Here is a 288,358-nt window from a genome sequence, read left to right on the forward strand (position 1 = left end):
TTATTACGTGAGCACACTAAAAATTGGACTCTAAGAAAGCAATATTTTTGAAGACTCCGTATCGAGGTTAGCGTAGAAATGGCTTCGGCATTTTGGAATGTGAAGCTTAGTAATAAGATTTTTGTTTGACAGATAAAAATCTGGAGCTTGTATTTGTGGTGTTTAGGCCGATGAGTTACGGCTTGTAATATGGTGCGGAATGTGGTCTCAAGCTTGATGTGGCCTGAGCACGAAATGGTTGGTAAACAATGTGGGATCAGAATCCCATGTCTGGACCTTAAAGGTTAAGGTGTGATATTACGAGCTCGAGGGGAATCCACGAAAGCCTAGATAGGTCTCCTTGTAACAGTCACTTGAAGGACTTAAGGGTGAAGCAGTGTTGGTTAAGGTTTTGGTGTTTGGTGTTTTGGACTAGTCGGTCCGGGATTTGATGTGTTGGACTCGTTGGTTTTGGGCTTTGTTGGTCCTGGACTTTGTTATTTTGGACTTATTGGTCCTGGGCTTTGGACTTGTTGGTCCTGGACTTGGTATTTTTGACTTATTGGTCCTTGGCTTTGGACTTGTTGGTCCTGGACTGGGTGTTTTGGATTTATTGTTTGGTGTTTTGGACTTGTCAGTCCGGGATTTGGTGTGTTGGACTCGTTGGTTCTGGGCTTTGGACTTGTTGGTCCTGGACTTTGTTATTTTTGAGTTATTGGTCATGGGCTTTGGACTTGTTGGTCCTGGACTTGGTATTTTTGACTTATTGGTCCTGGGCTTTGGACTTGTTGGTCCTTGACTTGGTGTTTTGGATTTATTGTTTGGTGTTTTGGACTTGTCGGTCCGGGATTTGGTGTGTTGGACTCGTTGGTCATGGGCTTTGGATTTGTTGGTCGTGGACTTGGTGTTTTGGATTCACTTGTCCAGGATTTTGTGTGTTGGCTGCTTTCTTTATATTTTGGCCTTGTTGAGAAAATGGTTTCAATCTTGTTTTGTTTTGATTTTGGCTCGGGTCTTGGCCTTCGCCTGTTAGCTCCTAGCTATGGGTTTTGCTTTGGTTTTGCTTTGACTTTAGACGAATGGCTTTTGGCCTTTTGGTTTTGATTTCGCTTTGGCTTTGGGCGAATCACTTTTAGCTTGGGCCTTTTGTTTTGGCCTTGGGTGAATGACTTTTGGCTTAGGCCTTTTGTTTTGGCCTTGGGTGAATGACTTTTCTTCTGGGCCTTTGATTTTGGCCTTTCGCTTTTGTTTTGGCTTGGATCTATTGGTTCTTTGTCGTCCTTCTTTCGAAGAAGGTAAAGGTCCAGACGTGGATGCTGGTGGGAGGTTGATACTTGGTGATGGGATGTTTTTGTGGGGAATAGACCTGCCTTCCGTCATTGATCATGAACAGGGAGATGTTTTGGTTTGTTATATGGGTTCGTTGTAGAATCCCTTTGATAAAAGCTCGTTCTAAATTGGGTGCTAATGAAAGGTTTCTATTGCCAGACATGGAATAGGTAAAGAAATTGGACACGGAGTTTCGAGTCCTCAGCTTACTCGGTACGGAACGTCACTCGAGTGTACTCACATCGAATTGGAACATGTTGTTTGTTTTAAATCAATTCTCAAATCAATTGTCGTTGTCAAACGGGAAATGGTAAAGGGGAGAATATATGATGGTTGGAAATTATGCTTTTATTTAGATAAATAAGATGTTAGCACATACTCGATGAATACATGTGACTCATAGGGACAGTCCCCAGTTTATCACTTAGGAATAAAAAGACAGACACTAGGATAGATATGAAAAAGCCTAAAACTCGGACTCGGACTCGGTCTCAATCGTAGATACGAACTCCTAATCATCACTTTCCTCCTCGAAAGTCTGCTTCGCAGCATCCAGCGGCTTGAATGTCTGGTTTTGAGCATTGACCCACTTGAGCACTTCACTCTCATTGTTTGGGACGCCGGAAGGATAAGATCCTAGAAGGTTGTCCTGTTTTTGAGGGGTAAGGCGCCCATGGGGACCATTTTTTTCCATTAAATGATTCAGGGTTGATAAAGACAACCTGCCACAATCGAGCATGTTTTGGATGATATGTTTGAGCTTCCAGCACATCTCTATGTTGTGCCCATTACCCCTATGGAATAGGCAATATTGGGAACCGTCCCAAAACCGGCCTCTTTTCTTCGGTGTAAGATCTGGAGTGGGGCCAATTGGTTGGATTAGTCCTTTAGAGACAAGCACTCTAAAAGCAATGGCATAAGGCATGCCCAAGTCTGAAAATTGTCTTTGCGGGTGTGTGGCTCTTTCTACCGAAGGCTCCACAAATTTTACTTCGGTAATGCGGAAGACTTGCTTTTCGGGAGGGGTCGCAGATGTTGAACCTCCTTTAATGATTTCATCGATGCGAGAAATTTCGGTTGATAGGTCCTCGGCGCTTTTGATGTTATAACCCTTCAAACGGGATGCATAATTTGGCTGAAGGCAGTCAATGACATATTTAACTAAAGCCTGATCTCCTTGCCGATAGGATGGTGTTGAGTCTACCTTTCTCCTTTTTACCAAATAATTGGCAGAATACTCATCTTCTCGATCACCCAAATCGATGAACTTCCTATTAGGTCGCCCAGGTTCTTTGTCTTGAGTGGTTAAGAGTAAGGTGGAATACCTGCCATCCTCAATTCCATCTTGTATGGCGTGCTTGAGCTCGTAGCACGCTTCAGTTTTATGCCCTTGCCTCTGTGATATCGACAATATGCGTAGCCATTCCAAACACTAGTAGAAAAAGCCCCTACGGTGGCGGTTATAAATGACCTTTTGTGGCGGTTTTTGGAGATTTAGGGTGCGTCGTTTATCACGGCGTCGTATAAACTTTACGGCGGTTGTAGACGGTTGTTGAACCGCCGCAATAGCTCTCCTATAGTGGCGGTTGTTATATAAAACCGCCATTATAAACCTATATAATACGACGGTTGTTAGACAAGAACCGCCACATTAACTCATTTATAGTGGCGGTTATTTTTTGAAAACCGCCACCATAGGTATTTCGATAATAACTTTCCACCACAACCCACCACTACATGTTCTCTATAACGTCGGTTGTTGTTAAAGAACCGCCACTAAGATAATCATGACGTCGGTTGTTAGTAAAGAACCGCCACAATAGATGAACTAATAGTGGCATTTCATACTTAAGAACCGCCATCATAAATAGATATTTTTTTTAAAAAAAAATTATTTGCTACCAAAATTTTGGTAGCAATGTCGACATTGATTTGATAAGCTAAATAGCGAAACAAACAAACAATACATACAAAAGAATGCCAACCAACGAATTTGCATATCATCCGACAGAACAATAATGTCGATGTTCAAAATTATACATCCAAGTGTATAAATAATTACATACACGTCTTAGTGAACAAACTAATCTAACATTTCACGTTGTCTAAACATTTAATAGCCCACACGTCTTTAACATCTTTCATCTCGTCATTAACATAAGACCTTAAAAAAAGACCTTAAAAAAATCTTTTGCATGAGTGAGACAAAACCATCACAAGTAAAAACTAGTAATAAGATCTTAAAAAAGCATGAGCAAATAGTGTATCATAATAAAATTAATTCAAGTAGACAAACTCCCAACAAAAAAGGACAAGGGCACTGGCAGAACAGAAAATGACGATTAAAGTCCTATAAGTTTCAAGGATAATAATTGTAGACACTGAATACCAGCCATGACTACTAACTTACCTGACTACTAACTTACCTCAGTAACATTTATTGCAATGTTTCCGAGAATCACAAATTATCCATTTGACAAATTCAAATTCCAACTTGAGGTTTAGTAACTTTAGATGCACAAATTATCACTTTAGACGGACACTACCCATTTAAAGCTGTAGACGGATAATGTCCCTCTCACAAAATGAGAGTGGATAGTGCAAGTGGGGGGAAATGAATACCCCCACTTGCCCTCCCATTTGCATTTTGTGAGAGGGTCACTATCTGTCTACAGTGTCCATCTACCATGAGACGGATTGTAGATGCACAAACTATAATAAGGGATGGAACCATTCATCTAATAGCCTTAGCCCATTGGCCTAGTAATCCACTACCTTATTGATTAATTACTCCAATTAAGTCTCACATTGTTCAGTCTCCAAATAATCGTTATGAGCCTTCTATTTCGACTAATGTTCAATTCAGGGTCCTTAATGCAAATATTTCAAACTATTTGCATTTACATTTCGTAATAGTCAATAAAATGAAATAAATACACAATGTTTACCATGCAAGAGTCTTTCTCTTTTGTTTCTGATGAGCATCAGCACCATCTCAGTTTTTTGTATACTTGAAAGTAGGAGGAAAATGTATTCTTCAATCTCTCCATCCCTCAAAGATTTGTCCCCGTCTTTGCTCTATTCGGAGCTGTATAAAAAGAAAACACATTAGATTTTATACTCATACAGTCGCACTTTTCACTTTTCAAAGACAGACCAACTAACCAAAGAAATGGGCAAACTGAAAAGAAAAGGCTTTAACAGTTCAATTCAGTCAGTGTAACCTGCCTGGTCATTCTCTAGTAAAGCTTTCAAGTTTTTAATCTCGACGAGTGCCTTCGAGCATCAGTATGAGAGGGCTATCTAGTAATTCAAATCACCAAGCCATATAACCCGGCTGCACCAAGATTTCACATATCAAATATATGGAGAAATGGGACATTGCTAAAAACAAATTACAAAGTTGATAACAAAATTCAAAATTACCAACTGATACTACTCTTTGTAACAAAAGTATCCATGTACTATGGTACTACCAACTCACAGAGGTCATCAACACAATAATTAATGTTCACTTGTTTAATTTATAAAGAAATACCATGGAATAAGAAAATGACACTGCTAGTAGCAGAGGATCATTCCATTTCCTTCAGTGAGAAATTATAAACTGCTACAAAAATGTATTCCATATCTCACCTCATCACAGAAACCCTCTTTGACAATTGTTGAATAACTTCTCTTTTACTCCAGCTACATCAATGGAAAGAGTATATTATAAATCGAACAACTGATAAAATTGATTAGACTAACACAAGATTAACTAGGGTTTCAATTTGGGGTATATAATTAAGAGTTTATATGGGCGAAGTGGAAGCCATGGTCGGAGCGTTGAGGGCAGGAGCATCAATAGACGCAGCTACAACTAACCCATCAACAAATTAGGGTTTCACTTTCCCCTAAAATTCAACCTTGTCATCAAATAACAATCAAATAATTAAGCATAAAATAAAATTAATGATAATAAATCAAATCAGTAACAAAATCAACAAAGAAATTGAAAAAAGGGATGGAGAACAAAATCTCGATTGAGCATTTCACAAACTTAAACACGCATAAAACTATATTCAGCACAACTATATAAGATAAAAAATGAACGCCTAGGATGACAATTAAGAGCAACCATTATGATTCAAATAAAACAAAGACGGAATTAATTAAACCTAATCGATGTGGGAAGAGCAGGTTTCATCGGTGGTTGTCGTGGTAGTGTTAGTGGACGATTGAGCGATAGTGATGGCGTCGTCTGGACTGATGGTGGTTTAGGCATCATCGGCGGTGCTGAAGGCCGGTGACGGTAGCGAGAAAGCGATAGTGGTGCGTGAGCGATGGCGTCGGAGCTTTTGCGTGAGAGGAGATGGGGATTAGAGAATGAGAGATGAGAGTCAACCAGGTTCACAAAAGAAGCGTAATGTTCTACGAATTATAAATGATGTGCCCTAAATTAACGTCGGTTATCATTAAAACCGCCATAAAAATATATAATGGCGGTTTTTTATTAAAAAAACATTATCACTCATCATTATTTTTAGCATCATAATTAACGTCGGTTGTTAACACAACCGCCACAAAAAACTTATTGTGGCGTTTTTAATTTGAAACCGCCATAAATAGCTTCTATTATCACGTCGGTTCTTAATTTAAACCGCCACAATAGACATCTTATAACATAAAAATATTGCTCCCGCCAATTTTTTGGGCTTTTTGCGTCGTTCCTATTAGAACCGCCGCGATAAAGGCGTCGCGATAGGGGTTTTTTCTACTAGTGAAAATTGGGTTATGTTTTCTGGTTTTGGATCCGGAGTGGGGCCAATTGGTTGCAGTAATCCTTCTAAAGAAAGTATCCCCAGAGCGGTGCCATATGTTATTCCCAGATCTGTGAATACCTTTTGATGTTTTCCTCCTGATTCCGACATTGGTGTTTTTTAGGATGTTTTTGTGAGTTTTGTTTTTGTCTATCCTAGGCGGAAGTAGGATTTGGTTGTTGTCAATGGGATGTTTTGGGGACGTTTCTTGATATGTTGAAGGGTATTTTGGCGAGGCAATTTCATGTTCTTTGTTGGTGGGTTCGTGGGTGTGGGAACCATTAGACGGTTCCTCATTTTCAACAGCTGTTGGTTGGTGAACCAAGGGTTGGTTTTCTTCTTGATGGCCAGTTTCATTTTCGGTAGTACCGACCCTTTTCTCCAAATTAGCCATCCGGGTGTTCAAGTCATCGATATCAACTTGCAACTTTGAGAATATGTTGTTGATGGAGACGAAGAGCATCATTATGGCGCTTTGTATGCCATCCTCGTCAATTGCATGAATTTTCTCATCGTCAGGAGAGATGAGATGAGAGCAGTCTAGGGAAGATTCTTGACTGTGTTCGATAGGGTTTTCTGGAGGGTTGTTCTTGTCGTTTGCTGAGGGAGGTAATGGTAATTTTCCCTTTTCGATCATATCAAGGATGGCGCCTTTTAGGGGGAGATACATTTCAGTGTCATGTCCGCGACCTGGGTGATATTGACAAAACAGTTTTCCGTCCCATTTACGTCCTCGCTTGTTTGGTAGAGGGTCTGGAGTTGGACCAATTGGTTTGAGCTTTCCTTGGGAGATTAGCCTTTCCAAGGCTGTGGCATAAGGCATACCCAAATCAGGGAAGGACCTATGAGGTCGTCTGGTTTTGGTCGATGGAGCCCCTAAGGAATTGGCTTCAGTGGTTTTGGTAGCCTTCTATCTGGGTTGGTTTTGTCGTTGGCAAGTAGTCGGCTTTCAAGGAGATTAACCCTTTGCTCAATGTCAGAAGAGGGAAAATTCCCGGTTATCATTTTGTCTTCCACTTGAGAGAGACGAGTGCTCAAGTTTTCCACGGTAGTTAGGAGTCGAAGGACCACATTGTTGGTTTCAGCAGAAGTCATGGCGGATGCAGATTGATCGGCTTCTTGAGTTTCTTGTTGACGATCGATGGCACCCAAGGGGTTCGTGTTTGACATAATGATAGGCGTTATAACTTGTCTTGGCAAGGGATTGCACAAACAAAGGCATGTGCGACACATATGTATAAAAGGCAGTTATATCGTGAAGACGAGATAGTGTGACTAGGTTATGAGTTCGTTAAAGATCGTGAATGACCTATTGTGTTTGAACTCTTAGTGCACGACTTTGAATTTAGACTCGAGTGTCGACTTTGGCATAGTGATGCCTAGACAGACGACTTCTGACTCATTTTGGATGTGTGTTGCTGGCATGACGCTGTTGGACAAGACATGTACAGAACTTGACCTTTGACCCGTAATGTAGAGGAAATATGGGTTTAATACCTGAGAGGTTTTGACTCTCCTAACGCCATTGAATATGTCTCGACAATTAGGCGACACGGCCTAGACCAGAAGGTAGGTACTAACTTCGGCGGAGACTCGACGCTATCTAGACGACTTGACTTAAAATCGACTGGACTCTAATCGACTCGAAGCTGAATCGGAAAGGTGGACTGAAATTTTCGAAAATGAAATTTTCAAAAAGATTCATTTGTCGTTCTATGGACGGCTTCTGAAGAGTATGGATCTTCAAAAGGTCGGCCGGTTGAAAAGGTTGTCTTAGGTTTGTTTTCAAAAGACGGTTTAAGTTGAGATTGCGGCGGCTCTGAAAACAATGTGTTGTTTCCGAAGACGGTTTTGAAATTCCAAATCACGGATTTGAAAATCGAGAATCGAAGAATTTGGAATCGTCATCACAATGGCCATGAAAACGGTTAAATTCATTTTCAAAGAATTTTAAATTGGCTTGAAAATTTGAAAATGGTTAAATTTGTTTTCAGACGATTTGAAATTGGAGAATTTGAAAACGGTTAAATTTGTTTTCAAAGATTTCACTTTGAGTTTGAATTTGAAAACGGTTAAATTTGTTTTCAAAGATTTGATTTTGTATTGAAATTTGAAAACGGTTAAATTTGTTTTCAAAGAATTTAAAATTGGGTTTAAAATTTGAAAACGGTTAAATTCGTTTTCAAAGATTTGATTTTGAATTTGAAATTTGAAAACGGTTAAATTTGTTTTCAAATGATTGGAAATTGGATTGAAATTTGAAAACGGTTAAATTCGTTTTCAATGATTTGAAATTGGAAATTACGAGGATTGAATTCGTCATCACGACGGGTTAAAAAACCGTTTTAACCATTGAAAGACGGTATGCAAATCGAAAAGTATGAGGATTGAAATCGTCATTATGACGGCTTAGAAAAGCCAAATTTGATTTCGAAAACGAGATTTGAAATTTGGAAAGTTGCACGGGTTGAAATCGTCATTACGACGGTTTGAAAAATGTTTTTGTTTAAAAATTGATTTCGAATTTTGAAAATTCGAGGGTAGAATTCGTCATTACGACGGCGTAAAAGGGTGCTTTGAGAATGCAACGGTCGGCGAGAGACCGAGGTTTGAAACGGCCATTATGACGACGTAAGAGGGTATTTTGAAATGGTCTGTGAAAACCAAGGATTGAAATCGTTATTACAACGGCATAAAAAGGTGTATTTGAAATGGTTATAAAAACCGGGTTTGAAAATCGTCATTACAACGGCCAAAAAAGGCGCGTTTTTTGATATGGTTGTAGAAAACCGGGTTTGAAAATCGTCATTACGACGGCTTAAAAAGGCGCGTTTTTTGAAATGGTTGTAGAAAACCGGGTTTTAAAATCGTCATTACGACGGCATAAAAAGGGTTTGCAACGATTGGCGAAAAGACCATGGTTTGAAACGGCCATTATAACGGCATGAAAAGGTGTATTTGAAATGGTTAGAAAAACCGGGTTTTGAAATGGCCATTATAACGGCATAAAAGGTGTTTTTGAAATGGTATTTAGAAAACCGGATTTGGAAATCGTCATTACGACGGCATAAAAAGGGTTTTCAACGGTCGGCAAAAGATCGAGGTTTGAAATGGCCATTATAACGGCGCGAAAAGGTGTTTTTGAAATGACACGGAAGGACTTATGATCACAAAACATATAAGCACTCACAGTTTCATTATATTATGCATAATGCTGACACGGGTTTTGGCTTAAAAGGGTGGGTTACACACCAATCAATCAAACCCCGATTTTCGAGAGGGATACCAATCCAAACAAAATGTTTAAGGAGGGTCCCCTAGCCTCGTGCTCGAAGGTGATGAAAGCTCTTTGATGAAACAAAAATGTGTAACGTCAATGGCATGCTTGACTCAATCGGGATTCAAAACGCGGGGATGAGAAAACTCACGCCGACGAGACGAGCCAATTGGTCGAAAAAGGATAGGTTGTGGGCCCGGACAAGGAACCCGACTTATGACCGTAATATCAATTAATGCACTTAAATCACGACCTCGTTTGATTTTCACCTCTAAGTATCACAAAGACACAAGTGTCCTAGTTTTCCCCAGCGGAGTCGCCAATCTGTGGACATGGGCCACAAGTCGGCCTGCGTGCGCGATGCCGCCTACCGGTCCGTAGTCAGGGCCACCTGCACGCCAAGCCAAATTGTGGACATGCAGCGGTCTGAAAGCCACGCTCGGTGACGTAAAAGTGCTTTCGACCGGATCGCTTTAGATCGGTTGGTTTCGTCTCGGCAAAGGTCTCGAAACGATGTTTGAGATGTTCAGAGTCGCCTCCAAGCATTTGTGGGATGCTTGGAACCCGTTCAAATCCACTTTATACCTAGGTCAATCAAGGCAAAAAGCGGTGTTTGACATAGGTACTAAAGATAAGGACTCGTCCCCCTTTTAGCATTCTATGCCTAAAATTACTCTCGTACGCCCTGGATAAGGCCATCCACTATCCAAAGGTTTTGAGTAAGGGGTGAGGGTACGTATTTGGAAGCCCTTTAATCGGACACCCAATCCCGCCCGCGTTAGTGGCCTCTACTGATCGATCGTGGTTGTTTAAGTGCAAGAGTTGATAAAACGGTTTAAATGCATGAATACGCATCCAAAAGTTTAACCTAACATGTGAGAATTTCCTAAGTCGGTTTGTTTATCCACATAGCATGAAATTGATGTTGAGTTTGACTTAGATTGATTTCCATGTGAAAACGGAAATTAAACATCCATTTACCAAATTCGGATTATGATGCTTAACACGATCCATTTATTGAAAAAGGGTGTCAAATGACAAAGTGTAAAAACGTAAACTTGTCGATCTGAGCCATCGCGTATTCGGGTTAACCGTAATCGGGATCGTCCTAGACAAGTACAAAAACGATACAGAACAATGCCAGGAAGCCTAATGGCGAGGGAAGGGCCTCTGCCCAGGTTTTAAAAGGTGGAAACAGGCAGCCTCTTGGGGCGCGAGCCATAAGGCGAGCCAAGAGGTGCCTCTTGGTTGTTAAAAAGGTTGTTTAAAACCGTATTTTTATGTTTGAATGATTTGCAAGAATGATTTGCATGACTCGGAATAATTACTATTATATTAGTAATATTCGTTGTCGGATTTGCAAGTTTGAAAAGTATAGTTTACAAATAAAAATGTAAAATATGTGTGCTTAACCGTTTTGCCACCGCACTCGAATTAAATCGACGTGACATTTATATTAGCCAAGGATGACATATGATATGGTCAAGACAAAGATGAAATAAAATGAAATAAAAGTGAAATGAAAATGTTTGATTTGAACTAATTATGTTTAGTTCATTTCTTTGTATTTAGTCAAGTTTATCATCGTACTCGGGGGAAAATCCGACATGGTATGTAGAACCAAGGATGATTATGAATTACGACTAATACGTTTGCAAGTGTAAATAAATGAGAAAAATGGTAAATAAAAGAAAAGGGTGTTAAAATACCCATTAAAATGTAATTAACCAATAATGGCATCGACTCACGGAATAAACCGTCATGGTATAAGGAACCAAGGATGATTTTTGTAATGGTAAAAATACTTGTCATAAAAATGAATTAAAATGGTAAAAACCGTAAAAGGAAAGAAGTAAAAATAAAAGAAAGTGTTGAAGGAAAGATGAACTCAAACACGTTTGAGTCTCACCTGGACACCCACAAGAGGCGCAGGCCTCCTTGCATAGCAAGGAGCTTCTGTCTCAGGCCAAAACTCGGTTTTGGCTCGTCTAACCTATATTTGAATCGTGTTATGCATCGTTCATGCTCATAAACTCATAAAAACAGTATAGATATGAAATAAATGAGTTGTTTACACCCTCAAACTTACGTATTATGATGTTTGCGACGTAGACGACTTTAGAGACGGTTTTCTCGTAGCGACTACTCCGGATCAAAGAAGTTTAAAAGAGTGCCTTAGAAAAGGATTTTGTTTTGAAAATGAGTTGAAAATATGTTAATTAAAACATTTTGATTGATGAATTGAGTTGGTCAAATGGGTCGGTCGAATGCACGACGACGGTACCAAACAAAATGTGTAAGGCTTGTGTTTACGATCGGTAGGTCGTAAACACGTGTCGATTTTGTGACTTAGGAAGTCGGGTCTAGAAGTTTAAGGGAGAAGGAGGGGGCGGACTTTCGCGTGAGTTTTATGGTGTGTGATGGTGGTTATTTATAGAGAAATATGGGATGGTAGGTCGGTTTAGTTTTCTTGGAGGCTAAGGAGATACCCCAAAGAGGCGCGAGCCACCTAGTGACTGAAAGGGGTGTACTGCCCTTTCAATTTGGACGTGGCCTTTGCTCTATCCCTTGTTTGGTTGGTTTAATATGTGGTATTCATATAAGATGTCGTGAAATAATATGGGCATCTAATAAGATGATTTTGGTGTTACTTGGGGTAGGTAATTTGTGTGCTTGACTCGGGTTTGACCCGTGTGATTCGGGATTTGAATTTGGAGTCGGTTTTTGGCCCGGTGTCGGTTTTGACTCTAATTAGGGTTATTTTAATGGACATGACGTGATAAAGACATTCATGGCATTATTTTTGACATTCGAGACTCGGGTTGACTCAGGTTGACTCGAGTTGTGGGTTTCTGAGACGGTTTTAGGTCCGAAGACGGTTTTAACTCTAAATAGTGTTATTTTAATGCGAATGAAGTTAGAAAACCATTTATGAAATCATTTTTCATATCCGAGTAATGCATTAAACCGTCTCATGTATAGCCAATCCACGCACGCATATCAAAAATACGTTGTAGTCCGATCATCATCAGGTGGTTTTTGGAAGGTGCAGATACTGGGTATCTACAATAAGTTGAGTGAATATATGTTTACTGATTTGTCACATAATTATTGTATGATCAAATTAATATTTAATTATGTAAGTTAATTAAACATAAGACTTATAAGCATTTTTGGGACAAATATTATAAGACAAAAATGGACCCATATACACACTAGTGTACCGTCCAAAATGGCACAAGCATTCTTGATTTTTGGTTTTGTCATTTTGTTGTTGGAAAGATGCTCCAACATCTTATTACATAGTTTATAAGCTAGCCTACTACCTACATATATTATTATTATTGCATGTGATATTTGGAGAAGGCAAATATGCTCTATATAGAGCATTTTGGACGGTACATAGAGCAAGGAGTAGAAGAATTTGTTCTTCTTATTTTTACTCTATCTTCCTCTCAAAAGAACATACATGCAAAACCTCTCTCTTATACTTATTAGTCTTTCTCTTAAACTTGAGAAGATTTAATCTAAATTGTTCAAAAATACTACTAATATTATTAATGTAATATATGAGTATTAGTAGTCATTTTTAAGGTAAACTACTAAATAAGTATCTAGAAAATATTATTTAGTAGTGATAAGGGCTAATCTTAAGTGCATCTCTTGAGGAGGGTTTCTATATTTGAGACCAAGGTTAGAGGTTCTTCCATTGACATTTAAGCTCAAGAACAAGTGAAGGTAGGAGACCTTACTTGTGCTCATTTCGAACCATTTAACAATGTAAGGAACATTGTTTTCTTCTTTATTTCTTTTATTTAGTTATGCATGCAACTAGATCCACATAAATATAAATTATAAGTAATTTATAAAATGATTAGATGAGTCTAATATGGGTATATGAAACTAACATGCCCTTTTTTTGTTTTGCATTTGCAGGTGATTTGTTTTCCTTGGATTTGTCCATTTTGTGCCGTCGTAATGCCGAAATTTCGGCTGACGTTTTTTATTTTGTCCTGGTTACAGGTGAGTGTTCTGGGCCCACTGGGTCCGTTGCTGAGGCTTTAGAGGCCTTCTTTGGGACTCGACCGGTTATTACGCCGACGAGTGTGACCGAGGTGGTGGTAGAGGACGCTTCCGAGGAGGAGCCCACTGAGGAGGTTGTTAGAGCCGAAAGAGATACGAAGGCCCGTGAGGAGGCCGTTGTTGGGGCCGTTGGTGCTGAGGGAGCCACGGGGGCTTGGGAGGAGCTCGTTGTTGAGGCTGTTGGTGGTGGGAGGGCTCAGACTGGGTCTGAGGTCGATACCTCTGGGAGGAGGGTTAGAAATGAGAGGAGGGGTCCTCGGATTCCTAGGCGGAGACTCTAGGACGTTGCACGGATCATTGAGAGGAACCCTCCTCGTCCCGTGCAGTCTCGCGGGACGAAGAGGCGGAGAGTGGAGACAGGGGCAGATGACGTCTTCGTTGAGAACTGGGAGGCCAGACGGGTTACAGCTCCGCGGTGGACGAACCTGCGGGTGGCGCCTGCTTGGGCCGAGGGCTTTGACGGTAGCCAGTTGTTGTTGCGGTTAAATACTCATATCTTCTACCGTGCACATGAGGGCTTGGTGAGTTTGCTGCTTTGTTGAGCTATTATCTTTTTTTGCCATTTCTTGTTGTTTCAGACCTGAATAGGTGTTCTGATGTTGTTTATTTCCCAATTTCAGTAGATTGCTACCATGAGAACTTTCTCAGGCTTCTCGACTTGCATAGGTTTCTACGACGTTCTCTATGCCGGTGCGAGGGCGTTGATAGAGAGGTCGGCTATGGGGCCGTTGGTGGCTGCCTGGCGCGAGATTCATAGGGCTTCGATTAGGTCGAACCCGTGTTTGATTCGTGCCATACCGGATCATTACTGGGATACGACATCGTCGTTCCACATGGAGTTTGGGGAGGTCGGTGTCACCTTAGAGGACTTCGCCATGATATCGAGCCTTCCCTGTGGCGAGACGCCTGTTGAGTTCCTGGAGACGCCGGAGAGAGTGTCTTCCGTCGTAGTCACGGGTTTGATTGGAAATGTTTTGCCTGCACCGACTGACATCACTCCCTTCCTGGTAGCGAACTCCTATGTGAGGAACCACTTCAGGGGGCGAGTGGTTGGCTTCGTTTCTGCGCCGTTAGCGAGTCCGGAGGCTAAGGCTAGGATTGACGCACAGGAGGCGCGGTTGTGGTTGTGGTACTTCTTTGATACCACGTGCTTTGGTGACAAGGGTGAGCGCTTATCGACCAAGGTACTTCCTCTGCTTGCTGACCTCGAAGCCCTTGGTCAGTACGACTGGGTGACGCCGACTTTAGCGAGTTTTACCCGTTACTTGCACGCTGCAGTTCATCTGGAGGTGATGGGGATGGGAGTTCTCCCGCTTTGGTTGGTCCCGATCTTATCTTGGAGATACGAGTATTTTTGTTGTTTTTTTGATTTTGATTGATTTTTGTGTTTTGGCAATTTTTGAAAAATTGGCTGATTTGTGATTGCTGTGTTTTGTTACAGGCTTGGCTGTTTGCTTAATTTTCCCCCCTTGCGCCCGAAGACGACGGGCGACGTGTCTTTGGTTTACCCTGCTGTGAGGGGCTGGACGGTGGCTTAGAAGAAGTCGACTAAGTCAACTTACGAGGACTATAGGCGTTGAGTGAACGCCCTCAGGGTTAGTGATGTAAGTCACCGCTTCTTATCTCTTTTGTTTTGTAAAAAAGCATAGAGATAGGATGACTAGGTAGCTTAGAATGCCCCTAGTTAGTTGATTAGCTTTGCCTTGAGTGCAGTTTGTCGGATGGCCTTGGGAGCACTACACAGGCGTACCGGCTACTGTTAGGGAGCGTCTGCGACCTCGCAGTTCCCAGCACTTGTACCTCGAGACGGAGATCGAGCCAGTTTGGTACTTGGGTGAGCGTTTAGCTGGTCAGTGCTTCAGTGAGACCTTCGTGGTGCCGGTCGATCCGCCTAGGGTGTTGTTCCAGGAGTCGACACCCGACGAGGTTGAGGAGCACCTTCACGACTGTGGGGGTGAGGAGCTGTTTTTACGGGAGGTCGACTACGACACCTTCAACTTCTCGAGGCTTGCCTGGTACTCGATCGAGGTATGTTTTCCTCTGTTCTTTGTTTTATTACCTCCTTTTGCTTTTTGGTGGAAGGGTTGGTTACCTTCGACACGGTTTCCCGTTGTAGGGTGTTGACGCGCTCATGAGGAATCAACCCCCAACTTTCCCGACACATACCACTTTCTAGGGGCTGGGTGGTGAGGTGGTACAGCTGCGTCTGCCAGAGCCTGCGGCTCCTGAGGTGACCGACACTGGCATGAAGTGGAGGTTGACAGTTTTGAGGGTGAGTTTCTGGTTTGAACCCTTCTTCTTATTTGTATTTTGCCTTGCGTTTTTTTAAGGGCTTTTCTGGTTGTAGGTGTCGACCGTTAGTCATCAGGCTCTGTGGCAGATGGCTAACCGGTGGAGAGCACTTGCTGGTTACCTGGCTGCGAGGGAGTCTCGGCTTGCGTAGGTGCCTCTTGTTGGTTGTTTTGTGTGTTTTGTGTTGCATTTCACGTTTAGATCTTAACGACCTGTTTTGTGTTTTGCAGGGTACTGCGGATCCGGCAGAGCTTGCTCGGGTCCGTGCTGAGTTGGATGCATCGAGGTCAATGATCGAGTTACAGAAGCTTGGGATCATCAGTCGGGACCAGGAGCTGAAGCGTCGCGAGGACGGGTTGCGGAGATTGCCTCTCTTAGCGCTCAGTTGGTTGCGGCGGAGGAGCTTCGCGTCACGATGGAGTACGAGACGTTGGAAAGTTCTCCTGAGAGGGGACCAGAGCAGGAGGTAGTGTCTGCTTTGCCCGCGACTCCTCGTGAGACCGAGACTGGCCCACCGGGAGGCGTTGAGTAGTTGTAGTTGTTTGCCCATGTCTAAGACTTTTGTTTGTATATATGTACATTTTGCGTGAGGCGGTTTGTATATATGTGTTTTTGGGTTGTAGTTTATTTGTGTTTGGCTTTTTTGTGTTGTGTTTCGGAGAAGCACGGTCAGCGGCTGATTCCCCTTTTACTTCGGCATTTGTTCCTGCATCGTTAATGTAGAAAACAGGCAACAGGTAGTACGTATGCACACACGTAAACACGCAAAAGCATTTCATGAAAACAAAAATAACCACGTTGATTCGAAGTTAAAAATGCAATCGAAAAGAAATTTTGAAAATTCCGCGACAAGTCGTCACGTTTGGATTTTTCAACAGAAATTGTTTTGAAATTTCGAGAAATTAATTTGTGTTGAATTAAAATGCATCGAATTTTGCCAAAAAATGATTTAATTCCAAAAACTAAAACTCAAATCATCATGGATGAATTTCAAAAGAGATTTTGCGAGTGTATTTGATTTGATATTTGTGAGATCAAGACTCGGATTTGCAAGAGCTTGAATTTTGAAGAAAATCGACGTCGTATTATCAGTTCTCGATTTTTGTGGAGAATACGAAAAAGCGAAAAATTTTCGGAATTTTTGACTGACATGGAAACGATCTGTCGCGGATCGGGGCGACTAACCCTTCCCCCCCTAAAAAAAGAAGTGAAAAACCCATATGTTTAAAGCTGCGTCATGGAAACCGTGTCGGATTTTGTAAAACGCGAAAACAAGAAAATGTGGGTGTGAGAAAACACAAAAATTCTCTGGTAGGCCAGAAGACGCGCGAGCCTTGAGACGAGAAAATCCAGGTATCAGAAAAAGCACAACTTGATAGGGACAAATCAAGGTGCGGATCCTGAGAACCAGCCCAAAGAGGCGCGAAGCCATAGGCGATGGAAATGAGCTTCCCCTTTTTTCGGAAAAAGGCGCCGATTGTTTTCTATAAATAGGTACGTTTGTGCTTCATTGTTTCATCATCCGAAACACGAAAAACATCCCTACGAAAACCTTTCTTCTTCTTCCACAAAATAATTCATGGATACTTTTGAAAATAGGATGCGACATTGGTGTAGGGATTTATCGCCTTCCGAGAAGTATCAACTCGTTGTAATGGGAGTTGGTCAATTATTGGTGCTTCGTCAAGTAAAGGTGCAATCCTCGGTTTTGGGATTCGAAACATCATGTTTTCATTTTTCCGAAAGGTAAATTTGCCCTCTTGCCGAAGAAGTGGGCACCATTGGAAGATGGCCGGGTTGTGCTCCTGTGCTTCCTCCGATTCGGTTGTGTTACAAAGAAAAGTTTCGTTCAATGTTGGGCTTGTCAACGTGAACTTTCTCCTTGCTCCCCATGGTGTGGATCTGATGGCTCTTATCAACATTTTCTCAAACCGGTTGGATGTTAATATCTCGGAGGTGGCTAGGAGAAGGGCTCTTTGCTTTTGCCTAGTGTATGCATACCTCTTTGTTGATGCCTTGAAGAAGGAGGGGTCAAAGTGGTATGGTAGTATGACCCTTGTGCACATAGTTGAGCAAATGGAACACGGTTGGGATCCATCATGGTCGGTGCTTGGCGAGTTCATCCAAGCTTTGGACAAGAAGGGCTCTTATGGAGAAGCTCATTCGTTCGGATCTCCAAGGATCCTCCAAGTGTGGCTCTTGGAGAGGCTAAGGTATGTAGAGCCTCCGGCCGATTCTTCTTCTTATTCCTTCTGTCACCTTACTATGAGGAAGAAGTTGTACTCGGATAATTTTGCATCCACCGAGGCCTATTGGACCTCGAGATTGGTAGAGGAGGGTGGTCCTCATATCCGTTGGGTGGTGCCGTGGTGGCACTTGAGGTCCTTCACGGGGTTGCCTGCCCCGGCCGCTTGTTCTTGTTCTTTGATGGTGGTGGGTTTAAGGTTGCTTCCTTCATCTATCCCGAAAGGCTTAGGAGGCAAATGGGGCGTCAACAAAAGGTGCCCACTCAAGATACTCTCATCCAAGAGAGCGTTTTTCGAAACTCCGAGCTTGTGGAGGTCTTCGAAAGGTGGTGGGCAACTCTGTCGATTTGGGAGGTACCAAACCCCGTTGCCACGACATGGGTGACTACCGCTTACGTAAAGTGGTCAAGAGCTCAAACCTTGGAAGAGAGGTCTAAGTCTCGTAAAGACGAGGTCGTCAGCTTGAAGTATAGAGAGGTTGGCAAGGCCAACCGTGCCTTTTTTGACGACTTTGCCAATGACGTTAACCCAGATGTAGTGAGGCCACCGAAAAGGAGAAGCTCGGGTCCTAAAGAGGTAGTGGGCCTTGTATGGGCTCGGCTAGGACCGAGTATAGGGTCATGCATGAGACATGAGGCCGTCGCCGTTGTAGATCCATTGAGGATCCGCTCTGAAGAGGAAATCCATGCTAGGCGGGCCAACACAAAGAACAAGGGAAAGATGTACACGTTTTACTATTATGTTGTAATAGTGTTGTGAGTTTTTATTATGTTGTACTAGCAATGTATTGTGTATTTTGTGCTAGTTTTACTATGTGAGATGTCTTAGTCGACATACTAGCTTTGACAAGTTGTAGACTTGCTTAGCTTTATTTGTTGTCAAGTTTGTAATCCTTCTCATTATTAATTAAATAAGAGGATTGCTTGTGGTAAAAGAAGTGGTGAACGCTTGTTTCTTCCATCCATTTTGTAAAGGCAATTCGGTATGAATTATCCTAAACATTGCCCCTGTGAAAGGGGATTTTTGTGGGAAGGGAGAAAGGCTCTTTTTTTTTGTATTTTGTGGAAAAGGGAATGTTTTCCCCTTTTCTTTGTTTTGAATTTGGTATAACTGATTTTTTTTTTTATTTGTGGGGATGGTTGTATCGTTCTTGTGTAAGAAAGGATTGCGTATGTATCCACCTGAAGAGGTGAAATAAAACCATGATCGTAGTTCGAATGTTTTGTTAATTTTATTTGGGTGTTGTGGTTGTATCCTTCTTGTGTAAGAAAGGACTGCCTACGTATCCACCTGAAGAGGTGAAATCAAACCATGCTCGTAGTTCAGGTGTTTAATTTGACTGCAAATGGATGTTGCCTTGGACATATCAAAGGCTCTTTGAAACATGGCAAGGTGCCATAAATTAGACTCGGTAAAACATGCAATTTCAAATCAGAACGCGTTGAGGAACTTGACTTGAAAGGGATATTGTGGTCACTAGTTATGAAACTAGGGTAAGGTTTTCTAGGGTTCAAGGGTAGTATTTCTTGAGTTGGTCTAGATTGGCCGGGTTTGTGAAAGCCTCCCCATCTAGGTCACTCAATCTCACTGCGCCCCCCGAAAGTATTTTCTTGACCAGGTATGGCTCGACCCAATTGGGTTTGAATTTCCCCCTCGGATTGACGGGTAATGTTGCTCGAATCGACTTGAGGACCACGTCGCCTTCTTTGATGTTTCTGGGTTTGACTTTTTTGTTGAATGCCCATTGTATACGTCGTTGGTATAGCTAGACCTTGTGCAAGGCGTTGAGTCGTCGTTCGTCTAGAAGCGTGACTTGTTCGAACCTTCGACGAGTCCATTCCGCTTCAGGAACTTGACTCTCCAGTAGGATGCGTAGAGATGGGACCTCCAACTCTACTGGTTGAACCGCCTCCATACCGTATGCTAGGTAGAAGGGTGTGGCTCCTGTTGGTGTTCGAATGGAAGTTCGGTATCCCAGAGTGCGAATGGGAGTTTGCTCGGCCAATCGCGGTAATTATCTTGCAACATTTTGATGATGGCAACAAGAGTTTTGTTTGATGCCTCTACCGCTCCGTTGGTTTAGGGACGATAGGGGGATGATTGATGTCGCTTTATTTTGTATTTGTCCAGCAAGGCTTGTGTTTCCGCCCGGAAGTTGGAGCCTTGGTCGCTGATGATTTCACGAGGTACCCCATATCTGCAGATGATGTTGTCCTGGATGAACCTGGTCACTTGTTTGGCGGTGAAGACTGCATAGGACTGTGCTGCCACCCATTTGGTGAAGTAGTCGATGGCGACGAGGACGAATCATTGCCCTTTAATACCTATCGGGTTGACTTTCCCGCTGATGTCGATGCCCCAGATCGAGAAAGGCCAGGGTGATGTTATACTGTATAAAAGGAATGGTGGTATGTGCTGTATGTTGGCGAAGATTTGGCACTTGTGGCAATGTTTGACGTAGTTTCTATAATCGGCTTCCATGGTTGTCCAGTAGTAGCCTAACCGCATGATTTTTCGAGCTAGCATCATTGCACTCATGTGAGGGCCGCATTCTCCGTCGTGGAGCTCTTCCTTGACTTTTTTGGCTTTGTGGTGATCAACGCAAAGGAGAAGAATCCCTTGGGGTGTTCTTTTGTATAGTTGTTCTTGGTTTATCACGAATTGTGATGCAAGTAAACAGATGGCTCTTTGTCCTCTTGTATCAGAGTTTGGAGGGAATTCTTTTTTCGTTTTGTAGTTGAGGATGGCTTGGTACCAAGGTTCGACATGGTTTTCCTCGTCGTTGTTGATGGTGCAGATGTAAGCTGGCTCGCTCCGTCTCTCGACGCATAAGGGCATCGATGACATGTCGTCCAATATATTGACGAGTGCGACAAGTTTTTCTAGGGCATCAACAAATTGATTTTACTCTCGTGGTAGGTGGAAGTAGCCGACTAGGTCCGGACACCTGATTGATGATGAGTGAGGAATCGTCGTGGACCCTCAACTTCTTGATGTCAAGAGTTATGGCTGCTTGTAGGGCGATGAGGCATGCTTCATATTCGGTGGCATTATTGGTGACGGCGAAGTCTAGTTTGACTGAGATCGAAAAATGTTCCCCTTCTGGTAATATTAGAAGGATTCCTACCCCGATGGCTCTTAGATTTGATGCACCATCGAAGTATAGGTCCCATGCGTCGGTGTCGACACAAAGGATGTCTTCGTCAGGAAGTGACCATGTGTCGGTCGTCGGATCCTCGTTGACAGGGTTTTCTGCAAGGAAATCGGCGACTGCTCTTCCCTTGATAACCTTGAGGGCTACGAATTTGAGGTCAAATTCGGATAGCATGAGTGTCCATTTAGACAGCCTTTCGTTTAGTACGGGTTTCTCGAAGATGTATTTGACCAGGTCCATCTTGGAGTAGATGTTAACCGTGTAGCTGAGCATGTAATGTCGCAGCTTCTTAGTTGACCAGACCAGGGCAAGGCATGTCTTTTCCAGCTGGGTGTACCTTGTTTCGTACTCGATGAACTTTTTGCTGATATAGTAGATGGCTCGTTCTTCGCCATCGATAGTTTGTGCTAGCATTGCTCCCATGGCTGTGTCGGTGACAGTCAGGTATAGGGATAAGGGAATTCCTTGTTGAGGTGGCATGAAGACAGGAGGTTTGGATAGGATTTCTTTTATCCTGTCAAAGGCCCTTTTGACAGTCGTCGTCCCAATCGGTGTGATCGGAGGCGCGAAGCTTCTTGAAGATTGGTTCACAAATCATAGTGAGCTTGGCTATGAAGTGGTTGATGTATTGGACTTGACCGAGAAATCCTCGAATCTCTTGCTGACGACGTTGAAGAGCCTTAATTTAACTAGGATCAATTTCGATGCCCCTCTTGCTGACGACGTGTCCCAGGTGTTTTCCGGAGGTGACTCCGAATGCACACTTATAAGGATTTAGTCTCATGTTGTATTTACGGAGGCGAGCGAAGAATTTCCGAAGGGCGCTGATGTGGCCGTCCCGCTCTTTTGATTTGGCGATCATGTCATCGACATATACCTCCGACTCCTTGTGCATCATGTCATGTAGGACAGTGGTAGCGGTTCTTAGGTAGGTTGCTCCGGCGTTGATTAGGCCGAAAGGCATGACAGTGTAGCAATATGTACCCCACTGTGTAGTGAATACAGTCTTGTGCATGTCTTCCTCAGCCATTTTTATCTGGTTGTACCTAGCATACCCGTCCATGAATGATAATAGGGCGTGCTCGGCGTTGTTATCCACCTGGATGTCAACATGTGGCAGAGGGAAGTCGTCTTTTGGACTTGCTTTGTTTAGGTCCCTGAAGTCGACGGAAACCCGAATTCTCCCGTCTTTTTTGGGTACGGGGACTATGTTGGCCATCAAGTCTGAGCATTCGGCGCAACTTTTGTTTCACGGGTTTAGCCCCGGGTTTAATGGGTATCATGTGCTCTGCAATCTCCATGTCGATCCCAGGCATGTCTTTTTAGGACCATGCGAATACGTCCTTGTATTCGTGTAGGAGGTTGATGAACTACTGTCTTTCCGAGGGGTCAAGGGTGGTCCCTATCCTAAGTTCTTGAGGTGTATTGCCGGTCCCTACGTTAATAAGTTCGGTCTCCTCAATTAAAGGGGTTCTATATTCTCCTTAGTCAAGTTCTTTGGCTAGGTGAGGTGGGTAGTCACTCAAGTCAAATTCCTCACATTCGTTCAGAATTGCATTGCAGTTAAATTGAGACGAGTCATAAGCAAACTTAGCGTTCATTAAGTCGACTTGAGCGAAAAGCTCCGATAGGACATACATCTCATGGGCAGTCAGAGGCGACACAGCAGAGGAGGTCGCCCCTGGAACAAACTCCAGGTTGTTACCTTCTGCGGGAGTGGGGATGACCCTAGTTGACTCAGCCTCTGAAGCAGCCACAAGTTTGTGATAAAACAGTGGGAAGGGTAACTTGACCGGGACACCAGGAGTGCTAGGAGCTAAGACAGACTCTGAATCAGACTCGGACTCAGACTCCTTCTCATCTTCACTTCCCTCTTTGAACATATGGCCTTCTCCAGTTGTGATCTTAAGAATGCGGCCTTGACGATTAGTCCACTTGACAGTTTTCCTCCAGCCTTTTGTAGTTTTCTCTGGGTTAGTATCAGAGCTTAAGGCGGTGGGATCGAACTTGTTATCCTTTACATTGATGTTGATGATGTCCTCATAGCCGAGGTGCTTGATGTTATCCTCTCCGAAGAGGAGACTGACGGCTTGTCCGTCCAGGCATGGGGTCGACTCAGATTTGGTCGACGCAGCTTTGGTGTTGTCGGGGATGAAGTAGCAGTCTTGAAAGACCTCCACACCCGAGTGTTTGACCTTAGCTACGGAGTCATAGATTGGCTCAAGAAAGCCATTGTAGAGTTCGGATTCTCCCTGGGGACGAAGTATCTATTGAGAGTCAAATGGTAGGGACGGAGGATGACCCCATGCTTTTTCTGCTTCAGTATTAGGAGATTCATTTCCTGGATGTCTTCATCGGTAGGCTCATAGCCCAGTCCGAAGGAGATGTTGAGGACCTTGGCCTGTTTCAAGGGAGGCAAGGTGCTCTTTAGCGGATTGAGAGGTACACCCGGGAAATAACCCTGGCGCATTAGAATGCGATTGACTGCGAGATTAGAGAACGGGTCACAATCAAAGGGTGCTGATTCATCGGTTAAGGTATTCACAGCTTGGAATCCCCACATTTCGCTGTCGTCCTCTTCAATGACTTGACAGGCTATTCCCTTCTTCATGATAGCCTTGATCGGGGAGGCGGTAATGGTGATTGTTTTCCCGTCTAAAGGGACCCTGATTTTCTGAAGAAGGGTTGAGGTGACGGCATTGGTGGCGTGAATCGAGGGGGGTCCCAGAAGCATGTTGAAAGAGGCGTCGATGTCGGCCACCTGAAAACTGGCTTGTCTTTCCAAGGGTCCAGTTGTAATTATCAAGGTGATAAGTCCCGCAACCTTACGACGAGTGCCATCATAGGCGCATACTCCTTGATTAGTTGGGACAAAGTCCGCTTCATTGATACCCAGTTTGTTAGCCGTCTTGAGGGGAATGACATTGACCGCAGATCCGTCATCCACTAGAACCATAGGCACATTCTTCTTGAGGCATTTACAGTGATGTACATGGCCAGGTTATGGTTTGCCCCGAATGGAGGGATGTATTCGTCAGAGAATATGACCAGGTTGCTTAGGTCGGGGACATCCCTTGTCATGTATGCTACCACTTCTTCCGGAGAGGGGGTAGAGGGGACCGTTAACTTTCCCAAGGCTTGTAGCAAAGCCTGCCGGTGTTCGAAGGATGTAGCAATCAGTTGCCAAATTGAAATTTCGGCTTTTGCCTTTTGTAGTTGTTTAAGGATCAATTTTTTGGGAACCTTGGGTTGAGTGTCCACGTCCGGGACAATTTGGTCATTCGTCGTTGGAACGGCCGTTGTATTGTTCCGGTTTTGATAGGGGCATCCGGACCGGGTAAGATGACCGACCTCTTTTGTTTATTTGCCGTTTCCCAGAACAACGTAGACAGCCTTTGCGTCGTCTCTCCAGATACCGTTGATTTCGGGATCTCGAGGGTACCTCAGAGGGGTATTCCTTGGCGGATAGTTTTTGTAGGGGAATTTTTGTGGGGGTAGTTTTTGTGGGGTTGATTATTGTGGGGTTGATTATTATGGGGTGAATGCCAGAATGGTCTCAGGAGCAATCCTTTCTGGTGAAGGGAGTTGTGGGTGCTTGGAGGACCATCCCTTGGACGTGGTGTTGGTGTTGGTGGGTTGAAAATCAACCGGTGGTAGGCCTCCTCAAGTCGGGTAATCCTTTAAAAGAGACTGGCTATGGGTTCTTCAACCTGTTGGAACATGGTGAGCATGGTTGGGGCGCTGAATACGAATATCCCATCCGGGGTATCTTTTTCCAAGGCATTCACCTCGTCATCAATTGGCAGGATGAGGTGTGAGCAATCCAAGGTTCGCTCGTCATCATAGATGGCATGGATTCCCATGGGGTTCGTTTTGTTATTTGGTTTGGTGGGTGGAGGTAAAGGTAGTTCTCCTTTCTCGATCATATCTTGGTTGGAGTGCTTCAGTTTAAAGGAAGCCTCTGTGTCATGACCTTTACACTAGTGGTACTGGCAGTAGGCATTGGGATTCTAGAAACGGGTTTTCTTGGCCTCAGACGGGTCAGGCGTGGGCCAATTGGCTGTAGTTTCCCTTGGTCCATGAGCCTTTTTAGGGCACTGGCATAGCTTGTTCCCAAGTTTGTGAATACCCTTTGAGGACGTTCAGGTTTCTCTGTGGTTGGTTCGAGGAGGTTGACCTCATCGAGTTTGTTTGTCTGACCATAGGGGTGTGATCCCATTGACGTAGATCTCTGATAGCCTCTACCGGTGGTTTTGGGTAGGACACCCTTGCGGAGATCGTCTTCAATGTGGGTTCCAAGGATTTGTAGGTCCTGGAAAGTTTTGATGTTTTGATATCTCAGGAGGTTGGCATAAACTCGGCGGAGGTTGTTGATAAATTTCTCCACCAGAGGTGATTCACTCGGCTTACTGACCAATTGAGTGCTTACCCTCCTCCAACGGGTTATGAATTCTGTGAACCCTTCCTTATCATTCTGAGTCAGGATCTCAAGAGTGCGGGTGTTGGCTTGGATCTCGACGTTGTCGGCGTACTATTTAGCAAATTCGACGGCGACTTCGTCCCAAGTAGTAATGCTCTTGGGGTCAAGGGAATAGTACCATTGGCGGGGAATTGGTTCCAGGGATGATGGAAAGATTCGAGTAAAGAGTTCTTGTTTGACCCCTTTGATAGACATGTAGTCCTTAAAGGCCCGAATGTGGTTGAGTGGGTCCTCCACTCCCTTGAACTTCGGTACATCAGTCAAGGTAAAGTTGTCGGGTAGTTGATCCCCAATGGGTTCGAATCTTCGATTGTTCTCAAGGTGGATATTGTTACCACAGGCTAGGAGTTGTTCTTCCAAGAGCTTGAGGCTTTTCTCGGTTTCAATCAAAGGCAGAGTGTTGTGTTCTCCGGTCTCCTTGTTTTCCAGGGTGTCGATACGGGTCTCGACACGGTCCAGGGTGACCTTAAGAGCGGTGAGCAGGCTGGCTAGCTGAGTAGTCGTGAGGTCTCTGTTATCATCGTTGTTGTTGGACGAAGCTGAATACGGGGCCATGGCTCTGAGGCAGAAAATGGCTCACGTTACATCCCAATCCGACATGGTTTAACGACTAAACGCAGACAACACAAAAGACGGAAAGACAATTCAGACTCAACAAGACGAGGCAACCGAGTGTGGGTCCTCGGTGCTGACTCGATTTTCGATGTGAGTGTTGACCGGATTTTAACTCGCGTTCAACGTAATGGCGTGACGCCGTTGAACGAGTCTCGAGGTGAGACGACTCATAAGTAAAGACCCATAAGTATGCTTGCTTCGACTCGATAGACACGAGGCGGAATCGGAACGGTGGACTGAAGTTTTTGAAAATAAAGATTTTCAAAAGATTCGTTTGTCGCTTTATGGACGGCTTCCGAAGAATAGGGATCTTCAAAAGTTGGTTAGTTGAAAAGGTTGCCTTAAGTTGGTTTCCAAAAGACGGTCTGAGTTTGAGTTGAGGCGACTCTGAAAACAATATGCTGTTTCCAAAGACGACTTTTGAAATTCAAAATTTTATGTTTTGAAAATCGAGTTTTGAAAGGTTTGAAAAGGTCTCGTGGATGGTGTATGGTCCTCGGTATTTGAAAAAGCCTCGAAAAAAGGGGTGTGTGCCATTTTCGGGTTTTGAAAGAGCCATTGTGTCGGCGCGAGACGGGTTAAAAACCGTGTCTTGACGCGGTGATTATAACGGCGTAAAAAGGTTTTTTTGAAATGGTTGTAAAAAACAGGGTTTGAAAAACGTCATTACGACGGCCTAGAAAGGCGAGTTTTTTGAAATGCTTGTAGAAAACCGGGTTTGAAAATTGTCATTACGACGGCCTAGAAAGGCGTGTTTTTTTGAAATGGTTGTAGAAAACCGGGTTTGAAAATCGTTATTACGACGGCCTAGAAAAGCTTGTTTTTTTTGAAATAGTTGTAGAAAACCGGGTTTGAAAATCGCCATTACGACGGCCTCGAAAGGCGTGTTTCTTTTGAAATGGTTGTAGAAAACCAGGTTTGAAAATCGTCATTACGACGGCCTAGAAAGGCGTATTTTTTGAAATGGTTGTAGAAAAACGGGTTTGAAAATCGTCATTACGACAGCCTAGAAAGGCGTGTTTTTTGAGATGCGACGGTCGGCGAAATACCAAGGTTTGAAATGGCCATTATAACAGCGCAAAAGGTGTTTTTTGAAAGCTTGAAATGACACGGAAGGACTTATGATCACATAACACATAACCACTCGCAGTTTCATTATATTATGCATAATGCTGACACAGGTTTTGGCTTAAAAGGGTGGGTTACATACCAAGCGATCAAACCCTGATTTTCGAGAGGGATACCAATCCAAAGAAAATGTGTAAGGAGGGTGCCCTAGCCTTGTGCTCGAAGGAAATGAAAGCTCTTTGACGAAATAGAATTGTGTAACGTCAACGGTACGCTTGACTCAATCGGGATTCAAAACGCGGGTATCAGAAAACTTACACCGACGGGACGAGCCAATTGGTCAAAAAGGGTTAGGTTTTGGGCCCGGACAATGAACCCGACTTATGACCGTAATATCAATTAATGCATTTCAACCAAGACCTCGTTCGAGTCTCACCATCTAGGGATCAAAAAGTCACAAGTTTCCTTGTTTTCCCCAGCGGAGTCGCCAATCTGTGGACGTGGGCCCACCTGCACGACCAGCCGATCTGTGGACATGCAGCGGTCTGTTGAAAGCCACGCTCGGCGGCGTAAAAAATCTTTCGACTAGATCATTTTAGATCGGTCGGTTTCGTCTCGGCAAGGGTCTCGAAACGATGCAAGAGATGTTCGGAGTCGCCAACAAGCATTTGTGGGATGCTTGGAACCCGTTCGAATCCACTTTATACCTAGGTCAACCAAGGGAAAAATCGGTGTTTGACATAGATACTAAAGATAAGGAGTCGTCCCTCTTTAGCATCCTATCTCTAGAATGACTCTCGTTCGCCCTGGATAAGGTCGTCCACTATCCAAAGTTTCTGAGTAAGAGGTGAAGGTATGTATTGGGAAGCCGTTTAATCGGACACCCAATCCCGCCCGCGGTAGCGGCCTCTACTGATCGATCTTGGTTGGTTAAATGCATAAGTTGATAAAATGCGTAAATGCATGAATATAATGCGCATCCACAAGTTTGAACCTAACATGTGAGCTTTCTATGTCGGTTGTTTATCCAATTATCAAGTAATTGATGTCAAGTCGGATTTAATGTTGATTTGCATGCAAGACGGAAATTAAACATCCATTTACCGAGTTAGGTTTATGGTGCATAACGTGATCCATTTGTCTTAGAAAGGCATTTTGCAAATACAATGTAAAAGGGGCAGATTTGTCATCTGATCCGTCCTATATTCGGGTTAACCGAAGTCGGGATTGTCCTAGACAAGTGCTGGAAGGGAAGCAGGGTCTACATCAGGCTGCCTATTAAGGCGCGAGCCGTCAGGCGATGCAAACAGGCCTGTCCAGGTTTGAAAATTGGAAAACAGTTGGCTTGTTCAGGCGCGGGACAGCAGACGATCCAAAGGGATGTCTTCTGCTTGTTTGAAATCGTTTGGAATTTTTTTTGTAAAGGAGTGTTTGGACCCGTCTTTGTTTGAAAAGGTCGTTTAGACCGCGTTTATGCCAATATGAAGAACGGGACTTGAATAATCGTCATTGTATTGACGATATTCGATGTCGGGTTCGGTTTTTCAAGCTTGACATGAATAGTTTTGAAAAATGATTATGAACTAATTGTTTTAAGTTCATTTGCATGTAATTAGTCAATGTTTATCATCATACTCGCGTTAAAAACTGACATGGTATGTGGAACCAAGGATGATTTTTTATTTGTGACTAATATGTTTGTTTTGAAATGTAAAAAATGAAATAAAAGGTTTTAAAATACTCTTTAAAATGTAATTAACCAAATATTATCATCGAGGCACGGACTAAACCGTCATGGTATGAAGAACCAAGGGTGAAAATGTTTCATTGTTAAAAATTTATCATAAAAATGATTTGAAATATTTGAAATGGTAAAAACCGATTACAAATAAAAAATGAAATAAAAAAGGAAACACGCGAGCAAACACGGCTGGATTAAGGCTTGAGAGGGCATTGAGGCGCGAGCCCTCCTGCTACGTAAGACGAGAGCAATCATGTTATGCATGTTTTAGCATGTTATAGTCATAAAAGAGATGAAAAACATGAAAGAAGAGGATTTTACACCCTCATACTTACATGCTAGGCTTGAGACGAGAAATTGACGAAAGTGTATCAACTTGTTTGGTCGGAAAACTCGGTTGAAAACCGTTTTAGCAATGTAAAGAGTGTTTTGTTTAAGTTTAGTGATGGTGTAGTTGGTCGAGATGGTCGGTCAAGTGGTTTAATATGGTGGTGTCGATACAAAGGGTTAGTTTCATACGACGTTTCTGTAACTCGGCAAAAGCATCTCTTTGCTTGGAATCAGTAAAGACGATGGAAGGGTACTCAGGCACTGATGGGACCGTGGGTCCCTGACTCCCCTCACCAACCTCGGGCTCAGAAGCCCTCCCCCTCTTACTCTGACGGGTACCAACTGCAGGTCTCGACATCTGTTTCAACACATGTCTTTAGGCACACAAACAACACTTACTTGAAGATACAAAATAAAATTTTCATGCTTGCTCATGGAAGAGTAAACAACTATATACACACTTTCACCAAACAATCCAAAAGGTTTAAACATGCTACTTCCAAAATTCAATAACAGACAATCTTTATAGCTATCAAGGTATGGAAACTGTAACATCATTTAACAAGCCAACTAACGAATTAAAGTATTAATCTTTTCAAAATATTTTCACAAATAGACAAGCCTCATAAAGAATTGGGGCAAATTTCAGTTTGGGGCACTTTTAAGATGAGGTTTTAGGACAAAATTTTAGGCAAAACCAAACAAAATCAACTCCAAACATGATATTCACAACATACATTACTCAATTTTCCCATTCTATACCCAAAAGACAGACAAAATTTCAATTTGAAACCCAAACCCTCAAAATTTCAGTTCACATAAACCCCCATATTGATTCGATTTTTCCACTTCTAGCATCAATAATCAACAATCTAGAACAATTATATCATTGTACAACAATTATAAGCAAGAACACATGTATATAAATCAAAATATCAGAAAAATCCAACACTTTATATGGTTCTAATTGATTGAAAACAAAGAAGAAGGTGAACATTCTTACCTTGAATGATTAGCAAGTAAGAAGGACGAATAAACAAGAAGAAAACCAAGGAGACAAGCACAAAAATCACCAAGTTTTGAGAGCAAAGAGAGAGCTTGACGGAAATTAGGGTTTATAGATATGAAGAAATAAGAAGAATGAAATTGGGAAAGGTATATGAATCCCATATAAACCCGTGTACTGTAGCACTTACTCGATCGAGTAAGTAAGGTACTCGATCGAGTGGCCTCTCCTTGATCGAGTTAGAGCTACTCGATCGAGTTTTCGCTGGCAGTTCCAACTTTTCCGATCTTATAACTCCTCAACTAGATCGAGTAAAGTCTACTCGGTCGAGTAGGCACTTGTACTCGGTCAAGTAAGGTTAGGTACACGATCAAAAGTTACGAGTTTAGTTATCGATTCCTGCAAAACAACAACCCGCGTCGATTCCAAATTATATTTGGAAATCGTCGCAGATTATTTCATCCAATCACGACACATTATTACTACTCAAATGCAGACAACTACTTCATCCGAACATTACATATATCACGCCATCCTATAACAAACATTATGCAACATAATTCGCTATGATATCAGCTCATACATATAAACAATCAACACACTACTTCTCATTTGCTTACGCATTTGCAAATTCAACTATCCAACTTATGTATACCCTACACTAAGCATCCACCTATCAATAAACCATCATATATTACTCAAGTTCGCTACTAATTTCAAACATGTCACGATAATTCATCAACCAAATATCCAACTTAATTATGCCATATCACAAAAGTACTCAACAAATTCATCCATTGCAATTCCAATTACTACTTAACAAACACTATCAACTAGTACAAGACTTACAACTCATTATTATTACTATCACTTACAAAGACTTACAATTCCTTTTTAAACTAGTACGCATACAAAGACTTATAACTCATTATTATCATCACACTATCCAATACTATCATGCTACTATCAGTACTTTCACCATCTTTACCACATCCGCACGCACTTTCACCAATCCACGAACCTTCACAGTTTGTAGTCACTATTTTTACGTACTAAACATTACCATAGACTCCATCAATCAAAACTATTTCTAACTTATCTATCATACATATCCACGCACATAATTCCCAACTCAATATCCCCATACTCGGTGGCTGGCTTAAGCATAATAGGGTAGTGATTTAGAAATAAGGGCGCCTTCTCACCCAAAATCAAGCATCAGCCAGGGCTCCAAACATACATACACCAGGTTCATTTTATTAGACTCACTACATTCATAAGGCTCATTAGTTACAGGTTCCAAAATCGTCGCTCTTATACCACTTTGTAACACCCCCATCCACCAAGGAGCCTTAACAAGACCTTCCCTAGCAGATAAGGGCGTTACCATCTCGGTTGTCCGAGGACAATAATAATCAAATGTCGATAATAGAACGATTATATTATATTACAAGTGATTTAAACCAAACAAACAACTGATATAAAAGATACAACTCATGACTACTGTCAGCAATGTGAAACTATTTCTGCCATGACTCATGGTAGACTCGTCCCTCCAAGCACCCAGCTAAGATCCATACATAAACCTGCTAAGACTGACTGCTCACCATAGTGAATCACGGCATACACAACCCAAGAAGATAACACAACAACACCATACAAGGTCAGTAGCTGAGGTACAAATACAAAAGAAGACACAAGGAAATACAGTAACACACACACAAACGTCACCTCCTCCAACCACCACACATCACTGACTGCCCGAAGGTCCAGTCCTGCCAGTGGGGGGACCGCAGGCGTTCCCACCTTAGCCCCGCTCATCTTATCCGAGCGATAACCCATGTTCCTTAATGTGCACATCCTTTCTGTGGCGGGTTCCACAGAAGGCAAATCAAGGGCGTGAAGCCACTCCCGCAAGTGACTCCACTCAGCCGAGGACGCACCTCGAGAACCACAGACAACCAATCACAACCAACTGTACAATCAATATTCACCAACCCTTAAACCAATATTACGTTAATCAATCAACCTCAACCAATCATCCACAAAGACACTAAACCAACTATACAACAACAATAGACACTCTAGACAACCAACAGTAATGAGTAGGCGAATCTACCTTTAGCAAACCGCAGCGATTCCGCGTCCGATCACAAGATAACAATCAACCAGCAAAACCACCTATAACAACCATCATAACCATCTATTACTACTACCATAACCATAACTGAAGTCAAAGATGACGATAATGATGATGACAACATACCTATAAAAAGCAATCCGGCGTCAAGACCGCTACCCGACTCAAGCATCCCATCCCTATGGTGTAACCACTCTCAAAGGCCTCAAGGAGAGGAACTATGGTGGAGGAGAAGTGGAATGACGGCATTTAGGTTTAGGAAGAAAGGAGAAATGATTTGGGTTTCCCGATTATACGATTTATAATTCCCCGCTGAAATCCCGTTACTCGATCGAGTAACGCACTTACTGGATCGAGTGGCATCTACTCGATCGAGTTCCCAAGCTACTCGATCGAGTAGCCTCTGCTAGATCGAGTACCACGTAATCCAAGGCTCACATCGTCACAAGTCATCACTCGTAAGGTTTCCGAAGGTCAAAGTAGGTGTCTAAGGTCAGTCAACGTCGGTCAACGGGTTCCTAAAAGGACGGGTATTACACCTGCTGAGGATGCGGATGTTCGTGCTGAGGATGTAGTGCAGGTTGAGGAAGATGTGCCTGATTCTTCAACTAGTCCTGCTTTTGCTGTCCCTGTCCCAGATCAGTTGAATTCCTAACAAACATCCGATGATTATCGGACTACAACATGCTTAGGAATCGCTACGTTTGATCGACAGTTTGTATAACTATGCCTCGGAAAACTCAAAACGATTTCGAAAACAAAACATTTCAAAAGTACCCAGAGTGTTTTATGCACGACGATGGGGTCGCAATGACACTAACTAGAGTCACAATCGACACCGGACCAAAAACCGACTCGAAATTCAAATCCCGACTCCAACAACGGGTCAAACCGAGTCAAATACAAAAAACAAACATCACAAGGCTTCCATGGTAAGTATACACGATATACTTGATATTCAAGTACAATAATCATGACATCCAAAACCTAGGATAGAACAAACCATAAATCCAAATGCGTGATAGTGACAAGACAGCTCGAAGACCCGCGGACATGCTCGTGCCTCTTAGAGTAGCGTATATGGCCACGTCGCTCAAAACGCACATAACCACACAATCCTCGATAAATACCCCTGAATCTACACCATTTAAAGGTACGCGAGCGTCCGCCACCTCTTTTCTCCCTTAAATTTCTAGACCTCGACTTCCGGAGTCAATAAACGACACGCATTTCCGACCCACTAATCGAAAATACGAGGCTGACACATTGTTTGGTACGGTCATCGTGCATTAAATCACTTGACCGACAACTTCGACTAACTCCACCATCACTAAACAATGCAACACTCCTTACTTCACAAAAACGGTTTTTAATCTAGTTTTCCAACTCAGCAAGTTTTACACTTTTGTCGATTTCTCGTCAACAACCTAGAATGTAAGTATGAGGGTGTAATTATGATGTGAGTCATAATTACGCACATTTAGTCCCCTAACTAAGCCTCATTTTGCATACTAATATAGCATTTTATAGCCATTTTATTCGTCATTTGCTTCCTATTTGCTTTCCTAGTGCATTTTACATGTCTTTTAGGAAAGAAGATAATGAGGCGGAATTCCTGTCTCTCGGTCATATTCGGAAGATTGTTGACGATCTTGGATGGACTAGTATGAAGGGGAGGCAAGAATTATGACCAAGGAGGATAGGAATTAAGAGTATATCAAGGCATCATAGGCATAAAAGCAAGAAAAAGGGATTCTGCTGCTCAACCCGCTCGGGACAAGATCAAGTCGCTCGGGTTATCCTTCAACCCGTTCGGGTTGAAGCTCAGGACGCTCGGTTTCAGCCTAGGTCGAGCAGATTGCTATGCAGCGAGATTGTCTTCGCAATGTGGAGTTGTGGGGCTCCTTCTAGGACTTGCAAGGCTCTATTCGACATTTAAGCTTATTATTTCCTAATCTACCTTGGCTTAACCTAATGATGTACCACTATATATACTCCATTTGTTATAATCAAGAGATTAAGATTCCTTAGTTTAGATTAAGCTCTCATTAGGAGTAGATTAGAATAGATTAGTCTTTAATCATTCCACAAATTGCCATTTAATCTTTCCTCAATTATTTCTTAAACAATCATAAATTTAGCTTTGTACTTGAAGAATTCATGGGTTTGTATTGGGGAATTAACAACTCTCCACCATTAATCAAAGGGTTTCTTCTATTGTTCTTCCATTTCCTTTGTTCAATTCAAGTTGTTTATATTTGGACCTCTTGGGTATGTATTTCAAGATTAAGTAACAAGTCTTCATCTTTATTCAAGGATTCTTCTTTATTTATGTTCCATCTTTACTCTCCAAGTTGGTAACACTCTTAATCCCTTCTTTATTTACATGTTAATCTCTTGTTTGTTATCTTGCTTAATCATCATGTTCACTTGTGTTGTCATGTTTGACACCATTGCTAGCATAATAATCATGATGAGTAGTGAGTAGTCTCTTAGCCAGGATTAGTGGGGGATTAGGGAAGCTATTACATGGGGGTAGATTCATACTTAATCTAATATGTTCTCATAAGATTGCTTGCATATTGTAGTGTCAACTTATGCACACAATATGTTTAATAAATTGCTTGATTAACAAACCTTGCATGTGTACATCTCTTATCTATTCAACAAGACTTGTAAAATATAAACTAACTCGAGTCTTGTTAGAACATGCATAAAAGTGACTAGGGAGAAACTAAGTCGACTTGTAGGTGTTGTAAAGTCTTGAACGATTCGGCTCCGAGACCCAAATCCTCCTAGGAATTGTAAGACATAAACTAACTCGATTCTACTACAACAATAATTTGCTTGTAACTATGTAATCATGTTTGTATGATCACCACCATGAATCCCCTATGAATCCATTGCATACTAGTGCTTTTAATCATTTGTTTACATCTTTTCATTTGTTGTTTGCATTGCCTTTTATTGCATTCATTAGTTTAGAATCTTCAACCCATTTCAATTGTGACAGCCCTAAGGACAACTATAATTAGATTGAACAATTTGAGTACACCCGTCCTTTGGGTTCGACACGTCTTTAATGTTCTTTTATCTGTTTTTATGACCATAACATGCTAAAACATGCATAACATGGTCCAAAATACGTATTGAATGTGTAATACTCCGTATTTATAAGTCTTGGGGTACTCTATCGAGTAGCCCTTACTCTGTCGAGTAAGGGTAAGTTGCGAAATAAAATAGTTTCTGACCTGTTGGGTACTCGATCGAGTAACTGGGGTACTCGATCAAGTAAGGGGGTACTCGATCGAGTACCTTGGGTACTCGATCGAGTGTCCGGTTTTACGGGGAGTTTTCTCGGGTTTTGTTAATTATGCGATTAAGGTATTTAAGTTTCGTCGTCATTGTTTTAAATCACTTTTACAAAACCTAAAACCCTGTTTAAGAGAGAAAGCAACAAGTTCATCTTCCTAATCGCATTCTTAGCAATTCCCGGAGTTCAAACGGTCAGTTCTTGTCGTTATTCGTATCGTTGAGTTCCTTGCGTCGAGGGTAAGATCTACGTACCCTTTTTATTGTTTTTCCCTTGATTTGGTTAAACCCTAATTTAGAGATTGTGGGTTTTTATGTGTAGTATGTGATGTGTAGCCTCTATGTGTTATATGATAGGAGGAGGGTTCATAGAAGAGGCTTTTTGACTCAACAGTAGAGGCCGTCTGATTGTGTGCATACCAGGTAGGATTTCCTACTCAGTATTAGTCCCATAATGGGATATTGGTTGATGTGTTGTATTTGGTTGTTTGATATGATGATTGTACTGTGTTTATGGTTGTGATTGTTGTTGATGTTTCGCGAGGCGTGGCCTCGGCTGAGTGGGGTCACTTGCGGGAGTGACTTCACGCCCTAGTTTCGCCCTTCGTGGAACCCGCCACGGAAGGGGATGTGCACATTAATGGACAGGGTTATCGCTCACTATGTGGAGCGGGGATTTGGTGGGTACGCCGGTCCCCAGTGCGGTGGTCGGTGGACGATCAGGATTGAGATGATGGGAATTGGTTGGTGGTGTGTGTGTATGTGTGTGACAGTTCAAATTGTCTGTTTATCTTATTATTGTTATCTATATTGATTGTGTGATTAGTCGACCCGGTGTTGTTTTGTAAACTGCGGTGATCCATTCGGGGATGGTGAGCAGATATTGAGCAGGTATTGAGATGAGTCTTGGGATAGCCGGGATGCCACGACATGATGATAGGAGTCTTAATTTGTAGCCTTTAGTTTATTTACATTTCAGTTAGAACAGTCATTTTGAAATAATGTATCGTACTTTTGGTTTGGTTTTGAGGATTGTAACTGTTCGCTAAACTATTTATAATAAACGTTGTTTCTTTATTGTTGTTTGATTATCATTGCCTCGGGTAACCGAGATGGTAATGTCTTCATACCTGAGTGGTCCTGGTAAGGCACTTGGAGTATGGGGGTGTTACAAATGGTATCAGAGCGACGATCCTGAAACCTGTAACCAATGAACCTAATGAACATAGGGAGTCAATTAAAATGAACCCGGGGTAAAAGTTGTAGGAGCTAGTGCAAAGGCTTGGGAGACGTCCTAAAGTCGCAGGGGTCGCCCTACAACTTTGAACCGGTCACATGGGGGAAGTGTTTGTCGAGTCGTATGTGTGTTTGGTTAACTTGTGTACGGATGTGATGGAATGTGTTAATTGTTGGGTGTTGAAGTAGAAAGTTGAGCATGTGAAAGAAAATGGTGATATGGGGGGGATTTGTTGATGAAATGATAACATGTTGGATGATTTACAATGTGGCATTTAATAATATGATGAAATGATCTCGTAGATAGTAGAAAAGATGCGTAGCATGTTTATTATGATATAATGTGGTTTATAAAGTTTAGCATGTTAGCATATGACGTAACATGCGGGTAGCTTTTATGAATTAGTGTTACTCGATCGAGTGGGACTGACTCGATCGGGTGGGTTTTTGGCGATTTTGAGTCCAGAATCGAGTTTTGGGGCACTCGATCGAGTAACTAGGGGTACTCGATCGAGTAGGGGGTCACTCGATCGAGTAGCCTAGATACTCGATCGAGTAGGTAAGAGATCAGAAAGTCTGTTTGGGAGTCGAAGTTTGGGTACTCGATCGAGTACGTGGGGCACTCGATCGAGTAGCCCGTTACTCGATCGAGTGTGTTTGGGAACTCGATCGAGTGGGTTCTGGGTGGCGTGTTTTCGTGTTTTGAGGTTTTGTACGTACGTTCATATCTACCCTTTCTTAAATTTGTATAGTTTCAAGATGCCGCCCAAGAGAACTGCTTTGTATGCGAGGGCTGAGCTTATAACCGTGGATGACATCGTTAAGATGTTAGAGCACCAGGATGCTCTTACTGAGACCCTAAAGAAAGTGAATGAGGACAAGAATAAGGATAAGGAGAAGGAGGTTGATCATTCAAAAATCAGCCTTTACATTGCGAGGTTTAACCCGAAAGAATATAAGGGAGTTGGGGAACCTAATCTTCTTGATAGTTGGCTGAGGGAGATGGAGAACATATTAGATTTGGTTCACTGTCCTGATGAGATGAGGGTAGAACAGGCTGCGTTCTATCTGAGGGAGGCAGCAGGCAAGTGGTGGAATTCAGTGAAAGTGAGTGCTAAGGAGATATATACAAACCAACGCTTACCTGCTATACCTTGGGAGGAGTTTCGTAGGGCTGTGAGGAAGGAGTTCGTGCTGGAACATGTGAGGAGTAAGATGAGAGAAGAGTTTGATGGTTTTAAGATGACAGCTGAGATGTCTGTGGCTGAGTACTACAGGCTGTTCAATGAGAAGTCGAGGTATGCTGAGGATATGGGTTTGAGTGAGGAGAATCAGGCATTGAGGTTTGAGAGGGGGTTGACCCCTAAGATTATGGATAAGTTACCCGTGGGAATCCTTACAGATGTTAAGGAAGCTTATGAGAGAGCTGGGAGGTTGGTGGAGATGGCTCAGGAGAGGTTAGGTGGTGAGAAGAGGAAGTCTGAGAGTGAGGGTGGTGGCCAATCGAATCATAAGAAAGGCAACCACAATCAGTCTAAGGGATTTTCTTCTGGGTCTGGGTTTAGTGCTGGGGCTTCCTTTGGGCGTGGCCGTGGGAGTGTGAGTAATAGTTGGGGAGTTACCTGCTATAGCTGTGGTGGTGTAGGCCACAAGAGACATGAGTGCACAAGTGCACCGGGATCTTTCCAGAGACCCTGCGCAGAGCTTCGCGAGCAACAGACCGGCTGGATCATGGCCAAACCGGGGGAGTCAGAGTTACCAGAGTGGAGGCAACCGCAACGGCGGTAATTCTTATCAGAAAACACCAGCGAACAACAACAACAACAACAATCAAGGGTCGGGTGCTAAGCCGACCGCATCAGCTAGTACTGTCCAGGGAGGTGGGCAGAAGACCAGTGGCAAGTTATTCATGATGGAGAAGAAAGCAGCTGAGGAAGATGCGCACGTTATCACCGGTACATTCCTTGTTAATGGTATTCCTACCTTTGTTTTGTTTGATTCGGGGGCTTCTCAGTCGTTTGTGTCTTCGAGTCATCTAAAACAGTTGGGTTTGAGAGTATATGAGTCTGTTAGTGAGCAAGTTTTCATACCTTCGGGTGAGTCTGTATCGTGTGGGAGATTGTTCAGGGATGTATCTTTGATAGTGGGGCAAGTTGATTTCCCTGTAGACTTGCTAGAGTTCCCTTTTAACGGTTTTGAGATGATAGTTGGGATGGATTGGTTAGGAAAGTATAAAGCTAAGATAGACTGCCATCAAAAGAAAGTGTCTTTAAGAGGTCCTAAGGGTGTTAGTGTGTCTTATCGTGGGTTTCTAGTCAAACCCAAAGTTAAGTTGATTGCAGTTGTCACCTTGAAGTCTTATCCGAGGAAGGGATGTCCGCCGATCTTGTGCCATGTGAGAGATGATCGGATAGAGAGTCGGCAGATTGATGAGATACCGGTGGTAGGGGAGTTTGCAGATGTTTTTCGAGAGGAGATTCCGGTTGCCACCGAAGAGGGAGATAGATTTCACCGTTGAGTTGAAGCCAGGGACGGGGCCAATCTCTAAGGCACCGTACCGTATGGGTCCTAAGGAGATGGAGGAACTTAGGAAGCAGTTGGATGATCTGATAGAGAAGGGATACATTAGACCAAGTGTATCGCGTGGGGAGCACCCGATTCTTTTCGTGAAGAAGAAAGATGGGAGTTTGAGGTTATGCATAGATTACGGGGGAGCCGAACCGTGTGACGATAAAGAACAAGTATCCTTTGCCAAGGATAGATGACCTGTTTGATCGGTTGAGTGGTGCAACAGTCTTTTCTAAGATTGATTTGAGGTCGGGGTACCATCAGGTGAAAGATTAGAGAGGTGGACATACCAAAGACAGCTTTCACGTCAAGGTATGGCCATTATGAGTATGTGGTGATGCCGTTTGGGTTGTCTAATGCGCCGGCAGTGTTTATGGACTTGATGAATAGAATCTTCAGACAGTTCTTGGACCAGTTTGTAGTGGTGTTTATCGATGATATCTTAGTCTACTCTAAGACTAAGGAGGAGCATGAGGAGCATCTGAGGATCGTGTTGCAGACTTTGAGGGATCATGAGTTGTATGCTAAACTGTCCAAGTGTGAGTTAAGTTAGAGAAAGTTGCTTTTTCGGGGCATGTAATCTCTAAAGATGGGGTAGCTGTGGATCCGGCGAAGATTGAGGCAGTGACAAAGTGGGAGGCACCGAAGAATGTTGCTGAGGTTAGGAGTTTCTTGGGTTTAGCTGGATACTACAGACGGTTTGTGAAAGATTTCTCCAAGATAGCTAGACCGATGACAGCGTTGATGAGGAAAGAGAACAGGTTTCGTTGGGATGAGAGTTGTGAGACGGCGTTCCAAACATTAAAGGAGCATTTGACCACAGCTCCTGTCTTAGCATTGCCTGAAGGGAGCGAGAATTTTGAGGTTTATACAGATGCCTCGAAGAATGGGCTGGGATATGTGTTGATGCAGAATGGTAAAGTGATTGCCTATGCTTCTAGGCAATTGAAGCCTTATGAGGAGAACTACCCTACTCATGATCTGGAGTTGGGTGCAGTGGTGTTTGCTCTCAAGATTTGGAGACATTACCTTTATGGAGCAATCTTTAAGGTATTTTCTGATCACAAGAGTCTTAAGTACATCTTCACGCAGAAGGAGTTGAACATGAGGCAGAGGAGGTGGATGGAGTTGATTGGCGATTACGACATGGAAATTATCTACCATGAAGGGAAGGCCAATGTTGTTGCTGATGCTTTGAGTAGGAAGAGTGTACATTCCTTGTGTACAGCTCTATCTTTGATGAGGTTGAGGGATGAGGTAGCGAGTTTTGGGATACATATGATGCAGAAAGGAGATGCCATGGGTGATATGACAAAGACATCCGGAGTTTTATGATGATATTCGGGATAAAGGGCTTTGGATCCTAAGATAGTGGAGTGGAGAGTGGAGTAGAGAAAGGGACGGTGTCCCGGTTTTCTATTCATACAGACGGTAGTTTGACGTTTGATGGTAGGTGGTGTGTTCCTAATGACGAGGAGTTGAAAAAGACTATCATGACAGAGGCACATTGCACACCATATTCAGTTCATCCAGGTGGAGACAAGCTATACAAGGATTTGAAGAAAACGTTTTGGTGGCACGGGATGAAGAAAGAGACAAATTTGAGTTTGTGTCCCGTTGTTTGACATGCCAGAGAGTTAAAGGTGAACAGCGACGACCACAAGGTAAGATTCAGTCTTTAGTAGTGCCTGAGTGGAAGTGGGAATCCATTTCCATGGATTTCATTGTGGGTTTGCCAAAGAGTCAACAAGGTAACAACATGATTTGGGTGATAGTGGATCGTCTGACCAAGTCAGCTCACTTTGTTCCAATGAAAGATACATGGACTAAGGCACAATTGGCTATGGCCTATCAAAAGAACGTGCTTAAGTTACATGGAGTCCCTAAGGACATAGTGTCTGACAGAGATGCGAGGTTTATATCGAGGTTTTGGAAGGAGTTGCAGGAATCGTTGGGAACAACTTTGAAGATGAGTACAACATTTCATCCTGCGACAGACGGGCAGACTGAGAGAACAATCAAGACACTTGAGGATATGTTGCGAGCTTGTGTGATGGAGTTTGGTGGTAGCTGGGAGCAGAGGTTGGTCTTGATAGAATTCTCTTACAATAACAGCTATCACACCAGTATAGGTATGGCACCGTTTGAGGCTTTGTATGGGAGGAGATGTAGGAGTCCAATCTGTTGGGACGATAGTGCTGAGGCAGTGGTTTTAGGACCAGAGATGGTGCATGAGATGGTGGAACAGATTAAGATGATCAGGGAACGGATGAGAGCAGCCCAGGATCGACAAAAGAGTTATGCAGATCTACATCGTCGGGACATAGAGTTTCAAGTTGGGGACAAGGTTCTTTTGAAAGTGTCTCCTATGCGCGGGGTTATGAGATTTGGGAAGAAAGGCAAGTTAAGTCAGAAGTTTATAGGGCCTTATGAGATCTTAGAGCGAGTTGGGGAAGTTGCTTATCGTCTGGCTTTACCAGCTGCGTTAGAGAGAGTGCATAATGTGTTTCATGTATCGCAGCTGCGGAAGTATGTGAGTGACCCGTCACATGTCTTAGAGGCAGAGAGCTTAGAGCTAGATGAGTCCTTATCATATCTGGAGGTGCCTAAGCAGATTCTAGACCGAAAGGTTAGAAAGACTAGGGGTGGTGAGATAGTTTTGCTCAAAATCCTTTGGTCTAACCACGAGACCGAGGAAGCTACATGGGAGCCAGAGGAAGCTATGAAAGAGCGTTACCCTTTCCTCTTTGATCAGGTATGTATGGTTACGGGGACGTAACCTTGTTTATTTTAGTTGGGTAGGAGATGATCGCGAGCAGTTTTAAGAGTTTTATACACCTTTTATATGTAGTGTCGGTATGTTTGTCGGGATGAGTTGGGTTAGTATCATGTCTTATGTTAAATTTTGTTTGGCTCTTGAGTCGGGAATGTTGTGGGAGTACCTTTGTTTAGTAGTGGTTTGAACTTCGGGGACGAAGTTCCTTTTAAGGAGGGAAGACTGTAATACTCCGTATTTATAAGTCTTGGGGTACTCTATCGAGTAGCCCTTACTCTGTCGAGTAAGGGTAAGTTGCGAAATAAAATAGTTTCTGACCTGTTGGGTACTCGATCGAGTAACTGGGGTACTCGATCGAGTAAGGGGGTACTCGATCGAGTACCTTGGGTACTCGATCGAGTGTCCGGTTTTACGGGGAGTTTTCTCGGGTTTTGTTAATTATGCGATTTAAGGTATTTAAGGTTCGTTGTCATTGTTTTAAATCACTTTTACAAAACCTAAAACCCTGTTTAAGAGAGAAAGCAACAAGTTCATCTTCCTAATCGCATTCTTAGCAATTCCCGGAGTTCAAACGGTCAGTTCTTGTCGTTATTCGTATCGTTGAGTTCCTTGCGTCGAGGGTAAGATCTACGTACCCTTTTTATTGTTTTTCCCTTGATTTGGTTAAACCCTAATTTAGAGATTGTGGGTTTTTATGTGTAGTATGTGATGTGTAGCCTCTATGTGTTATATGATAGGAGGAGGGTTCATAGAAGAGGCTTTTGACTCAAGAGAGAGGCCGTCGATTGTGTGCATACCAGGTAGGATTTCCTACTCAGTATTAGTCCCATAATGGGATATTGGTTGATGTGTTGTATTTGGTTGTTTGATATGATGATTGTACTGTGTTTGTGGTTGTGATTGTTGTTGATGTTTCGCGAGGCGTGGCCTCGGCTGAGTGGGGTCACTTGCGGGAGTGACTTCACGCCCTAGTTTCGCCCTTCGTGGAACCCGCCACGGAAGGGGATGTGCACATTAATGGACAGGATTATCGCTCACTATGTGGAGCGGGGATTTGGTGGGTACGGCCGCGGTCCCCCACTGGCAGGGCTGGTCCAGTGGACAGTCAGGATTGAGATGATGGGAATTGGTTGGTGGTGTGTGTGTATGTGTGTGACAGTTCAGCTGTCTGTTTATCTTATTATTGTTATCTATATTGATTGTGTGATTAGTACTGACCCCGGTGTTGTTTTGTAAACCTGCGGTGATCCATTCGGGGATGGTGAGCAGATATTGAGCAGGTATTGAGATGAGTACTTTGGGATAATGGGATGCCACGACATGATGATAGGAGTCTTCCGCTGTAGCCTTTAGTTTATTTACATTTCAGTTAGAACAGTCATTTTGAAATAATGTATCGTACTTTTGGTTTGGTTTTGAGGATTGTAACTGTTCGCTAAACTATTTATAATAAACGTTGTTTCTTTATTGTTGTTTGATTATCATTGCCTCGGGTAACCGAGATGGTAATGTCTTCATACCTGAGTGGTCCTGGTAAGGCACTTGGAGTATGGGGGTGTTACAGAATGAGCCAAAAATAAGTTTTGACCTGAAGCAGAAGCCCCTAGTCGTCACAACTAGGTGGCTCGCGCCTATTCTGGCTGCCCAGGTCAGAACTCAAATGTGTTTGAGTTCATTCTTTCCATTTTCATTTCTTTTTACAATCGGTTTTTACTATTTCAATTCTTTTTTATGATTAATATTTTTAACCATAAATTGTATTCACCCTTGATTCCGCATACCATGACGGTTTAATCCGTAACTCGGTGACAACATTTGGTTAATTACATTTTAAAGGGTATTTTAAAGCCTTTTATTCATTGGTTTACATTTTTCAAAATAAGCATATTAGTCAGACATGCGTAATCATCCTTGGTTCTACATACCATGTCGGTTTAATCCGAGTACGATGATAAACTTTGACTAATCACAAAGCAATGAACTTAATATAATTAGTTCATACCAAGGATCTTTTTACACTTTAATTACAAATCAATGAACTTAACATAATTAGTTCATATCAAACATTTTTGCATCTTTTCTTACAAAACTATTCATGTCAAGCTTGCAAAATCGAACCCGACATCGAATATGGTCAACATAATGACAATTATTCAAGTCCCGTTCTTCATATTAACACAAAAGCAGTCTCAACGACCTTTTCAACAAAACGGGTTTTGACACCCTTTTACAAATAATTTCATAAACACTTTAAGCAACCAGGAGACACCCTTTAGGTCGTCGCCTGACTCGCGCCTAAATAGGTCTCCTGATGTCGATTTTTCAAATCTGGACAGGCTCTCTTCATCACCCTATGGCTCGCGCCTCAATAGTCTGCTTGAAGATGCTCCTATTTCCTTCCCAGAACTCGTCTAGGACGATCACGACTTCGTGTAACACCCAAACTATCCGGCCAAGATAATTGGAGCGTTACCATCTCGGTTTCCCGAGGTAGTGTTTCAAAACTTCAATAAAGGAACATTTTATAATAAATATAATGTTTAGTGAATTACATAAACGTAAACAAATGAATGAAAGTACAATCATGACAACTATAATCTTCTAATCAACTAGACTCGTCTCGTGACTCATCAAGCTCCTCCCGTCTCCCGCGTGCTAACCAAACAACCTGTACTTAACCTGCTCCCCATATGAGCAAAGGATATCATATGGATCGACACAGGCCACACCAAAAGAGATAGGTGACAATGACACAGACACACAAACGTCAGCTTCAATAAATAAAGTGTGACAGACTCGAGTGTGAATATGCAACATGATTATGATATGGATGACACACTATAAAATTACAACCACCACGGTACCGGGACACGCCCACACATACCGACAACCACAGTGGTACTGGGACACACCCAGACATACCAATAACCACAAACAAGTAGCGGAACATGCCCAGACGTATCGGGTGCGGAAGCCAGCCGGATTCCCTGCCAGACGTCGTGTCTCAACCACACGAGTCCCTCCGTAACTCAAGCCATTAATGTGCACATCCCTCTTGGAGTGGAAAGCTCCAAGAGGCGACTTAAGCGTAAAACGGTCTCCCAACCGTCTTACATCTCCATAACAACAAGTAAGCCACCATGTCCTCCGACATACAAGACAATACAATAAATGGAAGATACCACACAACATAAAAATTACCGACTCATCCAATTACCTTAACCGATATCATGTTATAATGCAATGACCACTAAAATACGACACACATGACCATTCAAACATATATTAAAACTGAGTAGGATTAACCTACCTTTTAGCAAATCTCCGTAAGCTACTCGATACACCAAGATCCGTCTCATAAATCCGCCTTACAAAACCGTCTCATAAAACCGTCTCCTAAACAAGATAATTAAATACGATAAATTACTAACTAATCTAATCTAATTAAATACGAATTATTTTAATTAAATAAAACTCGTCTTAAATACACTCGATCGAATTACACCTCGAGCCTTCGTGTACACCACCACCCACAGCCACCTACTGCCGCCACCATGGTCACCACCACCAGCCCCGGTGGCCCCAACCGTCGGCAGCAACAGTAACAGCCGCCACACCACACACAACTCTAAGACTCACCCAAACCCGACACCCTTCAAACTCCACCACACAAATGCCTCAACCGTGGCCACCACCAGTCAAGGCCGACCTTGCCAACACCCCCACCGTGTCCCCCAACCCTAGTCGACACTAGCCCTTGTCGACAACCACTAGCCACGCCACGACACTTGCAACAACAAGAACAACAACAACAAACTCGACATCCACCGCACACCCTCATTTAGACTCGATTTCCAACCACCACAGCCACCCTACCTACCACCCACGACCACCACTATGACCTCCTCACTACCCTTGACACAACCATCACAAAAATACCCCAGGTCAGCCACGGTTTATGGGTCAAAAATCCGTCTTATGACCGTCGCACAATCACAGCTATTAACATGTATAAGGTCGGTCAAACCCCTAATTTGGTTGGTCAACGGGGTCAAGACGGTAGTCCACGGCAGTCTAAGACGGATCAAGGTCGATGCGGTTTAATAAAATAATATATAAGCTAGTGAGAGGGTCTTACATTACGAACTCGGGGCGGAGGGACGTGATTCTCCTCTTTTCTCTTCCTCTCATCTCCTCTTTTCTCTCTTGAATTATATGGTGGATTTTGTGGGATTACAATTTTATAGGGTTGGGGTGGATAAGGTAGGGTATATATAAGGTGAGTGCGGTATACGTATATAATATACGTATAGAATATCGTATTATTATTATTATTATTATTATTATTATTACAACTTATTATTACTACTATTATTATTTCATTATCCCGTCTAAAATATAACTCGTATAAAGATAATATAATATTATTATATAAAAATATAAATACGGAATATTACAATCTTCCCCCTTTAGAAAGAACTTCGTCCCCGAAGTTCACCTCACTCTCTCATTTCCACAAATCTTATGCATTCTCTCGCACCTCACATGTTTTTTTTTTGGGAAAGTGTAAGTATATATATATCAACAAAATATACATCATCCAAGTTTGAAGACAAAAATCAGAGGACAACTAAGCCATGGCAACAGACTGCCCATGATCACAAAAGAAAACAATGTAACTCAATGAACAACTCCTAATTCAAACTTCTAATCCAAACTTCATCAGCACTGGGAATAGCTGATAAATTACTGGCCCAAAAACGAGACAAAACTCCCTGAACTGCTTGAGAGGCAATCACTTAGGATGAATCACATGCTGCATAAGTCTAGTTTTGTTACGTACTTGCCAAATCAGATAGGTTAGATGAACATGGCAAGCACAAATGATCCTTCTTCTGAGAATGATGTTCCTTCTTCCCCTTCTGTTCCATAGAGCAATATCAGTAGGGTTGAAGTTCACCTGGAGCTTAGCTTGTAATAGAAGCACACATTGGCTACTAAAAGGGCAATCAAAAAACAGATGAGAGTGACTTTCAGTAGCATTCTGACAAAGGTAACACAACATATCAGGACCTCCTCCCATACGAGCCAGTCTATCCCTAGTAAGCAACCTGCCAAGGTTAGCTGCCCAGTAGATGAAGGAAGTTCTAGGAACATTCATACCATTCCAGCAAATCTTCCACCAAGAAATACAAGGGTTACTCTGTCTCAGCCAATTGTATCCACCTCTGATAGTGTAAGCATAATCAGAGGAATATGCATTCTTCATCTTAGCCATGATATGAGCAATTTTTTTCCAGGACCAACTACAATCTTGTGGAGGAGAGTAGTGAGTCCAATGGGTACCCTTCAAGTAGACATGATTAATCCATTTAACCCATAAATGGTCTTTCTTGGATGCAACCCACCAAACATATTTGCCAAGCATGGCCGTGTTCCAAACTTTGGCATTTTTAATACCTAAACCACCTTCTTCTTTAGGGGAACAACATTGATCCCAATTGACGCAGGGGATGCATATAGAGTCAAGACCCCCAAAGATAATTCCTGCAAATGCTATCAATTCTATTCATGATACAATTAGGAATAAGGAAAATAGAGGCCCAATAAGAATGCAAGGTGTGGAGGACAGAAGTGACTAAGGTAAGCCTGCCAGCATAGGAAATGCTTAGCCCCCCAAGACCTAATCCTAGCAGTGATCCTATCAAGTAATTTCCTCACATGTTTATCTACCGTATATGCTCTTTTCAAACCTCACACTCATCCTAAAGTTCTTCACTCAATTCTCACTACTTTCTCACATTCTGTACTTTCTCTTTCCTATATTTCCGAATTATTACATCTACTCCCTCTAAAAGAGAACTTCGTCCCGACGTTCGACTATCAAACCTTAAACTGCAGTCTCATATGCTCGTTACTAAATTCCACAAATGATTATATTTCACGTTCAACCCACTCTCTTACCTATTGCAAATCCATTATCAAATCTTGTATCGTCTTATGCCATTGCTACGGGAACCATAAGTTAGACATCGCGCTTGACCTCTCTAGAAGTCTCTCTACGGGTACCCCTATGAGCCTCCGAAAGGTCAAGCGCGAGGTCTAACCCACGGTTCCCAATCTATAATCCCATAAATAACTCCTAACTCACATTGGCTATATGAATACGTATCTATCACGGGGTATAACCCGATTATAATTATGTATCTATATCACGTCAAATCTCATGCTTTCACATGTAAGCACATCAAAACACCAATTATGCGAATTCTAGGAAACAATCAATTAATTCAAAATTTCTTGTCATTTGACTCAACATGATTAAAATTCCCCATTCCGGACCTCATGCCACGCATATACCGCGTCAAATCCACCACATGATCACACATGTGTTTCCATATCCGTTCTCATCCATCATCAACCCTTCCGCTTATAAAGAAGGCCACAATCACTATCATAGAAAGACCACTATGCGACACATAACTTGCATGTTTCATCTTACTTTTACACAACAAAACAAAATCACGTCGATTAACACATATTCAACAAGATTATCACATCATTTGTCATCCAATTACTCATGTTAAATCACGATTTCCATTTAATTGCAACATGCCACCCAAGATGATCAAACGTAAACAATTCGCAAGGTCTTATCCATATGGGGTCAACATATTCATCCGAAACTAACCAACCAATATAAATCACGAAAATAAGGGTATACACCCCATACTAGGTCGAGTATTGACAAAATAAGGGTCAAAGCAGACCACTCGGTCGAGTATAGGAGGCCACTCGGCCGAGTTGGCGACCACTCGGTCGAGTGTATGGTGCACTTGGCTGAGTGTCACCTGGGCATGAGGCTTTCACTCTCAAACTTGTTTCCAAGCTTCTTATTTCATCACACAATGCTAATAGACGAACTCTTGGCCCTAAGTCCATCTTCTACCTCCTCAAATCGACACTACAACTCAATCACGATGTACACTATGGGCGCTTCACTCGATGATTGGGAGGCAACTTTAGAACCCACATCTACACTATCACCGATAGGCCAAAATCTCACCAACTACTCTCACTTGTTATGCATGCATACCTAAATTAATCGGTTACCCAATATAACATCAATGATCAACTAGCTTAACAACACCATTTAACCCACATGCATTACATATTTCCCTCTCAAACTTTTACCCATTATCCACTTGGTGATGCTACATCTACAACTTTATCTCACGAAATACATTCCCCAAACTCTTAAACTTGATGACTACATAATTCCGCACTTCAGTCCTTCACCTAATTCCTTTAAATGTATCGATACCTCTAGGCAACGAGATATACACTCACATACGACTCATTTATGTTCAATGTTCTTTTACCCACAATACTTACAATACTACTTAACCAATATTCAAGGTTTAAATCAATAGTATTCATTCCATGACTTACCACTCATGACATTATACATATACCTCTCTACTTGACTCAAATCCACATCACTTATTCAATTTTTCTTTAATTCATATAAAACACTTGTTTCCCATTCACAACCCTCAAGGTGCCACACTCACTCATCGCACATTATCAGCATTTTGCCCCTTATCCTAATGATCTCACCGATTCGCTCCCGTCTTACATCCCCTCAATCACAAGTCTATATGTCTTCACTCACCAAAATCATACAATCCGCAAGGTAAGCTAAGCATTGATCCATATATAAGTAAAACCACACATTATTAACAAACATTGCAACATTACGAAACAATGAAACTACGTTTCAAATACAAAATTTAAAACTTAATCTTATACACCAAGGTATATATATATAAAAAACAGGCTGGGCAAAATTTTAAGGTTAGGTTCTCGAATTAAGCCCATATATAGCATCATTAACAAAATTTTAAACTTGCGGAACAATAAAACCAAGTAATTAGCATGAAATCAAGATTTGAGCATCAACACTATAATTTCTACACATATCAACATTGACAAGGTTGGGTCACTATTAGACAATTAAGCCAAGTTTTCACACATGGAGATCCAAAAAGTTGGCCATGATTTTAAGGCGAAATTCCCAACTCAAGATATTAAATAGCGTTATTAACAAAATTGAAATCTTATTACTCAATTAATTCAAGAAAAATTTAAACAACATTTTTAAATCTTGAGACCATGCCTAACATCGTTAAACAACATTTGAATCTTTACGACATAATTAGACAAAAATAAATGGAGTGTAAAATCGAATTCGTCGGTATGCCTAACATAAACGCCAAGTCTTGAACAATTTGTAAGGCAAAATTGCAAGTTTATTAAAACATAACCCAACATCCTTAAGCACCAAATACCATGAAACAATTGGGTCGAGTCTCAAGTGCAAAGATCAGAATCATTCGTTTTAAAGTGAAACTTCAAAAGATTTGGACAACATTTTACGGTGAATTTTGATTCAAAGTGATTCATGCCGTTACTAATATGGATAATGACCTCATTAGTCAATTAGACTAAATTTTTAAACACGAAAGATAAATTAAAACTCAAACATTAACATCAAGGCTTTAAAATTTTGGAAAAGTTCATATGCACAACAACAATTAGCAATAACAACCAAACTTTGGTCCTTGTTAAACAATTAACCAAGCAGTAAATGCAAAAAAAAAAAAAAAAAATCAAATTATCTGCTCAAGAACATACACTTTCGAGTTCATACAAAAATTTGGGTAAAATTCAACATGAAAACTCCATATTTGACATCATAAATGACGAAAAAGGTGATTAATATCATAAATCGAACAAAATGTGTCATTAATTGACAAAATTTGAAGGGATTAGCATAGATTTACACAAAACCAAATTGGAAGAATAAGAGGAAAGAAAGCGTCACTTGCAAGATGAAATTAACCAATTTAAGGGGCTAAAAATTAGAGTAAAAATTTGAATTCGAGCAATAAACAATCAACAATGAAGTCTTATACGAAAAAGGATTTAAAAGGACGAATAAAAAAGATAAAATAAAGCAATAACACAATTTTTGCGAAATTCACAACCCAGAAGGCGGCACTCGGTCGAGTGCTGAGTCCACTCAGTCGAGTGACAGTCCACTCGGTCGAGTGCCTTCTCCACTCGGTTGAGTGACTCACTTCCAGAAATTTTTAAGTTTCTGGAAATTGGTCCACTCGGTCGAGTGGTAGGGTTCACTCGGTCGAGTACTAGCTCGTACTCGGCTGGGTGCCTCTCTATGGTTTGCAATTCCCTACTCACAAACATTATTTTTATACTAACGACTAATCTACTACCAATCATTACTAATCACGTTCCAACATGTAATAACCATTCATCAAAGCACATTATACATATGAATACTTACATCCAGTTTTCACACGATAGATGCACCACATCATAAATGACGATATCATGCAAAAAGTTATCGACTTGTTATAGTAAACACGCAATCACGGCACATTTCACATATCATCATGCGTCGAATGGACCCATATATAAGGCAAAGAATTAAACTATGATCACAACCACAAGTAATCAAGCAACATTTCATTTCAGCAAATAAATCATGCAAGATTCTAAGCAAAATTCATATAACGCATACAATCATGCAACATGTCACTTCGCGTTACCCGACTCATAACCACCCACGTAGTGACCAACCGAAAAAATAGGATCTAGTTTTGAAATGATGGATCCTTCTCAACCAAAACCGACCTCCTATTGTACTCATGTCGGGTTCATTTTATTAGACACTCCAAGATTCATTTTAGTTCATTGGTTTAGGTTCCAAAATCGTCGATCTGATACAACTTTGTAACACTCGAACTATCCGGCCAAGATAATTGGGGCGTTACCATATTGGTTTCCCGAGGTAGTGTTTCAAAACATCAATAAAAGAACATTAAATAAATATAATGTTTAGTGAATTACATAAACGGAAACAAATGAATGAAAGTACAATCATGATAACCATATTCTTCTATTCAACTAGACTCGTCTCGTGACTCATCAAGCTCGTCTCATCTACCGCGTGCTAACCAAACAACCTGTACTTAACCTGCTCCCCATATGACCAAAGGATATCATATGGATTGACACAGGCCATCCCAAAAGAGATAGGTGACAATGACACAGACACACAAACGTCAGCTTCAATAAATAAAGTGTGACAGGCTCGAGTGTGAATATGCAACATGATTATGATATGGATGACACACTATAAAATTACTACCACCACGGTACCAGGACACGCCCAAACATACCGACAACCACACTGGTACCGGGAGACGCCCAGACATACCAACAACCACAAACATGTACCGGGACACGCCCAGACGTACCACACGAGTCCCTCCGTAACTCAAGCCATTTATGTGCACATCCCTCTTCGAGTGGGAAGCTCCAAGAGGCGACTTAAGCGTAAGACGGTCTCCCAACCGCCTTACGTCTCCATAACAATCAGTAAGCCACCATGTCCTCCGACATACAAGACAATACAATAAATGCAAGATACCACACAACATAACAATTACTGACTCATCCAATTACCTTAACCGATATCATGTTATAATGCAATGACCAACAAAATACGACTCACATGACCATTCAAACATATATTAAAACTGAGTAGGATTAACCTACCTTTTAGCAAATCTTCGTAAGCTACTCGATCCACCAAGATCCGTCTCATAAATCCGCCTCACAAAACCATCTCATAAAACCGTCTCCTAAACAAGATAATTAAATACGATAAATTACTAACTAACCTAATCTAATTAAATACGAATTTGTTTAATTAAATAAAACTCGTCTTAAATAAACTCGATCGAATTACACCTCGCGCCACCGTGTGCACCATCACCCATAGCCACCCTAGCCACCTACTGCCACCCCCGTGGTCACCACCAACAGCCACGGTGGCCACCACCGCTGACAGCAACAGTAACAGCCGCCACACCACACACGATTCTAAGACTCACCCAAACCCGACACCCTTCAAACTCCACAACACAAATGCCTCAACCGTGGCCACCACTGGCCACGGACAACCTTGCCAACACCCCCATTGTGTCCCCTAACCCTAGTCGACACCAGCCCTTGTCGGAAACCACCAGCCACCCCACGACACTAGCAACAACAAGAACAACAACAACAAACTCGACATCCACCGCACACCCTCATTTAGACTCGATTTCCGACCACCACAGCCACTCTACCCACCACCCAAGACCACCAATATGACCTCCTCACTCCCCTCGACACAACCATCATAAAAACAACCCAGGTCAGCCATGGTTTATGGGTCAAAAATCCGTCTAAAGATCGTCGCACAATCACAGCTATAAACATGTATAAGGTCGGTCAAACCCCTAATTTTGGTGGTCAACGGGATCAAGAGGGTGGTGCACGGTAGTCTAAGACGGGTCATGATCGAGATGATTTAATAAAATAATATATAAGCTAGTGATACGGTCTTACCTTACGAACTCGGGGCGGAGGGACGAGATTCTCTTTCTCTTTTCTCTTCCTCTCATCTCCTCTTTTCTCTCTTGAATTGTATGGTGGATTTTGTGGGATTACAATAGGATAGGGATGGGGTGGATAAGGTAGGGTATATATAAGGTGAGTGCGGTATACGTATATAATACACGTATAGTATATCATATTATTACTATTACTATTATTACTTTATTATTCCGTCTCAAATATAACTCATATAAATACAATATAATATTATTAAATAAAAATATAAATATGGAGTATTAGACTTCGGTTTACCGAATATAGGACGGATCAGATTGATGAGTCCATATTTTACACTTTGTAGTTACAAAACATTTTTCTAAGACAAATGGATCATGTTATGCACCATAAACCTAACTCGGTAAATGGATGTTTAATTTCCGTCTTGCATGCAAATTAACACTAAATCCAACTTGACATCAGTTACTTTATACTTGGATAAACAACCGACATAGCGAATTTCACATGTTAGGTTTAAACTTGTGGATGCGCATTCATGCATTTACCCGTTTTATCAACTTTTGCATTCAACCAACCAAGATCGTTCAGTAGAGGCCGCTACCGCGGGCGGGATTGGGTGTCTGATTAAAGGGCTTCCCAATAAGTACCTTCACCTCTTACTCAGAAACTTTGGTTAGTGGACGACGTTATCCAGGGCGAACAAAAGTCATACTAGCGATATGATGCTAAAGAGGGGAGATTCCTTATCTTTAGTACCTATGTCAAGCACTGCTTTTTGCCTTGATTGACCTAGGTATAAAGTTAACTCGAACGGTTTCCAGGCATCCCATAATTGCTTGGTGGCGACTCCGAACATCTCTAAAATTGTTTCGAGACCCTTTCCAAGACGAAACGAACCGATCTAAAACGATCCGGACGAAAACATTTAATACGCCGCCGAGCTTGGCTTTCAAGACCGCTGCACGTCCCCCAAATTGGCTTGGCATGTAGGTGGGCCCATGTCCACAGATTGGCGATTCTGCTGGGGACAACTAGGACACTTGTGTCTTTGCGATCCCTAGATGGTGAGACTCGAACGAGGTCTTGGTTGAAATGCATTAATTTATATTACGGTCATAAGTCGGGTTCCTTGTGCCCATAACCTAACCTTTACCGACCAATTGGCTGGTCCCGTCGGCGTGAGTTTTATCATTCTCGCGTTTCGAATACCGATTGCGTCAAGCATACCATTGACGTTACATATTTCTGTTTCCTCAAAGAGCATTCATTTCCTTCATGCACGAGGCTAGGGCACTAACCTTACACAGTTTGTTTGGATATGTATCCCTCTCAAAAATCGGGGATTGATTGCTTGGTGTGTAACTACCCTTATTAACCAAAACCCTTGTCAGCATTATGCATAATATAATGAACTGCGAGTGCTTATGTGTTATGTGGTCATTAGTCCTTCCGTGTCATTTCCAAACTTTTAAAACACCTTTTTGCGTCGTCATAATGGCCATTTCAAAACCTCCGTCTTTCGCCGGCCGTTGCACACCTTCTTATGCAGTCGTAATGACGATTTTCAAACCGTTTTTTTACAACCATTTCAATAGCATCTTTTCATGTCGTCGTAATGACGATTTTCAAACCGGTTTTTTACAACCGTTTCAAAAGCACCTTTTCATGCCGTCGTAATGGCGATTTTCAAACCGGTTTTTATAACCATTTCAAAAAGCACCTTCTCATGCCGTCGTAATGACGATTTTCAAATCGTTTTCCGCAACTGTTTCAAAAAGCACTTTTTACGCCGTCATAATGGCCGTTTTAAAACACAGATTTCAACCGTTTTGCGCCGACATACGTGACTTTTGCGCCGACACAATGGCCCTTTCAAAACCCGAGAATGACATACTTTTTTCGAGGACTTTTCAAATTCCGAGGACGACACAGTTCTTGAGACCACAACAATTTCAAACCTTGCAAATATCGATTTTCAAAATGCACGATTTTGAATTTCAAAAGCCGTCTTTGGAAATTACACATCGTTTTCAAAGCCGCCGCAACTTTAACTCACGCCGTCTTTTGAAAACAAACCTAAGGCAACCCTTTTTCAATTGGCCGACTCTTTGAAGATCCCTACACTTCGGAAGCCGTCCGTAAAGCAACAAATGAATATTTTTGAAAAAAAAAAATTTCGAAAATTTTAGTCCACCACACCAATTCTGCCTCGTGTCTATTGAGTCAAAGCAAACGTAATTATGGGTCTTTACTTATAAGTCGTCTCACCTCGAGACTCTTTCAATGGCGTCATCATTACATTGAACGCGAGTCAAAGTTTAGTCAACACCGTCGCACCATCAATCGAGTTAACATCGAGGCACCGCACACGGTTGCCCTCGTTTCGTCGAGTCTAAAATGTGTTTCCGTCTTTTGTGTTGTCTGCGTTTAGTCGTTAAACCGTGTCGGATTGGGATGTAACGTGAGCCATTTTTCTGCCTTAGAACCATGGCCCCATCGTCAGCTTCGTCAAACAACAATAACGATGACAACAGAGATCTCACAACTGCTCAGCTAGCCAGCGTGCTCATAGCCCTTAAGGCCACTCTGGACCGTGTCGAGACCTTTATCGACACCCCGGAGAACATAATACTCTTGGCCCGTGGTAACAATATTCACCTCGAAAATAATCGGAGGTTCGAGCCCGTCGGGGACCAACTGCCTCACAACTTTACCTTAACTGATGTGGCTAAGTTTAAAGGAGGGGAAGATCCGCTCAATCACATCCGTGCCTTCAAGGATTACATGTCCATCAAAGGGGTCAAACATGAACTCTTCACCCGGATCTTTCCATCGTCCTTGGAACCGATTCCCCGCCAATGGTACTACTCCCTCGACCCAAAGAGCATTACCATTTGGGACGAAGTCGCCGTTAAATTTGCTAAGCAATATGCTGACAACGTCGAAATCCAAGCCAACACCTGCACTCTTGATGTCCTGACTCAAAATGACAAAGAGAGATTTACCGAATTCCTAACCCGTTGGAGGAGGGTGAGCACCCATTTGGTCAGTAAACCGAGTAAATCAACCTTGGTGGAGAAATTTGTCAACAATATCCGCCCAGTTTATGCCAACCTGCTGAGGTATCAGAACATCAAAACCTTAAAGGATCTACAGATCCTCGGGACCCGTATCGAAGATGACCTGCGCAAGGGCGTTCTAGCCAAAACCACGGGTAGAGGCTATCAGGGTTCTACATCAATTGGATCTCGTCCCTACTGTCAGACAAACAAAATTGACGAGGTCAACCTCCTCGAACCAACTACAAAGAAAACTGAACGTCCCCAAAAGACATTCACCAACTTGGGATCAACCTGTCCCAGCGCCCTAAAAAGGCTCATGGACTAAGGGAAACTGCAGCCAATTGGGCCCACTCCGAACCCACCTGAAGCAAGTAAAACCCGGTTTTGGAAACCTAACGCCTATTGCCAGTATCACCAAGTCAAAGGCCATGATACGGAAACTTGCTTCAAGCTGAAGCACGCCATTCAAGATATGATTGAGAAAGGTGAATTACCATTACCTTGGCCAGCAAAACCAAATAACAAGACAAACCCCTTGGGAATCCACGCCATCTCCAATGATGAGCCGACTCTAGATTGTTCACACCTCATCCTGCCTATTGAGGACGAGGTGAATGCCTTGGAAAAGGATACCCCAGACGGGATGTTCGTATTTAGCGCCGCAACCATGCTCACCAGGTTTCAGCAAGTTAAAGAAGCCATAGCCAGTCTCTCGGAAAGGATCACCCGACTTGAGGATTCTTACCTGTGAACCCCCGCAATAACGCGGAAAAAAATAACTTATAAAATGCGGAAATTTAGGAAATTTTTGAGATTTTTAAAATTTAAAGCGCGGGTTCATTAAAATCTAAAACAGAAATAAAGAGTGCGGAAATAAAGATTAAATTATACAAACGTGATAGTCAAGGTGAGAGAAAATATATCCCTCGAATGACAAATGATTAAAAGTGAGTCTAAGCAATCCTAATAAACCGGCTACTAGTCCAAAGTGCTCGCTAGCTCACACGTCTAAACCCCACAAATGCATCTTCATAAAGCTGTCATTCATGTAAACATAAAAGCCACAGTCAGTGGGGAGTAACTCAAGGTTCTCCCAGCCACAAATTGTCAAAATGAACATAACGAAGAACTAAAATAGGTAAGTCATATAAGATGCTTACAAAAGATATGAATATCAAGTTTATATGTAAACATGGCAATTCAATGAGATGCAACAAGATAGATCAACATTAGCATAATAAAGATTCAACTATTCATGTGAGACAATTAAATAATAATAAAGACAAGAAAACGGTAATTTATACCAAAGCACGCATTTCAAGGAAATACAACATTGATGTGAGATAAGAATCAGAATCATGTAAAGCAGTTAAGTAAGGGATTAATCAATGCAAATTACAAAAATAGAAACAGTAGCCATTACTTGGAAAACCACTTAGCAAACATTGCACGGCACGTGGCTACTAATGTCACATTCATTCTTATGGCTTGCATCTCACCATAAGAACGAATGGGAACATCAATCCCGATGATCATATCGCGACTAGAGGGCTTATAGCTCACCGCTAGTACCCGATAGGACCAAGACAAACGACACAAGGCATAACTCTTGCCTTAAATGACATATACCAATATCTATAACCAAGCAAGACCTTTACTACTCATATATATATATATATATATATATATATATATATATATATATATATATATATATATATATATATATATAATTCCGTGGTAGGATAACAATGGTACGCCCAAGACTCAGTCCTATTCTAAATCTGGCCAGACTCTCGGGACAGCACAGTTCCCGGTTCGACATGCGGTAGGACAGTCTGCATTCAAGATTCGAATAAGAAATCGGAAATCGAGAACCCACAATCGGCCGGACAGTCCAAAAGAGGCGGAAGATATTAGCTAAACGCACAATCGGCAGGATAGTCCGAAAGAGGCATAATGATAAGTCAAGCAAAAAGGTATAGTATAAAGGCATTATCATAAGAATACGACTCATTTCAATTAGTCATGTGGAATAAATCACTCGTATTTGAAATACGATAAATAAATGAGAATAAATGAATTAAAGCTCATATTATAGATAAATGAAGACATTTCATATAATTATGACATGAATAAACAATAAGTTCCACATTTATGATTCATGTGAGAAATATATAAATAAACGGCAAATAATGAATTTAAGATACATAAATCATGTGACGTAAATTCAAGTTAATTAAACCCGAACAAAAATATTTCACGGATAAAAAAATTAACCCAACCGAGGCTACGGCCTAGCCATGACCAGCCCATCCCGGCCACGGCCTGGTCGCACCCCGTCTCAGCCAGCCACGGCCTGTGCCAAGACTAGCAGCCCCTGCATAAACACCCAGCAACACAGCAGCATGCAGTACATTCCAAAAAAAGGAAGCAGCCTACAACAGTCAAGTAGACCCACATTATTTCCCCTTTGTTCAGCCGTCTTTGGACGGTTTCCTAGGCCAAACCCAGAGGGATTTCACCGTACAAGAGACCCAATCCAAACATGTACATATACTTGAGACATAAGCACAAAAATTGGTTCTATTTAGCATAAAGAAACCCGTCAAAACAGCCCGCGAAAACTGTTCGACAAGGTCCATTTTCACGATTTATAAAGTTCATTTGTGACCGTCTTAAGATGAAATTTTAAGCATAAAAAGAATGGAATTTCTCACATACAACCAACCCATTACATACATGGATATTCGCATGAGACGGAAATTAAAGAATTGGCTCAAATCATACTTGAAATCGACTCAAAAACAGTCCAAGAAAATCACCCATACACAACCTATATACATGGTTTCTAGACAATTTGTGAAGCCGTCTTAAGACATGTTTTTAAGCATGTTACAAGGCAGAAATTTACCATACAAAGGACCCATATAATACTTGGATATACACTTGAGACAGAAGTAAGAGAGTTGGCTCGAACCACCAACCAAACATTGACCAAAATTCGTGTATAAGACTGACTCACAACCCCTTTTTCACATTTTTGAGCAGCTATATTAAGTCATTTTGGCGAGCAAATCATTGGTCTCTCTCTTTTTAGGAAGTGATCTACCAAATTCATTACTAACATCGGGGATCATTGTCCACTTTTTTTCTGAACAGAGAAAAGGAGTATTTTGGTTTTATCAAAATGCAGAATTCGTTTACTGGCATCATTTAGTCATTTAGGCAAATTTCCATGGTAACATTTAAAAACACGAGTTCACTTCAGTTGTAAATTGCACAACCGGATGGGTATATGACTATATGGTACAAGCTTATTGAACTATATATCAATCAATCAGAAAAAGGAAATAAACTCAGTCATCTGAAAAGGACAAGTTTTAAGACGGAAATTAACACGATAGTTTCAAGCATTCAAGTGTTTCAATCTCGCCCAAACAACCCACCATTCTACTGCGTAAACACGGTCCAAAGCTAGCACAAATTGTGACGGAATTTCACATATAAAAACCTGGCACTAAAACACTTCAAGTAGGTCTACAAGTCAAGTGTTATTCCGACACATTCAAAAATTAATAAGAGAAAAGCACAAAGGGCCCAACTTTATCACACAAGAGTATATAAAACGACCCATAAGACGGAATTTCGACATTTTTGTCGAGTAACCTATCACCATTACCTTATAACTTCTTCAATATTCGAGGGAATGGTCTACTATGAACGAGTTTCCTTCCAGGTCCTCAATGTCTTCACCTAGCAAGCAACATTACACCCAAAATTAGCTTAAAAACGTCACCCTCATAAGACGGGTCGAGACGGAAACTCCACAAGACTACGTCTTTCTTACCTAGAAAGATGAAGGAGGAAGTAATGAGGAGGATGGTGCAAGAATTATAGAATTTGGTCCAGAAATGGAGACGGAATCTGGGTTTGAAAGGTCGAAAAATGGAGTTTGTATGCTCAGATTTGTTGTTGCTGATTAAACGGGAAAGAAGAAAGGGAAATGGGGCTTGGGATTCGTCCATCTATTTTTTTGTGTGAGGGTGAGAGCGTGAATAAAATAATAGAAGTAGGTATTGTGTTGTCGATGCGGATAGGTCGAGAATAGATTAGCCTCACATGTGAAAATGTGACGGTCTTTTGTTAGACGGAGATACGTCTTAAACCTACTATAATTTAAGACGGAACTTTATTATTGACAATATTATCATTATTATTACTACCCGACTAAAATACGTATTTTTTATATAAATTAAGTTTTAAAATGTTACTTTTATAAAAATCATGTTTAAAATAAAATTAATAAAATTAAATAATTCAAAAATATAAAATAAAGTAATTGAACGGTTAAATAAATTATAAATGTCAAAATGAGAAATTCGCGGGTGTTACAATCACCCCACCTTTTAAAACGTTTCGTCCTCGAAACCTGAAAATAGAAAATGAAAGGCCACAAAGCTAAAACTGGACTTTTGAAATCGGTAACCAAAACATTAAAAGGGTTACTCATTGTAAGAAATAAAATTCCTTCAAAAGTTTCAAGTAAAATTTTCCAACAGTACCAGATCCTCGTCAAAGGGACGTAGGTGTTCTCGTTGCGTATTCAAGAACATCACATTCCAAATCAAAGTTAAGGTCAAAATACCAAATCATTTGCAGAAATACGAAATCAAAATACTTTCAAAAATATTTATGAAGAGTTTTCTAAACTATAAGTCTCCTTCATAGAACGAAATTGCTCTTGTCATGCACACAAGAGCGCTAACTTTAGAAGTCAAAGACAAGTTCAAAACAAAATCATTCGCCGATAAGCCTATGTCAAGTTATTAGACGCCTTTAATAACGAGCCTTAACATCCCATCAACGTTAAAACCAATTGAAAATGATAATCCACTCAAATTTTCTTTTGAAAAAGCCAAACTAAAAATAAAAGTTTCACTTTTAAATTCAAAAAGGAGTTAAGTTCTTGAAAATGTAACATTAAATTTTGACAACAATCATAAATAAATCAAAGTTATTTAGAAATCGAGCAAAATTTAAAACCAACCCGGGTATAGCAATCAAAAATCGTGATAAAGGAGTCTATACTTAAAGAACAAATTGGGGACTAAATCAAATTTTCATTTTCAAACCTTTAAATTAGGTTAAGTTTTGTAAAAGTAACATAAATTTTTAACAACGAACGAAAAGGGTAGTTTGAAATGGTTAGAGATTGTACGAAATGAAAAGTAACTTAGATATCATAAATACAAAGTACGCTAAGAGGATCCAAAGTTAATCAACAAAAGAACCATGATGAACTCCCTAGGGGTAAGAGTCAAAGTAAGCTCAACAAGGATGTCAAAGATAGAATTTTTATAAGCCTTTAGACTAGAATCCAAACGGGAAATAGAACAAAAGAATAGGAGATGCATGGACGATAAAGCTTATGGTCAAGGAAGAGGGGAAATTACAACAGGAATTCAAGAGTAGGTCAGAAAGAAGGATGCAAGGGGAACTCCGAAGGTAAAACAAAAAGGAGTTAAGAAGAAGGATGAACATCACGAGATAGAATTAAGATAAGGTTGACCAAGGATAGAAAACACACCCGTAACGGTGCCAGGAAGAACGGCGGCTCCGACTTGATTCTCGACATGAACGGCTCTTCTTGGCTTAGCTTCCGGAGGATGAGGAGGAGGAGGAATCTTCTTCTCGGGGCAATCCTTGATGAGATGTCCGGGCTTCTTACAATGGTAACACTTCAAGGGCATATCGTAGCATCCAATCCCGGGGTGAAAAGCATGCCTACACTTGAAGCACTTGCGCGTCTCCTCAGGGTTGTCTTCCGACGAGGGAGCTTGTCCACCTTGCATTTGTCCAATTGGAACGGGCTTCTTCTTATTATTATTAGCAGATGACGAAGATGAGGGCACAAAGGATCTCTTGCCACGGAGGTTAGGGCGATGATTGACTTGAGCATTGGCACCTTGTTGATTCCGGAGAATTAGAGTAAGGGCTTCCATGATAGTATTCTCCACCTTGGTTGGTCGCACCATCTTCTCAAGACACCAAAAAAATCAATCAAGTTAGCACCTAACAAATAGCATACATAAAGAGACTACCAACTTAGGTCCGTAGTTCTACCCATCTCTCATCCATTATTCAAGGTCAAGTTCAAGTTTAAGTTTGGGGTACACGTGTGTGCGTCGGGAGTAACATAGGCTCTGATACCAACTGTGAACCCCCACAATAACGCGGAAAAATATAACTTATAAAATGCGGGAATTTAGGAAATTTTTGAGATTTTTAAAATTTAATGCGCGGGTTCATTAAAATCTAAAACACAAATAAAGATTGCGGAAATAAAGATTAAATTATACAAACGTGATAGTCAAGGTGAGGGAAAATATATCCCTCGAATGACAAATGATAAAATGTAAGTCTAAGCAATCCTAATAAACCGACTACTAGTCCAAGGTGCTCGCTAGCTCACACGTCTAAACCCCACAAATGCATCTTCACAAACCTGTCATTCATGTAAACATGAAAGCCATAGTCAGCGGAGAGTAACTCAAGGTTCTCCCAGCCACAAATTGTCAAAATGAACATAACAAAGAACTAAAACACGTAAGTCATATAAGATACTTACAAAAGATATGAATATCAAGTTTATATGTAAACACGGCAATTCAATGAGATGGAACAAGATAGATCAACATTAGCATAATAAAGATTCAACTATTCATGTGAGACAATTAAATAATATGAAAGACAAGAATACGATAATTTATACCAAAGCACGCATTGTCGTCCTACAAGAGGAATTATATATATATATATATATATATATATATATATATATATATATATATATATATATAATTCCCCTGGTAGGACGACAATGGTACTTCGAAGACTCAGTCCTTGTCTAAATCTTGACAGACTCTCCGGACAACACACTTCTCGATTCGACATGCAGCAGAACAGTCCGCATCCAAGACTCGAATAATAAATCGAAAATCGAGAACCGACAATCGGCAGGACAGTCCGAAAGAGGCGGAAGATATGAGCTAAACCCAGAATTAGAAGGACAGTCCAAAAGAGGCGTAAAGAAAAGTCAAGCATAAAGGTATTGTATAAAGGCATTATCATAAGAATACGACTCATTTCAATTAATCATGTAGAATAAATCACTCGTATTTGAAATACGATAAATAAATGAGAATAAATGAATAAAAGCTCATATTATAGATAAATGAAGACATTTCATATAATTATGACATGAATAAACAATAAGTTCCACATTTATGATTCATGTGAGAAATATATAAATAAACGGCAAATAATGAACTTAAGATACATAAATCATGTGACGGAAATTCAAGTTAATTAAACCCGAACAAAATATTTCATGGATAAAAAAAAATTAACCCACGGGGCTACCGCCTAGCCATGACCAGCCCAACCCGGCCACGGCCTGGCCGCACCCCCGTCTCAGCCAGCCACGGCCTGTGCCAAGACTGGCAGCCCCTGCATAAACACCTAGCAACACAGCAGCATACAGTACATGCCAAAAAAAGGACGCAACATACAACAGTCCAGTAGACACACATTATTTCCCCTTTGTCCAGCCGTCTTAGGACGGTTTCCTAGGCCAAACCCAGACAGATTTCAGCCGTACAAGAGACCCAATCCAAACATGTACATATACTTGAGACATAAGCATGAAAATTGGTTCAATTTAGCATAAAGAAACCCGTCAAAACAGCCCGTGAAAACTGCTCGACAAGGTCCATTTTCACGATTTATAAAGTTCATTTGTGACCGTCTTAAGACGAAATTTTAAGCATAAAAAGAATGGAATTTCTCACATACAACCAACCCATTATATACAAGGATATTCGCATGAGACGGAAATTAAATAATTGGCTCAAATAATCCGTGAAATCGACTCAAAAACAGTCCAAGAAAATCATCCATACACAACCTATATACATGGTTTCTAGACAATTTGTGAAGTCGTCTTAAGACAAGTTTTTGATGTGACTCATATTTACGCACATTTAGTCCCTTAACTAGCCTAGTTCCTACGCTTTTTAGTGTGTATTAGGGTCGTTTCTTGTCTTTAGCTTCCTATTATGGATATTCTATGAGGTTTGGTGTCCTTTGTAGAAGAGGAGCACTAACCTTACCCAAACGGAGTGAAACGGAGCTAAATTGATAACATCCAACGACCAAGCATCGAAGAGGAGACCAAGGCTAAAGGTCGTAGTTTAATAAATCAAGTTTTTGGGTAATGAAGGACAACCCCCATGACCCAAGAATCAATCCCCACAAGTTCTTGAGCAAGGATGACGAGAAGGAAGCCATTACAAGAGGAAATTGCTTGGAACCAAACCAAGAGTTACTTGTTTGGCTCTGAAACTATGATAGATGAAACAACGTCAAAAAATCAAGTGGTCTAGGCTTTTGAATCACTCCAATAGGAGTCCGGATGAGTAAATGACGCCCGTTTTACAATCCGAGCTCAAATAGACAAGCTGACCTATGATCTGAGCGTCCCAGACTCAGGACGGGCGTCCCAAGCTCAAGACGAGCGTCCCCAAGCTAGGACGAGCGGATTGTTAGGTAGCCAAGAATAAGAGAAGAACCCTGTCCCAGGATCTGAGCGTCCCGAGCTCAAGCCGCGCGTCCCAGACCCAGGATCCGAGCGTCCCGATGCGAGCCCGAGCGGATCGCCTTACAGGACCAAATGTGCTTCAGGCTAGGATGCGCGGAATTCCTTGGGAGTTGCAGCATGATCCGCGCATGTCCCTTGGGACTTGCAAATCTCTATTCAACACTTAAGCATTGTTATTTAATAATCTACCCTTGCTTAACCTAATGATGTACCACTATATATACTCCATTGTATTACCTAGCTAATTACCAAGTCCTCTTAGATTAGAACCAATTCTCTCCTAGATAAAAACCTCTCTTAGATTAGATTAGGAGTAGATTAGAATAGATTATCCTTTAATCATTCCACAAAATTACACATTAATCTTTCCTTAATTATTGTTCAAGTTTATTATTGGGTAATTGAAGATTATTTTGTTATTATTGGAGAATTGACAACTCTTCATCAATCAATCAAGTTTTCTTCTATTATTCTTTCCTTTCCAATTGTTCATCTTAAGTTTGGTATAATCTCTTTACTTTTTCCTCACTCTTTAATCATGTTTATACTTGTTGTGATGATTGACACCATTGATAACATGTCTTCCATGATAATGAGTGAGTAGTTACTTAACTAGGACTAGTGGGGGATTAAGGGAGTTAATCATGGGATAGATTTATGCTTAATGAGTTCATATGAATGGTTGCTTATTGTTCTTCAACTTGTGCATATATCATGTTTGATGAAATGCTTGATTGACAACCTAGCATGTTTCTCTTATCCTTTCAACAAGGCTTGTAAGATATAAACCAACTCAAGCCTTGCATATTGTTGAATAGGGAAAACCCAAGTCAACTTGTAGGTGTTGTAAAGTCTTAACCGACTCGGCTCCGAGACGTAAGTTTCCCTAGGAATTTATTTATCATGCATATAGTTTAATAGGAAGAATTAAGTCGACTTGTAGGTGTTGTAAAGTCACAAATGACTCGGCTCCGGGACCCAAATCTTCTCATGAATTATATGACATGAACTAATTTAATTCCAACAATAATAATTGCTTGCATCTATATAACTCATTTATGCTATCTTACCATGATTCCCCTATGTTCCCAAGACATCCTAGTATGCTTTATAATTTTTTTACATCTTTATTTACCTTATTGCTTGTTTTACTTTATTGCTTTCATTAGTTTAGAATCAATCAATTCCAATCAATTGTGACAAGCCTTAGCGCAACTACAATTAGATTTAACAATTCAAATACCCCCGTCCTTTGGGTTCGACCCCGACTTGCTTGCTATCCTAGTAGTTGGGTATAAATGTGTTTGAGAGCGTACAACGACACGCTTCATCAAATTGGCGCCGTTGTCGGGGACGGTGTTGTGTATTTGAATCGTTCTTTTGTCTAGTTTTAGTTGTGCTTCTTCTTGAGGAGCCTTGGTTCCTTGAGAATATCGTTTATTGTGCTTTAACCTTGAGGAACTTGTTCCTCAAGGTTCGTTCTTACCGTTTTGTTGTAGTTTCCATGCTTCTAGTTGTTTCCTTGTCTTAGCTATGATGATGGCTCAAGACTTGACACATGGAGTATGTGGTGGATCTTTTGAGTATGACTACAATGGATATGGGGAGTTTGAGGAGCAAGTCAACACAAACCTACCTTACAACTCATACAATGAAAATCCTAACTACTACCCCAAATATTTCCACCAAAATCCAAACATCCAATATCCACAACAACCACCCTCCCAATACTCACTTTACAACTAATTCCAAATGCCACAGTATGAGCACTTTCACACCCACCCACAACAAAAAGATGAGCCAAACTTTGACATTCAAAATATGGTTCTCCAAATGATAGGAGACCAACAAAATTTCTTCAAAGAAGTGCTAGAGGAGAGCCAAAATAGGGACAATGTTCTTCAAAGCATTGTTACCCATGGTGAGGAGTTGGCAATTCAAATTGCCTAAATGAAGGAAGCCCAAGCAACCACTCCTCACCATTCCTTAAAACATTGTCCATGAATGCGACTTTGAAGGAGTAACCTTTGATGTGGAAGATGTGAAGTGGGAAGAGCCAAACTCCTTGAGCTCTTGTGAGTATGAAAGTGTGGTATTTGATGAAGAAGATATGAGGTTGACTAAGCCAAGTACTCTTAGCCTTTGTGGGTATGAGGGTGTTTCATTTGATGTGGACATTAAGGTGTTGGAGAATGAGTTAATGAAGAGGAGTGAAGCCCCTATCTATGATTCGTATGGAGATAGTGATGATGACAAGCCTATGGAAGAAGCTTATGCGGAATATGTGTCTTGTAAGGACTTATGGAATGAAGAAGAGGAATGGAGTTGTGAGATTGCCTCACTTGAGGAGCCCATCCTTGAGAAGTTTGAGGTACGCTTCCATGAAGAAGATGAATGCCTCTTTCCTATTGACCATGAAAACCTTTTCGCACCCACCATGGAACCTATGATTGTTTGAGATGATATGGTAAACCTTCTCCAAAAGGTCAAATTGTTTTATAAAAGGTACTTAGTGGAGAAGCTCAAGAGCAAAGCTATGAATGAGCTTACTTGTGGAGACTTGGCACCCACAATCTCAATTCCTAAGGTACCCCGTCACCAATACTATGAGAATTCTCCTTCTATTCTTGAAGGATTGATAAATCTAAATGCTATCATCATCACCATATTTGAGGGAGACAGGAGAGAATGGAAGCCTCCCGATGACATGAATTCTAAGCTTGCTATTTTGGATAGCCAAAAAGGCTATGATGAAAAGGACAAAGTGAAGGGGAGAAATTTCCATAAAAAGCCCCTTGTGGAGGATTGGCTCTATTCTATTTTGAAGTGGCCAAGGTCCTACTTTTGCTTATTTGAGGCCTATTCAAAAGCCTTTGATCAGTTGCTAAGAGCATTGATCTCCATAGATAAAGGAATTTGCCATTTGACTTAGTTTGGTGGAGTCCTATATCAAACCACCATTTGTAATATACTTGCGTTTAGTGTAATCTTGCATGCATTCATCACATGAGAGATGAAAAGGCGGGGTCTCATATTTTGATTAAGCTTTTTGAAGGAAATTGATGAAAATGGGAAGGTAGTAAATGTAAAGAAATGAAGAAAATGAAGGATTCGAGCTTTGGGCCAATTCTTGTATCAATCCGTGGGGCCCGACATCAACTCGCACGAGTAGAAACCTTAGGAAAGAAAAAAAAATTCTTCCTGTAAGAGAATCTGGGCGGATTCCTGAGAAAACGCGCATCCCAGCCTTAAACCCGAGCGGGTCGAAATCAACTCGAGCGGGTTGAGGCTGAACTCGAGCGGGTTATATTTGACTCGAACGAGGTGACCCTGAAATTCATCTTTTTCTCTCATTTGGCTCTTGTCATTGCTATGTATGCATCCTATCTACAATCTTCATCTCCTACAATGATTGTAAGAACCCTTTCTTTCCCTCTCTTTCATGTATAGTTGCATTTATGTAGTTACCTCATGATTAAACCCCTTTCTTCCGACATTAGCAATAGTGTTTAAAATCGGTTTGGGGAGGTTCAACCATGAAGTAACATACATCATAGTCCATCATATGGTATAACTTGCATTGTAATATATCTCACATGTCTCATATAATTAGTTACATATAGTTAAATTTGCATTCTTGTATAGTCACTAATGACCAAACCTCATTGTTCCTACACTAGAAATAGTGGTTAAATCGGTTTGGGGAGGCTTGATCATAGGTGAGAGAATGCATCATTTAGTGTAGTTTAGATTACATTCATTTGTTATATATGTCATATAGAATTGCATTTAGTTAGAGCATGCATTCATTCATATCATTACATTCGCATTTGTACTTCAATTTCCATAAAACTTTAAAAATCCAAAAACATGTATTTTCTTTTTCATTCCTACTCCTACATATACATTGAGGACAATGTCCAAAACAAAGTGGGGGATGGGAATTTATATTCCAAAATACAAAAAAAATTGAAAAATTTTGAAAAATCCCAAAAATATGTTCTTTAATTTCATAAAAATAAAATCCATAAAAATTCGAAAATTTCAAAAACCAGAAACATGTCCTTTAATTTAGTAGTGTAGAATTGTATATACTTGTGTTTTTGTTCTCTTCTCACATAGATACAACACTAGATTTGAGGCATTGTCAAGGGAATATAAAGACCGCTTGGTATGATCGCTCTAATCTCTATTTCCCTTCCATTTATTTTCATTATTCATAAGAGGAGGATGGGCTTACATGTCAAGGAGGATGTGGTGTATTTTGTTGTTGCGGTTTGTGTACCTATGTGTTGTTAAGAGTTTCCATCTAGATTATATGGCATAATAGTTGATAGAAGCATATGCATTAGAGTAGGATATATGTTAGTTGCATCATGGCATGTAGTTGCATGGTTAGAAAATTTTGTGAAAATGCCTATTTGGGAAGCTTAACAAGTGTATATAAGGCCCTTATAGGTAATTTTTCTCCTTGAAACTTTGTTTGCTAGAATACCCTCAAGACACCCTAGGATGTGTCATACTAGTATCTTTTGATCCATGGACTAAGGCTAGTCAAGACTACCTTGTGGTGTGATAACTCCTTGGCTACCGTTTATTCCAAGATGACCCTTGATGCCATGCAACCGTTCTTTTACTCCTATCATCAATGTTTTCTCAACAAAAAGGGAATGGTCAGAAAAAATGTCAAATTGAGTTCAAGGACAAAACCAAAATCAAAACGTTTGCAAATTGCATCAAATGAAAAGAGGAGCAAAAATAGACTCCTATCCTTTAATAAAAGTACCCTTGCTACAAAATGGGGTTACTTTGAAAAATGTTCAAAAATGCAAAGATTGAAAATTTTTGCCAAGTATCAAAATGCCAAACATAAAAAATGGCAAATCAATGTTCTCAAAAAGTCAAATTCCACAACAATTTGGAGTGGAAAAACAAATCAAAAGCAAACTACCAATATGAAACTCATGCATCTTGAAACCCTTTCTATCGATTGATCTCATTTTTGTTGCATGGTGGAGAGGGGACGACCCTTCTTCTTGTCTAGGCAAGTGGGGGAATTCCGCGATCCTACAGTGTTTCTAACACCATAAGGAGTCTACTCTTGACGAAAGCATTTAGCAATTGAGGATAAAAGTACCCTAGTTTGACACAACTTGGAGGTGATTTGTTGGTATCCTCTTAGACTTAGTAGCTTAGAGAAATAATATCTACAATGGAGTGTGTACCCTTAGAGTGCTTCCCCTTTAGATGATTTCCGCCACTAAGATGAGGAAAGTGGCTATTCTTTTGTGGATGCATCCATTACTTGTTTTGTGTGCTTAATGCTTGGATGTATCGCCATTTTGGCAAGCCCCACCTTGCCTTGCAAGAAGGCATCTTATCTCATGGATGTCTTGTTGTGAGTTGAAGGGGCGGAGTGAGACCCGCTAATTATCTCACATCGGCTATATTATTAGATTAGTATAAATAAAGGTCATAGTTTTAGTCACCTCTTTACTCGGGACGAGAAAAGGTTCGGTTTGGGAATGTTTGATGTGACTCATATTTACGCCCATTTAGTCCCTTAACTAGCCTAGTTCCTACGCTTTTTAGTGTGTATTAGGGTCGTTTCATGTCTTTAGCTTCCTATTATGCATATTCTATGAGGTTTGGTGTCCTTTGTAGAAGAGGAGCACTAACCTTACCCTAACGGAGTGAAACAGAGCTCAATTTATATCATCCAACGACCAAGCATCGAAGAGGAGACCAAGGCTAAAAGCCGTAGTTCAATAAATCAAGTTTTAGGGTAATGAAGGACAACCCCCACGACCCAATAATCAATCCCCACAAGTTGTTGAGCAAGGATGACGAGAAGGAAGCCATTACAAGAGGAAATTGCCTGGAACCAAACAAAGAGTTGCTTGATTAGCTCTGAAACTATGATATATGAAATCGCGCTGAAAAATCAAGTGGTCTAGGCTTTTGAATCACTCCAATAGGAGTCCGGATGAGGATATGACTTCCGTTTTACAATCCGAGCTCAAATAGACAAGCTGACCTATGATCCGAGCGTCCCAGACTCAGGATGGGCGTCCCAAGCTCAGGACGAGCGTCCCCAAGCCAGGATGAGCGGATTGTTAGGTAGCCAAGAATAAGAGAAGAACCCTGTCCCAGGATCTGAGCGTCCCGAGCTCAAGCCGCGCGTCCCAGACCCAGGATCCGAGCGTCCCGATGCGAGCCCGAGCGGATCGCCTTACAGGACCAAATGTGCTTCAGGATAGGATGCGCGGAATTCCTTGGGAGTTGCAGCATGATCCGCGCATGTCCCTCAGGACTTGCAAAGCTCTATTCAACACTTAAGCATTATTATTTACTAATCTACCCTTGCTTAACCTAATGATGTACCACTATATATACTCCATTGTATTACCTAGCTAATTACCAAGTCCTCTTAGATTAGATCAAATTCTCTCCTAGATAAAAACCTCTCTTAGATTAGATTAGGAGTAGATTAGAATAGATTATCCTTTAATCATTCCTCAAAATTACACATTAATCTTTCCTTAATTATTGTTCAAGTCTATTATTCGGTAATTGAACATTATTAGGTTATTATTGGAGAATTGACAACTCTTCATCAATCAATCAAGTTTTCTTCCATTATTCTTTCCTTTCCAATTGTTCATCTTAAGTTTGGTATAATCTCTTTACTCTTTATGGTTTATTTCCTCACTCTTTAATCATGTTTATACTTGTTGTTTTGATTGACACCATTGATAACATGTCTTCCATGATAATGAGTGAGTAGTTACTTAACTAGGACTAGTGGGGGATTAAAGGAGTTAATCATGGGATAGATTTATGCTTAATGAGTTCATATGAATGCTTGCTTATTGTTCTTCAACTTGTGCATATATCATGTTTAATGAAATGCTTGATTGACAACCTAGCATGTTTCTCTTATCCTTTCAACAAGGCTTGTAAGATATAAACCAACTCAAGCCTTATTAGACCTTGCATATTATTGAATAGGGAAAACCCAAGTCGACTTGTAGGTGTTGTAAAGTCGTAACCGACTCGGCTCCAAGACGTAAGTTTCCCTAGGAATTGGTTTACGATGCATGTAGTTTAATAGGAAGAATTAAGTCGACTTGTAAGTGTTGTAAAGTCACAAATGACTCGGCTCCGGGACCCAAATATTCTCATGAATTATATGACATGAACTAACTTAATTCTAACAATAATAATTTCTTGCATCTATATAACTCATTTATACTATCTTACCATGATTCCCCTATGATCCCATGACATCCTAGTATCCTTTATTATTTGTTTACATCTTTATTTACCTTATTGCTTATTTTACTTTATTGCTTTCATTAGTTTTGAATCAATCAATTCCAATCAATTGTGACAACCCTTCGCGCAACTACGAATAGATTGAACAATTCAAATACCCCCGTCCTTTGGGTTCTACCCCGACTTGCTTGCTATGCTAGTAGTTGGGTATAAATGTGTTTGAGAGCGTACAACGACACGTTCATCAGTTTTTAAGCATGTTACAAGACGGAAATTAACCATACAAAGGACCATATCATACTTGGATATACACTTGAGACGGAAGTAAGAGAGTTGGCTCGAACTACCAACCAAACATTGACCAAAAACCGTGTATAAGACTGACTCACAGCCCCTTTTTCACATTTTTCAGCAGCTATATTGAGTCATATTGGCGAGCAAATCATTGGTCTCTCTCTTTTTAAGAAGTAATCTACCAAATTCATTACTAACATCGGGGATCATTGTCCACTTTTTTTCAGAACAGAGAAAAGGAGTATTTTGGTTTTATCAAAATGCAGAATATGCAACAAGCTTATTGAACTATATATCAATCAATCAGAAAAAGGAAATAAACTCTGGCATCTGAAAAGGACAAGTTTTAAGACGGAAATTAACACGATAGTTTCAAGCATTTAAGTGTTTCAATATCGCCCAAACAGCCCACCATTCTACTGAGTAAACACGGTCCAAAGCTAGCACAAATTGTGATGGAATTTCACATATAAAACCAAGGCACTAAAACACTTCAAGTAGGTCTACAAGTCGAGTGTTATTTCGACACATTCAACCATTAATAAGAGAAAAGCACAAAGGACCTAACTTTATCACACAAGAGTATATAAAAAAACCCATAAGACGGAATTTCGACATTTTTGTCGAGTAACCTATCACCGTTACCTTATAACTTCTTCAATCTTCGAGGGAATGGTCTACTATGAACGCGTTTCCTTCCGGGTCCTCAATGTCTTCACCTAGAAACCAAAAATACACCCGAAATTAGGTTAAAAACGTCACCCTCATAACACGTGTCGAGACGAAAACTCCACAAGACTACGTCTTTCTTACCTAGAAAGATGAAGGAGGAAGTAAGGAGGAGGATGGTGCAAGAATTATAGAATTGGGTCGAGAAATGGAGACGGAATCTGGGTTTGATAGGTCGAAAAATGGAGTTTGTATGCTCAGATTTGTTGTTGTTGATTAAACGGGAAAGAAGAAAGGGAAATGGGGCTTGGGATTGGTCCATCTATTTTTTTTGTGAGGGTGAGAGCGTGAATAAAATAATAGAAGTAGGTAGTGTGTTGTCGATGCGGGATAGGTCGAGAATAGATTAGCCTCACATGTGAAAATGTGACTGTCTTTTGTTAGACGGAGATACGTCTTAAACCTACTATAATTTAAGACGAAACTTTATTATTGATAATATTATCATTTATATTACTACCCGACTAAAATACGTATTTTTATATAAATTAAGCTTTAAAATATTACTTTTATAAAAATCATATTTAAAATGAAATTAATAAAATTAAATAATTCAAAAATATAAAATAAAGTAATTGAACGGTTAAATAAATTATAAATGTCTAAATGAGAAATTCGCGGTGTTACATTACCACCTGCTAATATTCAACCCACCAACACCTGCACCACGCCCAAGGGAGGGTTCTTCAAGCACCCAAAACTCCCAATTCAAGAAGGGACTACTCCCGCGACCATTCTTGCATGCACCTTACAATATAAACCATCATAAACAACCCCACAATAATCAATACCACCACAATTTATCTCACAAAAACTACCCCCACAAAACGTTCCCTCATAAGAACTATCCTCCGGGGAATACCCCTCCAAGGTACCCTCGCGACCCCGAAATCAATGGCATCTAGCGAGACGGCATAGATGATGTCTACATTTTCTCGGGAAAGGGCAAACGAGCCAAAGAGATTGATCACCTTACTCGATGCGGACGCCCTTACCAGAACCCGAACAACACAACAAATAATCCGACAACAACAAATGACCAAATCGTCCCGGACGTGAACGTTCAACCCAGGGTTCCCGAGAACTCGATCCTAAACAACTACAAAAGGCCAAGGCCGAGATATCTATTTGGCAACTGATTGCCAAATCTTTCGAGCACCGGCAGCCTTTGCTTCAAGCCTTGGGGAAGATGACAGTGCCTTCCACCTCTTCTCCTGAAGAAGTGGTAGCTTATATGACCACGGATGTCCCTGACCTGAACAACCCGATCATCTTCTCCGACGAAGATATCCCTCCTTTCGGAGCCAACCATAACTTGGCCCTATACATCACTGTGCAGTGCCTGAAGAAGAACGTACCCATGGACCTGGTGGACTACGGATCTGTAGTCAACGTCATTTCCCTCAAAACGGCTCATAGACTAGGGATCAAGCAAGATGACTTAATCCCGACCAATCAAGGAATCGCGCTTACGACGACACTTGACATAAGGTCGCGAGCCTCATCACCCTGACCATCGCAACGGGACCCCTGGAGAGATAAGCCAGTTTCCAAGTGGTCGATATCGACGAGTCATTCAACATGCTTCTACGACGCTCCTGGATTTATGCCGCCAAGGCCGTCACGTCAACCCTTCATCAGAAAATCAGGGTCCCCTTCGACAGGAAAACAATCATAATTCCTTCATCCCCGATCAAGGCTATCATGAAGAAGGGAATAGCTTCTCAATTCATTGAAGAGGACGACAACGAAATGTGGGGATTCCAAGTTGTAAATGCCCTAACTAACGAACCAGCACCTTTTGATTGTAGTTCATTCTCGAACCTCATAGTCAACCGCATCTTGATGCACCAGGGTTATTTCCCAGGCCTACCTCTTAACCCACTAAAAAGCACCTTGCCTCCCCTGAAACAGGCCAAGGTCCCGAACATCCCTTTAGGGCTAGGCTACGAGCCAACCGATGAAGATATCCTGGAAAAGAGTCTCCAAGTACGGAATCACAAGAAGCAAGGAGTTATCCTCCTCCCCTATCACTTGACCCTCAATGGCTACTTTAACCCCGAGGGAGAATCTGAGCTTTACAATGGCTTCCCCGAGCCAATCTACGACCCTATAGCAAAGGTCAGGCACTCTTGTGTAGAAGTCTTTCAAGACTGCTACTTCATCCCCGACAACGCCAAAGCTGCATCAACCAAGTCTGAATCAACCCCTTGGCTAGACGGGCAAGCCGTGAGCCTCTTTTTCGGAGAAGACAACATCAAGCACCTCAACTACGAGGACATCGTCAATATTGCTCTCTAAGACAACCAGTTCGATCCCACCGCCATAATCTCTGATGCTGACCTAGAGAAAGCTACCCAAGGCTGGAGAAAGACTGTCAAGTGGACCGATCGTCAAGGCCACATTCTTAAGATCACAACTGGAGAAGACCCCATATTCAAAGAGGGAAGTGAAGACGAGACTGAGTCCAAGTCTGAGTCTGATGACAAACCTGAGTCAGAGTCTGTCTTAGGTCCTAACGCTCCTGACCCCCTGCCAAAGTCCCTTTTCCTCTATTTTATCACAAACTTGTGGTTGCCTCAGAGGCTGAGTCAACTAAAGTCACCCCCACTCCCGCAGAAGGTAGCAACCTGAAACTTACTCCAGGAGCCACCTCCTCTACTGCGTCACGTTTGACTGCCCATGAGATGTTTGTTCTATCCGAGCTTTTCGCTCAGGTCGACTAAATAAATGCTAAGTTTGCTTACGACTTGTCTCAATTTAACTACAATGCAATTCTGAACGAATATGAGGAATTTGAATAAAGTGACTACCCATCTCACCTAGCCTACGAACTCGACAAACGTGAACATAGGACACCCATCATTGACGAGACCGAACCCATTAACGTAGGGACCGACAATACACCTCAAGAACTTAGGATAGGGACCACCCTTGACCCCTCGGAAAGACAACAATTCATCGACCTCTTACACGAATACAAGGACGTTTTCGCATGGTCCTACAAAGACATGCCTGGGATGGACACAGAGATTGTACAGCACAGGATACCGATTAAACCCGGAGGTAAACCCGTGAATCAAAAGTTACGCCGTATGCGCCCTGAAAATCAAGGAAGAGGTAGACAAACATTTCAAAGCCGGATTCTTCAAAGTTTCCGAATATTCTGACTGGGTGGCCAACATAGTCCTCGCACCCAAGAAAGACGGGAGAATTCGGGTTTGCGTTAACTTCAGAGACCTAAACAAAGCAAGTCCAAAAGACGACTTCTTTCTACCACATGTTGACATCCATATAGAAAACACCGCCGAGCACGCCCTATTGACATTCATGGACGGGTATGTTGGGTACAACCAGATCAAGATGGTTGAGAAACACATGCACAAAACCACATTTACTACACAGTGGGTTACATATTGCTACACTGTTATGCCCTTCGGTCTAATCAATGCCGGAGCAACTTCTCAAAGAACCGCCAGCGCTCTCCTACACGACATGATGCACAAGGAAGTGGAGGTATATGTCAATGACATGATCGTCAAATCAAAAGAGCGAGACGACCACATCAACGCCCTTCGAAAATTCTTTGCTCGCCTTCGGAAATATAACATGAGAATAAATCCTCAGAGGTGTACATTCGGGGTCACCTCCAGAAAACGCCTGGGACACGTCGTCAGCAAAAGAGGCCTCAAAATTGATCCTATCAAAATCAAAGCTCTCCAACAAATGCCTCGGCCTAAGACGAGAAGGAGATTCGGGGATTTCTCGGTCAAGTCCAATACATTAGCCGCTTCATAGCCAGTCTCACTATGATTTGCGAACCTATCTTCAAGAAGCTCCGCGCCTCGGATCACACCAATTGGGATGATGATTGTTAAAAGGCTTTCGATAGGATAAAGGAAATCCTATCCAAACCTCATGTCCTTATGCCACCTCAGCAGAAAATTCCATTATCCCTATACTTGACCGTCACCGACACGGCCATGGGAGCAATGTTGGCACAAAGAGTCGACGGCGAAGAACGAGCCATCTACTACATCAACAAAAAGTTCATCGAATACGAAACAAGATACACCCAACTGAAAAAGACATGCCTTGCCCTAGTTTGGTAAACAAAGAAGCTACGACATTATATTCTCAGCTACACGGTTCACATCTACTCCAAGATGGACCCTGTCAAGTACATCTTCGAAAAGCCCGGGCTAAACGGAAGGCTGTCTAGGTGGACATTCATGCTATCCGAATTTGACCTTAAATTCGTACCCCTCAAGGTTATCAAGGGAAGGGCAGTCGCCGATTTCCTAGCAGAAAATCCCGTCAACGAGGATCCGACGACTGACACATGGTCACTCCCTGACGAAGACATCCTTTGTGCGGACACCGACGTATGGGCCAATACGTCGAGGGTGCATCAAACCTGAGAAGCTTAGGGGTAGGAATCTTTCTAATATCACCAGAAGGGGGACACGTTCCGATCTCAGTCAAGCTAGAATTAGTCGTCAACAACAATGCCGCCGAATATGAAGCATGCCTCATTGACCTACAAGCTGCCATAACACTTGGCATCAAAATGTTGAGGGTCCACGGTGATTTCTCACTCATCATCAACCAGGTGTCTAGATCATGGAAAATCCGAAGTGGCAGCTTAGCACCATACCAAGCAAAAATTAATCAAGAGGCCGAATTCTTCAACCAAATCGACTACTTTCACTTCCCCCGGGAGGAAAATCAATTTGTCGATGCCCTAGCAAAACTTGCCGCCCTCGTCAACATACCCGACGACATGACATCGATGCCCTTATGTGTCGAGAGAAGGAGTGAACCATCTCAAATCTGCGCCATCAACAACGACGAGGAAAACCATGTCGAACCTTGGTACCAAGCTATCCTCAACTACAAAACCAAAAACGAATTCCCTCCCAACTCTAATACAAGAGGACAAAAAGCCATCTGTTTACCTGCAAGTATTTTTTTTTTTTTTTTTTTTTTTTGCGAAAAAAAATACTTGCATCACAATTCGTGATAAACCAAGAACAACTATACAAAAGAACACCACATGGGATCCTTCTTCTTTGCAATGATCACCGCAAAGCCAAGAAAGTCATGGAAGAGGTCCACGACGGAGAATGTGGCGTTAACATGAGCGCAATGATGCTAGCCCGAAAAATCATGCGGTTAGTCTACTAATGGGCCACCATGGAAGCCGATTGCAGAAAGTACGTCAAACATTGCCACAATTGCCAAATCTTTGCCAACATACAACACATACCACCATCCCTTTTATACATCATGACATCACCCTGGCCTTTCTCGACCTAGGGCATCGACATCATCGGCAAAGTAAACCCAATAGGCACTAAAGGACATTGCTTTGTTCTCGTCGCAATCGAGTACTTCACCAAATGGATGGAAGCACAATCCTATGCAGTCTTGACCGCCAAACAAGTGGCCAAGTTCATCCAAGACAACATCATATGCAGATATGGGGCACCGCATCAAATCATCAGCGACCAAGGCTCCCACTTCCGGGCTGAAACACAAGCCTTACTGGACAAATACAAAATCAAACAACACCGATCATCCCCCTATCGTCCCCAAACCAACAGAGCGGTTGTGGCAACAAACAAAACATTTGTAACCATCCTTAAAAAGATGCAACTCCCTTTTGCACTTTGGGGACACCAAACCTCCATTCGAACACCAACAGGAGAAACACTACTCTACCTAGCATATCGTATGGAGGCAATACAACCTGTAAAGGTTGAAGTTCCATCTCTATGCATCCTACTAGAAAGTCAAGTCCCTGAGGCGGAATGGACCCGTCGAAGGTTCGAACAACTCACACTCTTAGACGAACGGCGACTCAATGCCTTACAAAAGGTCCAGCTATACCAATGACGTATACAACGGGCATTCAACAAAAAAGTCAAACCCAGAATCATTAAAGAAGGCGACTTGGTCCTCATGTCGGTTCGAGCACCGCTACCCGTCGATCAGAGGGGGGAAATTCAAACCCAATACGATACTTTTATACATATTCGTATACTACCTTATGTATATATACTCTCACCTTATATACCTCACTCTTATCCACTCAACCCTTATCCAAACACAATCTCACAACATCATATTTCCCACCTCACAAAAGAGAGAAGAGAGAAAAAGAGAGAAAATAGGGAAATTAGAAGAATGAATATTTTGTCCCTCCGCCTCGAGATCGTAAGGTAAAACCGTCTCAAACTTATTTATATATTATTTAATTTATACCGTTTACCCGCCTTGACTCCGAATCACCTATGACCTTCATTGACCACCCCGTTGACCACCAAAAAATTGGGTTTGACCGAGTCATTTTATAAGTATTTATTGTTGTTGGGTGACCGTCTTAAGACGGATCTTTGACCCATCTTTCGTGGTTGTTTTGGGCTGATTTTAGGTGGGTTTTGTCGGGGTTTGAGTGGGGCTTATAGGGGTTGTAATGGGTGGTGGAATGAGTGCCGTTTGGGTGGTGTAAAATGGGTCCAAAAGGAGACATACGGGTTGGAAGTGTAGTTGATCGTTGTTGTTGCTGTCGTGTCTTGTTGGTGTTGTGGGGGTCGTGTGGGGGTGATACTGGTGCTAGGCAGTGGGTGTGACCACCGTGACCAGGTGGGGGTGGTGGTGGTACACGGTGGAGGTGGTTTTAGTGGTGTTTGTGGGTGTGTATGTCATGTGTGTTAGGTATTGTCAGGCTGTTTTTAGGTGACGGTTTTTATGGAAGATTATTTATTCGGATTGCTTAAAGAGATTTGCTAAAACGTAGGTTTATCCTACTCAGTTTCATTGTTGTCTTTATTTATTAAATGAGTCTTTTATCATTTAATTGCATTAAGTGAGTCGTATTGCATGTTGTTGGTCGTGACGACTCGAGGAGTCGGGATATTTGAGGAACTGGTATTTGTGACGTATTTGACATATGTTGTCCGTTGTATGTTGTGATTTTATATGTGTTGGAGGATTGTTGTTGTTGATTGTTTTGGAGACGGAAGGCGGTTGGGAGACCGTCTTCCGCTTGAGTCGCCTCTTGGAGTTTCCCACTCCAAGAGGGATGTGCACATTAATGGCTTGAGTTACGGAGGGACGCGTGTGGTTGAGACACGACGTCTGGCAGGGGATCCGGTTGGCTTCCGGACCCGGTACGTCTGGGCATGTCCCGGTACCTGTTTGTGGATATCGGTATGGCTGGGCGTGTCCCGGTACCAGTGTGGTTGTCGGTATGTCTGGGCGTGTCCCGGTACCTTGGTGGTGGTTTCTTAATAGTGGTTCATTCATGTCATAGTCAAGTTGCCTGCTCACACACTCGAGTCGTGTCACACATTATTTATTTATTGAAACTGACGTTTGTTATGTCTGTGTAATTGTCACCTATTTCCGGGGTGGCCTGTGTCGATGCATATGATATTTCCGATCATATGGGGAGCAGGTTAAGTATAGGTTTGCTTGATTGACGTGATCGGGATTCGGGCCGCGCTACGGACTTGGAGTCGAGTACATAGTCACTAGGTAGATGACATAGTCAGACGAGTTGTATTTCATTTATTCATCAGTTTATGTTTGTAATAACTAAACTTGTTATTTGTTTAATAAAGTTTCTTAATTGTAATTCCGATTTCACTGTCTCGGGAAACCGAGATGGTAACATCTCCTTATTACCTTGGCCGGATAAGAAGGGGGTGTTACAAAGTGGTATCAGAGCGACGATTTTGGAACCTAAACCAATGAACCAAAATGAATGTAGGAGTTTCTAATAAAATGAACCCGACATGAGTACAATAGGAGGTCAGTTTTGGGTGAGAAGGATCCCTCATTTCAAACCTAGATGATATTGTTTCGGTTGGTCACTACGTGGGTGGTTATGAGTCGGGAAATGCGAAGCGAAATGTTGCATGATTATACTAGTGTTATAGTTTTGTTAAGCATCTTGCATGATATAGAAATTGTGTGGTAAATGATAACATATTATAGTTGAAATAATGGAATTGAATTGTTTACTTGAGTGAGATATATGTCATACAAGTAGAGGAATGTTTCATATGAAATGTGTTTAATTGTATAAGCATTGCGTTTTTGAATATGATGAGTTTGGAACCGTAAATTGCATAATAGATAGGATTGTTGCATGATATAATTGTTCATATAATATGTGATAACATGTTTTAGTTGGATGAAAAGAGTGGTGTGTGTAACATATTTCGGAAGAGGTTATTAACGTGCTAGAGTGTGAGTGGCGTTAGCCCGTCCTTCAGTACTTTAATACCATACATGTTTAAATTTTACTAATGCTATAGTTAGAGTATGATTAGTAATAGTTGTTAGTAAAGTAGTCGATGGTATAAGAATCCTTAGTCGAAAATTGCAAACCATAGAGAGGCACCCAGACGAGTACGAGCTAGTACTCGACCGAGTACCAGTCACTCGACCGAGTGAACCCTACCACACGACCGATTGGACCAATTTCCAGAAACTTTAAAATTTCTGGAAGCGAGTCACTCGACCGAGTGGAGAAGGCACTCGACCGAGTGGACTGTCACTCGACCGAGTGGACTCATCACTCGACCGAGTGCCATTTTCTCGGTTGTGAAATTCGCGAAATTTGTATTATTACTTTGTTTCTTGCATTTCATCGTCATTCCCCATAGCAAAAATACCAAAATCTCCTTAAATATTTTTCTAAAACTCCATTGTGGATGATTGTTGCTTGGACTTAAGTTTTCTACTCCGTTTTATCTCTTAATTCTTATTAATTAAACAATGTGAGTAGTCTTAATTTATTCCAATTTGGTTTCGTTTAAATCCGCGCTATTCCCTTCAACGTATGTTAATTAATTCCATGTTTTATTTGACTCATGATATTAATCACCGTTTTACATTATTTATGATGTCAAGTATGAAATTTTCATGTCGAACTTTTGCCAATTTTTTTTTATGAACTCGAAAGTATATGTTTTTGGGTAAATAATTTAATTTTGTATTTGTTACTTGGTTGACGGTTTAACAAGAACCAAAGTGTGGTTGCTATTACCAACTTTGTGTGGGATTTATCTGTATGCATCCCTTTAATTTTAAGGATTATAACGAATTATAATGATGAATGCTAGTCATAAAATTAAATTACATAAACAAAAAAGGTAAAGAGATGAAGAATCAACCTTCGGTCCTAGCAAATTCGGCCTAAGAACAATATCGCAATGATATTCGCCTATTAGTTGCATCCAAGACGATATGAGAAATGCCCTTAACTTGTTGCTAGAATCGATCCCCAAATTTCAGTAAATTAATTAGGGTTTTTGCTTTTGTGTTTTTAGATGAGAGATGGAGGCTAGGTTAGAATTAGGGTTAGAAAATGAATCTCCTACTCTCTTATTATAACCGAAATAAGAGAGTCAATGGGAGATTTTTCCTCTCCTAAAATTCGGCCCAAGGAACCGAAATAAGAGAGATTCATTTCTCTTTTTTTCGGTTTTTCTACTTACCCAAAATAAGGAGATTAAATCTTCTTATTTTGGTAGTATCCAAAATGTATAAAATGTATAAATTTATAAATTGTCATCTAGTGAGGATCGATCCCATAACCTCTTGGTTTGAGTACCCTTACTATTTAGTCATATAGGGCATCAATGTGATTACATTTCCATAACCACATCTCTCAAACACATCCTATAGGTGTGACCTTTAGGGACCAGTTGATCACCGCCATCTGTATGATAATAACGTCAAACTTTCTAGCAAGCCAACCGTTATTAGGTAATCGTTAATCAACTGATAAAATACGAAGTATACCCTTGTGAACCTGTAAGAGATTTACAAATGTTATCACACTAATTTGTGGAGGACACAAGCTCCAACAAACTCCCACTTGTCCTCACAAGTGTATGTGCGATAACCGATTCTCATATCCTAAAATTTCTCCCACTCAATGTAAAACAATTTGCAAATTCCGTATTCACAAAGGTCGTAATTTACAAGCGATCTGTATCAAGAGTGGTTTCCCCGACTAGAGAGTAACTTAACTGATAAACGAATCATCATTCGAGCATGGCCATGCATTTCAGTTACAACTCCTCGAGTGGCCCTGAGAAATAACTATACCTGATAAGGGTTGGATATTTTCCTCAACTCGAATCCTGCAGATGTAAGCACGTATGAAATGACCCGAAAAAAATCTACTTAGCCTCCGATTCGGCGAGACCATGAGAAAGAAACCAATGTCACCCAAAAACTGCCTTAATCTCAAGAGACAGTCGATAGTCAAAAGAATCGACTCTAGGAACACAATGGATGTCCTATCCACGACCTAGCACCGAATGTTTTTAAACATTTAGGACTCCATTACGTTGTCACAAAAAATTTGTCCTACGAGGTATCGTTATAATCTCGCATTTGTGATCGATCAGTCAACAGTTTGACTTATGGCTCGTTGAACCCACCAGCAATCGACTGCACAATATAATAGCCAGAGTTATCAACTCATGTAGGCGATTACGGACCAAAACAAAATATAATGTAATTCAGTTCACTTTGTGGCGTTAAATATTGTCAGTACAATCCACATGAAAAACAAAACATTATAAAAACGATGAAGTTATAAATAGTATATGAAAAAGATAACGTATCGAATTCATAATCAACTACTATAACTCAGGTACACGTTTAGTTCTCATGGAAATAACGTGCCCTCCATGCTTATCATATTTCAATGGCTCAGTAGTAGAATCTGCTACAACTTCCTGTTTGGAACTATTCCGGTGACCGCAAAGACCATTAAGAGTAACAACGAATCTAGACTGAGATTTCTAATCATCTCGATCCGTTTGGAAGCTAGCATCTGCGTAACCGATTGCGCATAGCTTAGTATCTCCTCCATAAGTCAATACCCAATCCTTAGTCCTCCGTAGGTACATGGATTCTTTTGGTACCGACTCGTCATACTCAATGCATATGCCACGTCTGGACGTGTGCATATCATGGCATACATGATTGATCCTATTGCAGATGCATAAGGAACACGACCCATTGGCTCAATCCCTCCAGGCGTCGTGGGTGACTGAGACTTGCTCAACTGCATCCCAGACGTCATTAAAAGGTTCCCCTTCTTGGAGTTGGTCATGGTGACCTTTTCAAGAATCTTATCCAAATAAGACTCCTGACTCAGTGATAACGTCCGTCGTGATCTATCTCGGTAGATACTGTAACACCCCCATATTCAGAGGAGCCTTAACTAGGCCTTCCTTAGCATATAAGGGCATTACCATCTCGGTTGCCCGAGGACAGTAATAATCAAATGTCGATAAGAGAACTATTATGTTACATTACAAGTGATTTAAAGCCAACAACGCTATAAAAGATACAACTCAAAGGCTACTCCCTAAAACTATCAAATCTCGTGAAGACTCATCCCTGCCCGGACTCCAGCTATCAACAACATCAACACCTGCTAAGACCGACTGCTCACCATAAGGGATCACGGCAGACACATAACAACAAAACAACCACACAAAGTCAGTACTGAGATAAGATACGACAACAACAACATAACCATCAACACGACACAACGCTATCAATCTCACACACACAATCACACTCAACCAATCAACCTCTGTCACTGACTGTCCACTGGACCAGCCCTGCCAGTGGGGGACCGCAGCCGTACCCACCAAATCCCCGCTCATCATACCGAGCGATAACCCTGTCCATTAATGTGCACATCCCCTTCCGTGGCGGGTTCCACGAAGGGCGAAACTAGGGCGTGAAGCCACTCCCGCAAGTGACCCCACTCAGCCGAGGACGCGCCTCGCGAACCAGAGACAAACACTCACAGACAGCTGCAACGTAACAACCAACAAACTGTATGTACTAACCGACTACAACATATATGCTGCCACACCACGCAGCCACAACACAACAACAATGATACGACAATCGACACACTAGACTATCCACAGAGACTGAGTAGGCGAACCTACCTTTAAGCAACTGCAACCAATCCATGCCAACATATGACATATCCAGTAATCAAGCACAGCCTATAACCACAACACAACATCTATTACTACCAAGCAAACCTTAATTGCAAAGATGAGGATACGGATGATGATTATGACATACCTATAAGGAGAAACCCGGCAAAAGACCGCTACCCGACTCAAGTGACGCTCTCCTAAGGCACAATGATCTTCAAAAGGCTTCCATGGAGGTTTTATGGTGAAGGGAAGGGAAAGAGGCGACCAAAGGATAGGAAGAAAGTAGCGGAAATGATTTGCGGATTTAACAAAACGCGATTAAAAACCCTCGCTGAAAACTCGATACTCGATCGAGTACCCCACATACTCGATCGATTGACCCCCTACTCGATCGAGTAACCACGCTACTCGATCGAGTAGCCTCTACTCTATCGAGTACCACACATAACACGTAACCCAAGATAGTTTTGGCACGCATTTCTAAGACTATTCCCGCTCCCAAGGTCAGTCAACGCTGGTCAAAGGGTCTCTAAAAGGGCGGGTATTACATATACGGATTCCCAAAATGCGTTGTGCCTCACCCAGATCTTTCATCTGGAAATGGTTCTTCAACCATCCTTTAACCGAAGATAAGAGAGGAATGTCATTCCCAATCAAGAGTATGTCATTGACATACAATATCAAGAATACAACCTTGATCCCACTCGACTTGATATATAAGCATGGTTCCTCGACCGATCGAGTGAAACCATACTCTTTTATCACCTGGTCGAAACGATGATTCCAACTCCGAGAAGCTTGCTTAAGTCCATAAATGGAACGCTTAAACTTGCATACTTTCTTAGGATGTTCAGGATCTATGAAACCTTCGGGTTGCACCATGTACAACTCTTCCTCCAAATAATCGTTTAAGAAGGCGGTTTTCACATCCATTTGCCAAATTTCATACATGAAAAGCGGCAATCGCTAAGATTATCCGAATGGAACGTAGCATGACTACAGGTGCAAAAATCTCATCATAATGCAATCCGTGTACTTGAGTGAAACCTTTTGCCACTAGTCGTGCCTTATAGGTATCTGGTTGCGCGTCTACAGAATGCTTTATTTTGTAAAGCCATTTGCACTGTAGAGGTTTTACCTTATTAGGTAAATCAACTAGACCCCATACGTCATTCTCATACATAGAGTCCATCTCGGATTGTATGGCTTCGAGCCATAGCTTTGAGTCGGAACAGGCCATAGCACCTTTATAGGTAGCGGGTTCATTACTCTCTAGGAGCAAAACGTCATTCTCCTCGACCATACCAATGTATCTGTCTGGAGGATGAGAGACTCTACCCGACCTCCTAGGTTCCTCAGGAATATTAACCGTATCATCAGTTGGAGGAACAACTTCCTCAATCCGTTCCTCGGTTGGTGGTTCTGGAATATCCGACAGCTCGAAGGTTCTATTACACGTCAAGTTCTCGAGAAATTCTTTCTCTAAGAACGTCGCACTAGCCGCAACAAAAACTCGATGTTCGGTAGGCGAATAGAAGTAATGACCAAAAGTTCCTTTTGGATAACCTATAAAGTATGTCTTGACCGATCGCGGGCCGAGCTTATCCTCGTGTCTCCATTTGACATAAGCCTCGCAGCCCCAAACCCGAATAAAGGACAAGTTAGGGACCGTTCCCTTCCACATTTCATATGGAGTCTTGTCGACAGCTTTAGTCGGACTTCGGTTAAGTATAAGAGCGGTGACAAAGAGCAAAACCCCATAATGAATCGGGCACTACCGTGTGACTCATCATGGATCGAACCATATCAAGTAAGGTTCGATTTCTCCGCTCGGACACACCATTTAACCGAGGTGTTCCAGGTGGAGTTAATCGTAGAACGATTCCACGGTCTTTAAGGTGTTGATCAAACTCATTTGAAAGATATTCGCCACCCCGATCTGAACGGAGTGCTTTAACCTTTCTACCCAGTTGGTTCTCAACACTGTTCTGGTATTCCTTGAATTTCTCAAAGGACTCACTTTTATGCTTCATTAAGTAGACATATCCGTATCTTCTCAAATCGTCCGTGAAAGTGATAAAATATCTATAGCCATCTCTAGCGGTAATTGACATAGGTCCACAAACATCAGTATGTATGAGTCCTAATAGGTCACTAGCGCGCATTCCAACACCTTTGAAAGAAATTCGAGTCATTTTGCGAATGAGACATGATTCACACGTGCCATATGTAGAAAATTCGAATGCGGGAATAGTCCCATTATCGACGAGTTTCTTTACACGTTTCTCATTTATGTGTCCCATTCGACAATGCCATAGATAGGTTTGATCTTTGTCACCAACCTTTAATTTCTTATTATTCACGTGTAATACTTCCGTGGTTTGATCTAAGATGTAAATTTCATTCATGGAAACTGCTTTGCCATAAATCATTTCATTAAAAAGAAAATACAGCTATTATCCTTTATTGAAAATGCAAAACCGTCTATATCGAGTACGGAAATAGAAATAATGTTCTTAGATAAACTGGGTACATAGTAACAATTATAAAAATAACTCAAAACCACTAGGGAGTTGGATTACGTATGTTCCCTTCGAGCCCTGCAAAGAACTCGTGCTCCATTCCCGACTCGCAGGTCCACATCACCCTTTTCGAGAGGTATGATGTTCTTTAGGCCCTGCCAATGATTACACAGATGAGAACCACAACCAGTATCAAGTACCCAAGTTCCGAAACTTGCATGGTTAATCTCAATCATATGAATATAAGATGACATACCAACAGGAACGACGCGGCCTGCTTTAATGTCCTCACGGTACATGGGACAGTTCCTCCTCCAATGTACAGTCTTGTGACAATGGTGGCACTCAATGTCACCGCCCTTGCTCTTTGCCGTGCCCTGTGAGCCACTAGTATCACCGGGCCCACTCTTACCGTTTCCTGGCTTTTTAAACTTTGACTTACCTATAGCTAGGTCGCCATGAGCCTTGCCCTTACCTTTACCCTTGTTGGAAATCATGAGAACATCCTGCTTCATGCTCCCACTCAATTTCATATCCTTCTCGGTCTATACGAGAAGGGAGTGTAGCTCATGAGGACTCTTTTTCAAGTCATTCTGTTGGAATATGCGTCCTCCGACAATAATGCGATCACAACTGTCGATCATGATGATCACATGTTTAAGTCTCATTTTTAAGAATACAATTGGGAAGTAATATTTTACTGTCAACTGGTCCACACATATCGGTAATGATTGGCTGACTAGAGTTTGACATTACTGTCGTGCGACGGTGGTGATCAGTTGATCCCCTTAGGTCATACCTAAAGGGTAACACTCTTAATTGATTATTTAATTGATCGTATGACGATACGGGTTAATTAAATTACTTAAAATTGACGGACGATTTTGGAAGTAATATTTACGTGTCTCATTGTAATTTGATTAAATAAGATACGGTCTAAGTAATCGAATTGTTTTATTGCTTAGATGAAATTATTGTGTACGGAAACAATTGAACGGAATGAATAATTTATAATTGGTAAAGTGTTTTGGTACAAGTAATTGTGAATTACTAAGTCTATTTTGTACATGACGTATTTTTATTAATACGTTGATTTTTAATATGTTAAAAATGCATAACAATTTTACATGACTTGTGACATGTGACCAATTGACAAATTGACAAAGATAAAATGGAATCCATTTTATCTTAAATGGACCGAAATATGGGGTGATTTAGGATAAATATTGTGTTGATTAATTAAGTGGAAAACATAATCATTTTACCTAAACCTAGCCATGCATACCTACTTGCTCTTGTGAACAACACCTTGCCCATGCATTGGCTCCCCAATCCCTCCTTCCACCTGTTTTTGGAGGACCAAATAGAGAGTTTTTCTCTATCATTTTCATTCATTCACAATTTACATGATTTCTAGTGTAAGAAATTAAAATCTCTCTAAGAAAACTAGAGAAATAAAAACTCCAAATTCTTCCTCTCTTAACCGAAATTAAGAGACCAAAATAAATATTTTTGGGTCATTTTTATTTAAATTAATATTGTTCTAGTATTAATAATATTAATTTTATTAAGTGGTTACCTTGGGTATTATTCCTTGGGAGGGATTCTATACTTGAATCCTTTTGTTCATCCATTTTGGAGTGCTCAAGAACAAGTAAGAAGGAGATCTTACTTGTGCCCTTTGATCCGAAATATCAATGTAAGAATGATGATTTTTCCTTAATATTTACTTATGTTTCCATGCATAAGATCTAATTAATTTTATGACTAAATTAAATTTGAAACATATAAGAATATGTTGAGTATTATGAGATATAAATTTATAACACATTCATGTAGTAGTTCGCCCTGAAAAGGGCAAAACCATCATGGAGAGAATGAAGCATTCGGTCAATGACAATGCTCTCACTGATTTTACAATCAAGTGCCTCCAGCTTCTCGACATTCTCAATCATGTGAAGAATGTGTGGGCTAACCGGTTGGCCCTTCTGGAGTTTCGCATCAAAGAAGCGACATGTATGCTCATAAGTAACGATTCTCGGTGCTTTTGAGAATTCGTTAGTGAGCGTGGTGAAAATCTTGTTTGCACCCTGGGCAATGAAGCGTCTCTGCAAATTGGTTTCCATTGCAAAGATGAGTACGTTCTTTATCGCACCCGCTTCCATAGCGAAGTCACTATAAGCATCAATATCGTTGATTCTTGCATTTGGGCCTGGGTTTGGCGGTATTGGCTCAGTTAGGTACTTGAGCTTACCGTCAGTAATGGCAGAATTCCGTAGTGCTGCCTCCCAGTCCGCAAAGTTGGACCGGTCATTTTTCAGACGTGTGAACTGATTCATGTTGTCCATAAAAATTTTAAGCCAGGACTCGCGTCCAAGTGTGACACTCGGCATTGGGATTTCGTTATTTCCAGCCATTTGTTGTAACAGTAATATAAACGTGTTCTACACTGCGAAAAGAAGAATAAATAATAAGCATGTGCATCGATTTTATTTTAAGTCTAATGCACATCGTTATAACGCGAAGACTCATGCATTTATACAATTGACCTTCCTCAAGAATTATATAAATGATCCCAAGACTCAATTATCTGTAAATTGATAAGCCAACCTTTTGGCTAATTCTGCTGTTAGAATTCTTGGTCGATAAATTTCTGTAAATTCTATCTTTAGTCCATCATAATCACGAGAAACTCTTCGGACTATAATGTTGAGATAAACTAAGTCAACACAAACTACTTACCCAACGTAGAAGGGGTCATATTATGCCTACCGACGAAGAAGGGATTCATAGTTGTTTGCCCTTATAAAGACTAGTCTCAATTTCCGTTTTAGAGGAAGATCCCATCAACTTTGTTTTAATTCATTTTAAGTGAACTAATATCTAGCATGCGTGAATGAATAAACTAAGGTGAAGGCTTAAAACATGTGACATATGTATGTCTATGAAAACTAACATACAACCTATATGTGTCAATTTTCATGCATTTTAGTAGGTGGTTTGGTTTTAGGCGGAAAATGATGCACTTACTAGCATGTGAATGAAAAGCAATAAGAACGGTAAAACGTAAAATAAAAATAAAGTCCTAGTGTGGCCTATCCTATCAAATTGAACATAAATATAACTTTGGAATCCATCCTTGGACACGAGAAACTTGTCTTGATGTTCCATCTTGATCCATGTAGCGGGAGTGAGCTCCAATCTCCATCTTTAGTCTTCTTTGAAAATTACAATAAATAAATTTACATAATAAACCTATTTATTACATTCTAATTTCAAAACCCAAAAACTAAAGAAAAATAAAGGAGATTCGAGATCTCATAATTACATTAAAAATTATGTTCCCATCATTACGAAAACATAATTTGACTAAGGCCACACTAGGTATTACAAATTACAACCGATTGCAAAAAATACGTAAATAAAACCATTCAACGATTCATTCAACTAAAATAAAATGCATCAACTAAAAAAAATAAACATGCAAGACATAATTCTTTAATTATGTAGATTAATTTTATCCAAACCACCTATTTAATTGATCAAATTAAGTGACAATTCCTCAATTAATCACATTAATTTTAATCTTAATTCACATTAAACTTGTAATATAAATTTAATCCATCAATATTTTAAACTTCTTTAAAATAATTAGGTATCTTTTAATTATGAACCGCTTCACAATAATTTATTATACATTGTAAATTTAATGTATAATCATTCTAGGCCAAAACCAAAATAATTTTTTTTTTTATAAAAGTTCTCGGCAATGCAGCAAAAAAAAAAAAAAAAAACAGCCCGTTTTTTTTCTCTCTTCACGGTTTTTCTGTAAAAACCGAAACAAAACAAATTTTTATTTTTATTTTTTTTTTAAATCTGTCCATACTTGAACAGTAACAGAAACGGAGGAAAATAAAATTTTCCACGGCTAAAAATTAAAACAGCCGTCCCAATTTTTTTAAAAATCGGCATTAAGCCCTAAATTATCAAAAACATGATTATTGATGAACAAAATCGCTTATTGTTGCTATTAACAAGATTGGCATATTCATCTTATAATTTAAACATGTAAATTTATGAAACATGATTCTAAACAACAATTTAGAACCATTTATTCCAAAAACAATATAGCAAAAAACAATTTATCATCAATAAAACTAAGCAATTCCATTTACATATCAATTTAAATTTTATTAAATCAACACATTTACAAATTCATTATATTATCATTTTAACCTATTAAAACAATAATATTAATAAATCAAATGGAATCAAAACAACAAAAGAAGAACAAAAGGGGCTGCAAAAAAAAAATCAATTCGGCATAAAAAAAAAGTTTCAGCCGTGTGCCTCCTTTTTTTTTTTTTCGAAACCCTAAAATTGTTTACATCCAATTTTATGAAAATCATCAAAATAAAATTCGTGGCCTTTGCTCTGATACCACTTGTGGGATTTATCTGTATGCATCCCTTTAATTTTAAGGATTATAACGAATTATAATGATGAATGCTAGTCATAAAATTAAATTACATAAACAAAAAAGGTAAAGAGATGAAGAATCAACCTTCAGTCCTAGCAAATTCGGCCTAAGAACAATATCGCAATGATATTCGCCTATTAGTTGCAACCAAGACGATATGAGAAATGCCCTTAACTTGTTGCTAGAATCGATCCCCAAATTTCAGTAAATTAATTAGGGTTTTTGCTTTTGTGTTTTTAGATGAGAGATGGAGGCTAGGTTAGAATTAGGGTTATAAAATGAATCTCCTACTCTCTTATTATAACCGAAATAAGAGAGTCAATGGGAGATTTTTCCTCTCCTAAAATTCGGCCCAAGGAACCGAAATAAGAGAGATTCATTTCTCTTTTTTTCGGTTTTTCTACTTACCAAAAATAAGGAGATTAAATCTTCTTATTTTGGTAGTATCCAAAATGTATAAAATGTATTATTTATAAATTGTCATCTAGTGAGGATCGATCCCATAACCTCTTGGTTTGAGTACCCTTACTATTACCACTATGACACATTCATCTTGTTGATTAAATATAACCGATTACATTTAATTACGAATTAACATATTAATTCGTCCAAGCTTACATCATATACGTTAATTAAATATAACTTATTATATTCAATTTACGAATTGACAGTTAATTCGTCTAAACTAATATTATTTAATCGGCATTAAATAATCGTCTCATCAACACATTGACTAACTGTTTAGTCATATAGGGCATCAATGTGATTACATTTCCATAACCACATCTCTCAAACACATCCTATAGGTGTGACCTTTAGGGACCAGTTGATCACCGCCATCTGTATAATAATAACGTCAAACTTTCTAGCAAGCCAACCGTTATTAGGTAATCGTTAATCAACTGATAAAATACGAAGTATACCCTTGTGAACCTGTAAGAGATTTACAAATGTTATCACACTAATTTGTGGAGGACACAAGCTCCAACACTTTGTCGTGCCTTTGAAAATTTGCTTGAAAATTTTATTCCAAAATTTTCGAAACCTTAATGTTTAAATTTTAAGTTTTCGTGTTTGAAACTTAGTTTAATGGACTAATTAGACACTATCTTTGTTAGTAACGACATGTATCATTTTGAATCGAAATTTCATTTTGTTTTTATGTTGTCCAAAATCTTTTGAAATCTCATCTCAAATGAATGATTTTGATTTTGCATTCAAACATGACTTGATTGTTTCTTGGCACTTAGTCCTTGTTGATGTTGCATTGTGTTGGCATTAACCTTGGAGTCTTACATTTTATACCCCAGTTCTTATCTCACTATGTCATTAGGATTGAAATGTTGTTTGACGACGCTAGGTATGGTCTTAAATTTTGAAAATTTTGTTTTAAACTTTTTTTTCTTGACTTAATGAAATAATAAGACCCAAATTATGTTAATAATACTATGTATTGCCTTAATTTGATAATCTTACCTTAAAATTTTTGCTCAATTTTTTTTTACCATAGTGTATATGATTAAGCTTTGCATTTTTTTTGTATTTAAAACATGGTTTCCTTGTTTCATGGTGTTGCAATCTTTGTTAATGATGTGTTGTTTTGCTTATATGGGTCAATGCTTAGTTTACTTTGTGAGTTGTATGATATTGATGAGTAAGGACGTATAGACTTGTGATTGAGGGGATGTGACACATGAGTGAGTTGACGAGCTTATTAGGATAAAGAGCAAAGTGTTAATAAGGTGTGATGAGTAAACATGGTATCTTGAGAGTTAGGAGCGGGAGACATAAGTTTACGATAAGTTTATTCAATCGATGTGGATTTGAGCCGTGTAAGTAGATAGGTGTACGCATTTGTGAAAGAGAAAGAGTTATTTGAGGAATAAGGATGTTATTGGTCTAAGTTGTGGAAATGGTTGTTAGTGTTTAAACTAGATTCGATAAGGTGGTAATGTGCGTATTGTGGGTAAGGAAATCGTGATTGAAAACGAGTGATTTAAGAGTATGTGTTGGGGAATATAGAGTATGAAAATTTAGAGATATGAGGACGTATAATGGTTATTGACTTTTGAGGAAGAAATCTATTATGTTAAGCGGTGATATTGGTTATTTTGTACATAATTTATCTAGAAAATTAGGAGTATGAGAAAGTGACTTTAGCTTGCGTAAGGTGTCTTGAGTTGAGTAAGATAGGTGTATGAGGTAAATTGTGGATAATGAGTGATGTGTAGTCTAGCTTAAATATTTGTTGAGTGTTTGAGCTTATGGATATTGAATGAGGTTTAAGTTGCATGTTGAGGGATATCGTTATTGAGCATGACTTGGAAATTTGGTTGATAGACTATTGAGATGTATGATGGTAGATTTGGTATTACCAAGTTTGGTTCTCGCGGTCATGAAAGTAAGAGTGTGGCTTTTAGTGCTTGAGGATTCAATCATGTTATTGAGGTATTTGATTATTCGTGTTATAGAGTGTAGCCGATTCATTCGAGTATGTATATAAGTGTGAAAGTGGTTGTATTGGATTCCGACCTATGAGTGGTAGTAAAGATGTTTCTAAACCTGCCTCCCAATTGTCAAGTAAAGCGTCCATGGCATAAATCGTGAACTTGTGGTATTGTCCATTTGGGTTATGATGTTGTTGTTATTCCTTAAGAGTAATGAGTGTTTAGGGCCATGTCGTTGAGATAGTATAAGTGTTGTGGCTACCGACATGACTATTGTGGTTGTTGATGACAGTATGGTGATACCGTCGCCGGATATGGGGAGAAAATGGAACGGTTGCGAAAAGAACGATAAAATAGTATTTTGTGTCGGTAGTGTGTCTCTAATGTTTTATCTTAATTGTGCAATGATGATGGCCATAGGGCCAAGAGTTATGCTTAAATTCGGTTATTTAATGGTGTGTTAGGCACCACCGGAGCCTATTGGCATTTATGTGATGAAATAGGGAAGTTTAGAATCGAGTTGAGAATGAAAACATTATGCCCCAGGTGACACTCGACCGAGTGCATGATGCACTCGACCGAGTGGCCGCCTACTCGGCCGAGTGGCTTCCTACATGACACGTCAGTCGTATACCTGTCAAAAATACCAACTGGCTCTAACTAATATAGCTAGGGAAGTCGGGTCGATCTCCACAGGGAGATGGGAAGATGTCAGCTTTGTCTAAGTTCGTCTCGGTAACCAAATTGGGGGGTTTTAAATGATTGATTCTAAACTAATGAGAGTAAGGAAAAGAGTAAAGCAGAGAAAATAAGGAAGAAAAACAGGGGTAAATCAGATAAGAGATAAATATGCTAGGAATCGGTCTACCGTGGCAGTTATACTATCGGATCAACTGAGTCGATAAAATTATTGATAAGAAGAGCGAGGTCGTCACCTTTCGGTCCTTAAACCTACGATTATACCCTTTCGGTCTCTAATCGCCCTAGGGTCTTCCTAACTTAGCTTTCGCCCTAATTAGGTGTCACCTATTGTAATTAAGCAAGCCTTCCCTTCCAATCTTTCGATCCAGGTCGGGGGTAACTAATTAATCGGTCTCCTGCATGCATTCATTCAACCTAAACACAATTATATTGCTTAATACAATTCTTGTCGCAAAGCTAATCTAATCATGTCGATCCTAACATGTTTCTACCACGGTTTCCCTAATCCTAACATATTAAAGGATTTAGCTACGCCTCATCATCGAATTAACAATAACAACATATAAATGATTAACACTAAACATTATAGCAAACTAATAAAAATCGAATAAGGTAGAGATGAAATAATAGGGAAGAACAATAACACAATAACAATAATAATTATAATTAAAAGATTAAAGAAGAATGATAGTACCAATCGTAATCCAATTCCGAGTAGCAAAGTATAGAGTAAAAATGTATGAGAGAATCAAGAGTGTCGAGAAGAAGAGAGAGAGGAGTTACGTTGTTCACTCCTTCAGTCTTATACGAAAAATCCACTCTAAACCTAATCTATGGACTAATTACAAAAGCCCATACGAAATTTAGGCGGAAAAAGTCTATAGCAGGACAAACTACTCGATCGAGTGGAAATAAACCACTCGATCGAGCAACTGTGCGTCAATCCTCTCGATCGAGTAGAAATAAACTACTCGATCGAGTACTCCTTGCTTTGTCTCCTCTTATGTATACTCGAAATGGTCGATCGAGCATCCTTAGGCATATAAAGCATTCGATCGAGTAGAAAACTACTCGATCGAGCTATTTAGGCATGCTAGACATTGAAACACCTTCCGAAATCAGCTCACGCGTCTCCAAAATGTTAGAATTCCAAACTCCGGCTCCTCGCTCTCCATAAATGTATGCAAATGGGACGGATTACAGCTCGATTTAGCTCCTCTTTGGTTTACTCCTGCAAATTACATAAAACGAACCAAAGTAGAATATTCGGGGGTATTTGTAGCTGGATGCTACATAAATAGCACAGAAATGCGTGTAAAAATGAGGTAAAAACCTTATATAAAATACACGCATCAAATCTCCCCAAACCAAACCTTTGCTTGTCCCCAAGCAAAATATGAATGCAACTAAGAATGAACAGTGGAACGGGACCAATACATCAGCTACAAATCACCCACTAAAACCAGTTTAATGCAATAACTGATAGAGTGGCAAATGAGAAGTGCAAACGAATTAAATCAATGTTTCAAACTTACTGAACCGTCGACCTTGCAAGACTCAAAAGATATCGGACTCTCACGGGTCGCTCATCACTCAAAATTAGGCACAAGGTGAGTATATATGTGAAAGATAGAAAGAAGTAAAGACACTCGCCTAACTCGACCTATAAGAACATGCATGCAGTTAACATGAATAAAGTCTCTACAACCGTACATATGCATTCCAACCATACTAATGACCAAGACACATGCCGAGGACTTACATTTGGGTAAGTGAGGTAATGGGTAAGAAGGGGCTAAAATGAATTTGGATATGTGGAGTTAATAGCCAGGCTAGCAACAACGAATCCAAATATAAACTGCATCCCAATTCGTACTCAATATAATCAAGATGAAACGGTGCAAAAACCATGCACTCTACTCACGAAACACCAAAACAGACCGTCAACTCACCATAAGATATAAGTAAAACATGGGAGTGAAAATCATTATACAATTTCTCTTTTTCTTTCTTCGCAATTGATTTTTTTCTTTCTTTTTCTTCTTTTTCTTATCTCTTTTTTTTTTCGTTCTATTTTTTTTTTCATTCATCAATTTTTCTTTCTTTCATTCCCTTCAATTCTTCCACCAACTTCTGAAAATCAGATAAAGATAACCAAACTGCAGTAAAACATTCCAAACAGCTACTAGCTCGGCTAGGGTAGGGAAAATTATAGACAGTAGCTAAAAGGAGAAAAAAGGCAATTTGGCTATGTAGGGCTCTTGGGTAGAATGAAATAAAAGAGAACTGCCTCTCCTAACATGTGTCATCATATACAGACCGAATGCATACAGGTATTAAGAAGACTAGACTCATGCTTATGCAAATTGATGATACATGCCTTAAAGAGAGTACTACTCACATCCTAAATGAAACCGGTCATGAATGTCACCAGTTTATAAAGCTCTAACCTTAGAATGTAATGTAGCTTGCCGATATAAGAATCAAGTCTATTCGTTCAGATAAGAGAGAAACAAAAATTCGTAGATCATGCACTTAATCATGCCAACTAAATGTCAAGAATATGCAAGGCTCAAGTAAGGATTCAATGTAGCGTCAAGGTTCAAACGTTCCGACTCAAATTAAACGTGAAATTTTTTTGAATTTTTGGAATTTTGCTACAATTAAACGTGCAAGCGAAAATGCAAGAAAACATGCAGACAGACACAGATATAGATGCATACCTCCCCAAACCAAACCGTACAATGCCCTCATTGTACCAAAAAAAAATAGGGAAAGAAATGCAAACTAAAGAGAAAAGGAGAAGTGGAGACGAAAAACTTACAAAATGTCGTAAGGAGGGACCTTCCCAAACCGACCATGAACATGGGAGGTCAAAGAAAGTCAAGCAGTAGCTCCAAAGACGGAAAATAGCGGCTGGATGACGTAACTACTCGATCGAGCAACTTGGAACTGCTCGATCGAGTGAACTGGTAAATGGAAGGACTCGATCGAGTAGAAAACTACTCGATCGAGTAAACGTGATTTTGGCTCTGGTCGATCGAGTAAGAATATCACTCGATCGAGTGAATACCACCCAAAAAGTGCTCGATCGAGTAGAAAAACTACTCGATCGAGTGCTTGGACCTGCAAAACACGCGTTAAAAAGTAAGGAAAGCATAAAAAGTTCGTAAAACAACATCTAAAGTTCAACATAAAGCTAAAGAAAAATAAAAGGTTCAACAAAAGTATAAAAAAACAGTCCGGGCTGCCTCCCGGAGAGCGCTGGTTTATGAGGTCCCGCACGACCTTTCTTCTGGCATCAATTAACTGGCACATCTAGCTCGTCAAAGTACAAAACTTCAACACGATTGTCTGCTTCATTTGCCTCGTGATAGTGCTTCACATATTGCCCATTCACCTTGAACTTACTACCTTCAGAGTCTTCGAGCTCCACGGATCCAAATTTGGTAACAGCTGTCACCGTGTAAGGACCACTCCATCTGGACTTCAACTTGCCAGGAAATAATCTCAAACGGGCATTAAAAAGCAGCACCTTTTGCCCAACATGAAACTCCCGTGGTAGAATTCTCTTGTCATGCCATCTCTTCGTCTTTTCTTTATAAATGCGCGAGCTATCATAGGCATTAAGCCTAAACTCTTCCAACTCATCTAGCTGCAGAAGACGATTCTGACCACACAACTTAGAATCAAAGTTAAGCTCACGAATTGCCCACCAAGCCTTACATTCCAGTTCAACAGGTAAGTGACATGATTTCCCATAAACTAACCTATAAGGTGATGCACCAATTGGTGTCTTAAAGGCAGTTCTGTAAGCCCATAATGTGTCCTCTAACTTAAGACTCTAGTCCTTCCGTGATTTAGAAACTACCTTAGACAAGATCTCTTTCAACTCGCGGTTAGAGACCTCAACCTGACCACTAGTTTGGGGATGATACCCCAAACCACGCCGGTGTTGGACACCGACTTTAGACAGAATAGAAGTTAGTTTCTTTTCCTTAAAGTGCATTCCCCCATCACTAATGACGACCCTAGGGACACCAAATCGGGGAAATATGACCTTTTTGAACATTTTTATCACGGTCTTGGCATCACAATGGGGTGAAGCAATTGCCTCAACCCATTTGGACACATAATCTACAGCCACTAAAATGTACCAGTTACCTTTACTAGACGGGAATGGTCCTTGGAAATCAATGCCCAGACATCGAAAACCTCAACCTCTAAGATGCCGTTTTGTGGCATCTCATGTCTCTTTGAAATGTTCCCTGATCGTTGGCAAGCATCACAAGCTGAAACAAAAGACTTAGCATCCGCAAACAAAGAAGGCCAGAAAAAACTAGACTGAAGTACCTTAGCCACGGTGCGCGATGGACCGTGGTGACCACCATAGGAAGAGGAGTGGCAGCCTTCCAGGACTACTTTGGCCTCCCACTGCGGAATACACCGTCTGTAGAGACCGTCTGCACATTCCTTAAACAAATAAGGATCATCCCAGAAATACTGCTTAGCGTTATACAGAAAACGCTTCCTCTGCTGTGAGAAAGGTCAGGCGGCAGCTTGCCACTGACAACGAAGTTAGCTATATCTGCATACCAAGGTTCTTGGTTAACAATATACGATATAAGAGCAATTAAAGTATCATCAGGGAAAGAGTCATCAATAGGTAGAGAATCTTCCCCTTCTTGTCGCATCAGTCGCGACAAGTGATCAGCTACAACGTTCTCAGTTCCTTTCTTATCCTTGATCTACAAATCAAACTCCTGAAGAAGGAGTATCCATCTCAATAGCCGTGGTTTAGCCTCCTTCTTAGCAAGAAGATGCCTCAAAGTTGCATGGTCGGTAAAAAAAACAAGAACTTCGACCCAACTAAATAAGAACGAAACTTCTCTAAGGCATAAACTACAGCTAGCAGCTCTTTTTCAGTGGTAGTGTACTTCACTTGAGCCTCATCCAGAGTTTGGCTCGCATAGTAAATCGCGTTCAAAGCTTTGTCTTTCCTCTGGCCTAGCACCGCTCCTATTGCATAGTCACTGGCATCACACATTATCTCAAACGGCAAGTCCCAGTCGGGAGGCTGTATGATCGGCGCAGAGACTAAAGCCGGCTTTAACCTGTGAAAAGCAGAAAGACACTCATCAGTAAACACAAAAGGGGCATCCTTAAGTAGCAGCTGTGTAAGTGGTTTAGCAATTTTTGAGAAGTCCTTGATAAACCGACGATAAAAGCCGGCGTGACCAAGGAAACTCCTCACCCCCTTAACATTAACTGGAGGTGGTAATTGCTGAATCACTTCCACCTTTGCTTTATCAACTTCTATTCCCCTATCAGAAACTAAGTGCCCTAAGACAACTCCCTCGTTGACCATGAAGTGGCACTTCTCCCAGTTAAGTATAAGATTAACCTTAATGCAGCGCTGCAATACTTTATCAAGGTTAGACAGACAGTTAGAAAAATCACTTCCATAAACACTGAAATCGTCCATGAAAACTTCCATAATAGACTCAATATACTCTGAAAATATCCCCATCATACACCTTTGAAAGGTGGCAGGGGCATTACATAAACCAAAAGGCATCCTGCGATAAGCAAACACGCCTTGAGGACAAGTAAATTTAGTCTTAGCTTGATCGTCTGGGTGAATGGGGATCTGAAAGAACCCTGAATACCCGTCTAAATAGCAGAAAAATTTATGAGAAGCTAACCTTTCTACCATTTGATCAATAAAAGGAAGGGGAAATTGATCTTTCTTGGTGGCGGCATTAAGCTGTCTGTAATCTATACACATCCGCCAGCCAGTCAATACTCGAGTAGGTATTAATTCATTCTTATCATTCTTGACCACAGTTGTCCCTCCTTTCTTCGGGACAACCTGTACTGGACTCACCCATCTAGAATTACCAACAGAATAAATAATACCTGCATCTAGCAGCTTCATTACCTTAGCCATCACAACATCCTACATCTTTCGGTTTGGCGCGGCCGACCCCTGTCTGCAAGGTTTGTGATCTTCCTCCAGCTCTATCCTGTGCATACAAACATCGGGACTAATCCCCTTGATATCGTCCAGTGAATAACCCATTGCTTTCCTGTTTTTCTTAAGTCAGCTGATCATCATCAAGCTTAGCACTAACAATGACTAGATATTGCTCAGTGTCGTCTAAGAAAACATATTTTAGATGAGAGGGAAGAGGCTTACGTTCCGGTACCTTTACCTCAATGGAGCAAAGAGTGCTAATCATCTGTTCCACTTGCTCTCCCTCAGCGTCGGTGAGTCCACGCTCATCTAAATCATCAACAAGAAAATCCAACCCAGCGTCATCGTCGTCTGGGCTATCTGCACACTCATCAAAAAGTATAAGAGCTTCTAGTGGATCCTTTATAAAAGAACCCGACCAGAAGTCATAAATAGACTCGTCAATAATATCAACGGAATAGCAAGTATCCTCTATCATTGGTCGAGCCAAAGTACTAGGCAGACTGAAAGTGATCGCGTCATCCCCTACTGCAAGAGTCAAACGCCCTTGTCTGACATCAATAATGACCCAAAGTTGTACAAAGGAAAGGTCTTCCTAAGATAATTGGGGTCCGGGTGTCCTCAGCTATATCTAAAACAATGAAATCTACTGGGATAAAGAGCTTGCCTATTTTCATAGGCACGTCCTCTAAGACACCTAAGGGCTTCCTAACAGATCTATCAGCCATCTGTAGGGTAATGTTAGTCACTTTAAAATGACCCATGTTCAGTTTCTTGCAGACAGGAAGGGGCATGACGCTAACACTAGCTCCTAAATCACAAAAAGCCTGATCAATGACCACGTTGCCTATAATACAGGTAATAGAAAAGCTGCCCGGCTCTTTCATTTTAGGTGGACCCTTATTTAAAAGCAAATTACTAGACTCTTCCATAAATGAAAGCGTCTCAAATTCACTTAAATTTCTCTTACGCGTCACAATATCTTTCATAAACTTAGTGTAAGTAGGTACCTGTGTAACAAGTTCGGAAAAAGGGACAGTTACCTGGAGGTTCTTCACAACGTCCACAAACTTACCGTACTGTCGCTCGATCTTTGCGTCCTTCAGACGACCCGGGAAGGGCACTCTGGTAGCAATGAGTGGACCCGCAACTTTCTCTTTACCTTTATCAATGCGTGACATCTCCGCAGCAGGGGAAGATGACACGGTAGCGGAATTAGATAGTAAAATAGGATCTCCATCGCTTCTGGTACTCGATCGAGCACAATTACCACTCGATCGAGTGGTTTCACATTGCAATATACTCGATCGACCATTTTCCTTACTCGATCGAGTGATGTCCTTTTCTGACTTACTCGATCGAGCGTTTTTATCACTCGATCGAGTGAGTTCTTCAGCAATTTTAGTCGATCGAGTAAGAATATCACTCGATCGACCATCTTCAATTTCTGCACTGCTCGATCGACCATAATTATCACTCGATCGAGTGATGGGATGAATTAATTCACTCGATCGAGTTGATTTTTCACTCGATCGAGTGTCTGCATTGCACGCAGCTAGTAGTTCTTCTAAAAACTCATCTATATCATCCTCCGGGGCATCGTCAGCTATCAAAACCCCGTCTTCTGGTACTTTTGGCCCCTCTTGAGTAAGGCCAACTTGGAGATTCGTCACTCTAACTGGATTGCATGTCGGTAGGAGCTTGGCTTGGTCACTCGCTAGTGTTAACTGCGTGACTTGTTCCCTCAATTCTGCTATGACAGTTTCTTTCCTATTGCACTTCTCATCAAATTGTTGTGATATGCTCATCACAAAAGATTTCAATTCGGCAATTTCCTCATTTGCAGACGGAGAAACCGGTTGCGGCGCTGGCGTAGAAAGAGTAGAGACATTCCTTATTTCTTCATACAGCTGAGAAAAAGGAACTCCTTGCTTGTATTTCTGATAAGCAAGGACGCGCTCTACACTTGCTAGGCACCCAATAAGGTCATGCCCTTCCATGCCACATCTACCACATGGCTCTATATGCTCAGTAATCGAACAAACCTGTAATTTAGGCATTCTGGCAAATAGACTTACAAAGCAAACGAATAACCTGCAAAACTAATCAAAACTTTGCAGAAATGAGATCAGCCTCAAGGAATAAATTCCCTGAGACGAGAAACAAACTTAATTAAAGCAACAAAATTGCGCCACCTCCCCAGTAACGGCGCCAAAATTTGACACGCCAGTCGTATACCTGTCAAAAATACAAACTGGCTCTAACTAATATAGCTAGGGAAGTCGGGTCGATCTCTATAGAGAGATGGGAAGATGTCAGCTTTGTCTAAGTTCGTCTCGGTAACCAAATGGGGGGGTTTTAAATGATTGATTCTAAACTAATGAGAGTAAGGAAAAGAGTAAAGCAGAGAAAATAAGGAAGAAAAACAAGGGCAAATCAGATAAGAGAGAAATATGCTAGGAATCGGTCTACCGTGGCAGTTACACTATCGGATCAACTGAGTCGATTAAATTATTGATAAGAAGAGAGAGGTCGTCACCTTTCGGTCCTTAAACCTACGATTATACCCTTTCGGTCTCTAATCGCCCTAGGGTCTTCCTAACTTAGCTTTCGCCCTAATTAGGTGTCACCTATTGTAATTACGCAAGCCTTCCCTTCCAATCTTTCGATCCAGGTCGGGGGTAACTAATTAATCGGTCTCCTGCATGCATTCATTCAACCTAAACACAATTATATTGCTTAATACAATTCTTGTCGCAAAGCTAATCTAATCATGTCGATCCTAACATGTTTCTACCACGGTTTCCCTAATCCTAACATATTAAAGGATTTAGCTACGCATCATCATCGAATTAACAATAACAACATATAAGTGATTAACACTAAACATTATAGCAAACTAATAAAAATCGAATAAGGTAGAGATGAAATAATAGGGAAGAACAACAACACAATAACAATAATAATTATAATTAAAAGATTAAAGAAGAATGATAGTACCAATCGTAATCCAATTCCGAGTAGCAAAGTATAGAGTAAAAATGTATGAGAGAATCAAGAGTGTCGAGAAGAAGAGAGAGAGGAGTTACGTTGTTCACTCCTTCAGTCTTATACGAAAAATCCACTCTAAACCTAATCTATGGACTAATTACAAAAGCCCATTGTGGACAGCGGGCCGCCCACGGGGGCGCTTGGTGAGGAGCGAAACAAGCGTTTGCATTTTGTATGGAGTCGCCACCAATTTTTATGGGAAATTGGAACCGTTCGAGTACCTCGTGTCATGTCAAGACACAAAGTAGTGACATGAACACTAAGCAATCGTTACCCTTAGCATTCTATGTCTAGAATGACTCTCGTGGATGCCAATGAACACGGGTGCTCACGGAGATCTGGAGTAAGGGGTGAGGGTACGTATTAGGAAGCTCTTTTGATCGAACACCTAATCCCGCCCGCCTCGATAGCGGCCTCTACTAATGATTAGGGAAGTTATTTGTACTCGATATATCGTCGGTTATATGCATGCAATGCAACATCCATTAGATTAATCCTAACATGTGAAATTAGCTAAGTCGGTGAACAATTAATTAGGCAAACAATTATGGTCGAAGTAGGATTTAATATTGAATTACATGTGAAAACATACAAGCACTAAAAGAAAGGAATACAATAAATTAATATAACTGCAATAAAAAGAATTACATTAATTACAACGGATTAGGCGATTTATGTCGAAAATACCTTTAAAACGGATAATTTGAGAAAAAGGAATAAAAGAATAAAATAACAAATTAACGAACAGGAATTAGCGATATTATAATTTTAGTTAATTAATACGTAAACTAATTAATCTAGGTCAAAAAGAAAAGGAGTTCAGGGACGAAGTCGTCCCGGAACAAGCGCAAAGAGACATGCGCCCTTTGGAAGAGGCGCAGCAGTTGCTGCGTCTGTTCCAAGGACGAACTCTGGCTGTGAAGCCAAAACTGCAATTGTTAACGTTAATTGGTGAATTTAATGGATTGATTTAGATTATTTAGTCGGATGAAAGTGATTTACAGATTATTTACATATGATTGAGGTCATAAAACAGCAAAACATGATTAAGACGGAATTAAAGACAGATTAAACATGTGAAGGGTCGATGTTAATGAACGAACCAAACAAGCGAATAATTAACTAAACATGACGAATTGATGGCGGATTAACAATGAACACGATGAAAAATATATCAACAATGAATCCTTAAACTCAACATGAACGAATTGAATCCCTAGAACTCGAATTGAATATTAGTGACGAAAACCCGCAAATATGAATTACTTGGGATTTAAGTCGGATTAGGTGAATCAAACATGTGAATGAATGATGGTTAATATACATATGAATTATTAAACTATTATGTGAAGAATTAACAGACGAACAAAACAAAAGAAATAAATTTGATACGAATTGCAGAGGACGGAGGAAGAAGAAAAGAAGCAAGAACTGCGGCAGCCTCACGAAGAGGCGCAGCAGGTGTTGCGCTCCTTCGAAGAGGCGCAGCAGTTGCTGCGTCTTTTCTCGACGTCTGTCTACTGGAAATCCGCAAAAACAGGTTTTAAAGCACGGTTTTAGAAATCGGTTTCAATGGTGTTTCGACATAAACCTTACAACGATGATTATACAATAAGTAAACAAAACAATAAATAAAGAGAATTATTACACCCTCAGACTTACATGTTGACGGAACGAGAAGAACTAAGAAGATCGATTAGTGATGCTCGACGCGAATGCAAGGAAAGAGTGCCCTCGAGAGAGGAAAACGATTTAACAAGTTGATTAATTAGATTGATTGAGTGTAGTGGTCAAATTGGTCGGTCATGCAACGGAGAGGCTGGTACCCGGAAAGATCCGAGCTTACGTGGTCGGAAGTCCAAGCACGTAGGCGCCAATTAGTAAGAACAAAGTCTAGAATGCAAAGGGAGAAGAGAAGGGCGGACACTCGCGTGAGAAATATGAGGAACGAAGGCTCCTATTTATACTAATCACACGGAGGAATAGGGTTTCGGAGACTCTTTGGAAGTGAATCTCGGAAAGATATGAAAAAGATACGTAAATCATGCAAAGAAGGGCCTGGGAAGAGGCGCAGCAGCCACTGCGTCTCTTGGAAGAGGCGCAAAGACTCCGCCTGCGTCTGTTCCCAGGAGGTTTCCTCCTGCTGAAGAAAGAATCTCCGCGTTTAAGTTATGGTAGGACGGATTTATTTGATTATCTTTTGAATATTACGGGATATTATTTGCCAAAAGATAAAATTTGATGAATATGGAATAGAAATATCCGGAACATTCCGAACATTCGACTCGGGATTTTAACAACTATCGAGAAAATGGAGACGGTTTTTGACCCGGACTCGAATGTACTCTAATTATCGCCAAAACGACCGTATCGGCACGTAGATGACAACTAAGAGGTTGACATTTATATTTGAGCAATCACTTGACGATAATCTTACGAATCGTCACAAATCGTTCCGCGAATCAAGCATGCGGCCCAATCATCACTGGGTGGTTTGCGAGGGGTGCAGAAACGAGGTGTCTACAGAGCCCCCACTTTGACTGAGGCTTGGACAAGGCGAAAGTCAAAGTATAGCCATCAGGTCAATCGAAGATTACAACCTGACGACTATGGCGACGCGAGGCGGTTCAAGGGGTCTGAACCAAGGACCTATCGTCGGGAACATTTTAGAGTCTGTCGACTATCGGGGAGGGTCGTTTAAAGTCCATTAGACTACGTAAGGAGGCTCGCCAGCCATAAGAAGAGACCATACCTGAGATTTCTTCTCGAGATGCTTTCAGAGGTGCATAGGAGCTAAGGGTAAGACCTAAAGTTTATATAAGGATGGGTGCTAGGGTGTGGGACCCTAAAGGAAAGCATTGACGGGAAGGAGGCCAAATATAAGTTTCGACCTAAGGGGTAACCAAGGTTTGGGTGATCCTAAAAAGGTGATCCTAAAGGAATGTGATCCTAAAGGGAAAAGTGTATGAACTTCTGGAGAGCGACACCCTGTCGGACCCCGCGAGAAATATTGGAAGCAGCAGGACGTCGGTAGAAACTGCTGGGGGAAAAATCCGCTTGCGTTGGTCTCAAACGAACTCAGGCAAGAAAACTTGAGGTTGAATCTGAATTTGCTTGCGTTGGTCTCAAGCGAACTCTTGTTGGGTGATATATTGACGACTAGGAACATCTTGATCGTCATGGGAGAAATCTTGAGTGAGCAATACTGCAAAATACTACTGCGCTGGATATAAGGATTTGAGCAATACTGCAAAATACTGCTGCGCTGGATAAAATGTGGGCCGGAACGGAGAAAATCGTCGAAACGGACCAAAATGATACAAATGTCATCGAGGAAGAGGCGCACCAAAGATGGGCCCACAAATAACGAACTCATAACGAATTTTCGAAAATTCGTAAGGAGGGAACAAAAGGAAGAGGCGCAGCAAGAGCTGCGTCTCTTGGAAGAGGCGCAGCGCCTGCTGCGTCCTTTCCCCAATTCGGCAATTCTTGCGTAAAAACGCGAAATCAGGAGGGTTTTAATTCATTATTTCGAAACACAAATCCTTCAATTTCTCTCTCAAATCTTCACCATTTCCGTCAAGGTTGGATTCAAAAGCTTGCTTGAAATATGACTAATCGAGGTATGTGTTTTAATCTTGCATTAATCATCCGTATTTGTCGAATTTTGAGCCGCAAACATTAGGGTTTTCGACCCAAATGATCGAAAATTTGGGGCTTTTCCCCCAAATGAATTTTCCATGCCAAATTGATGCTAGAAATGAGTAGTAGGCAATGTTAGGAACATAACCATGTATTTACTTCGAATTTTCATCAAGTTTTGAGCCCTTGAGCGAATTTTGAGACGGTTTCACAGCTAGATTGAAAATTGCTTCGAAAATGGCCTTAGGATTGCCCATTTGTGATGAAATTTGATAGTAAGGACCCTTGGATGATGGGTAAACTTCCTGTCATCTCGGAAGTTTGGCTTGTGACAACTTTTGCAGGACTCCTTTTAGGGCATAATCGTTGTTATAGCGAAATGCTGCCGAATTTTCGACTTGAACTCGGAACTAGGCTTTGACTTGGACTTGACTTGACCCTATTCATCACATGAGTGATCGAATTGGCGGGAACATGGCCAAGGATGGCCGGGAAGGGGCGATTTCTGGGCCTTGAAGGCTCGAAAACTACTTAACAAGGGCTTGTCGTCATGTGATGCGGCCTGGATTTGCTTTAATCGTTGTAGGTGACGATGCTTCTACTTCTGGGAGAGATCCTATGGACGTAGACGCCGCTGTTGTTGAGGAGGCTTTAGAGCAGGCCTTCACCGCCGCGGTGATGGCTGCTGCAGAGGAGGTCCCCGAGGAGGAGGCTGCTGACGAGGAGGAGATTCCGAGACGGGCCCACCTCGAACGAGGGGGTCGCCGGTGAGAGGTGCTCTGCGTGGCTGAGACACGGGAGAGTAGGCACCTTGTGTGGGCTGCAGAGGGTCACTTGTCCTACAGGACGGTGAAGAGCTTGGTATATAGGAATTCCCTAACTCATTACCTATCCTTTTCCATTTTTGTTCAAATCTCTTCTAAATTTATTCCAAAACTAAAGATAGCTTTGTTTCAAATCATGATAGGAGGCCGGGAACATCCGGTCATTCTCGGGGTATACGACGGCGATGGAGCATTACGAGCGGCTGTCGGAGGAGGAGAGGGCCATGATCGAGCGCGGAGCGTTTGGTCCTCTGGTTCAGGTTTGGAGGGATATCGTGAAGAGGAAGTTGCGGGCCAACCTTAGCTTGGTCCGCGCTTTCTTGGATCGATTCTGGGATACGACCTCCACATTTCACCTGCCTTTTGGTGAGGTGGGAGTCACTTTGGAGGATTACGGCATGATTTCAGTCCGTGCGCGGATCGAGGAGATGGTGTGGCGGAGGCCGGTGGCATGAGGGCGGACTCGGCCGAGGCGAGGAGGTTGATTGGTCGGAACTTGTCGCCGAAGGCTGTTGCGTGCCGGGTTTGGTACCCAGACCTATGTTCGAGATTACTTTGCGGGGAAGACCCCAGACGGTGGTGATCGATGGGAGGGAGACGGCTCCTCCTCCTTGTACAACCGAGCGAGGGCTCGTCTCGTGGCTTTGGTGGTTCTTGTCTTCGATTTACCTCGGAGACAATGGTGAGAGGCTGTCGACGAAGCTTCTTCCCTTTCTTTTCGACCCGAGTTCCTTAGGGCGTTGGGACTGGGTCATCACTGGTTTTGCGGTCCTCATCCGCTTTATGAGGGCCATGGTTCGTCCCAGAGTCGATGGAGAAGGGACTTCTCCGGCGCTTTTTGTCGGACTGGGCTACTCTGTTGGAGGTATGAACCTTCTTTTTTGACCAAAGTAATTCCTTTTTTTCCTTTCATCAAAGATCGAAAGATCGTCATTGACTATTTCGTTTTACTGTGCGTGGCGTACTCTTACTTCCGGGCCTCGCGCCCAAGAGGACGGAGTCGCTGGAGAGGGCCTATCCCGTGGTGAGGGATTGGGTCATGTGCCGGACGAAGAGCAAGCGTTCTTCTCACAACGTCTACCGGCGGGATGTGAACGCCCTTCACCGAGCAAGCGTGAGTATCCCATTTGTATTCATTCACATCTTCTCATATTTTGTTTTCAATTGATCATAGGAATGACCTTTGCCTTCGTATTGTTACAGTGGGTGCCCAGACCTTGGGCGGAGTACGCTGGAGCGCCTCCTTTTGTTGCTGAGACCCTTCGTCCTAGGAGTTCGAGTCGGCTACTGTTGTGGACGTCGATGGGTCCTGTATGGTATTTGGGCGAGCGGTTAGCTCGTCGCGCTTGCTCGGGGGCGCGTTGACGGTTCCCGTCGATCCTCCTAGGACGATGTTTAGGGAGCCTTCCGAGGCTGAGAGGGAGGCGGACTGGCCGGTGCCGATGGCGACGACCTTCTTCTCCCCGACGAGGATTACTCTGCGTTCCTTTACGGGAGGTTGGCGTATTGGCGGTAGTGGTGAGTATTGTTTTTCTCGTTGATTTGATTTCCGAGACTTGCGACGAAAGATCGCCGATTGATGAGAGCTATTCGTCTTTTCAGGAGGTTGAGGCGGCGGGCATCGAGCCCCCAGAGTACCCCGAGACCCTCGAGTACACTGACGCTACTGGGAGGACGACGATCTCCGAGCTGCGTGACTTTGACGTAGCCGTGACGGATCTTTGGCCTAGATGATGGCAAGATCGATTCGGAGGGTGAGTTCCCATTTTGCATAGTTTTCGTGTAAGAACACGTTTGACTGAATTTGTTTAATTTCCGAGAATTTCCTTTTGAAATGCAGTCGCGCCATCCCGGTTCGTGGCACTATGGAGGGTGGCCAACCGGCTACGAGCTACGGCCATTGAGGCACTCGTCGGCGGTCGAGGTCGTCAGGTATGAACCTTTATATCCATTTTTCGATCTTCTTTTTCTTTTTGATTTTGATTTTTGGGTTTTCCAATTGAGTTGATTGACATGAGCCAATTCGTTGCTGTTTGCAGGGTGACCGCGAGTCAGGACGAGAGTTGGCCCAGGCTCGGGAGGAGACGGCTCGCTTGTCGAGGGAGCTCGAGTTCCGGGATGCCGAGATCGCCGCTCTGATGGCGAGAGTTGCTGAGTTGGAGGGTGCCCAGCAGTAGTCCGTGTAGTTTTGTAGATTTGTACATTTTGATTTTGAAACATTTTTGGACTTGGTTCGGCGCAAGCCCCGATTTTCTTGGATTTTGGATTTGGTCGGGCGCAAGCCCCGGCTTGCTTGTGCATCTGGACTTGTTCGGGGCGCGAGCCCCCAGTTTGCTCGTACATTTGCTTTTTGTTGTATATATGATGGCCTGAGTGCCTTTGCTGCTGGGTTGTTTGTTTGTACCTGCAGGTTAGTTCTTTGAACAGGTTTGGTAGATAACGGTTTATGCCGTTATGCTGCCGACATTTACATGGAAAATCACGCGATTCATACATTTTATATACACATAAGGCCTTTAATTGGTGCAAAATGAGACTCAAAGGAAACGCAAAAATGCAAAAATTTTGCCGGAAATGACCGGAAATGACCGGACGGTAGGGAGGGTTACCCCCGAAAAAAAAGAAAAATAGAAATTTATAAGTTAGAAAATGTAGAAATTAAGAAAATGAAATAAATATATAAAAGTTTGAAAAATAAAAAGAATTAAATGGACAATTAAATACACAAATGTGATAAAATGTCGAAAATGTCAATGTCGCCTCGAAATGCGTGCCCGTGAAATTAGGAAATCCCGAAACATGGTAAACTTCAAAATAAAATCCCATAGGAATAGGAAATCACGCGTGTTATAGAATTAGGAAAGATCCAAACGCGGAAATCACAGGAGTGAGCCTGGGGAAGAGGCGCAGCATGAGCTGCGTCCCTTTGAAGAGAAAGCAGCAGTGCCGCGCCCTTTGTTCCCGAGAGGGGTTTGTTCTGACGGATTTTGGAAACAGCAAATTAGTATAAATAGAAGCGCTGCCGAAGCTTTGAATCATATAATTCTTCCGTCTTTTCTTCGTCGCTTCTCCTAAAACTCCTAAAATAAATTTTCAAGAGAAAATTATCATCATGAATACCTTGGAGGCTCGCTTGAAGGAATGGACTAACGAGTTTTCGAACACGGAAAAGCACGACATGGGTGCTTATAATCTTGGGCCTTTATTGAGTTTGAAACTCATCAAGGTGGTGAAACCGTTCTTGGATGCTTGCCTTGATTATTGGGATCCAAATTATCATGTATTCGCCTTTCCAGGAGGTGATATTTGTCCTTTTCCAGAGGAAATTGCTGCTATTGGCGGGTGGGACCCTGAACACCTACCTGCCATCCCTTCTACTGCTCAAGGGTATAAGAGCAAGTTTAGAGATTTGCTTGGACTGACTAGACTCGAGGTAGATCGTCTTGTTACTTCGAAAGGTGTGCGGATGTTGGATTTTATAGACCGATTCATCAACAGGGCCGACCCTACTGTCTCTTATGTTGCTAGAAGGAGAGCATTTGGCTTCTGTTTGTTGCATGTGTACGTCCTTCAGGGACATGTTGATGAGGACTTGAGAGGTGATCCTCGCCTATTGGGCCTTATTGAGCAAATGGAGCTGCGCAGGAGCCCAGCTTGTCTATGCTTAGGGGAGATTATCTTGGGCTTGGATAATAGGAAATCCAACCGCGATCTTCCATTTTTGGGGAGTCCCGTCATCCTACGAGTAAAAGACACCTTCTTTCTTTTTTTTTTTTTTTTTTTTTTTTTTGCGGTGTCTAATACCTGTCTTGGTAGGTTTGGCTCATGGAACGGCTCCGATTGCTTGAGCCCCGGTTCATGCACTTTCCTATCATGCCCGTATGATTGCGATGAGGACACTACTGTACATGGTGGACTTCACCCGGTCTGCGACTATTGGAAGAACAAGCTAAAGACCGATGACGGCCCTTTGATCGGTGGGTCGTACCATGGTGGCACCTCAAGTGCATCCTTTGGGGTGTCTTCTTTAGATCCCACTAGGTCCGTGCGCATCCCCGGATTGGAGTTTATGGTGTGCATCTTCCCTGAGAGGTTGATGAGGCAAGTTGGGTTGAAGCAGATGATCCCTAGGCTTGACACCGTCCCTTGAGACCGCTATGGCGTTGACTACCGAGAGCCGAAGAGAGTGGGCTATGAAATGGGCCCAGAGAAACATGTGGTTCCTGAGCTTCTCCTCCAATGCTTTGTGGGTGTCGGACTCTTATCTGAGGTGGAGGAAGGCCGCAACTTCGGAAGAGCGAAAGCGAGGAAGCGCGAGCCGTTGATTACAAGGTGCGTGAGGGAGAGAAAGAGAAAGAGAAGCATCTGACCGAAGGAGAAGAAGAAGCCGGCTTTCAAGTCATTCATCCTTCGAAGAAATCAAAGACTACTCCTGCCGCAGAGATGGTGGTTGACAAGAACGGAGAGTCGGGCCTCGAGAAAGACCGTTGGTGATTAGGTCGAAGTGGTGCAAGAGCGCCCGGCTCGAGGTCGTGACAAGAAATATGACAAGAACGACAAGGGCAAGGGAAAGATGGAGGAATAGCCCAAGTCTTAGTTATTATTATTTGATTATTATTATTATTGTTGTAATAAAAAGGAGGGATTTTTAGAATCCTAGCCTATCTATTTTTATTATTTGTCGTACTATCATTATTAGAAATTGAATGAAATAAAAGAGGTTAAATGGTTATGAAACCGTTGGCATTTTCTTTAATTATTCTTGTCGAATTTCAAATGCAATGCAAATGTCCTTCTATTTACATTTATTTTATATATAATGGCGGGTTGAATCCGGTGAAGGATTGCCTACGTATTCACTTAAAGAAAGCGAAATCAAACCCTTGCGCGTAGTTCGAGTAAATGTAAAAGAATAATTGTTCGAAGCAAGAGCTTGTAATGAACATAGAAAACAAGCATGAGCTTTACTTACTCTGGAGGTGCGAATTTAGTTTGTTTAATGATATGAGGATGACAAGTTTGCCAAAATGCAAGAGCATAGTGACATTCAAATAGGCCGGGGGCCGTTTATTTAGTGCCACAAGAGCGACACGTGGGTTTACGCGAGGCGCGTTTCTGTTCTATCCTAGGCATAGTACCGTTTCAGTTGGTCGAGATTTGTGGGGTTTGAAAACTCATTTCCATCCAGGTCTGTGATTCTAACCGCACCCCCTGGGAGTATGGATTTGACTAGATATGGTCCGGCCCAATTAGGTTTGAATTTCCCTCTCGGGCCGACATTGTAAAAGAGCTCTAACCGATTTGAGAACTAAATCTCCTTCTTTGATGTTTCTTGGCCTAACTCTTTTGTTGAAAGCTCGTTTGATACGTGCTTGATATGTTTGGACATTATGTAAGGCACGTAGCCTACGTTCATCCAAGAGGATGAGTTCTTCGTATCTATCCCTTTTTCCAATCGGCTTCCGGGATTTGACTTTCTAGTAGAATACGCAAGGATGGTATTTCTAGCTCAACTGGTTGTACGGCTTCCATGCCGTAGGTCAAATAGAAAGGAGTAGCCCCAGTGGGTGTCCTGACTGATGTACGATACCCCACAAAGCAAAGGGTATCTTGCTTGGCCAATCTCTATAGTTGTCAGTCATTTTCTTGAGGATTGTGACGACATTTTTGTTAGCCGCCTCTACCGCGCCGTTAGTCTGTGGTCGATAGGGCGAGGAGTGATGATGCTTGATCTTGTACTTGGCTAGCAATTGTTCGGTTTCGGCTTGGAAGTGGGACCCATTATCGCTAATGATCTCATGCGGGCAACCATATCGACAGATGATGTTGTTTTGTATGAACTTTGCCACATTTTTAGTCTGAAGAGCGGTGTAAGAAGCCGCTTCTACCCACTTGGTGAAGTAGTCAATCGCTACTAGGATGAAACAGTGACCTCCTGTTCGGCTGGGGTTATTTTCCGATTATATCAATTCCCCATGCGGAGAATGGCCAAGGAGATGTCATTGTATAGAGCAACGAAGGAGGGACGTGTTGTACGTTCGAAGATTTGATTGTGGCAATGCCTCACATATTTGATGCAATCGGATTCCATTGTGGTCCAATAGTACCCTAGACGTGTGATTTTCTTTGCCATCATAGGTCCACTCATGTGAGGACCGCATTCTCCGTCGTGGACTTCTTCCATTACTTTTCGTGCCTGTGAATGATCAAGGCAACGTAGGACTACACCCAGAGGTGTTCTTTTGTACAATTCTCCTTGCATCAGGATGTATTGGGAAGCTAGTAGGCGTATAGCTCATTGTCCCCTTTTGTCCATTTCTGGCGGATAGGTACCGTTAAGCTTGAAGTTTAGGATTGCCTGGAACCAGGGTTCTTGTGCGATTTCTTCTTCATCGGTAATTTGATGGACATACGCTGGCTCCGACCGTCGTTCGATACACAAAGGCATTTCCATCATGTAATCTGGCATGTTTATCAAAGATGCAAGTTTCGCAAGAGCGTCTGCAAATTGATTTTCCTCTCGAGGTAGGTGTAAGTAGGTTACATGATCAAAGAATTGAGCCACTTGGTCTATCCTAGCCTGATAGGGTGCAAGGCTTTCACTTCGGATTTTCCAGGATCCCGTAACTTGGTTGATGATCAGTGACGAATCCCCATGCACTCGTAGGTTTTTGATACCTAAGCTTACTGCCGCTTGTAGTCCAATGAGACACGCTTCATACTCTGCAGCGTTGTTTGTCACCTCGAAGTCGAGTTTGACGGCGATCGGTGTATGCTCACCTTCAGGAGAAATGAGCAACACTCCTATCCCAAATCCTCTTAGGTTTGATGCTCCATCAAAGTATAGATCCCAAGAGTCTACATCAGTTTGAAATATATCCTCGTCGGGAAATGACCAAGTATCTATGGTTTGTGCGTCGTTGATGGGATTTTCTGCGAAGAATTCGGCGACGGCGCGACCCTTTATTACTTTCAGTGGCACGTATTTGAGGTCAAATTCGGAGAGCATCATGGTCCATCTTGCCAGACGTCCGTTGAGAACGGGTTTCTCGAAGAGGTATTTGACTGGATCCATTTTGGAGAATATCTTGACAGAGTAGCTAAGCATGTAATGACGTAGCTTCTTTGTTGCCCACACAAGAGCGAGGCATGTCTTTTCGAGTTGTGAATATTTGCACTCGTATTCCAAGAACTTCTTACTTAGATAGTAAATAGCTCTTTCTTCACTTCCTACGATTTGAGCTAGCATAGCACCCATGGCGATTCGATTCATCGTGAGATATAAACCAAGAGGTTGATCTCGTTGTGGTGGCATGAGCACCGGTGGTTTAGCCAATATTTCCTTGATTACGTCGAATGCCTTTTGTGATCGTCGTCCCCACATGGTGTGGTCTGTTTTCTTGAGTTTCTTGAAGATAGGCTCGCAAATCATCGTAAGTTTCGATATGAATCGACTTATGTATTGTACTTTTCCCAGAATCCTCGACTTCTTTTTCTCGTTTGAGGTTGTGGCATTTCGATCGAGCTTTGATTTTGGAAGGATCTATTTCTATGCCTCGTTGGCTAACGACGTACCCTAGAGTTTGCCGATGTCACCCCGAATGTGCATTTTTGAGGGTTGAGTCTCATATTGTACTTAGTAGCCTTGCGAAGAACTTGCGAAGGTTCGCAATATGTCCTTCTCTTTCCTTGGATTTGACAATCATGTCGTCTACGTATACCTCGACTTCTTTATGCATCATGTCATGTAGGAGTGTAGTCGCGGTGCGTTGGTATGTAGCTCAGGCGTTGATCAATCCGAACGGCATTCTTATCAGATAGCAATAGGTTCCCATTGGGTGACGAACGCGGTCTTATGCATGTCTTCCATGGCCATTTTGATTTGGTTGTAACCCGCATATCCATCCATGAAGGATAGTAATGCATGGTCTGCAGTATTGTCTACCAATATGTCGATGTGAGGTAGAGGGAAGTCGTCTTTTGGGCTTGCTTTGTTCAAATCCCTAAAGTCAACACAAACTCGGATTCTCCCATCCTTTTTGGGCACGGGTACTATGTTAGCTACCCAGTCAGAATACTCGGAAACTTTGATGAACCCGGCTTTGAATTGTTTGTCAACTTCTTCCTTAATCTTGAGGCCCACTCTGTTCTCATTCGTCGAAGCTTCTGTTTCACAGGTTTGAAACCTGGCTTAATCGGAATCCTATGTTCGGCGATATCCCTGTCGATCCCTGGCATGTCTTTGTAGGACCAAGCGAAAACGTCTTTGAATTCATTTAGGAGGTCTATGAAATCGGTTCTTTCGGTTGAGCTCAAGGTAGTCCCTATCCTAAGTTCTTTGGGTTCTAGTTCGGTTCCAACATTGATGGGTTCGGTGTCCTCAATTACTGGTCCCCCTTCCCTTTCCTGTAGTATTTCTTTGGCTACGTAGGGAGGTATTTCGGTCAAGTCTGGGTCTTGGTCATCCTCAGTATCATCATAAACAGAATTGCACTCAAGATAACGCAAAGAGTAAGCGTAACCCGATTTATTCATATTAAGATTTGAGTAAAGTTGAAACAAAGAAGCCAACTGATCCAAGGATAGTGGCGGCAAAGGGACGAGAATTGGGGCATTTCCGAACTACGTGACTATTCGAAAATAAGCTAGGAGAAACGAGGGAGTGGGGATGACGACAGGAGTAGACTCTCTAATGACTTCTCTAGACTCGACTCGACTCCGACTCCGACTCGATTCGAATTCGCGTCTTCTCGGTTCTTCTTTGAACATCTCTCCTTCTCCAAAGTGGTGAGCTTGAAGAGTCTTCCTTGATTGTTGGTCCATTTGATTGATTTTCTCCACCCTTTTCGTTGCTTGGTGTCGATTTCGTGATTAATGCGGTGGGGTTGAAGCGATCGTCTTGAAGTATTGTAGTAATGATCTCATCCTCGCGCGCCCTAACAAATCGGTCCTCTCCGACAGAGGCTAACAGCTTGTTCGTCTAAGCAAGGTGCTTGACGGGTTTTGACGGTAGGAACCGTTTCGGAGGGATGAAGTAGCAATCGTGAAAGATCTCGATTCCGGCTAACTTCTTCTCGAGGTAATGCCAAGGTTCGGGAAATCCATGAAAGAGTTCCGAACTTCCTTCTTGAACGAAGTATCCATTGAGGGTAGGAAGATATGGCCTCATTTGGACTCCTACATACTTGCGGTTTTGGACTTGGGCGAGCATTTCGAGAACTTCTTCTGTTGTGGGTTTGTACCCTAGTCCAAGTGGTATTCTCGATGAGTTGCCTTTCTTGTATGGCGCGAAGGTGTTTTTCCGAACTGGGTTCAAAGGCATTCCAGGGAAGTATCCCTGGTTTTTGAGAATGTGGTTGACCACCAAGTTGGAGTAGGGATTATAGTATAAGGGTGCCAACTCACTTTCTATGACATTTACGCTTTGGAAGCCTCCAAGTTCGTATATGGGATCCGCAAGGACTTGATTATTTGATTGCTTCTCGATTATGGCCTTAATGGGTGACGAAGTGATTGTCACAACTTTGCCATTTAGTGGGATCTTGATCTTTTGATGAAGGGTGGATGTTACTGCTTTAGAAGCATGAATCCAAGGCCTTCCCAGAAGTATGTTGAATGAAGCTTCGATGTCCACTATTTGGAAGTTAACCTTTCGTTCGATTGGTCCCGTTGCTATGGTTAGGTTAGCAAGTCCAACCACCTTTCGTCGTGTACCGTCATATGCACGTACACCTTGATTTGTAGGAGTCCAGTCCGACTCTCTCATGCCTAGTTTGTGTGCCGTTTTGAGGGGTATGACGTTGACCGCGGAGCCATCATCTACCAAGGTCATTGGCACATTCTTCTTTAGACAGATGACGGTGATGTATAGAGCAAGGTTGTGACTGGCGCCAAAAGGTGGCAAGTCTTCATCCGAGAAAGTAACAGGGTTACTTAGTGGTTGGGGATTCTTGGAAGACCAAGTTGACTACATCTTCAGGAGTAGAGTTATGTGCCACATTCAATTTGGCCAAAGCTTGCGATAAAGCTTGGCGGTGTGGAAATGAGCTTGCCACTAGTTGCCAGACCGAAAGATCGGCCTTGGTTTTTTGTAATTGCTTGAGCAAATGATCAGTGGGGTCATCTTCGTTGTCATTTGGTGTGATGACATTGGTGGGACCGTTTTGAGTAGTGCTTTGGTATGGACGACCCGAGCGAGTTAGGTGATCCACATCTTGGTCTTCGCCATTTTGGACTATTTCTTTGACTAAAGAGTTTTCAATGAGATATTCGTCTTCATCGTCATCGGCCCAAACTCCATTGATCGCGGCTAGTTCCCTCATCCTCATGATGTCACTTTCTAGTTGTATGATTTGATCAACTAGTCTATCGACCAAGGCGATGACTTCTTGCATAGTAGTATTTTGAGAGAAGATCAATGGTACGCGTTCTTTAGGTGTTGCATTGGGATCGCGCAAGATCATTACCATGCTTTCTAATTCCCACACTTGTCTATCTACACTCCTTGCCCAGGCGATGAAGTCGGAAATGGTAGGGGAGATGGTAGAGTAGAGTCTTTCTTTCTCAATTGCATGAATTTCATCCTCGGCGGGAGAAATGAGATGTGAGCAATCTAAGGTAGATTCATCACCTGTAATCACTAGAACTCCAAGAGGATTCTGAGTGTTATTAGGTTTACCTCCTGGTGGAATTGGAAGTCGACCATCTTCGATCATATCTTGAAGCACGTGTTTCAACTTGTAGCATTTTTCGGTGTCGTGCCCCTTACCCCTATGGTATTCACAGAGGGAATTTTCGTCCCAGAATTTGGACTTCCTTTCGGGCTCGGGAGTAGGTCCAATGGGTTGGAGTTTGCCTTGCTTCACTAGCCTTTTTAGAGCATTGGAGTATGTATCCCCAAGGTTTGTGAACTTCCTTGGTGGGCTAGTTTTCTTGGATGGTTCGAGAAGGTTAACCTCGTCGGTCTTGCTAGTAGAGCCGTATGAACGACTTGTGGACCCTTGATATCCTCGACCTACCGTTTTGGACAAGAGTCCTTTGCGGATGTCATCTTCAATTCGTGTCCCTAACACGGTTAAGTCTTTGAAAGTCTTGATGTTTTGATATCTCAAATGGTTGGCATATATGGGCTTGAGATTGTCCACGAATTTCTCCACAAGAGTGGCCTCATCCGGGCGTTCTACTAGTTGAGTACTAGTCTTCCTCCACCTACTTAGAAAGTCGGTGAATCCTTCTTTGTCATTTTGGGTAAGAACCTCTAGAGTGCGCATATTGACTTGGATCTCGGCATTATCCGCGTATTGTTTTGAGAATTCGATCGCGGCGTCCTCCCAAGTAGCGACCTTTTTGTGATCTAAAGTGTAGAACCATTGCTTTGGGATGGTGTCGAGAGATGAAGGAAAGATCCTTAAGAACATCTCGGGTTTGATGCCTTTGATAGACATGTAATCCTTGAAGGCACGGATATGGTTCAAAGGGTTCTCGTGTCCTTTAAACTTAGGGATATCCGTCATGCTAAAGTTAGTGGGCAATTTGGAATTGACGGCTTCATACTTACGATTGTTCTCCCTGTAAATGTCATCCCCCTTAAGGTACATCAATTGCTCCTCTAGGTATTGGAGTCTTTTCTCAGCTGCAATTGTCCCCATGAGAGGATTCTCATCTTTGGACTCGTCATCGGAAAAACCTAGTATTTCACCTTTAGGGGGAGGTAGCCTTCCCTCCACATCAAAGATGCGGCCTTCGATGAGCTCGAGGCGGTCATAGGTTTGGTTCTGGGTAATTTGCATTTGGGCAGCCGCGGCTAGGATTTGATTACTATTCTCTTGAATTTGCTGGAGGTTCGTATCATCACTTGACCCAGGCATCTTGGAAACTGGATAAGAGACCGGCGACGAATCAAAACACGATCGACCATTCTATCACACTTGCTAAAAGAGGAAAAGTTTTGACTCGTGAAGTGGGTGTGTGCCACTTGTGTTGAGTGAGTTTTGAAGAAAGACAAGGTCTTTGAAAATGTGTGTCCTAGCCAACTGTAGTGTAGTTGTAGGAGTGGACTCGAAGTGAGGTTTGAAATGGGCTTGTGGCCCGAATTTTGACACGACAAACGGACAGAGTTTTGACTGGACTTTGTACTAATTAAAGGCCCTATTTTCGAAATTCTTGATTGAAAACGGGTTTTGATTTTTTTGAAAATTCGTCATGGTTTTGTTTAGAAATGGTGATCACATAAGGTTTTGCATATTTATACAAGCATTATAACGGGATGCTGAGTGCATTTAGAAAGGTTTTGGTTTAAAGGGTGGGTTGCCATACCGAACCATCAAACCCGAAGTCGTGGAGAGGAGGCTCGTGCCAAACAAGAGTAAGGCCGATTCCTAGTCCATTTCCTCAAGTAGTGAAGGCCCTTGATACAAACAAGAGTAAGCATCATGGTATGGATGACGTCAATCGCTATCCATCCTTAGGCCCAAATAAGAATTAGGACCGTTTAGACGGGACGATTGGTCGAATAGGTTGGGTTGGGCCTAGGAAGGCCGAATTAAACGGTCTAGGAAGACCGAGTTATGAAAACCGACAATTGTCTTGCACAAACTTATTCCCTAACCTTGTTCAAGTTTCACCCTAGCTACACGTAAGTGTATATCCCCAGCGGAGTCGCCAAACTGTGGACAGCGGGCCGCCCACGGGGGCGCTTGGTGAGGAGCGAAACAAGCGTTTGCATTTTGTATGGAGTCGCCACCAATTTTTATGGGAAATTGGAACCGTTCGAGTACCTCGTGTCATGTCAAGACACAAAGTAGTGACATGAACACTAAGCAATCGTTACCCTTAGCATTCTATGTCTAGAATGACTCTCGTGGATGCCAATGAACACGGGTGCTCACGGAGATCTGGAGTAAGGGGTGAGGGTACGTATTAGGAAGCTCTTTTGATCGAACACCTAATCCCGCCCGCCTCGATAGCGGCCTCTACTAATGATTAGGGAAGTTATTTGTACTCGATATATCGTCGGTTATATGCATGCAATGCAACATCCATTAGATTAATCCTAACATGTGAAATTAGCTAAGTCGGTGAACAATTAATTAGGCAAACAATTATGGTCGAAGTAGGATTTAATATTGAATTACATGTGAAAACATACAAGCACTAAAAGAAAGGAATACAATAAATTAATATAACTGCAATAAAAAGAATTACATTAATTACAACGGATTAGGCGATTTATGTCGAAAATACCTTTAAAACGGATAATTTGAGAAAAAGGAATAAAAGAATAAAATAACAAATTAACGAACAGGAATTAGCGATATTACGAATATTAGTTAATTAATACGTAAACTAATTAATCTAGGTCAAGGCAGAAAAGGAGTTCAGGGACAGAAGTCGTCCTGGAACAGGCGCAGCAGACACTGCGCCCTTTGGAAGAGGCGCAGCAGTTGCTGCGTCTGTTCCAAGGACGAACTCTGGCTGTGAAGCCAAAACTGCAATTGTTAACGTTAATTGGTGAATTTAATGGATTGATTTAGATTATTTAGTCGGATGAAAGTGATTTACAGATTATTTACATATGATTGAGGTCATAAAACAGCAAAACATGATTAAGACGGAATTAAAGACAGATTAAACATGTGAAGGGTCGATGTTAATGAACGAACCAAACAAGCGAATAATTAACTAAACATGACGAATTGATGGCGGATTAACAATGAACACGATGAAAAATATATCAACAATGAATCCCAGAAACTCAACATGAACGAATTGAATCCCTAGAACTCGAATTGAATATTAGTGACGAAAACCCGCAAATATGAATTACTTGGGATTTAAGTCGGATTAGGTGAATTAAACATGTGAATGAATGATGGTTAATATACATATGAATTATTAAACTATTATGTGAAGAATTAACAGACGAACAAAACAAAAGAAATAAATTTGATACGAATTGCAGAGGACGGAGGAAGAAGAAAAGAAGCAAGAACTGCGGCAGCCTCACGAAGAGGCGCAGCAGGTGTTGCGCTCCTTCGAAGAGGCGCAGCAGTTGCTGCGTCTTTTCTCGACGTCTGTCTACTGGAAATCCGCAAAAACAGGTTTTAAAGCACGGTTTTAGAAATCGGTTTCAATGGTGTTTCGACATAAACCTTACAACAATGATTATACAATAAGTAAACAAAACAATAAATAAAGAGAATTATTACACCCTCAGACTTACATGTTGACGGAACGAGAAGAACTAAGAAGATCGATTAGTGATGCTCGACGCGAATGCAAGGAAAGAGTGCCCTCGAGAGAGGAAAACGATTTAACAAGTTGATTAATTAGATTGATTGAGTGTAGTGGTCAAATTGGTCGGTCATGCAACGGAGAGGCCGGGTACCGGAAGATCCGAGCTTACGTGGTCGGAAGTCCAAGCACGTAGGCGCCAATTAGTAAGAACAAAGTCTAGAATGCAAAGGGAGAAGAGAAGGGCGGACACTCGCGTGAGAAATATGAGGAACGAAGGCTCCTATTTATACTAATCACACGGAGGAATAGGGTTTCGGAGACTCTTTGGAAGTGAATCTCGGAAAGATATGAAAAAGATACGTAAATCATGCAAAGAAGGGCTCGGGAAGAGGCGCGCAGCCCACTGCGTCTCTTGGAAGAGGCGCAGCACCGCTTGCCTGTTCCCCGTGAGGTTTCCTCCTTTGAAGAAAGAATCTCGCGTTTAAGTTATGGTAGGACGGATTTATTTGATTATCTTTTGAATATTACGGGATATTATTTGCCAAAAGATAAAATTTGATGAATATGGAATAGAAATATCCGGAACATTCCGAACATTTCGACTCGGGATTTACAATTTATCGAGAAAATGGAGACGGTTTTTGACCCGGACTCCGAATGTACTCTAATTACTGCCAAAACGACCGTATCGGCACGTAGATGACAACTAAGAGGTTGACATTTATATTTGAGCAATCACTTGACGATAATCTTACGAACTGTCACTAATCGTTCCGCGAATCAAGCATGCGGCCCAATCATCACTGGGTGGTTTGCGAGGGGTGCAGAAACGAGGTGTCTACACCCATACGAAATTTAGGCGGAAAAAGTCTATAGCAGGACAAACTACTCGATCGAGTGGAAATAAACCACTCGATCGAGCAACTGTGCGTCAATCCTCTCGATCGAGTAGAAATAAACTACTCGATCGAGTACTCCTTGCTTTGTCTCCTCTTGTGTATACTCGAAATGGTCGATCGAGCATCCTTAGGCATATAAAGCATTCGATCGAGTAGAAAACTACTCGATCGAGCTATTTAGGCACGCTAGACATTGAAACACCTTCCGAAATCAGCTCACGCGTCTCCAAAATGTTAGAATTCCAAACTCCGGCTCCTCGCTCTCCATAAATGTATGCAAATGGGACGGATTACAGCTCGATTTAGCTCCTCTTTGGTTTATTCCTGCAAATTACATAAAACGAACCAAAGTAGAATATTCGGGGGTATTTGTAGCTGGATGCTACATAAATAGCACAGAAATGCGTGTAAAAATGAGGTAAAAACCTTATATAAAATACACGCATCACTACACTCGACCAAGTGGACTGCTTTGACCCTTATTTTGTTGATATTTGACCAAATATTGAACTTGTACCCTTATTTCGCGGTTTATATTAGTTGACTTGTGTTGGATGACAATGAATGACCTTACATGGGTGCTATTTTGTGAATTGTTTACGTTTGATTATATGGTGTAGCATTTTGGAAGTAAATGGAAGTCGTTGATTTGACATGAGTGGATTGATAATAGAAATGATGTAATGATCTTGTTTGATGTGTGTTGCCCGACCTGATTTTATTTTGTTGTGTAAAAGTAAGGTGAAAAATGCCAATTTTGTGTCGCATTGTGGTCATTTGCATGGTTGAGTATTATGGTCTTCCGTAAAAGCGAAAGTGTTGATGATGGATGGGAACGAATATGGAAATCACATGTGTGATCATGTGGTAGATTTAACGAGGTATATGTGTGGCATGATGTTCGGAAATGGGAATGTTGAATATTGTTGAGTCACATAACGTGTAATTTTTGCATTAATTATTTGTTTCCTGGAGTCCGCATATTCGCGATTGTTGTGCATAAATGTGAAAGTATGAGATTTGACGTGATATAGATACGTAGTAATAATCGAATTATACCCCGTGATAGATATGATTACATATAACCAACATGAATCGGGAGTTATTTATAGGACTTAGATTGGAACCGTGGGTTTGACCTACACTTGACTTTTGGGAGGCTTGTAGATGGGGGGGTTTATATCAATGGAATTATAACTATATGAGATTTGATTACGGATTTGCAATGAGTGAGAGAGAGAGTATTGAACCTGGATCATAGTCATTTGTGGAATTTAGTAATGATAATATGAAAATACATTATGAGGTTTGACAATTGAACATCGGGACAAAGTTCTCTTTTAGGGGGAGTGAATGTAACAATCCGGATATTAAGGAAAGAGAAAGTATGGAATGTGAGTATGTAGTGAGAGTTGCGAGGAAGTAGTGAGAGTTGAACACCGAACTTTGGGAAGAGAATACACATGAGATTGAGGGAAGAGTCGGAAAGGGAAGAGTGAGGTGAAACTTCGAGGACGAAGTTTATTTTAAGGGGGTAAGATTGTAATACTCCGTATTTTATAATTACATAAATAATATTATATTGTATTTTATACAATTACGTATGAGACGGAATAATAAAATAATAATAATTATTATAGGATGGTAATAATGATAATAATAATAATAATAATAATAATAATAATAATAATAATAATAATAATAATAATAAAATAATAATAATAATAATAATAATAATAATAATAATAATAATAATAATAATAATAATAATAATAATAGTAATAATAATAATAATAATAATAATAATAATAATAATAAGTATAAGTATAAGTATAAGTTATAATAATAATAATACGCAATACGATACTTGTATACATATTCGTATACTACCTTATGTATATATACTCTCACCTTATATACCTCACCCTTATCCACCCAACCCTTATCCAAACACAATCTCACAACATCATATTTTCCACCACACAAAAGAGAGAAGACAGAAAAAGAGAAAAAAGAGGGAAATTGGAGGAATGAAGATTTTGTCCCTCCGCCTCGAGATCGTAAGGTAAAACCGTCTCAAACTTGTTTATATATTATTTAATTTATACCGTTGACCCGCCTTGACCTCGACTCACCTCTGACCGTCATTGACCACCCCGTTGACCAACAAAAAACCGGGTTTGACCGAGTCATCTTATGAGTATTTGTTATTGTTTTGTGACCGTCTTAAGACGGATTTTTGACCCACCTTTCGTGGTTGTTTTGGGCTGCTTTTCGGTGGGTTTTGTCGGGGTTTGAGTTGGGGTTATAGGGGTGGTAATGCGTGGTGGAATAGGTGACGTTTGGGTGGTGTAATGGGTGGCGTTTGGTGGTGTAAAATGGGTCCAAAAGGAGACATACGGGTTGGATGTGTAGCTGATCGTTGTTGTTGCTGTCGTGTCTTGTTGGGGTTGTGGGGGTCGTGTGGGGGTGATACTGGTGCTGGGCAGTGGGTGTGACCACCGTGACCAGGTGGGGGTGGTGGTGGTTCATGGTGGAGGTCGTTTTAGTGGTGTTTGTGCGTGTGTATGTCATGTGTCTTAGGTATTGTCGGGTTGTTTTGTTGCTCCGGTTTGTTGGTGTTGTGACGCCTGATAGGGTGGCCGTGTGTGGTGCATGTGGTGGTTGAGTGTGGTGGTTTATGGTGGTGGTGTTGGCCATGATGGCGGGTGGTTAGGGGGCGGTTTTGGGGCTGCCCAACACGGTTTAAACCGTGTGGTTGTGTGTGAGTTTGCGGGTTTTGAGTTAGAAATTTAAGACAGGTTTTAATTATCGTATAGTGGGTCGTGAGTCGGGCTTTGAACCATGGTTAGTGGGGGATGTTAGTCGGGATTTGAATTTAATTATATTTAATTAGATAATTATAATTTAATTAGATTAGTTAGTAATTTGTTTATTTTTAATTATTATATTTAGGTGACGATTTTTATGGATGATTATTTATTCGGATTGCTTACAGAGATTTGCTAAAAGGTAGGTTTATCCTACTCAGTTATATTGTTGTCTTTATTTATTAAATGAGTCTTTTATCATTTAATTACATTAAGTGAATCGTATTGCATGTTGTTGGTCGTGACGACACGAGGAGTCGGGATATTTGAGGAACTGGTATTTGTGACGTATTTGACATATGTTGTCCGTTGTATGTTGTGATTTTACATGTGTTGGAGGATTGTTGTTGTTGATTGTTTTGGAGACGGAAGGCGGTTGGGAGACCGTCTTTCGCTTGAGTCGCCTCTTGGAGTTTCCCACTCCAAAAGGTATGTGCAGATTAATGGCTTGAGCTACGGAGGGACGCGTGTGGTTGAGACACGACTTCTAGCAGGGGATCCGGTTGGCTTCCGGACCCGGTACGTCTGGGCGTGTCCCGGTACCTGTTTGTAGATATCGGTATGGCTGGGCGTGTCCCGGTACCAGTGTGGTTGTCGGTATGTCTGGGCGTGTCCCGGTACCTTGGTGGTGGTTTCTTTATAGTGGTTCATTCATGTCATATTCATGTTGCCTGCTCACACACTCGAGTCGTGTCACACTTTATTTATTTATTGAAACTGACGTTTGTTATGTCTGTGTAATTGTCACCTATTTCCAGGGTGGCCTGTGTCGATGCATATGATATTTCCGATCATATGGGGAGCAGGTTAAGTATAGGTTTGCTTGATTGACGTGATCGGGATTCGGGCCGCACTACGGACTTGCAGTCGAGTACATAGTTACTAGGTAGATGACATAGTCAGACGAGTTGTATTTCATTTATTCATCAGTTTATGTTTGTAATAACTAAACTTGTTATTTGTTTAATAAAGTTTCTTAATTGTAATTCCGATTTCACTGTCTCGGGAAACCGAGATGGTAACATCTCCTAATTACCTTGGCCGGATAAGAAGGAGGTGTTACAAAGTGGTATCAGAGCGACGATTTTGGAACCTAAACCAATGAACCAAAATGAATGTAGGAGTGTCTAATAAAATGAACCCGACATGAGTACAATAGGAGGTCAGTTTTGGGTGAGAAGGATCCCTCATTTCAAACCTAGATCGTATTGTTTCGGTTGGTCACTACGTGGGTGGGTATGAGTCGGGAAATGCGAAGCGAAATGTTGCATGATTATACTAGTGTTATAGTTTTGTTAAACATCTTGCATGATATAGAAATTGTGTGGTAAATGATAACATATTATAGTTGAAATAATGGAATTGAAATGTTTACTTGAGTGAGATATATGTCATACAAGTAGAGGAATGTTTCATATGAAATGCGTTTAATTGTATAAGCATTGCGTTTTTGAATATGATGAGTTTGGAACCGTAAATTGCATAATGGATAGGATTGTTGTATGATATAATTGTTCATATAATATGTGATAACATGTTTTAGTTGGATGAAAAGAGTGGTGTGTGTAACATATTTCGGAAGAGGTTATTAACGTGCTAGAGTGTGAGTGGCGTTAGCCCGTCCTTCAGTATTTTAATACCATACATGTTTAAATTTCACTAATGCTATAGTTAGAGTATGATTAGTAATAGTTGTTAGTAAAGTAGTCGATGGTATAAGAATCCTTAGTCGGAAATTGCAAACCATAGAGAGGCACCCAGACGAGTACGAGCTAGTACTCGACCGAGTACCAGTCACTCGACCGAGTGAACCCTACCACTCGACCGAGTGGACCAATTTCCAGAAACTTTAAAATTTCTGGAAGCGAGTCACTCGACCGAGTGGAGAAGGCACTCGACCGAGTGGGCTGTCACTCGACCGAGTGGACTCATCACTCGACCGAGTGCCATTTTCTGGGTTGTGAAATTCGCGAAATTTGTATTATTACTTTTTTTCTTGCATTTCATCGTCATTCCCCGTAGCAAAAATACCAAAATCTCCTTAAATATTTTTCTAAAACTCCATTGTGGATGATTGTTGCTTGGACTTAAGTTTTCTACTCCGTTTTATCTCTTAATTCTTATTAGTTAAACAATGTGAGTAGTCTTAATTTATTCCAATTTGGTTTCGTTTAAATCCGCGCTATTCCCTTCAACGTTTGTTAATTAATTCCATGTTTTATTTGACTCATGATATTAATCACCGTTTTACATTATTTATGATGTCAAGTATGAAATTTCTTGTCGAACTTTTGCCAATTTTTTTTTATGAACTCGAAAGTATATGTTTTTGGGTAAATAATTTAATTTTGTATTTGTTACTTGGTTGACGGTTTAACAAGAACCAAAGTGTGGTTGCTATTACCAACTTTGTCGTGCCTTTGAAAATTTGCTTGAAAATTTTATTCCAAAATTTTCGAAACCTTAATGTTTAACTTTTAAGTTTTCGTGTTTGAAACTTAGTTTAATGGACTAATTAGACACTATCTTTGTTAGTAACGACATGTATCATTTTGAATCGAAATTTCATTTTGTTTTTATGTTGTCCAAAATCTTTTGAAATCTCATCTCAAATGAATGATTTTGATTTTGCATTCAAACATGACTTGATTGTTTCTTGGCACTTAGTCCTTATTGATGTTGCATTGTGTTGGCATTAACCTTGGAGTCTTACATTTTATACCCCAGTTCTTATCTCGCTATGTCATAAGGATTGAAATGTTGTTTGACGACGCTAGGTATGGTCTTAAATTTTGAAAATTTTGTTTTAAACTTTTTTTTCTTGACTTAATGAAATAATAAGACCCAAATTATGTTAATAATACTATGTATTGCCTTAATTTGATAATCTTACCTTAAAATTTTTGCTCAATTTTTTTTTTTACCATAGTGTATATGATTAAGCTTTGCATTTTTTTTATATTTAAAACATGGTTTCCTTGTTTCATGGTGTTGCAATCTTTGTTAATGATGTGTTGTTTTGCTTATATGGGTCAATGCTTAGTTTACTTTGTGAGTTGTATGGTATTGATGAGTAAGGACGTATAGACTTGTGATTGTGGGGATGTGACACATGAGTGAGTTGACGAGCTTATTAGGATAAAGAGCAAAGTGTTAATAAGGTGTGATGAGTAAACATGGTATCTTGAGAGTTAGGAGCGGGAGACATAAGTTTACGATAAGTTTATTCAATCGATGTGGATTTGAGCCGTGTAAGTAGATAGGTGTACGCATTTGTGAAAGAGAAAGAGTTATTTGAGGAATAAGGATGTTATTGGTCTAAGTTGTGGAAATGGTTGTTAGTGTTTAAACTAGATTCGATAAGGTGGTAATGTGCGTATTGTGGGTAAGGAAATCGTGAATGAAAACGAGTGATGTAAGAGTATGTGTTGGGGAACATAGAGTATGAAAATTTAGAGATATGAGGACGTAGAATGGTTATTGACTTTTGAGGAAGAAATCTCTTATGTTAAGCGGTGATATTGGTTATTTTGTACATAATTTATCTAGAGAATTAGGAGTATGAGAAAGTGACTTTAGCTTGCGTAAGGTGTCTTGAGTTGAGTAAGATAGGTGTATGAGGTAAATTGTGGATATTGAGTGATGTGTAGTCTAGCTTGAATATTTGTTGAGTGTTTGAGCTTATGGATATTGAATGAGGTTTGAGTTGCATGTTGAAGGATATCGTTATTGAGCATGACTTGGAAATTTGGTTGATAGACTATTGAGATGTATGATGGTAGATTTGGTATTACCAAGTTTGGTTCTCGCGGTCATGAAAGTAAGAGTGTGGCTTTTAGTGCTTGAGGATTCAATCATGTTATTGAGGTATTTGATTATTCGTGTTATAGAGTGTAGCCGATTCATTCGAGTATGTATATAAGTGTGAAAGTGGTTGTATTGGATTCCGACCTATGAGTGGTAGTATAGATGTTTCTAAACCTGCCTCCCAATTGTCAAGTAAAGCGTCCATGGCATAAATCGTGAACTTGTGGTATTGTCCATTTGGGTTATGATGTTGTTGTTATTCCTTAAGAGTAATGAGTGTTTAGGGCCATGTCGTTGAGATAGTATAAGTGGTGTGGCTACCGACATGACTATTGTGGTTGTTGATGACTGTATGGTGATACCGTCGCCGGATATGGGGAGAAAATAGAACGGTTGCGAAAAGAACGATAAAATAGTATTTTGTGTCGGTAGTGTGTCTCAGATGTTTTATCTTAATTGTGCAATGATGATGGCTATAGGGCCAAGAGTTATGCTTAAATTCGGTTATTTAATGGTGTGTTAGGCACCATCGGAGCCTATTGGCATTTATGTGATGAAATAGGGAAGTTTAAAATCGAGTTGAGAATGAAAACACTCGACCGAGTGCATGATGCACTCGACCGAGTGGCCGCCTACTCGGCCGAGTGGCTTCCTACACTCGACTGAGTGGACTGCTTTGACCCTTATTTTGTTGATATTTGACCAAATATTGAACTTGTACCCTTATTTCGCTGTTTATATTAGTTGACTTGTATTGGATGACAATGATTGACCTTACATGGGTGCTATTTTGTGAATTGTTTACATTTGATTATATGGTGTAGCATTTTGGAAGTAAATGGAAGTCGTTGATTCGACATGAGTGGATTGATAATAGAAATGATATAATGATCTTGTTTGATGTGTGTTGCCCGACGTGATTTTATTTTGTTGTGTAAAAGTAAGGTGAAAAATGCCAATTTTGTGTCGCATTGTGGTCATTTGTATGGTTGAGTACTATGGTCTTCCGTAAAAACGAAAGTGTTGATGATGGATGGGAACGAATATGGAAAACACATGTGTGATCATGTGGTAGATTTAACGAGGTATATGTGTGGCATGATGTTCGAAAATGGGAATGTTGAATATTGTTGAGTCACATAACGAGTAATTTTTGCATTAATTATTTGTTTCCTGGAGTCCGCATATTCGCGATTGTTGTGCATAAATGTGAAAGTATGAGATTTGACGTGATATAGATACATGAATCGGGAGTTATTTATAGGACTTAGATTGGAACCGTGGGTTTGACCTACACTTGACTTTTGGGAGGCTTGTAGATGCGGGGGTTTATATCAATGGAATTATAACTATATGAGATTTGATTACGGATTTGCAATGAGTGAGAGAAAGAGTATTGAACCTGGATCATAGTCATTTGTGGAATTTAGTAATGATAATATGAAAGTACATTATGAGGTTTGACAATTGAACATCGGGACAAAGTTCTCTTTTAGGGGGAGTGAATGTAACAATCCGGATATTAAGGAAAGAGAAAGTGTGGAATGTGAGTAAGTAGTGAGAGTTGCAGGGAAGTAGTGAGAGTTGAACACCGAACTTTGGGAAGAGAATACACATGAGATTGAGGGAAGAGTCGGAAAGGGAAGAGTGAGGTGAAACTTCGAGGACGAAGTTTATTTTAAGGGGGTAAGATTGTAATACTCCGTATTTTATAATTACATAAATAATATGATATTGTATTTTATACAATTACGTATGAGACGGAATAATAAAATAATAATAATAATTATAGGACGGTAATAATGATAATAATAATAATAATAATAATAATAATAGTAATAATAGTAATAATAGTAATAATAGTAATAATAATAATAATAATAAGTATAAGTATAAGTTATAATAATAATACGCAATACGATACTTGTATACATATTCGTATACTACCTTATGTATATATACCCTCACCTTATATACCTCACCCTTATCGACCTAACCCTTATCTAAACACAATCTCACAACATCATATTTTCCACCACACAAAAGAGAGAAGACAGAAAAAGAGAGAAAAGAGGGAAATTGGAAGAATGAAGATTTTGTCCCTCCGCCTCGAGATCGTAAGGTAAAACCGTCTCAAACTTGTTTATATATTATTTAATTTATACCGTTGACCCGCCTTGACCTCGACTCACCTCTGACCGTCATTGACCACCCCGTTGACCAACAAAAAAACGGGTTTGACCGAGTCATCTTATGAGTATTTGTTATTGTTTTGTGACCGTCTTAAGATGGATTTTTGACCCACCTTTCGTGGTTGTTTTGGGCTGATTTTCGGTGGGTTTTGTCGGGGTTTGAGTTGGGGTTATAGGGGTGGCGGAATAGGTGACGTTTGGCTGGTGTAATGGGTGGCGTTTGGGTGGTGTAAAATGGGTCCAAAAGGAGACATACGGGTTGGATGTGTAGCTGATCGTTGTTGTTGCTGTCGTGTCTTTTTGGGGTTGTGGGGGTCGTGTGGGGGTGATACTGGTGCTGGGCAGTGGGTGTGACCACCGTGACCAGGTGGGGGTGGTGGTGGTTCACGGTGGAGGTGGTTTTAGTGGTGTTTGTGGGTGTGTATGTCATGTGTGTTAGGTATTGTCGGGTTGTTTTGTTGCTCCGGTTTGTTGGTGTTGTGACGCCTGATTGGGTGGTCGTGTGTGGTGTATGTGGTGGTTGAGTGTGGTGGTTTATGGTGGTGGTGTTGGCCATGATGGCGGGTGGTTATGGGGCTGTTTTGGAGCTGCCCAACACGATTTAAACCGTGTGGTTGTGTGTGAGTTTGCGGGTTTTGAGTTAGAACTTTAAGACAAGTTTTAATTATCGTATAGTGGGTCGTGAGTCGGGCTTTGAACCATGGTTAGTGGGGGATGTTAGTCGGGATTTGAATTTAATTATATTTAATTAGATAATTATAATTTAATTAGATTAGTTAGTAATTTATTTATTTTTAATTATTATATTTAGGTGACGATTTTTATGGATGATTATTTATTCGGATTGCTTACAGAGATTTGCTAAAAGGTAGGTTTATCCTACTTAGTTTCATTGTTGTCTTTATTTATTAAATGAGTCTTTTATCATTTAATTGCATTAAGTGAATCGTATTGCATGTTGTTGGTCGTAACGTCACGAGGAGTCGGGATATTTGAGGAACTGGTATTTGTGACGTATTTGACATATGTTGTCCGTTGTATGTTGTGATTTTACATGTGTTGGAGGATTGTTGTTGTTGATTGTTTTGGAGACGGAAGGCGGTTTGGAGACCGTCTTCCGCTTGAGTCGCCTCTTGGAGTTTCCCACTCCAAAAGGGATGTGCACATTAATGGCTTGAGTTACGGAGGGACGCGTGTGGTTGAGACACGACTTCTAGCAGGGGATCCGGTTGGCTTCCGGTCCCGGTACGTGTGGGCGTGTCCCGGTACCTGTTTGTGGATATCGGTATGGCTGGGCGTGTCCCGGTACCAGTGTGTGTCGGTATGTCTGGGCGTGTCCCGGTACCTTAGTGGTGGTTGCTTGATAGTGATTCATTCATGTCATAGTCATGTTGCCTGCTCACACACTCGAGTCGTGTCACACTTTATTTATTTATTAAAACTAACATTTGTTGTGTCTGTGTAATTATCACCTATTTCCGGGGTGGCCTGTGTCGATCCATATGATATTTCCCATCATATGGGGTGCAGGTTATGTATAGGTTTGCTTGATTGACATGATCGGGATTCGGGCCGCGCTACGGACTTGGAGTCGAGTACATAGTCACTTGGTAGATGACATAGTCATAGACGAGTTGTATTTCATTTATTCATCAGTTTATGTTTGTAATAACTAAACTTGTTATTTGTTTAATAAAGTTTCTTAATTGTAATTCCGATTTCACTACCTCGGGAAACCGAGATGGTAACATCTCCTAATTACCTTGACCGGGTAAGAAGGGGGTGTTACAACCTTAGCCTCTCCATGAGCCATACTTGGAGGATCCTTGGATATCCAAACGAAGGAGCGTCTCCACAAGACCCCTTCTTGTCCAAAGCTTGGACAATCTCGCCAAGCACCAACCACGATGGATCCCATCCGTGCTCCATCTGCTCAACAATATGCACAAGGGTCATGCTCCCATACCATCTTAACCCCTCCTTCTTCAAAGCATCAACAAGGAGGTAAGCATGCACTAGGCAGAAGGCAAGAGCCCTTCTCCTAGCCACCTCCGAGATATTGACATCCAAGTGGTTTGAGAAGATGTTAATAAGAGCCAACATGTCAACACCGTGGGGGGCAAGGAGGAAGTTCACTTGGCTCGTTGACAAGCCCAACATAGAACGAAACTTCTCCTTGTAACACAACCGAGTCGGAGGAAGCACCGGAGTACAACTCGGCCACCCTCCAATAGCACCCACTTCTTCGGCAAGAAGGCAAATTTCACCTTTCGGAAAAATGAAAACATGATGTTTTGAATCCCAAAAACGAGTAGTTAATTGGACTTAAGGATTTATGGCACCACCATACCGATTAGTCTGTTAGTATTTGTGGACATGGGCCACCCGCGCCGCGCGCACCCCGCGCGTTGTTGAATGTTTAAGGCGGCGGCACTTCTCCCACGGAACCTTGGATAGCCAAAGCACGTCATGGGCTGTTACCGATTTGTGAGGCATTGAAACCGGTGAAAGGTTGAATAAGCCTGCATTTGTGGAGTCGCCACCAATTTTTATGGGAAATTGGAACCTTTCGAAAACTTCGTGCCATGTCAAGACACAAAGTAGTGATATGAACACTAAGAACTCGTTACCCTTAGCATTCTATGTCTAGAATGACTCTCGTGGATGTCAATGAACACGGATGTTCACAGAGATCTGGAGTAAGGGGTGAGGGTACGTATTAGAAAGTCCTTTTACTGGACACATAATCCCGCCCGCCTCGATAGCGGCCTCTACTAATGATTAGGAAAATCGTTCATATTTGATATGTTGTTGATTATATGCATGCAATGCAACAAACAATAGATTAATCCTAGCATATGAATTAAACTATGTCGGTTAACACGTAATTTAGCAATTATTAATGTCGAAGTGGGAATTTAGATTAATTACATGTGAAAAACAAATAAAAAAACCATACATAATAAATACGATAATTAAATAGCGATAATTGAAATTACAATGAGTTAACTGATTTACGTCAAAGATATACTTAAGACGGAAAAATTTGGAGAAAAGAAAAAAGAAAGGGTTAGAAAATATGGGCAGATTAAGGGTGATATTATGATTAATAGTTAATTTAATTACGCAATCAAAGACTAGGTCAAAGCGAGAACGGAAGTTCAGGGACAGAGCCCATCTCAGAACAGGCACAGCACTGTTGCGACCCATGGAAGAGGCGCAGCTATTACTGCGTGTGTTCCTGAGTTGGGTTCTGGCTGTGAAGTCATAACCGCGGGTTTGTTAATGTTCGTTGGTAGGTTTTATGATTGATTATCGATATTTGACTCGAGTGGAAGTGATTTAACATGTGAACTACATATAAAACCGTCATAAAAGCGATGAACACAGATTAAAACTAATTAAAACGAGTTAAAACGAATTATGTTTATTAGGTTGACTATGATGATGGAAACAAACTTTGAAAGAACTAAACAAACTAAAAATAAACAACGGAAACATGTACAAAGGATGAATTCCATAAACTTGATATGAGCAAATCGAGTTTCTAAAATCCGGGTTTGATTTAGTGACGAAAACCCGCAAATATTGATTATAAGGGATCTAGGTCGTAAATAAAACGTGATAATTAAAAGGAATACATTAAAATTTATGTTTAAAGAAAAGAAAGAAAATAAGAAAGTAAAAGAGAAGAAACGAAAACAACAGGAAAAATCGAGGAAGAAGAAGAAGAGCAGAAGCAGCGGCAGCCTCTGGAAGAGGCGCAGCTGGGGCTGCGACCCTTCAAAGAGGCGCAGCAGTGTAGATACCTCGTTTCTGCACCTCCCGCCAAACACCTAGTGATGATTGGGCCGCATGTTTAGCATGTGTCGCGATTTTATGACGTTTCGTAAATCGGTTAATAAAAGGTAACTCATACACTTGTGTCTACCCTTTGGTTGTCATCTAGGTGTCATTACGGTCGTTTTGGCAGTAATTAGAGTACATTTGGAGTCCGGGTCAAACACCGTCTTTATTTCCTAAAACCGTCAAATCCAGAGTCAAAAAGCAATGTGCTTGTCTACCTAAGGTTAGGATGTCATAAAATGTTATCGGTATATCTCATTTTTAGTCTTATATCACTTCTTTGGGCTAAACGTAAAATTTACATTACAAAATGTGCATTTCATTTAGTTAAAACGACAACCGGACAGTTAGGCCCATTTTACGAGGTGATAACAACTTTTTTGGGTCTGGCCTATTTCATAGAAAATTCTAGATATTTCTCTTAGATTTCCAACGCCACTAAAATTACCTTATTCCGAGTCTTGTTGCGAAAGTTATGCCTAAAATACGACAGGCTGTCAAACGCGCTTTCTTGCGCAGGAGGAAACCGCTGGGGAAATAACGCAGCAGGTGCTGCGCCTCTTCCAAGAGCCGCACTGCCTGCTGCGCCTCTTCTCCAGGGTAGCTTTTATCTGACGCAAGGTCCGCATCTACGCGCTTGCTTGGGAAAGGTTCTATGTTTCCTATTTCCTTTCCTAAACCCTTATTCCGTGATTAGTATAAATAGAGACCTTTTGCCTCACATATTTTTCACGCGAGTGTCCGCCCTTCTCTTCTCCCTTTGCATTCTAAGCCGCGCTCTAAGCTTTTGACCTCGATGTGCTTGATCAATTGACCACGTAAGCTCAGATCATTCTGAGTACCAGTCACGTTGCATGACCGGCCAATTTGACCACTACACCATAATCAATAATTCAACTTCTTTTTAATTCCTTTTTCAAGGGCACTTTCATATTTGCATTATAGATCGAGTCGAGTTACCACTAAAAACCGATTTAGTTAATTCTCGCGACGCTAACATGTAAGTCTGAAGGTGTAAAATCCCAATTTTATTTATTGTACTTTTTATTTTGTAATTAATGTACGAGTTTATGTCATAAGCACGCTCAAAACCATCTTTAAAACCCATCTTTTAAACCGTATTTACAAATCAGTTGAGATCTGACGTCGAGAAGAAACGCAGCAGCAGCTGCGCCTCTTCGAAGAGTCGCAGTACATGCTGCTGTTGGGGTTTGTGTCCTTAACAGTTAGTGCAAGGACTTATAAACCTCTAAAAGGATCAAAGGGCATACTTTGGTATTATTATCAGTTGATCCACGTTTATCAATAACGGTTGGCTTGCTAGATAAGTTTGACGTTATTGTCATACAGATGGCGGTGATCAACTGGTCCCTAAAAGTCACACCTATAGGATACGTTCGAGAGATGTGACGGTATGAAATATCTTGTCATGTAGATGCCAAAAATTGACTAACCGATTAGTCGAGTTATTTGACTAGTAATTAGTCAAATATGTGATGTTGAGATATTATATTTAATACGGATTAAATATCATGGGCTAAGGCGAATTAACCAGTTAATTCGTAAAATTAAATATACGTGATTTATATTTAATTAAATGTATATTATAAATAATTATACAATCTTTTGTTTTGTCGGACACGTATTAATAATTCAACTAACCCGAATTATTAGCCGATGCATTAAATTCGATAACCGATAACAGATTTATAATACAAACCCGTCATATACATTTTAGTATTTAACGAACCAGACCTCGAGTTAAAACCAAGAGGAAGTGGAAGCCCACTTCCCCTTGTGGGTCACGGTTCTCGGCCGAACAAGGAGAACAAAAGGAGACCTCCTCCTTCTGTTAAACCTAATCATTATTTTGAAACAAAAATTAGGGTTTTGAAGAGTATTCTTCTCTGAAAAACCCGAGATCTCTCATCTCAACAAAATCACATCAGTTTCTCCCTATATTGCAAGGCAATCGGAGAACACTGTTCTAGCACAAGGGCATATCTCGGACAAAGTCTTGGGTGTTACAATTAGGAGGAAATCTGGTTTGATTTCTGTTCTTTACGCCGTTCATCAAGGACCCGAGGTTATTTCTTGTTCCTTATCGTTTCCTTGTTTTTATCGTTTTATGACTATAAATTGCATGTTTAAATTTACGTTATAGTCCTGCAATTTAAGGGTAGTATACGGATATTAACCTACAAGTGGTATCAGAGCGAGGCCACGTGAATTTTTCATGTGTTTTTCATAAAACGGTTTTGAAACGATGATTTTCTGCTTTGAAAACCGTGCCTTGTATACACGGCAGAATTTTTTTTTAAAAAAACCGTGTCATGTATTACACGGTAATTCCATGTTTTTTTCGATTTGGTTTTTGCATATTGTTGTTTTATACAGAGATTATAACAATATGTCATGTTTTGTAAATTGTCAAATTTGTTTTGATGCGATTTTGATCGAATTTGCAATTGTTTTTGTCTCGAAATATGTTTTCACGAGGGTTTTGAATTTTCCGAGTTTTTGCACTCGATCGACCATGTTTTTATTCGATCGAGTGGCTTTTTCATATATTTTTGTTCGATCGAGTCCTATTTGTACTCGATCGACCCCATTCCAAAATTTTTTACTCGATCGAGTCCTTCTTTGTACTCGATCGACCGCTTCAAAACCCATCCGCTCGATCGAGTTGTCCTCGTACTCGATCGAGTAGTTTTGTTGATATAGGCACTTGATCGACCACCAGTTTAGTCGATCGAGCACCTCCTGATTAGCATACCCCTCGATCGACTTGCAGTTCAGTCGATCGAGCACTCCTGTCCCTCGATCGAGCACTTGTGTCCCTGGATCGAGGGATTTCGTCTTTTTTAATGACTTTGAAAATTTGTTTCTTTTGATTTAAATTTTCATTTGGCTTCAATATGTACTTTATACGGATATAGTACACTCGCTTAATAGTGAATCGGTTCACACACGTACCATATAGTTGTTTTAAAGCGTCTTTAAAATGACGGATTATAATGGATTAAAATTAAATGATAGAACCGGTTTTATCACATTAATCTTAATCATTAAAAGGTGGTTTGGATAAATTTAACATAATTACGGAATTATGTCACGAATGAATATTTTTAGTTGATGCATTTTTATTTATCGTTTAATTTATGAATGCCGTGAATGCCTTTTAATTACGTATTTAATTTTACAAGTGGTTGTAACTTAGTGTGGCCTTAGTAGAACGTGTTACCGTAATGATGGAACACGGTCTTGGTTGTATTTTGAGATCTCGTATCTCCGTTTTGGATTTTTCACTTGTAATTACAGTTTTAATTAGAATGTAAATAGGTTTATATTTTGTAATTTTAATTGTAATTTTTGAGAAGACCAAAGATGGAGACCGGATGCTCACTCCTCATTCTGGATCAAGATGGAACATCAAGACAAGCTTTTCGGGTCCAACGGTGGATTCCAAAGTTGTATTATGTTCTTTCACTAGGATAGGCCACACTAGGAAATTTTTATTTACGTATTGCATTACTTTATTTATTTATTGTTACGATAATTTGCATCATTTTCCGCCTAAAAACCAAACCACCTAATTATTGCATGAAAACTGACACATATAGAGGTCACGAGTTAGTTTTCATTGACATTCGCATGTCACACGTTTTAAGCCATCATCTAAATTAATTCATTCACGACAGACGCTAGTTATTCGTTCACTTAAAATGAATTAAAACTTAGTTGATGGGATCTTCCTCGTATAAACCAAAATTGAGAACGGTCTTTATAGGTCAAACTCCAATGAGTCCCTTCTTCGTCGGTAGGCATACTATGACCCCTTCTACGTCGGGTAAGTTGGAACCGATTGACCTATTTTATCTCAACACTATGGTCACTCGTATGCGATCCCGTGATCATGGTGGACTATAGATAGGATTTACGGAAATCTATCGACCAAGAGTTCTTCCGGAAGAATTAGCTAAACAGTTGGCTTATCAATTTACTGAAATTGAGTCTTGGGATCACTTGTATCATTCTTGAGGGAGATCAATTATGCAAGTGCTAGAGTCTACATGTTTAAAATGAATTTTAAAATAGACTTAAATCACCTCGATGAGTTGCTTATTTCGTTTTGTTTTTCTTTCTTTTTTCAGTGTAGATCACGTTTTTAATCGCTAAACAACAAATGGCTGGTTCTCCGATAACCCAATGCCAAGTGCCACATTGGACCGTGAGTCCCGGCTTAGGATCTTCATGAGTCGGATGAATCGGTCTACTCGATCGAAGAATGACGGATCCAACTTCGCGGATCGGGGGAGGCGGCATTACGGAATCTTGCCGCTGGCGACGGAAAGCTCGGATACCGCTTGAGCCCATGCCGTTAAACCTGGCCCCACGGGTGGAATTAACGAAATCAACGAGTATAACGATTTCGCTTTAGAAGCTGGTGCGGTAAAGAACGTACTTATTTTTGCAATGGAACCCAATTTGCATAAACGCTTCATAGCCCAAGGTGCAAACAAGATTTTCACCACGCTCACTAAGGAATTCTCGAAAGCACCGAGAATCGTGACCTATGAGCATACCACTCGCTTCTTTGATGCGAGACTCGAGAAGGGCCAACCGGTTAGCCCACACATTCTCAGCATGATTGAGAATGTCGAGAAACCGGAGACCTTTAAGCGTAACATCGGCGAGAACATTGTTATCGACCGCATGCTTCACTCACTCCACGATGGTTTTTCGCAATTCAGAGCGAATTACTATATGAATGATTTGAAGAAAACTCCCCATGAATGGCACTCCCTCCTCGTACATGCACCGAGAAGGACATGAAGTGCGGTGGGAGCTCGAAACAGGATGTTCTCGTTGTGTCAAACAAAGGGAAAGGTAAGGGCAAAGCTCAGGCAAACCTAACAAAGAGGTAAGGCGAAGTTCAAGAAGTCGGGTTCGGGAAGAGTGGTCTGGTGAGGCGAGCAACTCATCGGGCATGACAAAGAGCAAGAGTGAAAACATGGAATGCCATCATTGCCACAAGACTGGGCATTGGAGACGCACATGTCCTGTTTATCATGAGGACTTAAAGGCGGGTCGTGTTAAACCTGTTGGTATGTCTTCTCTCTCTTCTACTTTTATTCATATGATTGAGATTAACCACGCAAGTTACGGAACTTGGGTACTTGATCCTGGTTGTGGTTCTCATCTGTGTAATCATGTGCGGGGGCTCCGAAACATCGAACCCCTCGTAAAGGGTGAGGTGGACTGCGTGTTGGGAATGGAGCAAGAGTATTTTGCCATCTCCAAGGGGACATATGTGATCCGACTTCCAAGCGGATTTGAGTTGTCATTATATGACTGCTATTATGTACCTAGTCTTTCCAAAAACATTATTTCAATTTCTGCGCTTGATAAACTTGGTTTTTCATTTGTAATAGAAAACAATGCTTGCATTTTCTCATTACACGATATGATTTACTGACAAGGCGTCTCCATGAACGGAATTTATGTTTTAGATCGGACACGGAAATATTACACGTAATGAATAAAAAGTTAAAGGTTGGTGACAAAGATCAAACGTATCTATGGCACTCCCGTATGGGACACATTAATGAGAAACGCGTAAAACAGCTCATCAAACATGGAGCTATCTCGGCCTTTGATTTTCAATCATTTGGCACGTGTGAATCATGTCTCATCGGTAAAATGACTCGGATTTCCTTCAAAGGTGTTGGAATGCGCGCTGCCGACCTATTAGGGCTCATACACACGGATGTATGTGGTCCTATGTCAATCACCGCACGAGAAGGCTATAGGTATTTCATCACTTTCACGGACGATTTGAGTAGATATGGCTATGTCTACTTAATGAAGCACAAAAGTGAATCCTTTGAGAAATTCAAGGAATACCAAAATAGGGTGCAGAACCTATTAGGTAGAAAGATTAAAACACTGCGTTCAGATCGTGGTGGCGAGTATCTTTCTCACGAGTTTGATCAACACCTAAAGGACTGTGGGATTGCCCTACGATTAACTCCACTGGAACACCTCGGTGAACGGTGTGTCGAACGGAGAAATCGAACACTACTTGATATGGTTCGATCCATGATGAGTCACACGATATTACCTGATTCATTATGGGGTTATGCTCTTATGTCAGCCGCTCTAATACTTAATCGAAGTCCGTCTAAAGCCGTTGACAAGACTCCATATGAACTATGGAAGGGAACGGTCCCTAACTTGTCCTTTATACGGGTTTGGGGCTGCGAGGCTTATGTCAAGTGGAGACCGGAAGATAAGCTCGGCCCGCGATCGGTCAAGACATACTTTATAGGTTATCCTAAAGGATCACGTGGTCATTACTTCTATTCGCCAACCGAACAACGCGTTTTGTTGCGGCGGTCGACATTCTTAGAGAAGGAATTTCTCGAGAATGCAAAGAGTGATAGAACCTTCGACTTGTCGGAGATTCCAGAACCAAACACCGAGCAACCATTGGAGGAACCAATTCCTTCAATCCCAGCTGCGGTGAATATTCCCGAGGAACCTAGGAGGTCGGGAAGAGTCTCTATTCCTCCGGGCAGATACATTGGTATGGTCGAGGAACATGACATAGATGACGTTCTACTCTTAACGAGTAGTGAACCCGCAACCTATAAAGGTGCCATGACCGATTCGACTCAAAGCTATGGCTTGAGGCCATGCAATCCGAGATGGACTCCATGTATGAGAACAACGTGTGGGATCTTGTTGACTTACCGGCTAAGGTTCGTCCCCTTCAATGCAAATGGCTTTACAAGATAAAGCATTCTGTGGAAGGTCAAAGAAGATATCTACAAAGCACGACTAGTTGCTAAAGGTTTCACCCAAGTGCCAGGTTTGCACTACGATGAGATTTTTGCACCGTAGTTATCTTTGCGTTCCATTCGGATTATCTTAGCGATTGCCGCTTTTCATGACTATGAAATTTGGCAAATGGACGTGAAAACCGCCTTCTTAAACGGCTTTTGGAGGAAGAGTTGTACATGGTACAACCCGAAGGTTTCATAGATCCCGAACATCCTAAGAAAGTATGCAAGCTTAAGCGTTCCATTTATGGACTTAAGCAAGCATCACGGAGTTGGAATCATCGCTTCGACCAAGTGATAAAAGAAAATGGATTTACTCGATCGGTCGAGGAACCATGTCTATATATCAAGTCGAGTGGGAGCAAGATTGTCTTCCTAATATTGTATGTTGACGACATACTCCCGATTGGGAATGACATACCTCTCTTAACTTCGGTGAAAGTATGGTTGAAAAACCATTTCCGGATGAAAGATCCGGGGAGAGGCACAGAGAATTCTAGGCATCCGTATCTATCGAGATAGATCACGACGGATGCTATCTCTCGATCGGGAGTCTTACATAGACAAAGTCCTAGAGAGATTCAACATGACTAACTCCAAGAAGGGGTTTCTTCCTATGGCTCCGGGGGTGCATTTGAGCAAGTCTCGGGCACCGAGAGACACAGGAAGAGAAAGAGCGCATGACACGGATTCCTTATGCTTCGGCAATAGGATCAATCATGTATGCCATGATATGCACACGTCCGGACGTGGCATATGCATTGAGTATGACAAGTCGATTCCAACAGCAACCAGGTGAACCACATTGGTTGGCTGTCAAGAACATTCTTAAGTACCTCCGGAGGACTAAAGATTGGGCATTGACTTATGGAGGCGAACAAAAGCTATCGAACCGATTCTGAGATGCTAGCTTCCAAACGGATCGAGATGACTCGAAATCTCGGTCTGGATTCGTTTTTACTCTTAATGGCTATTGCTGATCAGTGGAAGAGTTCGAAACAAATCACACAGCAGATTCTACGACCGAGTCCGAGTACTATGCCGCGTCTGAAGCAACGAAGGAAGCGATATGGATGCGTCAATTCTTACATGGGCTATCTGTAGTGCCTAGTTCGAATGACCCGATCACCATCTATTGCGACAATAGTGGTGCCATCTTCCAAGCTAAGGAGCCTAAGTCTAGCAACAAGTCTAGACATGTACAACGGAAAGCTCATCTAATCTGGGATTACGTGGAGCAAAAGACAAGAGTGATAGAAAAGATTGCTGAGATGATAACATAGCAGATCCTCTCACTAAAGCATTACGACAAGATAAGCATGAAGGGCACGTTAATTCCATGGGAATCAAACGTGTTCCTGAGTTGTAGTACTCTTTTATGGATCAGATTCATTCTCCTTTGTACTCTATACGACATCATCGTTTTGATATTTTTTATATATATATTTTGTTTTTCATGTGGAATTGTACGACAATTTTGAACACCACAAAGTGAATTGAACAAACATCATATCTTGTTAAGTCCTTAATTGCCCACATGAGCTGATAACTCGGCAATTATTTTGTGACGTTGGTTGATGGTGGGTTCAACGAGCCATAAGTCAACCGGTTGACTGACCAATCACAGAGGCGATTTATACGGATATTTCGTAGGACACTATTGTGACATCGACGTGGAGTCCTAAATGTTTTATAACATTCGTTGCCGGTCGTGGATAGGATCGCCATGGTGATCCTAAGAGTCGATTCTTTGACTATCGATTGTCTCTTGAGACTACGGCAGATTTTGGGTGACTTTGGTTTCTTTCTCACGGTCATCCGTAACAAGGGGCCAAGTAGATTTTTTCTGGGTCATTTCATGCTGTGCTTAGATCGGAAGGAGTCGAGTTGAAGGAAATATTCACCTTTATCAGTGTACTCGATATTTCTCGGGGCCACTCGAGGAGTCAGAATCGAAATGCATGGCCATGCTCGAATACGGATTCGTTTTATCAGTTAAGTTACTCTCTAGTCGGGAAACCACTCTAGATACGGATCGATTGTAAAATACGACCTTTGTGGATCCAGATCTGCAAATTGTTTTACATTGAGTGGGAGAAATTTTAAATGAATATGAGAATCGGTTATCGCACCTACACTTGTTCGGACAAGTGGGAGTTTGTTGGAGCTTGTGTCCTCCGGTTAGTGCGGATAACGTCATTGCACATACACTTGTACGGACAAGTGGGAGCTTGTTGGGGTTTGTGTCCTTAACAGTTAGTGCAAGGACTTATAAACCTCTAAAAGGATCAAAGGGCATACTTTGGTATTATTATCAGTTGATCCACGTTTATCAATAACGGTTGGCTTGCTAGATAAGTTTGACGTTATTGTCATACAGATGGCGGTGATCAACTGGTCCCTAAAAGTCACACCTATAGGATACGTTCGAGAGATGTGACGGTATGAAAATCCTGTCATGTAGATGCCAAAATTGACTAACCGGTTAGTCCGAGTTATTTGACTAGTAATTAGTCAAATATGTGATGTTGAGATATTATATTTAATACGGATTAAATATCATGGGCTAAGGCGAATTAACGAGTTAATTCGTAAAATTAAATATACGTGATTTATATTTAATTAAATGTATATTATAAATAATTATACAATCTTTTGTTTTGTCGGACACGTATTAATAATTCACTAACCGAATTATTAGCTGATGCATTAAATTCCGATAACCGATAATGATTTATAATACAAACCGTCATATACATTTTAGTATTTAACGAACCGGACCTCGAGTTAAAACGAAGAGGAAGTGGAAGCCCACTTCCCCTTGTGGGTCACGGTTCTCGGCCGAACAAGGAGAACAAAAGGAGACCTCCTCCTTCTGTTAAACCTAATCATTATTTTGAAACAAAAATTAGGGTTTTGAAGAGTATTCTTCTCTGAAAAACCCGAGATCTCTCATCTCAACAAAAATCACATCAGTTCTCCCTATATTGCAAGGCAATCGGAGAACACTGTTCTAGCACAAGGGCATATCTCGGACAAAGTCTTGGGTGTTACAATTAGGAGGAAATCTGGTTTGATTTCTGTTCTTTACGCCGTTCATCAAGGACCCGAGGTTATTTCTTGTTCCTTATCGTTTCCTTGTTTTTATCGTTTTATGACTATAAATTGCATGTTTAAATTTACGTTATAGTCCTGCAATTTAAGGGTAGTATACGGATATTAACCTACAGCTGCGCCTCTTCCTGAGGCTGCCGCTGCTTCTGCTCTTCTTCTTCTTCCTCGATCGTCTGCAACTTTTTCTTTTTTTCTTGTTCTTTCGTTACTCTTGTGATTTTCAGTATATAATCATGTTCTAATCAATCCTTTTCAAATTATAATAATTCGACATAAATCCCTTATAATTCAATATTTGCGGGTTTTCGTCACAAATTCGAACCCGGGTTTAAGAGGCTCGATTTGTTCATATCAAGTCCCTTGAATTCGTCTTTGATACATGTTTCAATTCTGTTTTCGTCTTTGATTCTTAATCTTTAATTTCCGCCTCTAATTTCAAGTTCGCATATAAACTCGTTTCCGACATTGTAAATAATATATAACTTATAATAATTCGTTTCAATCCGTTTTCATCATCTTATAACACTACTAGTATGTATGAAATCTGTTAATCACTTCAACTCGAGTTCTAATCGGCCTTAAAATTACTAACGAACATTAACAACCCACGAGTATGATTTTCACTGTCATAATCCAACTGGAGAACAGAGGCAGAAGTGCTGCGCCTCTTCCAGGACGCAGCCAGATCTTTGCTACTTTGTTCTAAGTTGGCTTACGCCCGAACTCTTCTCGTTTTGACGTAGGGTTTCTAATTAGGATTTTAATTAACTATTATTCTTATTATCATCATAATTCGACATATTTTCCATATAATTCATATTTTCCATATTCTCTATTTTATTTCTTTATTTTTATTTTCCTTATTTTTTATTTCCTTATTTTTTATTTCCTTTTTATTTCCTTATTTTCCAATTTTCCTTATTTTCCAATTTCCTTATTTTCCAAATTTTCCTTATTTTCCATTTTCCTTATTTTTCCAATTTTCTAATTTTCCTTATTTCATTTATTCTTTTCTTTTCTTTCTAAAACTCGTTTGAGCATGTTTATGACGTAAATCAGTTAAATCATTGTAATTTATTTCTTCCTTATTTTTCCAATTTTCCAATTTTTCTTATTTCATTTATTCTTTTCTTTTATTTCTAAAACTCTTTTGAGCATGTTTATGACGTAAATCAGTTAAATCATTGTAATTTATTTCTTTATTTACTTATTGTATTTTATCATGGATGTTTACTTGTTTTTCACATGTAATTAATCTAAACCCTACTTCGACATTAATGAGTGCTAATTAAATTGTTCACCGACTTAGTTTAATTCACATGCTAGGGTTAAAACGTTGGGTGTTGCATTGCATGCATATAATCGACAACATATCAAGTATGAATAACTTCCTTAATCATTAGTAGAGGCCGCTATCGAGGCGGGCGGGATTAGGTGTTCAGTAAAAGAACTTCCTAATACGTACCCTCACCCCTTACTCCAGATCTCTGTGAACATTCGTGTTCATTGGCATCCACGAGAGTCATTCTAGATATAGAATGCTAATGGTAACGAGTTCTTAGTGTCTATGTCACTACTTTGTGTCTTGACATGACGCGAAGTATTCGAACGGTTTCCAATTTTCCACAATAAATTGGTGGCGACTCCACAAATGCAAACGCTTGTTTCCCAAGTGCCCCAGTGGGCTCCCCGTGTCCACAAGCAGCTGCTGCGTTTCTTCTCGACGTCTGGTTGCTGCTGTTCCGTAAAAACAGTTTGATAAAAGGGTTTTAAAAGTCGATTTTAAACATAGTTTTGACGTAAATCTTACAATAATGAGTACAAAAAATAAAATACAATAAAAAGATGGGATTTACACCCTCAGACTTACATGATTGATGAAACGAGATTAACTAAGTTAACGTTAGTGATTGCTCGACTCGAATGTATGTAGAAAGTGCCCTCGTTAGAGGATTTAGATTAAATTGATTGATGTGTAGTGGTCAAATTGGTCGGTCATGCAACGTGACTGGAACTTAGAATGATCTGAGCTTACGTGGTCGATTGATCAAGCACGTAGGCGTCGAAAGCTTAGAGCACGGTCTTAGAATGCAAAGGGAGAAGAGAAGGGCGGACACTCGCGTGAAAAATATGGAGACCGAAGGTCTCTTTTTGATACGTGCATTTTGCATAGTCTTTTTAGCCTATTTTTGCACGTATTTCCATGTACTTTTGTACTGTTTATATTGCTTTATGCCCCGAAATGGCTAGTTTGGTTCGTCTTGTCTATTTTGCAGGAATGAACGTGAAAGTAGTAGAATCGTACCATTTTCGTCCTGTTTTGCATGCATTTTGAGGTGACGGAATTTTCAGAGCGAGATACTGCATTGGGATGCGTGAAGTTGTGGTCTACGAAGCAGTCGGCTACGATTTGGAGCTATTTCAGAGGAAGAACACTCGATCGAGGACATTTATTAGTCGATCGAGTGGTTTTAGTGGCTTTGGAGGTCGATCGAGCAGTTTATGGACTTCGCTAATTTCTATTTAAACGCATAATAATTAGGTCATTAGGAGCTATCTTTTCATCTATCATTTTTACACTACTCTTGAACGCTGCTTTTCTCCCTTCACTATAGCTTTACCTTGTGATTATTTCTTGCTCGGATCTAGTGTTCTTTACGCCGGAATTCTCGCGATTGTAATCTCTTTCTCTTCCTTAATCTTAATCTTTCATTCATTTGCTTTAATTACTTGTTTTGTTGCCTATAATTTCTGCCCTAATTTGTTATGCAATTTTATTATTGTTTTATCATGTTATTTATTAGTTATTTCATTGTATTTGATATTGACAACATCAATAATATGAGTAGCTAATTTAATTCATGTTGGGATTAGGGGATCTACGGTAGAATTGTGACGATGTAGTGAATAGGTTAGATGAATTATTTGTGAGATTCTGTCCCTATGGCAATTTAACTGTATTTACCGACTTAGTTGAGTGCACGCTTCTAAGTTACCCTTTAATCTGGTTAAATTTAATCCTGGATCGGAAGATTGGATTAAATAGACCTACTATGAACAGTAGACTACCCCTGACGAGGACGGAAGTTAAGTTAGTGGAAATCTAGGATAGAAAGTGGACCGGAAGGACCTTTCCATATCCGTCTCACAGTAATTTATCTGAGTTATTTACGGTTGAGTCATTTGGACTACGATGAGTGAACCGAAATCCTGACATGCTTCCTCTTTATTGATCACCTTATTCTTATTTTCTGCCTTTATTGCTCTTATTTATTTCTCTTCCCTTAAAGCTTAATTAGTTTAGAAAACCAAATTTACAAACCCCCACTTGTGACCGAATAGACGAACCTTTTACAGATATCTTGCCTCCCTGTGGAGATCGACCTGACTTCCCTAGCTATATAGTTAGTTTAGTTAGTTATTTTTGATAGGTATACGACTGCCCTGTCAAATTTTGGCGCCGTTGCCGGGGAGGCAATAGCCCTATCTGTTTTTGTTTCCTTTATTTTTATCCGTCTCAGGGAATTTTTATTCCTTGAGACAGTTCTCATTTATCTTTTAAAATGTTGTGTATGCCCAGGTCAAACAGGTTGGAGTTAGTTTCAGCTGATTCTGAGCCAGAGAGACTGTTCAGGCATAGACTCCGTCTGCAAAGAGAATCACGAAAGGAAGACTTGAGTACTTTCAAACCCGAGCTTCAGCATTTCCTATTTGCAGAAGACCAATCTTTTGAAGAAGACACTTTCAGTTCTGTAAACCAACCAGTAGAGATGCCGAACATTGCTAGTCATTCGGAACCTAAAGCATCATCTATTCCCAAAGGTTTCAATCTCCAGACTGAAGATGGGAATACTTTTGACATCCGTCCGTCCTATATCAATCTGGTGGAGAGAAATCTCTTTAGAGGTGTGGCAGGTGAAGACCCGAGGAAGCATATGGAGGTCTTTACGGACTACTGTTCTACTATCCCCGCCTCAAAGGGGGTTACTCAAGACAAGATTAAGGAGGTGCTGTTTCCTTTTTCTTTGATTGACTCAGCCAGGGAGTGGCTGACTCACTTGGACCGCACAGCCGCAGGGATCACGGACTGGGAGACCCTTGCTCTTGCTTTCTATAAGAGATATTTCCCTCCGCAGCGTACCAATCAGCTGAGGGCAAAAAATTACTAGTTTCAAGCAGGCACCTGATGAGACTTTCTATGAAGCTTGGTGTAGGTTCAAGTGGTTGGTGAGGTCTCTTCCTCACCATGGTTTTGATCTGTGGTTTCTGTCCAATCAGTTCTACAATGGGTTGTACGATGACCACAGAGCTATACTTGACGCCTCGTCCAATGGAAGATTTCAAAAGAATACCGATGATGATAAGGGATAGGCCATTATTGAGGAGATGGCGACCCATTGTGCTGAGTATGGGAACCCAAGGGACGGTATTCGAATGGTTCACGCGGTTGATAAGGCTGTCGTGGCTCAGCTGGAAGCCATGAATGCCCGTTTTGATAGATTGGAGCTGCAACCTGCTGGGGAGCCTCAGACGGTTCATTTGCTTACTAGACAGGACACCGTCACATGTGAGAGGTATGGGAGCAACGACGGTCATACTCCTATTGGCTGTCTTACAGAGAAGGAACAGGTCCTTGCTTTTCAACAATACAGGCAAGGAGGGGGTTCCTATTATAATAACCAAAGGGCAGTCCACCCCAACCTGAGGTGGACAAGTCAAAATGTGCTCAATCCCACTCCTCCACCGCAGTAGCAGCAGCCATATGTCCCTCCTCATAAGGCTCAATAAGGCTTTCAAAAGCCTCCTTCCTTCCCTCCTCCCAATCAAGGTGCATCATCTTCTCGTGGGGTAAGTGACCTATCTGAGTTGAAGACGATGTTGCAGTCTTTGACAAAGCAGGGGCAGCTAAGTGACCAACAAGAAGATGCGTCCATCAAGTCACTTGAAACTCAAGTTGCCCAGTTAGCCGCGAACCAGTCCACGAGAAAGCAGGGTCATTTGCCGTCACAAGCCGATAAGAATCCACATGAGACGGTGAATTTAGTAAATCTGAGAAGCGGTCGTTCATACGAGGGACCCGAGCTATTAAAATCAGACCCGGGGAAGGCTAATACTGCAGATGAACAGGTTATTATTGATGAAAACGAGCTGACAACGAATAAAGTGCTCGATCGACTAGTTTCTGGGGGTCGATCGAGGAAAAATTATGAAGAAAGGACTCGATCGAGTGAAAATACTGCTCGATCGAGTGACCAGGAAAAAGAATAGCTCGATCGAGTAGCCAAACAGCTCGATCGAGTTGAAATGTTGAGGAAAGAGTTCGATCGAGTGATATTTTTACTCGATCGACTATTGCTGGTAAAGAAAAACTCGATCGAGAGCCTGCTAGTGCTCGATCGAGTGAAATCTCTCCTGAAAGACCTCGAGAGGTTCTTTGTTCCCGTTAATTTTAATTGTCCAAACATGACCGTACAGATGGCCGACCGTAGTATATCACGGCCGTTAGGTGTCATTGAGGATATACCTGTTAAGATCGGGAGGTTCTTTGTTCCCGTTAATTTCGTTGTGCTTGACATCCCTGAGGATACTCACACCCCTATTATTTTAGGGAGACCATTTTTATTCACTGCTCGTGCAGTGATTGACGTCGGGGGCAAGACATTGACTTTTCAGGTTGGGGACGAGGAATTGACATTCCATCAGTCTAAGTCCCGAAGGGCTCCCATGCAAGCTCAGCCTTGCAATGCCCTTTCCTCCACTGACCCTCATATTGACACTCTAGATGAAAATTTGGAATTTTGTGCTGCTATTATGACCCCTCCGCCTCAGATTGAGAGCAAAAAGGAGGAGAATTCGTCTGTTTTCCTTGATGCAGGTACAGATGAAAATAAGGCAGAAGTTGTCAACGGTCATTGTGCAATTAAAATCAGTCAAAGTGGGAATGATAATGTCAAAGCTGGTGAGAAAGGAATAAGGACGAGAAAAGTTCGTGCGTATGTGGACGTCAACTATTCTCCTCCTACTGATTCAAGTATAAGCTCGTGGAGAATGAAGAGGACGTTTAATGTTGCTGAAGTGACATCCTCCAGTCAGAGGCCCTCCGTGGGGCTACTGAATGGTTTTGAGATGTGAGCGGGGAATGCCACGTGTAACAAATTGTAAAAACTATTTTTAATTTCCGTTGGATTTATTTATTGCATTTTATTAGGATAATTAGATTATAGACATTTTTAGCATAGTTTAGAAGACTATAGACTGTTACTTTTTATATTTGGTATTTTGGGATATATTTGCGAGTGTTTTGATGCAGGTTTGGGGAGATTATACGGAATTTCAAGGGCTGACACGAGGAAAAGAACTCGATCGAGTACTTTTTGTACTCGATCGAGTGAATTATGCTCGATTGAATGGTTCCAGAGTGCTCAATCGAGAAAGGCCAAATAAGGGAGTACTCGATCGAGTATATTTCTAATCGATCGAGTGAATTTCATACAAGAGCTCTCGATCGAGTGGTTTAAAATCACTCGATCGAGTTAATTTGCAAATGACACGCGGGAAGTCTCTTAAACTCCCTTCTTTTCTTCATTATATCATTTCCTTATTCATATTTCACTTGCCCTTCACTATTTGCGACTAAAACCTCCCAAAATCCTCCATTAATCGTGCCCTTTACCAAATCCAACACCTACAATTTGTTCGTTGCTAATTAATCGTCAATTGCCCTCTATTTTCCCTTTGATTCTCGTAGTTTTTCGCGGTCAATTTGGGGTTTTAGGGTTCGCGATTTTTGAACGAAAATCGCCCAATCTGCTTGTTGTTTGTCGATGAATTGCTAATTTGTAGGTTTCTCATCATCAAGTAAGTATTCCCTTACTTCATTATCTTTTTATTGCATTAATTTTGCCTTTTTGAAGTACATTGGGAATTAGGGTTTCGGGTAGACGATTTTGGTCGAAAATTTCGACCATAATTGTGATTTTCTGCTTAATTTGCTTAACCTGATGATAATTTCTCTTACCTCATCGATGTTCACTTGTTGTTTCGAATTTTTGAGATAATTTGTGCCTAGGGTAACTAACAGTCGAAATTTTTGACTGAATTCTGGGATTTTGCTGCTGTCATCTGCTTAATTTGCTTCATTTGATATCTGTTTCCCTCTTCCCCGTCACTGATTATCTGCCAATTCGATTTTTGAGGTAAAATTTGGGAATTAGGCTTGTTCAGTCGACCATTTCGACTGTTTGGGGAAATTTCTCGCTGTTTAATTGATTAATTAACTATCGTTTCCCTTCCCCTGCTTGATTAGGATGGACAGTAGTACAGTGCCTTCCTCTAGTTCGTCTGTTAGTCCGTCCTTGTCTGAGACGGTGGTCCCTGCTATCACCACCGTCTCCACTTCTGTTAGTACCGCATCTCCTGTGTTCCTTGTTACTGCTGCTGGTACCGTTTTTGCTGCTGCTAGCTCTGTTTCAGCCTCTACCTCCGTCACAGCCACTGCTGCTAGCACTGCTGCTAGCCCTTCTTCCTCTGTGGTGGTCTCTGCTGCTTCTTCTGTTGCAGCCTCAGCTAGTACTTCAGGTACGATGACCACCCCTGTTGCGTGGTCACCCGCAGTCACAGCTGCTTACCGGGCGACCCTAGTTCCTCGTCCCATCGGAGGACGGGCTTCTACTTCAGGTTCTAGAGGTCGAGGTCATGCACGAGCTACACCTGCTGCTGGCCGTGTTACCATCCGAGGGGACGACTCTCTCGATTCGCACCACGAGTAACCCCAGGTAATTTTTGTTAACGGTATTCATCGCACTAGATTCTATGCTTTACTAGACTGTGACTTTATCTCGACTCGCTTTTTGTGCCGTTTGTCACTTGAGAGGCTGGATGTCTACGAGCCGGTGTGTGAGATTCTGAGGGGTACTGGGATGGCTGGACTCTTGAACATGAGTGCCTACACTTTCAGGGAGCTGACCCTTGAGTTTTTCAGCTCCTTTACCTTCTCTTCCGGGGCACACGACGCTGACCCTACCTGTGCTTCTGTGTCCTTCCGGTTGTACAACCAGACTTTTTCTTTGACTTTGGAGGAGTTCGGTACTCGTCTTGGCCTTTCCTTTAGGGGCGCCACTGCCGCCCCTAGGAAGGTCCTCTCTCAGCTTTGGCGGACTTTGGCATAGACCCCATTCGAGGAGCGACGTCTCGCTCAGGTCCACCTTCCCCCTGCCCGTTACTTCTTGCGACTGATGGGAAGTACTATTTTTGGCCGAAAGGAGCCAAACAACATCACTAACACCGAGCTTTCTATTCTGGGCAGCTACTTGAACATTGACAGCGAGGGTCCCTTTACCCTCACATCGCTTACTTGACCGCCCAGTACTTCCAGGCTCAGGGGGAGAAGACCACGGGCACCATTGTCTGTGGTGGCATAGCCACCTTCCTTGCTCGTTCTCTCCTCCCTGCCTTACCTCGTGACTTACCGTACATACCGGGAGATAGGTTCCTGGATCAGGCATCTATGTTTTCCATGACTTGGCTGACTTCTGACCACCGGACATGGAAGATTAGTGGTTCCTTGTCCGTAGACCTTCCTTCACTACCCTTCCTCGTCTCGTCCACTTGCCCACTGTCGCGCAGGGCATTTTACCACCACCGTTACCCATGTACCACCTACAGCTCCGTCCACCTACTACATTGCCCGCTTCTAGGAAGCGGCGTCGACTTGAGACCAGAGAGGGATCCACACCTCCTACGGGTGGCCAGACTTCCACGGCCACACCTACCCCGATCCCTACTCCTACTCCTACTCCTGCCCCCGACCAGGCACAGCCGGTTCTTCCGGCTAATTTTGTTTGTCCTCCACCCTTTGAGGCGTCTGCGGTCATGGACCAAGGGCGCCGTGACAGTTTATTGCTTGAGATGGCAGAGAGACAGGCTCGTATGGAGAGGGACATAGCTCTCACTTTGTTCCCTCTGTACGAGTATCACATGAGGCAACACCATACGATCCCATAGAGTTGGCCACACCCTTCCTTCTACAGGTACCCAGCTGAGGGGTACCCGGAGTCTGCTAGTGATGAGGAGGAGGAGGACCCAGTGGCGGCTGCAGCGATAGCTCAGGAGGAGTAGAGGAGGAGGAGAGAGCAGGAGGCGGACCCGGACTACACTGTGACGGTGGAGGACGTGACAGAGGAGGCTGACGAGTAGCTACTGGTCTACTCACTTCGCCAGTTTTCAGGCTGGTTTGGGGAAGTTCGTGTTTGTATATTCATTTCTTGGTTGTATATTCATTTCTTGGTTGTATATTCCCGTTCCTCTGTACATATCTGCTGGTGTATGCTGGAGGACAACGAGGGCGTTGTCCGTTTTGGTTTGGGGAGGGTATTGTATCCTTTGGAGTCTGCATTTGCATTTGTGTTTGCATTCACGTTTATATTTTCAGCTTGCATTTCTATTTATTTATTCCATTAAAATTCAAAAAAAAACAAAAAAAAAATTAGAAAATTTCAAAAAATATTCACGTTTATTATTGCATATAGGTTGAGTCGGAACGGTTGATTTCCGTGATGATATTGCACTTTAACTTGTCTTTTTACTTGAGCCTTGCACTTTTATTGACGGTTATTAGCTTTGTCATACGCATAATCTACGAGTTTTTGTTCAAATATAGCTGACTGTTTAGACTTGACCTGATAAATTGGCAAGCTACTTCCAATTTCTGAGATTTAGAGCCTTATAACTGGTGACATTCATGACCGGTTTATATAGGAATTGAGAGTAGTACTCCTTGTATAGCATGTTCATCATTTTTGCACTTTTATGACATTCGATTTCTTGTCAAATGCATACATTCGGGTTTGTGGTCGGTGTCACATGCAGGGAGGTGCTTGCAAATTTTTCCCTTTTTTTACATTTTTTACCCATTTAGCTCCACTTAAGCCAAATTTAGCCTTTTTGACCCATTAGCTACATCCAAAACTGAGCCTGCCTAGTCAAGCTAGTTTAATATGTCTTTTGCGGTATGATTTTCCGTCTGCGGTTTGGCCCGTGTGTATTTTGACTGGAGTTGGTGGAGATGAAGGAAGGGAGTATGAGTATGAATTGAAAAAAAAAAAGAATTGAAAAAAAAAAGAAAAAAAAAAGGAAAACGTGAAAAGTGAAAAAAAAGAAGAAAAGAAAATGAAAAAAAGGGTCAGAAGTGTGAAAACCAGAAAAAGAAGAAAAAAAAGATTGAAAAAGTTATTAATTTGTTTTATTTTATTCATTAAGATGGTATTAAAAAAAGGGAAGTTTGTGACCGTCTCACTCCTCCGTTCTTATTCATATTTTTTTGAGGAGATAGTGTAATTGGATGGTGAGTTGTGTGCCAAATGAAGGGCACTTGAGCTTTATTTTTCAGTCAGTTGAGATTCGTCCGGTCTTATATGGTCCTGTTTAAGAACTAGCTTGGCGTTTTTACCTCCACATTTCCATAAATTGTTTTGCCTTTTCTCACCTGAACCTCACTATTCCTATACTATTTGTCTCGGCTGTGACGGACATTATTGGTTGGATTGTGTGCATTAGTACTTGAATCGTCTTTCATTTTTGTTGCATGCATGCTATATAGGTCGCATTTTAGGGGAGTGACTGTTTCTCTTTCTCTCTTTTACATATAATTCACCCTTTTCTTCATGAGAGAAGAGTGACCACGTGAGAGTCCGATTTTGTTGGTCTTGCAAGGTCGATAGGTCGGCTTTATTTCTCAACAACTCATAACTCGTTTGCGTATTGACTGCTATAGCTGTAATCGTTGGCTTTTGTTGCATTAAATTGGTTCAAGTAGACAAGTTATAGCTAGCTCTGAGTTATCATTTCCGTTCCATTAGTTACATTTTAGTTTACTCGAGGACGAGTAAAGGTTCGGTTTGGGAAGATTTGATACGTGCATTTTGCATAGTCTTTTTAGCCTATTTTTGCACGTATTTCCATGTAATTTTATACTGTTTATATTGCTTTATGCCCCGAAATGGCTACTTTGGTTCGTCTTGTCTATTTTGCAGGAATGAACGTGAAAGTAGTAGAATCGTACCATTTTCGTCCTGTTTTGCATGCATTTTGAGGTGACGTAATTTTCAGAGCGAGATACTGCATTGGGATGCATGAAGGAGTGGTCTACGAAGCAGTCGGCTACGAGTTGGAGCTGTTTCAGAGGAAGAACACTCGATCGAGGACATTTATTAGTCGATCGAGTGGTTTTAGTGGCTTTGGAGGTCGATCGAGCAGTCTATTTTACTCGATCAACAATGTTGGAAATAGAGGTTACTCGATCGAGCAGTATTTCTACTCGATCGAGTGGATTGCTTGAAGAAGTACTCGATCGAGCTGTTTCAAACTGTTCGATCGAGTGATTTGGTATCTCACGGGCCTTAATTAGTCCGTGTTACCTATTTTAGTTTATGGACTTCGCTAATTTCTATTTAAACGCATAATAATTAGGTCATTAGGAGCTATATTTTCATCTATCATTTTTACACTACTCTTGAACGCTGCTTTTCTCCCTTCACTATAGCTTTACCTTGTGATTATTTCTTGCGCGGATCTAGTGTTATTTACGCCGGAATTCTCGCGATTGTAATCTCTTTCTCTTCCTTAATATTAATCTTTCATTCATTTGCTTTAATTACTTGTTTTGTTGCCTATAATTTCTGCCCTAATTTGTTATGCAATTTTATTATTGTTTTATCATGTTATTTATTAGTTATTTCATTTTATTTGATATTGACAACATCAATAATATGAGTAGCTAATTTAATTCATGTTGGGATTAGGGGATCTACGGTAGAATTGTGACGGTGTAGTGAATAGGTTAGATGAATTATTTGTGAGATTCTGTCCCTATGGCAATTTAACTGTATTTACTGACTTAGTTGAGTGTACGCTTCTAAGTTACCCTTTAATCTGGTTAAATTAGTGGAAATCTAGGATAGAAAGTGGACCGGAAGGACCTTTCCATATCCGTCTCACAGTAATTTATCTGAGTTATTTATAGTTGAGTCACTGGACTACCGTAGTGAACCGAAATCCTGATATGCTTCCTCTTTATTGATCACCTTATTCTTATTTTCTGCCTTTATTGCTCTTATTTATTTCTCTTCCCTTAAAGCTTAATTAGTTTAGAAAACCAAATTTACAAACCTCAACTTGTGACCGAATAGACGAACCTTTTACAGATATCTTGCCTCCCTGTGGAGATCGACCTGACTTCCCTAGGTATATAGTTAGTTTAGTTAGTTATTTTTGATAGGTATACGACTGCCCTGTCACTATTTATACTAAAATATGTCAAGAGTTTTGGAATGACCTAAACTTTGGAAAGAAATCACGGAAAAATTCTGTAAACAGCGAAAACAAGCTGGAGAAAGGGCGCAGCAACTGCTGGGATCCTTCCAAGAGGCGCAGCATCTGCTGCGTCATTTCCCCATAGGTTTCCTCCTGCGGATGAAAGATTTTCGCGTTTCTTTTAGGGAATTGCGGTAGATCTCTACTTCCTTATTCATTAAAATAAGATATACGAGATATATTTTACCAAAAGATATAAAATTAAATTATGGAATAAATATCCAGAATATTGTAGGACATTTCGACTCGGCATTTTAAACGGTTTCTTAGAAAATGAAACGGTTTTTGACCCGGACTCCAAATGAACTCTAATTACTGTCAAAACGACCGTATAGGCGCGTAGATGACGACCAAGGGGTAGACACAAGTATTTGAGCTATCACTTGACGATAAACTTACGGATTGTCATAAATCGTTCCGCGTACCAAACATGCAGCCCAATCATCACTGGGTGGTTGGCGGAAGGTGTACAAATGAGGTATCTATAGTATATAATAAAATAATCGTTAGAAAAATTCCGGACGAAGTTTTTTTTTAGGAGGGTAGAATCTGATACTACCAAAGTTTTAATATGATTTATGCTACTTTATGTTTGTGTTATTTTATAACATATTTGGTGTCTTTTAATTGATATTGTTTTGTTATACGAGAAGTTGGTTATACTATTTGAGTAAAGAAATAAGAGAGTAAGCCTAATTAATTAAATAAGGGTGAATTGATAAAAACACCCCTTTATGTAACAAAACTTGAACACTACACCCCTTTATGTTTTTTCTTAAAAATTACACCCAAAAACCACCATTTCCTTCAAAGTTGACACCACTTTCATTATCCGACCCAAAAAAATGTGAACTGACCATTTTACCCTTGACTTATGTACTCCCTAATCCTTATCATCAGTTTAACTTCTTTCCTTTTACTCTCACTTCACAGTTTACTTCTCACTTTTCCCTAAACTTAAAATAGGGTTAAATTCCCCTAAATTTATTCAATCTCATCTTCGATTAACCAAATTCATATCAACGAGTTCAGAGTGTGCACCGTCTCTATTCTTGACTGAAGAAGTTCTTGGAATTTTATAAGTAATGTGCTCAAAAATGCACTCATTTTTCTCCACTTTTGCATAAATTGATAATTGACGTGTTCAAAGAAAAATCATTATACAAAATCAATAAGTCATACAATCAATTTCATTCATTACCTTCTCTAACAGGGCAACAATACAACTTAATGAATTAAAGTGTTCATTTGACAAACACTCCATTACGTAGCTATAATTGTTAATTAATATAAGAAAGACGAAAGTAAAATACACTAAATTTGGGCAATAATTGGGTAAAGAAGGAGAGAAGTATGGAGAGATAGCAACAAACATAATTACTGGTCAGTATGCCCAGATTAGTGGCAAGAAATTGGTGAAAAAATTTAATAGTTAAGAAGAAGAATAAGGAGAGGGAGTGAATGACAAAAATAGAAATAAATCAGTAAATGTAAGAGGGAATAGATAAATGAGTTAAATGAAGGGCATAATAGGAAACTTATGTTAATATTTAAGTAAAAAATCTTACAATATTTCACTGGGATACTCCTTTTTTGTTGCCGGAGTGAGAATGTGGTATCAGTTTTGAAGGGAATGGTTGTTTTTGGGTGTAATTTTGTAAAAAAAAAACATAAAGGAGTGTAATTTCAAAGTTTTGATATATAAAGGGGTGTTTTTATCAATTCACCCAATAAATAACTAAGTCGTGAGGAATTACGGATTTTGGTTGATTAATATAAATATTATTAACCAATAGCTAATACCATATAGCATATTTATCTATTAGTAACATATTATTAGTTATCATATATTTCTTTAATGCAATAGCCAAAGGTGCTGATGTGACATCATAGTTTTTCATTCAGATTTGATGTGGCAGTTAAATAAAGCACAACTAAATAAGGAAAAAACAAAGACTAATTGAAATCTGCCATTTAATAAAAAATTACTCCGTATTACAAAATATTATATTGAATCCTTATGTTCAATGGCATTTAATGCGTTATAAATGTCTCATTGAATGATATATTACATATCTATTTTCCAATATATTTTAACTGAATTTATAAGACTTACAAATTACGACTACAATTGCACTAATTAAAAGAGGATTAACACGTGATTTTCCAAAGAACTTTTACGAAATTATTAATTTCTTGTCCGAAAATTAGCCAAAATTATTTTGAAAAATAGTAAGTAATTTTTTTTAAATCGACAAAATTTTAGCTAGCCGTAGCCTATTTCAAAAATATTTCAACTACTTTAAAATGTTACAGCGTAAGATATACTCTCTCCAAGTTTTAATGTTCTTTCCATTTCATTAAAATACTACTCACATATAATAGAGAAATGAGAAGAACATATATATTTGGAGGGAGTAATTATTTTATGATCCCTATACCATTATTCAAAGTATATTAATGAACACAAATAAAGAAAAAACTGTATTTACGCAAATAAATTACATATGACAAGACACTTTATATTAAAAGAAAACATAAATATCTTATTGGGTTCTTATATATTCGAGACTGCTAAAGTTAATATTATAGAATATTTATAGAGAGACAAAGTAAACAATCGGTAAGTTGGGATAAAAGAGATTAATTAATTGGCGAAGTTGGTAATCATTAGTGTCACAATAAAAGAAAAATTCTTAGGTGTACCCGGGAATAAAAACTCGAAAATATACATAAGTGATAAAATTTCTTGATGATATGACTTCACTTATACCATATAATTTTTTTTTATTTCAATAGAAAACAAATAAGAAATCATAACAAATGTTTATAAGATGATAGAGCACATTAAAACAATGAAAAAATTTAAAGCCTGAAATATTGTGAGGGTTACAAACACGCTGAAAAAAATAGTGTCAATATCAAAGTATTAATTTTTATGATTATTAATTATGAAATTGCAATCTTTTATACTAAATATTTTATATCAGACCCGTGAATTTTCACGGGTTTAAACCTAGTTGATAAGCAATACCCTAATATTACTTGGAATAGACCTAGTAAACTATTTCCAAATTGGAAAATGAAAGGGGGTGAGTGGGGACCCCTTCAATAAACAATTGTTGTGAGAGGGTGGCGCCCATCGTAAACAAAACAAAAGATAAAACCAACCCCTTAGTATGATATATACTCACATGAAAGGCCAAAACCCTTATTTGATTTTCACAGCCAGTAAACAAAAAAAAAAAACCAAACAAACGCAGGAACACAAGAGAAAGGGGCGCTTGCGGCTACTACAAAAACCAACACCGTCTTAATCATTGATCATTCTATCCTTACATCACCATCGTTTCCTAAACTAGTTAAGGTAAGCGCACGATCTTGTTTATTATGGTAGTAGATATAAGACCGTTTTAAATCAAAATTTGCATGCTAGCGTTGTTACCGGTAAATATAGTCCTGTTTTAGGGACGTTCCGAGGTGGGTTTTAAGATGGAATATGGCGTTTAGGACAGGCCGTGCTACTCTGTTTCGTGTCGGGTTTCGACATGGCTTTACTTCGTCATTCACCTTCGTTGTTGATTCTTTCAATCTGGAATTTTTGGGACGTCTTAGTATGATTATGGGTCATATAATATTGGTTTTCGTTTCGTAATAGATGAAGTTTCGAGTGGGGTTTTTACAGCCTGTTTTGGGCCTGTCGATGGGGGTAAGGTCGTTGTAAGGTCGATAGAGGAGCTGGACAGCAGCTGCTCATACTCTGTTATGACACCATTACGGCCAAGTTTCGTTGGCGTTTTAGACATCGTATGGAGCGAGTTGAATTCCGAGTCTTGTACCATATCTTATGTTGAGTATAAGGAATGACTGGGTAGCATTTGCGAGTTGTTTCGAAGTCATTGTGTCGGGGCTATATGGCCTTCTTGTGTCTCACCTTATAGCCGTAGGGTGTGTGTAGTATGGGTTGTGGGTGAACGTGGTACACGGGTTGGGGTTGTGAGATGGGGTGGCAAGATGTCACGGTCCGGTACTTTTGCCGGATTTTGGCGTGCACCCTTGCCCATCTCAAGGCAAGATGCAAGCGATAAAGATCTTCGAACTAGTGAAGGATCGCTCACTAGCACGATACACGGGTCTTGGCAACACTCGACAAGAATGAAAGCGAGAGCGTTAGGCACTAGTGTTTGTCAAGCACTAGGCACTCGTAATCGGTCTCGGGGTGTGAGTCGGGATCCTAGTGTCGATCCCACAAACACAGCTTGTTAGTACAGTGAAGGCTAAGAGTCGTTCACAACAAAGCAACAACAAGCAATACGAAGGCACAAGGTAGGAAGCAGATTTTCATTCACTAGTACTCTCTAAAGAGGGAAATTTGATAGTTACATCCTGGTAGCAGGAAACATTGAAATTACAAGTTTAGTGTAGAATAGCGATATACCTATTTATGGAAAGAAAAGCTATTCTAAAACTATGCTAGACTAAGAAATTACTTACTACAAATGTACAAGGGAAATGAAATTACATAAGCATAAATAAATCTAAGGGCTCGAGTGTGCGGATCGTCACACTCTCCCCAACCTAATATGTTGCCGCCCTCGGCAACACAAAAATCTTGAATGGTGCTTCAGTGAGACATCCTCGGTGAGCTCTGACTGTCCATGCAGTGTTGGGGATTGTCCTGTACAACTCGGTTTAAATCTGCGCTTCGTCCCAAACAATGACTGGCCTCTTCGTCCATTCAAGGATAGGCTGGAGTTCCTTGACATAGAAGCTGCCGAACATCATGTTCTCCAAATCCACCACGTGCTCCTTGTCTCTCGGGAAAGTCCACTGTGCCGCTGCTTGAAAAGACCTCTCTCGGGATTCCTTCATCGGCCCCAACGGACCTTCATCTTGTCTCTCGTCACTTCAAAGACCGCATTCAAGGGAATGTGAGATCTCCAGGACGCCGAATCAGCATTTCGGCGCGGCCCCCTGATGGTACGAGGCCTTATCTCTTGGGTCGACTGACCCGCAAACCAGGACGTCGATTCAGCACATCGACGCGGCCCCCTGATTGTACGAGGCCTACTTCTTTGGGCATCTCGGCCCTCATTGTCCATTCCTCGGTGAGGGGGTGGACTCTTCTTTCGTCCCCCAGGCCACTTAGCATCGTAGTTAGCCTGGGTCTTGTTCGCCCTCGGCTCCACCGAACCTTTAGGCATTCTCTAAGGTCGCATCCCTTGTTTCGGCGTCGGTATCACCCTCATAGCCGAAATTCGATGATGCCCCTTGTCTTTGTCGCTGTCTACCGTCTTCACTACGATAGACCCCATTAGTAGCATCGATCTGCCACTCGGTTTCAATACTACCAATGCTTTCTGAAAGAACTGCATCCCGAGTACTAACTTGAAGTCATCCAGCGGAACGGTGGTGAAGTCGAGCTCCCCTACCCACTCACCCACTTGGACCGCGACCTTCTTAGCCACTCCTTGGACGCGTCTCAATTTCCCATTGACCGGCTTTAGGCAGCTGTTAGCATCCCGCAGAACTAGCCCCAACCGATCAGCTTCCTCTTTCGTAACAAAGTTATGGGAGGCGCCCGAGTCGATCAAGGCTCGTGCTTGTTTTCCATTCACCATCAAGTCCACGTACATGAGCCCGTTGGATTTCTCGGCGCTGGAATCTTCGTACTTCCCCATCGCGCTAATCCTCTGAAGTGAGCCCATCCGTGGTTGGTCTTCACCATCACTCGAGTCTTCGTCATACTCTTGGTGATAGTCGGACAATGCCCCATCAAGACGTTCTTGAGCCCCTTTCGGCATCTTCTTGAACATCGCATTGAACTCCGCTTTGTTCGGACAATCGGCCATCTTGTGAGGACCCTTGCACACAAAACACGCGAACGGTTTCTTCGTTGTGGAAGCAGTTGAGTTTCCCACCTTAGAAGACGAGCTTGAGGGCGAGTTCGTAGTGCTCGCCGATTGGGCTTGACTTCCTTGCGAGCGGAACCGACTGTTCCCAAATGAAATGGCGCTATTTTGTGGCCTTTGTCCATTGTACCCACTCTGTGACACACCAGTATTCCGCGTTGGTGCCACAACTCTTGGTGCCTCTCGCTCCCCGTGAAAGTCGAGCAGGCGCTCCGCGGCCGATATGGCCGAAGACAGAGTTTTGGGATTCTGCCTCATGACCTCCTGTTGTGCCCACCTCTTCAACCCATCAATGAATTCGAATGTCCTATCCGTCTCGGACATTTCGGTAATCTCGAGCATGCACGCTGAGAATTCCCTCACATATTCTCGGATTGATTTGGTGTGCTTGATCTCCTTCAGCTTCTTCCGAGCAACAAACTCCGTGTTCTCGGGGTAGAAGTGATCCTTCAAGATCTTCTTGAAGTTGGCCCATGATGTCACCGTAATCGTGCCCGCATCGATTTCCTTGTACCTAGCCCTCCACCACATCTTGGCATCGTCGACTAGATACATGCTTGCCGTGACAACTTCCGCGTCTTCGTCGAGCCCACTTACTCGGAAGTATTGCTCCATATCGAAGATAAAGTTATCGACCGCTTTCGAATCCCTCGCCCCATCGTAGGCACGAGGTGGAGGTGCCTTCACCTTATGGCTCCCCACAGATTTCCCATTATTGGCCACCGCTTTCACGAGCGTGGCGCAAGTGTTCTCTAACATCTCGACCTTTCGATGCAGATGATTGATCTCTTCCTCCCGATCATCGGGGATCGCACCACTGATCGCTTGGATGCGGGTGTTCATCCCGTCCACCTTCGTCTCAAGGTCACAAACCGTCTTCTGCAACTCCTCGAGGCTCGCGGCCATCCGCATAACGATGCCCTCGAGTTTGGGAAGCTTGACGTCGATTGCTTCCTCTAAGGCATCCACTCGGTCCTCGATTGTTTCGCCCATTTTCTCGATCTCGATGAACAAATGCGGCGTGCAGAAGCCCGCCCGAAGACCGGGCTCTGATACCAAATGTCACGGTCCGGTACTTTTGCCGGATCGTGGCGCGCACCCTTGCCCATCTCAAGGCAAGATGCAAGCGACAAGGATCTTCGAACTAGTGAAGGATCGCTCACTAGTACGATACACGGGTCTCGGCATTACTCGACAAGAATGAAAGCGAGAGCGTTAGGCACTAGTGTTTGTCAAGCACTAGGCACTCGTAATCGGTCTCGGGATGTGAGTCGGGATCCTAGTGTCGATCCCACAAACACGGCTTGTTAGTAAAGTGAAGGCTAAGAGTCGTTCACAACAAAGCAACAACAAGCAATACGAAGGCACAAGGTAGGAAGCATATTTTCATTCACTAGTACTCCCTAAAGAGGGAAATTTGATAGTTACATCCTGGTAGCAGGAAACATTGAAATTACAAGTTTAGTGTAGAATAGCGATATACCTAATTATGGAAAGAAAAGCTATTCTAAAACTATGCTAGACTAAGAAATTACTTACTACAAATGTACAAGAGAAATGAAATTACATAAGCATAAATAAATCTAAGGGCTCGAGTGTGCGGATCGTCACACAAGAGTTGTTTGGGCCTCGGCTTTGGAGCTTATATTTGTTATAGTTTGGTGCGTGTTATTTTGGCCATAGTATTAGGGTAGAGGTGTCTTCATTGTCAAGAATCCTTGTTTGCTTGTGATTATGGGTCTAGCCTGTTGTACGTAAATATGGTGGGTTATGGTGAGCTAGGTAGCACCAAAACCGATACGGATACGGACACGGACACGACACGGACACGTGACACGACATCCCATAAAATTTGGGACACGGGACAGGTTATATAAATTTAATAAAATATATATTTTATAGTTATAAACATTCGATTTTATTTTTATAAAAGTATTTGATATTAAATTTAAATAAATAAAGGTAAAACTTGTCCATGATTATAACTCATTTTCATTTCCCATCAAAACACATCTTCTAATCAAGCTATTTCAACAGCTCATTTCCCATTTAAAGAACATCATTCACCCCAAATGATGTCCAAATGTTATGGGCACGCGTCGGACACGGCCCAATACCATGGACACGCGTCGGACACGTCCCCAAATAAATGTAGAAAGTTAGACACGGCTTTATAGACATCCGACATGCTTCAGCGTGTGTCCGAAGAGTGTCGGTGTCGGACACGGGATGGCTGATTAAGAGAAGTGTCCGTGCTACCTAGATGGTGAGTACTAGTTGTCTAGTTGGTCATATTACTAAAAACCCAAACACAGCCTCGTGATTAGCATTGTTTTGTTATTTATTAAATTATTGTTACACGTATTAATGTAGGAACGGATTTGGTTAAGGACTGTTGCTTCTTATACTTTTGCTAATAAGATTTGTGTCGGTCTCAAGTAGGGATTTCCTACACAACTCGTATTTTATTGTTACGCGAATACTTTATTGTATTTTTACGGTTTGATAAGATTACTGTTATTTATATTGTGATTGTGGAATTGTGGAATAATGACGTGATGAGATGTAATGCCAATATGTATGGTGTTCAGGGGGTTGTACTATCGATGAGGTGTTGAGACGGTACGGTGTTCAGGGGGTTGTACCATGGTGAAGTGTGCACGGTTTTCATCAGGGGGTTGTGCCATGTCACGAGATTGAGCACGGTGTTGTGCTATGAGGGACGCTTGACACGTGTAAGACGTGAGACCGGACCATTTACTGTTAGTGTGTATATTTATTGTGCAGGTGATCATTATTGTTTCTTTTATTGTTGTTAATTATATATCCTTGTTGTTGGTTATTCGTGAACACCTGTGATGAACCGTAACTGGGGACCAGACTTGACAGGTATTTAAGAGTAGCTGACTTGGGAGCTTACGGGGACGCGTGAGGACTCGGCTTGTCTACCTAGAAGTCTGGATCATATAGTTTTATTATTCACTTTATTTAATTCCGCTGCGAGTTATATTATAATTTTATATAGAGTTATTTAGTTTGGATTATATTTTAATAAACCTTTAATCGTTAAATTTTATCTAAAGTACTTTGGTTTGTTGTACTTTGTTATTCATTACCTCGGACAACCGAGATGGTAACGCTCTCATTTTCTTAGGAGGCCTAGCTAAATGCTCCTGAATAAGTGGGGGTGTTACACAGGGGCTCGGGCCTCTTTGGGCTGCTCCTAAGAATCTGCACCTTGACTTGTCCTTGTCAAGTTTTGCTTCTTTCTAACGCATTGTTTTTCTCGCCTTAAGGCTCGCGCCTCTTCAGGCCTATCCGGAAATTTTTGTGTTTTCTCACACTCACATTTCCTTGCATTCGCGTTTTACGAAAATCCGGCACGGTTTCCATGACGCAGCTTTAAACAAACGTATTTTCTTTTCTCTTTTTTTAGGGGGGAAGGACTTGTGATACCCCGTAATTTAATAGTAATTTATGAGAATAATTTATGTAATTTAAATAAGTAATTAATGGTATTTCTAATAATAATTGCAAATAAGACGTTAATTGAATAATAAAGTAAGTAAGCAAGTCGGGAATTGGGCTTGGCTAGTAATAAGGTATTGGGCCGTGTGAATAAGATAAGTGGGCCGATTATATTTGGCCTAGTATAAGCATGATCGGGAATTGTTTCGGGATTTAATAATAATATTAATGAGGAGAATAATAATAGGTAAAGGTAATAATAGTTATAATATTAATAATCCTAAATAAAATTAGTAAAGGAAGTATGTAGTAATTCTAATTATGGGAAGGCTAATATAATATGTAAAAATAATAATAATATAATTTATAATGGTAATAATAATAATCTGGTAATTCCTAATAATAATCGGAATAAGGCAATAGTTTCCTAATTGGCCTCATATACTCTCTACATTTAGACTATAAATACCATGATACCTGAAAAATAATTCATAAAAGAAGAAGAAAGAGATCTAAAAGAAAGAAAAATAGATTTATGGAAGAGAAAAGCAAAGGAATTAACTTTTATTATCGCCTCAAGGTAATACTTTAAGACCGTCTCATGTATACACTTCGCTTCATTATATCTTGTTATTTAGACCACCATAGGACTTGCTTTGACCGTGACTGTGACCGTGGACCACCAGGAAGTAGCCGGACCTCCGTTTGACCACCAATGACGGGCGGGGAAGAGGTGTTTTTATGGGTTTTCGTGTAGGTGTTTGTACCGTAGGTTATATTTGTTTATGACCCTTGTTGCGTGTGACCCAGATCTGACCGAGACTAGGATTGAGACCAAGGGTAAGGGTCGACCATTTTGGAGGTGTCGTGGGGGCTGTTGAGGGTGGTTTGTGGCGGAGAGGACTGGAAACACGTGAAACAGGGGAGAGGGCGTTTGGGTTGTTGCTGACGGGTTTGGGTGTTGTTGGGCTGTTGTTGATCGATCGGTTTTTGCTGGTGGTTCGTGGTGTGTCAAGGGCGTGATGGGTGGTTGAATTGGTTGTGGAAAAGGGTGGTGGTCGTGAATGGTGGGATAAACCGTGAGTTTGTATATGTCGGGTTTTCGGTATTGGTGATGCATGTGGTTGCGAGGGCGTGAGTTTGTGGCGCTTGGAGGCAGTTGTAGCTGGTGTTCGGGGCGTGGTTGGGTGGCTGGAAGTGGAGGCTCACGTGGGGGCAGGTGGCAGAGGTGGTTGTGTCGGGTTTGGGTGTAATAAAACGGGTTGTTTGGGGGTGTATGTGTGGGTGTTGGTGATGGGTTTTACCGTTTTTCGTGGGTTACATGGGTATTGTGTTTGGTTTTATTTAATTTTTAAGACGGGTTTTTACGTAATAATAATTCGTACGGGAAATAATTAATATAATTAAATTATATTTGAATAATAAATAATAATAGAATGAAATAATTAATAATTGATGGAAAAATTATAATATTTATGTTAAGTGACGATTTGTGAAGAAATTATAATCGGGTTCGGATTGCTTTAATTATTTGGATCGCTTGAGCTGCTTATTTGGAATTGCTTACTAGGTAGGGATAAATTCTACTCAACTCTTGTTCGTTAATGTTTGGTATAATGGATGATTTATATTAAAGTTGAATTGATCATATGTGAATTGTTCATACGTTGATATTATTATAATTGTTGGAAGTGAGAATTATATTGCATTGTGTTGGTTGATATTATCGTATTTGTTTGAAGGGAGAATTATATTGCATTGTGTTGGTTGATATTAATAATTGTGATGAGGTGAATTAATTGTTATCGTTGATTGTGAATGTGGAAACTGTGATAAGCTGTGCTACAGCCAGATATACGTTGTTGAGGGAGTTTGTACTCTGGGGTGATGGTAATATGTATGTTGTGAGGGAGGGGTACTTCTACATAATGGAGGTACGTTGTTATGGGAGGGGCACCAAAGTAATATGAGCACGTTGTTAAGGGAGGTGTGCTAAGTTATGAGAAGGAGCACGTTGTTATGGGAGTGGTGCAATGTGAATGGAATTGGATTGCCTATCGTATGTTCTTGTTGTTAGTGTTTATTCCTACTCAACCTCATGGTTGACCGTGTTTTCAAGAACAGCTATGATGAACCATAATCGGGAGCAGATTTGACAGGTATTAAAGATTAGCTGACTTGGGAGCTTATGAAAATGCGTGAGGACTTGGCCAGTCTACCTAGAAGTCTAGACCACATATATTACTTAATCACTTTATTTATTTCCGCTGGGAGTTGTATCTTATTTTATATTAGGTTTTAGTTGGTTAAATTGTAATAAACATGTAATCACTAAGTTTTAATTTAAAGTACTTTGGTGAATTGGTCTTTGTTATTCACTGCCTCGGGAAACCGAGATGGTAACGCTTTCATTTACTTGGGATGTCTAGCTAAAGGCTCTTGAATAAATGGGGGTGTTACAAAGTGGTATCAGAGCAATACGATCCTCGTGCCCAACCAATGAATATAATATTGAATTTATGATGTGTTTAATAAAATAAAACCAGGTAGAAACTGTTTTGGAGCCCCTTGTTAGGTTAGGGAGACCTCCTTGATCTGACCCTTCCAGTTTTGAACCGGTTACCTTAAGAGATATTACAGCGTGGGGTAATTTAAAATGAATTTCGTTTATTTGTCTTCTAAGTTTTGGTTGCCTTGTTTGAATATTGTTTTCATTGATGACTGCGGTTACGGGGACGTAACCTTGCTTTTATGGTGATCGGAATGTGACATGATTTTAAAAATTGGTATAAGCATGTGGATATGAGAAAAGTATGTTGGCCGGTATGTCGGAGGCGTAATTATGATTAACATGTAAAGTATTACGGAAATTGCGGGAAATTGAGAAGGATGTGATTTGGTTGAATTCTCGAAATTTTACCCTTGATTGATTTGGCTGCCATTTATTGCTTGTTTAGTGTCTGTGCACGAAAAGTTTTTGTGTGATATCCTTGTGAGTTAGCTTTCATATGACGCTGGTTTTATACTTAAATAGTATACGGTTTAGGAGAAATAAATATTTTATTGGACGGTGGTCAGAATATTCCTGTACAGTGACGTTTTAGTCCCATGTTTTTGTAAAAGTTACTTATTTTTTGAGTGTGATTCCAACTCTACTGTTTAAAAGATTCGTATATGTTTCTAAATTGATAAGCCACGTTGCAAGATAATATTTTGACATTTAATAGTGATTTTTACAAATTGACCTAAGATTCTGACAAGTTGCTGTAAAATTTCTGCTTCGACCAAATAATTTTTAAAATGCATTATAAATTGTTATTATAAGCTTTGGCCTTGATTATTTCACTCGTGATTTACTAACTCTCTGTATTTTCTAAAAAGTATAAGTGCTCAAGAAGTAATTATGTTATTATTTATTAATTATTTTTGGAAGTTTTAACATGTTTTCTTACCCTTGAAAAATGTAAGTTTTGTTTCTTATCTCTTGCACATTGATATTTTGATGTTGTAAATAATGTGAAATAGATTACCATGTCTAGTGATATGCGGAATATGTTGCCCTAAGCCTATATATATATATATATATATATATATATATATATATATATATATATATATATATATATATATATATATATATATATATATATATATATATATATATATATATATATATATATATAATTACATTAATTGCATCCATGTTTAAGTTAGACTTCGCTAGTAAGGAATAAACGCGCAAGTAATAATAAAAAAAAAAGAATTATTAATTAGAAAATTATTGTTATTCATTTATTCATCAATTGATGTTGTGTTAAAAATAATAGTTGTCTTATGTGTACTACGTGTTCTTGAGAGGTTACAATAAATGGTTTGTTTATTCCTGTTGTTTGATATCTCGAACTTCGAGGACGAAGTTAATTTTTAAGGGGGGTAGAATGTGATACTACAAATGTTTTGAGTTATTATTGTGACATCTTGTGATAAGATTGGTGTAGTTAATAATTATAAATGGGTAATTGTGTTCTCATAAGTTGGATTGTGCTAGGTTGTGCGGATATTTATAGACGTCGTTATAGTTGTAATGGGCGAACTTCGGGATGAAGTTCATTTTAAGGGGGGGAAGACTCTAATACCCCGTAATTTAATAATAATTTATGAGAATAATTTATTTAATTTAAATAATTAATTAATGGCATTTCTAATAATAATTGCAAATAAGACGTTAATTGAATAATAAAGTAAGTAAGCAAGTCGGGAATTGGGCTTGGCTAGTAATAAGGCCTTGGGCAGTGTGAATAAGATAAGTTGGCCGATTATATTTGGCCTAGTATGAGCATGGTCGGGAATTATTTCGGGATTTAATACTAATATTAATGAGGAGAATAATAATAGGTAAAGGTAATAATAGTTATAATATTAATAATCCAAAATAATATTAGTGTTATAATAAAATTAGTAAAGGAAATATGTAGTAATTCTACGTATGAGAAGGCTAATATAATATGTAATAATAATAATATAATTTATTTTGGTAATAATAATAGTATGCTAATTCCTAATAATAATCGGAATAAGGCAATAGTTTCCTAATTGGCCTCATATACTCTCTAAATTTAGACTATAAATACCATGATAGCTGAAAAATAATTCATAAAAGAAGAAGGAAGAGATTTAAAAGAAAGAAGAATAGATTTAAGGAAGAGAAAAACAAAGGAATTAACTTTTATTATCGCCTCAAGGTAATACTTTAAGACCGTCTCATGTATACACTTTGACCATAGGACTTGCTTTGACCGTGACTATGACCGTGGACCACCAGGGAGTAGCCGGACCTCCGTTTGACCACCAATGACGGGCGGGGATGGGGTGTTTTTATGGGTTTTCGTGTATGTGTTTGTACCGTAGGTTATATGGGTTTATGACCCTTGTTGCGTGTGACCCAGATCTGACCGACACTACAATTGAGACCAGGGGTGAGGGTTGACCATTGTGGCTGTTGAGGGTGGTTTGTGGCGGCGAGGGCTGGAAACACGTGAAATAGGGGAGAGGGCGATTGGGTTGTTGCTGACGGGTTTGGGTGTTGCTGGGGTGTTGTTGATCGGCCGGGTTTGTGCTGGTGGTTCGTGGTGTGTCAAGGGCGTGATGGGTGGTTGAATTGGTGGTGGAAAGGGGTGGTGGTGGTCGTGAATGTTGGGATAAACCGTGAGTTTGTATATGTCGGGTTTTCGGTATTGGTGATGCATGTGGTTGCTAGGGCGCGAGTTTGTGGCGGTTGGAGGTGGTTGTAGCTGGTGTTTGGGGCGTGGTTGGATGGTTGGAAGTGGAGGCTCACGGTGGGGCAGGTGGTTGTGTCGGGTTTGGGTGTAATAAAACGGGTTGTTTTGGGGTGTATTGTGTGGGTGTTGGTGATGGGTTTTACACGGATAACGGGAGGGAGTTGTTCGTGGGTTACATGGGTATTGGGTTTGGTTTTATTTAATTTTTAAGACGGGTTTTTACGTAATAATAATTCGTACAGGAAATAATTAATATAATTAAATTATATTTGAATAATAAATAATAATAGAATGTAATAATTAATAATTGATGGAAAAATTATAATATTTATGTTAAGTGACGATTTGTGAAGAAATTATAATCGGGTTCGGATTGATTTAATTATTTGGATCCCTTGATCTGCTTATTTGGAATTGCTTGCCAGGTAGGGATAAATCCTACTCAACTCTTGTTCGTTAATGTTTGGTATAATGGATGATTTATATTAAAGTGGAATAGATCATATGTGAATTGTTCATACGTTGATATTATTATAATTGTTGGAAGGGAGAATTATGTTGCATTGTGTTGGTTGATATTATCGTATTTGTTGGAAGGGAGAATTCTATTGCATTGTGTTGGTTGATATTATTAATTGTGATGAGGTGAATTAATTGTTATCGTTGATTGTGAATGTGGAAATTGTGATAAGCTGTGCTACAGTCAGATGTACGTTGTTGAGAGAGTTTGTACTCTGGGGTGATGGTAATATGTACGTTGTGAGTAGAGATGGCAACGAATCCTGGACCCTATCCAGATCCGCGGATCCGGACCCAGATGGGTAGGATATGGATCCTGTTTTTTCGGACCCCGTGGATATGGGTTGGATATGGATCCACTCATTTGAAAATGAATCTGGATATGGATCTGGAAAATTTGGATCCACCGGATATGGGTCGGATATGGATCCAACGTTGATGAGGCGGATATGGATCTGGATCCTATCAGACCCTACCCAGATCCGGTCCATTGTCATCCCTACTAACACTACACAAACACAGTACACAAGTTGTAAGTTAGAGATGGCAATGGATCCTGGATCCTATCCAGATCCGCGGATTCGGACCCTGACCCTGATGGGTAGGATATGGATCCTAATTTTTCGGACCCCGTGGATACGGGTTGGATATAGATCCACTTATTTGAAAATGGATCTGGATATGGATCTGGAAAATTTGGATCCGCCGAATGTGGGTCGGATATGGATTCAACGTTGGTGTGGCGGATATGGATCTGGATCCTATTGGACCCTGCCCATATCCGGTCCATTGCCATCCCTAGTTGTGAGGAAGGGGTACTATTACATAATGGCGGTATGTTGTTAATGGAGGGGTTTCAAAGTAATCTGAGCACGTTGTTAAGGGAGGTGTGCTAGGTTATGAGAAGGAGCACGTTGTTAAGAGAGTGGTGCAATGTGAATGGAATTAGATTGCCTATCGTATGTTCTTGTTGTTAGTGTTTATTCCTACTCAACCTCGTGGTTGACCGTGTTTTCGTGAACAGCTATGATGAACCATAATCGGGAGCAGATTTGACAGGTATTAAAGATTAGCTGACTTGGGAGCTTATGAAAATGCGTGAGGACTTGGCCAGTCTACCTAGAAGTCTAGACCACATATATTACTTAATCACTTTATTTATTTCCGCTGGGAGTTGTATCTTATTTTATATTAGGTTTTAGTTGGTTAAATTGTAATAAACATGTAATCACTAAGTTTTAATTTAAAGTACTTTGGTGAATTGGTCTTTGTTATTCACTGCCTCGGGAAACCGAGATGGTAACACTTTCATTTACTTGGGATGTCTAGCTAAAGGCTCTTGAATAAATGGGGGTGTTACAAAGTAGTATCAGAGCAATACGATCCTTGTGCCTAACCAATGAATATAATATTGAATTTATGATGTGTTTAATAAAATGAAACCAGGTAGAAACTGTTTTAGAGCCCCTTGTTAGGTTAGGGAGACCTCCTTGATCTGGCCCTTCCATTTTTGAACCGGTTACCTTAAGAGATATTACAGTGTGGGGTAATTTAAAATGAATTTTGTTTATTTGTCTTAGGAGTTTTGGTTGCCTTGTTTGAATATTGTTTTCATTGATGACTGCGGTTACGGGGACGTAACCTTGCTTTTAAGGTGATCGGAATATGATATGATTTTAAGAATTGGTATAAGCATGTGGATATGAGAAAAGTATGTTAGCCGGTATGTCGGAGGCGTAATTATGATTAACATGTAAAGTATTACGGAAATTGCGGGAAATTGAGAAGGATGTGATTTGGTTGAATTCTCGAAATTTTACCCTTGATTGATTTGGCTGCCATTTATTGCTTGTCTAGTGTCTGTGCACGAAAAGTTTTTGTGTGATATCCTTGTGAGTTAGATTTTATATGACGCTGGTTTTCTACTTGAATAGTATACGGTTTAGGAGAAATAAGTATTTTAGTGGACGGTGGTCAGAATATTCCTGTACAGTGACGTTTTCGTCCCATGTTTTTGTAAAAATTGCCATTTAAAAGTTACTTATTGTTTAGGTGTGATTCCAACTCTACTGTTTAAAAGATTCGTATATGTTTCTAAATTGATAAGCCACGTTGCAAGATAATATTTTGACATTTAATAGTGATTTTTACAAGTTGACCTAAGATTCTGACAAGTTGCTGTAAAATTTCTGCTTCGATCAAATAATTTTTAAAATGCATTATAAATTGTTCTTATAAGCTTTGGCCTTGATTATTTCACTCATAATTTACTAACTTTCTGTATTTTCTAAAAAGTATAAGTGCTCAAGAAGTAATTATGTTATTATTTATTAATGATTTTTGGAAGTTTTAACATGTTTTCTTACCCTTGAAAAATGTAAGTTTTGTTTCTTATCTCTTGCACATTGATATTTTGATGTTGTAAATTATGTGAAATAGATTACCATGTCTAGTGATATGCGGAATATGTTGTCATAAGCCTATATATATAATTACAATAATTGCATCCATGTTTAAAGTTAGACTTCGCTAGTAAGGAATAAACGCGCAAGTAATATTAAAAAAAAAAGAATTATTAATTAGAAAATTATTGTTATTCATTTATTCATCAATTGATGTTGTGTTAAAAATAATAGTTGTCTTATGTGTACTACGTGTTCTTGAGAGGTTACAATAAATGGTTTGTTTATTCCTGTTGTTTGATATCTCGAACTTCGAGGACGAAGTTAATTTTTAAGGGGGGTAGAATGTGATTGTAACACCCCCATACTCCAAGTGCCTTACCAGGACCACTCAGGTATGAAGACATTACCATCTCGGTTACCCGAGGCAATGATAATCAAACAACAATGAAGAAACATACTTTATTAAATAAGTTTAAGTGATTACATTACAAAACCAACTGTAAGCAAAATACAACTGTTCTCAAACTATAAACCAACTGAAAGAAACTGTTCTAATAAACACAGCGGAAGACTAAAGACTCTGATATGTGATGACTCCATCCCCAGCTAGATCCCACGCGTATCCAAGATATACCTGCCAAGCAACTGCTCACCACCCCCGAATGGATCACCACAGTTTTTAAAACATTTAAACGGGGTCAGTACTAATCACACAACTTATACATATATCAACAGTAAGATACACAGACATCTTAACCGTCACACATACACACAATTACTCCAATCCCATCAATCTCAATCACCGACTGTCCACTGGACCAGCCCTGCCAGTGGGGGACCGCAGCCGTTCCAACCTAAGCCCCGCTCATCATACCGAGCGATAAACCTGTCCATTAATGTGCACATCCCCTTCCGTGGCGGGTTCCACGAAGGGCGAAACTAGGGCGTGAAGTCACTCCCGCAAGTGACCCCACTCAGCCGAGAACGCATTTCGAGAACTATCAACAGCAATCACAACCACAAACACAGTACAATCATCATATCAAACAACCAAATACAAAGACATCACCAATATCCCATTATGGGACTAATACCGAGTAGGAAATCCTACCTGGAAAGCACAACAAGCAGACGGTATCAACAAATTTGTATCAAAAAGCCTCTTCTACGAACCCTCCTCCTATCATATAACACATAAAGGCTACACATCACACACTACACATAAAAACCCCCAATCTCTAAATTAGGGTTTAACCAAAACAAGGGAAAAACAATAAAAAGGGTACGTAGATCTTACCCTCGACGCAAGGAACTCAACGATACAAATTACGACAAGAAGAATCGACCGTCCGAACTCCGGAATTTCTAAGAATGCGATTAGGAAGATGAACTGGTTGCTTTCTCTCTTAAACAGGGTTTTAGGTTTTGTAAAAGTGATTTAAAACAATGACGACAATGTTTAAATACCTTAATCGCATAATTAACAAAACCCGAGAAAACTCCCCGTAAAACCGGACACTCGATCGAGTACCCAAGGTACTCGATCGAGTACCCCCTTACTCGATCGAGTGCCCCAGCTACTCGATCGAGTACCCAACAGGTCAGAAACTATTTTAAAACGCAACTCACCCTTACTCGACAGAGTAAGGCCTACTCGATAGAGTACCCAAAGACTTATAAATACGGAGTATTACAGTCTTCCCTCCTTAAAAGAACTTCGTCCCCGAAGTTCAACCCATACATAAAAAAAACAACCATACTGACTCGACCAAGACACAACAACTTAGCTAAGGACTCAAGAACTCGACCGAACATAGAACATGAACTCTTAACCCCCATTCTACTAACTATGTTTACTTCCACAACATGATCACTATATCGTATCTACCACATATATATCTCTCACGACACCAACTCCATACATAATCAACTACCATCCTCTAATGCTGCTAGCTCCATAATATCATCAACTATCAAACCCAATACCAAGACACTCATAGACATCAAACGGAATGTTACAGTGATACTACAAATGTTTTGAGTTATTATTGTGACATCTTGTGATAAGATTGGTGTAGTTAATAATTGTAAATGGGTAATTGTGTTCTCATAAGTTGGATTGTGCTCGGTTGTGCGGATATTTATAGACGTCGTTATAGTTGTAATGGGCGAACTTCGGCACGAAGTTCATTTTAAGGGGGGAAGACTCTAATACCACGTAATTTAATAATAATTTATGAGAATAATTTATTTAATTTAAATAATTAATTAATGGCATTTCTAATAATAATTGCAAATAAGACGTTAATTGATTAATAAAGTAAGTAAGCAAGTCGGGAATTGGGCTTGGCTAGTAATAAGGCCTTGGGCAGTGTGAATAAGATAAGTTGGCCGATTATATTTGGCCTAGTATGAGCATGTTCGGGAATTGTTTCGGGATTTAATACTAATATTAATGAGGAGAATAATAATAGGTAAAGGTAATAATAGTTATAATTGATGCGTGTCATTTATATGATGTTTTACACCTTATTTTACACGCATTTCAGAGCTTAAATATGTAGTTTATGCTACTATTTTCCCTATTTCCGTCTACTTTCGTGTTTTTGTGTAATATTGCAGAAATGTGAAGAATGCAGCGGAAATCGAGCCGAATCCGTCCCCGAGTACTTGGAATATTATTTGACATGAAGTAGTGACTCGAGAAGCGAACTTGGTGCGCGTATCAAGGCCTGGAAATAGATTTATGGAGATTTTAGAAGCGGATTACCAGCTACAGTGGTCTATAGACTGACCTACGTGGTCTATAGACTGTCAGAATGCTGAACAGTAGTCTGTAGGAAAGAGAAGCAGTCGATCGACTGACCGACATGGCCTATCAACCAGAGCGCGATTCCAAAATAAGATCAGAAGCTACTGTTCAGCGGGTCTTGGTCGATCGACTGGTATTAGTGGTCTATCGACCAAACCGTGATTTTGGCGTGAATTAAAAGGACGAGAATTCCGAAGCCCAATGTAATTAGGTTTTAGGAATAAGTTACGTAAGACTATCTATATAACGTAACCTGATGTTTTCAGAGGATCATGGAATTTTAGGGAATCAATTAGGGTTCAATATCAAGTTTAGCATTAGATCTCATAATCATTCAATACAATTGGTTTTATTTGCTTTGCTTTCGTTCGTACTTTCAGATTCTTCCTGCTTTCATTCGGTAAATTACGTTCCTTGATTTCAGTTTGCTATTATTCATTGTTAGATTAGAATTGATTAGTTAGAATCCTTAAGCCTTAATTCCTTGTTTTACGCAATTTTCTTATTCATTTAATTTAGTTATGAATCCTATTGTTTTCATCTCTAGTTTCATTATTATTGTTAATTCCAGTATGAGTAGCTAAACCCTTCGTGCTAAGATGTAGGGGACCTATAGTGTAGACGGCGTAGAATAGGTAGACCTGAGTCACGTCATGGTCGATCGACTGCCTTTCATGATCGATCGACCGGCTCACGTAAGAACAGCTTCGACTTAATTAATCTAATTGCTATATTTGACGAATCGAGTGCACGCGACTAGTTGAATGCTTAGGAATTGACCGACCCGATTGATCGAAAGATAGGGGAGGGAAATAGACTACTTAATTAAGACGACTAAATTAATAAGATCGAGAGATAATTTAATTTAGGCTTTTAAGAATCACTTTTCAGGGCGAGAGTCAGTACTAGTGATACTTAGGGACCCGTAGCTAGATCGAAAGATGCTACCTGTTAATAATGGACCGAGAGGACTTCTTATTTTCCCGTCTTACGTGTTTATTTCAGACTTACCTAGAATACTGCCGTCGAAACTACAGTGAACCGACCATCTTAGCATCCTTTTTATTTTTGATTTTATCTATTTTCTTTAATTGCTCAATTATTTGCCTTAGTTTAGTTTTGATTTTGTTGCCATTAGTTATAGATTCATTCAAATCAAACCCCCCCTCAAAACTGTTACCTTGGACTAAAATTAGACAACTATTAATTGCATCGCCTCCTTGTGGTTCGACCCTGACTGCCGCTATCTATAGTAGTAGTTTGGATTATAAATTTATCTTTGGTACTCTACGACGGTATCAAATTTTGGCGCCGTTGCCGGGGAGGCAATTGTTTAAATTTTTAGTTGTTTTATTTTAGTCTTTTTTAGTTTAAGGGACATCTGTTCCTTAAACTATTCTCATATTCTACTTGTAGTTTCCTCTTATGCGCAGGTCACAGGGTGGTGAATTATGACCGTTAGATCCTGAGATCGAAAGGACTTTGCGTGAGTTGAGACGATCATCTAGAGTATTGCCGACTGAGGAAGAGCGAGTACTCTGTCCGTTACTACGAGAACGAGTTATTTGAGGAGGATCCACCTTCGTCTCCTATTTCTACTTCTTCAGGTGAGACCGTTACATCTCCAGATATGGCTGAAGAAGCAAGTATAGCTTGATCCCGAGCCGAAAAGCGAGAATCTCTATAAGGGATTCGCGTTGCCAGCCGGGACGGAAAGAAAATTCGAAGCAAAACCGTCCTACATCAATTTGGTTGAGAGAAACCAATTTGGGGGAGCTACGAGTGAAGATGCAGCTAAACATATGGAGATATTCATTGACTACTGTTGTTCCATACCCCCACCAGCAGGTGTGACCCCGGACCAGGTAAAAGAGACGATGTTCATATTCTCACTCCGTGATGCTGCTAGGGAGAGGTACCGAGATCTGGATCGAGCTGCTAATGGGATTACTGATTGGAATTCGCTAGCCTTAGCATTTTACAAGAAATATTTCTCTGCATCGAAGACCAATGCGATTAGAGCTGAGATCACAAGCTTTAAACAGGGTCCTGATGAAGATTTTTATGAGGCATGGGTCCGTTTCAAGAGACTAGTGCGAACTATTCCGCACCATGGGTTTGAGAAATGGTTTATGTGCAACCAATTCTATAATGGTCTTTATGATGATCAGAGAGCTATCCTGGATGCTGCAGCTAATGGGAGATTTCAAGAAAATAGCGGTGAGACAAAGGGGTGAAAAATCATTGATGACCTCGCCACCTATAAAGCTGAGCATGGGAATTCTAGAGGAAATCAGAGAAGATCAGCTGAATCTCCCGCTGTAGCTGCAATAGAGGCCCTTACTGCGAGATTCGACAAGATAGATTTTGGGGGATCCCAAAAAGGTGGGATGTATAAAGTTAACACAGTTTCAGACGGTCCCTTTACATGCAAAAGATGTGGAGGAGAGGGACATGTTTCGGAGTTTTGTACTAGTTCGAATGAAACATGTGCTGCCTTTCAACATTTTAGGCAGACCGGTACTTATCTCGATCCCTCCAATGTCCACCCCAATTTGAGGTGGACTAACCAGAATGTCCTCAATCTAGGTCCACCACCGCAGCAGCAGCAGCAGAATTATGTGCCCCCTCATAAGCAGCAGCAATATCAAAAGCCTCCCTATGTGCCTCAGCAGCAGCAATTTCAAGGTTCTGATATTTCTGAATTGAAGAACTTGGTTCAGAATTTGTCGGGTTTGCTGCAAAAGGAGTCTCTAGCTAGAGAGACTTCTACAAAAATGTTGGAGAGTCAAATTGCCCAATTGGCAAGCAAGAGTGCAACTAGAGCTCCGGGGCATTTACCATCGCAGCCGGATCAGAAAGAGACTCTAAATGCGATTACTTTGAGGAGTGGGTCTACCGTTGATGGGCCCGCTATGGTTGAAGATGTTACTGAAAAAGATGAGGCGGAACCAAGTAAGAAGAAGGCTGGAATGAACAGTATCAAGAAAAAGACGATCAGCAGGTACGTCAGTCGATCGACTGACACACCTGGTCGATCGACCAGCTCCCGCAACAGTGAAGCTTCTGGTCCTGCGGAAGTCAGTCGATCGACTGACCTACATAGTCGATCGACTGAAGATGCTGCTGATGTCGAACCTTTTCATCCTCCAATGCCAGATAACTTGAGGGACCACTTATTTCGGGGTACGACGACTCCGAAATTATTGAGGCAAGATCCAAATGCTGATGGGTCAGTTCTGGTTCCAAAGTATGACCCTATGACGGTTAATGGTTCATTCTTGAGACGGTCTGAAGAAGGTTCGAGCTACAACAAAGACAAAGTAGTGGATTTTCAGCCTAAATCCACTTATGCCGGTATGAGAGACCTAGAGGAGAGGGCTAAGTTGCTTCTTACAGCCCCGTACCCAGAGAGATTGGTGCCGACAAAGGAACATGTATCGTTTAACAAATTTGAAAATGTTAGTCGTAGTTTAAATGTGCAAGTTCCTTTCTTAGAATTGGTTAATCAAGTGCCTGCTTACATGAAATTTATGAAGCAGCTGTTGTCTAAAAAGAAGTCACTTGATACTGTGCAATCTGTCGCACTAACTGAGGAGTCATGTTCCTACTTGACTCATACTGCTCCACATAAACTAGCTGACCCTGGTAGCTTTTCTGTTCATTGTAATATTGGTACCTTCTCAATTGAGAAGGCATTATGTGATTTAGGAGCTAGAATTAGTGTTATGCCATTGAGTCTGGCTAGGAAGTTGGGTTTGACTAAGTTGCAATCACAAACATGACTGTACCGATGGCTGATCGTTCTGCGGTCCAGCCTATAGGAGTCTTAGAGGACATTCCTGTGCAAATAGGAAAGTTCTTTTTCCCAGTTGACTTCGTTGTGATAGATTTGCCCGAGGATGCTCACATCCCTATCATTTTGGGTAGACCATTTCGCACCTTCTTTGGTGCGATTATAGATGTTGGCTCAGGGACATTGACCTTTAAGGTGGGAAAACAGTCCATTGTTTTTGCCCAGACCTATAAGAAGAAGGATGCTATGTACCCAGTAACTTGCAATGTAGCTAAATCTTATGTTGTGTTGCCTGATATGCTTACTCTTATGCTTATTTCTGCTATAACACCTCCGCCCCAGATTGGGAGCAAATTGGAGGAAGATTCTTCTGTTTTTGATATTGTAGGAGCTGGTTTGGGGAAATTTGAGCCGTTCATTGCTCCAGTTGTAAAGGAACCAATCGTTTAAAGAGGCGGTCTGGGATGTCTTAGCTATGGCACTGATGAGGAGCCAGTCAAGGTGACGGAGTCCGATTTGGATTTTGACGAGCCAGGCGAGGTCATTGATTGGGAAGATGTTAGAGATGCTGATCTGTTGAGTTCTGCGGATATTGGAGTTGCTAGGAGCCCCACTGAGGAGATGAGCACTGTAGAGGCTACCTCTTGTAGCCAGAAGCCGAGCAAGTGGGCTATTCCGTGGCCATTCTTGATTAACTATTAGTTAATTAAGACTTTTTAAAGAACATTTTATTGCTTTTGTTAGACTTTTTATTTCTTTGGTGTGCGCGAGACTTCACTTTAATAAGTTTGCTTAGGATTTTAAGACTTTAGACTGTTACTTTGGGTTTTGCGCAATTTTGGGCGCGTTATTATGTGTATTTGCAGGTTCATAGACCATATTAGCTCAATTTATTGAGCTAATTCGAAGAAATCAGAAACTTACAACAGGTTTCTCAGTCGATCGACTGGAATGTATGGTCAATCGACTGAGCCGCGACTCCAGGGGCTTCTGTTCCTGTCACCCTGGTCAATCGACTGGCTTCTATGGTCGATCGACCGCTTCCTGCTGCTGTACCTGTTCACGACCATTCTCCTGCTGTGTTTGGTCGATTTGCGGAGTTGAGGGAGTCTTTTCTCCACTTTATTCTCCGATTCATTTCTGTTTTCTTCTGTTTTCTTATTTTGCACGTAATTTTGCGTTTAATAAATTGCTTTCTCGGAATTACGCGCGGTACTTTTGTTTCTTTTCAGGTACCTATGGTAGCACTGCTGGCTACTGAAACCTCCTAGCTCACGCTGGTTTGGGGAGGTGTCCTTCTGCGCTTAATGTCTTGTGAGTTTCCGAGTCCTTCTTTTATGTCAATTTTTGTTATAATAACTCAAATTCCCGTTTCCCTTTTATTTCATTACATGATTTTGCACAATGAGGACATTGTGTGATTTGGTTTGGGGAAGGGTTTTGCATCCTATTTGCATGTTTTATTGCATTTCTGTTTCACGTTTATTGCACTTCATTTTGCATTTGTTTATTTCATTTCCTATATAAATTCAAAAATCCAAAAAAAATTGAAAATTGAAAAATTTCAAAAATTCAAAAAATTGCACGTTTATTTTAGCATGTAGGTCGAGTCGGAACGGTGGTATTTCAATGATGACATTGCATTTTCACCTGTTTATGCCTAAGCCGTGCTAAATTGACATGATTTTAGTAGAATCACATATGCATATCTACGAGTTTTCGTTAATTTATTCGCTGAATCTTGAGACTTGACTTAGATTTTTGGCAAACTACATTATATTCTGAGTTTTAGAGCTTTATAACTGGTGACATTCATGACCAGTTCATCTAGGATGTGAGTAGTACTCCTTATGAGACATGTTATATCAATATGCATAAATATGAACTTAATCTGCTTAATACCTGTATGCATTCGGTTTGTGGTTTTTTGACACATGTGGAAGAGGTTCCCCTTTATTCATTTTACCCATAAGCCCCACATAGCCAAATTGCCCTTTTGTCCCATAAGCTACATACTATATTTAGCCTACCTTATCTGAGCTAGTATTGGTAGTTGTGGGAATGTGTTTACTGCATTTTGGTTATATTGCTCTTTATGAGAAGGTTGGTGGAATGTTGGAAAGGAGGAAAGAAAGAAAGAAAAAAATAGAATTGAAAAAAAAAAGAAAAAAAAAATGAAAAGCAAAGTTCGACCTTTGGTTGATCGACTGGATTCACGGGTCGATCGACCGTGCACTGAAAGAAAAAAAAAAAGAGAATCAAAATCGCATAATTCAAAGTCTTTATTAAATGGCGATTTTTGCTCCCATGTTGTATTTGTATCTTATGGGGAGTTGACTAATTGTGGAAATTGTGAGATCTGTGCTTCTAATTTGCACCGTTTTGTATCGATTGTTCTTGAGCAAGAAGTTGGGATGTTCCCGTAATTTGGATCTGTAGTTACTAGCTTTGATTTAACTCTTCATATCCAAATTTATCTTAGCCCCTTCTTACCCATTATCTCACATATCCATATTTACCTCGGCATGTGTCATGGTCATTTGTTTGGTTGGAATGCATATGTACGGTTGTAGAGATCCTTTTCATGTTAGACTGCAGGCATGTTATTATAGGTCGTAGTTAGGTGAGAGTCATTACATTTACTTCTTTCTATCTTTACATATACTCACCTGTATTCATTGTGTGATATGAGCGACCCGTGAGAGTCCATAAAGATAAGTCTCTATAGTTGACGGTTCAGCAGTTTTTAACGACTACATAACTCGTTTGCATGATTCATATTGCTAATTGATTGTTAGTTGTTGCATTAAACTGGTTTAGGCTTTACAATTGCATTTCGCTCTGAGATTGAACTCGTTCCATTAGGTCCTAGGATCGAGTCTAGTTCTTGCTTGGGGACAAGCAAGGGTTTGGTTTGGGGAAGTTTGATGCGTGTCATTTATATGATGTTTTACACCTTATTTTACACGCATTTCAGAGCTCAAATATGTAGTTTATGCTACTATTTTCCCTATTTCCGTCTACTTTCGTGTTTTTGTGTAATATTGCAGAAATGTGAAGAATCCAGCGGAAATCGAGCCGAATCCGTCCCCGAGTACTTGGCATATTATTTGACATGAAGTAGTGACTCGAGAAGCGAACTTGGTGCGCGTATCAAGGCCTGGAAATAGATTTATGGAGATTTTAGAAGCGGATTACCAGCTACAGTGGTCTATAGACTGACCTACGTGGTCTATAGACTGTCAGAATGTTGAACAGAAGTCTGCAGGAAAGAGAAGAAGTCGATCGACTGAACTACATGGTCTATCAACCAGAGCGCGATTCCTAAATAAGATCAGAAGCTACTGTTCAGCGGGTCTTGGTCGAACGACTGGTATTAGTGGTCTATCGACCAAACCGTGATTTTGGCGTGAATTAAAAGGACAAGAATTCCGAAGCCCAATGTAATTAGGTTTTAGGAATAAGTTACGTAAGACTATCTATATAACGTAACCTGATGTTTTCAGAGGATCATGGAATTTTAGGGAAATAATTAGGGTTCAATATCAAGTTTAGCATTAGATCTCATAATCATTCAATACAATTGGTTTTATTTGCTTTGCTTTCGTTCGTACTTTCAGATTCTTCCTGCTTTCATTCAGTAAATTACGTTCCTTGATTTCAGTTTGCTATTATTCATTATTAGATTATAATTGATTAGTTAGAATCCTTAAGCCTTAATTCCTTGTTTTACGCAATTTTCTTATTCATTTAATTTAGTTATGAATCCTGTTGTTTTCATCTCTAGTTTCATTATTATTGTTAATTCCAGTATGAGTAGCTAAACCCTTCGTGCTAAGATGTAGGGGACCTATAGTGTAGACGGCGTAGAATAGGTAGACCTGAGTCGCGTCATGGTCGATCGACTGCCTTTCATGGTCGATCGACCGACTCACGTAAGAACAGCTTCAACTTAATTAATTTAATTGCTATATTTGACGAATCGAGTGCACGCGACTAGTTGAATGCTTAGGAATTGACCGACCCGATAGATCGAAAGATAGGGGAGGGAAATAGACTACTTAATTAAGACGACTAAATTAATAAGATCGAGAGATAAGTTAATTTAGGCTTTTAAGAATCACTTTTCAGGGCGAGAGTCAGTACTAGTGATACTTAGAGACCCGTAGCTAGATCGAAAGATGCTACCTGTTAAGAATGGACCGAGAGGACTTCTTATTTTCCTGTCTTACGTGATTATTTCAGACTTACCTAGGACACTGCCGTCGAAACTACAGTGAACCGACCATCTTAGCATCCTTTTTATATTTGATTTTATCTATTTTCTTTAATTGCTCAATTATTTGCCTTAGTTTAGTTTTGATTTTGTTGCCATTAGTTATAGATTCATTCAAATCAAACCCCCCCTCAAAACTGTTACCTTGGACTAAAATTAGACAACTATTAATTGCATCGCCTCCTTGTGGTTCGACCCTGACTGCCGCTATCTATAGTTGTAGTTTGGATTATTAATTTATCTTTGGTACTCTACGACGGTATCAATAATATTAATAATCCAAAATAATATTAGTGTTATAATAAAATTAGTAAAGGAAATATGTAGTAATTCTACTTATGAGAAGGCTAATATAATAAGTAATAAAAATAATAATATAATTTATAATGGTAATAATAATAGTATGCTAATTCCTAATATTAATCATAATAAGGCAATAGTTTCCTAATTGGCCTCATATACTCTCCAAATTTAGACTATAAATACCATGATAGCTAAAAAATAATTCATAAAAGAAGAAGGAGGAGATTTAAAAGAAAGAAGAATAGATTTAAGGAAGACAAAAAGAAAGGAATTAACTTTTATTATCGCCTCAAGGTAATACTTTCAGACCGTCTCATGTATACACTTTGACCATAGGACTTGCTTTGACCGTGACTGTGACCATGGACCACCAGGGAGTAGCCGGACCTCCGTTTGACCACAATGACGGGCAGGGATGGAGTATTTTTATGGGTTTTCGTGTATGTGTTTGTACCGTTGGTTATATGGGTTTATGACCCTTGTTGCGTGTGACCCAGATCTGACCGACACTAGGACTGAGACCAGGGGTGAGGGTTGACTGTAACACCCCCATATTCAGAGGAGCCTTAACTAGGCCTTCCTTAGCATATAAGGGTGTTACCATCTCGGTTGCCCGAGGAAAGTAACTATCAAACGTCAACAAAAGAACTATTAAGTTGTGTTACAAGTGATTTAAACCAAAATACAATACAAAGGTACAACTCAAGGACTACTCGCTATGACCAGCATAACTCGTGAAGACCCATCCCTGCCCGGAAACCAGCTATCAACATCATCAACACCTGCTAAGACCGACTGCTCACCATAAGGGATCACGGCAGACACATAACAAACAAACAACACACAAGGTCAGTAGTGAGACAAGACGAGACAACTACAAACAACAATACAAACAATGACACCAGTCCAAACTGCAACCACAACAATCCAACCAAACACATCGATCGTCCATCCCGGACCGATCCTCGCGATGGGGACCGCAGCCGTTCCCACCTAAGCCCCGCTCATCAAACGAGCGACAACCCTGTCCCATTAATGTGCACATCCCCTCCCGTGGCGGGTTCCACGAAGGGCGAAACTAGGGCGTGAGATCACTCCCGCAAGTGACCCCACTCAGCCGAGAACGCATCTCGAGAACCATTAACAGCAACCACAACCACAATCACAACACATACAAAACACTATATCAAACAACCGCAATATTACCACAACGACCGACACACTAGACCGTCTACAGAAACTGAATAGGCGAACCTACCTTTAAGCGACCGCAACCAATCCATGCCGACAGATAACACATCCAGCAACCAAGCAAAACCTATTATCATCATGCAAATATCTATTACTACAAGCAAAACCCTAACTATAGAAGCAAAGGCACGGATGATGAATATGACATACCTAATAGGGGAAACTCCGTAAGAGACCGCTACCCGACTCAAGAGACGCTCTCCTAAGGCTCAAGGATCTTCAAAAGGCACCCATGGAGGTTTTGAGGTGAAGGGAAGGGAAAGAGGCGGCTGAAGGATAGGAGGAAAGTGGCGAAAGTGATTTGCGGATTTAACAAAACGCGATATAAAACCCCCGCTGAAAACCAGGCACTCGATCGAGTACCCAACATACTCGATCGAGTAACCCCCTACTCGATCGAGTACCCTAGATACTCGATCGAGTAGCCTTTACTCTATCGAGTACTACTCTTGACACGCACCCAGGATGGACTTGTCATAACATTCTAGATTACTCCTGCTCCCAAGGGCAGTCAACGATGGTCAAAGGGTCCCTAAAAGGGCGGGTATTACAGTCTTCCCTCCTTAAAAAGAACTTCGTCCCCGAAGTTCACCTCACCTATCTTCCGCTCGAGACACGAGGACAACACATCCCCACTCACCTTCCCGCTCAACCCGTTACTCCCCGGAAACACCATCCCCCCCCCCCCCATGTCATCATCATCACCGTCTAAACTTATATCTAAAGACTTCTACTACTATCACGCCAGCACTATATACCTATGAAACATCAAGCTCGTCATGCGAATCACCATCTACGATCACCCGACATACGGTACCGATATACAGTATCGACTATCAAACCATCGATCAAAACATGCCTCTCATTAATTATCATATGGTACAACCAACGCCACCATGTTGCTTGGCAACGTGATTCGAGCACGATTTATCACACTATAACTATTTTTCATGACCGTCTCTTGAAACACACAACCCTTCACTTTAAATCACTAAAGTAATTCGTTATATCTCAGAAATTTTTGTAACTAAAGCAACAAGCAACACATAATACCAACAACATTGTAAACAAGCAAAGCATTATTCAAAAATAGCCTTTTTGTTTCGCGACATTACTCTTCCCCTCTAAAAGGAACTTCGTCCCCGAAGTTCACCACCTAAATGTCAACGCATATTGTATCTTAACATTAAAGGAAACCATATTATTTGTTGTGGACATTACTCGCTAACTACATACTCATTAACTTAGAAATCCTACACGAGTCACCGGAATAACTAGTTACCGTTGACAACACACGTTAAAATGATATGCACAATTATAGGCGGAGTTACAACTCCGATAAGTAGATCGTAATGAGGCGTATGCCATATTAAAGTAACAAGAAAATGATTACCGCTTCACTAATCGTAACAAGAAATTATTACCGCTTCACCAATTGTAACAATTATGCTTATAAAATTCCAATCATGACTTGTAACGTATGAAATTAACGGCTCAAAGGCGTTACTATGCACTCGCAACAACTTTAAACATTGAACTCGCAATTATAAAACAATTGAACATTTTTAATTTCCAAAAACCCCCTGTAACAGTGCTACTCGATCGAGTAACTAGCGGTACTCGATCGAGTGCCATGCTACTCGATCGAGTGTCTTGGCTACTCGATCGAGTAGCCCGAGATCAGAATGTCTCCTTTCTTCCTTTCCTGCAGCTACTCGATAGAGTGTGGGGTACTCTGTCGAGTACCTGCAGGTCAAGTACTTTTCATAACCCGTCGTAAGCCAACATATAACACATGATTGTCACATAAATTGAGTCGGGATGATGCCCCGACTCTCAATAATCCTGCAAAAGGTTAGAGTAGCAATTCCGGCCTTATGGCCAATCATACAAATCCGACTAAGTCTGAAAAATAAAAGGAAATAACTACCAAAGTCTAACAACAACATCACCATCTAACATCAACTACTATCAACAAAGATAAGGACGAGGAGTATCACTCCTCCTGCTGCTGCTGCTGCTCGAACATCACCTCATCACCACCACCACCACCTCCGGCCATGCCCGCACCTGATGAACCCACTCCCGCATCACCTCCTGCTCCTGCTCCCGGGCCCACGTACCATGGGGTCAAGCCACCGTAAGGGAAGGACTGAGGTGCTCCCCACGTCGACTGATCCACCCCGTAGGAATGGAAAACCCCTGAGTAGTCCCCAACTCCACTCCACCAAACTGGATGCGGTCCCTCGGTCCCTATCCCCTGAGTGTATGCCATCTCGTGCATGTTCCGGAGTGTCAAAGTAGATGACACTCTCTCCGACAAGTAGCTGGACCGCGTCTCCGGGGTGTCAAGATAGGGGTAGTACGGGAAAGGCTGCTGCTGCTGCTGCTGCGCCTCCGGCTGTGGTCTAGTCCCCGAGGCCCTCTCCCTCACTCGACGGGGTCCCCTCACCACTCTGGGTCTCTCCACCCTCTGGACTTCCGCATTCTCGCCCTTCGTCGGCTCGGCATCTCTCCGGAGGATGGTGCCATCAATGAGATAGGTCTGCGGTGGCGGGGTCCGTCATCATCCTCCTCCTCCTCGTCATCCGAGTCCACGGTCACCACCTGTCGGCTCCAAGGGCTCCGTGGTGGGAGGTGCTCGGGAGCGGAATCTTCATCCAGCTCATCCCATACACCCTCCATGCGAGGCTACCATCGGCCAAGGTCCTCAACCATTTCAGATCGAGATAGTATTCACGATCCATGGTAGGCACAGGGGTAACTAGAGGCACGTATGCCGAAGATGCCTCAAAAGAGGTTAGCTTTTCAGCTAACCGAGTGGCAATAGCACCTGACTCAAGTATCGAGAAGGAGAAGAAGCCATCAAGGCAAGAGAAAGACAAACTATGGAAGGAGCATTGAAGACCACTTTCTTGGTCCGCTCCGGGTTCAGGTACGACATCAGAAGTAAGACCTCATGGTTGTTCAACTTACTGATATCCTTTCTATCATAGAAGAGGTTTGAAAGAGAACGAAGGAAGATTCTCAAGGTGATGTGCTGAACGTCATTAATCAGCATATTGCTCGAGGTGGGAGCTTGCTTCCCAGTCAAGCAAGGCATTAGGCGGCAGACGCCGCACTCAGCTGGAATGTCGGTGATGGAGTCCTTGGGAGGCTTGGCCAACCCAAGGTGAGAGGCAAACAAATCCATGGTCACGAGAAAAGCGGTATTCATCAATCTAAACTCAACGATCGACCATTTGGGTCATAGTTAAAGGAACTCATGAATTCTAGGGTAAGGAAGGGGTAAGTGTGCTTCCTCAGCCGGTACAAACCCGTAAACCCCAAGGTCTCGAATATGTGACGGACATCCGTCTCTATTTCCAACTCCTCTAACACAGCGGTGTCAATACACTTTGTAGGTCTCATCTTGCGTTTTTGTAAAGCTACAAAACGCTCCCTTTGCTTGAAATCAACAAACACAACTGTAGGGTATTCGGGGACCGCGGGTACCACGGGCCCGCTCCCCTCCCCTGTCTCAAGTGGGTTACCCCTCCCCCGCTTACTTTGGCGAAGCCCAAGGTTCAGTCTCGGCATCTGTTTTAGGCATAAGTCCAAACAACTTGTATAAACATTCAAGCACTTGTCTCATGTAATTTAAATTCACATACCCAGCTAAGCACACAATTTTCCAACAAATTTTTTTGACACGTGAAGCACATAATTCATGCTATTAACCTTGAATATTAAGATAAGTACACATGTTTATCAACAGTTTCTAAAATTTTAACATACAAGTTCAAATTATTACTACTCACAAGCCACGGTGGAGAAGGAAATTATCATGGTGGTTACATATGTTCGACAAATTTGAATATCCTAGCATGATTCTAAGGTTATTCCCGACACACTTCCAATCACATGTTACTAAATCAAGAGAAAGAGTAAGAAATTTTATAGCATAACATCATCACTTCCATATTATGTTCAATAACCCAACTAAATTTTTCAGACGGTCTTAACAGCTGAGACAATTTTGGCATAATCTCATCAACAATCGTTCCTACTATCATACTGAGGTTTGACTCATACTTATAATATCAATTGCAACATAAATTTTCAATTATAGATCACGAATTTCCATTTGGGGCACTTTTAAGACGGAGTTTTAAGGCAACTTTCTAAGGTAAAATCACCAAAAATCTATCCCTCAACATGATATAAACAATACTTAAGGCTCAATTTTTCCATCTAATCATTGTAAAACAACCAAAAATCGATTTCAATTTTGGAAACCCTAGAAATTTCGGGTTCAATTTTGTAATTTCTAATCTAATTTACAGCAATTAACCACCAACAAACATAGCAAGAAGGCATGTGAATCATGTTTCAACAATTAAGAGCACCAAATTGATCATTATAATCGAAAATTTCAGATTGTTACACTATTTTAACACATTCAAAGTAACAAATCACATAAATTAAGAAGAATCACATACCTTGATTGATTAGTAAGGTAAAGAAACGAATTAAACAAGAAAATCAACCCCAAGATTCACTACTAACCCAAGAGAAAGAGAGGATTTGATAGGAAATAAGGAATTGAGAGTGATTTAGGTGTAAGAGTGTCGAGATATAGAGGAAATAGAAGAAGAAATAGAAAGATGAAGGGTTTTAAGAAAACCCGTAGGAATCACAAGATAACCTACTCGATCGAGTGCAGGGTACTCGATCGAGTACCACCCTACTCGATCGAGTAGGGGCTAAATCGTCAGTATCCGCAGAAATTTTCCAAATCCGAAGTTATCGCCTCCTAGCTAAATCGAGTGAGTCTACTCGGTCAATTAAGCACTCGCACTCGGTCAAGTTTAGTTAAGTACTCGGTGCGAAGTACGAAGTAAACCGAGAATACGCAAAACAACATAACGTGTCGAGTCCAAACCAAGTTCGGGATTCGACACTAATCATCACCTTCAATCACGTTTTATAACCATTATCGCGTCAAGTATAACCCTTCAACAACTAAGAGACACATCACGTGACGTTATACAAATTACCTAACTCGGTTTACCTGTCACCGAGTTATTTATAATGTAGTCGTGTCATTTTATTGCACTTAAACTTGTTTTACCTGTTACTACTAAACTCATGCTTACTTCCAGTTGGAGCGGATGATTAACATTATGCATACTTTTCAAAACAAATTAATCTACCATGTTTCACATTCTATCATAAGCAATCTATTTTGCATAGATCAAATATTACGCAGCGGAAAAATTTCAACTAACTAACAAAACATATACACATTACCACATGCCGTGATTCGAATTATTACTCATCTATACTATAATTATCATCATATCAGCTACATAAGTTTTCGTCATATATCTCATGACCATCTTATAAGCTCACTGCTCATCCAACGAGCTTCAATAATCTTATCAATAATCACCATACTCGGCCCAAACATTACTACCCCACCCCTATTAATTCTAACAAAACTTAACCGGAGGTAGCTCCGGCACAATTAACACACATAGCACACACAGACACACGGACTCCACATTCCCATCCCATGTGACTAGCTTAAGTGTCGTGGGGCCAAAATTTTGAAATGAGGGCGCCTACTCACCCAAAATCTAGCATCAGCCGGGGCTCCCATTACACATACACCAGGTTCATTTTATTAGACTCTCTACATTCGTTATGTTCATTTGTTACGAGTTCCAAAATCGTCGCTCTGATACCACTTTGTAACACCCCCATATTCAGAGGAGCCTTAACTAGGCCTTCCTTAGCATATAAGGGTGTTACCATCTCGGTTGCCCGAGGAAAGTAACTATCAAACGTCAACAAAAGAACTATTAAGTTGTGTTACAAGTGATTTAAACCAAAATACAATACAAAGGTACAACTCAAGGACTACTCGCTATGACCAGCATAACTCGTGAAGACCCATCCCTGCCCGGAAACCGGCTATCAACATCATCAACACCTGCTAAGACCGACTGCTCACCATAAGGGATCACGGCGACACACATAACAAACAAACAACACACAAGGTCGATCGAGACAAGACGAGACAACTACAAACAACAATACAAACAATGACACCGGTCCAAACGCAACCACAACAATCCAACCAAACACATCGCGACTGTCCACCTTTGGACCGATCCCGCGAGAGGGGACGCAGCCGTTCCCACCTAAGCCCCGCTCATCAAACGAGCGACAACCCTGTCCCATTAATGTGCACATCCCCTCCCGTGGCGGGTTCCACGAAGGGCGAAACTAGGGCGTGAGATCACTCCCGCAAGTGACCCCACTCAGCCGAGAACACATCTCGAGAACCATTAACAGCAACCGCAACCACAATCACAACACATACAAAACACTATATCAAACAACCGCAATATTACCACAACGACCGACACACTAGACCGTCTACAGAAACTGAGTAGGCGAACCTACCTTTAAGCGACCGCAACCAATCCATGCCGACAGATAACACATCCAGCAACCAAGCAAAGCCTATTATCATCATGCAAATATCTATTACTACAAGCAAAACCCTAACTATAGAAGCAAAGGCACGGATGATGAATATGACATACCTAATAGGGGAAACTCCGTAAGAGACCGCTACCCGACTCAAGAGACGCTCTCCTAAGGCTCAAGGATCTTCAAAAGGCACCCATGGAGGTTTTGAGGTGAAGGGAAGGGAAAGAGGCGGCTGAAGGATAGGAGGAAAGTGGCGAAAGTGATTTGCGGATTTAACAAAACGCGATATAAAACCCCCGCTGAAAACCAGGCACTCGATCGAGTACCCAACATACTCGATCGAGTAACCCCCTACTCGATCGAGTACCCTAGATACTCGATCGAGTAGCCTCTACTCTATCGAGTACTACTCTTGACACGCACCCAGGATGGACTTGTCATAACATTCTAGATTACTCCTGCTCCCAAGGGCAGTCAACGATGGTCAAAGGGTCCCTAAAAGGGCGGGTATTACATTGACCATTGTGGCTGTTGAGGGTGGTTTGTGGCGGCGAGGGCTGGAAGCACGTGAAATAGGGGAGAGGGCGATTGGGTTGTTGCTAACGGGTTTGGGTGTTGCTGGGGTGTTGTTGATCGGCCGGGTTTGTGCTGGTGGTTCGTGGTGTGTCAAGGGCGTGATAGGTGGTTGAAATGGTGGTTGAAAGGGGTGGTGGTGGTCGTGAATGTTGGGGTAAACCGTGAGTTTGTATATGTCGGGTTTTCGGTATTGGTGATGCATGTGGTTGCTAGGGCGTGATTTTGTGGCGGTTGGAGGCGGTTGTAGCTGGTGTTTGGGGCGTGGTTGGATGGTTGGAAGTGGAGGCTCACGGTGGGGCAGGTGGTAGAAGTGGTTGTGTCGGGTTTGGGTGTAATAAAACGGGTTGTTTGGGGGTGTATTGTGTCGGTGTTGGTGATGGGTTTTACACGGATAACGGGAGGGAGTTGTTCGTGGGTTACATGGGTATTGGGTTTGGTTTTATTTAATTTTTAAGACGGGTTTTTACGTAATAATAATTCGTACGGGAAATAATTAATATAATTAAATTATATTTGAATAATAAATAATAATAGAATGTAATAATTAATAATTGATGGAAAAACTATAATATTTATGTTAAGTGACGATTTGTGAAGAAATTATAATCGGGTTCGGATTGATTTAATTATTTGGATCCTTTGAGCTGCTTATTTGGAATTCCTTGCCAGGTAGGGATAAATCCTACTCAACTCTTGTTCGTTAATGTTTGGTATAATGGATGATTTATATTAAAGTGGAATAGATCATATATGAATTGTTCATACGTTGATATTATTATAATTGTTGGAAGGGAGATTTATGTTGCATTGTGTTGGTTGATATTATCGTATTTGTTGGAAGGGAGAATTATATTGCATTGTGTTGGTTGATATTAATAATTGTGATGAGGTGAATTAATTGTTATCATTGATTGTGAATGTGGAAATTGTGATAAGCTGTGCTACAGTCAGATGTACGTTATTGAGAGAGTTTGTACTCTGGGGTGATGGTAATATGTACGCTGTGAGGAAGGGGTACTATTACATAATGGCGGTACGTTGTTAAGGGAGGGGTTCCAAAGTAATCTGAGCACGTTGTTAAGGGAGGTGTGCTAAGTTATGAGAAGGAGCACGTTGTTAAGGGAGTGGTGCAATGTGAATGGAATTGGATTGCCTATCGTATGTTCTTGTTGTTAGTGTTTATTCCTACTCAACCTCGTGGTTGACCGTGTATTCGTGAACACCTGTGATGAACCATAATGGGGGGCAGATTTGATAAGTACTAAAGATTAGCTGAAATGGGAGCTTATGAAATGCGTGAGGACTTGGCCAGTCTACCTAGAAGTCTAGACCACATAGATTACTTAATCACTTTATTTATTTCCGCTGCGAGTTGTATCTAATTTTATATTACGTTTTAGTTAGTTAAATTGTAATAAACATGTAATCGCTAAGTTTTAATTTAAAGTAGTTTGGTGAGTTGGTCTTTGTTATTCACTACCTCGGGAAACCGAGATGGTAACGCTCTCATTTACTTGGGATGTCTAGCTAAAGGCTCCTTAATAAATGGGGGTGTTACAGGGCTAGTCGTCTTGATCCGCGACGGGTCGTTTCCATTCCAGTCAAAAATTTTTCGCATTTCCGCAAATTTCTTTTGCAAATCCGAGTCTTGATTTCGCAAAAATCAAAATCAACACATTCACAAAAATCAAAATTGATACATAACATCAAATTTTCGCAAAATCACTTTTGTAAATCCGAGTCTTGATCTCGCAAAAATCAAAATTAACATACTCACGAAATCTCTTTTGAAATTCATCCATGGTAGTTCGAGTTTTAATTTTCGAGTTGCAAATCAATTTTGGCAAAGTTCGGTGCGATTTAATTCAAACATGAATTAATCCCTCCAAAATTTAAAAACAATTCCATTTGAAAAATCCAAACGTGACGTCTTATCACAGAATTTTCAAAATTCATTTTTAACAAAAAATTTCAATTTTAACTTCGAGTCATCGCGCTTATTTTTGTTTTCAACAAATATTTTTGCTTGTTTACGTGTATGCCTTATGTACTACCTATTGCATGTTTTCTACACTAACGATGCATGAACAAATGCCGAAGCAAATGAGGAATCAATCGTTAACCGTGCTTCTCCAAAACACAACACAAAAAAGCCAAACACAAACATAAACAAACTACAAACCAAAAACATATATATATATATATATATATATATATATATATATATATATATATATATATATATATATATATATATATATATATATATATATATATATATATATATATATAAACCGCCTCAAGCAAAATATACACATATACAAACCAAGGTCTAAAACACGGACAAACAACTACAACTACTCAATGCCTCACGGTGTGCCTCGGTCTCACGAGGAGTCGCGGGTAAACAAGACACCACCTCCTGCTATGTCGTCCGCTCGGGAGAATTCACCAGCGTCTCCCGCTCCATCGTGGCGCGAAGCTCCTCCACCTCGGCCAACCGAGCTCTAAGAGAAGCGATCTTAGCATCTCAGCTCCGCAACTCGTCCTCGCGACGCCTCAACTCCTGACCACGAGCAGTGAGTACAAGCTCTTGTGCCTGGATCGTTGCTCTAGCCTCGTCCAACTCAACACGGATCCGAGCAAGCTCCGCCGGATGCGCAGTACTCTGCAAAACACAACACATGTCGGTAAGGTCGAAACATGAAATGCAAGACAAAAAACACAAAAACAATTAACAAAAGGCACCTACACAAGACGAGACTCCCTCGCAGGCAGGTCACCAGCAAGTGCCCTCCACCGGTGATGTGACTCATATTTGAGTACATTTAGTCCCCGAATTAACCTCGTTCCCATGCTTTCTAGCATATATTAGAGTCATTTCTTATCTTTAGTTTCCCATTTTGCATATTCTTTGAGGTTTTGTGTCCTTGGTAGGAGAGGATTGCTAGCCTTGCATTTATGGAGCAAAATGGAGCTAAATGGATCGCATCTAATGCCCAAGCATCGAAGAGGAGACCGACACTAGAAACCTAAGTAAATAAATGAAGAGAAATGGGCAATGATGAAAGATCCGTGCATCCCCGAAACAATCCCCACGGATTGTTAGGAAGCCAAAACAAGAGAAGAACCCTATGCCAGAATACGAGCGTCCTGAGCTCGGGACGAGCGACCCAGAGCCAGGATTCGAGCATCACCAAGCCTGCCCGAGCGGATCTTCTTACAGGACCAACCGTGCTTCAGGCGAGGACGCGTGGATTCCCTTGGGAGTTGCAGCATGATCCGCGCATGTCCCTCGGGATTAGCAAAATTGTCAAGCTTCTCTTAGGGTCTTAATCGTCATTTAAGCCCTTAGTAACCCTAATCCTTGTACTTAATTTTAGTATAAATACCCTATTGTACTACCTAGATTATCATCTTAGAACATCTAATCTCATCTATCATAATCATTCTCTTAATTTAGTCTTAATCAAAGTTGTAATACATATTTCAGTATTAATCACATCTTAATCTTTCATTAATCTCTCAATTGTTCTTAGTTTTATTTGGGTAATTAGAAGATTATTTGGGGTTTATTGGAGGATTGACAACCTTCCATCAATCATCAAGTTTATTTCTATAATTCTTTGCTTTATTATTTGGATCATCTCAAGTAGGTATAATATCTTTTAGCTTTGTTTAATTATTGTTAATCACATCATTTATTCATCATGTTTTGCTTTGTTAGTTTGATTGACAACCTTATTAGCATGCTAAACTTGATCATGAGTGAGTAGTCCTTTAGCTAGGGTTAATGGGGAATTAGGGGAAACAAACATGGGGATTAATCTATACTTAATCTAATATGTTTTCATAATTAATTGTTTGCTTGTTGTGATTTCAACCTATGCACATGTTATGTTTGATGAAATGCTAGACTATGAAACCTTGCATTTTTCACCCATCTCTTATCTATTCAATGAGGCTTGTAAGACATAAACCAACTCGAGCCTCATTAGACCGTGCATAGTGTTGAATAGGAAGAGACTAAGTCGACTTGTAAGTGTTGTAAAGTCTTGATCGACTCGGCTCCGGGACCCAAATCTTCCTAGGGATTGTAAGATATACACTAACTCGATCCCATCACAACAATAAGTGCTTGATTATAATTGAGAACATGTTTGTATGATCTATTTCAATGATTCCCTTATGAACCCATGACACCCTAGTGCCTTTAATCAATTGTTTACAAACCCCTTTAATTGCTTTACTTTGTTTTCATTAATTTACATTCATCTTGTTGATTAGTTTAGATTACATCTCATCTCAACCCAATTTGTGACACCCTAAGACATAGCTACTTGCAATTGAAATCTTAAATCAATACCCGTCCCTTAGGATCCGATCTTTACTTACCTCTTTACTAAGAGTAGTTTGTAAAGTTATAAATATTGTTTTTGTTAGGTAGTGACAACGACTAAGCACTAAGCACAAAACCGCCCGACCAACCGGTTAGCCATATGCCACAAAGCCTGATGACTAACAGTCGACACCTACACAATAAAACAAAACCTTTCAACAAAACAACAACAACACACAAAGCAAAATACAAACAAGAAGGAGGGATCAAACTAGAAGCTCACCCTCAAATCCGTCAACCTCCACTCCATGCCAGCATCGGTCACCTCAAGAACCGCAGGCTCCGGCAGACGCAACTGCAGCTCCTCACCAGTCGGGCCCCGGTAGGTGGTCTGTGCCGTGAAAGCTGGGGGCTGGGTCCTCAACATCCTACAACGGGAAACTAGGTCGAAGGTAACAAACCCTTCCACCGAAAAACAAAAAGTGGCAATGAACAAAGAGCCGAGGGAAACATACCTCGATCGGGTACCAAGCGAGCCTCAACAAACGAAAGGTGTCGTAGTCGACCTCTCGCTCCAACAACTCCTCACCTCCGCGACAATGAAGGTGCTCCTCAACCTCGTCAAGCGTCGATCCTGAAACAGCACCCTAGGCGGGTCGACAGGCACCACGAATGTCTCACTAAGGCACTGACGAGCATAACGCTCGCCAAGGTACCCAACTGGGTCGATCGTCGTCTCTAAGTACAAACGCTGGCAACTACGAGGCCGCAAGCGCTCCCTGACAAAGGCCGGCACACCCGTGTAGTGCTCCGAAGGCCACCCAACAAACTGCAGACATGACAAGGCTAGTCAACTAACTGGGGGCTTTCTAGCTACCTATTCATCCTATGTCTACCTTTTTTACAAAACAAAAGAGACAAGGAACGAAGACTTACGTTGCCAAGCCGAAGGGCGTTCACCTGACGCCTGCAGTCCACGTAGGTCGACTTGGTGGACCTCTTTCGAGCCACCTTCCAACCCTTCACGGTCGGGTAAGCCAAAGGCACGTCACCCACCGTCTTCGGGCGCAAAAGGGGAAAGTAAGCAAACAACTAAGCTTGTAACACAAAACACAGCAACAACAAATCAGCCAATTTTCAAAATTGCCAGAACTCAACACAAAGAAACACCAAATCAAAAACAACAACCAACAGGAACGCTCGTACCTCTAAGATGAGGCCGGGACCAACCAAAGCGGGAGAAATCCCGTCCTCCATCGTCTCCGGACGGACAACAGTGTGCAGGTAACGTGTAAACCGAGCCAAAGCCGGCGTCACCCTGTCATACTGATCCAAGGCGTCCAAGTCAACAAGCGCTCGCCCTTGTCACCAACGTATGTGGTACCCATGAAGTACCATAAACACAACCGCGCCTCATGCGCGTTAGCCTCAGCCTCCGGGCTCGCCAACGACTCTAGAACAAAACCATTCACTCTCACCTTGAAGTCATCCCTCACATAGGAGTTCGCCATCAAGAAAAGAGTGATGTCCGTCGGCGCAGACAGAACATTGCCGATCAAACCTCTGATCACGGCAGAAGACACTCTCTCCAGTGTCTTCGGGAATTGAACCGGCGTCTTGCCACAAGGAAGACCCGACACCATGGCGAAATACTCTTAGATAATGTTGATCTCCCCAAACTTCATATGGAACGAGGACGTCGTGTCCCAGTAGCGGTCTAACATGGCGCGGATCAAACACAGGTTCGATCTAATCGAAGCCCCGTGAATCTCGCGCCAAGCAGCAACCAACGACCCCATAGCCAACCTCTCTATCAACGCCCTCGAACCGGCCTCTAGAACGTTGTAGTAACCAATGCAAGTCGAGAAGCCTGAGAATGTCCTCATGGTAACAATCTCCTGAAATCGGGAATCGAATAAAGTCAGAACACCTATTCAGGTCTGAAATAAAAAAAAAAACAACAAAAGCTCAGCAAAGCAGCAAACTCACCAGGCCCTCGTGCGCACGGTAAGAGATGTGAGTGTTAAGCCACAACAACAACTGGCTACCGTCAAAACCCTCAGCCCAAGCAGGCGCCGCCCGCAGGTTCAGCCCCCGCGGAACCTGGACCCGCCTAGCCTCCCAACCGCGGACAAAGGCGTCATCCTCCTTCGTCTCCACTCTCGTCCTCTTCACACCACTAGACTGCACGGGACGACGAGGACCCCTCTCAACAACCCGCACAACCCTCTCAAGCTCCTGCCTAGAGACCCGAGGAGCCCTCCTCGTCCTGGTAGTAACCCTCCTCCCAGAGGTGCCAGCCCTGGACTCCGCCCGTGTCCCTTTAAACACCAGCAGCCTCCACAACCGGCTCCTCCCGAGCCCCTGCGGCTCTAGCACCCTGAGCAACAGGCTCCTCCTCCGAAGCGTCCTCCACCACTACCTCTAGACCACTCCCCAGAGTACTAACCCGCCCGAATCCGAACAAAGACTGTAAGGCCTCAGCCACGGACCCAGCGGGCCTAGAGGCCCCAGAGCACTCGCTTGAAATCAAAACAAAAGCAACATCAGCCGAAATTTTGGCATTACGACGACACAAAACAAAGTTCAAAAACAAAATCACCTGCAAATACAAAACGGAAGCAAACAACAGCAAGGGCAAACCCGCCCAATCCTACACAGCACAACAAAAATACACAAAAAATGACTCGCCCTTCTTTTCAAGCAAAAGACGAGTCAAAACAAAAGCAAATAACAAAAACAACGACAACACAAGGTCTGCAAAAATAAGCCACAAAAATTCCCGACACACCTTGGCATTCTACACGACTCGAAAAAGGCAATTTTACGCCGATTTGAGCATAGACAGGTCAAAAATTCAAAATACGACCACAACAAAGCAACGTGACTTGAACACGTCCCCAAATGACCTAAACTACGTTAAGGTCCTTTTCAAAGCAAAATGGCTAAGTTTCAGCCCAAACATGCGTTTATTTCGTCAGCATAAGACCGTCTGAAAAAGGCAAAATGCAAAATTTTGCCCCTAGTACCAAACGAATGTTTAACATAGCAAAGATGGCCTTCCCCGACTACAACATAACCTAGTGGGGCACACAACTCGAGCAAACAAGCACAACATTGTGAAATGAGACGTCTTTTGTCTCATTCACGTTTTTCGCACCTAGGGATCGGGAACGGGTACCAAAATGCAAACTAAAAGCACCCCTATACTCCTAAACATGTTTCTAACCTAATGCAAGCATCAATTCCACTCAAAAATGGGCAAAACAAAAACGCCCAAATCCATTTCTAAAGGGTTTAGGTTTCGCCCTAATTCAACAAAAAGGCAAACAAATTCAAATGGATTCAAGAGGATTTACATACCTTGAGATGACATAATGTTTGTAGCACAAATGCAAGCAAGAAAACGGGAACAAAAATGGCGATTTTTTTTTGATGTCGTGTTTTTTCTTTGAGGATGACGATGTGAAAGAAGAGCAAGCTGCTCTCACGTCTTTTAGAGAAAAAAGGGGAGGCCCCTTACATCCGAAAACAGCTCGCACCTCATTGAGTTGATCCCAACAATTTCAGCGAAATTTTGGACTTTGACCCATATTAACCAAAATTCGCTATTTTAGCACATTCAAACGGCGGAATTAAAAGCCGACATTTTCAAACAATAACAAAATAGCGAAACACAAATTTGTTATTTTCACAAAACTAAAACGGCGGAATTAAAAACCGTCATTTTCTTCAAACAAAAAAACAAAATAACGAAACCCAAATTCGTTATTTCACAAAATTCAAGCGACCGAATTAAAAACTATCATTTTTAAACAAATAGTGAAATTCAAATTCGCTATTTCTCAAATTTCAAACGACGGAATTAAAAACCGTCATTTTCAAACCAAAAACAAAATAACGAAACACAAATTAGTTATTTTCGCAAAATTCAAACAAAAAAACAATAAAATAAGGAAATTCAAATTCACTATTTCTCACGAATTTCAAATCACAAGATGACGGAATAAAAACCGTTATCTTCCAAACAAAATAGCAAATGGCGAAATTCACATTCGCTATTTCTAAAAACTCCGAGCGACGACAATAAAAACCGTTATTTCTCTTCGAAATTCGAAATTACGAATGACGGCAACATAGGCCGCCATCCGCCAGGGCCGGGCTCAAACTACAAAAGCCTATGTCTTTCCGACACCACAAAAATTCAATATAAACACCGAAATTCTCCAGTACGACACCAGAGACCTTGCCACGGAGCTCAGTCTTTACACAGCAACCTCTTGAAATAAGCCCGAAAAAATCCGGCTATTTCCCGTAGTCGATTATTCGATCTTCAACGACGAACAAGTCTCTACACAGCAACCTTCTGAAGTAAGCCCGATAAAATCCGGCTGTTTTCCGCAGTCGATTATTCGACCTTCAACGACGAACAAGTCTCTACACAACAACCTCTTAAAATAAGCCGGATGAAATCGGGGTATTTCCCGCAGTCGAATACTCGACCCCCGACTGTAACACCCCCATACTCCAAGTGCCTTACCAGGACCACTTAAGGCATGAGAATGCTACCATCTCGGTTACCCGAGGCAATGATTATCAAATGGACAATAACGAAACGTACTTTAATAATAATAAAATTTAAAGCGATACAACCAACTCCGAAACTAATAAATGAAAATACAAAGGTTCTTAAAACTGTCCAACGACTAAACAAAATTAGAGAATGTTCGACACAGCGGCAGCCTTCTAAAACGGCATCGTGATGACTCAACCCAGCTATCCCATGCGCATCAACTCCTACCTGCTCACTACCCCCGAATGGATCACCACAATTTTTAAAACATTTAAACGGGGTCAGTACTGATTACATAAAACAAACAGCTGCAATAAGACAATACAACAAACAACTCAATCACCACAACTCCATCTCATCTCCACACAACTGACTACACACAGAAGTGTGTAGTCCTGCCAGAGTACCCATCGCAACAAGTACTCCACACCGCCAGTGGGGGACCGCAGCCGTTCCCACCTAAGCCCCGCTCATCTCATCCGAGCGATAAACCCATGTTCATTAATGTGAACATCCCTTCTGTGGCGGGTTCCACAGAAGGCGAATCAAAGGCGTGAAGCCACTCCCGCAAGTGACTCCACTCAGCTAGGAACACACCCCGAAGATCACAGACAGTTATACAACAATCACCTTACACAATCACCAATTACCAAAAACCAATTCCAATATGATAATCAAACATCAACAACAACAATTACCAACAACACTATGTAACCAATACTGAGCAGGGAAACCCTACCTGGAATAGCAATCACCACAGACGATCTAGCAGCTAATCAGAATCTCTCCTCTACGAATCCTCCTCCTACAACATGTACACATACAATTACCACCAATACTACACAAAACACCCAAACCCCCAACATTACCCAATTAGAGTTTTAAAGAAACTCAACCAAACGCTATAAAAATTATACAAGGAACTTACCCTTGACACGACGATCACAACGGTATAACGAACGAGATGATCCGCGGAATCTAGCCTTGGGATTTGCCAATAACGCGAGAGATGCGAAAAACGTAACTTCTAATCTCTTTAAAAGGTTTAAGAATGTTGAAAAAGTGTTTAAGAAATAATGACGAAAGCTTTTATATTAATCTCGCGTTATTAACAAAACTCGTCCAAACAAACCCGTAAAACACACTTACTCAATCGAGTAAGTGACTTAGTCGATCAAGTGCCCCCTACTCGATCGAGTCCCCAACTTACTCGATCGGGTACCCTACAGGCAGACTACTGTTTTTCCGAAAAAGCTACTTACTCGACAGAGAGAGTCGCACTCGATAGAGTATCCAAAGACACATAAAACAGTAGTATTACAGTCTTCCCTCCTTAAAAAGAACTTCGTCCCCGAAGTTCAACCCATAGACAAAAACAAAACACACTATCTCCACTCCGACACAACAACAAAGCAAAAACTCAAAACTAAACTCAAAACATTCTCCCAACCAACACTCAAACCGACTCGAAGCAACTACTAACTGTACTAAAACCAACATAAAACATACAAAAACTCTATACAACCATCTTCTACCCCCCTAAAAGAAACATGGTTACGTCCCCGTAACCACACATACCTGATCAAAAAGAGACGGATACCGCTCCCTCATGGCCTCCTCCGCCTCCCAAGTAGCCTCCTCAACCTCATGGTTAGACCAAAGAACCTTAAGCAAAACCGTTTTCCCATGTCTCATTTTCCTAACCTTGCGATCAAGAATCTGTTTCGGCACCTCAAGATAAGACAACGACTTATCCAACTCGATGTTCTCTACCTCTAACACATGTGAAGGGTCACTCACATACTTCCGCAGCTAAGACACATGAAACACATTATGCACTCTATCCAAAGCAACTGGTAAAGCTAACCGGTAAGCAACCTCACCCACACGATCCAAAATCTCATATGGTCCAATAAACTTCTGGCTCAGTTTCCCTTTCTTACCAAATCTCATGACCCCACGCATAAGAGACACTTTCAAAAGAACCTTGTCCCCAACCTAAAACTCTATGTCACGACAATGTAAATCTGCATAACTCTTTTGTCGATCCTGAGCCGCTTTTATCTTTTGTCTAATCAGCTTAACATGTTCAACCATCTCCTGTACCATCCGTGGCCCTAAAACCACTGCCTCAGCTCTATCATCCCAGCAAATCGGACTCCTACATCTCCTCCCATACAAAGCCTCAAACGGTGCCATACCAATACCGGTGTGATAGCTGTTGTTATAAGGAAACTCAATCAGGTACAACCTCTCCTCCCAGCTACCACCAAAATCCATAACACAAGCTCACAACATATCCTCCAAAGTCTTGATGGTCCTCTCCGTCTGGCCATCTGTCGCGGGATGAAATGCAGTACTCATCTTCAAAGTAGTTCCCGTCAACTCCACCAACTCTTTCCAAAACCGTGATATGAACCTCACATCTCTATCTGACACTATATCCTTAGGCACCCCATGTAAATGAACCACATGCTTCCTATATGCCAATGCTAACTGTATCTTGGTCCAAGTATCTTTCATCGGCACAAAGTGAGCTGACTTGGTCAGACGATCAACTATTACCCATATCATGTTATTACCCTATTGACTCCTCGGCAAACCCATTATAAAATCCTTAGAAATGGACTCCCACTTCCACTCAGGTACCTCAAGAGACTGAATCTTACCTTGTGGTCGTCGCTGCTCCACTTTAACTCTCTGACATGTCAAACAACGAGCCACAAACTCAGATGTTTCCTTCTTCATCCTAGGCCACCAGAAAGTCTTCTTCAAATCTTTATATAACTTGTCACCACCTGGATGTACCGAATATGGTGTGCAATGAGCCTCTGTCATGATCATCTTCCTCAATTCCTCATCATTGGGTATACACCACCTACCATCGAATCTCACACTCCCATCTGTATGAATAGAGAATCTAGACACCGTCCCTTTCTCTACTCCAGCCCTCCACTCCTCAATCTTAGGATCCAACGCCTGTTTTCTGCGAATATCATCATAAAGGTCTGGCTCCACTGTCAAGTCCCCTCTAGCATCCCCTTTCTGTATCATATATATACCCATCTTTCCCACCTCATCTCTCAGCCTCGTCAAAGACATAACTGTGCGTAGAGAATGCACACTCTTCCTGCTCAAGGCATTTGCAACCACGTTGGCTTTCCCTTCATGGTATATAATATCCATGTCATAATCCCCAATCAGCTCCATCCACCTCCTCTGTCTCATCTTCAACTCCTTTTGAGGGAAGATGTACTTGAGACTCTTGTGATCTGAAAACACCTTAAAGTTCGCCCCATAAAGATAGTGCCTTCAAATCTTGAAAGCAAACACAACTGCACCCAAGTCCAAATCATGTGTCGGATAATTCTCCTCATAAGGTTTCAATTGCCTAGACGCATAGGCAATCACTTTCCCGTTCTGCATCAACACACACCCCAACTCATTCTTGAAGCATCTGTGTACACTTCAAAGTTCTCACTCCCTTCAGGTAATGCCAAGATTGGAGCTGTGGTCAAACGCTCCTTTAATGTTTGGAACGCCGTCTCACAACTTTCATCCCAACGAAACCTGTTCTCTTTCCTCATCAAAGCTGTCATAGGTTTGGCTATCTTGGAAAAGTCTTTCAAGAACCGTCGATAGTACCTTGCCAAACCCAAGAAACTCCTAATCTCTGCCACATTCTTCGGTGCTTCCCACCGAGTAACTGCCTCTATCTTTGCAGGATCCACAGCAACACCCTTCTTTGAAATCACATGTCCCAGAAAAGCAATTCTTCTAACCAGAACTCACACTTAGACAACTTTGCATATAGCTGATTGTCTCGCAAAGTCTGCAACTCTATCCTCAAATGCTCCTCATGCTCCTCCTTAGTCTTATAGTAGACTAAGATATCATCGATAAAGACTAGTAGACTAAGATATCATCGATAAAGACCACCACAAACCGATCCAAGAACTGACTAAAGACCCGGTTCATCAAATCCATAAACACTTCAGGTGCATTAGATAACCCAAACGGCATCACAACATACTCATAGTGACCATACCTCGATGTAAAAGCTGTCTTCGGTATGCCCTCCTCCCGAATTTTCACCTGATGGTAACCCGACCTCAAATCGGTCTTAGAAAAGACCGCTGCACCGTTCAACTGATCAAACAAGTCAACTATCCTCGGCAAATAATACATGTTCTTCATTGTAACCCTGTTCAGCTCTCTATAATCGATGCATAACCTCAAACTCCCATCTTTCTTTTTCACAAACAAAATCGGTGCTCCACAAGGTGATACACTAGGTCTAATGTACCCCCTCTCAATCAGATCATCCAACTGTTTCTTCAGCTCCTTCAATTCCTTAGGACCCATAAGGTACGGGGCCTTAGAGATTGGTCCCGTCCCTGGTTTATGCTCAACACTGAAATCTATCTCCCTCTTCGGTGGAAAACCCGGTATCTCATCTGGAAAAACATCTGGGAACTCTCCCACCACTGGTATTTGCTCAACTGTCGGACTCTCCATACTATGGTCTCTCATATGGCATAAGATCAACGGACACCCCTTCCTCAGATAAGACTTCAGGGTCACTGCTACAATCAACTTAACTTTGGGTTTGACAACAAACCCACGATAAGACACACTAATCCCCTTAGGACCTCTCAAAGAAACTCTCTTTTGATGACAGTCTACCTTAGCTTTGTACTTACCCAACCAGTCCATACCAACTATCATCTCAAAACCATCTAAGGGAAACTCTAACAAGTCCACTGGTAAGTTAACCTGCCCAACTATCATAGACACACCTTTATACAGCCGCCCACAAGATACAGACTCACCTGATGGTATAAAAACTTCCTCTTTTACAGACTTATAATAACTCAAACCCAAAACCTTAGCATGACTCGATGATACAAACAACTGTGACGCCCCCGAATCAAACAAAACTAAGGTAAAGACTCCATTAACAAGAAAAGTACCCGTGATAACGTGAGCATCATCCTCAGCTGCTTTCTTCTCCATCATGAACAACTTACAACTGGTCTTCTGTCCACCTCCCTGGATAGTACTAACTGAAGTAGACGGCTTAGCGGCCGACCCCTGGTTGTTGTTGTTCGTCGCCGGTCTCTGATATGAATTACCGCCATTGCGGTTAGCCCCACCATTGTTGTTACTCTGACCACCCCGATTATTCCACAACCCAGCCGCCTGTTACTAGCATAACTCTGGGATGGACCCTGAGAGAAACTCCCCTGTGATGGTCTCTGGAAACCCTCGCTCACCGCACTGGTACACTCATGCCTCTTGTGGCCCATACCGCCACATTTAAAGCAAGACAAACCCCAAGTGCTGCTGCCACCACCACGGCCACGCCCGTAAGAAGCTCCACCGCTAAACCCCGACCCCGAAGAGTAAGCTCTCACCTGGTTATGGTCGCCTCTCTTGTAGCTAGACTGACCACCACCCTCATTCTCGGCCTTCCTCTTCTCAGAAGCTCTCTCTTTTCTCCTTAGTCATCTCTACCAACCTCTCAGCTCTCCCGGCACGCTCATATACCTCCTTGACATCTGTAAGGACCCCTACCGGCAACTTCTCCATGATCTTGGGTGTTAACCCCTTCTCAAACCTCAATTCCAAGTTCTCTTGGCTCAGACCCATATCCTCTGCATACCTAGATTTCTCGTTGAACTTATGATAGTACTCAGCAACCGTCAAATCAAATATCATCTTGAAGTCATCAAACTCCTCTCTCAGCTTACTACGCACATGCTCCGGCACAAACTCTCGCTTCATAGCCCTCTTAAACTCATCCTATGGTATAGCAGGTAACCCCTGTTTCACATACAAGTCCAGAGCACTCACCTTAACCTTATCCCACCACTCACCGGCTGCTTCCCTCAAGTAGAACGCAGCTTGTTCCACTCAAAGTTCCTCTGGGCAATGAACCAAATTGAGTATATTTTCCATCTCTCTATGCCAATTATCGAGCAGAATTGGCGCACCTGTGCCCATGTACTCTTTAGGATTAAACCTCGCTATATGTATACTCATCTTGGCATAATCTGCCCCCGCCTCTTTATCCTTTCCGAATTTCTTTAAAGCCTCTGTAAGAGCATATTGGTGCTCCAACATCTTAACGATCTCATCTACACTCATGTTCTCAGCCCTGGCATACAACGCGGTTCTTTTCGGCGGCATCTTGAAACTATATAAGAAAAGGTAAACATGAACACACACCCCATATCTCAAAACACGAAAATAACCTGGGTTAAACCCACTCGATCGAGTACCACTACCCACTCGATCGAGTTGAGGCCACTCGATCGAGTTGAGGCCACTCGATCGAGTTGCCTCGACTCCAGAACCTGACCAGAAAGCAACCAAAAATGAACTCCATCGAGCCACCTCGTTACTCGATCGAGTTGACCCCACTCGATTGAGTGCCTAAACCTGCTTGATCGAGTGCCCGAAAATAGACTACTGCCCAGAAACGAAAAACAACCCACTCGATCGAGTCACTCACCTACTCGATCAAGTGCCCCCCACTCGATCGAGTCATGCTGACTCATATACTACTCGCATGTTCAACTCAACGCTTTCAATCATCTATACTTTTATGCAAAACGACAAACATATATACGATATCTATATATATCCAAACAACGATAACTTCCTTTCCATGTTTCCATTAAGCCACATCATAAATCAACTATCATGCAATTCATGTATTTAATCAACGACATATATAATCATACCATTATCATCTTTCACCACACATTTCCTATCCTCCGCATCCACCAATCCACATAATACATTACTAGATAGATTTACAACACATAAGATAAACACATAGCGAACCCGACGCACATCCCATGGTGACCGGTTCAAAGTTGTAGGGCGAGATCGCGACTTTAGGACGTCTCCCAAGCCTTTGCATTAGCTTCTAACAATTCTTACCCGGGTTCATTTTAGTTTGACTCCCTATGTTCATTAGGTTCATTAGTAACAAGTTTCAAGATCGTCTCTCTGATACCACTTTGTAACACCCCCATACTCTAAGTGCCTTACCAGGCCCACTTAAGGCATGAGAATGCTACTATCTCGGTTACCCGAGGCAATGATAATCAAATGGACAATAACAAAACGTACTTTAATAATAATAATGTTTAAAGTGATACAACCAACTCCGAAACTGATAAATGAAAATACAAAGGTTCTCAAAACTGTCCAACGACTAAACAAAATAAGAGAATGTTCGACAAAGCAGAAGACTTCTAAACAGCATCGTGATGACTCAACCCAGCTATCCCATGCGCATCAACTCATACATGCTCAATAACTGCTCACCACCCCCGAATGGATCACCACACTTTTAAAAATATTTAAACGGGGTCAGTAATGATTACATAAAACAAACAGCTGCAATAAGACAATACAACAAACAACTCAATTAGCACAACTCAATCAGCACAACTCCATCTCATCTCCACACACCTGACTACGCACAAAAGTGTGTAGTCCTGCGAGAGTATCCATCGCAACAAGTACTCCACACCGCCAGTGGGGGACCGCAGCCGTTCCCACCTAAGCCCCGCTCATCTCATCCGAGCGATAAACCCATGTTCATTAATGTGCACATCTTCTGTGGCGGGTTCCACAGAAGGCGAATCAAGGGCGTGAAGCCACTTTCACAAGTGACTCCTCTCAGCCAGGGATGCACCCCGAAGATCACAGACAGTTATACAACAATCACCTTACACAATCAACAATGACCAAAAACCAATTCCAATATGATAATCACACATCAACAACAACCATTACCAACAACACTATGTAACCAATACTGAGCAGGGAAACCCTACCTGGAATAGCAATCACCACAGACGATCTAGCAGCTAATCAGAATCTCTCCTCTACGAATCCTCCTCCTATAACATGTACACATACAATTACCACCAATACTACACAAAACACCCAAACCCCCAACATTACCCAATTAGGGTTTTAAAGAAACTCAACCAAATGCTATAAAAATTATACAAGGAAATTACCCTTGACACGACGATCACAACGGTATAACGAACGAGATGATCCGCCGAATCTAGCCTTGGGATTTGCCAATAACGCGAGAGATGCGAACAACGTAACTTCTATCTCTTTGAAAGGTTTAAGAATGTTGAAAAAGTGTTTAAGAAATAATGACGAAAGCTTTTATATTAATCTCGCGTTATTCACAAAACCCGTCCAAACAAACCCGTAAAACACACTTACTCGATCGAGTAAGTGACTTACTCGATCGAGTGCCCCTTACTCGATCGAGTCCCCAACTTACTCGATCGAGTACCCTACAGGCAGACTACTGTTTTGCGTAAAAAGCTACTTACTCGACAGAGTATGTCCCACTCGATAGAGTACCCAAAGACACATAAAACCGTAGTATTACACTGATGGCTGGCAAGCCTTTGCGCGCAAACAAGAAAAAATTCAAGGACGTATCTTGAATATGCCTTAGTTATGAATCCTTCCTATGCCTGGTGAGCCTTTATACGTAGTCTAACGGACTTTAATTGACCCGCACTGGCAGTCGACAGACTTTGGACTGTGCCCGACGATAGGTTCTTGACTCGACTTCTCGAGTCGCCTCGATTTTGCTGTTCCCGACGGCAAGTCCTTGGCCTGAATCCTTTCAAGCCGCCTCAACGTCACTCAGGTCTCCAGGTTGTAATCTTCGATTGACCTAGGGTTGTACTTTGACTTTTGCCCTGTCCAAGCCTCACTCAAACTGGGGGCTCTGTAGATACCCAGTATCTGTTAAATCCCAAACAAACAGTGATGATTATCGGACTACAACATGCTTAGGAATCGCTACATTTGATCGACAGTTTGTATAATTATGCGTCGGAAAACTCAAAACGATTTCGAAAACAAAACATTTCAAAAGTACCTGGCGTGTGTTATGCACGACGACGGGGTCGCAATGACACTAACTAGGGTCAAAACCGACACCAGCCCAAAATCCAAGTCGAAATTCAAATCCCGACCCCAACAACGGCTCTAACCGAGTCAAACATAAAAAACAAACATCACAAGCCTTCCATGCTAAGTTTACACGGTATACTTGATGGTCAAGTACAACAATAATGACATCCAAAACCTAGGATAGAACAAAACATAAATCCAAATGCGTGATAATGAAAAGACAGCTCGAAGACCCGCGGACATGCTCGGACTTCTTCGAGTAGCCTATATGGCCACGTCGCTCAAGACGCACACAACCACACAATCCTTTATAAATACCCCTCAAATGCCACCATTTGAAGGTACGCGAGCGTCCGCCCCCTCTTTTCTCCCTTAAAATTTTAGACCTCGACTTCCCGAGTTAACAAACGACACGTATTTACGACCTACCGATCGAAAATACGAGCCTTACACATTGTTTAGTACTGTCATCGTGCATTAAATCACTTGACCGACTACTTCGACCAACTCCACTATCACTACACAAAGCAACACTCCTTACTTTACAAAAACGGTTTTAAATCGAGTTTTCCGACTAAACAAGTTTTACGCTTTTGTCGATTTCTCATCAACAACCTAGGATGTAAGTATGAGGGTGTAATTAATCCTCTTCTTTCATGTTCTTTTATCTATTTTTATGACTTTAACATGCTAAAATATGCATAACATGGTCCAGAATACGGATTGAATTACCCAAAACTGAGTTTCGACCTGAAGCGGAAGCCCCTAGTCACAATTTAGTGGCTCGCGCCTATTCTGGCTGCCCAGGTCAGAATTCAAATGTGTTTGAGTTCATTCTTTCCATTTTCATTTCTTTTTACAATCGGTTTTTACTGTTTCAAATCATTTTTATGATGAATATTTTCAACCATAAATTGTATTCACCCTTGGTTCCTCATACCATGATGGTTTAATCCTTGACTCGGTGACAACATTTGGTTAATTAAATTTTAAAGGGTATTTTAAATACTTTTATTCATTTGTTTACATTTTGCAAAACAACCATATTAGTCATACATACATAATCATCCTTCGTTCTACATACCATATCGGTTTAATCCGAGTACGATGATAAACTTTGACTAATCACAAAGCAATGAACTTAATATAATTAGTTCATATCAAGCATCTTTTTACATTTTAATTACAAATCAATGAACTTATGATAATTAGTTCATATCAAACATTTTTGCATCTTTTCTTACAAAACTATTCATGTCAAGCTTGCAAAACTGAACCCGACATCGAATATGGTCAACATAATGACAATTGTTCAAGTCCCGTTCTTCATATTAGCACAAAAGCGGTCTCAATGACCTTTTCAACAAAACGAGTTTTGACACCCTTTTACAAATAATTTCATAAACATTTTAAGCAACCAGGAGACACCCTTTAGGTCGTCGCCTGACTCACGCCTAAACAGGTCTTCTGATTTCCAGTTTTTAAATCTGGACAGGCTCCCTTGCATCGCCCTATGGCTCGCGCCTCAATAGGCTGCTTGGAGATGCTCCTGTTTCCTTTCCAGTACTCATCTAGGACAATCCCGACTTCGGTTAACCCGAATACAGGATGGATCATATTGATGAGTAAATGTTTTACACTTTGTATTTACAAAATGTTTTTCTAAGACAAATGGATCATGTTATGCACCATAAACCTAACTCGTAAATGGATGTTGAATTTTCTTCTTGCATGCAAATAAACTCTAAATCCAACTTGACATCAATTAATTTATACTTGGATAAACAACCGACATAGCAAATTTCACATGTTAGGTTTAAACTTGTGGATGCGCATTCTTGCATTTACCCGTTTTATCAACTTTTGCAATCAACCAACCAAGATCGATCAGTAGAGGCTGCTACCGCGGGCGGGATTGGGTGTTCGATTAAAGGGCTTCCCAATACGTACCTTCACCTCTTACTCAGAAACATTGGATAGTGGACGACCTTATCCAGGGTGAGCGAGAGTCATTCTAGCGATAGGATGCTAAAGAGGGACGATTCCTTATCTTTAGTACATATGTCAAGCACCGCTTTTTGCCTTGATTGACCTAGGTATAAAGTGGACTCGAACGGTTTTCACGCATCCCATAATTGCTTGGTGGCAACTCGGAACATCTCTAGCATCATTTCGAGACCCTTGCCGAGACGAAACCGACCGGTCTAAAATGATGCGATCGAAAGCATTTATAACGCCGCCGAGCGTGGCTTTCAAGACCGCTGCACGTCCGCCAGATTGGCCTGGCATGTAGGTGGGCCCATGTCCACAACCACGCGCACGATGTACTTCTTGCAGGAGGAACATTTTGCTAGTCCTTTTTATATCGGACTGATGAGGATTAGTTATCAAATCAAAAGGTTCCCAATAATTCTTAAAAGGAAATATTAAACGCCATAAAAGGGAGTTTGAATATAAAGGAGATAGTTTCAGAAGCGAATAACCGTGCTTCTGACATAGTACAATCAAAATCAAAAGGAAAACAACATTTAATCTAGGTCCTTTACAAAAATTCCAAAGATGCGACTCCCTTGTTTTATTCCCTTAGTGCTACCTAGTGAGATAACACCGTAGGATAAAAAGAATAAAAAACTAAGTATTGGAAAGAACTTTAAGAGTACGATTTAAGTTGTCACCCCCTTAGCAGTACCTGATAGATCCAAGGTGGCTAGCACATACGTTCTGAACGAGGTCCCTTGTCAGGTGAACGGTGTTTGCTAGAGTTACGCTGAAAAAAGCAACATCGTGATACCCGTTTAGGTGAATGAATTTGCAGATTAGTGCCATAACTTAAAGTTTTAGGTTACCACTTCTTTCGTCATACCTGTTAAAACTACAAATGGTGTTCCAGCAGGTGTCTTCTATGTGTTGTACCCCCTCAGGTGAACCCTGTTTCAAGATGGTGAAAATATCATAAGAAATTAGCTTAAGTACTAATGATGCAAATTCAAAGTTGCAACATATGTCATTGTTCCTTTAGTGTACCTACTGGAGGGGGAACGGGTCCAGTAGGTGGAGCCTAAATATAATACTTTTTCAAGTGAATAATGATCCACGACTTATTTATAAGCTGTCCCTCCATGGTCATGAGTTTTTATTCTCTATTACCCACAACGCTTTCTATTTGGTAAGGTCCTTCCCAGTTGTAAACAAACTTCCCTGCTTGTTGGTTCCTCGTGTTTTGGAAAACTTTCTTGAGTACCATGTCCCCAACTTGCAAGGTTTTAACCCTTACATTCCGATTGTAACTCCTAGCAGCAGTCTTCTTGTAGGTTACTTTAGATATCCATATCTGTTGATACTGTAATTTATAGAATCCCATCAAACACACGATGATGATAGGACAGCATGTACTCCTAGTTGAAATTTGTCATTTATTTGGATTTGTTATACGACGTAGAACGGGCGTTCTCGATGAAGCATTTTTCTTAATTTAAATGATTTTAAATTAACCGTTTTTAAGATTTTAAATTCATTTTATTTATTTTAATTTGAATTTTTTTTATTTAAAATAAAATAGTTTTTGATTTGAAAAGTCATTTAAATCGTTTTATAAATTGATTTGAAAACTCGATTTTTACAACGGTTTTATACGCGATTTTTAAGCTCAATGTCTTCCCGATTTGGGCCCGGATTTCGATGAAAATTTGACCAAACCTTTGACCCATATACCAACCTTTACCAAGACCCAAGTTCAAGCCCCACACTCACCAATCCACATCCAAAATACTCCATAAACAGCCCGCACAAACAGCCTATACACTCAGCCCGATACCCTTGCTTTGCAGCCCATAAACCCGTACCAAGCACCTCCAAACCTGACTCTTACTTAACCCAAGTCCTTGACTACACCTAGACCAATACCATGACCACCAGGCCTGTCCTAAACCCACAGCCTAACCCCTTTCGAATTCCTCCCAAAGGCTGACCTGTGAGCAGCACCAAAACAGAGAATGACTCGTGTTTGCGGTCCGTTTTTCGAGCCTTCTTTTGGGCCATGGCTCCAGCCACTTATCCACCCATGGTTAGCCTATGTCATTACTTGTACTCCAAGAAATAATATCCTGCATCTAATCTCCCATAATCCTTGCCAAAACCGAGCTAAATCCTTTGCCATAACCAAGTAGCATACACTTACAAAAAACCCGCAACAATCTTTCGATGTTTCCTACTCCGTCTCTATTCACACCCATTACCTTAAACCTCAAAAAATCCACCTTCCATAGACTCCTATATCATATAGTATCCTTCCATAGTCGAGTTATTGAGAGAAAAAATGCAATCTTAGCTCTATAAACCCTATTTCAACCATTCCCGTCTCCCTATATATACCACCTTCAAAACCCCTCAAAAGGACTTCACCAATTCCATAACTTTGCACCTCTAGTGTCTACATACACCCATACTGCATAATTAAGCCTCAACTTCCAGAAATAAACCCTACATCCACCTCGATTTCATACGAAAAATAGAGTGTGCAAATACTCTGTTTTTCGTGTTTATTATAGCGTGAAGCAGCCTTCCTTTCCCCTCATTTTTCGTGCCTATTCCATCAATACTATCTCTCTTTACTTAAACTTTCAGAATATTCACTCTTCCATGATTCTAAAACATCTTTCCAATCGAATTTTTATCTAGAAACGAGTTCACAAATCAAGTTTAAAAAAGGCTACGCAACTCCTTCAAAAACACGTGTTTGCTTTGCTTCTTCGTCAACGACGGCCCCTCGAGACAAAATATACGATCGATTATGACCCAAGTTGGTGTCAACGATACATGTCGGTTGAGGGTGCATTAAAAATCCTTTCTCCTTTTAAATTCCGTTATGTATTGCCTTATTTATTATATCGTATTATGTTGTTTTATCGTTTTAATTAGGCTAGATTAGTGATAATTATTTTATTGTTAATGTTGAAGGAAGGAGAATAGGATTAGTGGCATGGATGTACCGATGGATGGCCTTTGTGTGTGGTTTTATTTTATGTTAGATTAGATTTGTAACATATGTTTGATTATAACAAGTTTAGCATGTTTTATTGACTAGTTACGAGTAATTCTTGGCATGTCGTTAATTTTAATTATCAATTCGAAGTTATTGATGTTTAATTTAATTAGATTGAAATTCTTGTTAGATTTGACATGTTGTATTCGTTCTTATGATTTTTCACATGCTTAGTTTAATTGTTTGATTATTTAGCATGTTATTAGATCTAATTTGTGTTTATTTCATTTTAATTACGTAAAAATTGATTTTTGATGATTTTCCAGATTTATAATTTATAATTCTAATTTAGGTTAATTTTCGTAATTTATTTCATTGATTTAGTATTTGTTTTGTAATTAACATTGTATTTGTGAAAAAACCCGCGTAGTGCACGGGTCGGATCTGACATATCTCGAAATTCCAGATCCGTACAGGGCTCGTGTCTGTCCAGTTTTTGTGTTTTAATTTGTTTTTCTTATTTGATAATATGTGTTTAATTTTAGTTTAATTTGTGTGATTAAATTTAGATTTTAATTAATATCCGCTATTAAAACGTGTTGTGTCTTAACTAACAATTAACGTGTGTTAATCCGTCTTATGCTAAGAGTAAGAATACTTATTATCCCTCTCTTGTGTGTTCATTCATGTTAGTTAGAATAGCTAATGAACTTTCACATGCTAAAACAACTTTGACCAAGTAGTTTCATTTGCATTAAAGATGACTTAGAATTTGCTCTCCCATGTTAGGGTTAAAACATCCTTTGTACTTCAACAAATACAATTTATTCAACTAGCCATCATTTTTCTAAGTATAGGCCATCATTGCGACGGGCGGAGTTAGGTGTCTTATTAACGGACTTCCTAACACGTACCCACACACAAACCTCTTTCTCTAAAATGGTTTCTGAGTTTTCCTTAAAACTTGGTGGCAAGTCTGGCAACTCCCTTTTCAAAACCCCCGTAGATATCAGATTCCCACATCCACATTTTGGCGACTCCGTTGGGGAGTAGTGTAACGTAAAAAGTTAAATGATGGCTAACTGAATGAATTAAGTATTTGTTTCATATGCAAGCATAACCCAATTGAGACTCTAGGATCGGACCGTCTGCCCCTTGGGTCGATTTCAAGGTAAAGAGATGACGTCCACAATGGCCGGTTTAAGTATCAGGTGGTCTTTACCAAATCTTCAATTACTTGTTCTACTATATTGCTATGGGCATATGGGGGACTTGGCTTCTTTGATGAAGTGGGATAATTGGTATAGACCCAATTTAGAAGATCGACCGAGACTTATTCGAGTCCAGACTCATGCATTCATGCTAGTATGCAAATGATTACTTTCTATGTGTTCCGTGTCAATCAAATTTTCAAAAATCTCAAATCAATTTTCAAAACCGTCTTCCAAACTAGAACTTTTAAAAAAAGTATGTTTTAAAGTCGGGATGCTGCCAAAGATTAGGATAGAATCTTCGACCAAAATGAGCATGTTTATAGTCAGCATTCTGCCAATTTAAAACCTCGTTTTAAAATTCAATCCTCTCCTTTTCGAAAACCGTTTTAAACATTGTCAAACCAAACCCAAACATGGAGCATGTTTTTAGTCAAGGTCTTAGCCATGTTTTAGGTTCAAGTGAACCGTGTATTAGGCTAGTACAAGGCCCATTTATGTCACCCGAGCTCACTCTTGAGTTCGAGTCATATATGGTGATCACTAGAAGCGAGTCAAACCACGCAAAACGTCTCCCTAGGGTCAATAAGGCATTTTTTCACGAACCTATGGACCATGTTGGTCCAAGCACGGGTTAGTCACACTTAGTCTAGGCTAGGTCGAGTTTAAGCCAAGTCTTTGATCCAGTCAAAACGTAAGTGGAACCTATTGTCGGGTCGTGACTAAACTAAGTCAACGTCTAAGTCAAAACATGAGTCGAATCTGTTGTCAAGTCGATGTCTATTTGGGTCTATGACCATGTTGTTCATTCCGGAGTCTAATCATATCCAATCTGATCCGGCCCATTTGCATCCTGAGTCGTTAAATAAAGTGAAACCTCTGTCAGTTTTACAAGTAGCGTCGAAACCATGTCGGTTTCTGAACCCGAGTCATGTATTTTCCTCTCGAGTCAAGCCGAGTTGGGAAAGTGGGCCAATTTTCAAACTGAGCATCTGTGTCGACTCTTGAAAAAAGAAAAGTTCAAAACGAGGCTGATAGTTACAAGTCGGAATTTGCATTCGAGTCTTAGTCCGAGTTGAGTCTAAGATTTGTTTTCCTACAATTATGTCGAACTCCTTTCAATATCAATGAAATTGATTCCATTTCCATTTTTATTCAAATCACCAAATCAATCTAAAATGCACAACACACTTAAAGGCATCCCTGGGGTAAGAGTATGTCCCGTTTTAAATGGTAAGATACACTAGGATCTCGTGTCTGTTTCCTTTACCTATTCTATGTCTGTCGGTAGAAAACCTCCATCAACACAAGTTGTTAAGACAAGCTCTTAGACCATCCTATGGCAAACTTAGACTTCTTCCCTGTTTCTCGTATCTAGGACGGAAGGCAAGGCCATTCACCCACAAAAGCATCCCATCTCGAAGAGAGAAAGGACTAACCTATCTTAGTACTCATCTAAGATGATTGGCGAGCCCAAATCTCTCAAATGACAAATCAATTGTGACTAGAAGAAGCAAAAGGCAAAAAAAATAAAAAAATAAAAAAGAAAATAAAGAAAAAGAGAAAAAAAACGGAAGAAAAAGAAGAAAAAGGACAATGTTGTAGAAGACAAAAGACAATATCAAGCACTTGTGATTAAATTCAAAATGAAAAGCCAGAGCGATCAGCTAACACAATTGATAGCCTTCCATACCCCCAAGTCCTTATCGAGACAGTCATAGGGAAATAGTCAGAATTTTTGAGGATTCATCTAGCTTGTGTCATTACACCCAAGCCTTTAGGGTTCAGACATTGAAATTTGAATCCGCATCATTTTCCAACACATTTGCACTCAGGTTCCATTAAACCCGAGACACCGTTTCCAACCACATCAGTAGCCATAAACCATTGGCCTAAGCACCACAAAATAAACCTTCAGAGTGATGATTCACCATTAAAACCCCTTATTACCAAGCTCCACATCCCAAAGCATCCAAGCCTGTTACACCAACCCCGTATACGGGATTTAAAGGTACCTTGCAGGCTAGAACGGGATACAACATGATACCTTAGGTGAAACCTTTGGGTATGTACACACAAACAACAAAAACCACAATTTTATGCACCTCATCCAAACTATGTCGAGTTTGATTTTTCTCCACGCGAATACGTAAGAAATCCTTCATAAAGAAGATTCAACCCATCCATCCGTTCATCTTGTCGATTTCTTACGGGTCTTAACCAAGTCCAAATCAAGCCACCTTCAACCGAGTCAGTCTAGTATTCGATTTTGGCTACGGTGAGGATCTAGATTCAGATGACTAATTGTCAGGTTTCAAAATGAGCTTTATCTTACGGTGTTGGCAAAGATGTTCGGCTGGATATAGTCCGCGTTCCGAGAAAGGCTTTCTTGGAGAATAATGACACCTTCTGCTTTTGATTTGATCCACGTCATGTGTTAATCTTCTTAGCTAAAGTCCATGCACACTTAGGAGTCTGTCCTAATTCAAGTCAACCCCGGTCAACTTCATATGTCATGTACCCGAGCCATCAAGAGTCATCTGGTCTCTCGAATTTCTAATCTTCCAAGTCAAAGTCAAACGATTGAAAATTTCAAAATTCCAGCCTCATTTCAAATCAAATTCGAGTCTTTCAACTTTCAAATTCAAATTTCAAGCCTTTTCAAAATTCAAATCCAAGTCTTTTGAATTTCGATGATTTCAAAACAATCAACCTTTTTTCAATAATCTTGACTTTCGAAAAATCAAAATCAAATTCTGTCTTCAAATTTTCTATGGGAATTACTAAGTGAAACATTTTTTACTTTATATAGCAATATACTAGTTTTTTACAGGCACATTCACAGAATAAAAGCGTTCCTGGTAATAGGTTGATACACCCGATAGCATAACAAAGATATCAACAATCAATTGGGGGCTTTGTGAGCCCGATTAAGCAAATTTGATCCCCAAGTTTGTCACAGCTAGCCGTCAGCCGTAAGCAGCTCAAACATAACTGAGCTACATGTTTTGTCCATTGAAGCGAATGGGTTCCAAGAGCAGCTGAACATGACTGGGTTATGGATCACATTCTCTGAGCAATAAACACCAGCAGGTCAGCGAACCTTCCAACAATAAGCACCAGCAGGTCGGCGAACCTTTCAATAAGAAGCACCAACAGGCCAGCGAACCTTCTAGCAATAAGCACCAGCAGGTCAGCGAACCTACCAGCATTAAGCACCAGCAGGTCAGCGAACTTTCTAGAAATAAGCACTAGCAGGTTAGCGAACCTTCCAGCAATAAGCATCAGCAGGTCAACGAACCTTCCGGCAGTAAGCACTAGCAACGAGCAAACAACCAGAAAGCTTTTAAGCACCAAGCATGTCGATAAGACCTTCGAGCAATATGTCCCTTTTGGGATATTTCCGTTCACCAGAAACCAGCAACAACAATCAACAAGAACACCAGCACTAGCACCAACACCAACACCAACACCAACACCAACACCAACACCAACACCAGTACGAACACCAACATCGGTTGCCTTCTCGAATAAAAGGCTCTACCACCCGAGCACACATAGAGCAGTCAGTTTTGTATTAACTAGCTAGGAGCACATTCACAAGTTTGAGATGTCCAGAACCTTGATTCAGATATGATCTCTGCTTATGGCTGGCGAGCTTATGTAGGCATGTTTAATGGACTATAAACGACCCACGGAGTCCTCAGGTTATTGGACTTGGGGTATACTTTAACTTTCGCCTTGTCCAAGCCTTAGTCAAAGTGGGGGCACTATATATACCCGTATTTGTTGATACTGTAATTTATAAATTCCCATCAAACACCCGATGATGATAGGACAACATGTACTCCTAGTTGGAATTTGTCATTTATTTGGATTCGTTTTACGACGTGGAACGGGCGTTGTCGATGAAGCGTTTTTCTTAATTTAAATGATTTTTAATAAAATGTTTTTAAGATTTTAAATTCATTTTATTTATTTTAATTTGAATTTATTTTATTGAAAATAAATTAGTTTTTAATTTGAAAAATCATTTAAATCGTCTTATAAATTGATTTGAAAACTCGATTTTTACAATGGTTTTATACGCGATTTTTGAGCTCGTTGTCTTCACGATTTGGGCCCGGATTTCGATGCAAATTCAACCAGAACTTTGAACATATCCCAACCTTTACCAAGACCCAAGTTAAAGCACCACACTCACCAATCTACGTCCAAAATACTCCATAAACAGCCCGCACAAACAACCTATACACTTAGCCCGATACCCTTGCTTTGCAGCCAATTAACCCGTACCAAACAACTCCAAGCCCGACTCCTACTTAACCCAAGTCCTTGACTACACCTAGCCCAAGACAATTACCACCAGGCCTGGCCTAAACCCACGCCCTAACCCCTTTCGAATTGCCCCCAAAGCCTGACCCGTGAGAGAGTGCATGACTCGTGTTTGCGGTCTATTTTTCGAGCCCTCTTTCGAGCTATGGCTCCAGCCACATAACCACTTATGCTTAGCCTATTTCTTTACTTGCATTCCAAGAAAGAATATCCTTTATCTCATCTCCCGTAATCATTGTCAAAACCGAGCTAAATCTCTTGCCATAACCGAGTAGCATACACTTACCAAAAACCCGCAACAATCATTCGATGTTTCCTACTCCGTCTCTATTCACACCCACTACCATAAACCTTAAGAACACCACCTTCCATAAACTCCTACACCATGTAGTATCCTTCCATAGTCGAGTTATTGAGAGAAAAAAATGCAATCTTAGCTCTATAAACCCTATTCCAACCATTCCCGTCTCCCTATAAATACCTCCTACAAAACCCCTCAAAAGGACTTCAACAACTCCGTTACATTGCACCTCTAGTATCTCCGTACAACCATACTCCATTACCAAGCCTCAACTTCCAGAAATAAACCCTAAATCCGCCTCGAATTAAGACGAAAAATAGAGTGTAAAAATAGACTATTTAACGTGTTTATTCTAGTGTGAAGCAGCCTTCCTTTCCCTTCATTTTTTGTACCTATTCCATCAATACTATCCTTGATTGTTTACACTTTTAGAATATTCACTCTTCCATGATTTTGAAACATCCTTCCAATCGAATTTTCATCAAGAAACGAGTTCACAAATCAAGTTTGAAAAACGCTACGCAACTCCTTCAAAAACACGTGTTTGCTTTGCTTCTTTGTCGACGACGGCCCCTCGAGACAAAATCTACGATCGATTACAACCCAAGACGGTGTCAACTATACATGTAGGTTGAGGGTGTATTAAAAATATTTCCTTTCTCCTTTTTAATTCCGTCTAGTATTGCTTTATTTATTATATCGTATTATGTGGTTTTATCGTTGTAATTATGCTAGATTAGCGATAATTATTGTATTGTTAATGTTGGATGAAGGAGAACGGGATTATTGGCATGGATGTGCCGATGGATGACCTTTGTGTGTGGTTTTGTTTTCTTTTAGATTAGATTTGTATCATAGGTTTTGATTAAAACAAGTTTAACATGTTTTAATGACTAATTACGACTAATTCTTGGGATGTCGTTAATTTTAATTATCAATTCGAATTTATTGATGTTTAATTTAAATAGAATGGAATTCTTGTTAGATGTGCCATGTTTATTCGTTCTTATGATTTTTCACTTGTTTAGTTTAATTGTTTGATTATTTAGCATGTCATTAGATCTATTTTGTGTTTAATTGATTTTAATTATATAAAAATGGATTTATGATGATTTTCCAGATTTATAATTTATAATTTTAATTAAGGTTAATTTTCCTAATTTATTTCGTTGATTTAGTATTTGTTTTGTAATTAACATTGTATTTGTGAAAAAACCTGCGCAGTGCACGGGTCAGATCTAACATGTCGAAATTCCAGATCCGTACAGTGCACGGGTCTGTCCAATTTATGTGTTTTAATTTGTTCTTCTTATTTGATAATATGTGTTTAATTTTAGTTTAATTTGTTTGATTAAATTTAGATTTTAATTAATATCCGCTATTAATTCGTGTTATGTCTTAACTAACAATTAACGTGTGTTAATCCGTCTTATGCTAAGAGTAAGAATACCTCTTATCCCTCTCTTGTGTGTTCGTTCATGTTAGTTATAATAGCTAATGAACTTTTACATGCTAAAACAACTTTGACCAAGTAGTTTAATTTGCATTAAAGATGACTTAGAATTTGCTCTCACATATTAGGGTTAAAACGTTGTTTGCACTTCAACAAATACAATTCATTCGACTAGCCATCATTTTTCTAAGTAGAAGTCGTTATTGCGACGGGCGGAGTTAGGTGTCTTATTAACGGACTTCATAACACGTACCCACACACGAACCTTTTTTCTCTAAAATGGTTTCCGAGTTTTTGTTAAAACTTGGTGGTGACTCCCTTTTCAAACACCCCGTGGATATGAAATTACCACATCCACAGCTACCATTCTGATCTGGGCGCCGGCTCTTAGTTCGTCTACAGTATCCAGACTACTGGCTATTCACACCTGATTCTTTTCCTCCGTGATGCAACCATACCTATGAGTTGGTAGAGATTATGGCCTCTGCTTCATAGAGTAAGCTGAATGGTGTATACCTTGTTGCTACCTTTCAGGTGGTTCTGTTAGACCAAAGTACCAGGGGAAGCTCATATGCCCACTTGCCTCCCATTTCCTCCAGTCTCCTTTTTAAGTTCTCCATCACAATTTTATTACTGGATTCTGTATGCCCATTAGACTGAGGATTCCTAGGGGTAGACTTGCGTAATGCGATGTTCCACCTGGCACTGAAGGCTTCTGCTTTGCTGGACACGAACTGGAATCCATTGTCACACACTATTTTCGAGGGGATGCCAAATCTGCATATAATGTTCCGCTTAATGAAAGAGATCACGTGCTTCTCCAGGACCTGGGGTAACGCTTGTGCCTCAATCCACTTGTAGAAGTAGTCCGTCACAGCAAGCATGTACACCCTGTTTCCAGAAGCGTGGGGCAATGGTCCCACAATATCCATCCCCACTTCATAAAGGGCCACGGTGAAATTACAGGATGCATAGGTTCTGCTGGTTGATGGCTAACTAACGCGTGTCTCTCGCAAGAATCACATTTGTTTACATACTCCATTGCATCTTTACATATAAATGGCCAGAAGTACCCTTGCCTAAGTGCCTTATTGGACATGCTCCTACCCCCTACATGATTCCCACATTCGCCGTTGTGGATGTCATGCATAAAAGCCTGTGCCTCCTGATTGCTCAGGCATCGCATGTAGGGTTCTGCTAGGGACTTCCTGAACAAGACATTGTCAATTAACACAAATCCAGAAGCTTTCATTTTGAAACTCCTTACCTTCTATTTTTCGGTAAGGAGAAAATCATTTTGTAACATGTCGTGGTAGGGTTGCCGCCAATCTGGAGTTTCGTCCTGGGCTGCTGAGGTGCAGAGCACCCCTGTCTCTTGTTTCCGCTGTGTGTAGGTAGGCTTGTTCGCTTCTTTCTGTTCCTGCTTGCAGACAGAAGGTTCCAGCACATGTATAATGGGGATTGTTGAGATTACCCCCGGCTTGAATGTTGCTCCCAACACTAATAGAAAAAACCCTATTGCGTCAATCGATTTACGTCGGTTCTACAAAACACGATGCAAAAAGTACTTAGTTTTAGCGGGAATCCATTTCCGCTCTATATTGAAGCTTTTTGCGTCGCTTCTTAGCCATAATTGACGTATATAATACCGTAGAAACTGGCGTATTTGATCAAGTACATCAGTTATGCTTTGTAACCGACTTATTTGACATTATGATTTTGCATCAGTTTCTCGTGAAACCGATAGAAATGATATAAATTAAAGAAAAAAAACCAACAAATATAAACTCAATCTCTCGAAACTTCCATGATCATTTCCCAATTACCAAAACCTTATTCTTCCCTCACATCACCAAACCCTTATTTTCCCCTCACATCACCAAACTCGATCCTCACACCACCACCATCACCACCAAGCCCTTGTCGCACCCAACCACCAACCACCATCGTGTCCTGCGTTATCGGCCAACCACCACCACTTTCCCTCCAACGCCAGCAACATCTATCAGTTGTGGTCATCTCCTCACCTTCAGGAGCGTTGTTCCCCTCTTTTATCCCATCAATTAGTTTAATGGTTAATTAGGTTAATTAGGTTTATGTTTTAGAGTTTTTCCTCGATTAGATTATTAGATTTATGCTTGATGTTGATTAAATATGATAAAAGATAGGATTTGCGGTTTTGTATATTCGCAGTAATTTTCATCTTATTTTGGTTATTCCGGCTAAACGTTAGCGAACGAATGTCACGCTTATAGTTCTCCTTTAGACATTGTCATTGTTTAATATTCTTTGATTAACTTTAAATTGTTGTCATTGCGGTTCACTGTAGATTTTTTACATTCATGGCTACCGGTGTTTCAGATAAGTTGATCGCATCAACACTATTGCTATCAATGGGAGTAATGATCCATGTTCTTATCTTTGTCTTGGTTGGAATCATGATATAAATTAGTAGATTAAATGCAACCTAAGGGGCTTTTAGTGCGTAAATGAGTTGTCTATATCATACTTACTCGACTTTGACAATCTTGAGTAGTGCATAAATTGGATAAGTTACTTGAGAAATTGGATAAGTGTAACACCCCCATTTATTCAAGAGTCTTTAGCAAGACATCCCAAGTAAATGGGAGCGTTACCATCTCGGTTTCCCGAGGTAGTGAATAACAAAGTACAACAAACCAAAGTACTTTAAATACCATTTAGCTATTACATGTTTATTAAAACTTAACCCAACTAAAACTTAATATAACATAATATACATCTCGCAGCGGAAATAAACAAAGTGATTAATTAGCTAAATGGTCTAGACTTCTAGGTAACTGGCCGAGTCCTCACGCATCCCCATAAGCTCCCAAGTCAGCTAATCTTAAGCACCTGCAAGTCTGCTCCCCATTTATGGTTCATCGCAGGTGTTCACGAATACATTGTTAACCACGAGGTTGAGTAGGAATAACCAACAACAATACCATGTGAAATGATATGATATACAATGCAAAGATAACTGAGCTCATTACCCAAAACACCTGTTCATCCCGCCAATCCCTGGCCCGGGGTATTCATCATTCCAACCGAAGTTGAAGTATTCACCATCCCAACCGAAGTTGAGGTATTCACCATCCCAACCGAAGTTGAGGTTTTCAATTATACGCCGTGCCAATTATAAAAATCATCTCAGACACGAGGCTGAGGTATCCAACGCAAACGAAATTCCAATATATAAATAATCAAACGATAAACAATCCAACAATATATAATCCACATCCATAAATCCATCCAATTTCACAATACTTTTATTAATTCCACAAACCAAAAAAGATAAGACGAGTTGAGTAGTTATCCTACCTCGCAGCAAATATAATCCAATAGCAAATCCAATTAAGCAGCTCAAGCACGACTCAGAAATACTTCACCTCAAAACCGTCACCTAATAGCAATTATGAATTTACTTATTAATTACATTCTATAATTATTTATTATTCAAATTATATAAATTATAAATCAATTGAACTAAATATTTAATTAATTATATTAATTATTACGTAACTTAGCAATTTAAACCTGTCTTAAAAACAACCCAACTAAATATTCATATATTATAACGCTTGCCTTGCCACTTACATTATTAATTAAAAACCCGACTCAAATCCCCCTCCCATACATTGTTGAACCTATGTCAACACTCCCCAAACACCCTACAAACACACCCCATAAATACCCTTTGTAACTTGCCAAACCCGACACAACCACCACCACCAACCACTCCCAACGTGAGCCACCACCAACCACAACCCAACCTTCGTCCTGCCACCAATATCCACTACCAAACCTGGCTGCCAGGTCTCGCCCTAGCCACCCCTTCAATGACACCAATAAACCCGACATACAACAACACACCCAACTCCACTCATCCAACACTCAACCACCACCAGGACACTAACAGCCACCACGAAAGCCACCCCTCACGCCCCTGACATGCCACGAACCACCAGCACAAACTCGACCCATCAACAACACCCCAACAACAACCCCACACCGGCAGCAACAACACAAGCATCCTTCCTCTGTTTTCGCGGGATTCCAGCCACCGTTGCCGCAAACCACCATCTCCGACCACCCCAACTCCACAATCTGGGTCGACTAACCACCACAAACCCCTCAAACCCAGGTCTGAGTCAAACAAGTCACGACTAAGGTATAAAATCCGGGTTTTGCGTGTAAACACTTGATTCCGAAAACCCGACCAACCACCACAAAAACACATGTTTACCACCATTGACAACCTCCTGATAGTCGACCCACCACCAGGCACCAACACTAACCAACCCAGGTCAAGGCGAGTCCAAATAAGAGTTTTAATTCTGTCTAAACATATGATACATACCCTTCAAACCACCCTAGAAAACACCCTTCGAACACCCCTTTCCCATAGGTCAATGGTGGTCAACGGTGGGTCCGGTCGACCTCTAGTATCCCACGATCAAGGTCATGGTCTCGGGTCAGTCAACGGTTGTTTATTTAACGAGTTATATTAGTCTTAAGGTGAGTATGTTATGAGACGATTAGAAAATTACCTTGTGACGATCTCCTAGCTAGTTGTTCCTTCTCTTTTCTCCTATGTGAATTATTTCCTCCTCTTTTCTCTTATGTGATGAATTATTTGTGTTTTATGATGAATAAGGTCTATTTATATAGGTAGGTCAAAGGATATAAGGAAGCAATCAGGAAATATGTAATTATTATATTATTATTGTTATTATTACCCTTATTATCATTATACAAATACGATTAATATTAGTATTATTATATACTATTATTATATCAATACTACTCGAGTACTATGAGCCTAACATATCCATACACGACCAATCTCACGGCCCAATATCCAATTCCCGACTCTCCTATTATTTTTTTATTAATTATCGTCTTATTTGCAATTATTAATATAAATGCCTTTTAATTAATTATTTTAATTACATAATTTATTCTTGTAAATACTTATCAAATTACGGGGTATTACAGTCTTCCCCCCTTAAAATGAACTTTGTCCCGAAGTTCACCCAAAAATGTTACAAAAGCCCCATGAAACCATCAACACATCTGAATGCCATTTCAACTCATTATCATTGCAACACAATTAACTCACTTAATCGTTATCAAACCATATCGTACTTATCATACTTATCAAATTGTATCACAAAATAAACTTAAAACATGAGGTGTCACAATAAGTTCACTACGCCAAATAAGACCTTCAATAACGGTCAAATAATGCAATTACCGTTTTTAAATATAAACACGGGACCGTTATTGCAACGACGGTTGTTAAATATATACCACGGTTGTATAAATAACACGGGACCGTTATATAACATCAAGAACCGTTATAAAATATTTAAAGAAACCGTTATTAAATCTTAAGAACGGTTTCAAATCCATTGTCGTAGTTTACTATTGATAACGTCTTATCGTTCCAAAACCGTTGTTAAATATTATATATGATAACGGTTCATTTCGTTATCTTATTTAATTGAATGTTAAAATTTAACAACGGCTTTATTGTGTGCAAAACCGTTGTTATATTCATCTGTTGACAACGGTATGTAACCGTTATCTATTTTAATTGATGAAATTTTGACAACGGTTCTGCTTAAATAAACCGTTGTAAAAGTTTTGAACTCGACAACGGTTATCGTTCGTTATCTTATATTTTTGGCGATTTGAATGGGAGGGAAAATATGTCAACGGTTATTTATCTAAATAAAATCATTGTCAAATAATTGTTTGTAACGGGTTGTTTTTAACCTTTATCGTTTTTCATTTTTTTTTAAATGATTTTAGCCTTTTCTAGTAGTCTTTGAATCGCTATTTTTTTTGCGCAAAGCGTTTGTAGCATTTTTGAAATGCTATTTTTTCAAATTTCTGCTTGAAAAATAGCATTCCAAAGAAATGCAAAGTGTAAAAATTCAATCCTGTATCAAAATATTACACCCCGCGTTCATTTAAACCCAGTTTAAAAACAGTACAAACAGGATGATCAACAGTCAAAACACAACTGCTATTGAAAAAACAAAAGAAACCAATACACAATGGATCTATATATACACACTCGTACATAAAGCCTGAGAAAACTATTGAGAGTCCGCTAATGAAACAACATAACTTGCTCACATATTTCACATCTAGTTGATGTCCTCTGGCGAATATTCTGGGCTTTCTTGAGTATTAGTGGAAACTACAATTCAAAATATACATAATCAAAATAGAGATAATACATGGAAGTATACAGAATTGAACTCAATTTACGTCTGAAATAGTTTTTAAATCACACTAACCCGTATCGGAATGGTAGATAGTTTTCTGTTAATAACCTCCCACATGGACTGGCAAACGTAAAAGGCGCATTGTTTGTCGTCTGGTGTTTTAGGAGACTATTATATAAATCACACACAAATCAGCAGAATTAGATAATCAACCTCTCGCATAAACATTAATTAAATGATACGAGTAATTATTAAGAATACACTTACTAATGGCGTGATAAAATTGGGAACAACGTTGCTTTCATATTTCCCAAGTAGACATAATCTTTTTTTTTTGCTTCAAAAACACTAAATCATAAATATACACACATGCCATTATTATTTGCATATATATGTCTCAAGTCATACAATAACAAATGACATTATTGAAGGTTGTAAACTTACTCAGTTATCATCCTTACACAACTGTCAGAGGGTTTGCCTTCGCGAGAGTCAATCCAGTAAACTGTTTTTGTTTCCACTTGGATTGCCAGTAGCACCCAATGCTTCCTATTCAATTTGGGACATTGAACTGTTAGTTCATTTACACGCATTTAAGCATGTTAATAATAAATTTATAGAACCGTGATTCATTACAATAATCACGTACTATACATACATATTCTCATTGTAGGGGGCAAGCCATAGTTTTTTGGACGACATCAACCGACGAGCGATACTATTGATTTGTTCTTCGTATGAAATTATGTGCATAGAGAACCCCTTAGGACTCAAGAATCCGTAGGCGTGAATTGGGAACTTCCAATCAGCGATCTGATTATTCAGGTACCTATTTCGCCACATGGAACGAAAAATGTTATTGTAATTTATAATTTTAACAAATTAAACATCATTATTCGTAAATGGAAATGACTAAATAGTTTTATTAATAAAACTTACTTAATCCAAATCAAAATGTGAACAGCATCTAAATTGTCAAGGTCGACAAATTCCATCAGTTTCTTCGGGTCCAGTACGGCTATATCAGCTGCACCCATAATTTCCTCTTCAATGTTAATCATGACTACGTCCCCTCTAGGTGACTTCTTTACAGCCAGGTTGTGCAAAGCCATCAGCGAAGTAGTTTTCATTTTTTTCTTATATTCACACGATTCATAATAAGAATCATAAGCAGGCTTGACTGCAACAACTTCCGTTGACGTAGTAGTAATTGCTTTAGCTGCTGCCATGGCTTTGCTTAACTTCTGCAAATGTAAAGATTAAAGTACTTACGATGTGTTAATATTCGTACCCTAATATATTTAAAGAACAAGTAATAATAACGTCTGTGTATACGTACCTCGGGGATGACAACATTGATGAGGTTGTTAGGCCATTGCACATAAGAGCTCAGGGCTTCTTTCAAATAAGTGATCTCCTCATTAGGAAATTGTACTTTTATTTCCTCATACTCGTCTTTATATAATTGGGACACTTCCACTTTACTGCAATTGTGACGAAGGGGTATACCATGAACCTTAACTTGTTGAAGTCAGTCGTAAGCGAACACGTATCCCCTGGCAACATCAACTTTCTCTTTCCCCTACAAATAGAACAGACGACAAGCCACCTTGCAATCGCCCTTCACGACATCTTTAATCAATTAGTACACATACATTCACTACCTTTAATAAATTTCATAAGTAAAAAACGTGTACTGTGATGAATAATTATAAACTAGCAGCTATTACCTTTTTCCGTGTAGAGAAGAACGTCTGATCATCAACTACCTCAATCTCTTCCTGTGTCACGGCCTTCCTGGCTTCCACTTCCTCTTCAACTGCCTGATATCGATCCTCGGCTCCCACCCGAGTCTCCTTTGCCATTTCCTTCTCCCTTGCCATGTCCTCCTCGGCTTCCTTCTGTACATTAACACTTGTCCATATAACACGTACTGATTTTCCAAATCATATAGCAAATTGTATATATATAAGACATAAATATTATTACCTCTTTTTTCTCCTCCTCATCCTCCTCCTTCTCCTCCTCCTCCTCCTCCTCCTTCTCCTCCTCCTCTGCGTCCTTTATGACTTCTTGAACCATATCCAACTCTTTTTCTGATGGCTTTTCCCAAGTTTCCAACATTCTCATCATCAACCTGGCTATTTTATGTAGCTGTGTAGTAGAAATTAATGTCAGCATATATAGTTATAAATTACGTTGGTTCAAATACAGTATTTATAGATTACCTTCTTGGAATCATCACCACTTCGAGTAGTTTCCCCAAAATACTTAGTGATACCAACATGCGTCGATACCCCTCTCACACGACCTGGATGCTCTGCTTTGCCGATTGTCCTAGCAAGAATGTCATCACGTCCATCAGGCTTCCATTTTCCTTCCTCTACCTCCTTCTCACAGATCCTCCACATACACATAAAACCAATAATCAACTCACAATTATATAACTTCGACTACCAGTGGTAGGAGTGACATATTTATTCAAACTTACAATTTTCTCGTTGATGTCCTTATCATATTCAGTTTCCGTCTTTCCATTCTTAGGAGTGTGACCTTCCACCCAAGCGTCGTGAGGACTGAATTTTCCAAGCTTTGCCTACAATTCATTCATCACATTGATATCCTCTCAAAATATGTATGATTACTATGAACATATATAACATTCATCACCTAATAGTCTAATACTATAAGAATTATGTACTTCAAGTTTCTTCTTAATCAATCTATAACCGCCTCGGGAGCCGTAAAAGACGGTCTTTTTCTTTGAAATGTTTGCCTTGTTCCTCTCACTCATAGCCTTCATCAAATAAATTGTATCAAGAAACGTAAGCATGACCAAACACTAAACTAAGTATACTTCTTTACTTATTATTATTAAGTTACCTTAAACTTGTCAGACTGCCTATAAGCGATATAGCTATCCCAATGGTCTTGACTGACATACGGATACTTCTTTGTTGGTGGATTCTTGTTCATCTCCCCGGTTTCCTTGTTGAACAAGTGCTTCTCAGCAATCTTTAACTTCCAAGAACTGAGGGCTTCCCCTGTCTTTTTTTTTAGGTACTTATCTTACTTTTCGGGGACAACGTAAGCTAACTGCATATATGATGAGCATAGTTGGTACAAGTGTTTCGGCTAATACACATATCAAGTAGTAACTTAATTTCAGCTAAAACATTTATTATTGTATATACATAACTTTAATCTGTTTATTAGCATGGTGTTCCGTATTTTACTTAGTTCACTGATACGCGGCGTACCGAGAGGCACATACTGTCTTACACAACAACCAATTCAACTAGCAAAATACCCGGCATACTCACCATATGGCAGCCCCGTATCTTTATCCCATTGTAAAGGATTAGGCGGTATCTTTGAATTTATTGCTTCTAGGCAAACCCTGTGGCGCATTCGACCCGCAGTGTGTTGCAAATTATTCTCATCACCTGAGTCGTCGCCTGACGCATTTCCATCGTTTCTTTTGCCCTTTTCGACCATATCTAAAGCAGAAAGTAATAAACAAATAATAACAATGCATACTTATAATAACAAACAAATCTCTAGAGAGGAGGGTTTATTACTTCTTTAAAGAGGAGAATCCGGATTGATCTGGAGGCGGCAATGTCGATGATGACGATGACTGCGACGGCGATGGGGTAGGCTGGTGGTTGAGGGGAAGCTCAATGTTTGAGAGTATTATGTGGGGGAGGGGAAGCTCAGAGTATATATGTGTGAATAATACAACACTTGCAAGACCTCGTTTATTGGAAAGTAATAAACACCGTTGTAATTATCTTATTAATATCATCCAATTTCCATTTATTTTTAGAGGTGTTTATATTCTAACACGGTTCTTATGCACTACCGTTGTCATTGTATTATATGTTACTGTAATTAATGTAACCTAAACCATTATTATTGTTTCATTCATTTGTCTGTTCGCAAGTTATTTCAAATCTATGTTAATAAGCATTTGCATGTAATAAAGAGTAGAACCATATATTAAAACGAGCATATTATACAATGGCGCAAAAAAAAAATAAATAAATAAATAAATAAATAAAAAAAAAACAGTACAACAAGGGGAAAAAAAGGAAACACGATAAAAAAAACCACAAAAAAAAAGCTAACTAATTAGTACATTAATCAAACACCCTAACTGGAGTTTGACTAGGAGGTGGGTACTGAGGATAAACTTGATTATAAATCAAGCGTACTACATCGGCATCAAGACGGGGATCAAAATGAGGCAGTTCTTCGTCTTCCCATGATTTCGGTACATTAATAAATTTGCACGGAATGAGCCTTCTGATCAGATGAGCGTCCTCAGCGGTGGCAACCCATAAGTGAGGCCCAGCGTGAACATAACGATCCTTAGGGTCGTCGCCATAATAGTCACTTTTGCCCCTTTGATGGTCACGTGATGCATACCTTGCAGCGAGTTGTTTTGCTTGGCTAAAATCGTCAAGACCATCCCCTCGAAACACGATCAGAGCATATCCAAGAAACCCACGACAAGAAATCCAAGCCGGGTAGATTGCCCTAATATTTGAAAACCCATTCTCAATGAGGATGTCCCTCAATGGGTTAAGAGACTTAGAAGCTGGATTCCCAGCAGCATCGCGTATGACTAGGAGATTGTGATTTATGCACATAATTGGGTTGATATAGCGGGTTACCGATTGCTGAGGAGGTGCGACTGCGGATGATAAAGACGACGACATTCTTTTAATTATGATATGTATGTATATGTAGATTATTTAAAAAGTGAAGTAGAAAGGTTAGTAATAATAAAGTGATTCTTACTGTTACTGGAAATGTGATGCTATTTATAGTATAATAAAATTATAATTAATTAGATTAATTTTATCCATACGTTACATTCAAACTTGTATTAATTGTGCATGCATGCATGAGGTGAATAATGGTCAAACAAACAATAATAATTGGGCATGCATTGGTAAAACCACAAACTTTTCAGCTTTCACAGTGGATATGTATTTACAACGGATATAAGAAAAACCGTTGTTTATTGGTGTAATATGACAACGGATTTACAATAACCGTTGTTGATATATGAAATATGATAATGGCTTAACAAAAAACCGTTATCATTTTGTGTTATACATACGGTCAAACAATCAATACTGCAACTTTGAATCAGAAAAAGTAAAAATTACAGGGCATGCATTAGTCAAATCACAAACACTAGAAAATCGCAGATAATTAAACAATTTTTTTTTTAAAACGGGTTGTTCAACCGTTGTTGATATATGTAATATGATAACGTCTTAACAAAGAACCATTATCATTTTGTGTTATACATATGGTCAAACACGCAATACTGCAACTTTGAATAAGAAAAAGTAAAAATTACAAGGCATGCATTAGTCAAATCAATACCATTGTGTTTTTTAGTCATTGGACAACGGTTTTTTGATAATCATTTTGTTGCTACTAATTTGACAACGGTTTTTTGATAACCGTTGTGTTTTTACTCATTGGACAACGGCTTTTTGATAACCGTTGTAAGCTAATATGTTTAACACGGTAGAGTTGACCAATTCTTATTTAACTTGTACCGTTTCCAATACAACCCAAACTCCTTATAAGTGGAATTATAATTCTCACAATCTTAACTTGTTCCGTTTGCACTTTCCAATTCTTAACTTGTTAAGTCCTCCATTAATTTTCCACATCGATTATGTGAAGCAAATCAAGCCACGGTTTTGACCCCGTCACACAAAACGAGGTCGAATCAAATTTCCGTCTAAGAACTTGTATTGAAAAACGTTACTACTCAATTCTAGGAAGAATTTGGAGTATTTTTGTCTAAGGAACCTTGCATAATAGAGCCACCAACAATGAAACAAAATGCAACAAAACCGAGTGATGGGGACATTTACACGGTTAAAGAGGCTTATCAAGGGGTCACTTTCAACCTTTCCTCTTTTGAACAAGCAAGTTCTAAAACACCTTTGGAAGGCTACCAAGAGCATGTGCCGGTTTGTAAGCTTCTAAGAGGTCCATTGTAATCATAAATAAGTCAATAGAACATGCCAAAGGGAGGTTGTACCTTTATGCTTTATGTCATTGTCTTGTGTAAGATTGTGTTAGTCATGTAAGGCCTAGAGGGCCGTTTTTCTTGTTGTCTTTTCAGCTCACATGTGAGCCTTAGATCTTAGTTTGTAATCAAGGGTCAAGATTGTATGGCTTGTAGTATAAAATCCAAGGTTAGACATGGAAAAATTCAGATTGAGTGAATTAAAGAATGAGTAAGAAACCGAGTGTTTTCTTCATCAAAACCTATTCTTTGCTGAGTGCTTGAATAGTCCTCTTTGCTTAGTGCTTGAGGTTTGGGTAATTTCTTTGCTTAGTGCTTGAAATTTCCCTTAGGCTTAATCTAGTGGCTTAGTGCTTGGATTAAGGCATATCCTAATCACGCCTTTTACTCTATTCGATTGAAGAGTTCAGGATTTCCGTGGTGCTAGACAGTTCTGTCGACTGTTCGATTGCAGTCCTCAGAGTTTCTGCTCTGTTTTTAGTCCCTTTTATCACAATTAAACAGTCCCCTTCACTGTCCAAATCGAGTCATATTCAGTCAAAAATCGAGTCTTGAGAGTTTTACTTCAAATTGGTTATCAGAGCAAAGGTTTAACACAATTCCATTGTTGTGTTAGTCTTGGGTTGGTAATCCTTCTTGTGAGTCCACAAAACCTCAACTACATTCAAAAACACAAAAACAACCATGAGTGAAGAAAGGCTACTTGGAATTGAGACTCAAGTAACACAACTCTCCGAGAAATGCGACCTAATGAGAGACTCCTTCAATGCTATCATGGCTAACATTCCAACACCACCAAGAGACCGAGGAAGACATCCACCTCGCCGTGGTAGAGGACATGGCCGAGGGCTTGGAGCAAGAAACCACGAAGCCGAACATGAAGAGGAGTACTTGCACTCGGATGAAGAGGGTTCTTTCATGGAGGCCGAGCATGAAGAGCATCCTAAAGACCTAAAGGTAGAAATTCCGGACTTTCATGGTAGTTTAAATCCCGATGACTTACTAGATTGGTTTAGGTCAATTGAAAGAGTCTTTGAATTTAAATCATACTCGGATGCCAAGTCTTTCAAGGTTGCTATCTTAAAGATTAAAGGTTATGCATCTCTTTGGTATGAAAACATGAAAAGTCAAAGGAAGAGGGATGGTAAAGAACCCATAAAATCTTGGTCAAAGTTGAAGAAGAAGCTTAGTGACAAGTTTATTCCCAAATAGTATACTCAAGACATGTTCATTAAACTTACTCAACTAAAACAAGATCAACAACCACTTGAGTCTTACATTATGGATTTTGAACAACTCACTTTGCAATGTGAAATCAATGAGAAACCGGAACAAAAAATTGCTAGATTTGTTGAAGGGTTGGACGATAAAATTGCTAATAGAGTCCGAATGCAACCATTGTGGTCTTTAAATGAAGCCGTGAACTTGGCTTTAAGGGTGGAAAAATGAGGCAAGGGGAAACCTTCCAACTCAAAATTGCCGACCAAAACAACCACCAAGACTACCTATGCCGAGACCAAACCCAAAGAAACCCACACCCCAACCGTGAACCCCACACTTGACAAAGGAAAAGGCATTGAGACCTCACAAATAAAGACCTTACCCCTCAAAAAATGTTTCAAATGTCAAGGCTATGGCCACTTTGCCAAAGAGTGTCCAACTCAAAGAGCCCTTAGTAGCTTTGAAGTGGTTCATTGGGGAGAGGATGAGATTCTTGTGTGTGATGAGGGTGAGGAAACCGAGGAAACTAAGGATGAGGAGGTAGTATTGCCGGATTCCGGGATGAGTCTAGTAACTTGGAGAGTGTTGAGTGCTCAACCATTGGAAATGGATCAAAGACAACAACTTTTTAGATCTAGGTGTACCATTGGAGGGAAAGTTTGCAACCTAATCATTGATGGAGGTAGTTGTACTAATGTGGCCTCTAGTGTCCTTGTTGAGAAGCTTTCCTTAACCACCCAAAACCATCCATGTCCTTACAAATTGAGGTGGCTTGACAAGGGGGCCGAATTAAGCGTTGACAAACAATGTTTGGTGCCTTTCTCAATTGGCAAGAACTATGTTGATGAGGTCCTTTGTGACATCTTACCTATGGATGCTTGTCATTTATTACTTGGGAGGCCATGGGAATTTGATAAGAACGCGGTACATAATGGGAAGGATAACACATATGCCTTGAACTTTGACAAAAAGAAGATTGTTCTAGCACCACTTCCACCGTCAACCATGTTTGAGCCTTCTAAGGGGGCAATGTTAGTCCAAGAAACCGAGGAGGTCCAAGGGGAGGGTGAAATGGGAGGTGCTCATGTCCTCCATGCCGAGTGTGTGTCCAAGGAACAAGTCCATGAACCGTTCACTAATACGGTTCAAGCAATGATTAACCATGGTGTTCCCAAGTCCACAAACAGACTAGGGGAGTGTTCAATTACACAGAAGGTGTTCAAGTGGGATGGTACCGATGAACGAGTTCAAGAGAAGCTCCTTGATGAAAAGGGAACCGAGGGCACCATGGATTATGTGCCAAGAAAATGTCCCATGTTCTCTACTACTTGCTCATTTGAGGAAGATTCCATGGCTAATAACAAATTCCACATGGATAATCAAGTCAAGTCGAGTGTCTACTCGAGCAATCAAGGAAATGTGGTCAAGAAACGGAATGAACAAGGAATTCCATTTCGTACTCAACTCAATCGCAAAGGAGTGTCCTTAAGTCCTAAACAAGGGACGAAATTCAGAATTGGGGATCAAGTTTGGGTCCGATCATGCAAGCTTGGAGTCCTCACTAAACGGGACAAGTTCATGCCAAGAGATGAAGGTCCATTCAAGGTCATGGGTCAAGTTGGAAATGACAAGTACAAGGTCAATCTATTGAGAACTCATGCCACCTTCAATGTGGAGGAGTTAAGTCGTTGTGATAAAGAGCTTAATGGTAACAATGGCGAGGATTTGAGGGCAAATCCTTTTCAAGAAGAGGAGATTGAAGCAAATCAAGCCACGGTTTTGACCCCGTCACACAAAACGAGGTCGAACCAAATTTCCGTCTAAGAACTTGTATTGAAAAACGTTACTACTCAATTCTAGGAAGAATTTGGAGTATTTTTGTCTAAGGAACCTTGCATAATAGAGCCACCAACAATGAAACAAAATGCAACAAAACCGAGTGATGGGGACATTTACACGGTTTAAGAGGCTTATCAAGGGGTCACTTTCAACCTTTCCTCTTTTGAACAAGCAAGTTCTAAAACACCTTTGGAAGGCTACCAAGAGCATGTGCCGGTTTCTAAGCTTCTAAGAGGTCCAATGTAGTCATAAATAAGTCAATAGAACATGCCAAAGGGAGGTTGTACCTTTATGCTTTATGTCATTGTCTTGTGTAAGATTGTGTAAGTCATGCAAGGCCTAGAGGGCCGTTTTTCTTGTTGTCTTTTCAGCTCACATGTGAGCCTTAGATCTTAGTTTGTAATCAAGGGTCAAGATTGTATGGCTTGTAGTATAAAAGCCAAGGTTAGACATGGAAAAATTCAGATTGAGTGAATTAAAGAATGAGTAAGAAACCGAGTAAGGTTAGACATGGAAAAATTCAGATTGAGTGAATTAAAGAATGAGTAAGAAACCGAGTGGTTTCTTCATCAAAACCTATTATTTGCTGAGTGCTTGAATAGTCCTCTTTGCTTAGTGCTTGAGGTTTAGGTAATTTCTCTGCTTAGTGATTGAAATTTCCCTTAGGCTTAATCTAGTGGCTTAGTGCTTGGATTAAGTCATATCCTAATCACGCCTTTTACTCTATTCGATTGTAGAGTTCAGGATTTCCGTGGTGCCAGACTGTTCTGTCGACTGTTCGATTGCAGTCCTCAGAGTTTCTGCTCTGTTTTTAGTCCCTTTTATCACAATTAAACAGTCCCATTCACTGTCCAAATCGAGTCATATTCAGGCAAAAATCGAGTCTTGAGAGTTTTACTTCATTATGTCATCAAGTTCATCAACTTATAGTGGTTCATATTATTCATCCGCTGATGATGATGAAGCATCATATGAACCTCTTGTAGGACCCCCAAGTAGATTTATGTACGCTAAACCCTTTACGTGCATCATTCACAATCTCCCGTATACAGAGGACGGGCATGGAAAGGCTATACTCTCGTATAGCCTTGACTGGTTAATAGGTTTGCTTCGGTTAGCCGGATTGAATTTGGTTCAAACTATCTACCCGGACAATGATGCGCATCATGGCTTCGGGCGGTGCGCCCTCATCGAGATTGGCGAGGGTGAGGAGCGGGAATGCTTTCGTCTGGCTCGCAAACTTGAGCGGGCATTCTATAACATTGACTCTTCGAGACTCTGGTTTGATCAGGATGAACAGCGGGTAGGCCCATATTTATGGGTTGCGTATGAATTTGACCGTCTCCTACTACTTCCGATTCTGCACCGCCAAGGTCGCATTACCGAGCAGGGGACATTGCCGTTGCAATGGGAAAACGACTGTATGGATTGGGCTGAAGGTGAAAGAGACATATATGGTGATATTGTCTATGAATTCCAGAGGATGGGGTAACAAAAAACATACTCCCTCCATTCAACTCCACACTACACATTTGCTTTTTCACATTTGTCAACGCTTGTTTTACGCGATTTTTTTTCTTTAGCTTGATATTTTAATGTACTCCTAAAAACCTAAGTCATTATAATAAAAGTTGGATATTTTTCTGGTGATATTGTCTCTGATATTTTCCTGGTGATAAAAACCTTGCTTGTTTGTAGACACAGGGTACACTTTTTTAACCGCAGTGAGTTATGAAGCATTTGCGTCAACCACCCAAAATTAGGGTTTAAACCGTTTTCATTCACACCATAATGAACCGGGATATTATGGAGAATGCAAGTAAAAGGTTGTGTGTAACGAGAATGTGATTGTAGCTCCTATATACCAGCCATATTTTTTTAGAGAGAAATTTAGAAAGAAATTAAAGAGTAAATGTTTGATAATTTAGAATTTGACCTAAAATATTATGAAGACATATTTCTAGAATTATTTTGGTCAAATTGAATATTTATTAAAGTTCAGTTTTGAATGCAGTAATCAAATTGATAAATCTAATCAAATACTGACAACGGTTGAATTGAAAAACCATTATCTCATAATAGAAAATAATAACGGTTACAAAAAATCCGTAGCTATAATATAACAACGGGTAACAAAAACCATTGCTGGTGTTAATTTAGTAACGGTTTTCGAAATGCCGATATCTTAAACTGGTAACGGTGTTCTAACAACCGTTGATAAGAGTGATTCTATAATGAGTTTTTGCAAACCGTTACAAGTTTTTGACAACGGTTTGTTAAGCAGCCGTTGTCAAATTATAAGAACAACGGTTTTCGAGGGAAACCGTTATTCCTATTAGCGCGGTCTAGGTTTCCGCCAATATTTGGAAAACGGTAATCTAAGTATCGTTATTAAATGCATTAAACCGTTGTGATTCGCGCCTTATTGATTGCCAGATTTGGCGTAGTGGTTACTTGCTAAATGAATATAATAATAGTTGCATCAATGACATCAGAATTGACACAATCAGTGAGTGGTTTTACTGCTTTTACTTCTCTCTAGTTTGTTGTGCCATCTATCTGAAAATGAAGTTTCTAAATATATTAATCTCATATATCTCTTAGACACAAAGATCAGAAGTCCTCTAACTTTGTTGTCCTGAATATGCTAGAGACTTGATGATGATTTGATGAGTGTTAAACATTATCACTTACTGCATTAGACTATTGTATGTGACTTTGTTGCCTTCCGGCTACTAAGATGTCATTTATAATGCACCCTCTTCCCTCGACATCCATTTTAAATTTAATGGTTGCGATAGTAACTTACATTTTATACCATCAATATTTTTATAGATTTATTTTTGTAGATTGAAATGCATAGAGAAATATGTTTGTCTTTGATAGCCTTCTCTCCTTGATTTAGTCTAATATGCTTATAGAGTCTTATAGTGGAGAAAGGTGAACCTATAAAAAGTGTGTCTGCATCTATATTGTTTTATTCCGGTTCTTTTGTGCCAACAGCTTATGGTTCAATCCCAGTTCCTCGGACTTCAGCCATTGATTTCAGGCAAGTCAATGTAATATACATGTTTGATGAAGAAGTATTAAACAACATGTGAATTGAATTAATAAATCATTGAACCGTAATTTTATTTGCTTTTAGTTTTTTTATATTGGATTTTGGATGATCTAAAGTTGAAGCTTCTAGCATGTGTGTGTATGAATTAGTCCCCAGACAGATGTCAAAGGTCTGTTAAAGAGCTTCCTGGAGCATGAATCACGTCATATATCAGAGCACAAGGTAAGTTTGGGCCTCACTAGTTTTTGTATGTTTGGTGGGTTGGAATCAGGGAAATAACCCTGGGAAGCTATGTTACACGAACTTGGTTAGAAGTATACGAAAATGGCGTGTGTCTAAGAGCCCTACTCAGGTTTTTTATGAAAAGTTTCATGGTTCAGCCTAGAATGTAATATCCAATTGTTTTACCCAAGTAATATGAGTAGTAGTATTGACTGCTTGAATAACATTGCAGAATGTTGCAAGTTGTGCAAGGTTCAGTCATGATGGAACATATGTTGCAACAGGAAGTGCAGACACATCCATTAAGCTCTTTGAGGTGTTTGTCTAGAACTTTATGTATTACGACCTTGGTGTATGTGATTTTTGGTTAAATTGGTTTCTCATGATAACCTTCTGCTCAGATGTTACTTTAATATTTAAATCATATGTTGCAAAAATAAAGCAAATGGTGCTTCTAAAGACAAAGAATGGTCTTGTTCGTCACGTCATACGGACATTCTATGATAATATGCAGGTAAGGTTTTTTTTTATCTTTTGATAATTTGTATTGGCACGTACTTTGAAACCTACATTGTTTAAGATATGTTGATCGATATTGCTGAGAAGACGGGAGTAAACTTTTATTTATTGTACGAGAACAACTTTTTACTCATGCCTGAAACTGTTAGATTACTTCATTTTGTTTCGATAGATGAAAAATATATTGGTAAAGGTTATTTCAAAATCCCCATCATAAATATATGCTGATCAGAATAGCTATTGTTTATTATTCTTTCCGCAGTACAAAAATCACTTTTCGCTTTATCCGAACCCCCATTACATTCATCTTGTTATCCTTACGAATGGGTCTGAGCAGTCTAGAGGACTTGGAGACCTTCCTACATAGTTTGCTTGATACTTTGCTTGATGTTCGCAGTGTTTCTCTTCCGACATACATGTTTGTGGTCAAAAATCCCCTTTTAATATTGCTACTCTGCTTGTTGATATTGGTTCTCCGTATATTTACATATATGCGGTTGAGATTGATGTTCTGAAATACTAGTTATTATTCTAAAAAAAAAATCAGTTTTGTGTGTAATGCAAAACTTGACACTAATTTGTCTAATTTATGCAATGTTCTTGGTCATGGGCTTTAGATTACCTGAAGAGTTAGGAACGATAAACACCTAAGAGGGGGAGGGGTTGAACTAGGTGTACCATTTTAAAATTCGTTCTTAACTTAATTAATTGATAACGTAAGTGAAGAATCTTGAAGTACAAAACTTGAGAAACTTAATAGAATGTACGTTCACAAGAAGGTACTGCTGTTCTATGTCACTGTATTGATGACTGTGACTCAGAAATGGCAATAAGTACAAACGAGAGAAAGAGCAAAGTAAGAGAATTTAAAAGTAAATGAATAAAACAAACGATGTTTTAAAAATTGGTTCAGCCTCTACTCCGAGACCTACGTCCAACTGTTATTTTATTGCTTGTTTAGGAATTTACTCAAACAACTAAACCCGTACAATGAAAATAACTCACTAATGTACTGTGACACCCCCATATACCAAGGAGCCTTAACAAGACCTTCCCTAGCATATAAGGGCATCACCATCTCGGTTGCCCGAGGTAAGTAATCATAAAAAGTCGATAAAAGAACATTTATAACAACTTTACAAGTTATACAACCAAACTACTAGAACAAAAGATACAACTCGTCGAAACTATATAAACTACTTCTGTCATTACTCGTGAAGACCCATCCCGTCAAGACTCCAGCAATCATCCATTACAACACCTGCTAAGACTGACTGCTCGCCATAAGGGATCACGGCAGACACAACAGAAACAAACAAAAGACAAATCACACAAGGTCAGTAACTGAAGAGACACACTAACCACTGGCATGGCAAGACAGAACAACAACATACACACAAGCCACATCTCCACCAACCAATCACTGTCACCGACTGTCCACTGGACCATCCCTGCCAGTGGGGGACCGCAGCCGCACCCACCAAATCCCCGCTCATCATTCCGAGCGATAAACCCTGTCTTATTAATGTGCACATCCCCTCCCGAGGCGGGTTCCACGGAGGGCGAAACTAGGGCGTGAAGCCAGTCCCGCATGTGACTTCACTCAGCCGAGGACGCACCTCGAGAACCATAGATAACCAATCACAAACACCTGCATCACAACAACAACCAATAGAACAACACACACCAACCGATTACCATAAACAATCAACTACACGGATACAATAACAATACAACAACCGTCACACTAGACAACCAACAGAAACTGAGTAGGCGAATCTACCTTTAGCCAAATGCAGCGATTCCTCAATAAACCACATGACATCAAACAAGCAAGCAACCCCTATACAAATCGCACAACAGCCTATTACTACCATCACATCCTACAAGGAACAACAAAGACAAAGATGATGATGATGACATACCTACGCATCTCACAACGGCGTTAAGACCGCTACCCGACTCAAGCAACTCATCCCCAAAGCACTAGCATCCTCAAAGGCTCCCATGGAAGGTACTTTGGTGAAGGGAAAGGAGGGAGGCGACATCTAGGTCTGAAGGAAGGAGGCGGAAATGATTCGCGGTTCTAACAAAACACGATTATAAACCCTCGCTGGAAAGACGCAACTCGATCGAGTAACTAACTTACTCGATCGAGTGGCCCTTACTCGATCGAGTACCCAAACTACTCGATCGAGTACCCTCTACTCTATCGAGTGCCACACATCCCCAAGGTCAATCATGCCACGAGGCAACTCTTGCACGCATTCCTAGAGGCTATCACATGCCCCAAGGTCGGTCAACGTTGGTCAACGGGTCCCTAAAAGGACGGGTATTACAGTCTTCCCCCCTTAAAAAGAACTTCGTCCCCGAAGTTCGACTCACCCTCCCCCAAACCGCACGACAAGAAACCAAGGTCGACATCACCGTTTACCCGTCACAGGTCCATAACTCTCTAAAGGCATTATCCCACTAAGTCATCATCATCAACTGTCCAGACACACCACTTATTCAAGCTTCTGGAAACCACTATTTGAGTTACCGAACACATCACATGCTACAAACGATCACCACATGCAACAAACGATCCTATCATAGATTCAACAGTACGTGATTCATAGTCACACAACGCAAAGCTACCGAGGATAACCCCGCTACTGTTCATGACATCGTCTTCTCATTATGACCACCTTCTCATTATAACGCGTAGATTACTCATCTTTTACTTAAACATACAATTTACTCATCAAAACGATTAAAACAATTATAAACTCGTACTTGAAATTTAGCAGCGACATTTTAAAACATTACAAACATACGGTAAAACATTACAAGCATACGGTAAAAATTATTATAATTTCGGCTTTTTCTTTTGCGACATTACTCTTCCCCTCTAAAAAGGAACTTCGTCCCCGAAGTTCGCCACCAAATAACTTACTCACTTACCCTGACATATATTGCACTTTATCGACATTACTCACTAATCACGACTAACATTAACTTATATACACCTGTTACTTTATGAGAATGATTATCAACAGCCATGAAGCACATGCAAACCTTACTATGGAAAGTCCATGAAGTAAGTGACAACTCTTTTTGATAATAAATAAGTGAGGCTTTCTTGTAGACGTTGAGGATGTAAAATGAATGCAATAAAGAATCAATTAATTCTCTTTGTGTCACATTAATTTCCCACAAACTGTCATTTATAAGTCAAGCACTAACCCAAACATAACTAATAAGTCGACCCAAACATGTTACTAACCTTCAATACCCATGATAAATATCGAAATATGCAAAAATAAAAGCATCCAAACAATTAAATTTTTCGTAAAGTGCCTGTAATAGTGCCACTCGATCGAGTGGGTTGGACACTCGATCGAGCTGGCCCTACTCGATCGAGTATCTTAGCTACTCGATCGAGTAGCCCGAGATCAGAATACCCCCCTACATGCCACACCTGCAGCTACTCGATCGAGTGAGGGGCACTCGATCGAGTGGCCACAGGTCAAAATTCCTCCATTTTTCGAGACACAAGATATACGATCACATAACTACGAGTCGGGAGGATAACCCGACTACAAATCCTATAAAACAAGTCCAAAACTATCAAGTACGGCCTTATGGCCACCGATACAAACTAAGTACGAAAAGGAAAGGTACCAAACGAAACAAACTAACATCCAACATAACTACAAACATGATAAAAGAGACGGAGTATCACTCTTGTTGCTGCTCGTCCATGACATAATCCTCATCTCCACCACCACCCGAGGTGCCTGCTCCTGACGCACCAAGACCCGCATCACCACCGACTCCAGCATCTGGTCTCACGTACCAAGGAGTCTATTGAACCATATAGTTTATATGTTTATGTTTTGATGATGTCAAGGTGCTTTATAATTTATATACTTGTTGCGCGTAATCGTTTGTCTATGTATTTTAGATTCAACTTATTTAAGCAACAAGAGAGATTGTGATGGAAGTATACAGTAGTCAAGCCTCTATTCAAGATCAAAAGATGTGAAGATTCGTTCAAGATTTATGTGAAGACAAAGTCCGTCTAAAGATTAATCAAGCTTGGATGATGACGTAGCCTATACTCGAAGATCTCCTTGAAGATTAGAATAGTATAGTTGATTATCTCGTAATGGTAACCAAGAATGAGTTTCTTGAATTGGTAAAGTTATAGCTTTGCAGCTATAACATTACTAGTAAAAGAGCTCAATGTTATAGCTCTCTTACTATAACATTGAGATGTTGAGTTTTCTATACACGACATATAATGGTATAAAATTGTTTTTAAAATTGTTTAAAGTTTATTTTAAATGTTTTGATAAAAGTATTTGTTTAATAAAGCCCGGTTTAGTGCGGAGTTCGGTTTTATGTTGAACGTTGACTAGTAGTCATGTTAGGTCAACTTATGAGTTGGACCATGCTACTAATTAAGGTTTCAACAAAACCTCTATTAAAACCTAAATTCTAACCCATATATTAAGCTAGGGTTTGCACGAGTCACGAGGCATATGAGCCGTGACATCTCGTGTAACCTAAGGTGTATTTGGTAAAGATTTTATTCCTTAATAAAGTCTTTACATATCTTGTATATCTTACTTAATATATTTGTTTATGATAAAAGATATTCTTGATTTAGGAAATCTTATCATATCTTAGAATTTATAGTAAAGATAATATTTGAATAGATTATATTCTATCTTTTGGAATATTCTTTATTATCTTTTAGGCTTTTAGGATAGAAATAATAGAAGATATGATTTGTTAACATATCTCATATTATTCGGCCATTAGGGTTTCTTTAAACCGAATTGCCTTGCTCTTTCCTTCCTATAAATACTTTGCTCTTTACAACATTTAAGGTAGAGACCTTAAGCATAAAAATTGATTTTATTTTTACAAAGCAAACCGTGTGTTTTCAAAGCAGAAAAACTGTTTTGTTATCTTTGAAAGGTCGTGTGTTTTAAACTCGTATATTCGTTCTTATTGTTATCGTTATAAGATAATAGTGTGATGCGTGTCATTTATATGATGTTTTACACCCTATTTTACACGCATTTCAGAGCTCAATTATGTAGTTTATGCTACAATTTCCCCTATTTCCGTCTACTTTCGTGTTTTTGTATAATATTGCAGAAATGTGAAGAATCCAGCGGAAATCGAGCCGAATCCGTCCCTAAGTACTTAGCATTGCATTTGACATGGAGTAGTGACTCAAGAGATGAACTTGGTGCGCATTTCAAGGCCTGAAAGATATTTTTGCTAGAGTTTTAGAATCGGATTGCCAGCTATAGTAGTCTATAGACTGGCCTACATGGTCTATAGACTGTCAGAATGCTGAACAAAAGTCTGCAGGAAAGAGAAGCAGTCGATCGACTGACCTACATGGTCGATCGACCAGAGCACGATTATCAGAAGCTCCTGTACAGCGCACCTTGGTCGATCGACTGGTTCCAGTGGTCGATCGACCACCCCACGAGCTGACGGAAATTAGAAGACGCGAGAAAGCCCAAAGTAATTAGGTTTTAGGAATAAGTTACGTAAGACTATCTATATAACGTAACCTTATGTTTCAGAATAGGAGGAGATTATTGGGATCATTATCATCTAGTTCCTATCATACATCCAGTATTCATTACTTTTAGTTTAGAATTCTCATTAAAGTTTGTACTTTGCTTTCGGATTCATCTTGTTCCTTTGCTTCGGTAATTCTAATCCTTTGATTCCAGTATTGTTATATCGTTTGATTAGTATTAATTCTTGCTATATAGAATCCTAAAGCCCTAGTTATAGTTTTATGTGAATTTATTCATCAATTATTTCAATTATGCAATCCTTTATGCCTATTATCAAATTAGTTCTTGTTATTTGCGTAAGTATGAGTAGCTAAACACCCCTTGCTAAGATGTAGGGGATCTATAGCGTAGATGGCATTAGAATAGGTGACCCCGCATTAGGGCTTGGTCGATCGACTGGCTTAACTAGTCGATCGACTAAACCGGTTTGTCGATCGACTGGGGTAATTGGTCGATCGACTGACTTCGTGTCTGATTAGCACCGTTTGATTCGTTAAGTGCAATATTTAGCAATGAGACCGAGAGGAGACTTGTTAGATGCTTAGTTTTGACCAACCCGTAGATTGAGAGATAGGGAAGGGCATTAATTAATGAATTAAGACGACTAAATTGCTAAGATCGAAAGATAAAGTAATTTAGGCTTTAGGAATCACTAATCGGGGCGAGAGCTAGCATTAGTGAGACTTAGGGACTAGTAGCATAGGCCGAAAGGAGCTACTAGTTAACCTGGACCGAGAGGACTTGTTTTACCTATCCTACACGACTGTATTTTGGACTTACCTAGGATTATGCGCCATCACAGCTATAGTGAACCGACCGTCTTAGCATCTCTTTTATCATTGTTTACCTCCCTTTTTACTTTTATTTGTTTATTTAGTTCTTTTAGTTTTAATTCATATCAAAACCCCCTCTACTGTTACCCTTAGACTGAAATAAAAAGCAACTATTATCTCCCTACCTCCCTGCGGATCGACCCTGTTACCACTAGCTTCTGTTAGTTTTAATAGGTTTTATAAATATTATTTTTGGTGCACACAATGACAGGCATCAAATTTTGGCGCCGTTGCCTGGGAAGCAGCGCTAGTTTTAGTTGTTCCTTTTTATTTTAGTCTATTCTCTAAGTTTAAGGGACATCTGTTCCTTAAACTTTTCTTATCTACTTCTTGTAGTTTCTTCTTATACGCAGGTCACCTTGCGCTAGATAGAGACTTTTAGAAGAATTATTTCAGGAGGAAGGCTTGAGTACTCTTGATAGATGGGAAGTTCGCGTGGGAATTCGCGAAAACCAAGCATTGAAATGAATGCTATTGCGAAACTCTCTTGGTTCAAGTTATAAAAATGGAAGAAGCTAGGATTGAATCCGATAAGAATCTTGAAAATCGGTTGGCAATTTTAGTGGCTAATCAAGCTGCTAATTTGTCGAGCAAATTTGATGATACTCCACCTCTTACCCCTGTGCTTACTCCTGCTCTAACACCTCCGCCCCAGATTGGGAGCACGATGGAGGAAAACTCTTTGTTTTTTGATTGCAGAACTGGTTTGGGGAAGGAAGAGCCGAGGAAAGTGTCGGATTACGACTTGGAGTTTGATGAGCCGGACGATCCAAGAGCTTGGGAAGCCGCTAGAGCCGTTGATGACCCATTGAGTATTCTAGATGAAGGAGTGGAGTGGAGTCCATCTGCTGAGATTAGCATTGCAGAGGGTACTTCATATAGCCAGAAGCCATGGTCGGAGATTTTCCGCAGTTTTCGCAGATGAACTATTTATTTTCTTGAGTTTTTAGACAATTTATTGCGTTTTAGACTTTTTATTGCTTTTGTGTGCGCGAGACTTCGCTTTAATAAGTTTGCTTAGGATTTAAAGACCTTAGACTGTTACTTTGGGTTTTGCGCAATTTTGGGCGCGTTATTATGTGTATTTGCAGGTTCATAAGACCATATTAGCTCAATTTATTGAGCTAATTCAAAGAAATCAGTAACTTACAACAGGTATCTCAGTCGATCGACTGGCCTGAGTGGTCGATCGACTGACTGCTGCAGCTACAGGAGCTTCTGTTCATGTCATCCTGGTCAATCGACTGGATGCTATGGTCGATCGACCATGTTCGCTGCTGTACCTGTTTTCGATCATTCCCCTGCTGTGTTTGGTCGATTTGCGGAGTTGAGGGAGTCTTTTCTCCACTTTATTCTCCGATTCATTTCTGTTTTCTTCTGTTTTCTTATTTTGCGCATAATTTTGCGTTTCGTAAATTATTTTCTCGGAATTTCGCGGGGTGCTTTTGTTTCTTTTCAGGTACCTATGGTAGCACTGCTAGCTACTGAAACCTCCTAGCTCACGCTGGTTTGGGGAGGTTTCCTTTTGCGCTTAAAGTCTTGTGAGTTTCCGAGTCACTTTTATGTCTTATTTAGTTAATTTATCGCAAATTCCCATTTCCCTTTTGTTTCTTTCATATGATTTTGCACAATGGGGGCATTGTGCGATTTGGTTTGGGGAAGGGTTTTGCATTGCATTCACATGTTTTATTGCATTTCTGTTTCACGTTTATTGCACTTCAGTTTGCATTTGTTATTTCATTTCCTTATATATACAGAAAAATCCAAAAAAATTTAAAATTTTTCAAAAATCCAAAAAATGCACGTTTATTTTAGCATATAGGTTGAGTCGGAACGGTAGTATTTCAATGATGACATTGCATTTTCAGCTGTTTTTTGCCTAAGTCGTGCTCAATTGACATGTTATTAGTAGAATCATATGCATAATCTACGAGTTTTCGTTAATTATTTGCTGAACTTTAAACTTTACTTAGATTTTTGGCAAACTACATTATATTCTGAGATTTAGAGCCTTATAACTGGTGACATCCATGACCAGTTTATTCAGGATGTGAGTAGTTACTCCTTGTAAGACATGTTACATCAATTTGCATAAATATGAACTTAATCTGCTTAATACCTGTATGCATTCGGTTTGTGGTTTGTTGACACATGTCGAAGAGGTTCCCTTAATTCCATTTTTACCCATAAACCCCTCATAGCCAAATTTAGCCTTTTGTCCCTTAACTACATCCTATATTTAGCCTGCCTTTGTCAAGCTAGTAGTATTAGTTTTTGGGAATGTGTTTATTACGGTTGGGTTATTTTACTCTTTATTGAGATGATGGTGAAATGTTGATGGGAAAGAAGAAAAGAAAAAAAAAACACAGAATACGAAAAAAGAAAAAAATGATTCGAGAAAAAAGGGGTCAGTCGATCGACCGGTTCCATTGGTCGATCGACCATTGACTGCAGTAGTGAAAGAAAAATTCGAAAATCACATGTTACAATTGTTATAAGTTGGTGATTTACACTCCCATGTTGTATTTGTATCTTATGGGGAGTTGACTTATTATGGAGATTGCGAGATTTGTGCTTCTAATTAGCACCGGTTTTATTGTTGATCTGGAGCAAGAAGTTGGGATGTTGTTATAATTTGGATCTGTAGTTACTAGCTTGGATCTAACTCCTCATATTCAAATTTATCTTAGCCCCTTCTTACCCATTACCTCACATATCCATATTTACCTCGGCATGTGTCATGGTCATTTGTTTGGTTAGAATGCATATGTACGGTTGTAGAGATTATTTTCATATTAGATTGCAGGCATGTTCTTATAGGTCGTAGTTAGGTGAGAGTCATTACAAAATTACTTATTTCTATCTTCACATATACTCACCCGTATTTATTGTGTGATATGAGCGACCCGTGAGAGTCCAATATGATAAGTCTCTATAGTTGTCGGTTCAGCAGTTTTTAACGACTACATAACTCGTTTGCATGATTCATGTTGCTAATTGATTGTGGATTTGTAGCATTAAATTGGTTTAGGCTTTGCAGTTTGCATTTCGCTCTGAGATTGAAATCGTTCCAATTAGGTCCTAGGATCGAGTCTAGTTCTTGCTTGAGGACAAGCAAGGGTTTGGTTTGGGGAAGTTTGATGCGTGTCATTTATATGATGTTTAACACCCTATTTTACACGCATTTCAGAGATCAATTGTGTAGTTTATGCTACTATTTCCCCTATTTTCGTCTACTTTCGTGTTTTTGTATAATATTGCAGAAATGTGAAGAATCCAGCGGAAATCGAGCCGAATCCGTCCCTAAGTACTTAGCATTGCATTTGACATGGAGTAGTGACTCGAGAGATGAACTTGGTGCGCATTTTAAGGCCTGAAAGATATTTTTGCTAGAGTTTTAGAAGCAGATTGCCAGCTACAGTAGTCTGTAGACTGACCTACATGGTCAATAGACTGTCAGAATGCTAAACAAAAGTCTGCAGGAAAGAGAAGCAGTCGATCGACTGACCTACATGGTCGATCGACCAGAGCACGATTATCAGAAGCTCTTGTACAGCGCACCTTGGTCGATCGACTGGTTCCAGTGGTCGATCGACCACCGCACGAGCTGACGGAAATTAGAAGACGCGAGAAAGCCCAATGTAATTAGGTTTTAGGAATAAGTTACGTAAGACTATCTATATAACGTAACCCTATGTTTCAGAATAGGAGGAGATTATTGGGATCATTATCATCTAGTTCCTATCATACATCCAGTATTCATTACTTTTAGTTGAGAATTCTCATTAAAGTTTGTACTTTGCTTTCGGATTCATCTTGTTCCTTTGCTTCGGTAATTCTAATCCTTTGATTCCAGTATTGTTATATAGTTTTATTAGTATTAATTCTTGCTAGATAGAATCCCAAAGCCCTAGTTATAGTTTTATGCGAATTTATTCATCAATTATTTCAATTATGCAATCCTTTATGCCTATTATCAAATTAGTTCTTGTTACTTGCGTAAGTATGAGTAGCTAAACACCCCTTGATAAGAGTTGGGTTAGTAAATTTGTAATCCGTAGAAAGGTACTAAATTTATTAATCGAGAATAGTGGGCGTAGGTTTCGACTTGTGAAACTGAACCACTTCAAAAACCTTGTGTCTCCTCTCTTTCGTTTGGTTTTTCATTTCGTTTTACATTCATTAGTTGATTAGTTAAAGTTTAATCAATAAACTTTAAATAATCAATTACATTCATACAATCGAAAAAGCTTTCAAAAGTTTTAAATCCTCAATTCACCCCCCCCCCCTCTTGAGTATTTCGGATCGATAGACTCTTCAATTGGTATCAGAGCCTCGTGCTCTTGATTGCCTAACCACAAAGAGGCTGATCTGTCTATCTTTATTTATTTTATCGTTTTATATTCCGCTGCCTATCACGTGATAAATGGATTCCAAATATCTCAAGTGTCCCGTCTTTGATGGGAAGAACTATGGATTGTGGAAAAACATGATTACTCACTATGTGAAAGGTCACGATTGGGAGTGCTGGAGGATTATCCAAAACGGACCGCACAAAATTCTTGTAGCATCCGAGGAAGGCACTACCTATGAAAAGAAAGAAGAGGACTATGTCGAGGCCGACTACAAGAAGGCCGAAAAGAACTCCAAAGCAATAAGTCTTCTGCAAAACGGAATGACTTCTACAGAGTTTGATCGATTTTCTTCATGTTCTACGGCCAAGGAGATATGGGATGGGCTTGAACTAGCTTATGAAGGTACTTCCATTGTTAGGAAGCACCGAATAGATTTGCTTATGCAAAAATATGAGCTATTCATTATGGAGCCTAATGAGTCCCTTGATAGTATGTCCACAAGGTTTTCAAGCATCATAAACGAACTGAAAAACCTAGATAGGAAATTCAGTACTAAGGACATTGCTAGAAAGGTTCTTAGAAGCCTGACTAAGAAGTGGCGTGCTAAAGTCACTGCAATGGAGGAATCACGAGATCTTGAAAACCTATCCTATCAAGAACTCATCGGTGCTCTCATGGCCCATGAAATTAATCTTAACAAAGATGACGCTGAACCAAGCCGTAGTAAGAGTATGGCCTTAAAGAGCGAAGAAGTTGACTCTGAACTAGAGAATGAAACTGTTCTGTTTGCACGCCGTTTCAAAAATAAGATATTTCGAAACAAACAAACAAAATCATCCTACAATAACAACAACAAGTCATCCAACGAAAAGGTTACTGAATCAAAGTCATCTTTCGCAAACAGAGGCTGCTTCAAGTGTGGAGAATCTGGTCACATGATCAAGGATTGTCCTACATGGGAGAAGATCAAGGACAAGACAAAACGTGAGAAGACAAAGAGAGAATTCAAACAGGTTATGATGGCTTCGTGTGAGGGAGACCTTGACTCAGAAGATGACGAGGAATCTGAAGACGACGAAGTAGCAAACCGTTGTCTCAGCAGCGTTAGTCTTGACCTAATCTCCGACAGCGACGATGAAAGCACAAACTCACACTCAAACTATTGCTTTCTTGGAGAATCAGATGAAGATGACGATGAAGAGGTAAGTTATCTTGAGCTTAAAAAACGAGTTAAGAAGTTGTCTAAAAGTGCTTTAATTGAATTCTTTGAACAATCTCTCGATAAGTGTCACGAACAGGACTTGGAGCTAAAAGATCTAAAGGAACAGATTCTCGAAATTGCAGAAGAGAATCATACTCTGAAGGCCAAAGCTAAGAGTTAAAATCTAAGGTTATAGCTGAGAAAGCAACAACGTTAGATTCTACTATGGCTGAAAAGAAGGAATTAGAGTCCAAAGTTATAGCTAATGAAGCTATAACTTCAGACCTAAAGCTTAACATCAAGCACCTTTAAGCCAAAGTTATAGCTAATTAAGCTATAACTTTAGAACTTAGAAAAGCCAGAGAACTTTTGGAAACTAAGGTCACATCTGATGAAGCAGTGATCTTAGACCAAAAGAAAGAGATAGATTCCCTTTCAAAGCAATTAAAGGAATCTAAGACCGATATGATCAATGTTAAGAAACAACATTCCGATGTTGTGTTCCTTCTTAACAAACGATTCCAAGACTTTCGTGATAACTTTAAGAAAGATAATGATGTAGATCACACGAAATGTCAAGAGGAAATTAAAACCCTAAAAGACCTACTTCTACATGCTAGGAAGGTCCATGATAAGTGGGAAGGTAGCGCAAAAGTCCTAAACTTCCTAACTGAACAATCTGACAATAATATGAAAATGAGGTTAGGACACGAGTGCTACAGCCGTAGAGATCACTCTAAATGCAAATCAACGCCTTCGGATTTGGATTTCAGAAAAAGGAACTATGCTGATCTTCCTGAATATCTGATTTGCAATTACTGTGGTCACACGGGTCACATCCAAAATAACTGTGTCAAAAAGACTCATGATATAAGAAAAAATGCCGAACATGCTAAAACGGTTGACACAATTGTCGAGGATGATGAAACCCCCATAAATGAACCTAACGAAGAAAGGAATAACAAATTTCGTTGTTTTTATGACATGGCCTTTGACTACACCAAGAAACCTAGCACTTCACAAAACCCTTGTCAACCTAAACCTAGTAAACCTATTCACAAGGGAAAAAGTCAAGATAGACCCAGAGAAATTCCTAGACCGAGAGAAAACCCTAAACCTAGAACTCCTCCCAAGCAAAATAACCAAAGGGTTAGAAAAACGGTCATTAGACAAGTTTGGGTTCGAAAGGATTTAGTATATAGAATAACTAATCATAAGGGACCCAACTTAGCTTGGGTACCTAAAAACTGTATCTAATCCCATCTGCAGGAAGTAGTGAAAGAAAACAATCAATGGTATCTTGATAGTGGATGTTCAAGACACATGACAGGAGATAAGAATCAATTTCTTTCACTCAAGCCCTTCAACGGAGGAAAAGTGACGTTCGGGGACAACAAAAAGGGAAAAGTAATCGGTGTTGGCAAAATCGGAATTTCTAAGTCTCACGCGATCAGTGATGTCTATCTTGTGGATGGTCTAAAGCATAATTTGCTTAGCATATCTCAACTATGCGACAAAGGTAACAAAGTTGTTTTCCATACTGATAGTTGTCGCATTATAATTGAAGGAACTAGCAATATTATTCTTGAAGGCCACAGGAAAAGGAACGTATATATGGTATATTTAAATGCTGTGCCTACTAACTCTTTTTCATGCATGAAAGTTACACTTGATGATCCATGTTTATGGCATAAGCGGTTTGGTCACATTAGCTCACTGACCTTGAACAAACTCAAGAAGTGGGACTTGGTTGAAGGGTTACCTAAAATCAAGTTCGACCAAGAAAGGATGTGTGATACGTGTGCCAGGTGCAAACAATTAAGATCATCATTCAAACCTAAAAGAGTAGTAAGCACAAATCAAGCCTTGGAATTAGTACACATGCATTTATGTGGACCCATGAAGGTAAGGAGTAGAGGAGGATCCAGGTACGTCTTCGTTCTTGTAGATGATTACTCAAGGTATGTATGGCCTATCTTTCTTCATTCAAAAGACGAAACGTTTGATGAATTTGATTGTCTTATGAAACGTGTTCAAAACAAATATAAGACTAATCTTGTATCTATTCGTACGGATCATGGCACCGAGTTTGATAACCAAGCTTTCATAGAATATTGTAGAGTTAATGGTGTAGGGCATAACTTCTCTGCACCAAGAACTCCTCAACAAAACGGTGTCGTTGAACGTATGAATAGAACTTTAGAAGATATGGCACGTACAATGCTTTTGTGTAGTGGTTTACCTCGTAACTTTTGGGCTGAAGCCATTAGTACTTCTTGCTACATCCATAATCGTGCTATGATTCGACCTATCCTTAAGAAAACCCCCTACGAACTCCTTAGAAGTCGAAAACCTAATATCTCCCATCTTCGTTGCTTTGGGAGTAAATGTTTTGTTCATAATAACGGTAAAAACCGGTTAAGTAAATTCGACCCTAGGAGTGATGAGGCGATTTTCATAGGATACTCAGATCATAGCAAGGCTTACAAAGTCTTCAATAAGAGAACTCTTTGCATTGAAGAAAGTGTACACGTTATTTTTGATGAAGATAACGTGTTTGATAAGCCTTTACAGGATAAGGAAGAAGACTTGGATGAACCCGACTTCCGTCTTTCAAGAGACGATCCCACGGAATTGGAGTTGGAGGACAATGAGATAGAAGGAACAAGTGATGAACTTGATCACTCTTCAAAAGATAAAAAGGAGAAAACCAAAGTTATAGTTGATGATACTATAACATTGACTCAAAATAAGGACTCCCAAACTAATGTTATAGGTGATGTTACTATAACATTGGATCCAAATCAAGGTGTAGAGTCCGAAGTTATAATCGGTTCTAATACAACACCCGGATTGGATTCAGGGGGAACTTCCTCCAATTCCAACCCAAATGAAGTTGGGACAAGCTCAAATAATGATGAAGAACCAAGTACTTCAACAAAGTGGAAATACAAGAGCTCACACCCCATGGACAATATTCTAGGGAATATTAAGAAGGGTGTTCAAACAAGACGTTCCTTGAATAACTTATGCTCTTTCTACTCTTTTCTATCCATGATCGAACCAACAAATATCAATGAAGCTCTTGCAGAATCAGATTGGATTATAGCTATGCAAGAAGAGCTACAACAGTTCGAACGAAATAAGGTTTGGCATTTAGTTCCAAGACCAAAGGATCGATCTGTCATTGGAACAAGGTGGGTCTTTAGGAACAAACTAGATGATGCCGGAGTCATTATCAGAAACAAAGCAAGATTGGTGGTCCAAGGTTATAATCAACAAGAAGGAATAGATTATGACGAGACTTTCGCACCTGTTGCTCGTCTTGAAGCTATTAGACTTCTGATAGCATTCGCAGCACATAAGGGAATGAAGCTCTTCCAGATGGATGTCAAGACAGCATTTCTAAATGGATATCTACAGGAGGAAGTCTTTGTTGAACAACCCCCCGGATTTAAGAATAGCAAATTTGAAGATCACGTCTTCAAGTTAGACAAAGCCCTATATGGATTGAAGCAAGCACCTAGGGCATGGTACGACAGATTATCAAAGTTTCTACTTGACACTGGATTCAGTAGAGGATCTGTTGATAAAACCCTATTTCTAAAATTCGAGGGTTCTGACCTTTTAGTAGTTCAAATATACGTCGATGACATTATCTTTGGATCGACCAACCGAAACCTATGCAAATAATTCTCTGAGTTGATGACTTCCGAGTTCGAGATGAGTATGATGGGAGAATTGAAATTCTTCCTAGGTCTGCAAATACAACAAACCGATGAAGGCATTAAGATTCATCAACAGAAGTATATCAAGGAATTAATTCGAAAATTCGGAATGGAAAATTCCCATGCTATGCCTACTCCAATGGTCGAGAACAAGAAATTGACATTAGATGAAGACGGTAAATCAGTTGATGAAACTACTTACCGTGGAATGATTGGGTCACTGTTATATTTGACCGCAAGTAGACCCGATATTATGTTTAGTGTATGCGTTTGTGCGAGATATCAATCATCTCCTAAAGAATCGCAAATGACGGCCGTAAAACGAATTTTACGATATTTAATTGGAACGGCCAAGCTGTATTTATGGTATCCGATGGAGTGTAACTTCGATCTAGTCGGTTATTCCGATGCCGACTACGCAGGATGTTCTCTGGACAGAAAAAGTACGTCGGGTGTCGCCACATTCGTCGGACCGTGTATTATTACTTGGGGTTCGAAGAAGCAAAATTCGGTTGCCCTCTCAACTACTGAAGCCGAATACATCGCTGCAGGACTGGTATGTACTCAATTATTATGGCTTAAGCAACAATTACGTGATTATGGTATTGATGTAGGATGTATTCCTATTTTATGTGATAATACTAGTGCAATAATTATTTCTAAAAATCCCGCACAACATTCACGTACTAAAAACATTGAAATAAGACACCATTTTATTAGAGACCATGTTGAGAAGGGGAATATAAAACTTGAATTTTGTAGTACTGAAAAACAATGGGCTGACATTTTGACAAAATCGTTAGCTAGAGAACGATTTGAGACTTTACGCTTGGAAATTTGTTTAATCGGTGGTACCTAAGTTTCTGTACACGTTCAATTTCTTCATGACTGACTAGTTTAAGTTAAGATTGTATGACTGTGTCCGTATATTGCGTTGCATGAAATAATTTCGTTAATAGGAAAATATTTATCATAATTTCTATTTGTTATTTAGAATTTAATTATCATACAAACTTTATCTTTTATCAAGATACACTATACTTTGTTTGTTTCCTAATTGCACAAAATTCTCACAAAAATAGCTTTACAAAATTGCACGTATTATGCTTCCTAATCCTAATATGTTCACATAATCATATTTCCATATCTTATCTTTTACCATATTCAATTGTTCACCTAACATCCTATTCATACCTTAACTCTTATCACTTACCAAAATTGATTAACTCTTCCCTAAACCTAAACCTAGCCTATAATTACCCCCCTTCTATCTTTGCCGTGTACACATGTCCACACCCCCACTTGGATAACTTTTTCTCTTTTCAAAATATTTACCATCATCTCACCATCACTTCCTTTACTCAACCATCAACATCACAATGAATCCCAACCATGCAAAAACTCGATCATCAACCCGCCATCAACAAAGCCGTCACTTTCACAAACCATCATCATCACTACCATCTCATGATCTTAATTCTACTAATTTTCCTTCACCTCAACCAAACCCAACTACGCCCCTGTTTCGTGGTCGGGACGACTCGATGTCCGAGGGAAAAAGGCGCCGCCTTTTCAAAGGGAAAAATAAGGTAGTTGTTGATGAAGATATTGAGGAACCGGAGGTTGTTGTAAGAAACGGTGTTGCACGAACCTTGCTCCGGGATGTTTCGAAAATCGCCACAAAAGAAGGATTAAATAGTGCTCGGTTAACTCATGACGAAAGCATCCTTGTTTCTCTTGTTTTGAGGTATTCTATCCATGGAGGAAGGTATTATCCCAAATCTTGGTTGATTAATGTTCCCGCTCTTAAGTTCTTTGTTGATTTTCTTGATTTTCAAGGGTGGAGTCACATTAGTCAATTTTCGGGTCCTATTTATCCAGTTGAAGTTGTTCAATTCTTTGCTAGTGTGTCGGTTAAGAAAGGGGTCTTGCATGCGACGGTTAATAGTGTTGATGTGACGGTCTCTGCTTTGGATTTTTGCTCTGCTTTTTCGGTTCCCGATGACGGAATTGAAATTAATCCGAGTCTTGAATGGTCCAATGTGGATAATGAAAAGGAGAGGTTGGTTAAAAGGTATTTTTAGGAGGTTGGGACGGACGGTGGAAACATTGTTGTTCGTCCTCTCTCGGCGAAAATTAAGTTTCTCTTAAATTTTCTTTGGAACACGGTTGTGCCGAGGAGAGGAGGACGAGATAAGGTTTCGAGTTATGAGACTATTGTTATTTACTCATGGTTACAAGGACAAAAAGTGAATTTAGCGAGTCTTGTGTTACATCGTATTATCCAAACTAGTCTCATGGTTACCAAGGAAAAATTAAGTACAACAATCGACCTTCCATATGGGATGTGGGTGTCTCGGTTGTTAGAAGTGAAACAAGTGGTGGAACGTGATAGCTACGGTGTAAGTGCAAAGGATTGCATGTGTGATCGGTTGATTAAGCTTATGGGTCTTGTCGTTGATGGACCCGAGTTACTTCTTGTCAAGGATGTTTAGAAAAGTCCGAGTGATTTGGGTTTGGGGCCAATAGAGGAGAAATTGGGAGGTTTTATGACTACTTTAATGGAGAAGTTTGAGGAGCAATCCACTCACTTGGCTACGGTTTTATCACATGTTGGACCATCAAGGTCTTTGGCGTCGGGTTTGGATGCTTCTCGGGTTTATGCGTGGATGGATAAGGTGGATAAACGGTTAATGGGTTTTGAGAGGGAATTGATGTAACACCCCCATATTCAGAGGACCCTTAACTAGGCCTTCCTTAGCATATAAGGGCATTACCATCTCAGTTGCCCGAGGAATTAATAATCAAATGTCGATAAAAGAACTATTATGTTACTTTACAAGTGATTTAAAACCAACTGACGATATAAAGATACAACTCAAAGACTACTAGCTATAATTATCAAATCTCGTGAAGACTCATCCCTGCCAGGACTCCAGCTATCAACCATATCAACACCTGCTAAGACAGACTGTTCACCATAAGGGATCACGGCAGACACATAAACAAACAAGACAACCACACAAGGTCAGTACTGAGATAAGATACAACAATATCAACAACAACTATCAATACAGCACACACAATCGGTCACACACACACAAGCACACCCACCCTAATCCATCTCCATCACCGACTGTCCACTGGACCAGCCCTGCCAGTGGGGGACCGCAGCCGTACCCACCAAATCCCCGCTCATCATACCGAGCGATAACCCTGTCCCATTAATGTGCACATCCCCTTCCGTGGCGGGTTCCACGAAGGGCGAAACTAGGGCGTGAAGCCACTCCCGCAAGTGACTCCACTCAGCCAAGAACGCATCTCGAGAACCGAGGAGACAAACAACCAAAGAATCACAATACAACATCAACAACAACTGTCAATACGAATACGACAACACACGACAACCACAATACAACCACAACCACCGACAAACTAGACTATCTACAGAAACTGAGTAGGCGAACCTACCTTTACGCAACTGCAACCAATCCATGCCAACATATGACATATCCACCAATCAAGCAAAGCCTATAAGCACAACACGATCATCTTTTACTACCAAGCAAACCCTAATTGCAAAGATGAGGATAGTGATGATGATTATGACATACCTATAAGGAGAAACCCGGCAAAAGACCGCTACCCGACTCAAGTGACGCTCTCCTAAGGCACAAGGATCTTCAAAAGGCTTCCATGGAGGTTTTATGGTGAAGGGAAGGGAAAGAGGCGACCAAAGGATAGGAGGAATGTGGCGGAAATGATTTGCGGATTTAACATAACGCGATTAAAAACCCTCGCTGAAAACTCGATACTCGATCGAGTACCCAACATACTCGATCGAGTGACCCCCTACTCGATCGAGTAACCACGCTACTCGATCGAGTAGCCTCTACTCTATCGAGTACCACACCTAACACGTAACCCAAGATAGTTTTGGCACGCATATCTAAGACTATTCCCACTCCCAAGGTCAGTCAAGGCTGGTCAAAGGGTCTCTAAAAGGGCGGGTATTACAGTCTTCCCCCCTTAAAAGAACTTCTTCCCCGAAGTTCAACTCACCTATCTCCACACACAAGACACGGGAAAACACGACATCACCATTCTTCCTACTCGAGTCACTACTCCCCGGAAATACCATCCCCCATGTCATCATCATCACTGTCTAACGCTCTATTCATAACGACTCTTACTACTATCATACAAACATTATCATCATCAACTGTTACTCTATATGTTATATAAAACGTCAACCTCGCAATGCGAACCAGCACAAACAACGATCATCCATCATATGGTGACAACTATCAGCCCGAAACATATCTCCTATCAACCATTACGACACATTGCACCACAACTATCTCTTTATGACTGTCCTTTAAAACATACAATCACATTCACTTTAATGAACTAAAGTAACCGCTTACACTTCATATAAGCAATGTGATCAAAGTACTAAAACAAAATTTTTATAAATCAACAACAAAACCTTATAAGCAAACAACAACATAATTTCAAATTCAACCTTTTTATTTTGCGACATTACTCTTCCCCTCTAAAAAGGAACTTCGTCCCCGAAGTTCACCACCAAAATTAGCACACATATTACCCATTACTTGCTTCATAACATAAATTAGAACCATATTATTTATTATGGACATTACTCGCTAAGCATATACTTGTTAATTTAGAAATCATACACAAACCACCGGAATAACTACCCACCGTCGATAAAGCATGTTAATATGGTATGCACAAATGTACGAGGAGATGTAACTCCGACAAATAGATAGTAATAGGGCGGATGCAACATGAAAGCAACAAGACCACTTCACTAATTGTGACAAAGATGCATATAAAACCCAAGCGCAACGTCTAACATATGAAATTAACGGTTCAAAGGTGTTACTACGCACTAATAACCACATTAAACCTCAAACTTGCAATTATAAAACAATTGGACACTTTTAATCTTTGAAAACTTCCTGTAACAGTGCTACTCGATCGAGTATGTAGTGGTACTCGATCGAGTGCCATGCTACTCGATCGAGTGTCTTGGCTACTCAATCGAGTAGCCCAGAGACCAGAATGCTTTATTTCTTTCCTTCCTGCAGCTACTCGATAGAGTACGGGGTACTCTATCGAGTACCTACAGGCCAAAATGCCTTATAAAACCTGTCATAAACCAACATATATATACATAGCCGTCACATAGCTTGGGTCGGGATGATTTCCCGACCCCAAAATCAATCCTGCAATAATGTTAGCTAACAAATCCGGCCTTATGGCCAACAATACAAGTCCATAACCAAAGTTTCAACGAAAACAACTACCAAGATCTAACAACACTACCAACATCTACTACCAACGACCATAAACAAAGATAGAAACAAGGAGAATCACTCCTCCTGTTGCTGCTGCTGCTGCTCAACCATCACCTCATCATCACCACCACCACCTCCAGACGTACCCGCTCCTGATGAACCAATACCCGCATCACCTCCTGTTCCGGCTCCCGGACTCACGTACCATGGGGTCAAGCCACCGTAGGCAAAGGACTGAGGTGTCCCCCACGTCGACTGATCCACCCCGTAGGAGTGGAAAACCCAAGTATAGTCCCCAACTCCGCTCCACCAAACCGGATGCGGTCCCTCGGTCCCTATCCCCTGAGTGTACGCCATCTCGTGCATATTCCTGAGTGTCAAAGTAGATGACACTCTCTCTGCCATGTAGCTGGATCGCGTCTCCGGCGTGTCAAGGTAAGGGTAGCACGGAAAAGGACGCTGCTGCTGCTCAGGTGCTACCGGCTGTGGCCTAGTCTCCGAGGTTCTCTCCCTCACTCGACGGGGTCCTCTCCCCAACCTGGGTCTCTCCACCACCACAACCGCAACGTTCTCGCCCTTTGTCGGCTCTGGCATCACCTCGAGAATCGTGTCGTCGACGAGGTAGGTCTGCAGCTGGCGAGGTCTATCAACATCCTCCTCCTCCTCCTCATCATCAGAGTCCACAGCCACAACCGCCGGCTCCAAAGGCTCCGTCAGTGGGAGGTGCTCAGGAGCTGGAATCTTCATCCAACTCATGCCCCACACCCTCCAGGCTAGGCTACCGTCAGCCAAAGTTCTCAACCATTTCAGGTCGAGATAGTAGTCACGGTCCATAGTCGGCACTGGGGTAGCTAGAGGTACATACTCCGAAGAAGCCTCAAAGGAGGTTAGCTTTTCAGCTAACCGAGTGGCGATAGCGCCACAGCTCAAGTACCGCGAAGAAGCAGTAGCCATCAAGGCAAGAGCAGCACAAACGATGGAAGGAGCATTAAAGACCACTTTCCTGGCCCGCTCCGGGTTGAGGTAAGACATCAGAAGCATCACCTCATGATTATTCAGTTTACTGATATCCTTTCTATCATAAAGGAGGTTTGAAAGAGAACGGAGAAAGACCCTCAAGGTAACATGCTGAACATCATTAATCAGCATGTTGCTTGAGGTGGGAGCTGGCTTTCCGGTCAAGCAAGGCATTAGGCGGCAGACACCGCACTCAGCAGGAATATCAGTGATAGAATCCTTGGGAGGCTTGGCCAACCCAAGGTGAGACGCAAACAGATCCATAGTCAACAGAAAACTGGTGTTCATCAACCGAAACTCAACGGTCTGGGCAGCTGGGTCATAACTAAAGGAGCTCATAAACTCCAAGGTAAGAAAAGGATAAGAGTGTTTCCTCAGCCTATACAAACCCGTAAAGCCCAAAGTCTCGAATATGTGACAGACATCCGTCTCTATTCCCAAATCCTCCAACAGTGTAGTATCTATACACCTCGTTGGTCTCATCTTGCATTTTTGCAAATCTACAAAACGCTCTCTCTGTTTGAAATCTACAAACACAACAGAAGGGTACTCCGGAACTGCAGGTACCACGGGTCCACTCCCCTCCCCAGTCTCAGGCTGTGTAACCCTTCCCCGTTTACTGTGACGGGTCCCTACGTTCGGTCTCGGCATCTGTTCCAGCATACGACTTAAGGAACTTACATAAACATGTAAAGCATCTACTTCACGCAATTTGGACTTTACATACTCAGCTAAGTACACAAATTCATCAACAAGTTCGACATGTGAAGCACATAATTCATGCCATTAACTTTGAACACTCAGCTAGGTACACACATTCACCAACAGTTTCCCAAATTTGACACATCACTTCAGTTTAGAGCAACTCATAGACAATAGTTGTGAAAAATTTATCATGGAAAACACACATACCCAACCAATTCCAATATCCTAGCATGATTCTAAGGTTACTATATACACCCATGTAATAACATGTGAAGCATTCGTACTAGCTCATGGAAAAGTAATTTAGGACATATCATCATCACCTTCAATATTAGAAACAAATAACTCAATTAAACTTGCCAGACGGTCTCTACAGCTGTAATTATTTTGACATATTCTTCATCATTTATCATCACTACTATCATATTGAAGTTCAACCTTTACCTGAACAGTCATATACAACCCCAATTTTCAGATATAGAAGACGAATTTCAATTTGGGGCACTTTTAAGACGGAGTTTCAAGGCAACTTTTTAAGGTGAAAATCATCAAAATTTGTCCTTCAACATGTTATATACAAGGTATAGTACTCAATTTCATCATCTAATCAGTGTAAAACACCCAAAAATCGATTTTTGATTTTTGTAAACCCTAGAAATTTCGGCTTCAATTTGGCAATTTCTAGCCTACTTTACAGCAATTAATCACCAACATTCATACAAGGGAAGCATGTGAATCATATTAAAACAATTTAAAAGCAATAATCTATCCATATGAATCGAAAATTTCAGATTTTATCACTATTCTAACACATTCAAATCAATAACTCATGTAAATTAGGAAGAAAAGCATACCTTGATTAAGTAGTAAAGTAAAGGAACGAAATCAAACAAAGAAAACAACCCCAAGAATCACCACCAACACAGGATGAGGAAGGCTTTTGAGAGGAAACAAGGCTTAGGGTTCGAAATATAGAGGAAGAATGAGAAGGATTAGAAAGAATAGGGGTTTTAAGAAACCCGTAAGAATCACTGTACAGTAACCTACTCGATCGAGTATCTAGGGTACTCGATCGAGTACCACCCTACTCGATCGAGTAGGCGCTATTTCGTCCAGTATCTGCAGAAAATTTCCACATCCCGACGTCATAGCTTCCTAACTAGATCGAGTGAGGTCTACTCGGTCTAGTAAGCACTCGCACTCGGTCAAGTATAGTTAAGTACTCGGTCAGAATTACGAAGTAACTTGAAGGTTCCTGCAAAAACAACATCACGTGTCGATTCCAAACTGAGTTCGGAACCCGGCACTAATTATCACACTCGTTCACGCATTACCACAATTGCTCAAGCATAACCTATCGTCTCAACTAATAAAGTGTATGTCACATTACGCTACTCAAATTATCCAACTCGGTTTACCTGCTACCGAATCCTTCATAAACATAATCACGTCATCATATTACACTTAAACTTACTTTACACATTAGTACCAAACTCGTGTTCACTTCGACTTGAAGTATATAATTAACGTTCATTCATTTTTTTCATATAACATATAATTGCATACTCTTCATAACAAATTAATCTATCATGTTCCACATTCAATCATAAGCAAATCATCTTACACAAATCAATTATTACGCAGCGGAAAAATTTCAACCAATAAACAAGGCATATACGCATTACTATATGCTATGTTTCATATTATAACTCAACAATTCTATAACTATCATCATTGTAATTACGGCAGGATTTATAAACTCGTATATGACTACCGTCATCATCAACTTATAGCAAACACCAACATGTTCACTCTTCATGTCACGACATACACTTCCACATTTTCACGCATCTCTATCACGTAAACTTTTGTCACATATCTCATAACCATCGTATAAGCTCACTAATCATGCCAAAAACTTCACTAATTCCACCAACGATTACCATACACGGCCCAAATACCACTATCACACCCCTATTAACTCTAACAAAGACTTAACCAGAGGTAGCTCCGGCACAATTAACATACACATCACACATATACACACGGACTCCACATTCCCATACCATGTGACTGGCTTAAGTGTCATGGGGCCAAGATTTTGAAATGAGGGCGCCTACTCACACATACACCAGGTTCATTTTATTAGACTCCCTACGTTCATTATTTTTATTTGTTACAGGTTCCAAAATCGTCGCTCTGATACCTCTTTGTAACACCCCCATATTCAGAGGAGCCTTAACTAGGCCTTCCTTAGCATATAAGGGCATTACCATCTCGGTTGCCCGAGGAAGTAATAATCAAATGTCGATAAAAGAACTATTATGTTACTTTACAAGTGATTTAAAACCAACTGACGATATAAAGATACAACTCAAAGACTACTAGCTATAATTATCAAATCTCGTGAAGACTCATCCCTGCCAGGACTCCAGCTATCAACCATATCAACACCTGCTAAGACAGACTGCTCACCATAAGGGATCACGGCAGACACATAAACAAACAACACAACCACACAAGGTCAGTACTGAGATAAGATACAACAATATCAACAACAACTATCAATACAGCACACACAATCGGTCACACACACACAAGCACACCCACTCCAATCCATCTCCATCACCGACTGTCCACTGGACCAGCCCTGCCAGTGGGGGACCGCAGCCGTACCCACCAAATCCCCGCTCATCATACCGAGCAATAACCCTGTCCCATTAATGTGCACATCCCCTTCCGTGGCGGGTTCCACGAAAGGCGAAACTAGGGCGTGAAGCCACTCCCGCAAGTGACTCCACTCAGCCGAGAACGCATCTCGAGAACCAGAGACAAACAACCAGCAATCACAATACAACATCAACAACAACCGTCAATACGAATACGACAACACACGACAACCATAATACAACCACAACCACCGACACACTAGACTATCTACAGAAACTGAGTAGGCGAACCTACCTTTACGCAACTGCAACCAATCCATGCCAACATATGACATATCCACCAATCAAGCAAAGCCTATAAGCACAACACGATCATCTATTACTACCAAGCAAACCCTAATTGCAAAGATGAGGATAGTGATGATGATTATGACATACCTATAAGGAAAAACCCGGCAAAAGACCGCTACCCGACTCAAGTGACGCTCTCCTAAGGCACAAGGATTTTCAAAAGGCTTCCATGGAGGTTTTATGGTGAAGGGAAGGGAAAGAGGCGACCAAAGGATAGGAGGAATGTGGCGGAAATGATTTGCGGATTTAACAAAACGCGATTAAAAACCCTCGCTGAAAACTCGATACTCGATCGAGTACCCAACATACTCGATCGAGTGACCCCCTACTCGATCGAGTAACCACGCTACTCGATCGAGTAGCCTCTACTCTATCGAGTACCACACCTAACACGTAACCCAAGATAGTTTTGGCACGCATATCTAAGACTATTCCCACTCCCAAGGTCAGTCAACGCTGGTCAAAGGGTCTCTAAAAGGGCGGGTATACAATTGAAGGCAATTCGTGGGGAAGTGTTCCCACATGAAGATCGTCTTACTTTTCTCACGAGTCAAGGTGGAGCGTTGGTTATGCACGGAAAGGCTATGGCAAACGATCAATCGCTTACATTGGAGGCCACTAAAGCTTTGTCCTTGAAGATACTCAACTTTGAACGAAGTATTCAAGGTCTTTCTCAGCTTGTGCGGAGCTTCTTCGATCGTCTCGATGCCTTGGAACATCGTACCCGCCCCGACTACGTGAACCCTTACAGAACCCGCAACATTTGACTTTGTCTCACCTTGCCTTCCTTTTATTAGCTCTTTCTACTTTTTAGCCCTTCTTTTTCATTTTCTAGTGGTGTGTTTTGCAAACTTATAATTCGGCCCATTTTGGCATACACTTGTGGATTATGGCCCAAGTGTCTCTTTAAATATGTGTTTCATTCGGCCCATCGGCTTTATACATGTTTTCTTAAGGTTGTTTGATAATTATTCCTCTAGATGCTTATAGTTATGCGTGCTAATATTATGTTCTATGACGTTTTTATCTCTTGTCTCGTCTTATATTATTCTAGTCATTTCAGTTTTGTTCTTAACTTTTCGATGATGTCAAGAGGGGGAAAGAACGTCTATGGTAAGCATTTACCTAAGCTTGCTCCTTGTCAAGACCAATTGTCTCTTAAAGTCCTTAAGATTTCGATTTTATGTTAATCGTCTTGATCTTGCGTTGATCTTTATTATTAAGGTGACGGTGTTATATTGAGGGGGAACTACCTACTTAGTCACAATTTTAGGAGACTTGCCATCATCAAAAAGGGGGAATTTGTTGAACCATATAGTTTATATGTTTATGTTTTGATGATGTCAAGGTGCTTTATAATTTATATACTTGTTGCGCGTAATCCTTTGTCTAAGTATTTTAGATTCAACTTATTTAAGCAACAAGAGAGATTGTGATGGAAGTATACAGTAGTCAAGCCTCTATTCAAGATCAAACGATGTGAAGATTCGTTCAAGATTTATGTGAAGACAAAGTCCGTCTAAAGATTAATCAAGCTTGGATGATGACGTAGCCTATACTCGAAGATCTCCTTGAAGATTAGAATAGTATAGGTGATTATCTCGTAATGGTAACCAAGAATGAGTTTCTTGAATTGGTAAAGTTATAGCTTTGCAGCTATAACATTACTAGTAAAAGAGCTCAATGTTATAGCTCTCTTACTATAACATTGAGATGCTTAGTTTTCTATACACGACATATAATGTTTTAAAATTATTTTTAAAATTGTTTAAAGTTTATTTTAAATGTTTTGATAAAAGTATTTGTTTAATAAAGCCCGGTTTAGTGCGGAGTTCGGTTTTATGTTGAACGTTGACTAGTAGTCATGTTGGGTCACCTTATGAGTTGGACCATGCTACTAATTAGGGTTTCAACAAAACCTCTCTTAAAACCTAAATTCTAACCCATATATTAAGCTAGGTTTTGCACGAGTCACGAGGCATATGAGCCGTGACATCTCGTGTAACCTAAGGTGTATTTGGTAAAGATTTTATTCCTTAATAAAATCTTTACATATCTTGTATATCTTACTTAATATATTTGTTTATGATAAAAGATATTCTTGATTTAGGAAATCTTATCATATCTTAGAATTTATAGTAAAGATAATATTTGAATAGATTATATTCTATCTTTTGGAATATTCTTTATTATCTTTTAGACTTTTAGGAAAGAAATAATAGAAGATATGATTTGTTAACATATCTCTTATTATTCGGCCATTAGGGTTTCTTTAAACCGAATTGCCTTGCTCTTTCCTTCCTATAAATACTTTGCTCTTTACAACATTTAAGATAGAGACCTTAAGCATAAAAATTGATTTTATTTTTACAAAGCAAACCGTGTGTTTTCAAAGCAGAAAAACCGTTTTGTTATTTTTGAAAGGTCGTGTGTTTTAAACTCGTATATTCGTTCTTATTGTTATCGTTATAAGATAATAGTGCTTATTTAATTTCTTACTCGTTCATTAACGTGAACTTTTAGTAGAAGCATTAGTGCTTTCTTATTAGCGTAAGTTAGTCACTCGAGTATTTAACGGTACTCATTGAGTTACAGCTAGAGTTAGTTGTACGAGTTGGGTTAGTAAATTTGTAATCCGTAGAAAGGTACTAAATTTATTAATCGAGAATAGTGGGCGTAGGTTTCGACTTGTGAAACTGAACCACTTTAAAAACCTTGTGTCTCCTCTCTTTCGTTTGCTTGTTCATTTCGTTTTACATTCATTAGTTGATTAGTTAAAGTTTAATCAATAAACTTTAAATAATCAATTACATTCATACAATCGAAAAAGCTTTCAAAAGTTTTAAATCCTCAATTCACCCCCCCCCCTCTTGAGTATTTCGGATCGATAGACTCTTCAGGGTCAAACCACCGTAGGGGTATAACTGAGGTGCTCCCCATGTGGACATATCCACCCCGTAGGAGTGGAAAACCCTACTATAGTCCCCAACTCCCCTCCACCAGACTGGATGCGGTCCCGAGGTCCCAATGCCCTGAGTATACGCCATCTCATGCATGTTCCGGAGCGTCAAGGTACAGGACACTCTCTCTGCAAGGTAGCTCTCCCGTGTCTCCGGGGTATCAAGGTAAGGGTAACAAGGAAACGAGTGCTGTGGTGGTGCTACCGGCTGTGGCTGTGTCTTAGCCATCCTCTCCCGCACTCGGCGTGGCCCTCTCCCTATCCTAGGTCGATCCTCCTCAGCTCTCACGTTCTACCCCTTCCTTGGCTCAGGCATGACTCGGAGGATCTCTGGGTCGATGAAGTACGTCTGCCTCGCAGGATGCGCCTCATCCTCCTCCTCATCAGAATCGGCAGCCACCACTGCCTCGGGTAAGGGCTCTGTGGGTGGGAGGTGCTCTGGAGCTGGTACCTTCATCCAACTCATGCCCCACACTCTCCATGCTAAACTACCGTCCTCCAAAGTTCTCAACCATTTCAGGTCGAGGAAGTAATCTCTATCCATGGTATGTACCGAGGTAGCTAGAGGGGTGTACTCCGAGGAAGCTTCAAAAGAAGTTAGCTTCTCAGCTAAACGTGTGGCAATAGCACCACAACTCAGAAACCTAGTGCCAGAGGAGGCCATCAAAGCAAGGCTGGCACACACTATAGCGGGAGCACTAAAGGTCACTTATTCAGTCCGTTCAGGGTTAAGGTAGGCCATCAGAAGCAACAACTCATGAGAGTTCAACTTACTCATATCAGATCTTTCGTAGAGAAGGCATGACACAGCACGTAGAAAGATCCTCAAGGTGATATGTTGCATATCAATGATCAACATATTACTAGCGGTGGGAGCTGATTTCCCAGTGATACAGGGCATAAGGCGGCAAACTCCACACTCAGACGGTATGTCACGAATGGCTCCCTTGGGAGGCTTAGCCAGGCCAAGGTGAGAGGCAAACAGGTCCATAGTCAAGACAAAACTGGTGTTCAGGAGGCGGAATTACACAGTCTGTTCCACCGGCTCGTATTTAAACGAGCTCATGAACTCAAGGGTCAGAAAAGCATACGAATGCTTCCGTAAACGGTATAGCCCGGTGAATCCCAAGGTCTCAAAAATGTGACGGACATCCGTCTCAATACCCAGATCCTCTAAGATGGTCGTGTCAACACAATGGGTCGGTCTCATTTTACGGGACTGTAAGGCCACGAAATTGTCTCTTTGGGTGTAGTCTACAAATACCACAAACGGGTATTCAGGAACAGCTGGAACTACCGGCGCACTCCCTTCCCCAACTTCGGGCTGGGAGGCCTTACCCCTCTTGCTCTGTCTGGTCCCTAGCTTCACTCTCGGCATCTGTTTCAGCATACAATGTAAATATACCAGCACATATGTAACAACCCCGCACACCAGGATGCCTTACCAAGGACCGTCCCAGTATATGAAGGTGTTACCATCTCGGTTACCCGAGGTAGTAGACCAAATAGACAATGAAAGAACATTTATAATACATTACCGTACTCTTTACAACTCGGTACAAATCTAATTACATATGATGATAGAGACTACTATAGCTCGTGATTCTGCACTTCTAAACTGGTAGCGTGATAACTCGATCCCTCCAAGCCCAGCAGCCACAAACCAACAGTACCTGCTAAGCCAACTTCTCACCATCCTCGAATGGATCACAGTAGATACCACAAAACAACAACCACGGGGTCAGAACTATCTAATCAAGATAAGACAAACAAACAATGTAATCAACTGATCATCCTCCATAGTAACTGACTACACACCGAAGTGTGCAGCCCAGCCGGATTACCCATTGCAACAGGTAATCCACTCCGCCGGTGGGGGACCGCAGCCCATCCCCACCTAAATCCCGCTCATCAACGAGCGTCAACCCTGTCCCTTAATGTGCACAACCCCTCCCGTGACGGGTTCCACGGAGGGCGAACTAGGGTGTGAAGCCACTCCCGCAAGTGACTCCACCACAATCAACACACACATCACAGTACCACAGCATCACAGCTGTCACAACACCACCACCGTCACAACACAACCACATCACCACCGTCACCACAACACCCATACTCCGATGATCAGCAGATAACAACAATTACAATTCAAACACAATCTTAAATCAATTAACAGTAACTGAGTAGGGGAAACCCTACCTCATTGAACAACCACGAAAAGCATCCACATATAGCCAAGCAAGACTCCGTCATGCATCCTAATAACGCGAATCGAAGGTGACACGGACGATGACCACACACGCATCCTTCATAAGCAAATCCCGACCTTCCCATGGTTGAGGTGTAGGTTATAAACATGAGAGTGTGTGTAGGTAAGGGTGATAGGAGAGAGTGGTAGGTTAGGGTTTGAGAAAGAGGAACTGTCGAGAAAATGAGAAAATGAAATGAGTCTCGCGAACTTGCATTTTTATATTAACGCGTCAATAGCAGCCATACTCGGTCGAGTACTGGCATACTCGGCCGAGTAGGCTCTACTCGGTCGAGTATAAACAATGCTCGGCCAAGTAGCCTCTGCTAGGTCGATTAAACAATTCGGTAAGGTACCTATTCCAACCTAGTCTCTCACCTATTCCTTCCTAAGGTCTTTCTTGGTCAAAGGGTCGGTCACAAGAGTCCTTAAACATCTTGGGTATTACCGTCTTTCCCCCTTAAAAAGAACTTCGTCCCCGAAGTTCAGCCCACGCAACTCCAACAGCGAGGTTACACACTATGAACACGATCCACATACATGAAGACATACGAACTTTGGCTATCATTTATACCACCACTACATCACATTATTCAGACAACGTCCATACGACCACAAAACTATACTTCCATGTATTACCGACCAACAACTAGCACTTACAAAACATACAGCAAAATAGTTTCCTATCATAGATTCACAACAAAATATGTTCCATCATACACCCACCACTAACGATCATAAAAAGTTGTTCAAACACTTGTTCATATAACTTAAAATGCCACCAAGTACCAAAGCACTGTAACATAAACACAATTTAAATAACATAGACATAAGTACAATTTCAATAACATAGACATAATTGCGACATTACTCTTCCCCTCTTAAAGGAACTTCGTCCCCGAAGTTCTCCACTAAACCACTTCCCCGATTCAAATTGACACACGTATCCTTCTACTGACATTACTCGCAACTGCAACCAACATTGGTTCATGCTGACGGAACCTAAGCTATGACATTACACAACTACAACTCATAGCAACAGAATCTGACGAAAATTAGGTAATATATATATCTCAAGATGTTATTACTGGATAATAGTATGTTTATCAATTATCTGTTATTTAATCACGTAATTCATGTTACAACATTATAGCCATTGAGTTTCACTCATCCAATTTGACCTGTTATAACTATAATCAATCACAGACACCACGGAAGATTGTGTTAGATAACCCAACATATATATGTATAGGACTCGTGACAGCTACAATTCTCTCTTGTCATTATATAATCGTGACCCACACAACTTATGGAAGGACACCCAATTGCAGCACTTTGAACAATGTAATAGCATTCCTGTTAAGCACGGGAAGGTGACACAACACTCATAGTTTGACGGGTTATCCAAGCACATACTTACATATAATATGATCGCACTTCATACAGGGACAATCGGTTACGCTAAGCGACACTAATAGGCACCCACAAGCTTTAACATATAAAATACAAAGGAAATCTGATGATCTAAGAAAAATATGAAACACAAAAAGTTCCTGTAACAGTAATAATCGGCCGAGTGTGAGTGGCTACTCGGTCGAATAAGCTCTACTCGGTCGAGTATAATAGCATACTTGGCCGATTAAGCTCTACTCGGTCGAGTAGTACCTATTCTCGGTCGAGTTTTTACAGGTAGAGAGCTTCTTCTGGCAATTCCACACAATTCATCCACGAATTAACCTGCAACCAAACTCAACTACCACACTACCAAGCATATCCAAGTCAATAAGTCACCACATAGTATGCTAATTAAGTAACGGCCTTATGGCCGAGTACAGTCATCCAAAAGTAAAAGGTAAATCCGGAAGATAAGTATCCAACCCAAATGAAACAAATCCAGAAAATACAATAAAAGGATCAAAAGCCAGGACCCTGCATGTCCTCATCACCACCTGCGCCAGATATGCCTGCTCCCGCGCTACCTGCTCCATGAAAACCTGCTGCTGCTGAGTAGTCCCCTCCTAGTTGGCTGTCGTAGTTGGCTCCCCACGGTCCCGCGAGGCAGCCAAACTCGGTCTCCTCAGGTGGCCTCCAAAAATCGGGATCAACTCCGTAGCTGTGGAAGACTCCCGTGTCCACTCCAGGTCCCCTCCACCAAAGAGGTCGTGCAATCGATTCCCTATGCCCTGATTAAGGGCCATCTCGTGCATGTTGCGGAGCACCAAAGTGGTGGAGATCCGCTCAGTCAAGTCACTCGGCTGCATCCTAGGGTCATGCACCGTGGGGTAGGGCGAGTACTGGTGAGAGTAGAAGTCAGGGGCGTAGTAAGAGGGCTCTGGCTCGACCGGGTCTGCCCTAGACTGCCTAACTCGACGGCGCTCACGAGGTGGGGGAGGTGCCGGCTGTCCCTCAGTTACCGTAACAGGCTCAGGTAGATCCAAGAGAATGGTAGGATCAATCAGATAGGTCTGGGGCTCAGGTCTAGGTACAGCACAAGGCTCCCACTCAGCTAAGTGGTCAACAACAGGGAGATGGGCAGGGTCGGGAAGTACCATCCACATAGATCCCCTCACTCTCCATGCATAAGACCCATCAGGCATCTTCGTCAACCATCTGTTCTGACACCAATACTTGGCATTCATGGTAGGCACAGTCTCAACACACTCATCCCCCGAGGGAGGTGGGGCCTCAAAATCAGTCAGACGCTGAGCTAGGCGGGTCACTATGGCCCCGCAAGCAATGTTCCGGTTCGGGGACTGTGCCATGCGCTCAAGACTAGAGCACACTACCCCCGGAGCACTATAATAGAACGGCTTCCTACGGTGCAGGTTAAGGTAAGACACAAGCAACATGACCTCGTGAGAATTAAGCTTGCTCACGTCATCTCTCGCATACAACAAACAAGTCATCATCCTCAGAAACATACGAAGGGAAACATGTTGCACATCATTTATCAGCATAGCACTGGCATTGGGGCAGGTCGACCAGTCTAGTAATGAAGATAGCTAGGTGCTCCACTATTCTTAGCCACATCACTAAGGTATCCCGTCCCCTCAGCCTCTAAACCCAAATGACCCACAAACTCATCCAAAGTCAGCTCGTGATCCTCATTCATGAGGCGAAAGGAGACAGTCTTCCCCTTCGCATCGTACTCGTAAGAGCTCAAGAACTCCAAAGTCAGGTGGGGGTAGGACTTCTTCCTCAAATGGTATAACCCCTCCATTCCCAAAATCTCAAAGATATGAGATATGTCCTCCTTAATCCCCAAGGTCTCTAGAATATTGGGATTTATACAACGGGTGGGTCGAAAAGGGCGACTCATAAGTGCTAGGAAAGCCTTGCGCTGCTTAAAATCAGAGAAAATTACCGATGGATATGCCTCCACCGGTGGAACCACGGACTCATTGCTAGACTGACCTGTCTTGAATTGAGCATGAGGACGGGTCCTCTTGTTTGTTAAACCTCTGGTTTTCACCATACTGCAAAAAGACAAGTTTTAACAAGGGTACTTGACGCACCAAAATTTTGCAAAAGATGGACTGTTTTTCGATTGTATACAATTTTGAGACGAACTTTTAAGACAAATTTTCTCATTTAACACCACGTATTTTACCCAAAACATCATTACCAACATCAAGAAACTTGAAACAGTATAGTAATCAAACAAAGAATGAAATTTTCCATTTTAGCTAACCCTAAAATTAAAATTTCCAATTAAATCATGAAATTGCTCTAGTAGTCGGTGTAAACGATGTTTATATGCAATTAAATCCAAAGAATCACAAGAAAGAGGCTTGATTTCAATTACTCATGATGGAATTTCGAAACATAGGCAAAATCATACCATAACTTTGATAATAAAGAGAGAAATTGAGTTAAAACCTTACCTTGAATAGATTTTTGGCAAGCAAGAACAATTAACCACCAAGAAATTACCCAAGAGCTTGAGAGATAAGAAGTATGGAGTTTTAGAAGAAGAAGAAGAAGAAGAAGAAAGAAGAAGAAGAAGAAGAAGAAGAAGAAGAAGAAGAAGAAGAAGAAGAAGAAGAAGAAGAAGAAGAAGAAGAGGTGGGAGGCGGAAATAAGAAAAGAATGAGCCAAAAATAGGGTTTTTTTGCATAACCCGGATGAGTCCCGATAAAGCAGTGCTCGGTCGAGTATTGGGTCTACTCGGCCGAGTATCGACTACTCGGCCGAGTATTCCGAATACTCGGTCGAGTTTTTAATAACAGAAGCGATTTTAAATCTGGCAAAAATGAGCACTCGGTCGAGCACAACAATACTCGGCCGAGTGTCGTCTACTCGGTCGAGTATGCGTCTCTACTCGGTCGAGTGTCAGAAAACAGGAATGAAATTTCGTATTTGAATGCACCTGCAAAACACGTAGCATAGTTCGGAGTTCCGTGCAATCGGCTCGTCACTATTAGAGCTTACTTCTACCACATAAACACGTATCAACACGAATTATGCATATCCATTACCAATTCAATGAACATTTCTACCTACATTCCTTAGCTTGTTATTAGAACAAATTAAACGCAACCCGTAGGCATATATAACAACTAACTACTTCACCCACAAAGTTTAATCTATATACCACATCATTACACATTCAACTGTTCATGTTATACTCACCTTAGACCAAACGTTTGTAAAACAGCCACCATCATATAACGCAGCCATTATCAAACAAATCATTTGACTTAACCTTGTCACACATTTCGGCAAATTCATTCACCAATTCAAGACTATTCCACGCACCTTGATACACATTATTCTATCCACATATGCACGCAACAACCATCGTTAAGAAACGACTCTTACTAGCTACCCCCGTGACAGGCTTAAGTATGATGGGGCCATGATTTTGAAATGAGAGCGCCTTCTCACCCAAAATCTAGCAGCGGCTGGGGCTCCCAACGCACATACACCAGGTTCATTTTAGTTTGACACCCTATATTCATTGGATTCATTGGTTCAGGTTCCAAAATCGTCGGCTCTGATACCACTTTGTAACACCCCCGTACACCAGGATGCCTTACCAAGGACCGTCCCAGTATATGAAGGTTTTACCATCTCGGTTACCCGAGGTAGTAGACCAAATAGACAATGAAAGAACATTTATAATTCATTACCGTACTCTTTACAACTCGGTACAAATCTAATTACATATGATGATATAGACTATTATAGCTCGTGATTCTGCACTTCTAAACCGGTAGCGTGATGACTCGATCCCTCCAAGCCCAGTGAGCCCACAAACTAACAAGACTGCTAAGCCAATCGCTCACCATCCCCGAATGGATCACAGCAGATACCACAAAACAACAACCACGGGGTCAGAACTGTCTAATCAAGATAAGACAAACAAACAATGTAATCGGCTGATCATCCTCCATGGTAACTGACTACACACCGAAGTGTGCAGCCCTGCTGGATTACATCGCAACAGGTAATCCACTCCACCGGTGGGGGACCGCAGCCAATCCCCACCTAAATCCCGCTCATCAACGAGCGTCAACCCTGTCCCTTAATGTGCAGATCCCCTCCCGTGACGGGTTCCACGGAGGGCGAACTAGGGTGTGAAGCCTGTAACACCCCCATACTCCAAGTGCCTTACCAGGACCACTCAGGTATAAGGATGCCACCATCTCGGTTACCCGAGGCATGATAATCATAAGACAATGAAGAAACATACTTAATTAAATAAGTTTAAGTGATTACATTACAAAACCAACTGAAGCAAAATACAACTGTTCTCAAACTATAAACCAACTGAAAGGAACTGTCCTAACAAACACAGCGGAAGACTAAAGACTCTGATATGTGATGACTCCATCCCTGACTAGATCCCACGCGTATCCAAGATATACCGCCAAAGCAATCGCTCACCACCCCGAATGGATCACCACGATTTTTAAAACATTTAAACGGGGTCAGTACTAATCACACAACTCAATATACATCAACAATAAGATAAACAGACAGCTGAACTGTCACACACACACACACACACACCACCAACCAATTCCCATCATCTCAATATCGATGAGTCCACTTTGGACCAGACCCCGCCCGGTGGGGGACCGCAGCCGTTCCCACCTAAGCCCCGCTCATCGTACGAGCGATAAACCTGTCCCATTAATGTGCACATCCCATTTCGTGGCGGGTTCCACGAAGGGCGAAACTAGGGCGTGAGATCACTCCCGCAAGTGACCCCACTCAGCCGAGAACGCATCTCGAGATCCATAGAAACCAATCACAATCACAATCACAATCACAATCATCATATCAAGCAACTAACTACAAAGACATCACCAATATCCCATTATGGGACTAATACACGAGTAGGAAATCCTACCGGAAAGCACAACACGCAGACGGTATCTACAAATTTGTATCAAAACGGCTCCTCTACGAATTCTCCTCCTACCATACAACACATAGATGCTACCATTCAAATACTACTCATAAAAACCCCCAATTCCTAAATTAGGGTTTCATCAATCTTATCAAAACATTATAGAAATTATATTAAAAGCTTACCCTCGACGCAAGGAATCCAACGACGCGAACTACGATACGAACTGACCGTCTGAACTCCGGGAATTGTCAAGAACGCGATTAGGAAGAAGACTAGTTGCTTTCTCTCTTAAACAGGTTTTAGGTTTTGTAAAAAGTGATTTAAAACAATTACGAATATGTTTAAATACCTTAATCGCGTAATTAACAAAACCCGAGAAAACTCCCCCGTAAAACCGGACACTCGATCGAGTACCCAAGGCACTCGATCGAGTACCCCCCTACTCGATCGAGTGCCCCAGCTACTCGATCGAGTACCCAACAGGTCAGAAACTATTTTATTCCACAACTTGCCCATACTCGACAGAGTAAGGGCTACTCGATAGAGTACCCCCAAGACATATAAATACGGAGTATTACAGTCTTCCCTCCTTAAAAGAACTTCGTCCCCGAAGTTCAACCCATACCTAAAAACAACCATACTGACTCGACCAAGACACAACAACTTAGCTAAGGACTCAAGAACTCGACCGAACATAGAACATGAACTCTTAACCCCCATTCTACCAACTATGTTTACTTCCACAACATGACTCACTATATCGTATCTACCACATATATATCTCTCACGACACCAACTCCATACATAATCAACTATCATCCTCTAATCTTTGCTAGCTCCATAATATCATCAACTATCAAACCCAAAATCAAGACACTCATAGACATCAAACGGAATGTTACATTCTACCACCCTTAAAAGGAACTTCGTCCTCGAAGTTTACTCACACTCATAATCTCATCATCCAACTGTCAACACTACCGAAGTATTCTCGCATTCCTAACATCAAACTACTACAAGCACGTCCGTGACCTTTTAACACTATCAACCACAACATATACAAATCCATATCTTATGCTACACCAACACTCTACTTCCAAATATACTACCATATGAACAACCATCAAAATCTCTTTTATCGCATCCTACTCCTCTTAAGATAAATGTTACGTCCTCGTAACCTACTAATACTATATCCTTAGTTATATCTTCTCATTATTCTCATCATCATCACATGTCATAGATAACCACCTATACTCTAAACACTCGCCCTGCATGTATCCAAGGCTCTCTTACTTAAACAATTCTCATACTTCAATTCACGCGTCACACCACCTAACCTATACCTCAAAATCTTTATCTTAACCCAAAACTTCAACTTTTCCACATTACCGCAACATGACATACCTCTCTATATAAACTACATGAAACTCCCATCATCAAAAGCATAACTCACGATCCACACTTGTTACGTGCACTCATTCCAGATCCTCAAGTTCTTTCCTTCATTACCGCAAAACTCATACATAACTTAATATGACACTAATTCCCCCAACACCCTACACTCACTGTCCCAACAAAAGATTATGAACTACCTGCCGTTTTCAGATCATTACAACACATGTTCCACGAATCATTTCCCATTACCATGTCTACTAAAGCCTTATCTAGCACAAGATCAAAATTACTGTAACAACCTCTCACAACCGTATCCCATCAATAGAACATCACTATACCATGACAACAACGAAAACATATTCAACTCTATTTCATATCATACTCTACCTCATTCTTAACTTAACCTGGTAAAAAAAAAACATCAATAAGCAAGACAACTGTCTATATGTTCAACCAAAACTCACAAAGAACAACAGCAAGCAAAACCACAATCTATGTATAACTGGTATGCCTTTCGAAAACTCGTATCATAATCATCCCGCCTACTCCACCACAACCGGTGACGGCATCACAACACCGCCACCAACAGCCACACCGTAGTGCGAAAATACCCGCATCACAACACTAAATATCGTGCCCGGATCACCGCCCGAGGCACCACAACCACATCGATAGACATCACAACTACATACAATTCCATAAATACTGACTCGGAAATAACCGTTCGGATAAGAAAACTTACTCAAATCCACTTTACTCAATCACAACGCAACATATTATATGAATAAACAGATAAGCATCTCATGAACATCATCTCTACCATCTCACGGAATACACATGTGTTGTTAATACACATAAAATTATAACTAGCCATGTCAAATTAATCAAATTATTACCTTTTTGGATATCATTCAATTAAATTACCGTGTCCAACATATATATTACAGAACATTCATAAAACAACTTTATAATTATCACACCATACCACTTCTTGTGAGGTCAGAACCTCACACAAACATTTACACATATCATAGACCCGTAATCACAACCAACTAGTCAATCCTGACCACGTAAGTTACCACTCGATAAAGGTTACCTGTCGCCCGAGTTTAACTCATATGCCCCTCATAACATATTCCCCCATTCGCACAACCATCACTTCCTGCCAAATATAACCATACCTTTACTATTCAACTATTAGCATCCGCCTCATCTAACCACATCTTATACCCTCTCACAATCATACACAACAATCAGGTCCCTACCAAATCAGCCTCTTTAGAATTGCTACCTTTCTAATATACCATCACTCTTAACCACTAGTGATAACACCACAATGCCACCACTTTGCTCAGTATATCAAACCTCTTACACTCATATCAAAATAACATGGTTTTTCTCCTATTTTTGGTTAACAATCCAAATAACGAACAGCAAACCCATCCACAAAATTACCTCAACATTATTCCCAATACTATCTTATTTGTATTGTCATCCAACTCTCCACCAAATATCTCGTATCGTGCCAATACTCCACCAACTTCCTACTCCCTTAATTCCTCGAAACTCATTATCAATCATGTTGTTGTCTGAAGCTCCTATATAACCTTGACTAACATCCTTGTGATACTATCTCACATTTCGATGATTCCTTACCTTTATATCACATAACTCCGGTGAACATTTTCCTCAGCTTACTTTTATCCTTCTTTTCTCTTTACACTCAATAATACCAATTTAATAGCTCAACTCCTTATTACTTCTATCTAACCCTTTAGTGCACCAATTACCTTCTCATCGCTCCAAAACTCAAATCCCATTATTTTATATCGATATCATCTCCCTCTTTCTTACCACAAATATTCTCTTATTATGTCATCAATCACCCTTGCCACTAATCCATCCATAGAATCAACGTTCTTGTTCAACAATCGCATCTCTCCTTCTTACATCTCTAGAAATCAAAATTCCTTTCATACCGCTAATTGCCCAAGGAAAACCCACAATAGTTTCATCTCTTAAAAAGCCAAATCTCCACCCCGCGACATGTCTCCACAAAGTTCACTATATACCACTCTTCTCAACCCCTTTAAAACGAACTTTCATTATGTATATTCTTAACCCACACGGCTCTTAACTACCTCCCTCCATAATTCTTTACACATCTCAAGTTGTCACTATCCATATCCTTACTCTCAATCCTTTCATTCTCACGTTCCTTAGACTCAAATCATCCATTGCCCACATTCACTTACTTCTACGTTACTCAACACACACTCATATCACTCATCTCATTTCATCTCAGAAAACATGCTCTATGTCTCAATTAAGCCATAACAATCTTCCTTTTCTTTTTCCACTATCTATTACAACCACGTATAACTCATGTCCTCCCACCGAACTCATACTCACCACAGGTGTCACTCACTACACCACAAGATTGGGTAACTTACGCGACAAGACCATCATACATGTAAAACAATGCATAAAGAAGCAAAATAATAACTTTGAACTAAACATAATATGCAACGAAGTCAAAAGATAAGCATATGACCCAAAACAAGGGTCACTAGATCGAGTACAGGCCACTCGATCGAGTAAGGGACTTACTCGATCGAGTAGGTCAAGATCAGAAGCACGTAAAACAAATCACCAGGGCTACTCGATCGAGTAACTGACGTACTCGATCGAGTGCCCCCTTACTCGATCGAGTACCGAGGATACTCGATCGAGTACCCCAATTCTCAGCACTGTCCAGATTTCGTAAAACAGTCATAACTCACTCATTTCTTGGTCGTTTTGGGCGTGTGACCTATCGTTAGAATCGTAAAAGGACAAGCTATCACCTCCAATTGGAATCACATCAAAATCATTTATGAATCTCAAGTTATAACAGTTTAAAGACAACCTCTTTATAATCGAAAAACACAACTACTTGATTTTACTTCCAAACAACTTAAACAACAACCAAACAAACAAAACCAGTCCAAAATTCATAAAACCAGTTTCATAATCATATGTTACTATTTTCAAAAGCCAAACAACAACATTCATCATGCACATAACTTATCTAACTTGCCAATTATGACTTACTCACATGTTTTTATTCTATCACTTTTCGTAAACCAAAATCACAAATACATAACATCAAGTCCCCTATTCACATGTTACTACCACGATGATTCATCTTTTCCACTAATTCATCCATCATACCACATATTTATCCACCATATTCGTTCAACATATTCACTCAGCACATGTTCAATTCACACTCCCAACCTTCTGTACTTTTACTCAACACGACAACAACAACATGTAGACTTACACATCGCTTTATATATATATATATATATAGACAAAACACTTTTCCCTTACATAACTATAACATGCCAAATTACATGTATCAATCATTA

At 40.7% G+C, this 288,358-nt stretch overlaps 1 protein-coding gene and 1 non-coding gene across 2 annotated transcripts; both read right to left on the reverse strand.

Annotated features, from left to right (window-relative positions):
- Positions 1-47,064: 47,064 nt before the first annotated feature.
- Positions 47,065-47,712, reverse strand: LOC141651696 (uncharacterized). Its single transcript, XM_074459395.1, has 2 exons — positions 47,278-47,712; positions 47,065-47,082 (listed from the first exon to the last, which is right to left on the reverse strand). The coding sequence occupies exons 1-2, from the start codon at positions 47,710-47,712 to the stop codon at positions 47,065-47,067; spliced, it is 453 nt and encodes a 150-aa protein (XP_074315496.1).
- Positions 47,713-182,177: 134,465 nt separating this feature from the next.
- LOC141653994 (small nucleolar RNA R71) lies at positions 182,178-182,284 on the reverse strand. Its single transcript, XR_012547578.1, has one exon. It is a non-coding gene; the product is annotated as a small nucleolar RNA R71 (small nucleolar RNA).
- Positions 182,285-288,358: the final 106,074 nt, after the last annotated feature.

The sequence above is a fragment of the Silene latifolia genome, chromosome 4 (genome assembly GCF_048544455.1).
Source record: "Silene latifolia isolate original U9 population chromosome 4, ASM4854445v1, whole genome shotgun sequence".
NCBI classification, from domain to species: domain Eukaryota; kingdom Viridiplantae; phylum Streptophyta; class Magnoliopsida; order Caryophyllales; family Caryophyllaceae; genus Silene; species Silene latifolia.

Coding starts and splice junctions, on each gene's coding strand:
- LOC141651696 (XM_074459395.1), bottom strand. CDS start 47,712: ATGGCTAAGATGAAGAATGCATATTCCTCTGATTATGCTTACACTATC.